Below are 285679 nucleotides of genomic sequence, written 5' to 3'. Positions count from 1 at the left end.
TTCGAACTTGTTTGTCATTATATCAACTAAATGACCACATGTTTAATCTCCTCTTTTGCACGATTTTCGGCCAAATGGAGAAAAAAATTCGCCACTTTGACTCCTTAGACATTTTCCCTCTTTCAATTTCGGCTAAGAAGATACTTTTGTGAGTTTTATTCATTTTCGGCCCATGGGGTTTTTTATGCGAGTTTGGAGATTGGTCTCATTTTCGGCCAAACGGAGGAAAAAATTGCGACTTTAACTCTTTAGACGTTTTCCCTCTTTCAATTTCGGCCCAAAAGACTAAAATGCACGACATCAGTTCTTTTCATCATTTTAGGCTAAATGAGGGAGATTTGGGCGATTTTAACATGTCATCATTTTTGGCTAAAAAGTCAATATTGCGCGACCTTAGGACTTCCATTTCACTTTTGCCATTTGAGATGATTTTAGCGAAATTGGACCCTTTTCAATTTTTGGCTTAATGAGAGATTTTGTGAGAGTTTCCTTTTTATACTATTTTGGCCTTGGAGGCCGATTTTTTGAATTTCGGCTTCTGAAAACATTTTTTACACCTCACAATTTGGCCCTTTAGGCCGATTTGCCTTTTCTACCTCTCATTTTGGCATGTTGGGCTGATTTTAGCTTTCAACGATTTTGCACTTTGGGCTTAAAGGCCGGTTTGCCAACTTTTGTTTCAAATTTCGGCCCAAGAGGCCGATTTTTGAGACCTTTCCTTCATTTCAACCCTTTAGGCCGATTTTTGAGTTTTTGACTTTGCACTTTGGTCTTAGAAGCCGATTTTGGTAAATGGAGCTCTCATTTTGGCAATTTAGGCCAATTTTGGCTTGGAAAGGGATTTTACTTGGATTCTAGTCTAGGAAAAACGTCCTTACATCTCGTAATTTGGCCTTTGAGGCCAATTGTCCCTTTTTGTCTCTCACTTTGGCCTTTTAGGCCGAATTTATCTTTAGAGGCCGAATCTCAAGAGATTAGTTTCAAATATCTTGCTCACAAGTCTTGTTGCCTCGCCAATATTAGCGATTTTACCTTAAGGCTCCTTATTCATCTTCCCTTTGCGAACATAATCGCGATCGACTCTCAGGTTATGGAATCTCTAGGACTTAGGACTTGTTGATGTGTTTTTTATGCACATGCGAACACAGAATAAAATACCGAAGTATCTTATCCTCTCTTGAACAAAGTTCCCGACTGCTGAAGATCTCGCTGAAGGATCAGTCGAAGTAACTCCAAGGTTCTGTATGTAGGATCTCTACGTGTGGATAAGCTCTCTATGGTATGATGTGATTTTGCTAGAATCACAAGGGGACTTACACTTGACGACCTAAACGTCTGATTTGCTTTGAATATTGCTGGAACACAGAATTTCACTAGCCTAGATTTTGAAAAAAGGAAAAAGGACGAGGGCGAGGAAAGGATCTAATTCTGATACTAAGAAATGTAGGAGCAATGATTGACCTTTGATGAAATTCTAACTAAGTCTTGTTTTGACATCCCAGGACCATCTCCACAAGGTTAGTGTGATCTTCGAAGGAAAGCTTTATGATGTTCAAATCATCGCTACAAGCATAGACACCATCAGGTTGATGCATATCAGTGAAGAAGCGACAATTGAAGTTAGGCTTAAGCTGAATGATTCCAGTTGACTACACAAGGCAAGTCTGCAATCAACAAACTGCTAGTAGTATGGATATACGAATTTCACCATCAATCAAACACATTTCTTCCACTCATCTAATAACATGAAATCAAATATGAGAAGTATAGAGACCATGCAAATTGTTGAATCGACCCATAAATTTCACCATTTCTTCAACGAAGTTTTAGAAGTCTTTTACAACAACATCTTGGCAACAATCTTTGCCTTCTCTCTCTATTCTACTTTAATTGCTATTCTATCAACTGACTATTCACTATTTCTAACTATTCACCTTCTAACTACTGACTAACTATTGTTGACTCCTATTCACTAACTATTAGCTTTCTATTATCCTTTACAAATGAAGAGTCGGGGCTTATATAGTGCCCTCAATACCATTCAATGGCTTGGATCAATTTGAGATCAATGGCCAAGATTTTACAATGAAACCCTAATTAGAGTTTGTTACAACAAACTTAATTCTGACCAATGAAATAATTGCATTATTTGGACACATGTCTTCTCTGGAATATTCGACCAATAGATAGCCAAGGTAGGTACATCGAAGTTTGTGCCACCTTTAATGAGTTAGGTGCATTGAATCTGGACATGCTGAGGTGGACCAATCCGACTGGAGGAATGATGACTAGGATGCCACCTTGTCTAACACTTGGTTGATGCTCAATTTGGTGATGCTTTCCTTCAAATGCTGGACTGGAAGATAGATGGAGAAGGTCGTCCTTGTTGATGCTAGATTGGAGGAGGTCGACCTTGTTGATGCTGGACTGGAGGAGGTCGTCCTTGTCCTAGCTTGATCTTCTTTGATGAGGGTCCGCCAAGTAATTGATCCTCCGACTCCGGGGCCGCCATTTGATGCCTTCTCCTTTGAAAGCCTAACTACAAAACAGTGGAAAATGAAGAAAGAAGACCGGATTTTGCTGGACAAGGGTTGAATTGTGGTCTTCCTTTGGATGAATTACACCTCAATTAGCCTTCAAAAGCTTCACCTTCTTTAGCCTCCAACATTTAGCAAATTCTGGGATTTAGCCTCCAACTTAGTAAGAAATTCACCTCCAATCTGCTAGATTTCGCTCCTCTAATGTGCTCCTCAAATTCGCATAAGAAGGAATGAATGAATGATTTGAATTTTGAAACAATACTCCTTCCTTATATAGGGCGCTCACCCTAATTCTTGTTGAGGCCGACTTGACAAAAAGGAAATAAAATGAAATAAAACCCCCTTTTTGAAGGATGGCCGACTTGGCAAATAAAGGCAAATAACAAATATTGAGCGCTCAACTTAATTTTTTCATTTTTTTGAATTAATTTCAAAGCTTTAAGGGTGGATTTTTACATTTATTTTAAGGCTTGAAAATTAATCAATTCAATTACAAAGGCCTCAAATTATGCGAACTTAATTTAACCTCCCCAAATGTCTTAATTTTAGCAAGTTTGGTGAAAATTTGGGAATATGGAGGTTTGATTGAGGCTTAATGGAGCTTCCTTTCTCCTTAGGCTTTGAAATATTCAATAGTGATGAAGGTCTAGGTTCACTTCAAGACTTGTTTGAACCCATCCAGGCTTGTTCACTTGATCAAATTGAAATTTTCTCAACCTACATTTTTGCAAATTCCACGACTTTGTCTTCACAATTTTGCAATTTGCCTTGGACTTAATCAATCAAGGTTGAATGATAGATTTTTTGATGATTTCGCCCTGGACCCTCTGGAAGGGTCAGGAGTGATTTTTTCATTTTAAGCTTACTCCATCATTTTGTCTTGAATCCCTCACTCAAGGTTAGGCAATGGTTTTCCTCATTTACTCCATACAAACTTGGTCTGTTTTTGCAAGGCAAAATAGGGGATTTGGAAATTTCGCCCTGGACCCTCTGGAAGGGTCAAGAGCGAAATTCTTTCTTGGCTTCAAAATTTTCATTTTTAACAATCCAATTTCACTTCAAGGCAATTCAAAAGTCTCCTCAAACCCATGCTTAAGTTTAGCTTTGCCCAAACTTTGGAAGAAAAGATAGGTTTTAGAATTTTCGCCCTAGACCCTCTGGAAGGGTTAGGAGCAAATTTCACCATTTGGCTCAATTCCTTCACTTTTCAATGATTTCTAAACATGCCTAAGGGTTTGAATATGCTCATTCTTCCTTTCATGATGCCTTAGACTTCTCAATTTGACCAAACAAGGCAAGGAATACCCCTCATAGAGATTTTCGCTCTGGACCCTCTGGAAGGGTCAGGAGCGAAAATTAGGTTTTAAGCAAAATCCTTCATTCTTCAAAGTTGAAACTTCTTCAGGAGGCAAAAACAAGCTATTCTTCTTCCATTCATGCCTATGCTTTGACCTTTTTCATTGCAACATGAGAGCTATTGGGAATTTCGCTCTGGACCCCTTGGAAGGGTCAGGAGCGAAATTCCTCTTCCAGGCTAGAATCCATCATTTTTCAAGGTTTTCAAACATTTCGAAAGTCCAAACATGTCCACTTTTCCCTTCAAAATGCCTTGCAAATCAAAATTTGGTCAAATAAGGCAAGAAATGAATCCTGGGTTGATTTTCGCTCTGGACCCTTTGGAAGGGTCAGGAGCGAAAATCACTTTTTAAGCAAAATCTTGATCTTTGAAATCATCCAACTCCCTCTCAAGGCAAGAACATTCAAAAACACCTCCACACGTGCCTTGGAAACTAGGAACTTGGTTTTGATAAGTGATAAATTGAGGTGTATAAGGATTTTCGCTCTGGACCCTTTGGAAGGGTCAAGAGTGAAATTCCTAATCTTGGCCAAAATCCTGACTTCATTTTCACATTTTTCCATCCAAACAAGTGTTTTGCCCTCAAAGATGCCTGGGAACGAGTTGGTTCTAAGTTTGGGTCAAACTAGAATGCCTTTTGGAGATTTTCGCTCTGGACCCTTTGGAAGGGTCAGGAGCGAAATTCGCTTTGGACCCTCTGGAAGGGTCAGGAGCGAAATTTGACATTTTTAGACTCTCCGTCAGGATAATTTTATGGAATATAACATTTAAGTATAAGTTTATACTTTAAGTTATATTCCATATATACTTTCAGGATGTTTGAGAGTGGTTTCAGACCTCCAGGAGTTATATTGCAAAATCTAGTTTTTGGAGGATTCTTCAGTTTTCCAGACTTAGTCAAATTTCAGGATCAGGACATTCCAGACTTAGCCAAATTTCAGGATCAGGACACTCCAGACTTCATCACTCACCAACTTGACCTAACTCAAGCAGAACCTGCTATCCAGGTGATCCCCCTGGCGACACTCGAAAGCTAAAGGCTAACAGACAAAACCCTAAAAGACCTAGAAAACAAACCCTAGAAAGCAAAAAGCAGGGGTCCCCATTTGCAATGGGGCGATGTGTGAATACGTCACAACAGGACTCAGACCTGGCTCAATCGCAAGTAGGATCATTTCCCTAACACTCCAACCTCTTCAATGTTGCATCTTCTCTCTGCGAATCAACCAAAATTTTCCCACTAGGGACCTCAACGAGGACACAATCAACTAATTAAAAAGGGGGCCCCTGTCAGCGACAAGGAGTGTGTGCAAGGCACAGCAAATTTATATTCTGAACTCAGCTTAAAACACTTCCTAATCCATTGGTGAAGGAGTCTTTTCTCCAAGTTTGCATTCTTGTTTTGCCTGCAGCTTCTTAATTCCTCTTGTTTCTCTCTAATTGACCTTGTTCTAGAGAAGGTTTTTGCATCAGATTTTATCTATGAATTTCTGTGAGCTCTTCTAAGCTTCTTATATGAGCCCAGTTCCATTAAAGTATCTTCTTCCTCTCAGTACCACTTAACCTTGATGTCCTAATCTAAGCCCTAGGAATTTAAAATCCCCACCCAATTTATTTTGAGGAAACTTTGTTAAACAGTGAATGTTAAGTCTGCTGTGTATATCTCAGAGTTTGCAGGTTTAAATGGCACATGGGTTCAGGATTCTAATGCAATTTCTCTTTCACATACATTGTTTACTTACAGCCAAAACAGGATAAAGACTGTATTAAAAATAGCAAAGTATTTTATTTATTAAATGCTCAGGATAATTACAAAACTGCAGACTAATGGCATTTGTTAATTCTGACCTTCAAAAGAGCCAAACATTGGTACCTTTAGAGGATTAAGTTCAGAAACTTTCAACGTCCCGACTGATTTTGTTCCTCTGATGCTTTCAGACCAGCTTGGAATGATTGTTGCTCAAAAATTGACCACGTTTGCAAATAAGAACCTCCAATCTGCAGCTTTGTTACTGGCATTCCAGTTTGAAGTGCAATGACAACTGAAATGTCCCCTTTTGGGGCTTTGACATGACTGTACAATGCTCACGTCTGAATGTATGAGTTGAAACTACCTGCTATGAAGTGCAGTGATCACCCAGAAAGGTTTTAAGACCTTTCATGCCCCTCCAAATGATTCCAACTTGACGTTCCAGGCACAAATAATGTCTAGCAATACATCCCTTCACACACCCAGCAGTAGATTGATGATTTCAAATATTTTCCAATTGGTTAAACACACAAATGAATACCTTTGTTTGATTGCAATAGAACTCACGATTTGCACAAGACTTCACGAGTGTTAGAACCTTCAACCTTGAAATCCTGATGTGAAACTTGAGTGGCTCCACCATACACCAGCTAGGGTAGATAGTTTCACTACCAAAATTGATTGCCCAAGGGTTTTCATCTTAGAGTTTCTGGTCCACAAGAAGCTCTCCAAAATCCAATAGATAAAATAAAACCAAGCATAATGAAATGAGCACCAAAAATGTTATTTTATAATCACCCATGGGACTTTCCCAAAGGCCTTTTCGAATTCCCGCCTTCTAATATTTCATTAAGCTCAAATAATAAAGTGACCCTTCTAATATTTCTTTATTTTTCACTTAGTCACTTTAAGTCGCTTTATCAAATTAATTAACATTGCCCCAAAAAAGTAATTTATTGGATAACATTAAATAATTAATTAAAATTATTCCCTTGCTGCCAAACTTTAGCCTACGAGAATAAAATAGGCTAAGTGGTCTCATTGACTAATCCTCAGAAGGGGACATCACAGTCCTCCCTTCCTGAAATTGCTTGTCCTCTTGGTGGAGAATTTGTGCTCTTGAAAGAGAGCTCACAAGTTCAAATCCCACTGGGGGTAGGGTATGTATGCCTCGTTTGTAGCATAGTTAGGTGCCTCCCGCAAGGAGTATGGGGTAGTCCCTTATTGCTTTAAGCCATTTGTAAACTCATATACAAACCACCCGACATCGTGGACTATAAAAGAATATTTCTTTCTTTCTTTTCTTTTCAAGAAATTGCATATTAGGATGCTCAAGAATTTGTTGACCCTCCCAAGTGGCATCCTCAATGGGCAAGTCTCTCTACCTAATGAGATACTCCTTAATTAACCTACTCCTTGATATCCTTTTTCTAACATCTAGAATCTCATCAAGAACCAAAACCAATTTGCTCTCCATATCCAGTGGTGGAAGCTCAAGTGATGATGTGATGTGCTTCCCTAGTGCCTTTTTGAGGCACAAAACATGGAACACATTATGAATCCTGCTATTCTCCAATTGCTCAAGATCATAATCTACTTCTCCCATCTTTCAAACAATCTTGTAAGGGCCATAGAAGCAAGGTTTCAAATTTACTACACCACTCTTCTTCAAAGAAAGACTGCCTATAGGGCTAAAGGTGCAAGAAAACCAAGTTACCCACCTCACATGTTATCTCAACTTTGTGCCTGCTTGCATATTTATTCTACTCATTTTGGGCACTCCGAAGACTATCCTTAAGGTCTTAAGGATGTTCTGAATCTCCTGAATCCCGTCCTTAGCCTTAGGACCTCCACTATAACAAAAATGTAAGTCTACAAATGGAATATCATATCCATACAATTCTCTAAAAGAAGTCATTCCTATAGACATGTGATAGGTTGTAATGTCCCCAAGTAAATTAATCTATTTTGAGATAATATTACTTCTATATTCTAAATGCAAATAAAACTGAAATTAACAAAATCGCTTAATTTATTAATTGTCGAATTGAGTACATGTTATTAGTGTAGTTATGTTGACCTTATTACTAATGCAATTTGGAAAGGATCATGATCCTGAATAGGTTGCTTTGATACCTCAGCGCAATGTCTTTCCTCAGGGTTTTTTGGGATCCAAGCCCATACCTATTTTGGGATAACACCCTCAAGGATTTTCTAGGGTCGCTGATCACTACCCATCTCAGGATAGAACGCTCGATGGTTTTACATAGGCCTTTCCCTATCCATTCATGCACCCCCGCCTGGATTACATTAATAGTAAATAGGTAATTGTAGTTTAATTGTCACTTATATATATATATGTGAATTGAATATATGATTTGATAGATTGCTTAATTACCAACTTAATAATGTTGTTGATTGATTACGATAAATGGATTGTAATTGCAGTCAATTATGAACTCATACCATAGACATGTTCTCTTGCCTCAGAACATACATACCTGGTTAAGGTCTAAGCAGAACTGGAGGTGTAGGGTGGATGCAAACTGTAAATTCCTCAGCAATTATCTCCCTGCACCCTTTTCCATAATCCTCTCGTTTATCACGATGACCCTGTTTATACAACATTGGATGGATGCCTCCGTGGTCGTGACTTTTGCGAATAGTCATGCTGAGTGTATACTGTTTCATACTTTAAACCACATCAGCAAATCGATGGATTACAACTAAGCGCTTACCATAAGTCGTTTCACATAAATGATTATAAATGGTTCTTAATCGATAATCAGTTATATGTGGAAATTAGCCAATAAAGCGATATTAGTGTTTACGGATTGATAACATATTATATAATACAAGTATATTTCATATAAACATAAACATGTGTAAGAAGTAGCATCAGATAGCATATACGAAATATACCAACAGCATAATATATTTATTATGGCAATAATATATTAATTCTAAGTAGAATAATATATATATTAAATTCATGTATACATTTTATACAATAAGGTATGTAATTTGAATATTTGGGTAGGGATATCAGAGCCCCCCCCTCCTAAATTTGCTTGTCCTCAAGCAACTTAAGGTTTGGGTGTTCGAAGATTTCCATGCCTTCCTATGATGCGTCCTCTCTGGTAGACCCTTCCACTTGATCAAATATTTTGGAATAGTCTTGTTCCTCAACTTCTTTTCCCTCATGCTGAGCACTCTTTTTGGTTCTAAGATGAGTTTCCCTTCGTCATCTAGAGGGGGCAATTCCTCACATGGCATAATCTGTTGGCCAAGGACCTTCTTAAGTCTGGATACATGGAAGACATTATGGATCCCGCTGCTCTCAAGCAATCCCAATTCATAGGCTACTTCTCCAAGTTTCCTTAGGATTTTGTAAGGTTCGTAGAAACGTGGTTTTAGTTTTTCTGCTCCACTGGCTTTAATAGATCCCTGTTTATAGGGTTGTAATCTTAGGAATGCCCAATCTCCAACTTCAAAAACCCGATCAGTCCTGTTTCGGTCAGCTTACATTTTTTGTTGGTTTTGTGGATGGTGGAGGTTAACTTTGAGTACTCTCATGATGTCCATATTTTGTTGCACAAAATCCTTGGCTCCCAGTACCTTGCTTTCTGGAAGGATCAAACCTCCGAAAGAAGAGGACTCATAACTATATAGTGCCTTGAACAGACTCATTCCAATGGATAGATGATGAGTGGTGTTGTAAGTTTGTAACAGTACTCATCGAGGTGTAGCCATTTCACCCATGAATTCTGTTGTCCTGTAACATAGTTCCTCAAATAACCTTCTATCCATTTATTTACAATTTCCATCTGTCCGTCAATTTGAGGGTGGTAACTTGTGCTAGGTGTCAATTTTGTGCTTGTCAAACAGAATAGTTCTTGCCAAAACATACTCAAAAATCTGCTATCTCTGTCACTAACAATGTTCCTTGGCAGTCCATGTAGTCTAAACACTTCTTTGAAAAACACTTCTGCAACTTGAGGTACTCTGTATTCTATAGATATAGCCATAAGTGGGCGTATTTGGTCAAACGATCCGCTACCACATATATACAATCTTTCCCCTGTACTTTCGGAAGGCCAACTATAAAATCCTATGGAGATACTCTCCCATTTTTGATCTGGTATTGGTAATGGTTGTAGCAATCCGGCGGGATGTACCTACTCTGCTTTATTCCTTTGCCAGGTCATACACTCTTGAACATGCTTGAGTATGTCCTTCTTAAGTCCCTTCCATGAATACCTTTCCCTTACTCGTTTGTATGTTTTGTAGTACCCTTGATGACCTGAAAGGGGACTGTCATGAAATTCTTTAATGATGGTTGACTTCATTTTTGATCCAAGAGTAAGGTATATTCTGTTCTTGTATAAGATAACTCCTTCTACCACCTTATAATCTTCTGATTGTATGTTTCCCTCCATGATATCATTGGCATGGGAATCTTTGGCATATTCTGCAATGATGGAGTATTTCCGATTTGGTGTGATGCATGTCAGGGTACATAAGTATGGCCTTCTAGAGAGTGCATCTGCTACAACATTATTCTTCCCTTTTACATATTTTATGTCAGAGTTGTAAGCTTGTAATTTGCTTACCCATTTTTGTTGTTGGTCATTCAGATCTTTTCGTTTAAGGAAGAACTGCAAACTGTTGTGATCGGTTTTAACCAAGCATTTTCCACAAACCAAGTATTGCCTAAATTTTGCCAAGGCATGCATGATTGCCAACGTCTCCTTATCATAGATAGAATAGGATCTTTTAGAAGGATGGAGTTTCCTGCTTTCGAAAGAAATAGGATGTTTATTTTGCACGAGTACTGCACCAATGCCCTCTCCAGATGCATCGCACTGTAATTCAAAGGGTAGAGAGAAATAAGGATCGGCTAATACAGGGCATGAAGTCATGGCCCCTTTGAGATCTTCAAAAGCTTGTTGGGCATGTTCATTCCATCCAACCACCCCCTTTTTGGTCAAGTCCGTAAGAGGTGATGCTATTTTTTAGAATCCCTTTACAAATCTCCTGTAGTAACTGCATAGTCCAATAAAGCCTCTAAGCTGGGTCAATGTTCTTTGTTTAGGCCATTCCTTATTAGCCTTGATCTTTTCCTCATTAGCGCTTACTCCTTGCTCGCTGATTTTGTGGCCTAAGTACAAGATCTCTTTTAACCCAAATTCACATTTTGAAGCTTTAGCATGGAGTGACTCCTGTTCAAGAATTCCCAATATTTCATCAATGTGCTTAAGGTGACCCTCCCATGTTCTGCTATATATGAGGATATCATCAAAGAATATTAGCAGAAATTTTTTGAATATCTTCCTGAAAGTATGGTTCATGCAAGATTGAAATGTTGTTGGAGCATTGGTTAAGCCAAAGGGTAGGACGAGGAACTCAAAGTGCCCATAGTGGCACCTAAATGTTGTTTTGGGAATGTCTTCTATTCTCATCCTGATTTAGTGATACCCTGACCTTAGGTCGATTTATGAAAAATATTTGGCTCCGTGAAGTTCATCTATGAGTTCATCCGCTCTAGGAATAGGGTATCGATTCTTAATTGTTTTCTTGTTCAAGTCCCTATAATCGATACACATCCTCATTGTTCCATCTTCCTTCTTGACTAGTACCACTGATGATGCAAATGGGCTGGAACTAGAATGAATGTGGCCCATTTCTAGTAATTCGCTTATAGTTTTTTCTATCTCCTCTTTGAATTTTTGTGGGTGTCTCTATGGTGTGGTGATTACCAATTATGCTCCTTTTTCCAATTCTATAATATGTTCAAATCCTCTTTTAGGTGGTAGTCCTGGAGGAATGTAATCAAAAACCTTTTTGTGCTTTCTTAGGATGGGTTCTACCTCTATAAGTATGGTTTTTTCTTGAGGTAGATTGATCAAAGACTAAACATTGTGTTGCCCATTCTCCTTGGTCCTTCCTGAAGATTCTCTCCATTTTCTTACAAGAGACTACCCTTGGAGATCCATTGGGTAACCCTTTAGTATTACTTCCTTCCCTTTGTGTAGGAAATGGATTGTGAGACTGGGTAGATCAAATAGGAAGCATCCTAGTGAGTATATCCATGGAGTGCCCAATATTATGTCGGAATCTAATGGAACCACATAAAAGTCTTCTTTATAGGGTATGTCCCTACTAACACTTCTAATTGGGGAACTTTTCTTGTGCATTTTACCAAAGCCCCTGTTGTTGTTGCTGTAGAAAAACCTTTGAATTCTTTGGTTGCTAGTTTCCTTTTTGCTGCTAAGGATTCACTTATGAAGTTGTGGGAAGCTCCGCTATCAACCAAGGTAATGACCTTTTGTCCTGTAAGGGTCCCTTCATGCAGAAAGGATGGTGTTCGGGCTTTCTGGAAGTAATAGTGGCTATGGTTACTTTTTCTTCCCCATTATCCTCATACTTCGCTTTCTTTTGAGGTCTTTCCTCGTCTTCTTCTTCGGAAGCTGCTTCATATTGATGGATTTGGACTTTACATTTATGGACAGGTTCCCACTCTTCATTACATCTTCGGCATGGATATAATCCTCTTTTTGGGCATTGGTGTCCTTTCGCCCATTGCTGTTTGCATCTGAAACATAAATTTTTCTTCTTCAATTCCTCCATAGTGGGACTGCTTTTATGGAATTGTTCCTTCTTCGGGAAGGGTTTAGTGTGAACATATGAGCTTTTGTTGCTTGGTGATGATGTTTCTATGTGTAAAGTTGTTTCTATGGCATCATCTAGAGTAGTGGGTTTGAATGCAGCCACTAACCCTTTTATTGAGTCCTTTAACCCTTCTATGAAAAGATAGGCCAACTTTCCCTCATCTAGTCCTATAACCCCAGTAGACAGCCTTTGGAATCTAGTGATGTACTCATCCACTGATCCGGTTTGCTTTTGTTGAGTCAGTTCTTTAAAATCGTTTTGAGGGTGTTTCCGGTCAAATCGTTTTATTAGTTTTTGTGAGAAATCTTCATAGGAGTTTATATTTTCATATCCTTGTGTACGAACACCATGATACCACCAATTGTGGGCTGTGTCCTCCAAGTGCAGGATGGCAAATTGAATTGCATCTTCTTCCATCATGGGGTTGAGGTTCAACAATGTATTTAGTTTTTGCAACCATCCATGGGCGGTAATTTTGCTTGACCCATCAAAATTCGGTATAGTGACTTTGTTTACCTTGTGTTTCAAGTCCCTATTAGGTTGTTCCCTTTCTCTCTTAGGGCCCTCTAGCTTCTTTGCTTCACAATAGTCCCTAAAAGATATAACTCCCCTTATTTTGGGGCTTAATTTAGTGTAGACCTCTGCTAATTCCTCAATGCTGCTAGGAGGCTGATTATTCCCCTCCTCTCCTCTTGATGTGTTTTTACCAGGTAGGAAGGATGGGTTATTCTTTTTGGGTGTGGATGACCTACTATTATTTTCAGATTGATTTGTGTTCAAGTCCCTCCCGCTAGAGTGTGATCTAAGATCATTTATCGATGCATTCATGTTTTTCAAAGTTTCCATAAAGATTTGGGCTCTTTCATTTTGTTCCATTAGAGTCTTAGTTGTAATTTCCATGAATGATCTCATTTCCTCCAGGTTTAGTTCTGCCATTGAATGGTTTGATTTAGAGTTGGATTCAGCTTCCAACCTCCTCCTTCCTCTTACCGATGCCCTTTGGGCTCTTGGATTGTTTTGCATGAACTGTTTTTTTCCCACGGGATAGCAGGATGCAAGCTCTGATACCAATTGTAATGTCCCCAAGTAAATTAATCTATTTTGAGATAATATTACTTCTATATTCTAAATGCAAATAAAACTGAAATTAACAAAATTGCTGTAATGTCCCTGTAAAGCGGAAAAATCGAACCCTAGTCGTTCTCCCCTCCCCAACTCCGAGGAGAGAGAAGGGAGAGTCACTAGGGTTGATGGTTTTCACTTAGGAGGGACTTTACATTCAAAAGAGGGGTTGAAACCCACAAGATCCAATCCCATGCAATGCAAGATTGGATTCTATATGAGTTTCAAGGGTTGTGATAGCAAGGATACCCTCTTTTGTAAAGAATGTAGATAGAAAGATTGAACTAGGAATGCATGTAGAAGCAAGAAAGATTCACTTATAAATAGAGATAGGGATATGATATGAAGCTGCGGACCTGGAATTAGCAGTAAAATGTCGAGACGGCGCTGTCCTGCAAATTTGAGCAAAAGTTGACGGGACGATGGCGCCCGGCGTGCACACGGTCCTCCGAAAAATCCGCGAAACGAAGGGGGATCTGTTCGTCTCTGCACAAGGATTCCAGATCTTCAATTTCAGCCGCGTACCTGCAACCTACACACAGAAAAGCGAAGACGATTGGGGGGTTAGGGATGAGGGGTTTGCCTTTAGGTCAAACCCCGGTTTTGGAATTAACCAAGAAATGAGAAATGCTGTAAATGTAAATGACTGTAATGTAAAACAAGTACTAGTACCTTGTTGTAAGGATGTTTGTATCCTTATCTGCGAAGGTATAGATGTTGTTGTTTGTTGTATGTTGTATGTTGTAGTATGTAATGTGTTGTAAGTGATCTCCTCTTCAATGGTTGAATCCTTGTCTTGAATGCAACACTTAGCCTTGAATGGAGACTTAGAATGATCAATTGCTTGAAGAAATGCTTGAATGCTTGAATGCTTGAATGTCGTTTCCGCCTTTTTTTTCATCCTCCCAAAATGAGAAAGGAAAAATAGTTTATATACTTGCCAATTAGGGTTAAAAGACTGATTTTCCCGACCTTAGGCCGACCAGGAAATGTTATTTTCCAAATTGCAAACAAAAAGACCCGAAGTCCCATAGGAGACCGGGCCCAAAAATAGGGCCAGGGACTAGGGCGCTGGGCTCTCTGGTCCCACCTCCCGGGACAGCAGGGTGCAAGGAGGGATCAGGCAGGGTGCTGGAAAAATGCAGTTTTTGGTGTCGTGAGCAAGTTTCGGGGTCTCCATTCAGGTTTAGTGTTGCGTCGCCATCATGAAGACCTAAATGCGGTCGAAATTGCAAGTGTCGCAATTTTAGGACGCTACAGTCCCCTTCTCAGTGATGTGCATTCAGTGGTCCATTGGCCTATTCCGGAGACTCGTAGGCTATTTGGAAAGGAGAATTAGGGTTTCCTATTTTCTAGGAGGATTCTTTTGTGTTTTCAGGGCGTATATGTGGGAGTTTGACAGTTTGGATTCTGGGTTTTCAGAGAGCTTCAAGATGGTTCGACATGCATCTGCATCGAGTGACTTTTTCCTGACTTACTATTTTTAGTAAGTGCGACGGCTGCTCAGAATGTGGTTAAAATCACTTTGGAAACAATTACTATTTTTAGCAGTATGCTATTTTTAGTAAGTACTATTTTTAGCAGTTCTATTTTTAGCAGGATGTCAGCTGGCCTGTTCAGATGGCTATTTCCGGCAGGTCAGTTTGAGTAGTTGGTCTCCTAGCATTTTTTGGTGCTATTCTTGGCAAGGATTCTGCAGCTCAGCTCAGATGACTATTTTTGGCAGTTTAGTTCAGAGCCCCAACTCAGTTCAGTTTTGGTGATTTCCAGCACTTCAATCTCCGACTCAATTTGGCAATAATCAATATTTGAGGAGAGGGTATTTTAATATATTATACCTTAGGCATGAGGTATTAATATTTGATTATTTTATGGATGGACGACTTAGGAAGGGAGAAAATATTAATTTTATCCTAAGTCTATTTGGGCGAAAATTGCATATGACTTCAAGGGGTCGTCATGGTGTTAATAAGTAAATTATAACTCAAGGCAAATGGGCGATTTTCTAAGTATATTGCCTTAGTAATATTTTTTATTTGGAAGTCATAGTTGGGCGCCCACTTTACACTTTATTTTATGAAACTTATATTTATTAAAAAGGGCGAACTTGTGCAAGGAAATGAAATGAAATGCAATGCTAAATGTGGATGAAATGGAATGGCATTTGGTTTGGGCGTATTTGGAGTGCATTTGAATTTGAATTTGGTTGGCAAAAAGTTATAAATAAGTGACTTGGGCTCTCATTTTGATATCTTGAAAATTTGTAATGTTATGCTGCCGGATTGGCAACAGAACTTGAGGCTTCGGAGTGCGTCTCCCTAGTGCTACCGGGTTTCGTACTTGAAATACAATACCTAGCTGTGCATTGTATTCTTCTACATTCTCAGAGTTTGCCATAGACAATTTCGTGTTGTAGTGATTCTGGAAACTTGCTGGTTTCGCCTGTGGCTGAAGCACAGTTTTGCTCACACCTCTCTACTGGAGCGACTGACAGTTATGGGTATCATTCCTATCTTCCTTCCCAGCATTGGCGATAAACTTTGTAAGTTTATAGCATGTTTGTTTAAGTTTTGAATTTAATATGCCAAATCGAAATTCCTAGGTTAGGCGTGGGTTTTCTGCCTTGCATTGGGATGCGTGCAAATTAAATAAGGGTCTATTTGGGGTGTTGTTTTGATCGGTTGCCATTGCATATGATGTACGGTGGGTTTGGGACTAGTTTGAGCTGATTTGGATGTAAAAAGAGGGAGTTATGAATGTTTTGGCATTTCTCTAGGCTGCTGGCCTGTGTTTCCAGCCTGCAGATTGGTTGTAACAAAAATTTATATCTTTATTGTAGAAATCTGCATGACTCTCCTTCTATCATTTCTATTATTGTAAGGTTAGGTAGTAGTACTACTAACCAGTTCTATCTTTGTAATTCTCATCCCGCTAAATAAGTGGAAGAGGCTGGCTTGCCACCTAATATGCAACAAATTTGTAATTTTCAGTCCTCCCGCTGAATAAGTGGTCGAGTGATAAGTAATGCTATGGTCCTCCCGCTGAAATATGCGGTGGAGTGATTGTTTAATGTAATGTCCTCCCGCTGGAATACGCGGTAGAGTGATTGTACTTCAATTCCTTGTGGTTTTTCCTTGGTCGATTCACCGCCAAGAGTTTAGTTTCTATCCTGCTGGATAAGCAGAAGGGGCTGGCTTGCCGCCCATGCATTGTATTTTTCAGTTTGATTATTGATGTTGACGATCCTCGGAACACCGTATGCTCTCACCCTCCCAATCTGGGCTCTCGGTGAACAAAAGGTGGAAGGGTTCCCTTTCAGTTGTTTTGTTTATTCCTCTAACCTTAACGGGTTATTTGTTGTGGATGAATTGTTATTGGCCTGAAAAATCAAAAAAAAATTGAGTGGGATATTACAATCACTTAATTTATTAATTGTCAAATTGAGTACATGTTATTAGTGTAGTTATGTTGACCTTATTACTAATGCAATTTGGAAAGGATCATGATCCAGAATAGGTTGCTTTGATACCTCAGCGCAACGTCTTCCCTCGGGGTTTTTTTGGATCCAAGCCCATACCTATTTTGGGATAACATCCTCAAGGATTTTCTAGGGTCGCTGATCGCTACCCATCTCGGGATAGAACGCTCGATGGTTTTACACAGGCCTTTCCCGATCCATTCATGCACCCCCGCCTGGATTACATTAATATTAAATAGGTAATTGTAGTTTAATTGTCACATATATATATGTGAATTGATTATATGATTTGATAGATTGCTTAATTACCAACTTAAGAACGTTGTCGATTGATTATGATAAATGGATTGTAATTGCAGTCAATTATGAACTCATACCATAGACATGTTCTCTTGCCTCAAAACATACATACCTAGTTAAGGTCTGAGCAGAACTAGAGGTCTAGGGTGGATGCAAACTGTAAATTCCTCAGCAATTATCTCCCTGCTCCCTTTTTCGTAATCCTCTTGTTTATCACGATGACCCTGTTTATACAACATTGGATGGATGCCTTCGTGGTCGTGACTTTTGCGAATGGTCATGCTGACTGTATATTGTTTCATACTTTACACCGCATCGGTAAATCGATGGATTATAACTAAGTGCTTACCATAAGTCGTTTCACGGAAACAATTATAAATGGTTCTTAATCGATAATCAGTTATATGTGGAAATTAGCCAATAAAGCGATTTTAGTGTTTACGGATTGATAACATATTATATAATACAAATATATTTCATATAAACATAAACATGTGTATGAAGTAGCGTCAGATAGCATATACGAAATCTACCAACAACATAATATATTTATTATGGCAATAATATATTAATTCTAAGTAGAATAATATATATATTAAATTCATGTATACATTTTCTACTGTAATACATTTTATATAATAAGGTATGTAATTTGAATATTTGGGTATGGATATCACATAGGTGGTGTTGTAACAATGCTCACCCAAATGCAACCACCTAATCCAAGCCTTCTACTCCCCACTAGATAGTTACACAAATATCTCTCCATCCATTTGTCCACAATCTCTACTTCACTGTCGTTTTGTGAGAGGTAGCTAGTACTTCGGATCAATTTTGTGCCAGCAAATCTGAACGATTCCTACCAAAAAAAGGCTCAAAAACCTGCTGTCCCAATCATTGACAATATTCTTTAGCAATCCATGGAATCTGAACACCTCTTTAAAGAACAAATCTGCAACCTATGATGCCTTATACTTTGATGAAATGTTAGAGGAATGAGAAAACTTGGTCAATCAATCAACTACCACGAAGATACAATCTCTACTTTGCACCCTCGGTAGACTAGTGATGAAGTTCATAGATATACTTTCCCACTTCTACTCGGGAATAGGCAATAGCTGTAGCAAAACTTCTGGGAAAGAGTATTCTAACTTGTTTTGCTGACAAGTCACGCACTCATGAACATGCCACAAGGCATTATCCTTTATAGTTTAGACTTCTTCCAAGAGAATCTCTTTGACCTCCTTTATGTCTTTAAGTACCTTGGATGTACTGCAAGTGGTGTATCATGAATGGCTCTCAAGAGCTTTTAAAACTCTATACTTGCATTAGATGATATCATCTACCACCTTGTATCTAATATCTTGAATTTTGTCATCCATAATTTCACATGCAAATGTGTTTTTGGAATACTCAATCAAAAGGTGTGTCTTCCAATCAGCTGAAATATTTGCTAGAGAACAAATAGTGGGCTTCCTAGAAAGAGCGTCTACAACAATAGTTATTTTCCCCTTTACATACTCTACGTCAAAGTCATATGCCTGTACTTTACTAACCCACTTTTGTTGTCATCCATTCAAATCTTTATGTTCTAAGAAGCATTTCAAGCTATTATGATATGTTATGACAACAAATTTTCTACCTACGAAATACTGTTTGAACTTTGCCAATGTATGCATGATGGAAAGCATCTCCTTATTGTAAATGGAATAGAGTCTCTTTACATCTTGGAGCTTCCTTCTCTCATATGCAATAGGGTGCCTATTTTGTATCAACAGTGTTCCAATTCCCTAACCTGAAGCACTACAACCCAAAACAAATGGCTAAGAGAATTTGAGTAAAGCCAAAACATTAAAAGTATTCATTACCTTCTTGAGTCTATCAAATGTCCGTTAAGCCTCATTTGTCCATCTGAAAGAAGTGTGATATTTGGTGCAGGAGCATGTAGGCTTATAAGCAATCAGCACCTCCAAAATCAATTCACTTTTAGTTTGTTTGATTCAATTTTGGTTTTGGTTTGTTTACGTTTGGCATCTCTCTTTCAATGCCTAAACCTCTTAAATTTGTATACGTTTTACTTCATTTTGTTATAGCAAAGATGGAGTTGCAACTGCTCGATGGAAATGTATGCAAAATGTGGAAGCATAAACAAGATCTATAATCTTTTTGACATGATGTCTGATGAAAAACAAACTTTTTGACATGATGTCTGTAATGTCGCCTTTTCCACTCTAGTTTGTTTTGGGGACCGTTAGCCTATTTCGGAGACCCGTAGGCTAGTCAAAAGCAGAAATTAGGGTTTCCTACCTCTGGGAGGATGTTTCTGCATTTTCAAAGGCTTGCATGTTGGAATTTGTCAATTCGGGTTTTGGATTACTTCTGGGTTTTTAGAAAGTTTCGCAGTGAGGGTACATGCATAGCAAGTTCTGAAGTTTGATTGACTTGCTATTTTTAATAACTGGAGGCAAAAGCAGTTGAGTTCTCTGGGTTTTTCTAGGTTTTTTGTGAGCTCTGTGATGGTATAACATGCGAACCAATCTGAGGACATTTTCGGGACTTACTATTTTTAGTAAGTTTGGCAGCTGCTCATAATGTGGTAAAAATCACTTTGGAAACACTTACTATTTTTAGCAGTACGCTATCTATAGTAAGTATTATTTTTGGCAATGCTATTTCTGGCAGGGATTCTGCAGCTCAGCTCAATGGCTATTTCTGGCAGTATTATTTTGGCAGGATCCTGTATTCACTCAGATGACTATTTTTAGCAGTTTAGTTCAGAGCTCCAACTCAATTCAATTTTGGGTGATTTCCAGCTTTTCAGTCCCCGGCTCAATATGGCAATAATCGGTATTTGAGGAGAGGGTATTTTTAATATATTAATACCTTAGCATGAGGTTTTAATATTTGGTTGGACGACTTAGGAAGGGAGAAGCATTATTTTTTATTATTTCCTAAGTCAAGTGGCGCCAAGGATTAGTGTATTTTATGTTTTATAATGTTATTATTTTATAACTCGGTGACCTTCAAAAAGTGTGACTAGGAGACATGGAGATGGGGCGTCAAAGTTCAAATGTATTGTTACTATTTTATACACCTTACATTATCTCCACAAGTTCGATTTAAGGGGGAGGGTGTCATGAAATGAAATGAAAGTGAAATAAGGGGAATTTGGCACCATTTGACTTTGAATTTGAGCCCTCAAAATCTATAAATGAGAGTGTTGCGCTTCTCATTTGGTATCTCAGAAAATTTACACCGTTATGCTGTCAGATTGACTCCAGACAATCTTGGAGGGTGAATACCTCCTAGGGTTTTGGCAGACTTCGAGTGTGAGACATCACTCCTAGCTATGGTTGGATCTTTGAAATGCTTGGTTTGATTTTTGTGGGCATTGTTTTGTGTGGAAGCTGATTTTGGGGCGATTTCTTCCTCAAAAGGGCAAGTTTTTTGGTGTGGTGTGTGATTTTTCAAGGACGTCGTACCATCTTGCTGGTCGTACCCCCTTTGCTGGACGTTTTCCTTGGTGTGTGTGCTGCTAGGCGCGATTGGTGTATTTGTGTGGCCGATTGGTGGTGTGAGTTCAGTGTTTGCTTGCATCTTGGGCATTGTGCAAGTCTCCGGTTTTGTTGAAGCTTCGTTGGAGAGTTCTTCAGTGTGTTTGTTGTGGTTCGTGGTGGCTGTTGTGGAGTTGCAGCAGGCTGTTTTTTGTAACAGCAGTTTGGTATCGTGGTTTCTCTTATCTTGCATTATACTTCTCTCATAGTTTAGTACTTGTATTTGCTCAAATCTTCTTATTCTCTTCTATCTCATGAGTTGTTTATTGTAAAGTTAAATGGGAGTACCATTAGCTGTTTTTGTTTGCTTTCCTCTTTGTAATTCCCACTGCACAAGTGGAAGAGGCTGGCCCAGCCACCTTTACTGATTGTAATTTGTTTGTAACTGTCCTCCAGCTGAATAAGCGATTGAGTCGATTGTAATAATGTCCTCCCGTTGAATAAGCAGTGGAGTTGATAATATTTTCATTCCTAGTCCTCCCACTGCATAAGCGGTACAGTGATTGTTATTTTTCAGTGTTTGGTTTGTTCCTGGCAGATTTCCGCCAAGAAATTTCTGAGTTTCCATCTCCCGCTGAATAAGCGGGAGGGGCTGGCTTGCCGCCCAAATTTGTAATCAATTTCAGTTTTCAAGCATCTAACGATCCCCTCAACACCGTATGCTCTCACCCTCCCAGATTGGTCTCTCGGTGATCAAAAGGTGGAAAGGGTTACTTTCAGCAGCATTAAGATTATCTTTCCTAACCTTAACGGGTGCTTGAAGTGTTTGTTGTGCTTAAAAATAAAACAAAATTGTTGGGGATCTTACAATGTCTCATGAAAGACATCCTTCAAGCAAATGCAATTGATCGACGTAAAGCCTAATTCCACAATTTTTGCTAGCATCCTACCTGCTTGTGCGAAAATGGGAGCTTTGGTACAAAGCATGGATTCATAGATGTTGTAGTTGTGTCTGCCCTGGAAGACATGCTTGCAAAATTTGTAATTATAGACAACGTACCTTACTTAATGCCTCAAAGAGATGTCTCATGAAACGCAATGATTGCAAGATTTGCACAAAACAGATATGTCGAAAAGGCTTTCGATTTTCAAGCAAATGAATTTGCAAATATGTTTGCAAATACAGAAGCATAGACAAGTCCAATCTCTGGTTTCATTGCAGCATTTGGAAAGGCTTTGGAAACTTTCATGACAAGTGTTAAAACTCCCAACACCAATATGGTATGAAATGAAGAATCATTTTCTTGGCAATGTTTCAACTCTTTCCAGTGCCATAGGAAGTCTTACAGCCCATTGAATTGTAGTGAAGGGAATATGAAAGGCAGATTCCATTGCAATAAATGGATTGATGAAACTGAAGGGTGCGATATAAGAAAGGGAGTGGAAGTGAATAAGTGGTATATGAATTGAAGAGGCATAACAAATTATAAAGGGTGATAAAGAGAGATGAGGCTATGAAAAATAAGAAGGGTTGCATAGTGTGGGTAGTGATCCATGCGAAGAGAAAGGGTGTGTGGCTGTAGGAGTTTGCGGCCAACAGAAAGGAAGGGTTGCAGAGGCTGTCCCAGGATATGGTTGTAGATTGCAAAGCCAACATAAAGGGAAGGGGCGTAGGAAGCAAGTGAAGACATTCGAACAAGTTTTGAATTGTTTGCAAATTGTGGAAACAAGAGAGTTGCGTAGGAAGATAGCTGACAGGGGGGTAGCAATGGAAAGAAGCATTGGCACAAGGAAGAGTAAAGATGAGTGGGTGCTAATTTATAAGGGAAATTATGCAGATTTTAAATAAAAACAGAAGCTAAGATGAGTGGGTGCTAAGTACAGAGAATGTAAGCTATGAGTAATGTAGAGCAAAGAGGTAGTATAGAATAAAATTAAATGAGGAAGAGAGGTCAATGGCAGGCCAAAGAGTAAAGCAGTTTTGTAATATGTTTCAAAGATGTTTTGTTTGAGAGTTTGTAATTGTATTTCCCTTTGTTGCCATCAAGTTATGTGTGAAAGTTTAATGTGTGAGCAAAGAGTCTCTACTGAGTGTAAACTCATGAGTTATAATAGGTAAGAGGTGCTTCTCTTGCATCAAATGGTATTAGAGACAGAGTTTCTAAGTGCATAATCAGAGCACCAAATGTGAGGCAGCCTATGCCAAGACCTACTGGTGACAAGTGATGAAGTTGAAATGGTAGAGTTGTCTCAAAGGTTTGAGAGGATTGTTGTAGGAGTACTGAACAATTGAGAGCTCAGAGGGACAAGGCGCGATATTTGACAGTGCGAAGCAATGGTGGGGTGCTCAAGAGAATTGTTGCACATGTGCAAAGTCCTGATTGATTGAGAGCTAGAAAGATGCGAAGAAAAGTGAATGCGAGTGACAGATTGCAGCAAATGAGAGGATGAGTTCGAAGAAGAGGACGAGATGGGTCATGAGGAGCCCATGATGATTTCGTTATTGGAGCGATATTGGGAAAAAAGCTATGGGATGTGGAGATTTCTGTTCGGGAAGGATAGTAGCAATCGGAAGAAGAGAGATGTCATAGCAGCCCACACGAATGAAGAGAAAAGAGAGGAAAGCACAATCATGGAAAATCGCCAGTTGGTGAATGAAAGTAGAGGATGTAAAGAAGGTGATGGTACCACGCAGGTTGAGGTAGTGGAAGAGGAAGAAGCTTGAAAGAAAAGAGGCTGTTGCAAAAGTTAATCAAGAACCTAATGAGGATGGTGCATTGTTCGTGTCGATTGAAGTTGTAGCAGGGTTACTAGAAGATGTTGCAACAATGGAGGTTGAAGAGGATGTTGTAGAAAAGGTAATTGTTGATTTTTCTAAATTTTGTGAAGTAGAGATGAATAAGGGTGAGTTAATGCAAGTAGATGTTGCATATAAGCATGTGGAAATTAGAGAAAGAGTGCAAGTGGATATTGCAGATTGGTGTCTGAAGGTTGCTTGTTTACATGTGGAAGCACTAGAGGATGTTGCGGTGAGATTTCGTGGAGGCCGGTTGGTGGCTTGGATCCAAGAAGGAGAAGAGGAGCCTTTGGCGGAGGAGGGTGGTCTCTGGTGGAGGTGAATCCATGTGTGTGAAGAGGAGATTGGTGAACACTTGGTAGAGGAGGATGGCAAATGTCCCAGCGAAGTGTTGGAAGAGGTAGAGGAAGAAGCTATCTTTGTATACATCAGTGATGGAGTTCACTATAGGTTACTAGCAACCTGAAAGAGTAGTCCAACTACTCTAGTCCATTACTCACAAAATATTTCCTACTCAACATGTTTGGTGTAGGAGCACATGGGCTTATAAGCAATCAGAACCTCCAAAAACAATTTGTTTTCAGTTTGTTTGATTCAATTTTAGTTTTGATTTGTTTTCGTTTGGCATCTCTCTTTTAGTGCCTAAACCTTTTAAATTTTGATGCAGAGCAGGGAGGACAAACTAAAGCTTCTCAAACACTCAAGGAAGTATTCTCATTTTTCATGTTCTTAGCATACTTGGAGCATTCTTGGCAATAACTCAATATGGGAACCCAACAACTCAATGCTTCATTTGTCACTTGGTGGACTCTTCACAAGGTGATAATGTAGCAACTTGGAAACATCAGCAAAGTGACTTTTCTTCATAAACTGTCCTAATTCCTTTTAGCCCTTCACAGTGGCTTATTTGGACATAACTTCTCATGCATTCCTCAAACTCAAAATGTAAAAGCATATTAGAATACCCTTTAAGGTGTTAAATAACATATCATGAAATAAGCAAAGTTTGTTTCAAAGCATGGGGGTCAAATAATGACTATTAATTCTGATCCGAGGCCTAATTAGCTGAGTTACCGGTTCTTGCCAAAAATGGCCGGGTCCTGGTCCTGGTCTGTGCCCGGTCCTGGTCCGAGCCTGGGTTCAGGACCCACAGGGAACCCAGTTGCCTGAGCAGGACCCGAGTGGGACCCAGGTCGAACCCAAGAGGACCCGGGTGAACCCAAGCCCGTGGGTTCCCAAAAACGGGGCCCACGGGTTAGAAAACAAATAAAAACAATTAAAAACCAAAATTTTTAATCTTATTTTAACATCTAAACCCTAATCCGCCCCTTTATGATGCATTTCATGCATCAAAACATGCATTCAACCCATTCTACTTGCATTTTTGAAGATTTTTTCTCTACAATCAGGTTTCTTAGTTTTTGTATTTTTCTTCGAAGGTGACGACTACGAAGGTGTGAGACACACATCAAAGGCATAGGAATCACTGGAGAAGGAAGATTTAGCCATTAAAGGTAAGTGAATCTGAATTTTTTTCAACTTTTTGAGAAATTTTCCAAGTTTTTTTCAAATTTTAAAATTTTTTTTTTAAGCTTTTTTAAGTTTTTTTAATTTTTTTTAAAGAAGTCTTGTATATTTTTTTACACTTTCTATGCATAGTATGGGGTTATAATGCCGAAATTTTAATAATTTTTTTCAATAATGTTGTGCTTTCTCTTTTCATTTTAGGTGCATTATTCATATAATCATACATAATGGCTGGAACTGGAAGTGCAAGTGCAAGCTCTAGTTCAGTTGCAAATGTCCGAACTGAAAATACCCCCTTTAAAATTGATCAAGATTCACCACTTTGGCATTATACAACAATGATCAAGCCAAAGTCTAGTGGTGGGGGTTTTGTTTGGCACTGCAACCATTGTGGCACTGAGTATACCAGCTCATACTTTCGAGTGAAAGGCCACCTTTGTTTCATCCCTCGGCGTGGAATAAAATTTTGTAAGGGATCAGATGGCAAGGGGTTGTCAAAAGCTCTATATATGGTGAGTAATCTTGGGGGCGGATTCTTCCCCACTCTTACACTATGATATTGCCAATGTTGTCTAGTTTTGGGATATATTAGAGAACAAGAGGAAGCTGATAGGAGAAGTAGCAAAGCAAAGACTGATCATCCTCTTGTCCATCCAAGCTCAATGTCTCAGAGGCCTTCTAGTAGCATTGGTTCACATCCTTTCATGCAAAACCCACCAGTTGATGCAGTAGAGAATCAGAATGTTGTGGCTTCACGGAAAAGAGGCCCATTGGATTTTGCCTTCAAAAATGAACTAAGAGAGATTGCAAATTCCAAAATTGGGCATTGCCTTTATGGCAGTGGGCTTCCTTTCAACCTTGTTAGATCACCTTACTTTCGGGACATGGTGCATACTCTTTGCAATACACCTTCTGATTATGTTTGCCCAGAGTATGAAAAGGTGAGAACCACCTTATTGGCAAAGGAGAAAGCATCCGTAGAGTCACAGTTGAAGGTCATCAAAGATACATGGCAGGAAACAGGTGGGACCATTGTTTCTGATGCATGGAAAGATTGTAAAAATAGGCCATTGATCAATGTTATAGCAGTGTGTCCTAAAGGGGCAATGTTTTTGAAAGCAGTGGATTGTGAGGGGCAAGTGAAAGATGCAAGTTTCATTGCCAATATCTTGATGGAATGCATTGACATGGTTGGGCATCAAAATGTTGTCCAAGTTGTAACTAACAATGCTAAAAATTGTAGGGCAGTAGGGACTATAGTGGAGGCTACATATGGTCACATCTTTTGGACACCATGCGCAGTACACTCACTCAATTTAATCATGCAAAAGCTTGGCACACAAATTGATTGGGTGAAAAAACTATATGCAGAGGGCGAGGAGATTCAAATGTTTGTGACTAATCATCATATGTCACAAGCCATTTTCAGGACCTTCTCCAAGTTGAAGTTGTTGAAGGTAATTTATAATTACTAATTTTAAATTTTATTTTTTAATTTTTAGTTTTAAATTTATATTTTTTATAGACTTACATTTGATATATGTTGTGTATTTTGTTATGTCATGTTAGGTTGCTGAAACACGATTTGCATCTCACACGCTCGTCTTAAGACGACTTCTGAAGGTGCGAGACGCCTTGAGTTCTATGGTCATCAACAGCTTGTGGAGTGTATGGAAGCAGTCCCACACAGAAAGAGCTCTAAAAGTAAGAGCATTGATCCTTAGTGAGAAATGGTGGGATGATGTGGAATATGTTTTGAATTTCACTGAGCCCATCATGAGCATGATCAAGTATGCTGATACTGATCGCCCTTGTTTGGGTGAAATTTATGATGGCATGGTGGAAAAAATAAAAGAAGTAATAAATAGAAAAGAAAATGACCCAACGGAAACATTTTTCAAAGTTGTGCAGAAAATTGTTGTTGACGTTGGAACAAGATGACCACCCCCTTACATCTCTTAGCATTTGCTTTGATGCCAAAATTTTATAGTGCATAGATGCTTGCAACACCAAGGAGGGTGCCACCATATAGCGATGCAGAGGTTGCTTCTGGCTATAGGGCTGCCTTTAAAAAGAGATATCAAGATGAGGAGACAAGAAATATTGTCATGAGGGAGTTTGGCCAATTTGTATCTGCAAAAAATCATGATGTTGTAGCTCTTAATGCTAGATATGGGATGGATGCTGATGAGTGGTGGTATGTACATGGTCAAGGCTCCGTTTACTTGCAGCCTCTTGCAATTAAACTTAACTCCCAAGCATGTATCTTTTTATTTTTTATTTTTACAGTTTTCCAATTCCATTTGATGCTATCATATTTTTATTTTAGAATTTTAATTTATAAATTTCTAATTATGTTTTAACTTTTAACAGGTTGCAAGTTCTTCTTCAGCTGAGCGGAATTGGAGTACATACTCCTTCATCCACTCAGTTAAATGTAATCGTTTGGGTGCAAAGAAAGCTGAGGATTTGGTCTACATACACTCCAACCTTCGTTTGTTGTCACATAAGGACCCTGGATATAGTGAGGGTGTAACAAGGAATTGGGATCTAGCCCCTGAGTGTGCTGATTTAGATGTTACAGTTGCACAACTTTGCCAAGTCTCTATAGACGAGGCAGTTATGGAATTTCAGAGAGACATAGCTAGTGGGAGTGGCATTCCATTTGATATTGGTTCAATTGATGCTGAATTTGAACCACTTGATGACCTTGGGCTTGGGTTGGATGCTTCAGATGAAGATGAATATGGAATTTAAATCCCATAGATGGCTTGTAATTTGAATGTTTAACTTTATACTTTATTGTGTCATGACATTTTCACATTTTGAAACTTGAATATTATCTTTTTTGTAAATTATGAATATGATATTACATTTATGATTTACGATATATCAATATCAGAATATTTATTGGCATTGCCAATTATGGATTTATGATTTATGATTTATCTGTTATCATTTATGTATCATTGTATGGGAAAGTTACATTGTATGTTTCATATTTGTATGTTTGAACTGTGAACATATATAATTTTGATGTTTGAAGTTTGAACATATATATATATATATGTACGGACGAACCTATACCCGTACCCCAAAAAAAAAAAATTTGCCGAATCTGAACCGGAACCGGTAACTTAGCTAATTAGTACAACAAATTGAGTTTTTTGGGCATAAATTTTGATCCAAACCCAACCCCAAGGATCCAAGACCACTTTTGGAAACCCATTTGGGCTTTATACAACATATATCAAAATCAGGGTAGGTTGTTTTGTAACACAAGGGCCTAAAATTGACAGGTAATTTGTACTTATAGACCTAATTAGGCTTATTCACCAAGGGTTACAGACCCTGTCTCAGTAAAACGCCTATAAAATACTCAAAACTCAACAAAAATGGATGAGACCGGTCACAATGGAAAGGTTATTCAATAATCTATCCAACCATTCCGATTTCAGATCATATAACATCTGTACGAATCCATACTATTCGCTGCAACATGACTGTTACCCGAGAATATGGAAGTTGCAGCCATTAAAACGATCATAACTTTCATAATACTTGATGAAAATCAATGAAACAAAATGAAAATGAAAGAGGATTCAGAGATTCATCAATCCCAATGCATCAGAGATCACCCACAAGCCGTACAAAGCCATACAATGGTCTGGAGCAATAAAAACATGTTAGAAAAGCAGGGAAAACAATGATTTTTATTGAACCTCTTCTTAATACAACACTCCCCCCCCCATGTATCTTGACCTTACAAGGCATATTTAACATGTCCCAATCAGTTGCAACTGAAAACAACTAACTCTTGACCTTCTAATTCAAAGATGACCCTTCAACTTCCATTTGTTGCATTCTTGCAATTTTTGCAATATGACAACTTTTACATTATAAACAACTTTTAACCAACCCCGAAGACTCAAATAAATCAAAAATGGTCACAATGGACATTATTACATAACAAAAATTCACAAAACACTTAAAACCCAACCTTCTAGCAACCTTGATCAACATGACCCATGGTGCCTGATGTGCAGATTACACACACACCCCTGTTTCAGGGGACCCCCATTTTCGCCCAGAGAAAGAGAGATGTTGACGCATTTAAACAAAAAACAAAATCGCACATTTCGGGCTAGATAGCCGAGTTTTAAGCAGAAGTTCGCTCTTTTCCCTATGAAATCCCGAAATTCGTCAAAGGCAACAAACCAGGTTGAAATAAAGTTCACTCACAATACCTCAATAACCCGAAGTTCATGATCAAGGCATTTAAACTCAAAAGGAGAAATTCGCCCATTTTGATCCAAAGAGTCGAATTTAAGCAGGGCCTTTTAACTTAAGTAAAGGTGGGTGGCCATACAACAATAGTGCAAAGAAGGTGAAGGGCCCGAACTTCTTAGGGCGTCCGAGTTCAAAGGAGAAGCAAAATATAATTCACGCATTTTTCTTGATATGCCCGAATTTGCTAAGAGCACATTTCAAGGCATAACCAAAATCGTGTAAATTTCATACAATCCCCGAGCTTTGGTGCTAGGGTTTTTTGGTGTTTAAGGAAGCAAGCTTGGCGTTTTTGAAAAAATCCAAAGTTTTGAGAGTGAATGAAAACTAAATCGCGCCAAAGACATCATTTAAGCCAAAAACCCCAAAAGCACCAATTCGCACAAAACAACCAATCATGCCGAAAATGAACAACGGAGCTCCAAGTCACATCTTACCCTCTTGGGCCGAAAACCAAAACAAGTTCACAAAACTGGCTAATAAGCCGAAAGTGAAAGAAAAGTCTAAATTCGCCAAATCCTTCATTTCCCCAAAAAAGTTATACAAGATTCAAAATTGCGCAAAGTGGATCATTTCGCCGAAAAGAAAATGAGACCAAGTTCGCAAAATAACTTCCTAACCCGAAAATGTTTCAAGTTAAAATCACACATCTTAGGCAAAATACCCAAAGTTGCAAGGCAAACCAAACCCTAAACTTCGCACGAATCCCTCTGAAATCCCGAAATCGGCCTAGAAGACAAAACACGAAGTGAGGAGGGCCAAATTTTGTTGTCCCAAACACCTCTGAGTTTGCTGAAGATATTCTCAAAGCAAATGTGGATAAAACCAAGTCGAATGTAAGTATGAGTTCGAGCTTTCAAAGGCACGATAGGAATGAAGCGAAATCCAATGAAATTAATTTCATGGCTCCCCTCGTGTGCTTGATAAAACAAGGTGTTTTGGTGTTCAATTAATTTGAGGAAACCCAGATAAAATGCCAAAGGGAGGTCTTATTAAAATCAAAAGAAAACAAAGTTCGGCATTTTTGTTCAGTTTGCAAGAAATGATAAAAATCACACATTTTGTGCAAAAGGGCCGACTTTCATAAAAGACAAAGGGCTATTTGAAATTAAACAAAATTTACACATTCTCATAAAAACTCCCAAGTTTCAGACTATAGAGGAGGGTGAAAACAAGGGAAGTGAATAGGAGTCAAAGTAAAGTTGTAGTACCCCTACCGTAATCGATCTCTAACCTTGGTTTAACCTGGATTAGTTTATCGTAATATTATGATTAGTGTCAGATGTTGATTTTATGCATAGCTATTGATGTGGTTCTCACACTAGTTGTATGCAGGTTATTCAGTGTACCTATTTCGTGATGTTAGTATCGGACTAATGATTTCATTAGATTTTATAAATGTATGCATGTATGATCTTTTGTTGCAGGAGATTTCAGGTACGAAGTCGCATGAGTGCGAGGTTCGTCGTCACCTGGTTTTACAGGTTTGAGCATATCTTTTTAATCCCTAGAGTCGGATTAGGTGGTCGTAAGACCTTAGTCGGCCTTAGTTGTGCTCCAGTGAGCATCGCCAGTCGTCGTCGGTAATCCCTTCTTGCTTGGGTTTGCGAGTCGTCTGTTTGGTTGACCTTCTCGGTTTGCGTGCCTGATGTGTTTGGTTAATTGATTTAGAATTCGTTATGCGATTCTCGTTGTTAATGAATTGCCTGTTTTAATTTGGGAGTAGATTCGATTTTAATGTCTGTTTTTGAATATTAATGCATTATTTATATATGCTGATGAAAAAGAAGGATTTGTATTTAATTGCAAGAGGTTTAATTGCTTTCTGTTGGATTCTGGTATTTGAAAGGTTAAATTGAATTGACTGTGAAAGAAATCGATTTTTAATTGATTAAGCAAGTTATTTTGTTGATAGTTAAAAAAGAAATAAATTTTGAGGAATTATTTGTTAATAAAAGTTTTTATTCCAAAAAAATGGAATTTTTGGGTCAACTCTTCCATATAACCCAATTTGGGAAATTTGGAGAGCATGGACAAATTTGGAAAAGATTTTGGGGGAGACAAAATTGGAGAAGTTTTGGGTTGGAAAAGAAAATTGGAGATGGAATTGGAGGATTTTGGATGGAGGAGGAAGGATTTGGGAGCTAGAGAATTGGACTCTTCGACAGATCTTGCCAGGAATGCAAGATCAGGTAGGCTCTGTTTAACCATTTGATTCCAAAATAAAATAAAATCAGTTTGATTGTCCATTATGTGTTTGGCTGGGATTTTTATTGAGGAGTGTTATTCCTCATTGCTGTATGGTGTTTGGAAACTTATTTGTTTTGTTTTGGAATGGATGAATTCCATCAAGAACCTTGAGGCCAAACTAATTTCGTTGAAAACGAATTTCATGTTAAACCGAAATTTATAAGAAATTGTGTTGTTGTTTCAAAAATAAATGGGGGAGATTTCGAATTAGGTTTTATGTTTTAGCGCTGTGTTTTAATTATAAAGCGCTGTGTAATACCCATTTTACCCCTATGTGTCAATCCGTGAGCAATTTTATCTCTTTATTTGGCTGGGCGTTGTTATTTTATGGGGCGGACTGGGCGTTGTATTTTCTTGTTTTGCACTGTGGGTCGGGGTTTGGGAGAGCGGGGAGCGGAGCTCCTCCCGCTCCCTTCCCCTCCCCCACTCTCCTCCCCTTCTCCCCCCCGTTCGCTCCCCCCTGCTCCTCCTTTTCCTCCACAGTGGGTGCGAAGGTGCGTCGCCTGCGGCTCACGGCGGTGGCCGCAGGGGCTGCGGTGGCCGCAGGGCGCCGCAGCACCTGCGGGCACCACCGCGAGCGCCGCCGCCCCTTTCCCTCGGCTAGGGTTAGGGCACGGCCGCCTCGCCTTCCCTAATCTTTTTAAAAAAACGCGTTTTTTGTTTAAAACAAACTTATAAAATGTTTTTTTTGTATGTTTTTTTTTTTAATTCAAAAATGGCATATAATATTTGTAATATCATTTTAATGATAAGATTTACTTAGTATCTTAATTAGAATTAGGGTGGCAGTATCATGATAAAAGTTGATTGGATTTTGATTAATTATATGATGGAATTTATAGGTGGATTAATTATCCAATCTTCATTTCGTGATTTATGCCCACTTCTTAATTAAGTTCTAAGACTGTAATTTTGCAATTGAATATTGTCGTTTATATTCTGAATGATCTGGGATTATTAAATCTAGACCTCGCCTTCTAGCTGATTAGAGTATTTGGCTAATTGAGAAGTAATGAAATATTTATCGTTGGGTGTTTGAATTGAACGATGTGCTTTTGGGAATGATTAGTTTTTTTTAGTTTCTCCTTCTACATTTTTATTTCCGTTATTCGCATAATGCATCTGGAAGTGAAATTATGAATCTGTAGAGATTGATTTTTAGTCCAGTATGTTTATGACGTTTTGGGATGGAGATTAAATATCTTATTTTAATCGTTTAAACGGTTGTCTGAATTTTAATAATATGATTTGGTTAAAACTCATTATGGCTTAAACGGCCTGTTCGATGCTTTGAACCTTAGGAGTTAGAAAACCAGGAACGACTTATCCCTTGATGAGATAGATAACTGTAACCTGTTTTTAGATCATGTAGAAATCTTGATCGTTTTTAATGTTTAAATCAACTTGAGGGAATAATGTCTTTTCTGATTATTGCATTGCGAGTTTAATTACTGTATTCGCTTTAATTATGAAATGGCAGGTTTTGCTTTGTTTAGTAGGACCCTGTCGTATGGATGATTTGGTGTTCCTGTATCAGTCCTTGAATTCCGAGTTGATTGTTGTATTGTGATGTTGTCATAATTGGTCATATCCTCTTTGAGTGAGTCGAATAATGATTCGTGGTTAACCTTAGTTGTCAGGTCTCTAGTTAGAGTACCGTCAGTAAGTGATTACCGTTGGGTCGTGTTTGACCAGATGATTGTTCTCCTTCTTGAACTTCGTTCGTCTTACCATGTGTATTCCGTGGTTTGAGTTCGTCTGAGTTAGTCTAGTGTCGTATGGGAAAGTGGCTTTCGATTGGGGGCCGCGCCCAAAGTGGCTGCTGGATAACCCGTCGAAAGTGAGTCTAATAAGTGATAACCTAAGTAGATTAGAAAATAATCTCTAAATAAGATAATGTGCCTCACACATGGGACGAATGCTATCATAGATTCGGCATGCTGTGAGAAGGCCTGAAATGGCAAACCATCTTCCTTGTCTTCACGAGAGGATGTGTGGGTCCACATGAGGCTTGGATGGGCCGGAAGTTCGGATTAGGTTGCCAGGGTTACCAGTGTATGGGCCGGGACCTATGAAGACTTGCCATGGTATCCATACCAGGTTGTGTGATGACACTTGTCCCTACGTTCGCTAGTGTGTTGTCGTTTTGTTCTGTTTTGAGTACCTTTGTGAGTCGTCCTTTCGTCTCTGCCCTTGTGAGTTTCGGTTTCATGTTAGACCCTTGGGTGGTGATGGTTCAGTTTTATGGATGCTCTCATGGACTCCTATGTTATTAGCTTGATTATGTTCAGCTGGATCCTGTTCTTCTTAAGGATCGTTTATGTATTTATGGACCGATGTGGTCGCTTGTATAATGTTTATGTATCGCCTTGACGGCTGGATAGTACTTGGTGTAACCTCTTGTACTCTTAACCTTATTAATTATCCGAGGGGGTCTTGCAGTTGAGCAGACCCGGAGATGTAGCCCTTTAGGGGTGAACTCCGAGATCATTATGGTGTTATGTGATGCGTTCTTTTACGTCTCTTATTTCAGCTTTATCATGTATGATTAATTTATGTTGAATGGTTAAGTGGATAATTGGAAATAACTATAGATGCTTATATTCAGTTCTATCTTGAATGCCTTGTGGATCGAATGCATAATTGGTTGAGATGCGAATTATCGTAATGCATGTGTGAAATCGTCCTTTAAATGCAATAAGTTGGAATTTGGAATAATGTATCTTAGAGTAATGAATCTTACTCAGTTGTTGTTAGAAATTTAAATATGCTTGGTAAGATCTCTTATGTTTTCAATGAAAATCCTAGTGTGTTAGAACGTTAAATGTATGGTTTGTAATTCTAAATGGAAAGATTGAATGAAGTTTATGAATGGATCTTAATGATGAATCCTTGCTTGTGATTTATATTTCCATCTTTTGAAAGGAATTATCCTGAGTATGAATTATCTCGTTGTTAAGATAATTAGCTTATTGGATTAATCATGTGAGTTAAGTGAATTTTGAAATTAAGTAATCTCGTTGGGAAACTCTTTAGGAGTTAGTTGAAGTCTTCCGCTATGTAATCTGAATCTTTGGTATCTTGTTGCATCTTATGCGTTGTAACTTTAAAAAAAAAAAAAAAATTCTTGCACTCCATTCTCGTGTTATTTTGGCTTATCCCTTCGGGGTTTCCTGGCGGGGCATTACAAAAGTCGCACAATTCACCCAACAATCTTGAATTTCAAAGGGATGTTTAAATAGTTCAGCATTTTTTATTAAAATTACACGACAAAAGTTCTCTCATTTGTATCCACAAGCCGATTTTTGCCACACGGGGGGAATTTTAACTTAAAGGTTTAAATCTCGCATTTTAACCTTAAAACCCTAATTTTTAAAAGGAGGGGACTTATATTGTTTTAAAGCACAAACGTCTTTCATTCTCACCAAAACAAAGCCTAACATTATCCTAAAAAGTTTAATATTTGTTAAATTAATTTATTCAATTTTTCAAAATAATTAATCCAGGTTGAAATTGGTTGTTTGCAGATTGACGACATTGAGAAGATAAGATCGCGATCGACGATGTCGAGAGAAGCTAAGCCGTCATCCTGAAGCTCAAATTGGAGACATAATCACGATCAAAGCCAGGAAAGCAAAGATGCAGAACGCAAGATGAAAACGACAATCACGAGGAAGCGCGCCACAACCTGAACCACAAAGTTGAGATCCACCCTCAAGACCGAAGATAAAAGAACACTCAGAATGCAACAAGTCTATGCATTTTCAGAAATGCACAACTGGAATTTATTCCAGAAAATCAGTTTCAACTGAATTGTTTAAATGTAAAAGATCTACCTGTGGGCCCCGTCTAATGAATTTAAAATGAGGGGACACAGGTCAGTTATTTCCAACTACCGGATTGACCTGAATTGATGCCAAACAGTTGTAGGTAGTTGATATAGTGGTTGGGGGGATAACTGGGGATTGAATAGGCATGGGTTAAAGCTGACAAGTTCTAGAAGGCAGATCAGGACCCTTGGATGCAGTCAATCCTGGCCTCTGATTCAATTTGTAAAATCTATAAAAGGCAAGATGCCTTTCTCTTGTAAAGGGTTAAATTTTTAGAGTTAGATAGTTAGAATAGGTTAGATTGTTAGAAGGTTAGAATTTAGTAGTTGGGAATAGAGTAGAGCTGTTGCAGAAATTGTTGTAATGATAGCCAAAATCAATATATGAACATTGAAGTAGGGTGTTTGTTATCTTGTTTTTCTTTTGTTTGCATGCTTTCCTTTAGCAGGTTTAGATAGATCCTTTCTGGTATGCAAGTATTTGATGGATTTGGGTTCATACCATTGGGGATATGTTGATTGTGTATCCCTGTGTATGGTTAGTCTGAGCCTTTAAAATCGTGCTTAGGTCAATTGCAGGTGTCCATCTGAGCTGCGCTAGAATTCGGTGCTTAGGCATGCACCTGCAGTCTAAAAATCTTCTAAGTCTCCCTTGAAGATTGCACCGTTCTTGTAAGGTTGTGAGTTAGTCTGGCCAAGCAGGGATTGGTTATGTCGAATCCGTCTACTCGCACACCAGTCTTTTTAATTTTTGGTCTCTTAAACCCATCCTTTTGCATTTATTTTTCCCGCAGCATCTTAGGATGCAGACCAACTTGTTGTAAACGTAAGGCCCCTTTTGCTCCCAGCAAAACACATCAAACCACTGAGTTATCCTGCAGTCATGAACTAACATTTGGAACCTTGAGGTTGTCCCTTTTGATCAATTAAAACAACATTAGGGATCCCTTATTACAAGAGAGGATAGGATACTCAGCAAGAACATTCTATTCTGCATTGACAGGATAGAGTTGTAGCAATACGATTTTAGCCACGTCAACAGAATTGGTGCTAGAAGGAGGGCCCCCTATCAAGTTCCTTGCAGCAAATTGAATCTGTTGTACCCTTTGAATGTCATATTCGGGATATGCTAGATCCCTGTTAAACGAGAAAAAAAAAATCAGAAAATCTGAAAATACCTCTAAATTCTTGAGTCAATATGTCAGGTCAGCCATTTCATGAAGACTATCCGCAGTCCGACATTTCCCAAATTCAGCAAAGGCTGAGTGTGCAGTTGCACCCCAGGCGGTTGTCTGAATTCGCATCTGCAGCTCACTGCAGAGTCCACAACACAGCAAAGCATAAAGAGTTGAACTGCTTGACATTTCTGTCAAGACTCCAGTGAGCATTGCAGGGATAAATATTTCTTTGGGATATCCCCAAACCAGAAGAGCTTATAAAGCCGGATATCCCCAGTCCTCCTGTTGTCCTCATTTTTGTTTTCAAAAATGAAGGACCATTACATAATTTTTTTGTGAAAAAAAATGAAAATTTTACTCTATGGCATGCTTCCCGAGGCAGAATTTAGACTAATCCTTGGATTGGCTTAATCCTCAGTCCATCCTCGAACTACGTTTCGAATTTCATCGCATTCTAAATTCGTTTGCTATGTCTTTCCTTCAATTTTGGTTTTTTTCTCCCTGACTGCAGGTGGAGAATTTTCCTTGAACTGCAAGTTTTAATGATTTCCATTGTTTTGGTCTTTGTAGGGATATTTTTGGCTAATTACAAGTGCACTTTATTGAAAAATAAAAACTTGTGATTTTCTTTTTATTTCTCCCTTGATGTTTTTTTTCTTTTTCAATTAAAATAGGGATTTTTTGGTTAAGTTACAAGTAAACTTGTAATTCTTTTCTAAAATCCCTACTTTAATGGTTTTTGCTTGTAATAGGGATTTTAAACCCCTATTACATGTGTGCAAGTGAATGATAACTTGTTGTAGGGATTTTATTTTCCCTTTACAAGTAATTTTAAACTTGCACATCTCTCTCCAAAACCCGATCTTGCCTAGGAATGAGAAAAGTGACATTTAAAACTTGTTATTCTCTCCCAAAAACCCGATTTTGCCTATAAAGTGCATTTTTTGAGGATTTTAAAAACCCGATTTTTGCCTTGTTAGCGAAAAAGTGCAATTTTAAACTTCCTATTTCATTCAAGAAACCCGATTTTCACAAGTGCATGCAAAATCGAACTTGCACTTCTTTTTCAAAAACCCGACCAGCTATTGGAGTCGAATTTGATGAAAGATTCAATCGATTTTTGAGGAGAGATTTTAGGAGGAAGACGTTTTGAATCCTAAAGCGATTTTCATGGATTTGGAAACTCTTTTTGCGCCACATGGTAATCGTTTTTGCTGGTCATAAGGCATTAAAACAGCAAAAACGTGTTCTTCAAATGCCACGATTTACCTCATGAAAGTGCCACGAATCTGCAATCTCCTAAATCGTTTTTAACTCTCCTACCTAGACGTGGGGTTAGGAGCCTTATTTGATTGATTCTTCATGCATTTGCTGCCACGTTTTTCAGTTTTAGGCGTTTTTGTAAAAACGTGGCTAGGGTTTGACATTGCGGATTGTCTCTTTTAAAGAGTTTTTCTTCCTTTTTCCAAAGACTGATCATCTTCTGGAGAGGCGTTTTCAGATTGAAACAAGGTATGATTTCTTTTCTTTTCTTGTTTCATTTTCTTATTTTCTTGTTTTCTTATTTTCCTTTCTAGTTGTAAATTTGTAAATATGTTGTTCTTGCCCCAAAAATCAGTTTTGTGAGAGAGATTTTCCCCCTTTATAAGCAATTTTTGAATTGCATTGATCTTCCCCATTTTCCCTCTTTACTTGTATTCGGGATTTTAAATCCCGATTACAAGTTGTCTGGAAATCTTTGTTCTTCCCTTACGGTTGAAGAATTTAACCATTTTTTGTTAAAATTCCAAGATGAAAAGATGTGAAATACCTTTCCTTTCAAAATCGGGTTTTAAGAACCAGATTACATGTTGAAAAGTTCTTCCCATTTTCATGAAAATGACATTCCCGGATTTTCCCATTTTTATCCATTCATGTTACCCATATCCGTACTTTCCATTTTCGTCATTTTCCGCAAGTCTAATTCTCATTTTCCATCCATTTCTCCATTTGCAAATTTACAAGTGTACTTGCATTCAGGTTTTAAAAATCCGATTCCATGTATGCCCTTTCCAACTTGTATACTTGCGAAAATTTCCCCAAAATCCGAAATTGGTCAAAGTCAAGATTCCCCCATTTCCATTTATTTCCCCTCTTTCTCTCACAAAATCGTGAAGTTCAAGAGTCAAAGTTTTTCCCATTTGAAGAAGGAAAAATGTTATTTGCAGCTGAATATGATGTTGCCTTAACACTTTTAAGTCTTCATCATAGTATTCCAGGTTGTCCATCAATGTCAGATTTGCCATCATCTCCAATTCAAAAAAAGATGAAGTACAAATATGACAAGTACCAAAACGAAGTTGCGCCTTCCCAAGTTTCCTCTCCTTTGGATCGTATCAGACTTACAGAGATAGGGCATGTAGACATGTCAGAATTTGTCAAGAGGGTTGAGGATCCACAAGATAGCAATATGCAACGGCTGTTGGACAGCCATATCCATCACGCATCTTCTTTCTCGGTGGCTGCCCTAGAACCTGAATTCGTTCTCGCTTGCGCCCATCACTTTGACAAGGAGACAAGAATCATTAAAAATGATGATGGCAAAGCAATAATCCACCTTGATGAAGACACAATTGAGAAGGTCTTCAGAATACCTCCCGCACCTGTTTACGTGGAAATCTCCAGTGTAATATCCCCACAATTTTTTTCAATTTTTTTTCAGTTACAATCACAACAAGAACCTGTTAAGGTTAGTAAATAAAGATACAATAATGTTGAAACTGTAACCCTTCCACTTTCTAATCACCAAGTGCCCAATATGGGAAGGTGAGAGCATACGGTGTTCAAGGGATCGTTGGCTTCAAATAACTAGAAATAATACAATGCTTGGGTGGCAAGCCAGCCCCTTCCACTTTTCAGCGGGATATGGAGAATATTAAAAATCACTTGGCGGTAAGCCAACCAAGGATGATGCAAGAACTAAAGAACAATCACTCTACCGCTTATGCAGCGGGAGGACTAAAAATGAAATAGCAATCAACTCCACCGCTTATTCAGCAGGAGGACTGAAAATGAGATTACAATCAACTCAACCGCTTATTCAGTAGGAAGACTGAATTACAATAGATAAGAAGGCGGCAAGCCAGCCTCTTCCACTTTTGCAATGGGCCAAAGAACAACAATCCAAGTATATAGCTGTTACTACTACTAATCAGCTTTACAATGCAAACATGGATTACAAAATTACTAGAATCATTGTCCAAACTAGGCGCCAAGGTCAGCCTCTTCCACTTATGCAGTGGGACTAAGAGAGTTCAAATAAATTGCTGTTAGTACTACTAACAAGCATTACAATATGATTCATCATGGATATTCAAATGTCAAAACCCAAACTAACAGCTGCAACTTATTACCAAGACTCTTCACACCACACCCATAGACTCACACACCTAAAAACCAGCTTCAACCCCCAAAAACTAAATCTGATATGAATGAACAGCAGGCAGGAAATACATACCAGCAACATTAAAATCCTCACAAACACTTCTAAATCACTCCCCACACACTCAACTTATCTCTAAACACACTCCAAAGAACCCACACACTCTAAAACCAACTCCACACAAGGAAACACTCCAAACTAACAATTTTTCAGATTTTGATATGCAACCCATGCGCTGGAAACACACAGACCAGCAGCTTAGAAACTCACAAAAGTGCTTGTAACTCTATTCACACTCAACGAAATTACCCCCAAACGAATGCAAATGAGAGATACAAGACAAACGATGAGATCATAACCAACAAACTGCACCCAAAACCCCCAAATCAATTTATGCACGCATTCCCAGGTAGCCCACCATAGTACAACTAGGAAAGAACTACGATTTGCATTTAAAAAATAAGTACTCAACATTAAGCTCTACAAACTTACAAACTTGATCGCCTGTGGCATAGGAAGAGAACGAACCACTACCGAGAATGATCTGACACACGAACTGAGAGTTATGAGCTAAAACGTGCTACAGCCACACCAAAAACCAGCAACACTGAAATCCACACCACTGGAAATCTGAAAATGCACACTAAAATTGAACCACACATTCAGAAGATCCAATCACAGTAAGAGTGATGTCTCACCCTCGAAGTCTGTCAAGAGCCCTAGGAGGTATTCACCCTCGAAGATTGTCTGGAGTCAATCCGACAGCATCACAGTGTAAATTGTTTGAGATACCAAATGAGAAGCCCAAAACTCTCATTTATAGATTTTGAGGGCTCAAATTCAAATTCACATTCCCTCCAAATGAACGCGAAATCCAAATGCACGTTCACTTCACATTATTTTGAAATTACATTTCATTTCTCCTTTCTCCAAATCGACCTTCTCATAGGAGCAAATATTCTTTATAAAAATGACAATAAAATCATAATGTGGCATCCAAGGTAGATAAGTGAAATATATTATGAATTAACTTATTTCTCCATAAGGCGTCCATCTTGTCATATTAATATTTCACTTTATAAAGTATTTTTCCTCCACAATAAATCACCCAATATATAATTAAGGAAAAGACTTATATATCAATATAACTTAAGCAACCCCTTTTAAATAAATCGTTCAACCTTTGCCTTAAGTTATAATTTAATTTAAAACACCATTTTTCATCAAATACTGAACCTGCCAAAACAAGCTCCAAGGATATGGGGAAACAAGCTGAGAGAATTGCCCTACTAGAAATAGTCACTGAACTGAGCTGAGGAACCCTTGCTAAGAAAAGTACCAAAAAATGAGGGAAGACCAACTGCTCAAACTGACCTGCCGGAAATAGCCATTTGAACAAGCCTGCTGACATCCTGCTAAAAATAGAACTACTAAAAATATTACTTACTAAAAATAACATACTGCTAAAAATAGTAAGTGTTTCCAAAGTGATTTTAACCACATTCTAAGCAGTCGTCGCACTTACTAAAAATAGTAAGTCTTGTAAAAGTCACCCAATGCAGATGCATGTCGAACCATCCTGAAGCTCTTTGAAAACCCAGAAGCAATCCAGAATCCAAATTGTCAAACTCCCACATATAGCCCCTGAAAACACCAAAGAATCCTCCTAGAAAATACGAAACCCTAATTTATGCCCCGACTAGCCTACGGGCCTCCGAACTATGCTAACGGCCAACATAACTAATCACTGCGGAGAAGGGGGCATTACACAAAGAGAGTGCAGCTGAGTATTATGTGAAAAGGGAAAAAGATTGTAAACGACATATCAACAGGGGGATCCATGAGCCTCAAGCTTCCTTCTCAAGATGGAATAAGTTGTACCGATGTGACTTCAAATGGGAAATAGGAGACATCATAACCCTCCTCAGCAGGATAATGGGCCTTGAACATTCTAATGTTTTTGAGCCCTGGATGTACCAGTTCATCATGTTCATAAGGCAGTCCCATCATATATCATGGGGAGAAATCATCAACGATGCCTTGTGTGAACAACTTTCAGCAGTCTCTTCCACAATGACTTTCTACATGAACTCATATTTGGTGTACTTGGCAGCATCACTTAGACATTTTCTAGGTCTTTCTATCAAGGGTGATCGCTCGCTTATACCAGTTTGGGAATATTATGATCAGTTGCCTTTGAGACCCAGCAAATTGCATTTTAGAAGAATCCAAGATGCATTCTTTGGTTACTTCATGTGTCAGTTTGACAGAACTTTGAAGAACAAAAGGGTATCAGATGAGATATGGGAAAGAGTGAGTGAGTATGGATGCTTGTTTCTACAGTTCCCGACCTTCACCTATATGAGAATCGGATGCTATAGTGGGCAGCCATACATGCTTTCTAGATACCCAACTGATAATATCATTTTTATGGAGTTGGGAAGACAAATCATGGCTATCCACACTCATCAGTCTGCCAAACATAAGGCTGGAATGGGGATCTCTACAACAAACCCATTAAAAATTGGCTGGTATTCTCTTGTCACATACATTAAAGCCAAAGCCATGGAGACCAAAATGCAGGAAATTAAGCTCAAAAGGTTTAAGTCCAGAGCTGATTTTGATTACCGGGGTATGAAGGAGAAGATTAAAAAATCCTTTGTGCACGTGCATCACATTAGGATAACTGGGTAGATCTCCGCATAGAGGTCGAAGTTCTGAAGATAGATTACTGCAGGCTCACTGTTGAGCAAGTTGTTGATTTGAACTTGGTGGATATTCCACAAGGGATGATTGATGATGGGCACATACTTGATCCTGAATATATTTCATGAAGGGTTGAGGAAGCTCCACTTCCTTTAATCCAATGTTCACACAAGGAGTGCATATCCATTCTTGAGAGATTTCAGCCTATCTTGGCTAACACCAACGCTTGGCTGAAAAGTAATGCTGTTAGACTCATAAAAATCAAGATTGGAAAAGAAGATGATTCTACGGGGCCTCTTGGACGTAAGTCTAAGATTCACGTTGACAACAAGGAAGGCGCATCATCTTCGGGCACAAGGATCAAATTGCGAGTTAGTCCGGCAGTAGTGCTTCCTCCTGAGGAGGTGACAGTTCGTGGAAAGGAAAAGTCACGATTTCATGTCCAGGTGATCGATTTGGATAATCCAAAAGAAGGGCAGCAATCTGATGATGCTCCCAAGTCTCCAGCATCCGACTCACCTCATGAGATTATTCCCCCAATTTCCATTGAGACGCCCCTTTCTCCTCCTAACTTGCTTGTTGATGAATCTCCTTAGAATGCCATTCATATTTGGGCATACGAGGCACCTCCTGATCATCAACAAGAGAGTGTGCGAGAAGTTCCTGAAGATATTCCTGCTTGTGTCCAGCTATCAGAACTTAATACCTCCACTTCTGCTTTTGAAGAATTCAGGAGGCAATCTTCATGCCCATTGGTTACTGAGAAAACCGTGGTTGCCATCCAAACAAATATTCCTCCCAGGATGACCACGGTTATTCAAACAGAAACTGCTTCTCCTTTGCTACGGCTGCTACTGAAGGAGAGTTGATGACTTTACCTCCATGGCTTAGTTCTTTTACTCCAAAAAGGAAGAAGCAATAAATCTCACCTGATGCCTTTGATTATCAACAACTAAAACAGTCCAGATCCAAGGTTGCTAAAAAGGCCAAGACTATCTCCAGAGTAACTGTTGACAGCAACAAGATGAAGCTAGCTGAAATTGTTGAACCCATTGCAGATAAGCCACTTGAAGAAATGTTAGCTGCTGATTACAAAGTTACAAGGATAGAATTGGGTAAGCAAACGCATGAGGTGATTAAACATGATGCTCAGTTTTCTGTAGCTTCATTGGTACAGTGGTGTGATGAACTTCTAGCAAAGAAAAACAAGCTAGAAGAGGAAAACCGACAACTTATGGCAATTATTCATAAAATCACAAAACCTGCTACTAAACGGAGTAACTCCATTGGTTCTTCCGGTTCCCAAGAATCAATTCGTGGAGTGGAAAGGGCTGCTCAGAAGGTACAAGCATTGGATTCCTAGGTTGATCAGCTTCACGATCTATGTGCACAAGTGATGAAAGACATTTTTCAGATGATGTCTAATTTGGAAACCGTTGAAGAGAAACTGGATCAGACCTCCGATACTTTCAAAAAGAATCTGGAAAGGGTTGAAGATAGTTTGACAATCTGGTGTACCATGCCCCAACAACAGTTGAGTGTTCTACAGGAGTATGCCATCATCTCTTCCAGGGTCATGTACTTGGAATTTGAAGAGTTTCTGGAAAATAAGGCCCTTGTTCTTAAATCCCTCATTGAGGAGATTGGTGATACAATGAGATTACGGGGTGAAGTTTTCCGAGATATTGTCTCTCATTGTGAAAAGGCCTCTTGCAACATATTAAGTCAGGATGGAGAGCTGATTCCAGAAGAAGAAGTTCTTGCTGATTTACAGATGAGGATACATAATGAAAGGAGGAGCGAACAATTCTCGGCCACTTCAATTCAAATGTTGATAAAACACCAAATCTTTTTGCATGAAATCCAGTCCATCCTGGATAAAAATACCTCTGCGCTTCTCCGATGTCATGATACTATCGTGAAGACCATGGTTGTTGCCAAGAACACCCATGAACCGGATCCCGAGGAACTACAAATGATCATCCAAAAGTTTGAAGGATTCGTGTCTTCACGTGTTACAGTTTAAGTGTTTTTCAACACTTAGTTGTATTTTTCCACATTTGTAATCTTTAGTTGTAGTTTTTTCTTTTGGCAAGTTGCATGTAAAAGTCTTTTTTTGTAAAATGCAAGTTAACTCATTACTTGCACTTTTGTAATTACATGTAAGGCAGCTACAAGTTGTGTTCAATTACAACTGTAGTTGGAATAAGTCTTAGTTAGTTATTGAAGTCTTAGTTAGTTATTGAATAAGTTTTGGTGGTTGAGAGAATCTCTCTAGTTAGGATCCTCCCACCTTTTTCTCAAAGCTCCTCTTCTATAAATACTTGAGGGGTCTTTTGTAATTTTTATCTTTTGGAAAGGAAGCAAAAACTCTGCCAAATTTACAGCAAAGAAGTCTTTGAGCTTTCATGTGTGAATTCAAGAATTGTAAGGAATAAAAGGAAATTGTTCAAGCTTTGAGTCTTTGTGCTACATACTTGAGTTTGTGTTCTATATTATCTTTCTTGCAAGTGTTTCTTAAAGAGCTTAATCACATCTGATTTGCAGTCTTTGTGCTGCAAGTAGTTGAGGTTAATATAGATTAAAATAAATATTTTGTTGAGAGAAGTTGCAAGTCTTTGTCCTTTCACTTGTTCTTAGGAGAATTTAGGAGTAGATTTCGTGAGAAATAGCTGTAAGTCTTTGAGCTTATACTACTTCCCATTGTTTTAAGTAGAAAAGAATAAGATATTCCAGTCTTTGAGCTGTTATAATTTATTCTTTATAGCATTCGTATGGAAAAGGGTAGATAGGACTTCACATAATCAAGTCTTTGAGCTTGATATTGCTGTCCCGTCCCGAAGGAAGTGACGGAAGTCTTTGCGCATTCAGGAAACTTCATTTCCTTTCTCTCATTTCATTTTGAAAGTGGTTACTTCTATTTATATCAAATCGCTATCCTTTTTTGTGAAGAGAAAAGGATATTGTCTTTCTTGAAAGAAGAAGAAAAATTGTTGTCCCATCCTATTTTATTTTCAAAGTTGTAGTTAGATAGGGGGAGCCTTCCCTTAATTAGGAGAGTTTTACTCACACGCTGTGGTTGAAACCACAATTTTGTATATTTCCCCAAGTGTACAAAATTTTCAACCAACACCTCCGTCAAGCATGGATTAGTTCATTCGATTAAGGAACCGGACTGAGAACTAGTTTGGTCTCGATGAAGAATTATGCTTGGAGAGAGTGTTGTCACCTTGGTGGTGTAGATTTCATCACACCCCACACTCAGAATTCACCTGCTCATTATGCATGGAGGCAGTCAATCAAGTCAAAGCTCAGTACGGACTACCGGAAGAATCAGAAGAGCCCATCACAAGCAAAGTGTGGAGTGCCTATCTCGCTGTAGATGAATACAAAAGATTGCAAGATCAATGTAACACCACACAAGTGCTGAGAAATATGAACCAGTCAATCAGACTATGATAGCAAATGATTGTGTTGTCCTTGCACCTAAGAAGGATAGGGCTGAAGAAGATGTTTTTAAGGATGCAAATCAAGTGCACCTCGTGGATCAGCCACAACCTAAAGAGCAATTTGCAGCAGCTCCATCAATGAAGGATACATTCCAAGAGCCCGTTAACGACGTTTTTGAGGACCAAACTATCGAAGAGTCCCTACTGTTTGAAGATATGCTAATAGAAGCGCATAAAGCTGCATGGTTTATGCAATTTGAAGATGCACCGGTGGATGATGCATTCCACTTTGTTGAGTTCGAATTCGGGACTGGTTTTCGGCTTATGCAACCCGATGTAGAATCTGGTGCTGATTTGCACAAGCCGGACGCAAGTGGGATGTTGTACTACCAGTTGCGACCTCCTGAGGCTGTTGGATCTTTCACCCCGCACGACTCACAAGCACACCAGGTTGTTTCTTTCCCTCCTATTAATTCTGAAAAATTTCAGTTTAATTTTGAATATTTTGGGAAAGCAACCTGCATATGGATTGACCACAGACCTAATGAACCGCCCCAATTATTAATACTGCCCGAAGTCCTGGTTAAACCTGAGAGTGGCCAACTGAAAAATTTATCTTTAGAATACAAAGACAAACAAGCCAAATTTAGAACTGTTCCCACTACCCTGTTACTGCTACACATACCAAGGAATCAGTCTTGGGTCGAGAACACATGCATATAGTCCACATTTTGTACAGTCGGTCTCTTCTTGTATATAGTTAGTTTAGGTTTTTTGTTTTCTGTTTTGGAGTAGTTTGTTTTCTGTTCTTAGCTTAGATTTCCTGTTTTATGCTTTAGTTAGTTTGCTTTCCGTAGTGCAGGTGTCCTTTCGGAAGGGGTTGTCTCCTCATTGTTTTTGTAGGGGTAGGTTTGTTTTTCCAAGCATTGGTGTGCAAAGTCAGGAAGTTTTTCCGGCTCATTTCTTGGATGTCGACTTTGGTAGAGCACCTAATTGACAGTTGCCCCCATAGCCAGTCCATTTGGTTTAAGACTTGGTTCTAAAAATTTAGTTTCTTACTGCACCTTGTTACCAAAATTGTGATCACTGCACCTTAAACGCTTAATATCGCTCAAGTCTGTTGTCTTAACAAAGGGAAGTCATTGCAATTGAAAATTTTGAAGCTCTGCTTCAGCAACCACTATAACACTCAATCCCACGTAGGCTTCACTACTTACCAGCCAATGTGAAAAAGTGAAAATAAAAGAAAAATCGAAAGAAAAGAAATATCAAAATACTTGGCTTTGGGAGTGCAGACACCTCTACCGATATTCAAAAAGAAAAATCTACCAGAACCAAAGCAATCTCTATGAGCTTACATGCGATAACCTCGTCGGGGCTATAGATGCTCCTTGGTAACAAGGCAATATCCAGGTTGCTTTTGAAGTTAGATTCGTCCCACATAGCTTGTCTTGACTGAACAATGATATTTCAACTTTCTTTAAACTAGATTGAACTTCACTACACACACTTGATTTTCAAGGTTCAAGGTTGGTGACTTATTCAATTTGTGACCTCATTTTTACTTTGAATCTGCCTTTTGTCATTTGGGTTGTTTTGTGGGGTATATACCTGAGATTTTGGGGTTAGATCTGAATAGTCATCCTTGAAATATTCAGGAACATTTCCCAGCCGAGTCGCCATTTGTTGCGCACATTGCACACACAACCACCTTGTTTCAGGGGACCCCCATTTTCGCCCAAAGAAAGAGAGATGTCGATACATTTAAACAGAAAACAAAATTGCACATTTTGGGCTAGATAGCCGAGTTTTAAGCAGAAGTTCGCTATTTTCCCTGTGAAATCCCGAAATTCGTCAAAGGCAACAAACCAAGTTGAAATAAAGTTCTCTCAGAATACCTCAATAACCCAAAGTTCATGAGCAAGGCATTTAAACTCAAAAGGAGAAATTCGCCCATTCTAATCCAAAGAGCCGAAACTAAGGAGGGTGTTTTAACTTAAGCAAAGGTGGGTGGCCATACAACAATCGTGCAAAGAAGGTGAAGGGCCTGAACTTCTTAGGGCGTCCAAGTTCAAAGGAGAAGCAAAAAGTAATTTACGTATTTTTGCTGATATGCTCAAATTCGCAGAGAGGACGTTTCAAAACAACCAAAATCGCGTATATTTCATACAATCCCCGAGTTTTGGTGCGAGGGTTTTTGGGTTTTTAAGGAATTCATTTCGGCGTTTTTGAAAAAATCCGAAGTTTTGAGAGTGAATGAAACTAAATCGCGCCAAAGGCATCATTTAAGCCGAAAACCCCAAAAGCACAAATTCGCACAAAACAACCAATCATGCCGAAAATGAACAAAGGAGCTCCAAGTCACATTTTAGCTTGTTGGGCCGAGAACCAGAACAGGTTCACAAAACCGGCTAGTAAGCCGAAAGTGAAAGAAAAGTCTAAATTTGCCAAATCCATTTGTTCGAAAAAGTTATTCAAAATTCAAAATCGTGCAAAGGGGATCATTTCGCTGAAAAGAAAATAAGACCAAGTTCGCAAAATAACTTCCTGAGCCGAAAATGTTTCAAGTTAAAACCACGCATCTTAGGCAAAATACCTGAAGTTGCAAGGCAAACCAAACCCTAAACTTCGCACGAACCCCTCTGAAATCCCGAAATCCCGAAATCAGCCTAAAAGACCAAACGTGAAGTGAGGAGGGCAAAATTTCATTGTCACAAACGCCCCTGAGTTTGTCTCAAACCAAATGTGGATAAAACCAAATCAAATGTAAGTATGAGTTCGAGCTTTCAAAGGCACGGTAGGAATGATGCGAAATCCAATGAAATTAATTTCATGGCTCCCCTCGTGTGCTCTATAAAATAAGGTGTTTTGGTGTTCAATTAATTCGAGGAAACCCCAATAAAATGCCAAAGGGAGGTCTTATTAAAATCAAAAGAAAACAAAGTTCGGCATTTCTGTTCAGTTTGCAAGAAATGATAAAAATCACACGTTTTGTGCAAAAGGGCCGACTTTCGTAAAAGAGAAAGGGCTATTTGAAATTAAACAAAATTTACACATTCTCATTAAAACTCCCAAGTTTCAGACTATAGGGGAGGGTGAAAACAAGGGAAGTGAATAGGAGTCAAAGTAAAAGTCGCACAATTCACCCAAAAATCCTGAATTTCAAAGGGATGTTTAAATAGTTCGGCATTTTTTATTAAAATTACACGACAAAAGTTCTTTCATTTGTATCCAAAAGCCGATTTTCGCCACAAGGGGGTCATTTTAACTTAAAGGTTTAAATCTCACATTTTAACCTTAAAACCCTAATTTTTAAAAGGAGGGGACTTATATTGTTTTAAAGTGCAAACGTCTTTTGTTTTCACCAAAACAAAACCCAACATTATCCTAAAAAGTTTAATATTTGTTAAATTAATTTATTCAATTTTTCAAAATAATTAATCCAGGTTGAAATTGGTTGTTTTCAGATTGACGACATTGAGAAGGTAAGATCACGATCGACAATGTCGAGAGAAGCTAAGGCGTCAACTTGAAGTTCAAATTGGAGACATAATCGCGATCAAAGCCAGGAAAGCAAAGATGCAGAACGCAAGATGAAAACGACAATCACGGGGAAGCGTGCCACAACCTGAACCACAAAGTTGAGATCTACCCTCAAGACCGAAGATAAAAGAACACTCAGAATGCAACAAGTCTATGCATTCTCAGAATTGCACAACTGGAATTTATTCCAGAAAATCAATTACAACTTAATTGTTTAAATGTAAAAGGACTATCTGTGGGCCCCGTCTAATGAATTTAAAATGAGGGGACACAGGTCAGTTATTTCCAACTACCGGATTAATCTGAATTGATGCCAAACAGTTGTAGGTAGTTGAGATAGTGGTTGGGGGGATAACTGGGGATTGAATAGGCATGGGTTAAAGCTGCCAAGTTCTAGAAGGCAGATCAGGACCCTTGGATGCAGTCAATCCTGGCCTCTGATTCAATTTGTAAAATCTATAAAAGGCAGGATGCCTTTCTCTTGTAAAGGGCTAGTTTTTTAGAGTTAGACAATTGGAACAGGCTAGATTGTTAGAAGGTTAGAATTTAGTAGTTAGGAATAGAGTAGAGATGTTGCAGAAATTGTTGTAATGACAACCAAAATCAATATATGAACATTGAAGTATGGTGTTTGTTATCTTGGCTTTCGTTTGTTGCATGGTTTCCTTCAGCAAGTTTAGATAGGTCCTTTCCAGTATGTAGGTATTTGATGGATTTGGGTTCATACCATTCGAGATATGTTGATTGTGTATCCCTGTGTATGGTTAGTCTGAGCCTTTAAAATCATGCTTAGTTCAATTGAAGGTGTCCGTCTGAGGTGCGCCAGAATTGGGTGCTTAGGCATGCTGTTAGTTGAAGATTTTGTACACTTGGGGAAATATACAAAATTGTGGTTTCAACCACAGTGTGTGAGTAAAAGTCTCCTAATTAAGGGAAGGCTCCCCCTATCTAACTACAACTTTAAAAATAAAATGGGATGGGACAACAGTCTTTCTTCTTCTTTCAAGAAAGGTAATATCCTTTTCTCTTCACAGAAAAGTGATAGCAATTTAACATAAAACAGCGGTAACAGCTTTTTGAAATGAAATGAGAGAAAGGAAATGAAGTTTCCTAAAAGCTCAAAGACTTCCGTCACTTCCTTCAGGACGGGACAGCAATATCTAGCTCAAAGTCTTAAGTATATGAAGTCCTATCTACCCTTTTCTATACTAACGCTATCAAGAACAAATTATAACAGCTCAAAGACTAAAATATCTTATTCTTTTCTACATAAAATAATGGGAAGTAGTATAAGCTCAAAGACTCACAGCTATTTCTCACAAAATCTGTTTCTAAACTCTCTTAAGAATAGGTGCAAGCACAAAGACTTACAACTTCTCTCAAAAGAATATTTATTCTAATTTATATTAACCTCAAATACTTGAAGCACAAAGACTGCAAATCAATTTCGATTAAGTTCTTTGAAGAAACACTTGCAAGAAAGATAATGTAGAACACAAACTCAAGAATGTAGCACAAAGACTCAAAGCTTGAGCAATTTCCTTCTATTTCTTTCAATTCTTGAATTCACACATGAAAGCTCAAAGACTTCTTTGCTGTAAATTTGGCAGAGTTTTTGCTTTCTTTCCAAAAGATAAAGATTACAATAGACCCCTCAAGTATTTATAGAAGACGATTCTTGAGAAAAAGGTAGGAGGATCCTGACTAACTTGAGAGATTCTCTCAACCACCTAGACTTATTCAATAACTAACTATGACTTATTTTCCAACTACAGTCCTAACTGAACACAACTTGTAGTTGCCTTACATGTAATTATAAAAGTGCAAGTAAAGACTTAACTTGCAATTTACAAAAGGTTTTTACATGCAACTTCTCAAAAGAAAAAATGCAACTAAGAAATTACAAATCCGGAAAAATACAACTAAATGTTGAAAAACACTTAAGCTGCAGCATGTGAAGACATGAATCCTTCTAACTTCTGGATGATCATTCGTAGCTCAGCGGGATTCGGTTTTTGGGTGTTCTTGGCAACAATCATGCTCTTCACAATGGTATCATGGCATCGAAGAAGCATAGAGTCGTTCTTCTCTAAGATGAACTGGATTTCATGCAAAAAAATTTGATGTTTCATCAGAACCTGAATTGAAGCAATTGAGAATTGTTCGCTCCTCCATTCATTATGAATCCTCACCTGTAGATCTGCAAGCACTTCTTCTTCTGGTATCAACTCTCCATTCTGACTCATTATGTTGCAAGAAACCTTCTCACAATGGGAAACAATACCTTGGAATACTTCACCCCACAATCTCATGGCATCATCAATCTCCTCACTGAGGGATTTGAGAACAAGGGCTTTATTCTCCAGAAGTTTTTCAAATTCCAAGTACATGACCCTGAGAGGAATAATGGCATGCTCCTGAAGAACACTCAACTGTTGTTGGGGCATGGTGCGCCAAATTGTCAAACTACCTTCAACCCTTTCCAAATTATGTTTGAAAGTGTCAGAGGTATGATTCAATTTTTCTCCAATGGTCTCAACTTAGACATCATTTAGAAAATGTCTTTCAACACTTGTGCACACAGATCATGAAATTGATCCACCCAAGAATCCAACGCTTGTACTTTCTGAACAACTCTTTCAACTCCCCGAATTGATTCTTGGGAATCAGAAGATTTTGTAGGATTACTCCCTTCACCAACAGGTTTTGTAATTTTATGAACAGCTGCAACAAGTTGTCGGTTCTCCTCTTCTAGCTTGTCTTTCTTTGCTAGAAGTTCATCATACTGCTGCACTAGTGAGGCTACGGATTGCTGGGCATCATGTTTAACCACTTCATGCGTTTGTTTGCCCAATTCTATCCTTGTAACCTTGTAATCAGCAACTTGCATTTCCTTATATGGCTTATCGGCAAGGGACTCAACAATTTCTGCCACTTTCATCTTATTGCTATCAACAGTTACTCTTGAGATTGTCTTGGCCTTTTTAGCAACCTTGGGCCTAGACTGTTTGAGTTGTTGATAGTCAAAGACATTTGGAGAGATTTCCTGCTTCTTCCTCTTTGGGGTAAGAGAACCAAGCCATGGAGGTAAAACGACTAGTTCTCCTCTATTAGCTGTTGAAGGCGAAGGAGAAGCAGTTTCTGTTTGAACAGTCGTGGTCACCCTGGGAGGAGTATTTGTTTAGATGGCGACCATGGTTTGCTCAGTACCCAATGGGCATGACGATTGCCTCATAAATTCTTCAAAGTTAGAAGTAGAGGTATCAATCTCTGACAAATGGATACATGCAGGAGTATCCTCAGGAATTTCCAGCAAACTCTCTTGTAGATGATCAGGAGGCGGCTCAACTGCTGAAATAGGAACGACATTCTGAGGAGACTCTTCCACTATTATGTCAGGAGGAGAAAGAAGCATCTCAATGGAAACTGAGGAAGGAATCTCATGAGGTGAGTCTGAAGCTAGAGACTTAGGAGCATCATCTGATTGCGGTCCTTCTTCTGGATTATCAGGATCAATCACATGAACATGAAACCGAGACTTTTCCTTTCCACGAACTGTCGCCTCCTCAAGAGGAAGCACTATTGCCCGACTAACCCACAATTTGATCCTGGTGCCTGAAGATGATGCACCTTCCTTGTTGTCAATCTGAATCTCAGACTTACGTCCAAGAGGCCCCGTAGAGTCATCTTCTTTCCCAACCTTGATCTTGATGAGTCTAACACCATTACCTTTGAGCGAAATGTTGGTGTTAGCCAGGATAAGCTGAAATCTTTCAAGAATGGATGTGCATTCTTTATGACCATTGGATTAAAGGAAGTGGGGCTTCCTCAACCCTTCGTAAGACATACTCTAGATCGAGCACATGACCATCATCGATCATTCCTTGCAGAATGTCCACTAGGTTCAAATCAATAACCTGCTCAACGGTAAGCCTGCAATAGTCCATCTTGAGAACCTCCATTTCTGTACGGAGGTCTACCCAGATATCCTCAATACGATGCACGTGCACGAAGGACTTTTTGATCTTTTCCTTCATACCCCGATAATCAAAATCTGCCCTAGACTTAAACCGTTTGAGTTTAATCTCTTGCATCTCAGTCTCCATAGCTTTGGCTTTGACGGATGCAACAAGACAATATCGACCAATTTTCAATGGGTTTGTTGTAGAAATCCCCATTCCGACCTTATGTCTGACAGATTGATGAGCATGCACAGCCATAATTTGTCTTCCCAACTCCATAAGAATGATCTTATCAGTCGGGTATCTAGGGAGCATATATGGTTGCCCACTGTAGCATCCGACCCTCACATAAGTGAAAGTTGGGAATTGAAGAATACATCTTGAACTCATTGACTCTTTGCCATGCTTCATCTGACACCCTTCTGTTCTTTAGAGTCTTGTCAAACTGGCACATGAAGTAACCAAAGAATACATCTTGAACTCTTCTGAAATGTAATCTGCTGGGTCTAAAAGACGGCTGATCATAATATTCCCACACAGGTATAAGCGAGCGATCACCCTTGGTAGAAAGACCAGGGAAATGTCTGAGTGACGTGTTGTCCTCAATTTTTTATTTCAAAAATTGGACTATCACATGGAAATTTTTATTAAAAAATGAAAAATTTTACTCTATGGCACGCTTCCCAAGGTAGAAATTCGCCCCATCCTTGGACTGGATCGATTGTTGATCCATCCCCAAGCTACGTTTCGAATTTCGTCGCGTTTCGAGTCCGTTTGCTATGTATTTGCTTCAATGTAGGGGAATTTTTCGATAATTACCAGAACTGGTAATTTGTTTTTCAAAACCCCTTTGAAGCTTTTGGTCTTGTAGGGGAATTTTTCTCCAATTACAAGTTTTTGGAAACTGGTAAAAAGGGTTTTAAAACCCCCTTTACTAGTAGAATGACTTAAGTGTTTTGTAAAACTTGTAAATGGGTTTTTAAAACCCCTTTACATGTTTTTATGACTTAAAGTTATTTTTTATTTTTTAAATAGAACTTGTAAATGGGATTTCAAAATCCCTTTACATGTTTTAAGTAAAATCACTTGTAAAGGGAATTCTATTTCCCTATTACAAGTAATTTTACTTGTATTTCCATTTCTAAAACCCGAAATTTCTCCCATGCCTTTGCAAACTGATTTGGGTTCGAATTTTTTGGAGGAAGGATAGGGATTCCTTCCAAAGGCGGATTTGCTGCAACTGTGAAGGATTCAAACCCTTGTTCTACGCATCTATCAAACTAATTTTCGCCATTTGTCTTCTTCAACGTTTTTTTTTCTGAATCATGCATTTGTGCCATTTGCCACGGTTTGGAGGTTCGAATCTGCTCTTTCCTAAGGCGTTTTTTATTTAATCATAAATTCGTTGGATTTCAAGTTGCATTCAAACCGTTTTGTGTGCATTTTGGGGAATCGATTTGCAAAAACGCCCTAAAAACCAGTCACGTTTTTTGCAAGTTTCGCACCTTTCTCATTCGAGGTATGCTTTCAATTCTAAATCATTTTTGCTTTCTCTTGTATGTAATGATGAATCAAATCATTTTTTAACTACTTCCTTGGCATTTTTCATGGCGTTTTTATAGCGAATCGGTTTTTCTTTGGTCACCATGCGTGGCTAAGTTTCTTCCTTTGTTTAAATTCTATTTAAAGGGTTTCATCTTCTATGTTTGGTTGACTCTACAAGCTTGGATCTCTCCTCATCTTTGCAAGGTAATTTTTATTTTTGTATTTCTTTCTTGTTTCTTTCCTTGCAATTTCCTTGTTTAAGTTTTGGTTTTGTTCATGTTCATATTGGGTTTATGAGAGGAAATTCCCCATTTTACAAAGAAATTTGTAAAGTAAAAGTTGTTCTTCCCCATTGAAAATTCTCCTTCTTTACTTGCATTCGGGTTTTAGAAACCCGATTGCAAGTAAGAGGAAAATATGTGTTCTTCCCTTTTTTTTGGACAAAGACTTAACCTTCTTTGATCCAAAAAATCAAGTTTCAAAACAAGAAAAATGTATTCTTCCAAATATGTTCTTCCCAATTTGCAATCTTCCCAATTTGCAAAGAAATTTGCAAGTGTGAAAAGTTCTACCTCAAGATGCGTTCTTCCCTTTTGGACAAAGACTTAACCTTCTTTAGTCCAAAACTCAAGTTTCAATGATGGAAAAATCAAGTTCTTCCCAGTTTCGGGTTTTGAAATCCGGATTGCAAGTTGAAAGTCCTTCCCATTTTGGCATGATAAAGTTCCAAGTGATCTTCCCAAAATTCATTTTTACCTATCCGCTTCCAATTCCCTCATCCGTACTTATCATCTTCGTCATTTCCCGCATGCCTAAATACCTTTTTCTGTCCATTCCTTCGATTTTCAGTTTGTAAATAAGTTTGCATTTGGATTTAGAAAACCAATTGCAAATGTGTTCTTCCCAGCTTTCAAACTGAAAATTCATTCTCCTTCCATTTATTCATGCTTCGTGTTTTGCAAGTATAATTGCATTCGGAATTTAAAATCCGATTGCACGTTTGTACTTCCCTCTTGTGTACTTGCGAAACATGTTTCAAAACCCGAAATAAGTCAAAAGCTTATTTTTCCACCTATATCTCCTCTCACAAAACCAAAATACGAAAGTTGAACTTTCTCATTTGGAGGAGTGAAAATGTCTAAAGATACTGACTTTGATATTGCCTTGATACTTTTGGATTTACATTGCAGCATTCCCAGTTGTTTCCAGATGACAGATGTATCATCATCTCTCACTCCAAAAAAGATGAAATACAGGTATGATAAATACCAGAATGAAGTTCCGCAGTCACAGATCTCCTCCTCTCTTGATCATATCAAGGATACTGAGATAGGGCATGTTGACATGTCCGAATTCATACAAAGGATTGAAGATCCGAAGGAGGGGGATATGCAACGGTTGCTGGACAGCCATATCCATCATGCCGCATCCTTTCCAGTTGCTGCCCTAGAACCAGAATTTATTCTAGCATGTGCTTATCATTTTGACAAAGAGACACGAGTCATTAGAAATGATGATGGGGAAGTGATCATTCGCCTGGATGCAGAAGCTATAGAGAGGGTTTTTAAAATACCTTCCGAAACTATTTATATAGAGATCTCCAAGCAAAGTGCAGCTGAATACTTTGCCAAAAGGGAGAAAGACTGTAAGCGTCATATCAACAAATGGATTCATGAACCTCGCAATGCGCTTACCAGATGGGCAAAGTTATATCGGTCTGATTTCAAGAATGAGATCGGTGATACTATTACTCTTCTTAGCCGTATGATGGGATTGGAGCATTCCAATGTTTTTGAACCTTGGATGTACCAATTTATTATGTTAGTAAGGCAGTCTCAGCACATCTGTTGGGGTGAAATCATCACTGATGCTTTGTGTGAGCAACTTGCAGTCGTCCCTACTACCTTCACCTTCTACATGAATTCATATCTCGTGTATATTGCTGCGTCACTTAGACATTTCCCAAGTCTTTCCACCAAGGGTGACCGCATGCTTGTACCGGTTTGGGAATACTATGATCAGTTGCCTCTAAGATCAAGTAGGTCTCATTTTAGAAGGGTTCAGGACGCCTTCTTTGGTCATTATTTGTGTCAATTTGACAAGAACCTGAAGAACAAAAGAGTCTCAGATGAAGCATGGGAAAAGGTGAAAGAATATAGTTGTTTATTTCTCCAATTTCCAACTTTTACCTACATGAGAGTTGGATGTTATGGCGGGCAGCCTTACATGCTCCCACGGTACCCAACAGATAAGATTATTCTCATGGAACTGGGAAGGCAGATCATGGCTGTGCATACACACCAGTCAGTTAAGCACAAGGTTGGCATGGGTATTTCTTCCAACAACCCATTGAAGATTGGTCAATATTCTCTAATGACTTCAATCAAGGCTAGGGCTATGGAGACTGAGTTGCAGGAAATCAGACTCAAAAGATTCAAACCTAGAGCTGATTTCGATTACCGAGGCATGAAAGAGAAGATCAAGAAGACCTTCATCCATGTACATCGGATAGAAGATATCTGGGTTGATCTTCGTACCGAAAAGGAGATTCGCAAGATGGATTACTGCCAACTCACTGCAGAACAGATTGTGGATCTAAATCTCGTGAACATGCCACAAGGTATGATTGATGATGGTAACGTTCTTGATCCTGAGTTTGTCAATCAGAATGTTGATGAGGCTCCGCTTCCTTCTATCCACTAGTCCCACAAGGAAGGCACTTCTATCTTGGATAGATTTCAGTCAATTCTTGCCAATACCAATATCTGGCTTAAGAATAATGGTGTCAAGCTCATTAAGATTAAGGTGGGGAAAGAAGATGATTCTACAGGTCCTCTTGGGCGGAAGTCTGAAATTCAACTAGACAACAAAGAAGGTGCATCCTCTTCTAGTACGAGGATTAAATTGCGAGTCAGCCGTGCAATGGTGCTTCCTCCTCAGGAAATAACAGTTCAAGGCAAGGAGAAGCCACAGTTGGAAATTCATGTGATTGATCCTAAAGCTTCAGAGGAAGAAACTCAATCTGATAATGCTCCTCAGTCACTTTCTACAGAGTCTCCACATAATTCTCTTTCTTCACTTCCTATTGAGGTACCCATGTTTCCTCCTGTGATAGATGTGAGCTCTCAATCTGCCCCTTCAGTTTCGGAATCTCCGCAGAACGTCCTCCCACTTTCAGCAGCAGAACCATCTCAAGGCCATCCTCAGGAAAATTTGTTGAATATCTTTTCGGAAGATCCTTCATATGTACCTGTGTCTGATATTGATACTTTTATGACCTGTTTTGATGAGTTCATGACATCTTCATCACATCCTGTCATCACTCAACAGACTATGGTGGCTATCCAGACGGACACTTCTCCCAAGGTCACCACTGTTATTCAAACAGAAACTGCTTCTCCCTCTATCCCAGAATCAGAGTTAATGGCTTTACCTCCATGGCTCAGTTCCTTCACTGCAAAGAGGAAGAAGCGGGTGATCTCACCTGATCCCTTCGACTACCAACAGTTGAAACAATCAAAACCTAAAGCTGTTAAGAGGGCAAAGACAGTTTCAACGGTGATCGTTGATGAAAACCGGATGAGAGTGGCAGAGATTGCTGAACCAATATCAGATAAACCAGTTGAAGAAATGCAAGCAGCTGATTATCGGATCACCAAAGTTCAACTGGGTAAGCAGACTCATGAGGTTGTCAAGCACGATGCTCAACAAACAGTGGCTACATTGGTAAAATGATATGATGAGGTGTTGACCAAGAAAGATCAACTGGAAGTAGAGAATCAAAGACTCATGGCAGCTATCCAAAGTATCACTCAACCTTCAAGTGGAGAAGGCCAAGTACCTATTTCTTTCAGGGTCAGTAAACCAATCCAAGGTATCGAGAGAGCCGCCCAAAAGGTTCAAGCCTTAGACACCTGGGTTGATCAACTGCATGACTTATGTTCACAAGTCATAAGACAGGTATTTGAAATGATGGTTAAATTGGAGATCATTGAAGATAAGTTGAATCAAATCTTGGGTGCTTTCAAGCTAAATTTGGAGAAGGTTGAGGGAAATTTAGTTTCTTGGCGAAAGATGCCTCAATATCAGTTGGGCGTTCTTCAGGTGCATGACGTGATTCCTTCAAGAGTCACGTACGTTGAATATGAGGAACTCCTGCAGAACAAATCTCTTGTTCTCAAATCACTCATTGAAGAAATTGATGAAACCTTAAAGTTGCGTGAAGCAGTCTTTCAAGATGTAACCTCCCATTGCAAAAAGGCATCCTGCGACATTTTAAATCAGAATGATGAGTTGCTGCCCGAGGAAGAAGTTCTTGCAGACCTGCAACTCAAGATTCATGATGAATGGAGAAGTGAGCAATTCTCAGTCGCTTCCATTCAAATATTGATTAAGTATCAAACTGAGTTGCAGGAAATCCGGTCAGCATTGGAAAAAGGGAATTCCACGCTATGCCAATGCCATGATGTCATCGTAAAAACTAGGGTGGTGGCTATGAACACTCATGAACCAGATCCTGATGAATTGCATAAAGTTATTCAGAAGTTCGATTTGTTCGTATCTTCAAGAGTTGCAACTTAAGTGTTTTTAACACTTGTTGTAAATTTTTAAAATTGTAATTTCAGAATTGTAGTTTCCCTTTCGGCAAGTTGTCATCACTTGCATTTTTGTAATTGCAAGTTGTCATCACTTGCATTTTTGTAATTACTGGTAAGGCAACTACAAGTTGTGTCCGATTAAGACTGTAGTTGGAATAAGTCTTAGTTAGTTAATGAAGTCATAATTAGTTGTTGAATAGGTCTTGGTGGTTGAGGGAATTTCTCAAGTTAGTTAGAATCCTCCCACCTTTTTCTCAAGGCTCCTCTCCTATAAATAGAAGAGAGGGTCCTTTGTAATCTTTATCTTTTGGGAAAGCAAGCAAAAACTCTGCCAAATTTACAGCAAGAAGTCTTTGAGCTTATGTATGTGAATTGAAGGTTTTGAAGAATAATAAAGAAAGATTACTCAAGTTTTGAGTCTTTGAGCTACAAGTTTGAGTTTCATTATTTTTATTTATTCTATGCAAAGTGTTTCTAAAGGAGCTTAGTCCAATCTGATTTGAAGTCTTTGAGCTGCAAGTAGAGAAGATTAATTAAAATAGGAAAATCTCTAGAAGGAGCAGCAAGTCTTTGAGCTTGCGTCTATTCTTGAGGAAAAATTACTGTTTGATAAGAAATAGCAGCATTAGTTCTTGTCTTTGTGTTAAAAGAATAAATTATTCCAGTCTTTGTGCTGTCGTCTTTTATTCATTGTGAAATTTAGTATAGCAAAGGGTAGATAGGACTTCCAATCGTCAAGTCTTTGAGCTTGTTATTGTTGTCCCGTCCCGAAGGAAGAGACGGAAGTCTTTGCGCTTTCAGGAAACTTCATTTCCTTTCTCTCATTTTACTTAAAAGTGGTTATTACTGTTCATATTCAATCGCTATCCTTTTCTGTGAAGAGAAAAGGATATTGTCTTTCTTAAAGAAAGAAGGAAGACTGCTGTACCATCCTGTTTTTATTTCAGTTTTAGTTAGATAGGGGGAGCCTTCCCTTAATTAGGAGAGTTTTTTACTCGTGTGCTGTGGTTGAAACCACAATTTTGTATATTTCCCCAAGTGTACAAAATTTTCAACCAACATGACGCTGCCAAATACACTAAGTATGAATTCATGTAGAAAGTCATGGTGGTAGGGACTGCTGCAAGTTGCTCACACAAAGCATCACTGATAATCTCTCCCCATGATATATGATGGGATTGCCTTATGAACATGGTAAACTGATACATCCAGGGTTCAAAAACATTGGAGTGTTCAAGACCCATCATCCTGCTGAGGAGAGTTATCATGTCTCCAATTTCCCACTTTAAGTCACAACAGTACAACTTAGCCCACCTTGAGAAGGCAGCTCGTGGCTCATGAATCCACCTGTTAATATGACGTTTGCAATCCTTTTCCCTCTTGACATGGTACTTGGCTGCACTATCCTTTGAAATTTCCATATAAATAGGTGTTGGTGGTATTCTAAAGACTTTCTCAATTGTATCTGCATCAAGGCAGATTATTGTCTCACCATCATCATTTTTAATGGTTCTCGTCTCCTTGTCAAAGCGATGGGTGCAAGCGAGAACAAATTCAGGTTCTAGGGCAGCCACTAGAAAAGAGGATGCGTGATGGATGTGGTTGTCCAACAACCACTACATATTACTATCCTGCGGATCCTCCACTCTCTTGACGAATTTTGACATGTCCACATGCCCTATCTCCGTGTCTTTTATGTGATCCAAAGGAGAGGAAACTTGCGAAGGTGAAACTTCATTCTGGTACTTGTACTTCATCTTCTTCGAAATAGGAGAGGATGGTAAATCTGACATTGAAGGATAACCTAATATACTGCAATGAATACTTAAAAGTGTTAAGGCAACATCATAATCAGCTGCAACTAACATTTTTCCTTCTTCAAATGGGAAGAACTCCAACCCTTGCACTTCACGAATTTGTGAAAGAAAGATGGGAAATAAATGGGAATGGTGGAAATTTGACTTTGACCAATTTCGGATCTTGGGGAGAGTTTTACAAGTATACAAGTTGGGAAGAATGAACATGCAATCAGATTTTTAAAACCCAAGCGCAAGTATACTTGTAAACGGGAAATGGAGAAATGAGTGAAAAATGAGATTTAGACTTGTGGGAAATGACATGAACGGAAAGTACGGATATAAGCAATATGGATGGATAAAAATAGGAAGGTCTTGGGAATGTCATTAATAAGAAAATGGGAAGAAGTTTCGACATGCAATCCGGTTCTAAAAACCCGATTTTGGAAGGATGGGTATTTTTCATCTTTGCAACTTGGAATTTCAATAAAAGATGGTTAAATTCTTATAACCATAAGGGAAGATCAATTATTTTCGTCCAACTTCTAATCGGGATTTAGAAACCCGAATGCAAGTAAAGAGGGAAAATGGGGAAGAACAATGCAATTCACAAATTGCTTTGCAAAGGGGAAAATCTCTCACAAAACCGATTTTTGGGGCAAAATAAAGATATACACAAATTTACAACTAGAATGGAAAAACAAGAAAACAAGAAAACAAGAAAATGAAACAAGAAGAAAAGAAATCATACCTTACTTCAATCCGAAATGCTTCTTCAAAAGATGAACAATCTTTGATTGAAGAAGACAACCCCTTAAGTAAGCAAGAAACAAACTTGAAACCCTTTGCCACGTTTTTGAAAAAACGCCTTTAGCAGCAAAACGTGGCACAAGACGCAAGTAAATAGGGCCAAAAACCGGTCAAATCTCCTAAAACCCCAACGCCTAAGCATAACAAGCAAAAACGACTCGGGAGATGGAAGGTTAGTGGCATCTTGAAAGAGAAGATTGTGGTATTCACCAAAAACATGTTTGCTGTTCTATACCAAAAAACCAGCAATCATAACCTTGAAGTGGCATGATATGTGTTTGCTAATGCATAAATAAAGGGAGGAATCCAAAATGCCTTCTACCTCCCAAAAAATCTCCACAAAAATTGCTTCAAATCTCCAACAAAATCGCCTTCCTTAGCTGGCCGGGTTTTTTGGAGTGAATGACAAGTTTTATTTTACATGTTATAGTGAAAATCGGGTTTTTATTTTCATATTACAAGTTTAAAATTTCACTTTTCTTTCAACAAGGCAAAATCGGGTTTTTGAGAGACAATAGCAAGTTTAAAATGTTTTTATTTTCACTTATGGAGCAAATCGGGTTTTTAAAACTCAATTGCAAGTTTTAATGTCACTTTTCTCCATTCTAAGCAAAATTGGGTTTTTGGGAGAGATATACAAGTTATAATAACTTGTAAAGGGAAAATAAAATCCCTTCAACAAGTTTTAATAACTTAACACATGTAATAGGGGAATAAAATCCCCATTACAAGCAAAAAACACTAAAATAGAGATTGTACAAAAGAAAATAGGGATGTTACAAAAGAATTACAAGTGACCTTTAAATATGCAATTTAAAATTAACTTGTAACTTATCCAAAAAAATCCCTATTATGACTTAAAAAGACAAAAAGCATCAAGGGGGAAATAAAAAGTAAGTTACAAGTTCTTTTTCAAAAAGTGCACATGTAATTAGCTAAAAATTTCCCTACAAAGACTAAAACAAAGGAAAACATTAAAACTTGCAACTTAAGGAAAATTCCCACCTGCAGTCAGGGAGAAAAAACCCGAAATTGAAGAAAAGACATAGCAAACGAACTCAGAATATGATGAAATTTGAAACGTGGTTCGAAGATAGACTGAGGATTAAGCCAGTCCGAGGGCGAAGCAAAATTCTGCCTTGGGAAGCATGTCGTAGAGTAAAATTTTCATTTTTTGACAAATATTTTATGTAATGGTCCTTAATTTCTGAAAAACAAAAATGAGGACAACACATGCACCTGCAGTCTGAAAATCTTCTAAGTCTCCCTTGAAGATTGCACCATTCTTGTAAGGTTGTGAGATATTCTGGCTAAGCAAGGATTGGTTATGTCGAATCCGTCTACTCGCACACCAATATTGTTAATTTTAGGTCTTTTAACCCTATCCTTTTGCATTTATTTTTTTCGCAGCATCTTAGGATGCAAACCAACTTGTTGTAAACGTAAGGCCCCTTGTGCTCCTAGCAAAACACATCAAACCACTGAGTTATCTCCCAGTCATGAACTGATAGTTGGAACCTTGAGGTTGTCCCCTTTGATCAATTAAAACAACATTAGGGATCCCTTATTACAAGAGAGGATAGGATACTGATCGAGAACATTCTATTCTACGTGACCAGATAGAGTTGTAGCAATACAATTTTAGCCACGTCAACAGTGCCCCTGCACCAAATTTGCATATGTTTTCCTCCGTTTTGTTTTGCTAAAATTTGGAGTTGTGACTGCTTGATGGAAATGTATGCAAAATGTGGAAGCATAGACAAGATCTATCAACTGATTGACCTGATGTCTCAAGACACGTTGTCTCATGAAAAACATCCTTCAAGCAAATGCAATTGGTCAGCGTGTTGACGTGTTTTTTATGACTACGTCAAACACAGAATAAAGTTGCCTAACGGTCGCTTCACTCTCTCTTGATCAAAGTGTGATTGCATGCTAAGATTGCAAGAAGTTCAAACAATAGACTCCAAGGTTCCTTTATGCTACGGACGTGACTCAATTGGCTAATGTGATTGTTGGTAATCCAAGGGGCCTTACGTTTGCATCATTCTTTCACTTCTTTGTTGTGGCTGGAACTCCATCATTGGATATGGCAATTCTGCGATGCTGCTGCTTTGAATGGACTAAAATAAAGTAAAAGTAAAAGGGAAAGGGTTTAAAAGGATCTAAATCTACTCCTAAAGGCAGTGATATCAATAGTTAATGCTTCGGTGGACAAATTCCAAATAAACCAAGCTCTGCTTCGCCAAGATCAACTACAACTCCATAAGAACCGGTACAATCTTCTGGGGATGCTAGAGGATTTTCAAATCGAGAAAGTACATTTGAATACCCAAAAACGGCGCAATCCAAACGACCATCCACAATCAAACTTAGCACAAATTTAGGGGGCTCAGACTAACTTTACACTGCAACTTACAATCAGCAAGATGCAAAAAGTATGAACCATGGAAATTCATCAAACACCATTACATTCTACATTGAAAATCAAAGCACTATACTACTTCTACTCTAAGTGAGGAAGGTGAAACCATGCAAGCTTTGAAAAAATAATTTAAGTGGACACCATCAGAGAACAATGTTTCACTGTTATTATCTCAAAACTTATCACAACAATTTCATACAAGTCTCCCCCCTTTTCAAATGAGGGGGATCATCCCTTTATATAGGCCTCAGGCCATGATTACATGCAAACCCTAATTAGGGTTTTCCCTAAAAGATTCTCCACTCAAGATGCAACAAGGTGGGAATCTCCAATTAATAACCCATCATGCCCATATACAATTAATTACAATCCTTCCAAAAATGGCACCCATGAAGCATTAATTAACCATTACATTCAAAAGGTGCCCACTATGTAATGAATGTACCCTCATGCAAAAATCGCCCATGATGCCATAAATGCACCATCATCTCCTAAACGTGGCGGTTGCATGCAAAAGGAATTTGTCATAATGCCATAAATGTGACAGCTACATGCAAAGAGATGCTTCATTAATTCAGCGTGCATTGACTCGGCTGCCACTTGGCGAGAAAAACTTGGAGAGAGAACTTCAGAAGAGAAGAATTTGATCCATGAAGAATTTTATTGAAGTTTTTCGAACTTTCCTTGCTTTGGAGGAGATTTTTAATGATTTTCCACCATCTCTTATTTTTTAGGAATTTTCCACAAATTAGGGTTTCAAGTCCAGGAGAGAGAGAATTCTCCTACGAATCCAAATCTACCATCATTCTCAAATTCAGATGATTCTTGATGCCCGAGAATGGATTTTTCAAATTTTTCCCTGGGGTGGAAATTTCTTGTTCTATTCATCCTTGATTTCTTCCTTGCCTTAGAAATTGTTTTTTTCTACCTTGAATTCATCCCGGCGTGGAATTCATGTTGTGAAGGAATTCTCCTTTGGAAAGAAATTTGTTCCTTACCCCTGAGGAAGGATTTTTTGTGCTCTTTGAATTCATCATGTTTGTAGGGAAATTTTTGACCAATTTTCACATCTCCTATTTTTTAGGAAATTTCCTAAAATTTAGGACCCGGGTCTAGGAGAGAGAGAATTCTCCCACGAGTCCAAATCTGCAAAAAATTTCGGATACTGATAAGATTTGGTGTCTAAAAATGGAAATTTCAAATCATTTCTCTAGGGGATTTCTACTTTTCATTCTTCCTTGACCCTTGGATTTTCATGCCTTAGGCAATTTCTCTTCGTTCTTTGACTTGAACATGGATTTTCGCTCGAGGGTGAATTCCATCAAATTTGTGAATCTTCCATGATTCTCCTTGACTTAGCTATTTTGGTGCTTTCCATCATTCCTAGGCGACATTTCAGTTGAGGGAAGGAAATCATCCTTTCTCTTCCTTCTGTCATACTTCCATCTTGGCGCCTTCCTTGAGTTTTGGGCACAAATTTGACTAGAGGAAGGATTTCATCAAATTCTCCTTCCTTCCACCTCAATGTGAGTTTAGCGCTTTCCATCATCCTTAGGCGCAAATTTGACTGTGTCATGGAATTCATCCATTTCTTCCTTCTTCCATGACCCCCCCAGTTTAGCGCCTACCATCCTCTCTTGGTGCAAATTTGGGTAAGGGAGGCATTCACTATTGTTTTTCATTCTTCCTTCACACCTCCATTTTAGAACCTTCCTTGGTGCAAGGGCGGAATTGACTATGGAGGAATTCACAACTTTTTTTTGTGAATCCTTGAGACCTTTTTAGCGCCCAAGTCCACAGTTGGGCAGAATTTCACCCCTATGGAGGATTTCTAAACATTTCCTAACCTGCCTCATCTAGCGCCCAATCCTTTCCTTGGGCAAAATTCTTCATGCATGGAGGATTTTGATGCTTTTCACAAGTTCCAGGCTCTTCGTCAGGATATATAATATAACATTTAAGTATAAGTGGCATCTTAAATATGTCTTTTTCCTTTCTTATACTTTAAGTTATATTTCATATATATTGTCAAGATGTTTGAGAGTGGTTTCAGGTCCATAGGAATCATAATGCGAATTCTCGATTTTCGAAGATCTTTCACATTTTCAGACTTAGTGAAATTTCGGGCCATTTTCGGATCAAGATGACATTGGTGGATTGATGTGAATTTCCAGACTTACATGATTTTTCAAGCTTTCCATTCCTAAATAGATTCCCATAGCCAAATTTTGACCACTGTCTATGCTGAGATGCCACTTTGGGACTTTGAAGGTGGATTTTCCAAACTTAGAACAATTTTGTGCCTTCCACTTCAGGGATGATTCTCACACTTAGCCATTTTAGACCCCTGCCTGTCTGCTTTCAACTTTCCAGATTTAGAAGTGATTGTGCATGTTGATTCTTCGTTGTCTGCTAGCCTGATCCTGTCACAAATAGACGTTCCCGAAATAGAAAACTTTAAAGTGTCAACGTTAGACCCCTAGACAGGGTGCATGAATGACTTACTATAAATAGAAACTTACTAAAAATAAAAATTATTAAAAATAGTAAGTTTGATTTTTTGGCAAAATGATGACATTCTGGGACTCAGAAAAATCCCTAAAAAATATGATTCCGTTTTGGCTCAAATTTTACTGGGAGGTCCCTTGAAGAGTCCTGATTCCAATTGTATGTTCAATTTTTCCAAAACCCTAACAGAAACTCCTAAAATCTAGGACAAAAGGCAGAAACCCTAAAAAGGGACAAAATAGGCCTTAGACCTCACCAAATTCGCTCAAACAAAAGGCAGATTTAATCAATATGACCCCCAAACACTTGCAAAACAGAGAGACTGACAAAACTGGTGCGAAAAGACCCAAAAAAACAAAGCCAAAGACCGGAAGGGCCTAAAAAGTAGGGGGTCTCCATTTGCAATGGGTCGATGTGTGAAAACGTCACAACACAGCGTGAAGCCAAATTCCATAGTTTTTGGCAGCATCTTACCTGCTTGTGCGAAAATGGGAGCTTTGGTACAGTGCATGGATTCATAGAAGTTGTAGTTGTGACTACCTTGGAAAACATGTATGCAACGTGTGGAATTATAGACAACGTACCTTACTTAATGCCTGAAAGACATGTCGTCTCATGAAACGTAATGATTGCAGGATTTGCACAAAATGGATTTGTCGAAAAGACTTGATTTTCAAGCAAATGAATTGACTTATATATTTGCAAATATGGAAGCATATCCAAGTCCAATTTATATTTCATCACAACATTTGAAAAGGCTTTGGAAACTTTCATGGCAAGTGTTAAAACTCCCAACGCCAATATGGAATGAAATGAGGAATAATTTTCTTGGCAACGTTTCAACCCTTTATAGCACCATGGGAAGTCTTACAGCCCATCGAATTGCAACGAAGGGAATATGAAAGGCAAATTCCATTGCAATTAATGGATCGATGAAATTGAAGGGTGCGATATAAGAAAGGTAGTGGAAGTGAATAAGTGGAATATGAATCGGAGAGGCATATAAAATTATAAAGGGAAATAAAGTGAGACAAGGCTACGAAAAATAATAAGGTTTGCAGTGTGGGTAGCAACCCATGTGAAGAGAAAGGGTGCATGGCTATAGGAGGTTGTGGCCAAGAGAAAGGAGGGGTTGTGAAAGTTGTCCCAGGATATGGTTGTAGATGCCAAAGCCAACATAAAGGGAAGGGGCGTAGGAAGAAAGTGAAGACATTGGAAACAAGTTTTGAATTGTTTACAAATTGTGGAAACAAGAGAGTTCCGTAGGAAGATCGTTGACAGGGAGGGTGTAAAGGAAAGAAGCATCAGCCCAAGGAAGAGTCGGGATGAGTGGGTGCTAATTTACAAGGGAAATTATGCAGAGTTTAAAGAGAGACAAAAGCAAAGAGGTTTGGCCTGGAGGCACAATGTAGTGAGAATTAGTGAAGCTAAGTTATAGAGAATGTAAGTCGTGAGTAATGTAGAGCAAATAGGTTGTATAGAAGGAAATTAATAGAGGAAGAGAGGTCATTGGCGGGTCAATGAGTAAACTAGTTTTGTAATATGTTCCAAAGATTTTTTGTTTGAGAATTTGTAATTGTATTTCCCTTATGTTGCCATCAAGTTATGTGTGAGTAGAGAGACTCTCCTGAGTGTAAACTTGTGAGTTGCAGTAGGTAAGAGGTGCTTCTCTTGCATCAAGATTTGTAAGAGGTGCACCAAGCTGAGAAAACCCCTTAACAAAACTCTTGTGATAGTTACACAAACCAAAGAAACCCCTTGACTCTGTCAATGTTCTCGATGTTGGCCAATCTAAAATGGCCTATATCTTCTCCTAATGAACTTGAACACCATTAGCACTGATCACATGCCTTGATTAGAGAATCTTTGTCATCCCAAACTCACATTTGGAAGCCTTAGCAAACAAGGATTGTGCCTCCATCATGCCCAACACCTCATCAATATGTTTAAGGTGATCCTCCCATGTCTTGCTCTATATAAGAATATCATCAAAGAACATCTAAAGGAACTTCCACAACTATATATTGAAAATGTGGTTCATACAAGATTGGAAGGTGGCAATGGCATGAACATTGGTCAAGCCAAATAGTAGTGCCCATAATGACACCTAATTGTTCTCTTGTGTATATCTGGGTCCCTATAAAGGAGGGTATTCGCTACTCTCAAGACATCGGGGTCTCAAGGAGCAAATAGCCCTCAGTTACCTAAATGTTAAATGCTCAAGAAAACTAATAAAAGGATGTTAAAAACTTAATTCTTTACTAAGTTTGATGAAGACTGTCAAACTAAAATTGCTAAATAATATGGAAATACAGTACAATGATAATGTTTGAATGACAAAAAAAGAAAGTATAGAGAATGCAGAATACTGTACCAAGCAAGTTAGCTCTTGGCCTTACACGCTAACACGTTGTGAGGACATCAATGTGCTCGCATTATCATTGGCATAGAAAATTTCAATCCGCTAGACCTATTCACCTAGACGCATGGAAACATGAAAAATATTGGGGGCTGTATAGGGGTTTGCCTCAGTAAAATCCCCACTTTGTTGTTTCTACCTCCATGGACAACCAAAAAATATCAGAAGACAAAATGAAATAGACATGTAATAGAAACAAACCCCGCTATGAAGGAGAACCCCTATCATGATAAATAGATAATAGATGAGATCATAACATAACATGCAAGAGAGCAATACCGGCATTGTGGCTCCCCTCTTGAGACAATATACATGATAGATTTGCAATGAGAGGAGTCTTGGCTATTGTGAGTGTCCAAGAGATGAGAATGAACTGACAAAGCTTCGCTATGAAAGAGAAAAAGAGAGAAGAGAGCATGACAAGAAAAGAAAGATAATCCAAGAATGCCAAAATGAGGAAGAAAGAGAGTTTTGTTGCTTGGAATGGGTGGGAATAGCCATTACAAGCGTGTTTGGATATTGTGACATTAAATGCATGGTAGCTTATGCAAGATAAGATCTTCCTAACCTTCCTGTTCTGTTATTCATCTACATGCTTCATGTCTGATTTATATTACATATGATTATCGGATTGTACAAACATTGCTTATCATTAAGTTATCGGGTTAAATTAGCCGATACATACTTGCTATCGGATGCATAAACATTGGTACCGATTCACATCTGTTATCGGGCTTAATTATATCGAGCATATTTGTTATCGGGTTTAATGAATACACCGCTTCATTTGGCATTAAACATTGGTTAACAAATGCACCGGTTGGATTATATTCATCGTGCACTTTGAATCATCGATGTTTATCTGAAACAATTCATTAAATAGATCAGTCATTATATTATGATATTACAATATGCTATCGAGGGTTTTTGAACCGATAATCAGCATTGTGTTAATGGTATAAATGTAAAGACACCGATCAATGGGTGCATTGATCGGTCATGCCTAAACGGCATGACCGGTCAATACACCAATTGACCGGTTGCCTAAATGATATATATGCCAATTGAATTCATTTGGAGAAGACATAGAAAATATTAAATGATCTCTCTCCTTCAGACCTGCAAATAAAAATCAGAATTATTAGACATTAACATAATTCCTCATATCCATATATAGCATACATAGTTCATAACTTGTTCTTTAATTGAAATTGAAATAACTTTACAGTGACATGCATCAAGGGCAAACTGTGTTGAATATTCTCATTTGAATCTCAGAATATATTGGGACATTAGCATGCCACACAGATATTTGCACATCATGATCCCATCTGACCAATATCTCCAAAACATCAAACCACAGGTTCCTAATGCTTCATCTTTGCCACCTATGAAGTCAAAATTGTGAAATCTCAATCATGGGTTTTTTTCATAAATGCACTGGGTGCAATGCATAGGTGTGAAATTAGCACAAGGTGCTCTTTGCAACACTACATTTTTTCTAATGTCCCCTTCTCCGCGGTGATTAGTTCAACTAGCCGTTAGCCTATTTCGAAGGCCCGTATGCTAGTCAGGACCAGAAATTAGGGTTTCCTATTTTCTAGGAGGATTCTTTGGTGTTTTCAAGGGGTGTATGTCGGAGTTTGACAATTTGGATTCTGGATTCCTTATGGGTTTTTAGAGAGCTTCAGGATGGTTCGACATGCATCTACATTGGGTTACTTTTTCTGGACTTACTATTTTTAGTAAGTGTGACGGTTGCTCAGAATGTGGTTAAAATCACTTTGGAAACACTTACTATTTTTAGCAATATGCTATTTTTAGTAAATACTATTTTTAGCAGGATGTCAACAGGCTTGTTAAGATGGCTATTTACGGCAGGTCATTTTGAGCAGTTGGTCTTCCCTCATTTTTTGGTGCTATTCTTGGCAAGGGTTCCTCAGCTTAGTTCAGTGACTATTTTTAGCAGGGCAATTCTCTCAGCTTGTTTCCCCATATCCTTGGAGCTTGTTTTGGCAAGTTGAATATTTGATAAAAAATGGTGTTTTAAATTAAATTATAACTTAAGGCAAAGGTTGGACGATTTATTTAAAAGGGATTGCTTAAGTTATATATTGATATATAAGTCATTTCCTTAATTATATATTGGGTGATTTATTGTTGAGGATAAATACTTTATAAAGTGAAATATTAATACGGCAAGATGGACACCTTATGGAGAAATAAGTTAATTTTATAATATATTTCACTTATCTACCTTAGATGCCACATTATGATTTTATTATCATTTTTATAAAGAATATTTGCTCCTATGAGAAGGTCGATTTGGAGAAAGGAGAAATGAAATGTAATTTCAAAATAATGTTAAGTGAATGTGCATTTGGATTTGGCGTTCATTTGGAGGGAATGTGAATTTGAATTTGAGACCTCAAAATCTATAAATGAGAGTGTTGGGCTTCTCATTTGGTATCTCAGACAATTTACACCGTTATGCTGTTGGATTAACTCCAGACAATCTTCGAGGGTGAATACCCCGTAGGGCTCTTGACAGACTTCGAGTGTGAGACATCACTCCTAGCTGTGATTGGATCTTTTGAATGTGTGGTTCAATTTTAGCGTGCATTTTTCAGATTTTCAGTGTGGTGTGGATTTCAGTGTTGCTGGTTTTTGGTGTGGCTGAAGCGAAGATTCGATCGTATCTCCCTGCCTATGCAATCGATTATTCTAGGTAATAGCTCATTGGAAGCGTATCTGGAGGGAAATCATTCTTCCACCTTGGTGTTTCATTTGGTGTTCTTTCTGATTTTTGGCAGCAAATCGAACTTTCCAGCTGGGCCGTACCATCTCTTGGCTGCCTTGGGTTGCGTGTTGGCTGTTTGTGGTGTTCGCAGTGCAGGTTTGAGTCTCTGGTTGCATCGCCTTAGTCATAGCTTTCATTTGCTTCCATTTTTGTGTCATTCGGAGTTGATTTGGAGAAGTTATGAGCATTTTGGGGTGTCCGTAGCTTGCTGGTCTGTGTGTTTTCTGTGCTTGTTATTGATTTTCAGAATTTCATAGTTGTGTGTTAGAAGAGATTTTCAGTGTGAGTAGTCTAAGTTGGTTTGTGAGTGGTTATCTATTATTGTTGTAGCTGTTGGACTTGTTATCAACACTTGATTCTTCATTCTATATGATTTGTAATGCTGGTTAGTAGTACTAACAGCAAAGTTATGTTATTTGTCAGTCCCACTGCATAAGTGGAATAGGCTGGCTATGCAGCCTATCTTTGGGATAGTGATATTTCATGTATTGATAATTCATAATGTGCATTGTAAAGCTAGTTAGTAGTACTAACAGCTATCTTTTGGATTATTGCTTATAGCCCCATTGCGTAAGTGGAAGAGGCTGGCTTAGCTGCCTATTTTGAATATTTTGTAATGTTGTCCTCCCGTTGAATAAGTGGTGGAGTTGATATAGTAAATTTCCATTTCTTGTCCTCCCGCTGCACAAGCAGTTGAGTGATTGCATTCTTCAGTTCTTTGGCTTGTCCTTGGCTGGTTTACCGCCAAGTGATTGCATTGTTTTAATATCCCGCTGTATAAGCGGAAGGGGTTGGCTTGCCGCCCGAAGATTGTAATCATTTTCAAATATTGGCATCTAATGATCCCCTCGACACCGTATGCTCTCACCCTCCCAGATTGGGCTCTCGGTGACCAGAAAGTGGAGGGTTACCTTCAGCAACATTTGGTTTTCATTTCCTAACATTAACAAGTGTTGTGTTGAATGTAACTTTGTGAAAAAAAAACCGGAAAAAAATTAACGGGGATATTACAATTTTCCCCCACTTTAGTGAGTTTATCGTTTAGATAGATCAGCTACTATTCGCAACTTTAGTCAACTATCTTACAAAAAGTACATTAATTACCCCAAAAAGGATACTATAGATGATGTAACACGAACGATGTTCCCAGTGTTTGAGTTCGGTGAAAAAACTATACATTTGACATGAAATTTGGGTTCTATAAAATCAAAAATATGTCAATTCCTAAAAGTGGAAGAGGATACTTCAACGACAAGAATGCTTAAGAAAGACATGTTGAGTAGGAAGAAAAATCTAGCGAAGAGGTGAATGTATGCCCACTCGTGATTTTGCCCCTTGCCAAGAAGGTAAGGGAGTAGGAGTCAAATTCGCCACAAAAATTGGAAAATGAGCGAAGAATTGACTATATACTCCAAAAGCAAGCCATAGAGGGGTCATTTTCAATTTTTCACTATTCATGATGAGGACATTTGCTGAGATTTCTATAGAGCCTCAATGAATATGCCTCGCAAATCAGATTACTATCTACCACATGTCGAGGAGCTATAGTCCTGTTGATGGATGTTTAATGACCACACCAACGCAGAATAAAGTTCCCAACGGTCACTCTATCCTCTCTTGATCAAAATCCCATGTATGCTAAGATTCCAGAAAGATCATACAGTGATTCTAAGGTTTCAATTGTGTACTTGCAACTTTATGATGGATATAGGCACGCTTAGTTTGATGTCACTGGTAATCCAAGGGGACTTGCGTGCAATGGAGAAGACAAGCAAATTTTGAAACTTCAAGGAGGTTTTGCAAATGATTATCAATGGATAGCTCTTTTTTGGAACTTTTCAATGAAATGTGCGGAAAGTAAAATAGGAAAGGCTTGAGAAAGATTCTAATCTAATCTAGGAATTCAACAGACAATAAAGACTTAGGCGAGATCGACCACACTTTGCTTTGCCACTTTTAGACAACTACACAGAGAGGGTGCAATCTTCAAAGGTTGTGCTTGTAAGATTTTAAATCATCTATGAACACCATCAAAGAACAATGCTCATTCAGCAATCCAATTTAAGGACACACATATAAAAGCTCAGTCCAACCTTGCATTGCAGATAGAAATCATCTATCTAAAAAAGGTATAAGAGAATGATCTCACCATTAAGTAATGTTGTCTATTTCATTCATCTAAGTACTTGAAGCAAATCTAATCTAAGTGAGGAAGAAGAAACCATGCAAGCTTTAAAATAACAGAAGTGAACACCAAAAGCCAATGTATCACTCTTATTATCTCAATAACTTATAGCAACAATCTCATACAATTCTCCTCGTTTTACAAATGACGGGGTGACCCCCTTTTATAGGCCCCAAAAAGAAAATGGATGGCATGGATTACATTCAAATCAATGGCTAAGATTCACCATGCAAAAACCTAATTAGGGTTTGACCAAAGATTCCCAAAAGATGACACCAAGTAGTGGGGATAGCTATCAATGAAGAATCTCGCCCACTACATATTAATTGCCCTGTGCTCCCAAAAAGTGCATCCATGATGAATTAAATGACCATTACTCAAAGTTGTATGGGTACTCGTACCCAGCCCTTGGGTACTTGTACCGGAGACTCAGACACGTCTCCCGCACCGGAAACTTCATTGGAAACATCTCCATAGAGAGGAGACTTCTCGCTAACGTATCCGCCCGTCTCCCACCGTCTCCAAGCCAAACAAAAAAAAAGGAAACCTTAAAATGTTAATAAAAACAAAACACAAGCAACAAAATAATCAAAATGTAGTACAAATGGAAAAAAAACAATGCTCAAAACAAATGCAGGTCACAAGGATTTCTTAAAACGTTGCAACAGCCATTACTAAATTATTATATTATATTTAATGTCATTATATTTAATGTTCAATGTCATTATATTTTCAGAATTTCTATAAATTATTAAATTATATTTAAAAGAAATTGGTGTCTCCAAGTACCCACGTCTCCTATTTTGAAAAAATAGCCGTACCAGTACCAGCACCAGTCTCCAAAGTCTCCAAGTACCCCCATACCCGTGCAACCTTGCCATTACTTTTCAAATCGCCCACCATGCATTAATGACCCACTAACTCCTTAAACATGGCAGCCATCATGCAATGAATGAGCCACCACTTGGTCAAAATGTCCACTAGCAATTAATGACCCACTATGTCGTCATGCATTCAATAGATTCTCATCCAAAATAGGATGATCATTATGCCTTTCATTGATGGCAAATGTGATGAATCTGGTCGCAATGGCTTCCAGCTATCCTACGGAGACACTTGGCACAGTCTCCAGTTTGAATTCTAGCGTAGAAGTGTCCTTTTCACACTTGGAGAAAAACTCCTCCCATCTTGGCACAACTTCCTAAGTCCTGCACATTGTGCTGGAGAACAAGGAAAAATTTTCCAAATGTTTCTTCGAGAAGGATTCCACAAAGAAAAATTCATGTAGCCTATCCTTCAAGTGGTCCACTATCAGCTCCTCATCAATCAACCTTCTTGCAAATAATGCCTCCACTACATTGAGGATTTCCTACTGAACTTTCTTGACCAATGCCCTCAATAATTTTGACTCCTTGTTGAACTTCTCAAAGAATTCCTTTCCAATGCTGACTGCATAAAACCATCAAGGGAAATCATATACCTCATTTTCCTTGATGACCTTCACATCTGTAATGTCCCTCCTTGGGATTTTCCCTAATTCAGTCCTGAGACAACAATTTCAACTTATAGTGAGAATTATAATACATTTATAAATTAAATATGATCAAATCTGAGGACATTTCACTATAATATTTAACTTAAATTTCTATGAATAAATCAGAAGGTAGAACTTATCTTGATAGCTTTCTCCATTTATATACTTGGGAGTGGTGCTCCTATATCATAAACTTATGCTCTACTAGAGAGATTCAAATGTGAAAACAAGAAATAAAAGTCTTCAAGTGTCTTTCTCCAATTTCCCCTACTTATCCTTTTATGTATTTTTCTCCCTCTTCTTAAATTAATGAATGTACTTGATATGTCTCCCTTATATATACCATACCATAATCTTCATATAACTCTCTCTAAATCATGTGTTGACACTTCAATTGATCATGATTTACTACAGCTTTTATTTGATTGGTATCTCACAAGTAGTGGAGAATGGGTAAAAAACACAAGTAATTTTTCCCAAACAAAAATCTTCAATATGTTTGTTGACTCCTCTTAGACATTCATTGACCCTTTGGTAATAACCTACAAATTCCTTGTGAAAGCTTAAGTGGGGTTGAAGTAAAAAACACAACCAATTTTTCAAAGTATTACAAGTGGGTCCCATTCCATTTAGTGGAGCTGCTGCTAAAAACACAAAAAATTGTGAAACCTTCAAAACCTCTTCTAATTGTTGCAAATGCTGTTTGGAGATTCTTTTATTATAATTATTGTGTGGGGCCAACAAAGCACTTTGGCAAGTGTATTCTAATACTAATAAATCTGAATTTCTATTGAAGTCCTTTTTCTTTAATTCTGATATCTGTCAGATCAAAGATCCCCACATGGTATTCCTTCCTTTATAATCTGCTTCCACATCACAAGATAATTATAAATGCTGCTGAATTAATATATGTTTTCTGAGTTCTCCCCCCTAGTCCAATAGAATTATCCAATCTGATATATCCCTTAACAAGGGATGAAGAGTCACCCCTTCCCATGGTATCCATTTCCTCATAATTGATGTGTCCCTTCTTAACTAAATCGTTTCCCTATCAATATAATCCACCGCTAACATATTAATTAGTGTATATTATAATCGCTGCTCTCCATAATACCAATCACTGTCTAAGTATCTTAACAAAATTATCTTAACGAATATGTGGTTCCTTAATGAATATATTGTTTATTGTCTTGATCATTATACAATCACTTCCATACCTTATGCTCATGCAAATTTGGCCAGGAGATATATATTTGTGCGATACTCCTTGACGTGATGTCATTGAATGGTCAATCACTTGGACACCAGCGGCCTCTTCCAACTCTCGGGACTGCCTTGGTAAAGTTAACAGCAAACTACCTTTTTATTAATCAACCCGTATGTCTCTTCATTGCTGACTGTAAACGTGATTACTGTCTTTGGTAATCTTTTTGCTTAATCAACACTTAGTCTGTCTTTGTCTAGATCACTTCATAATGATCTTATTGCCATGAAGTCAACAATGCAATAGCCGTATAATGATCAATGTGATATCATCATGCTTCCTTAATAATATTATTGCTTTCATTTATTGATCATTGTCTAAGATCAATATAACCATATTTATGATACTCACTGTTTATCATAACCTCGCCATTCTTAGTCATTATCGTTGAAATATTCTTTTTGAGATCGCTGCTTACTTCCATTAATGAACTTTCAATACATTATGTGTCAAATATTAATCTAGATCTGCTAAGGTCGTCAGTGGAAAATATTGGTCTTTACGTATTTGGTTATCAATGAAATTTAGACTCTTTTTCCTTATTTGTTTGCCACCTCTATTATCACTACCATATTAATATTCTGATGAAGTTGACCATCAATATTATAAGTCGACCATATAATATTAATTTGGTCTTGCTTTATTCGAATTACTAATTTATTAATCTTAATTAATATCATTAATGATTATTTCCTCCTTAACATATCTTTGATGACCGCTGCCTTATTGCATTATAATTGTTTGGTAGTTATTATATAAATAATAATAAATAATAATCATATATAACAATAATAATAAATAATAATCATAACAAATAATAATAAACATTAATAATTATATATTAGAGGAAAATCGTGAAGTCTCATAAATGAGACGATTTTCCAATATTATTAAATGTTAATTAATAAATGTTTTAATTATCGTATTTATTTAATCCAATGTCCAAGGAGGGGTTATGACAACATCAATCAATATTTGCCTGAAGTCCCCATTAGTGCTTCCAGGCGTGGAATTGTTAAGTCCTAATAAATATGTGTATCTTCCCCTGAATTGTCCACGGCCTCTAGCCTGCTCAAAATAGCTAGGATCCTCCAGTGGAAATGAGCCAACTCTTCAATAAATTTACAAGCTGAAGTGATTCCTCAGATCATTGAGACCTTTTTCTTATTTCTTCAATCCTATCCACGGATTCCTTCAGGTGAGAAGAGGGAGGAACAAAAGACTAATCTTCCTCTCAGAAAGGACGCATCAAGCGTCGCACAAAGCTTTGTTTTTGCTCTTCAACTTCCTATTTTTCTCTTCTATTCTTTTCATCTGCTCCTTCAGTGCTAAGGAAAACTCATCAAAATCCTCCACCACCTGTGCCTTGGAGGCATGCCCTAGGCCGAATGTTGTAATATCATATTCATCAAGAGTAAGCTCATTCTTGTCTTTGTCGACTCTACGCACAGCTAGGTGTAATGTCCTAGATCCTGACTCATCCCTTGTAACTTTGGAAAATTTATTTGCCTTCTTTGTTGGCTTGTCCATCCTGTTTCGAAGTTCTTCAAGTTCCAGCGCAGGATCCATCTCTTCTTCTAGCTCTTTTCTCATCCTTTCCTTCAGCCAATCTAGAGCGGCTGCTTGTTGATCTTGCATTCCCAGTTGTACCTATTCCTATGAAACCTCTTCAAATTCCTAAGTCTCCAATGTCCGTTTCCATGAAACAATCCTGAACCTGTTGTTTCGGATTCGAAGGAAGTTCCTATCTTGACTTCTCTGTTGAAGAGGCCTATGGGAGGCACTAAAACTGAGGATATTTTACGCTTGTGAAATGTTCTGTTCATCCTCTTGCAACTAATTTCCTATGGCTTCTCTTGTGAACATTTCAACTTCATGCATGCTGGAAGAACTAGCCGATGATTGTGCCTCTTCAATCCTTCGCCTCTTCTACTGTGGTTCTTCCTGTTGATCTTCCTTCCTTTTCCTTGTCTATGAATTTTCAGGAACAATTTTCCCTTTCCCACGTTCTACTCTTTTTTATGGAATTTCCTCTTCCTTGGCCTGGGCTCCTGATGACCCTTCAGTTGCCTCATCATGGGATTCCAAGTCTCCCATCAAATTGTAGGTTAGGTGGTTATTATTTGCTTTCAATTTTACTATGTGTCGTTCAACCCAGTGCCTAGTGAACTTCAAAACTGACCTACTTAAGACATCTAAATCATCCAATTCTAGTTCTGACCAATTTGGCACCTGAATATGCCTATCCTTCTCCTTTTCATACTCTGGCTGAACAAAGTTTTCATCTTCTTCAATTTGATCCGGCACCTGTATAACTTCATAGATTGTTATCAACTTGAGAGGCAATCTGGAAAACATCCTCCTTCTGACTTCAAAGTCATCTTTGGCATTGGCCCAATAATCTTCTAGCTGAAACTTATGTTTGAGCCTTACACCAGCAAACATCCTGATTTTATCATACGAATCAAAGAATGTCCTTGCGGTGTGAGATGCTAGGTGGTAGAATAGTAATTCATCCACTAACTTTCCTACTACTTCCAATGACGGACACATTTTCTCATAATCTCCCATGACAATTGGGAATTCAAGCCCTAGCTTCTTCTGAATTTTATCATAGGCAGTCAACTGTCTGGTAACCTCTAAAACACCATCTTGTCCTTTGGATACCTTGTAAGTTTATATGGTTGGCCAGAGAATCCTTGGATCCGGATATAAGTGAATTTCGAAAATTGAATGTACCAGGCGCCATACTTCTTTACTAACTTCCTTGCTTCCTGTGACAATCTTGTGTGAAGTCCTTGCAACGATCTAGTGATATGCATAGTGAAGGTGTCACTTGCTTTCTTGAAAGAAGTAGTGTCATACAAGTGCAATCGAGGATAGCACTCATGAACTTTCAATTGTCTTGGTCCGCATCCCATGGGTCCTTTGCCTGGCAATCCATTGAACTTGCCCATTCTAGCCAGTAGGTAAACAATATACGAGCTCATATAAAAAGATTGGGATTGCTTTAAATTCCTCAGCTGCTCATCCAAGTTGTTGCTGATTATTTTTGCCCAATCTATCACCCTATTGCCTTCCATTACTTTATCAATGAAGTAAAACATCCAAGATTCAAACATGAAGGCCTACGGACACCCCATGACCCGATTCATCATCAACACAAGATCAACATATTATTGTTTGAAATCCATGCTGGTGATTTCCTTGGGTAACTTTGAAATATGAGGCTTCGGCTTCTACATCCACACCTTATTAAATAGTCCAGCGCATCTCTCAAAACCAAAATCATAAATCAACGTTGCTCTTTCCTTGGTCTTGTATGTCATGGACTGGTATGCAAGAATCCCAAAAGTTTCCCCAATCACTTCAGCTATAAGATTGGCCAAGAGTTTTCCATCAAGTGACAAAATCGCCCTTCTTTCAGCGTTAAAATGCTTCGCACATTCCATAATCAGCTTCAGGCACGAGATGGCGGGAGGGAAGGTGGCAATTGCTACAATTCCACTTTTGACTATTCAACTGGCAACGACTGATGGAGGACATCCAGCTGTTCCATACACTCTTTCTCTAAACTCTCCCAGCCTTAAAGTTCCTAGGTTGGTGTCGCTGACTTCTCTCCATTTTGAAATGATTTTAGACTTCAAGAGAAATCCTCTTTGTTCGTTCTTGATTTGTGCTTGTCGGGAGGTATTTGCTGCCTTGTTGGATTCCGCCATTCCTGCAAAATAAAATAATTAACATTAGATTCCTGATAAGAGACTTCTAGAAATCCATCGAGAAAGGAATTCCAGGCTGTCAATTCCGGACTTGGAATAAATAAAAACCTCCAAAAATGACACCTTCTAGAAAATGATAAAAAATCCTCGCTCTAACTTTCTTCACTTTGCTCTTGCTTCCAATCCCTTCAAAAATTGTTGTGAAGAATGAGGTCCAAATCTTTGCTTAAATAGAAATGATCCAAAAAGTTGTTAAGTTGGCGTGGGGATAAAATTAGCAATTGCATTAATTCTCTTTCAATCATGGGTCATGTTTCCTTAGACAACTCGCCATGAAAGTGGACCCTGCCATCATCTTTGAGTTCGAAAATAGGAACTATAATTCTCCAAGTTGTGCCTCATTAATATGGAATATTCCTTTTGCATGTCGCCAACTCATCCTTTGCAAGATTCTTTCCATTCTAGACGTATAAGAGATATTTCAGAAGATTTTATTGCCTTGGGGAAAGTTTAAAAATCTTTTCCATTTTAAAGAATTATTGAACACCTGGAAATCTTGGAGAGAGAAAATTCTTTCCTAGAGAGATTTTTTCTTGTTCTCATGTATACCTTATCCTGAAGGGAGATTTTCCGACCACTGACCGTTTTTTCATGTCCAAGGAATTTCATCATGTCTGGAGTCCTGAAGAGAGATTTTTCCATACTTAGCCAATTTTCTTGTCCTGGAAATTTTCACACTTGGGCGCAATTCTACCCTAAGGAAGGAATTTTGTCGAGGATGAAAAATCCTCCTTGTCCTGGAATCCACGCTCTCTCTCTCCAACCTTGGGCACAGTTTTGATGTGATGGAGGAAATTTGCCATGGAAGGAAAAATCCTCCATGCATTGATTTTAGCGCCCATCCCTTGTCTTGGAGCGCATTTCAGCACTGGAGGAGGAATTATGAGGAAATAGAAAATTCCTCCATGTATGTATTTTAGCGCCCATCTTTGTCTTGGAGCACATTTTTTCTATAGGGAAGGAATTTGGTGAAAATTGAAGAATCCTACCTGACCTTGGTCTTCTGCCCACCAACCTTCCGTAGAGCGCATTTGAGGAGTGGAGGAATTTCCTCCAAGAGGAGAATTCCTCCTTGACCATGCTTTGGCACCCATACACCTTTCTTGAGCGATTTTTGTGGAAGATGCAAATTCCTCCATGACTTGATATTTGCACTCCCCTTCTATCCTAGGGCACAATTTGGAGGAGGTGGAGGAATTTCCTTGGAGAAGAAAACTCCTCCTTCACATGCTTTTAGCGCCCAGACTTCTTCCTTCAGTGCATTTAGAAGGTGGTGAAGGATTTTAGTATTGGGAGGACATTCCTCCTTGTCTTGATTCTTGAGCCCACTTTCCAATCTTGAGTACCATTTTGGAAAAGAGGAAGATTTCTTAGTGAAGGAAAACCCATTCATGCCTTAGAATGGATTTTCATGCTTTTGCCATTTCAAGAAAGGACTCCAGACATAGCCAAATTTTTGATCATCTGTTGCTTTTTCAACTTTTCTGGATTTAGAACTTGGATTTTCAAGAATGTTCTGCCATTAGTGTCCTGTCAACTACCAAAGCTAGACCTGCCAAAAATAGACTTACTAAAAATAGTAAGTACTTCCAAGCATCAAATTAGAGCAAACCGGGGTACAGAGACACTAAAAATAGACTTACTAAAAATAAAAACTGTAGATGGAGGAAATGGGTGTTTGAATCAAAGATTCAAACTTGTTCCAACATCCAACAATGGAGTACCTGCAAGAAACACACATGCAAAACAAATATCTAAACTAATACACGCATGAATGTTACAAAAACCCACTCCATTGCACTCCTATCAACCAAGATCTCGTGCTTAATCAAAATGTTCTTAGAAGCACATGCACAAGAAGCTATGGTGAATGAAGATTTGTGATGCGAGGAAACGAAAGATGTGAGAATCAATGAGATGATGAACTAAAAATGTAAGAGAAAGATTTGAAAATGCAAGTATGCAAATGATAGACTGATTTGCTCGATGATTGGATATGAGAGGGGGCTAGGTTTAAATAGTTGTCCTAAGGGTGGATCCAAGTTGTAGGATGAATGTGGGATAAAATATTGGTTTGGAGGTGCAAGTGTTTATCCCATATTCATTAGGTGGGAGTGAAACAAGATAAATAGAGGATGGATTGGGTATGCAAGAAAGTTTAGGAATAAAATGAGATAATGTGATATGTATTTAATAGATTAATGAATTAATAGAAAAATGGAATAAATATAGATATTAATATAATGAATAATATGGAGAATAGGATAATAAGAATATTATTTAATTTGGATCCACTTAATGATTGGAAAGATCGAAGTTTATTAGGAGGACAATATTAATGAAAATCAATTATGTGTCTACATAAACTACTAAAAATAGTAAGTTTGTTTAAATGCAAAATTAGGCCAATCCGGGATGCAGTGAAACTTACTAAAAAAAGTAAATGTCCAGGATTCGCTCAAATTTAACCCGTATGTTCCTTGAAGGGTCCCTACTCCATTGCTTTGTTCAAATTTCTCAAAACCCTAAGTTACTGGCCTCAATTCTAAGTCTGAAGGGTAAAAACCCTAAAATAGACAAAACAAGCTCCAGACCATAGTTACAAGACTTGCAGAGTCTAGCCTAGACTCGGCGAGACTCGAGGTGGGTCACCTTTGCTGAGGCCAAAAGACCCTAGACTCAGACTCAGCCAAGTCTAGCCGAGTCTGCACAAACTCGCCGAGTCCCGTGCCTTGGACTCTGCCACACCAACATGAATAAAAAACACAAAAAAATAAACATGTCTTTGTTTTAAGTGGAATAAAAGGTCAATAAGTTATCTCTCCTATCCTAAAAAGTCATTTTTCTTGTTTGCAAACACAAGGAGGAGAGAAAAAGAGGGATTTGAGCGATGAAGACTTGGAATGGGTTGATCAGGTGGATCGAGAGGCAGAGGTTGTAGCGATGGCAGAGGAGGAGGCTAGAGCACGAGGAGACCCAATGGAGAACCCCAAGTCCAAGGATGATGTGGATGAGGATGTTGATGTCACTGAGGCTGAGGCTGAGCCTGAGCCTGAGCTTGAGACACAGGCAGATATCATGGCTGCAAAGCGTTTCAGGACCTATATTAGGCGCACACGTAGGACGGGTTGCGGGGTCGAGTGATCACTGGTATTGGCTCCTCTGAACCTTAGACTTCTAGGCTCTAGCTTTTATGTTGATATATGTTTTGAATTTTTTATGCCATGGATTTCATATTCCATGAATTTTGTAGACATTTGACACTTTATAATGCAAAGATGACACACTCGCCGAAAACTCGGCGAGTGACAAAAACTCACCGAGTTTTTGGGCCTGGCAAGTAGTAACGACTTCTACTTGCCAGGAAAACTCGCCAAGTTTTTGCAAAAAACTCGCCGAGTTTTTGCAAAAAACTCGCCCGCGTTTCCTTTACAGCCGAAAACGGCTTAAAAATTCGTTTATTTTTTGTTTTCCAATTATGTTTTGGGCTGAGAAGGGGGAAACTCATTTGGAAGGCTTGGAAGGTGATTTGAAGGGGATTTGAAGGGAAAATCAGATTCCAGGTAAGGTTTTTAATTTTTTTTCTATGCTTTTTTAAAACAATTTGTTTATTTTTTGTTGCATTTAGATTGATTACAAATGATTCCTAGGTAGTCTAAATCATTTCTAAGTTATTTACACAAGATTTAACACAAGTCTTGTTGAATTTTCACAATTTTTTTGAAGAATCTAGTTTTCAAAAAAAAATTCAAACCCTACTTTTTTTAAAAAAAACTTCGAATGATGTCTAAATTTATTTAAACTAATGTAGATAGTTTGCTTAGTGCTAAATTGTTTAACTAAAATGTTAATTTTTTTTTGCACTTTGTATGTGTAGGTTAAGTAAGCATCAATCATGGCAAGGGAGCAATGGCCACTAGATCCATGCCCATCTGGATTTATACGCACCCGTCCTAGAGGTGCTAGAGATGGGGCATGGAGGTATGCCTATGAGGGACCCGATCCTGGGTCAATTATATGCATAAAATGTGAGAGAATACTTCATAGAGGCATCAACCGCCTCAAATACCACCTTGCAGGAATAGATAGGCATGATGCTAGAGCATGCCCTGGGACCAATGAAGAAATAAAAAGACAAATGAATGCCCTACTTGCAGCTGGGGAAGAGAAGAAATTGCAAAGAGAGAGGGCAAAGCTAGCCATGAGATCAGCCATAGCTGAATCTCAAGGTGTTTCTATTGACCTTGAAGAGGAAGAAGAAGCACTTGAGGGCATAGTGGGCTCTCGGCGTGGCCCACGTATCCGCAAACCCACCATCAGCTCCCCCATTGCTTTTGCTTCCTCTAGTAGAGTATCTGGCCCTATTCCACTTCCATCACAACGATCAGGGTTGATAGGTGATTATTTTGTGCCCAGAAACACACCTGGAGCACAACCATCATTAGAGGCTAGTGGATGGAATAAGGAGGTACATGAGAAAACTGACATTGCAGTTGCTGATTTTTGGTACTTCAACAACATTGCATTCAATGTGGCGGAGAATGCTTATTGGCTGAATTTGGTGACTGCTATGACAGTTTCAGGAAAGGGGTACAAGGCCCTTCTCGTAGGGATTTGAGTGGGAGGTTAGTAAATTACTAGATAGTCCACTTGATTTCATTTTTAATTATTTTTTAGATTTCTTGTTTATTAAATCAAAATTGTGTACTAATACCTAATTTCACTTTGCACTTACAGGTTGCTCACAAATGCAGTTGCTAGGGCAAGAGAAGTGATGGAGGATCAAAAAATTGATTGGGCAAATTATGGCTGCACCATTCTTTCTGATGGGTGGACAGATGGCAAGAACCGCACCATCATCAATTTTTTGGTCGCTTGCAAGGACAATGTAGTGTTCTTGAAATCTGTTGATGCCTCCAACAAGGTGAAAAATGCAGAAACATTGGCTAGAATGTTGGAGCGTGTCATCATGGAGGTGGGGGTAGAGAATGTGGTGCAAATCATCACAGATAATGCAGCAGCATATGTGTCAGCAGGTAGAATCCTTTTGAATTATCACCTTTAGGCATTAGCAATATTCTCATTTGTTGTGGGCTTTGTTTTACTTGGTTGCATATTTCTTAAGAATAAATTCTTCTTTTGCAGGAAAAATCCTCCAAGAGAGGCACCCCACTCTTTTTTGGACACCTTGTGCAACACATGTCCTTGACCTTCTTTTGGAGGACATAGGAAAACTTGAGTGGGTGACTCCAGCTGTGGAAGATGCAAGGAGGATCACCAAATATATCTACAATCACCCTTGGGTCCTAAATTTGATGAGACAACACACACAAGGGAAAGATTTGGTGAGAGCTGGTGTCACAAGGTTTCCAACGATTTTCTTGACGTTGCAAAGCATTCTTGCTGCATTGACTTCTTTGAAACAAATGTTTGTGAGTGGAGAATGGCTTAACTCACCTTATTCAAAGAAGCCTGAAGGAGAGGCTGTCACATGCATAGTCTTCGACAACCAATTTGCACAAAGGGCTGCAGAGATTGTGAAGGTTGTTACTTCAAAACTTTAATTTTTAAATTTTAGTTATTCTTGATTCAAGTCTCTCATTACTAATTTGTAACTTCATTATTTAACTTGATCTTTTTTGTAATTTGTATTTTTCAATTGTAGGTGTCAGAGCCCTTGGTTCGAGTTCTTCGCTTGGTGGATGGGGATAAAACCCCAATGGGATATCTTTATGAGGCCATGGATAGGGCCAAAGAGTCTATCAAAAATTACTACAAGGGGGATAGGCTCAAATTTGATCCCATTTGGGAAATTGTTGATAGAAGGTGGAACAATCAGCTCCACCAACCCATTCATGCTGCAGGGTACTTCCTCAACCCTCGTTTTAGGTTCGGGGGCTCTTACTCAGATTTGAATGGAGAAGTCATGGAGGGCCTCAATACATGCATTGAGAGGATGGTACCTAATGTTGAGGAGAGAGACCTCATTGTGAGTGAGCTCCAAAATTATGAGGGAGGAAGGGGTAAGCTATTCTCTTCAGAGCTGGCTAGGAGAGGAAGAACCACTCAAACCCCAGGTATAACATTTGCCATTTGGATTTTGGGATCTAAAGACTAAAATGATTGATAAATTATGTTTTCTCTTTTCTCTTTGCTTTCTAACTTTTCCATTTTATTTATTTTGCAGATGCTTGGTGGCAAAATTGGGGTGGAAACACCCCACATCTCAAAAAATTTGCCCTCAGAGTCTTATGTCAGCCTTGCAGTTCATCCAATTGTGAGCGCAATTGGAGCTTGTTTGAAGCAATCCACACGAAGAAGAGGAGCAAGTTAGCGCAGAAACGGCTCAATGACCTTGTCTACGTGCAATATAATCTTCGATTGCGCGTAAAGAAGGTAGAGGAACTAGAAGGTGGTCCAATTGACTTGGATGATATAGATCCTTACAGTGATTGGACATCACAGGAGCAGCCTCCATTGTTTTCCGACACTGACATCACTGATTTGGAGAGGCAGGCTATGGAGGAGGGGGGTGGATTTGGTTTCAGGTTGGATGACATTGAGGAGGATGAGGATGAGGATTCATTGCCAGTGCCAGAGGCAGGTGGAGACATAGCTTCATCCAGGATGGAGGATGAGTCTCAATCAACCATACCGAGCGAGGAGGCACAGTCACGCCCAGTCCCACAGCAGACTTATACGACTAGACAGTCTAGACCCTCTAGTTCTACCTCTCCCCATGTTTTTGCGAGAGCTAGGAAGAGAAAGTTGTAATTGTAATTTGCAATGATGTATTTACTTTTGGATTTACAAAAACTATTTAGTAATTTACTATTTTGCTTCAAGCTTCCAGCCATCAACATTCCTCATGAGGATGCGATTTTGTAGACACTTTGCATTTAAATATATCTAGAATCAGCTTGTTTCTTTTGTGTTATCATTTACTGACTCATTGGATGCATCTTCTCATTAAAAATTGCAAAAAAAATGCGTTTTTTACTAAGTTTAAGCGTGTTTTTAAGTTGCCGAGTTTTTCGCCGAGTTTTTCCGAGTTTTTCCCGAGTTTTCGCCGAGTTTTTTTCCCAGGGGCTTGGCGAGTCGAGCCGAGTCACGAGTAGTTCAACTATGTTATAATGTGTTATTTAGTTTAGCTTATTTCCTTTAGCTCAAGCCTAAAATTTGCGTTTATACTTATGTGATCAATGTAAACTTGTGTATGTGTTCAAAGTAGCTTCTATTTAATGAGATTATTGTGTCTTTAAGGTTTATTTATTAAAGGATGCATAAAATAAGTTTTAAATCCTTAAAAATCTTTGAAATTCTTGGGTTTTTCAATTTGCAGAGTCTTGGCCGAGTCTGCGTGCCAAGTTCAAGTCCGAGTCAAAAATTAGCTTGTTGAGTCCAAGCAGAGTCCGAGTCTTGTAACTATGCTCCAGACTTAGCCAAACTCACTCAAAACACTTGCAAACTTGACCAAAATTTGCCAAAACACTTGGGGACTTGGGGAATCAAGGAAAATGTTGCCAAACAACCCAAAAGACCACAACCAAAAGACCAAGTGGACCAAAAATGTAGGGGGGTCCCCATTTGGAATGAGGTGATGTGTGATTAGGTCACAACAGGTCCGCATTGGAGAGCGGTCAGCCACTAGATGAGGTAGGCCAAAATAAATTAATTTTTTCTTTATTCCATGCTATTCTTTTAGGTTAGAAAAATTTGTGTTGCGTAGGCATCCTGTTGATGCACTGGCATCCAATCGATGCACTAGCATCCATAGAGTTAGAAAAATAGAATTTTGTTGGAGGAGAATTTTGTCGAAAAATGCTTATAAGTAGAATGTAGGTTAGATTTAGATAGAATATTTGCATGACATAGATCCATTTTTGCAGGTTTTACCAAAGGTTTGCGAGCACACTGATGGAGCAATCTTATCTCTTCTATGAAGCCACAGAGTTGATATTATAGACTTGGAACACGGACTGCGATGACGAGTTGATCTCTGGTGGGTCTACAACATGCTAGAGATTCATTTCCACCTGGCCTTACTCATGGCCCTCATGGAGAGGTTGGACACAGACACCTCTTTAGATCTTGAGACTCCCCACCCAAGGGGAGAGAGTTGTGTATGAGGAAGGACGGACGACCCGTAGTGCACAAGATGCACAACCAAAGAAACGGGACTCGGACTCGTCTTGGACTCAGCAAGGTCGACTCGGGCTCGAGACTCGGCGTCAGACTCGGCTAGACTTGGGAAAGTGAAAAACTCAAGAAATTTAGAGATTTTTAAGGATTTAAAACTTGTTTCAGACACCCTTTATTGAATACACCTTAAAGACACAATAACATCATCAAACTCGGCTCATTTGATTACATACAAAAGTATACATCAATCACATAAGCATAAATGCAAATTGTAGCTGAAGAAAATAACAACATAGATATATAAATATTGTCAAATTTATACAATATTACAAAACTCATGGAATAAAAAATCCATGTCATCATATGATCATCATCAAATGTTTCATAAAAATACCAAAGGTAAATAGTAAATACAACTACAAGTGTACAAGCCTATGTCTCAAAGGGTCGTGCACCCTCTCGCCCTGGCCCCCTGCGAAGGCTTTTAAAGTAGGTCCTGGATGATTCATCAGCCATAGTCACTCCCCGTGACACCATGCCATGCTAACCAACATCAGGAACAACTGTGTCACTCTGAGTCTCAGTATTTCTTGTCTCTGCTCATGCTCTCTACTCCTCTTCTGCCATGGCTACAGCCTCAGCCTCTATATCTACCTAGTCGATCCAATCAATGTCATCATCACTAAAGACAACTGTAGGAGTCCCAGGTGCTGTTTGATTCTCATTGGCCCACTCTGCTTCAAGATCAACCTCATCTAGAATGATAGGAGAGATGTCAACTAATGCATTCTTTCTCCTTCTCAGGCGAAGGTTGTAGTGAACAAAGACGAGATCATTCATCTTCTCCACAGATAATCTATTGCACCTCTTGGAGTGTATGTGCTCAAACACACTCCAATTGTGCTCACAACCTGATGCGCTGCATGGTTGGCTCAAGATACGAATGGCCAACTTCTGAATATTTGGTGTCGTTGGGCCAAAAAAGCTCCACCAATGATCTGAGTTTGAAATGAGAAAAATAAATAAAATCTGTCTCACTCATGAACTCATTTCACAAGTTACAATATAGTATTGAATAAAACTAAAATTAAGCCTTACAATTTATTTTTACCTGGCATCATAGTTGTCCTACTGTCTTTGGCGACAGGACGAGAGAAGGTCTCCCCTTGTGCATCTGAGAACAACTGTAGCTCCCGAATAAGGTCTATCTGAGAAGTACCAGCAGGTCCCATCTTCTCTATGATTGCGTATAGCCCATTAAGGACCTCCACATCAGTCTTGAAAGAAGGGATAAAACGGAATGTCGGATTCAGATAATAGGCTGCTGCATGGATGGGCCTATGAAGTTGATGATGCCATCTCCTATCAATGATCTCCCAAATGGGACCATACTTGCTCTCATCTCCTCCATAGACAAATCGGATGGCCTCCTTTGCCCTATCCATGCCCGCATATATATAGCCCATTGCGGGCTTATCTCCATCCGCAACTCACAACAAAACCACCAAGGGCTTAACAAACTGTAAAATTAAAAATATTGTGTAATTTAGAAAAATGAGCAAATAAGAGAATACATATAACAAGTTATAAAGCATGAAGTTAAATTGTAGAATTTATAAAAAAATTACCTTCACTATCTCATCACAAGGGACCCAAAAGTGTTGCTCATCAAAAATGCAGTCTGCCATATCTTTCCCTGCAAGGGTGGTAGCATAGGATAAGGAAGACCACTCCTCACCAACAATCATACATCTCAACGCAGACTTAGACCTAAGCATGGACTGCAATGTGAGGAAGTTTGTGGCAAATCTTGTGATTCCTGGACGATGCAACTCCTTCTGCTCTATGTATTGTCTCATAAGAGCCAACACCCATGAATGATTATATACAAATTTGCAAACATTTATTGCCCTTTCTACACATCTCTTGACCCATGGGATTTTTCCAATTTCCTCCAACATGAGGTCAATGCAATGAGCAACACATGGAGTCCAAACTATAGATGGGTGCCTCTCCATCAATAGTCTACCTGCAGCAACATAATTTGTTGCATTGTAAATTGTAATTAATGGAGGTACAAACTACAAGATAGTAATTAATTTGCAAACAAAATTAGTTTGTAATCAAAAGTTTACCCACAGCAACATAATTTGTTGCATTGTCGGTCACCACCTGTACCACATTCTCCTCACCCACATCTTCAATCACCTCCTCTATCTGCTCACATAGGTAGGTGGCATTCTTTCAATGGGCGAAGGCATCAATGGACTTGATGAAAACGGTGCCCCCTGAAATAAAAAAATAAAGCTAGGTCAATGATCATTCAATAAACCATTAGATAAAAAATAAAAAACTAAAGACTATATGAAACTAAAATTAATCAATCACCTGCAGAAGAAACAAGAAAATTAAGGAGAGTTCTATTTCTCCTATCCGTCCAACCATCAATCCTGATGGTGCAACCTTTAGTGCTCCATATCTGGCATTGTTCATCTAAATCCTTCTTCACATCATCCACCATTTGACACAAAATGGGTCCCCTCAAATCACTCTCACTAGGGGCTTTGAACCCCGCCCTACATATGGTAAGGGCATCAACCATTTCTTGCCAATAAGGAGACCTGTCGCAAAGAAACTCAATGAGATAAGTTAAGTATAAAAATTAAAACAATCAAACATAAAAGTTAGTAAAACATTCACCTGGCTACAAAGAATGGAATACAGTTGTAGCTCCAAAACCTACCAACTACCATTTTAGCAGCATCATGGACCTCCTTGTTCCAACCCATGCCCTCAAGCGACGGTTGGGACCCAAGAGTAGTGTGAGGCACAAAGAAGGAATCCAACCTAGATTTACGAATCCTAGGTCCAATGCTAACACTCCCACTACAACTACTAGTGCTAGGAGCATGAGAAGTGGCAATGGCACTGCCACTTATAGAAGTAGAAGTGGAAGCACCAGCAGTAGCAAACTGAGTGGGAAGATATGAAGGTAAGGAAGAAGGGCCTCCAACACAACCTAACTGTGTCCCTCTTCCTAAAATTGTCTCTCTACCAATGGCCGCTCGATCCTCCTTTTGTTTCTTTTTCCTTTCAATTTCCTCAACCATTACATAACATTCACGTATGGCCTCAGGGAGTGCTTTAAGGCATGGTTCGGCATCATGTCCACGCACACCAGCAATATGGTATTTCAGTCTATATATACCTCCATGGAATATTGTTTTGCAAAACATACATTTTGTTTGCCCCTTTCCTTGCCCTGGAAAATCCTCATGATATTTCCAAGCAGGGTCCTTTCTAATGGGGGGTCTAGAAGCTGAAGTAGACATTTTAGGATAGTTTTGTGAAACTTGAAGTTGAGGCAAATAATAAACTGAAGTTTGCTGCAATAAAACATTATAATTACAAAATAAAATTAATACATAGTACATACATTCAAAAAAACTAAAGTAGGGTTTGTCAAACCCTACTTTTTAAAAAAAGAAATCTACAAACCCTACATAGTACAACACTACAACTACATACTACATGCTACATACAAACATACAAAACATTTTGAAAGAAAATGTAAAACTTTCAAAATAAATGAATAGAAAATAGAATTTTTGCATACAAGAAACAAACTAATCTTCAAAACAACAATCTTACCTCTTACAACAAGCTTGAAATGAGCTGCAAAGTCTTCCTATCCAACTCTTGATGCACCAAATCCAAACACAATGCAGCTCCAATGTGACAAATTGAAGAAAACTTGAGCTTCCTCCTTGCTGGTTTTTCTTCTATGCACCCTTGTTTTTCTTCCCAACTCACTTTACTCCTTTTTTTGCAAGTGAATGAAATGAAGGTCACTTTTAGGGATAGGAGATAATTAACAAACAAAAAACGGAATTAAAAAAAGATTGCAAACTAATTTTTTTTTGGTCTTTAGTGTTGGTTGACGTCGGCCGAGTCCGAGTCCCTAGGACTCACCGAGCATGACTCGGACTCGGACTCGCCGAGTTCAGGCGAGTCCGGGCGAGTCCCGTTGCACAACTCTATTCTATAGGCCAAGTCATTCCTAGAGACATAATAGGGCACATATATTTGAGGTGGCTTGAGAAGGGGCAATTCGCAGTCCCCTTGGTTGCTCACATTGATGCACTCAAATAGGAAACATAAGTATCACATTGCAAAGGAAAACATTAGAACAAATATATAGATATCTATTAGAGTTGGCATTGGAAGTACATCCCTTGGCTCTCCTTGTATTCTCTTTACCGAGGTTTGTAACACATTCTAGGGTTTTTGTAAGTTGTTCCTAACTTTTAAATTTTAATTATTAATACTATGCATTGTTCTTTTGTTGGAAAAAACTAAGTTACCGGGTTCGGCACTCACAACTCAAATACGAGTCCCGGTTCGAGTTGGGTCCCAGTTCGCATTCGGTTTGCGTTTGGGTTCGGTTTGAATCAGCATTCAGCAAACACCGTTGGTCAGCAATCAAAACACTTCTTTGCATTAATGGAATTGACGAAACAAGTAGTTTATTTCAATGGATACAGTTGTCGTTGATGAAGGGCGGGCTACGAATAGCAAAGCATTCGATAATTCATTGGCTTTCTGTTTATTAATTTTAAACTTAAAAGTTTTTCATTGATTTATAATTTTATATACATATATTAATAATATATGTTATTATATATTATATAATATAATATATATTATATTATTATTATATAATAATTATTTATATATATAAATTTATATTGTTTTTGCACTAACGAACCCAAAACAATCCCAAACCCCTTTTCAAAATTTTGTCAAATCAGCGAACCAGGTTCTCGAACCTAAACCAGTGCTCGAACCCGAACCGGCAACTTAGGAAAAAAACATTGAAAGTACATATTGGTAGGTGATCATCATAAATTCATTGGAGAGCCTGATATGACTTGTTTCCACATAGTTAAATACTTGTAATGGTTTGGAGTAATTTACCTTATAGTAAACATATCAATCACAACATAACCATTCACGGATATATGTTTATATGTATTGTTTATATTATATTTAGTCATTTAGTCACCATTTTACTTACGTGCTTCAAATTTCACCTTAGACGGTTGGCCTATGTGATTCACTTTTGGCATTCTGCTTCACTTTTTATTCCACAAACATAGTTTTTCAGATATATAACTTATTACTTAAGACATTATTCAATCAGGAGAATGACCGACTTATTTTGAACTACAGTTTGAAAAAAAAATTATATAAATTATATAATAACATTCTATCAAATGTATACAACTTGCTTATATCATTATTATCCTTCATGAATGCAATCATTTCAGGTAACAATGAAAAGACAATTTTCTGAATTATTTTCCCAACTGGCAACTTCAGTTTTTGAGAAAATCGCTAAAAGCAAGTCATTCTATCAAATTCTTTATTTCATGAAATGTTCATAGGATATATATATGCATGCCTGGAAGGTAATCTACTTGTTTCATGTAGGAAAAACTTCTAGTTAATGCGCACACATATGAAAGAATTTTTCAATTAGGCATTGTATAACTTGTACATACCTGGACATTTAATGTCGTCCTATAGAAGGGTTCAAATCCACCAGCAGGCATTATCTCTATGGGTAAGCTAAAACCAACTCCATTGCGTTCAGTGTCTGATAGTATTGCTTGTTCAGTAGATTTCAACTTAACTCCATCATATGCCCCATCTATCACCTTCAGAATTGTAAAAGAATGACTAAAATCTATTTCGTTTTAAATCACATTTCAAATAATTGAAAAACATTTATGGGTATTTGATATTCTGAAATTTAACATGTAAATCATAAAGCAATTATTTGTAGAATTTGTATATATCTATACCAGTATACACATTTTTTACTATGTTTGTATATGGATTCATGTGCAAACTTGTGTATGTATGAAGATAGATGTTTGAAGGATGCAAATTTAGGGGTTTAGATTTTTATTGTAATCTTTGATAGGTGCAAATAAAACTATTAAAATGAAAAATTTATTCTAGCTTACCAGTTTTGCAAAGTTCCCTGCTGTGAGAGGAGCCGAATATCCATCAAGAACAACCTATACAGAAATGAAATTACATCAAGACAATAATCAATAATTTCTAATATCTAAAATTTAAATGACTCCAAAACTTTCGAACTTAAATTAAACATGATAACAAATGCTATTTGCAAAGTCTTAGAACATGAATTCTAAAATATCACAAATACGCAGTTTTTAAGTTGAGCACACTCAAATATAAATAAGATCGGTTTGTGAATTTCCTCTAAACAGATTGACCTAGCACACTACTCACGTTTTACATTTTTTTAAGAATTTACCTTTAAAGAAGGTTGCTAGTGAACAACATGGAAAGATCATATTTAACATCTTGAAATAGATCTAAGCTTCTAAAGCACAAATTTCTTACAAACATAATTCGGATATGGAGAGAATGTACTTCTATGTGCATGAGGAAAAAATGTTTTTTCTTGATTTCATGTCTCTTACATAATTATAATAAGAGTATATGGTGTTGGAATTTTAATTCACAAATTTTGATGTAACACAAAATGAAACATTGTACAATAAAGTATTCTTCAAAGCATAAGGGGAAGCTCTGTTTGAACTAGAATCTAAAGATTTTGGCAATACAAACAAATTAAAATTAAAACCTATTCTTTTGTTTCTCAATCCAGGGCATAAGGTGATTCAATTATTTTACACTAGACAAAGGGAATCTTTGTATAAAAAGCTATCTACTATAGAAAATGATTTAATTTGACTAAACAATGCTTCCAATTTTAAATTAAAACCAAGATTGAGATCTATGAGTGAAACAAGAATGAATTTGAAACACAATGACATTAAGCATGGAAGGATTGTTCATTGTACACAAAGCAACAAGGCTTCATCTGAAAATGATCATAATACAAAGCCAATAATTGCCAAATTGTTCTTAATAGAAGACAATTGGACATTAGAGCTTAGAATTCATTGAACAACAATTTTAACAATATGCAGGCTTGAAAATTATTATTAGGAAACTCAGTACAAAATGAAAATTATTTATAATGTTACTGAACATTGTATGAAAATAAATTGAAGCAAATAATTGCTATTTATACTCTAGGAATACCTTGATTGCATGTAATGCAACCTTTATTACAAAAAATTATATCCACTAAATCTAAATCTAAAACCATGAAACTATTAGTTAGACTACTGGTTAAGATTATTACTAGTTATCACTTATAGCTCGCATCTATCACATAACAAGAGATCTAAAGATAAATGATCAAATGCCATGTCCCCTACCAACACCTAAAATCATCTACACCTTATCACACCCAATTTTACGCATTCCAGCATTAATTAAGTAAGACCAGATATTTAATTAACCTTCTCAATCATCTTCCTAATATTAATTTAATAAATGCTAATAGTTTATTCAATTAATGTATTCTTTATCCTGCTTTCCTACTTTTCTGAAACATAAATACACTACTAAATTTAATCAAAGACTAAAACCTTGATATATTTAGATTTCTAAAATATGGTTAGAAAGTTGAGACAAAGCTTGATGTCATAGTGGTGTTTTTCATAATTATATCCTAAAATACATGAATCTAATGGACAACATAGTTACATACTCATTATTTGTATGTTTTTGTATGTCTTTTGTAAAACACCAATTTGGGCACCAAAATTGCATGTCCAACTCTTAGGATTGGTATGTTCAAACTTGTTCCAAGCCTATGGACACAATTTTGGTTCAAACTAGAATACGTATTGTTATGATGCACTCACATTACCTAAAATGTTGCCAAGCCTTCATGCAAGCATGTAACTCGTGTGTGTTATGTCTTCTAGAGGGCAACTGCATTTCAGTAAAATATGAATTTTTTGCGACTTTTTGGGACCCCATCTTTGTGTACATACCCATACAAGAAACATGTATGAGAAAGTAATGACTTCTATACAAAAAATAATGAAAATTTTGTAATTTCCACATTAAATCATTTCGTTTGAAGTACATCTCAAGAGATGCATTCAAATTCCTCTTATGGATAGATCTGATAACAAAGTTTCAAAACATGTCTCCAATGCACATTTTATTTGTTTCAAAATTTGAGGTATAAAACAAATCAGATCAATGATTTGGTGCTTCAATCATTCTTTATGGAATAACTTAATAAATTTTATATAGAGTTTGGCTCAAGAATAGCAACTATGCTGACCTTGATGGTAGCTGTTTTTCCATTTCCACCATTAGTTGACATAGAAAACATCAAATTGTCAGCCTTCTCCACTGTAAACTCTACAATGGCCCTTCCAGTCAACCTAAAAATAAGTCCACAAAACTGTCATTTATTGAAATTATAATGTTAATTTAGTCACATTCTATTCTTTCATAAATTGTAAGTGATCACATAAAACGTTGGATTTATCATGTCTTACAGAATATCTTACAAATTAGTTAAAAAAAGGAATAAATCTGATAATGCATTTTTCAAGAACTATGAATGGTAATGCAAACAACTTGTAAGATTTTATCTTACATTTAAATCTAAATTTTACGAATCCAACAAAATACCAATGAAGAAGTATTTAGCAAGATTAGTGTACTTAGATGTAGGCCTTTGTATTGTCCCCATTTTTGTGCTTTCCTTAGCATCAAAGTTTTTTAGGGATTAGCCTATCTAATTGGTCTCAGTAGGCTAATGAGTTGATTTGAGGGCCATTTAGGGTTCTTTAGCTGACACTTTGGGTGTCATTTTCTTGTGTTTTCCTTTTCAGTGCATTGAGATATTTGAGATTTACCTTCCAGGGGTCATTCAAGCTCTATTTACACTCACTATATATGGACGTTGGGCTGGACCTTACTCTTTATAGTAAACAATCTGGATGGTCAGCAGGCACTATTGTTACCCTTGGGGTGTTGGCAGAATTAATTAATTGTTTTTATATTGTCTTTAATTGAAGTTTATGATTTATTTATTATTATTAAAGTAATTTAAAGTGACTTTATAATTAATGGTGTTATAAGGGTATTTAATGCATATATTCATTTAATGGTATAAAAATCATTTATTAAAGCCAATTGTGCGATGCCGACCTTGGAAGAAATTATAACATTTAAAGCAAATGCTATTTAATGTTATTAAATGATAAAAAAGCCAAAGGAAACTGTGGCTTTTAGTGGAGGTATAAAAAGCCAAAAAAGAATTCATTTGGACGATTGTTCATTTGCAAATTGTTGAAGTTTTTTCGAGAGCAAGGGTTTGCTGCTGAAGATCCAGACTTTTGAGATTGAAAACTCTCAAGTGGAACAGTGCCTCTAGGTGTGAGACATCATCCAAGGGTACTTAGTTGATAATCTCATCCAGAGATTATAATTGTGCTTATTTGAATTCAGATCTGGGGGTTTATGAAGGAAAACCATATGTGATATCCCCAACCAAACAAGAGCTTGGAGTGCAGTGTATCACCATGGATCAAATCAGATCAGAACTGTTACTAAGTTACAGGCAGCAAGATTTATATTTAAAGCATGATGAAGAAATCAATACTTGGACTGCATCCAATATCAAAAATGTTAGAAAGTTTGTAGCACGAGAGCTTTCTCATAGAGAACAATGTGGCTGCTATGAATAAGAATGATAAGTGTCAAGATGCAACAAAAACTATGATTGATATTCCCAAAATCATATGGAGAACATAGAGCGCGAAGACATCAGCCAAGATTGCCGTGAATTACTAAATTATAATGAATAATAATATATATCGAAGCTATGGTTCTGCAAAGTATTCTTTACACTGCTGGTTACTATGGAATAATCATGGGGAAGATTTAATAGTCAAATCAGAACTATCGCTGTTCCAGAAAGGGAGAACTAAGTCCATCAGTAAATAACGGATAATTAATTAATGTTGTTAGTAACTAAGAAGAGATACGATTCGACTTTGGGGTGCAAACTCTTCATTCATGTCTCTTCTAGACTTATTTACGGGACATCTACCACTCCTCCAAAAGCATCATCAATCACTTTAATTCTTATAGAAAAGATAAGTTATATCTTGTACATCAGATTATATTGTATTCAAAACATATCAGCATATTCAGATCTATTCTATATATCAGTAATTCATTGCAGTTACATTCCATATTCATATCATTTCCACAAGTAAGACATATACAGTTGGTTAAGCATAGGAATCATTATCCTTATACAAGTTTGGTCAATAATCTAATTCTTGCATAGTGTTTTAATAGACATAGTCATTTATAACTATGTATTTGCAGCGCTCAAGGAGCCATAGTACAGCCAAGGAGGGTGGTACCGATCCACCATTGACAACATAAGAACACACGTGCATAGAGACATTAGTCAGAGACGATGTATTAAGGATAACCTTGCACCATCAAGATAGATACAAATCAGGAACAACAGTAATCCCACCAACTACAGACTCGTGTTTTGTTTTTCCCTTCGATCCAATAAGGTTCACAATTATTTTAAGCAAGAGGAATTAAATATTCGAAATAGTGATAGTCAACATCCCATCAAACCATTATTGAAAGCAGAAATTAGTTTGACAAGGATCTGAAGCAGCGATCAGCATGCTGCTTTAAGATCAATTGGCTTATATCATCATCAAGGATCATATCAGAGAATTGTTTGACAATATACTTTACATACATTTCAAGAAGATATCAGAGATAGCAGTTGATCCATACATCGATATTGATATAACCTTTTATTCTTGCATAATATAAGATTCATATAGAAAAGATAAGTTATATCTTGTACATCAGATTATATTGTATTCAAAACATATCGGCATATTCAGATCTATTCTATATATCAGTAATTCATTGCAATTACATTCCATATTCATATCATTTACACAAGTAAGACATATATAGTTGGTTAAGCATAGGAACCATCATCCTTATACAAGTTTGGTCAATAATCTAATTCTTGCATAGTGTTTTAATAGAAAGAAGCCTTTTGAAATTGTAGTTCTAAGTAAATAGTCCCAAAACCCTAAGATTTTAATTAAGGGGACATTCCATCATATCAGCTAGGGTTTGAAGGTTATTTGCAGGTGAAAGGAATAAGGGGTTGAGCCATTGATTTGTGAAGGTGAATGAAGACAAAAGGAAAGGAAATTTGCATCTCTTTTGACAACTGTGCATTGTGGTTTAAGGGCAACTATGTATTAAATGACTAAGACAAAAAAATTATGCATTCACAAAAGACAAAGAATGCGAACTCAGCTTGAATTAAGGAGTCAATTTCCTTGAAGGAGGCAATGTAAAGGGAGTCGCATGAATAATGGTACGTGGGTCAAGGTTTGCGTATTGACACTAAAGACAAGTTACATAAGACAAAGGAAAATCGCAGCTCTTCTGGCATATTTGTGTAACGTGGAAAAAATAGTGAGCTGGTATTGAGTTTGGGAAGAGTCCTAAATCTTATAGGACTCTAACTTACTTTTGACCTGTCTTTTTTGAGGACCAGCACACAATCTGAAAATAGCAGCACTTTACTATATTAGAGACTTGTAGATTGAGGAGTGTGGTTTGGAATTTAGTGAAATCAAAAAGGTCCCAAGTTAGCAGGCAGTTTGGACAGAAAAAAAGCCAACATAAGAGGAAGGAAAAAATAACTTTAAATGAGTCCTATTGCTGTTAGTACTTCTCATCTAAGTCAGCACACGGCTTGAAAAAAGTAATTTGCATCCAGCAGGGACTGTTTATCAGCAGCTTACAAGGAAGGGCTCAGTCTGAAATTAAATATTGACTAGTCAACAGCAGGCTTGCAAGTTGCTCAAGTAGGTCAAGCTGGTCAAGCTCCTCGAGCACCTCAAGCAGGTTAACCCTTGAGGATATAAAATGTCGATGATTTATTAAAGTTTTAATTGTTGTATTTTCTTTTTGAGCATTTCGATTGGTATCAAATCAGCAGTGGTGAATTGGAGAAGTATTTTCTATTATAACTGGAATGTTATTGTGTCAAAATAAGACTGCATGCAAACTGTTTGACGATATGTCTGTGTTTTTATAAATAGTGAAAGCTGCGAAAAATTGGTTGCAATTTGGGGTAGTACATTACAGCCTTAATTCTGGTCATTATTGTCTACAACAATATGTGACTAATGGAATACTCTCATAATCTTCTATGGAATGATGGATCCACGTGAGATTTAAAGAAAATTTGGGTTAGAAGGATTATTGATCCCTTGACCATTGTCCCAGAAAATTGCAATAGCCCTCCTTTTGCTTGCACGTATTAGTTCTTTGCTTTGCACATGAATATGCACCACATGTCTATTCGTAGATCACATATGAGTTAGAACTGTGCATGGAGACCCTAAATATCATATGAATATCTGTTAATAAAGACCATGGATTGCAAACTTTGAAAGTACTCTCCGAGTTGCCAAGCAATCTTCTTTTTTTCTGCACGAGTTTTTACAAGTTTAACTCATGAGTTTTTATAGACACGAGAAAAATGCAGGTAAAAATGCTGACGTGGGTAAAATTTTGGTTCAGACCAATGCTATCCAGAGACACGTCTCTGACCTTTTTTGATGCATCCCCATTTCCAAGATGTCCTAGGGACGGGAATGGATTGGGGATGTCCCTTAGCCATCCCCAAAATCTGGAAAACAACAGGAAACAACCCAAAAACATGGGGATGGCAATTATCAGAGGGGACAGCCTGCTATCCCCCTTTTCTCAACACATTTAAAAAAAAAACTTATATGCTTTAAAAAACATTTTTTTTTCTTTTTGTGGACCCCACACCTCAGCACTAGTGCATAAGTGTTTAATAAATTTCATACACATATTAATCTACATATATCTGTAAAATTCCTTAATTATCTATGGAATATATTTCCAGTTCATCAGCAACATGTTTGTTGTTTTAACTTAGACAATGAGTTATTGACAGATCAATGAATGACGTACAAATGGTGATATTCCTCATTCATACAATCTCAGTTCCCTGGCTAATATTTCTTTTACTGACAGAACAAGCGTTTATTATTCAGGAAGTATATATAAGTATGTGTGATTATGCACCTGATATTCGTACTAAGTTGGAGATGCCATTCTCGTGCTGCTGGTTACCGGACGCTCTTCATGGATTCACTGGGACTTCCGCTACTCCCTGACAATGGCACTTCCACTGTACCACAGATATACCTGTTAAACTCCCTCTGTTTCAACACCGTAATGACACCTACGGTTCACCCCGAAGACATCTTCCGCTACACAACAGTAACGCTATAGACTCCCTCCAGTCACTGTTTCTCGTGCAGCAAGAGTGTCCGCATTGATGAGCACACCCGATATCGGGTTTCTGAAATTCTATGAAGATTGCGAACGCCGTTTAGGGTTCATTCGGAATACCCGACTACATTCGGAATAACACCCCACTATGACTATAGGATATGTGCATATTATATCACGGATTGATATTGCCCTCCGTTATTGCTACTGCGAGATAACTGCAACTCCACGCGAACGCCCGATATTGGGTCTTCTCGCCACGGTACACGAATGCTAATGTCGTCCTGTCTTCTGCAACCGACACTCACACCCAAACACGAGCATTAGGAATATGCGAGTATGCTTTGCGACTCACGTCAATACTAAACACCACAGAATGCACCAGCACGACTCCAATACTCTGCTTACGCAGCCACGACTCCACCAATAGGCCAGTGTTACCAATGAAAGGGGAATTACTATAGTTCGGATCCAGACACACGGATATTTTCCTTCTTCCAGGCATGCTTCACAACTCACGCAAATGCCATTTTATTCCTCTACGAAGTAGTTTTATGAACTACCTTATTCAAATTGCGTTAACAAAATAAGTTAACGATATTAATTATTAATATTAATTCCAGATTAGAATATTAATAAAAATAATTAATACCCTGTCACTTTATTTTCAACGTTTATTTCTTTATTAATTGGGGAACATTACAATATCAGTTCTAACTACAACAACATGAAATATGGTATGTCATATGATTTAATTTCTACATTAAGACAACTTGTTATAGAGGATCCTCGAACAAGCGACTAGCTCCTAGGAGATACTAGTGATGCGTTAAAAGAACTTTGCCTTAACTAGCCTCAATAGCTGCAGCACACATGAATGAACAATGTGTAATGTCCCCTACTTAGTTATACTTTAAATTAACCTAAATTCATTCAAATCTAAAATAGGTGATTAAGTTTATGGGAGTACCTTTGTATACTGTTTTCTTGCAACACAAAATTAGAGAACACATATGAAGTAATACTTATAAACTGAAACATATACTAATGAATTAGATTGAGTGATACCATTCTTTAATGTATTAATTACTATTAGTATTATATTTGTTAGATAAAATCAGATTGTACGTTAGTTGCCATTCTTTACTATCCAATTCTTAGTGCACTAGAGTAGGCTAGCTGGATAGGGTGTCCAAGAGACCCTACACCCTAGGCCCAAGTGCAGATGCTTCATCCCTCTTGGCTCCATGTGGCAAGTGTTAAGCATCCATCATGGAGTGGCGTACCCAGTGAGGTGTCCTATCGCCGTTCCCCTCATCACAACCACCTCCTCTCTTAAGCCCAAGAGTAGATGGTTCATCCCTCTTGGCTCCATGTGGCAGGGGTTAGGCATCCACTATGGAGTGGCATACCTAAGAGATGGTCCCACGTACAATGAGTTTGCAATTTATAAGTTTTGTAGGGTTACAAGTTCCCTTGGTTTAACATTATTATACCATCATGTTGATCATAACAGATCACACAGTATGAGTCAGAAATGAGCAGATCGGAGAATAAATACAATGAATGATCTTAACAACGATCTGCTATTAATAATAGTATGCAGAGAATATTATCAGAAATATGCACAGAACTTCATACGAGAATATAGTCTTATCTTAACAATAGTTGCAGATTCGATCTCTTTATTATGTTCACCTCTTCCAGCATTGTTCGATGCCTTTCCTTTGAGTGGTTGTTATGCTGTATATAAACCCTTGATTTGCATGGAAAGTTCTGTCTTTCCAAACAGTCAATGTCCTTGCAAAGGTGGTGTGTCTTTCCAAACAGCCAATGTCCTTGCAAAGGTGGTGACTCCTCATATCATGTCTTTTGCCTTAACTAAATAATCTACTGCTGATTATCACACCTGATCAAGGATTATGAATAATACTTGTCAATGTAAACACAATTCTTATTGTTTCATTAATCCATTTGCTAACATGCTAATGCTGCATTGACGTATAATATTAATCTTTTGGTGTCCTCGGAATCTCCATTTCGGCCTGGAGACTTTCGGCCCACATCTCCTGCCATCTCCCAGTTTCCTGCCAGGAAATTTGGCATCTCCCACACGTCTCCGCCAAAAAAATTCAAGGTATTAGGTAGAAAACAAAACAAAAAACATTGTTTTGCATTTTCATCCACCCTTGGAAGCATTTATTTGGCCCTAGAATAGTGAAACGCACCCAAATGATTGCAACCAAGTTTGAAAATCATGTTTTCTTAATTTAAATTTGTTTTTAATTCACTGAAACCCTAGAAGCATGGCATTCGATGAGACCATGTTTTGCATACAATTCACATGCCGTGTGAATGCTCATAGCTTTTTGTATATAGGCTTTTTTTACGCACCTGGTTTATTTATTTAAACTCTCAATTGTAAGTGTAAACAATTTTCACATGATGTGTGAACGCTTTTGCATTTTGCATACATATCTACCAGCGCAGTTGCTATTTTCTATAAATTATTAAATTTTATTTTACAAAAACTGATGTCTCCAAGTACCCTTGTCTCCTATTTTTGAAAATTTGTCATACCGGTACCGGTACCAATCTCCAAGTACACCCATCTCTTGGTAACCTTAGACCAATGCATTTCATCTCTCTAAGCTTGATGGTGAAGTTCTTCCAATCCCAGTGAATGGGATTCATCTCAAGCCTTGCTTCTAAAGAGGGTCCTGATAACAATGTAAATATTAGATTGGAAGTTGTTTTGCTTCCAAAAGTGCTTTTGCACCTATTGCACCTCCTTAAGAGGATGCATGCTCTAGTTCCCAGATTTCCTCCAATTGTAGGCACACAAATGTTTTGGATCCACTCAATGAGTCAATGCCAAATGAATGCTCAAGGCTTCTAGATCTCGTGCTTAGCAGGCAACCATCCCACAAAAGTCACCAAAATGTTGTCATTTTATGACACCAATGGTCGATCAGTGAGAACTGATTAGAGATATGTTCCATGGACTAGTTATGCCCCAGTTGATCATGTGCCAAGTCAGCTAATCAAGAAATGTTAGTGCTCTCTTGTCATGAGGCAAACTTCGGGCCTTCTCCCTTCACCCTTGCATCTTGCCTTCATACCTTGGAGTCCATTGGTCCTTTCTTCTTCCCTTTTCCTTCTCAGGAATTCTGGATTTTGAGATTCATAGAATCAGTTTACACCTTCCCTTTTTGGGAAGAGGTATCCTGTCTCTCCAAACCCTGAAACCCAAACTTCCCTTTCTGGATTTCGGGATTTAGAGAACCACTCTACCTCTTCCCTAAAGGGAAGAGGTATCCTATCTCCCCAAACCCTAAAACCCGAACTTCCCTCCCTTTTTGAGTTTCATGATTTGGGGAACTAGTATACCCCTTCCCTTTTGAGAAGAGGTATCCTGTTTTCTTTAACCTCGAAACCCAAACTTCCCATCCTTTCTGTATTTCAAGATTTAGGGAACCAATCTACCCCTTCCCTTTTGGGAAGAGGTATCATGTCTCCCCGAACCCCAAAACCTGGACTTCCTTTCCTTTCCAAATTTCGACGTTCCGGGAACCAGTCTACCCCTTTCCTTTTGGGAAGAGGTATCCTATCTCCCTGAACTCCAAAACCCGAACTTCTCTTCCTTTTTGGATTTCAGGATTCAGGGAACCAATCTACTCCTTCCCTTATGAGAAGAGGTATCCTGTCACCTCGAACCTCAAAACCCAAACTTCCCTTCCTTTCCGGATTTCAGGATTCAAAGAACCAGTCTACCCCTTCCCTTTACAGCAGTTTCCTGAGGGCTTGATGCCCGATCTCCTATGACTACAACACTTCCATATGGCATGATCAACACTCAAGGCTCTCAATGCTGCACCAACTCCTGCAACTTGTTTACTTTCATTCATGGAGGTATAGGGGAGCATTTAATGTTTTTTGCAAGTTGCCATCAAGTAGAGTCCAAGGCCATACTTATTTATGGTTACTTGATGGCCTTCATGTCAAGTTTGCATGCTCTGACTTTGGAATGTCAGGCAATCTACCTTCTAGAAGTACTTTTCTTCTTGGGATTTCCTTGTCCGGGTATGGCCAGGTTGCTTGCACGCACAACTATGTCAAGTCCGACCACTTCCCTATCTTCCTAGACTGACATTCCTCTACGTATGCCAAGGTCAAGGTTTCCCCTCTTTGACCATTGGTCTCTTCTCTATGACCAGTTTGCTATATATAGACTATTAAGCCTCATTGTAAAGGGTTCTCTCCCTACTAGCTTGACCTACTTTCTTCTCTTTCACTTCTCTTGAAGATTTGTATATTTTCTTGCATTTCTGCAACTATAAGTTTGGCCTGAGAATGAATTGAAATCATCATTCTTGCCTCTGTTTGACTTATGCATGTTGTGTATGTTTTCTTACCTTCATGATAAGTGTGTGTTTTGTGGCTTTCTCTCACATATATTGTGTTAATTTGTTTTCTGAGTGTGACTTGTGGGAAACTTTCTCCCCTTTTGGCATTCAACAAATTCTAACCTCCATACATGCGTTTGGGGTCATTCATACAACTAAAGTTTATGCATCTCCATGGTATTTTGATTGATTCTTTTTATCATTTCAAGGTAGGGAGAGGGCATCTCTTATCTGAAAAATAAATTGAATGAATGATTCAATAATCGGATGATTACATTGAACGATATACACACGTATATATAGAGGTTACAAGACGATGTTCTATAATTAGAACGTTAAAGTAAAAGATTAAAGAGCTAAAAGCTAACTAAAGCTTAAAAGCTAATTAATTAAAAACAAAAAGCTAAATGCTAAATAAAGCTGAAAAGCTAATTGACTAAAAAGCTAAATGCTAAATAAAGATTAAAAGCTAATTAACTAAAAAGCTAAATGCTAAATAAAGCTTAAAAGCTAATTAACTAAAAAGAAAAAGCTAAATGATAAATAAAGCTTAAAAGCTAATTAACTAAAAAGCTAAATGACCATTAAACAAGGAACTAAATATAGGTGACTAAAATATAATTAAATATTCTAATACCCTCCCTTAATGGTCATTCTATCTACTAACTACCCTACAGAAGACACTGCAGGTCTTTTGATCACAAATGAAAAGAACACTTTGCTGCAATGGAGACCCTCCCTGGATCTGAAAAGTGTTAATGACCAAGAATACCAGAATCCATCCAACCTAACGTTGTGTCATGTCCCCTCTTTAGTATGACATAACACTTTACGTGGATTTGCCTATTCCAGACTCTCGTAGGCAGATGGTTGTGGTGAGAGAGTCATTTTGGCGTTTATTTGGTGAATGGATGGCTCATTATGCTCTTGGAGACATTATATTTTATTATTTGGGGCCAAGATGTTATATTTTTAAATTGAGGTGCACTTTTTATTTTATGAAGTAACTTTTTATCTAAAAAGTGCAATGAGGCTTCTAGAAGATTCTATTATGGATACTTCTAGAAAGTCATGGATACTTCTAGAAAGACAGAGGCTTCTAGAAGATTCTATTATGGATACTTCTAGAAAGTTATGGATACTTCTAGAAAGACTAAGAGGCTTCTAGAAGATTCTATTATGTGTATAAATAGACCCCATGGGTCTCTCATTTGGCATCCAAGTTTATTTTTTCTCTAGTGCATCTACTTGAGCATTTGTGGAGCTTGAAGGTCTACAAGTATTCAGCTGAATCATTGGGAACGATACCTCCCAAGTGATTGCATAACTGAGGGGGTGAAAGATCCTCTGCAGGGTTGCTCTTCGGAATTGGTACTCAGCCAATTCAGGTGTGCTTAATTGGAATACTATCTTGTCAGGGTTCGATTTAGAGATCAGTTGCAAACTTACATCTTTGTTCATGTATCAATGAATGTCATTGTCTATCATTAGAAAGTCTGAAATAGTGATCAGAAATTAATTGCAACAGTTGTATACTTCAAACTCCCATATTTCTAAAGCATGTATGACATCTATTTGACATAATGTCAATTCTAGTATTGATGAAAAATTGAGTTGTTCCCTTGGTAGTTAAATTGATATATGTTTCCTATATACTTTGCAAATCAGTAAAGTGCTTAGTTGTAGATTGTATGTAACTTGTTGGACAATATTCCTTGAATCAAAATCATCAATTCTTCCATACATAAGCAAGGGATACTACAGTGGTATCAGAGCGGTTTCCTGCCAGCCTGATAGGGTTTATGCGGTCACCGTACAATCAAGTTTACAACAGAGGTAGCAGGGCTCTATTTACACCAGGTAAGGACATGGGTGATAGGCAATCACAAAGCCCACCTAGAAACAGGAGGGATGATGAGATTATGCAACGTTTGGAACAAATGGCCACAACCCAGGATAGAACCCTACAGAACATTGAAGCTTTGATGCGCCATTTGGTTAGGGGGAATAGGAGAAATGACCATAATGATGACCGTGATGACAGGAGCATAGCAGGATCACAACACGAACAGGGAACACGGTCTACCACAGCAAATAGACCCACACGTCCTACATTCCGTCCGGAAACACCACCACCCACACCTAATGATTTGGAAAGAGATATTAGAGATGAGCTCAGACTGGCAAGGCAAGAGTGGGAAGATTTACCAGGATATGTACAGAATGGGTGGACTTTTGACAGGTATCTGAATTATAGGGCTAACAGACAGAAACAGGTGGAAAAACAGAGTGAATCGCAACAGGTCACTAACAAGTTGACATTACCCACATTTGATGGAAGTGGGAAAATGATTGCTCGGGCATGGATTCATAAAGTGGATACCTTTTTATCTTTGAAGACTATGACAGAATTCGAAGCACTCAAGTATGCCACTTTACACCTGGACGGGGCAGCTCATGATTGGTGGATGCACGGCATGATCACGTTGCAGCACAATCAGGTAACCACTTACCAGGAGTTCGTGGATAAGCTGATAGAAAGGTTTGATAAGAAGGATCCTGAGGTATATTTCCGGGAATTAGCGCAGCTCAGACAGACAGGAGGTTTAGACCAGTTTATTAATGACTTCCAAAAGCTTGCAGTAATGGTACCTGATATTTCAGAGCGGAGGCTAGTCATTTTATTTACAGAAGGGTTGACTGAACCACTCAAGGGGTGGGTTAAGGCCTTTGATCCTCTCACATTACAGGAAGCCATGAAGAAAGCTCGTAGCATGGAACTTGCAGCGCCAGCAAATAGGTTTGGTTCGAAGGGCTCTTCATCATTCAGGGATAATAGAGGGGGATTCAACAAAGGTAAGGAAAAGGTTGATGACACAAAGGGCAAGTCAGCTGCACCTCTGGATAGGGAGACACTTAATGACTTGCGTAAGAAGTTATGCTTCTTTTGCAAGGGTCCGTATGAGTTTGGACATGACTGTCCTATGAGGCCTAAGGGAAAGGCCAACAGGGTGATCTGGGCTTATTACGAGGGCTCAGACTCAAATTGCTCAGAATACCATGATCCTGATGATGCAGAGCAGGAACAGGAGGTAGATAATGCTGAACAGAAGGAGGAACCAGAGGCACGTCTATCTAGTATTCAGAGAGAGGGATCTTTCAGACTTAGAGGTGTCTTGGCTGGACAGAAGGTTATTACACTATTAGATACAAGTGCCACGCATAATTTTATTGATGCACGCTTTGTGGAGAGACGTGGACTCATCACTGAGGAGTTTGAGGGATTGAGAGTTAAGGTGGTGTTGACGTGTATTTTATACACCATCATACACAGAATAAAATACCAATAGGCATCTTATCCTCTCTTGAGAAAATAGTCTCTAACTGCTGAAGATTCGCATAAAGGATCAGTTAGGAAGACTCCAAGGTTCTGTTAGTAGGGTCTCTACGTGTGGACAAGCTTCCAGTGGTATGATGTGATTTGCTGTTTCCTCCAAGGGGCCTTACGTATTCCGAAAGCTAAAGATTTTATTAAACTAAAGAAACTTTCAAAAATAACAAAAGAGTAGGGTTTGAAAGAGGTCTAATCTAATCTAACCCTAAGAATGACTTCGTGTAGACAAGACTTGGCAAGATTCAACCAACTTCAATTTTGCCATAAGATAACAACTCAATTGAAATTGATGCGATCTTCTAAGGTAACAAAATGATATTCAATGCATCAAAGATCAAAGACACTACCACGAAGGTACATATCTAAGATACAATAATGATTGAAGATTAAGGGATTCAAGGTATTCTCCAGTCGACCACGCAAGGCGTTCCTACAATCAGCAAGAAGCTAGCGGTTTGGATTACGAATCCTACCAATGATCAAGTCTCACACTATGTCCTTCAAACTAACACACTACTTTGATTGAGCATGATTCAAGTAAGTTAAACAACCATGAAGATAACCAAGAAAGTTGCAACAAAACACCATAACTTCAATATTTTATTGATTTCCAAGTCATCATGTACAACAATTGCTTGAATTCCTTTCCTCAAAACTCAATCTTGCTACAAAATAAAATTGCTTCTAACTTCTAATCTCTTAGCTATCTCTCATCTCTATTACATCAACTATTAACTATTACCTATTACCATTTGAAATGAAAAATGGGGGTATAAATAGCATCCCCAATTACAATGAAAGGTCCAGATCGAAAGTAGATCAACGGTCAAGATCATGACACCTAAACCCTAATTAGGGTTTGTTACAAATGGCCTCCTTTTTACTGAACAATATTAAATACATAGCCAAATATTAAATTTGGCACAAAAACCTAGGAGACATAAACCAATGACAAATAAGATGCCATGTCATCTATAACAACCTTTCATCTAGAATCTTATTCCCTTTCCAATGTTCTTTTTTGGCATATGCAATGAATCTTGTCACGATTCCTTCGATTTCTGCAATTGGAATCTCGGGAAGATTCTTCATACTCTCTTCCAAGTGGATGACCTGATCGAATGCATCTAGAAGAGCTGCGTCCCAAGTAGATTCAAGTTCCTTTGTTCTTTCAATCAGGAGCATGGTGGCAAACATTTGATCATATTGCTCATCTGTAACATTTGCGTCCTTGCAAAAGATGACCTTGATTCTATCCTCTAATTCCTGCATATCCACATCTGTCTCGACCTCGATCCTTCTGCCAAGAATGGTACGAAGTACCTCAAATACTCGGTCCTGGATCGGATTGATCACCTCCTCAACTTGGCCACATCTAACACTGATGTCCTCGAAGAAAACACTCTTCATATGGAGCAAGGTTGACCACTGAAACAAACTATGAGACTCTCCATCCAAGATCTTCTCTTGCGCTAAAACTTTCCTTGATGTGTGTCTAATTACCTTCAAGACAGGAATGATAACATCCTTGGTATGGGCGAATGCAGCTACTGTTATCATCAAATTGTGGATTATCTCAAGAACCTGGATAGCTTGATGAATAATCTTCATCATCCTTGTTACAAATTCTATGGCCACTGTATGAGATCTATCCATCCAATTACTTGTACGTTGGACCATGTTCCTGAATCTTTTTGCCTCATTGATTGATTGAAGTGGAAGTGCTTGCACTGGTGATCTAGCTGGATCCTGACGTCCCAAAGGTTCATTGATGTGACTGAAATATGTCCTCCATGCACCGACCTCCCTCTCAAGCTTTCTGTTCTTCTCCATTTCTTCTCTAAGCTTGTCCTTTAATGCCTCAAATGAATCGGTGGCATCATCTAAAGTCTGCTCTGCTGTAGATGGCCCTAGCTCAAATGTCTGTATATCATATTCCTCTGCTAGGATCTCACCTTCATATTTGTCTACTGCCGGTGTAGCTATCTGCAATTTCCTGGATCCAGTCTCATCTCGAATCATCTTGGACATCTTGGTAGCCTTTCTCTTCTCTGTTACTTCGTGTGAACGTCCAACAAGGCTCTCTAAATCAATTGCATTGTCCTCGTCCTCTACTACGATCACCTTGGTTAATCTTTCCTTCAACCAATCTGGGATAATCGATCTTGTTTCTTGAACTTGAATCTCTTTGTGCACTATTTCTTCTTGTCTGGGAGGAGATGTCATTTCATTGTCCTCTTTATCTTCATCTAACTCATAGTCTTGCAGAGATCCATCTGGTGACCCTTGCTGTGCCTGTCCTCCTTCCTGCCTATCGTTCTGCACCATAGACTCCATGGAATCTTCCACTTGAATTGTTCTCTTCTCTGGTCTAGAAGATGTACCGGATGATCTATCTCTGTTAGCCTCTTGTTTCTTCTTGGAAGATTCCCTCTTTCCAGGTCTCTCTTTCCTCTTCGAACCTCTTGGATGGAGATTGCCCTCACTGGCACATCGAAGGTTACCTTCACCTGAATTTCTAGGATTAGGATTGCCTTCACTCACACTAGCTCCACCTTCGGCTGGTTTCTCTTCCAAAGTGAAAGTCATAGCTATGCCTTGTTCTCTCAACTTCTGATGTTGTATGTCAACCCATCTGCGAGTACAAGACAAGACTGGTGCCATCAAAGTATCTAAATCCACGACCTCGGGCTCATTCCAATCTAACCTTATTGTTTTGCTTTCTCGATCATAGGAAGACTGGATATGTCTGCCACTGTCTTGAGCTTGGTCGGCCACTCTGTAAATCCTGCATTTCCTGATGAAATCCAAAGGCAATCTAAAATGCATTTTTCGTTTCACTTCAAGATCATCTAAGAGATTCATCATAAAATCTTCAATTTGATACTCATGTTTAAACTTTCTGCCGACTGTCTCCTCTAAATGTCCATGTGGATCAAAGCTTTCTCTCAAAGCAAAAGATGAAAAAGAATACAAGGCTAACTCCTTCTCTGCGTCATCCATGGCTAAAGCATTAGGACATACCTCAACTGAATTGCCCAAAATGATGGGTACTGGAACTCCATTCTGATGTCTGTGTCTGAATGCCTTCACATATGCTGCCAACTGTCTTGTTACTTCAAGTAACACAATTCTGTCTGTCGGATATCTCGGCAACATGTATGGAGGTAAAGGACATCCATGCACTCTAATATAAGTGAACTTGGGAAACTGAATGAACCAAGCACCGTACCTCTTTATGAATTCCTGTGCATCCTGAGATAATCTGTTGTGAATTCCACCTTGCAACGTCCTGGTGATGTGCATCGTGAAGGTATCATTAACCAACTTGTAGTTGTTCCCTGGCGGATGATGCAAGTAGGCATAGGAATCACAAGCTCTGACCTCGCTGGGTCCTCTTCCAATCACTCCTCTGTGAGGTAGTCCTGCGTACTCAACACTCCTAATCAAGGCATAGATGACATATGAACTCATGTGGAAGGACTTAGTAGCCTTGAGTCTCCTCAACTGTACGTCCAAGCAATGGCTAATCATCCTAGCCCAATGTATCGTACCTTTCCCTTGAACGATCACCTGGATGAAGTAAAACATCCACTTCTCAAAATAGAAGGCGTGAGGGGCTCCTGTAACTCGGTTGAGCATGGTAATCAAATCTCTGTATTCCTCCTGGAAATCAATCCTGTGCGGTGTGTTCGGGACCTTGCTCAGACGGGGACGGCTCTTATGTAGCCAGTTCTTATTGATAATGCTTAGACAAGCATCTGGATCATCTTCGTACATTGATCTGGCTCCTTCTATGCTCTTGTATATCATGTCCCTGTGCTCTGGAAGATGGAAAGCTTCACTTATAGCTTCCTCTGAAAGGTACGCCAAAGTGTTTCCCTCATTGGACACGATCGTTCTGGACTGTGGATCATAGTGACGAGCACACTCGATCATCAACTCATGGCACTGAATAGCTGGAGGAAAGCCGGCCGCCTTGATGATGCCACTCTCGATTATTCTCCGGGCGACAGGTGATGGCTTGCCAATGTAAGGGACCTCTCGAAACTTCTTCGTGCTGAAGTTGCCTAAGTTTGTATTTCCAATGTTGCTCCACTTCGACACGATCTTGGTCTCCACTTCTTCGGTCTTTTGATCTTCTTTCATGAGAGCTGAACGACTGGTGGATGCTCCCGCCTTCGGGGTTGCCATACCTACACAACATTTCATAATAAGTAACTAGATTTTGCAATAAATAACATGGATTAGAGAGTATTTTTAGGAAACTTCATGATAAGTCTTTGAGTTATCATTTCCTAAAACAAAACGATTGAGCTAGGAATTCAAAATTCAAAATTTCAAAATTTAGACTATGACGATTAACGAATAAAACAATAAAACCAAATCGCCATACCTCAAATCGAGAGCTAACTCTAGAATGCAAAATAAAAAGGATTCGCCTAGGCAAAATTGACGTTATGAATAGTCTTCAACGCAATCTCTCCTTTAAAATATCAATTTCACCACCTTTTGATATGTCCTCGATGTGATCTTCAAAGCAACGTTCCTCTTATCAAATTCGCCATCCTTCAAGTTTTTGACGTGTTCTTCAATGCCTTTGACAATTCGCTTCAAATGGAAACTTGGACTCGCACCACTTTGGATAGTAGTTCGCACCACCTAGCTTTGTAAACTCCAAATCGCACTTTCAAACACAATTTCGCACTTCCTTGGATATAAATTCGCACTTCTCCCTTTGATCGCATATGAGATGAAAAAATGATAATGTGAAAATAATGATTTTCACCTCCCCTTTATAGCGCTTACCTCTCATTCACCCCAAAGCCGACTTGGTAAAAAATAAGGCAATTTTAAACGATTTTTAAATAAATAACAAGGTCGACCTTCATAAAACAATAAAATACCAAGCGCTTTATAATAATTAATTAATTTGCCATCGTTTTTAATTAATAAATTTCGATTTTTTACAAGGCAAAAAATAATTAATTAATATCAAGTGCAATATTTAAATGCCAATTTTTAATTAAATTTTCAAAATTATCGATTTTAGCATTCAAAATAAATCCAAAAATGTACGTTTAGCGCCAAAATTTGAAAATGAAATAAACAAACCTCATCGCCCTGGTCCCTGGCTGAGGGACAGGAGCGATCCATCAACTGGGTCTTGATTCTTGCAATTTCAACGTCCAAAGTCTCCATCCTTACGTTGAATTTGGCATGTTCGCTGGATCCTTCGAGTTTGATTGACTTGCTTGTGTGAACAAATGCCTTTGGACCATTATCGCCCTGGTCCCTTGGAGAGGGACAGGAGCGATCCAAATATTTTCACTTGAAATTCTCCATTTTTGATATCAACTCCTCCTTCATCACCTTTTAGAAGACGTTTCAAACCTTGTACAACTTTATTTTGACGTGATCTTTAAAGGATAACATGTGTCTTGGCAAATATCGCCCTGGTCCCTTGGAGAGGGACAGGAGCGATCCTCATAATTTCTCCTTGACCTGGCATCTTTAATCTCTAATCTTCATTGTAGGGCGAATAATAACATTGTTTGTTCATTCCATGCTTGTTCCACTTGATTTTTACAAGGCATTTAGACTTTAGAAAGATTATCGCCCTTGTCCCTTGGAGAGGGACAGGAGCGATCTTGAAGCTCTAGCCAAAATGTGTGATCTTTCAACCTTGATTCTTCGTTCATTGCCTCTTGAAGGACGTCCTTGATCTCACGTGCACTTGCCTTGACATGCATTTGAAGGAAAATGAAGGATCCTATGCAAATCGCTCTGGTCCCTTCCTGAGGGACAGGAGCGATATAGTCTCTTTGTTCAATTTGATGATCATTTAACGTTTAACCCTTTTGCATATCATCTTTTAATCATGTCTTGGACCCTTTACGACCTTGCAAAACCTTGACCTTACGTGATATTTGAGAGATTTGGCTAATATAATCAATATCGCTCTGGTCCCTTGGAGAGGGACAGGAGCGATCCTAGTGTCCTTGGTCAAATTTGCAAACTTTTGATCTTGGTTCTTTGTTCATCATGTTCCAAATAGCATCTTTGACGTTGCCTATCCTTGTCTTGTCTTGGTTTTGAGGGAACATGGGTATTTTAATAAAAATCGCCTTGGTCCTTGTCCAAAGGACAGGAGCGATATAGGCCTTTTGCACAAATTGGTAGCATTTTAACGTTCAACACCTTGGTATATGACCTTCAAAGGACGCCTTGAACCTTTTACGACCTTGTAAAACATTAACTTAACTTGATTTTTGCATGAATTGGTCAATATATTCAATATCGCTCTGGTCCCTTGGAGAGGGACAGGAGCGAACTTCAAGTTTTTGGGTTCATGCATGCGTTCTCCAACTTGCAATCGTCTTCCTTGGGTAAAACGTAGTCCCTTGATCCTTCTTGGTCACTTGATGCTTGTTTAACTTTCGAAATCTATGCCTTTATGCAAATTTCGCTCTGGTCCCTTCTTGAGGGACAGGAGCGAATTAGGTGTCTTGATGCAAATTCTTTAACTTGGCGACCTTTATAACTTTGTGCTTGATGGAGATGTCTTAAAATGTCCTCACCACCTTGTTCTTCGCCTTGGAGTGTCCTGAACTTGGAGGAACGGCAATATAACCATTATATCGCCCTGGTCCCTTGGAGAGGGACAGGAGCGATCTTGCTCTTGTAGGTTCCACATCACATTGCTAACCTCTAAAATTATCTTCAACGGATTCGTAACATTCCATTCCATTCATCCATGCCTTGGGTTTGATTGTAACTTAGCAAGAAATTTGTCTACAACAAAAATCGCTCTGGTCCCTTCCTGAGGGACAGGAGCGAACTAGGCATTTGAGGTCCCTTGCTGACATTTGGTAATCTTCAATTTATCTTCAATGAGTTCATCTCGTCGTCTTTCTTGCCTTCAAACTTATAACTTGCTTGATTTTTGTCTGGATTTTGCCTTATGAAGAACTTCGCTCTGGACCCTGGGAGAGGGACGGGAGCTACAGTGTACTTCGCCCTGGTCCCTGACTGAGGGACAGGAGCGATTCTGGCATTCTGGACCATTCTCCTTCATGTCGGCACTTCAAGTTATATTCATTTGATAAAACATATCCCCTTGGACATCTTCAAATTGTTAAGTCGTCAAAATCCTGCAAGGACAAAGCAATATTTGATTTGTAGCTCCAGTCCTTCACTGAGGGACAGGAGCGATTTTGACTCCTGGAGGTACTTCCGTGTTCGTGAAATTCTTCAATTTATATTCAACGGAAAGATCACGCCTTTCTCTATCACTTGCAATTCGAAATTCATCTTGACTCTGCAGGGACAGTAAGATATTTGAAAACGAGCTCCGGTCCTTTACTGAGGGACAGGAGCGATTTTGCTCCTACAGGCCAAAATAACATGATTTCACAAGTTTAATCACTTCACAAGGCGAAAACAAATCATTCCCCATGCCCGGGATCAAAAATCAAAAAAGTCAAAATTTGGTCAAAATTACTCAATTGGGCAAAAATTCACACTTCATCTTCAACACTTAGACAAATTTAAGCTCTGCACTCAAAAAATTCCAATTGAAAATAGACCATTTTGGCGAAATCATTGCATTCAAAAATTGCATCCTACAAAAAGGAAGCTCAAAAAGCTCTCAAAATTGACTGGATTATGGCCTGAAAAGACGGCAATTAAAACCCTAAGGCCTGACCCTAAATCCAGACAACTGACTGACTAACAAAACCCTAAAAGCGAAGCGAAAAGCGAGCGAAAAACGAGCAAAAAGAGGGGGTCCCCATTTGCATGGGGCGATGTGTGAAATGGTCACAACAGGTGGCTGATGGATATACACTTCGATGTGACAGGATGGTGTGTGATCTACCCCTACGCCCGAACAACTATGAGTTCGAGGCGGATTACCATGTGGTCAACATGGGTGACATGGACATAGTACTTGGGATGCAATGGCTACATTCTTTGGAGGAGGTTACCCTGAGACTGAAGGATATGGAGATACGATTCGAGGTGGATGGCAGGACTCACGTGCTGAAGGCTATCCGTAATGGTGATATCAGGACTATCTCATTTAGGCGGATGGAGAGATTAGCCAAGCATGATGATATAGAGTGGGCGGCAATATGCACCTTGATGCCTCCCCAGGAGGGGCAACATAAGACTGAATATCATCCGGATATTCAGAAATTGAGAATCAAGTATGAGAAGGTATTCAGCGAGATTCCACCAGGCAGGCCACCAGACAGAGGCATTGAGCACATTATCGAGCTGGAGGAAGGCGCTAAGCCTGTCATGATCACACCATACCGGCACCCAAAGCGACTCAAGGATGAGATCGAGAGGACCATCAAGGAGTTGCTAGCAATGGGACACATCCGACCCAGTAAGTCACCTTTTGCATCTTCTGTTGTTTTGGTTAAAAAGAAGGATGGTACTCTTCGGATGTGTATTAATTACAGGGTGTTAAACAAGAGAACCATTAAGAACAGATATCCTATCCCACGCATTGATGAGTTGATAGATGAATTGCATGGGGCTTGTTATTTCTCAAAGATTGATTTGAGATCAGGATATCATCAGATCAGAGTGAGAGAGCAGGACATTGAGAAAACTGCTTTCAGATGTCACTGTGGGCATTTTGAGTTTGTAGTCATGCCTTTTGGTTTGACTAATGCACCTGCCACTTTCCAGTCCACGATGAACAAGGTTTTTCACCATCAACTAAGGAAATTTGTACTGGTGTTCTTTGATGACATTTTGGTATAGAGCAGATCATGGCAGGAACATCTTGAGCATCTGGAGATAGTATTGAGCATATTGCAGAAGGAGTCCTTGTATGCTAAGGAGTCCAAGTGCGATTTAGGCATGACTGAGCTTCTATACTTAGGACACATCATTAGTGCGGATGGAGTGCGGATGGATCCTGAAAAGATCCGCGCTATTGTTGATTGGCCTCCACCAGAGAACCTTACACAATTGAGGGGGTTCCTTGGTCTATGTGGTTTTTATCGCAGATTCGTCAATGGCTACTCATGGCACGCAGCACCCATGACGGCTTTGTTGAAGAAAGGGGCATTTGTGTGGACTCCGGAGGCACAGGATTGTTTCTTGAGATTCAAGGAGATAATGACTACATGCCCAGTTCTAGCACTGCCTGATTTTACGAAGCCATTTGAGCTTCAATGTGATGCATCGGGAGAGGGAGTTGGTGCTGTACTCATGCAGGACAAGCACCCTATTGCTTATGAGAGCAGGAAACTTAGGGGGCCTGAGCGATCATTTAGCATTTATGATAAGGAAATGTTGGCAATCATGCATGCCTTGGCCAAATTCAGACAGTATCTTGTGGGCAGCAAATTTTGTATTAAAACTGATCATAACAGTTTGAGGCACTTTTTGGGACAGCGGGACCTGAATGATCGTCAGCAGAAGTGGGTGAGTAAGTTACAGGCCTATGATTTTGATATCACATATGTTAAGGGGACACAGAATGTTGTTGCAGATGCTTTATCACGTAGGCCACACCTCACTTCTATGATTCAGATATCAGAGGATTGGCGACACTTGATTGTAGCAGAATATGCCAAAGACACATGGGCCTCTGATATAGTGGAGGGGGCAGCGATTGACACCAGGTACACTCTTGTAGATGATTTGATCATTTACAAGAACAGAATTTACTTAGTCCCAAAATCGAAAGTGAAGCGGTTGATTTTGAGAGCACTCCATGATTCACCTACAGCAGGCCATCCCGGGTATTTCAAGACTTACAGGTTAGTTCGGGAGCGGTTCACTTGGAAGGGGCTTAAGGCTGATGTTTTGCAGTATGTGCGTGAGTGTCTTGTTTGCCAGCAGAACACACAAGAGCACACTTATCCAGCAGGGCTCCTACAGCCACTTCCTATTCCTGACAGGAAGTGGGAGTGCATCTCCATGGATTTTATCACGGGCTTGCCCAAGGTCCAGGGGCGTGATTGTATCTATGTGGTGGTGGATAGGCTGACAAAATATGCTCACTTCTTCCCTATCACTACTACGTACTCAGCAGCTCAGGTGGCAGAGGTCTTCTTCAGGGAGGTTTTCAGATTACACGGTTTGCCTCAGAACATTGTGAGTGACAGGGACAGCCGCTTCATGAGTCACTTCTAGCGGGAGGTATTCCGGATGTGTGGCACTGAGCTTACACCTAGCACCAGTTATCACCCACAGACCGATGGTCAAACGGAGATTGTGAACAAATGGGTGGAAGGGTATTTGAAGAATTATGTGGCAGCTCAGCAGCGAGCTTGGATCAGATTGATATATCTCTGTGAGTATTGCTACAACACTACATACCACATGACCATACAGATGACACCCTTCAGGGCACTTTACGGTTATGAGGCACCCAGTTTTTTGGATTTAGTGTTGGGTGACAGTCGAGTACCTAGTGCAGGTGAGTTACTACAGGAGAGTAAGGACATAGTTGCGACTCTCAGAGACAATATTGCTAGAGCTCAGAACCAGCAGAAACAATATGCAGACTAGAAGAGGACTGAGCGCAGTTTTGAGGTGAATGATATGGTTTACCTCATGTTGCAGCCATACAGGCAGTCCACTCTCAAGAAGAGTGGTGCAGAGAAACTCAAGCCACGTTACTATGGACCATTTAGGATTATCAGGAAGGTTGGTGAGGTGGCTTATGAATTGGAGCTTCCCGCAAATAGCAGAGTGCATAATGTATTCCATGTGTCACGCCTCAAGAAGGCGTTGTGTCAGAGTGTGGTGCCTTCTGCAGTATTACCTCCCTTGGATGATGAGGGGAAGTTGATCTTGGTTCCAGAATCCATCTTGGATAGCAGAGAGAAGCATCTTCGCAGGCGAGTGATCAGAGAGTACCTGATTAAATGGAAGGATCTACCTGTTGAGGATGCTACTTGGGAGGGTGAAGCCATTCTGCAGCATCCTGCATTGAGATTGCTTGAGGCCAAGCAATTTCAGGAGGGGCGGACTGTCATGTCCCCTCTTTAGTATGACATGACACTTTACGTGGATTTGCCTATTCCAGACTCTCGTAGGCAGATGGTTGTGGTGAGAGAGTCATTTTGGCGTTTATTTGGTGAATGGATGGCTCATTATGCTCTTGGAGACATTATATTTTATTATTTGGGGCCAAGATGTTATATTTTTAAATTGAGGTGCACTTTTTATTTTATGAAGTAACTTTTTATCTAAAAAGTGCAATGAGGCTTCTAGAAGATTCTATTATGGATACTTCTAGAAAGTCATGGATACTTCTAGAAAGACTAAGAGGCTTCTAGAAGATTCTATTATGGATACTTCTAGAAAGTTATGGATACTTCTAGAAAGACTAAGAGGCTTCTAGAAGATTCTATTATGTGTATAAATAGACCCCATGGGTCTCTCATTTGGCATCCAAGTTTATTTTTTCTCTAGTGCATCTACTTGAGCATTTGTGGAGCTTGAAGGTCTACAAGTATTCAGCTGAATCATTGGGAACGATACCTCCCAACTCAAGTGATTGCATAACTGAGGGGGTGAAAGATCCTCTGAAGGGTTGCTCTTCGGAATTGGTACTCAGCCAATTCAGGTGTGCTTAATTGGAATACTATCTTGTCAGGGTTCGATTTAGAGATCAGTTGCAAACTTACATCTTTGTTCATGTATCAATGAATGTCATTGTCTATCATTAGAAAGTCTGAAATAGTGATCAGAAATTAATTGCAACAGTTGTATACTTCAAACTCCCATATTTCTAAAGCATGTATGACATCTATTTGACATAATGTCAATTCTAGTATTGATGAAAAATTGAGTTGTTCCCTTGGTAGTTAAATTGATATATGTTTCCTATATACTTTGCAAATCAGTAAAGTGCTTAGTTGTAGATTGTATGTAACTTGTTGGACAATATTCCTTGAATCAAAATCATCAATTCTTCCATACATAAGCAAGGGATACTACACGTTGGGTAACCAAACTAAAAACTGAAACCAAGATTTTGAGGAAAATCGGCAAACCCTTTTGCAAAAGAGTATCAACTCCAAAACTAACTGCAAGATACCACGATTGCAGATGTTCGCCCTGGCAGGTGCGACCCAAACTAACTGCAACAAAGCACAATTTTGAGAAAAAAACCGTCAAACCCTGAAATAGGAACCCTCGAAAAGAGAATTTACGATTTTGAGGAGAAAATCAAAAAACCAAGAAATCTGAGGTTACAAATCATCGTTTTTGTGGGAAAAAACGGTAAAACCCAAATAACTAAAATCTTACGTGAATATCGCGGATTACAGATGAGATAATTTTTAAAGGAAAATTATAAACCCTGCGAACAATTTTTGAGGAAAAAATTGTGAAAACCCTCCCATGATTTTTTGTGGAAAAAATCAAAAAACCGACAGACAATTTTTTCAGGAAAAAATCGTGAAAACCCCGGGCCCTGTAAGACGAGGTCTGGCCTAAATCAATCTGATCAAGGCAACGATATTCAGATATCGTGAACATGCACTGTTTCCAAGTGTTGTGGTAGCTGTTGAACTTCTGACTGTGTTCCAACATGATGTTGGTCAAAGATGCCATCACAAAAATGGAGGTTGAACGAGGTCAACCTAGTGAAAGCATGAGACAAAAGAATCTGATTCAAAAATCAGAACAGAAGCAGCTGCACAAAAAATCTGAAACCTTGGAGGAGAATTTTAGCACGAATTTTGAGGTTTGGAAGAAACCCAAAAATGAAAATTTTTTTGCAAACTTAAAACAGTATAAATGGTGCCAAAAAAACAACAAAAATCCCAACATCCACAGAAATAGCAGAAATTGTGAACTGTTTTTAAATTCCAAAGCAAATTTGCTGGCACGGAAAACGAGGCACCCAGAAAAATCTGAGACCAACCCAGAAAAGTTCTTGAAAAACCCACCAAGAATCTGAAAACAAAATGCAAATCCGATGGCTCAAAAATTGGGGCACGAAAAACGATGCATCCAAAAAAATCTGATGACGACCCAGGTTGAGCTCTCAAAAAACCCACCAAGAATCTGCAAGCAAAATAAAATTTCAACTTGAACTGAAGGGTCAAAACCCTAGTCGAAAATTGCAAAAACCCTAGGAAAATTTTCAATCTACAAAAAAAACTCCAGGTTGCAGGTCCAAAAATCTCCAAAACTCTAAAAAAACATGAACTGATGCCCAGTACAAAGAAATTTGCCCACGAACTAGAAACCCTCAAAAAGCCTTCAAAAAATTGAAATCGTTTTTTTTATAAAAAACAATTAAAAAATCTGGAAAATATTCCAAAAAGAAGACCATGAATTTTTATTAAAAAAATCGCCAAACTTTAAAGAATCCCATCGACCCGCTCTGATAGCATGAAAAATAAATTGAATGAATGATTCAATAATCGGATGATTACATTGAACGATATACACACGTATATATAGAGGTTACAAGACGATGTTCTATAATTAGAACATAACGTTAAAGTAAAAGATTAAAGAGCTAAAAACTAAATAAAGTTTAAAAGCTAATTAATTAAAAAGAAAAAGCTAAATGCTAAATAAAGCTTAAAAGCTAATTAACTAAAAAGCTAAATGCTAAATAAAGCTTAAAAGCTAATTAAGTAAAAAGAAAAAGCTAAATGATAAATAAAGCTTAAAAGCTAATTAACTAAAAAGCTAAATGACCATTAAACAAGGAACTAAATATAGGTGACTAAAATATAATTAAATATTCTAATATTATCTTGGTGCAACACCTTTCATTTTAGCATTTCCTTCTTCCTTTTTCCTCTGCAAACTACTAGAATAGGTTTAAAAGTAGAATTTGGAGTGTTGAGTTGGTTCAACACCTGCACCTGGATTGAGAAGGAAGTCGGCCTTCTTTGGAGATTCAACCCACTCGTGCAATGTCCCACACTTCGGGGTTGTTTCCATGTTTCACAAGGTTGTTAGGTTGATAGCTCAGCAAGGGTGCAAACTTTTGTGACAACAATACCCAATCCTCAAATACCACAAGAGCATTCATCACTACATTCAAATCGATATGGTATTCTTGAACTATTGAAACCCTAGGATCTTCCCACTGTTCTGCAGTGAAGACTGAAAAAATCTTCAAGTCCAAAGGTAAGAAAGATTTCTTGATGCATATCAAGCAACATCCTTAGGGAAAAGGAAACATTAAACCCTCAAACAAGCAACCAAGCTAAGCTGCACTGATTCAGAAGCAAGATCAAAAGCATATGCCGAGGAAGAAAGGTACAAGAAATAAGCTAAGCTGCACTGATTCAGAAGCAAGATCAAAAGCATATGCCGAGGAAGAAAGGTAAAAGAAATAAGTTACAAAAAGACATAAGCAAGTGGTGTGAAAATAACAATTGTCACAACACAAATGAATGGAAGAGAACAAAGGCTTTTCCTAAGAGAATTGTGAAAAATGAACACTCTACAAGCCTCCACAATCACAACGCCATCTATATGGAGAGAAGGAAAGCATATTAGAAATGCAGATCAGCATTTCACCACAGCCACAGTGTAGTGCTATAACAAAATGATGAGAAGCACCTATTCCAATCACAGATTTGATTCAATGGGAAGAATCTGCATCTAATGCAAGAGGATTAATCTGCTTTGTGAAATCGTTGAATTTTTCGTGATGGCTGGGATGCTACAAAAATCACTTCCAATGACTGATATGGTCACTTGCCTTCAAGTTCAAGCCTACCAGGTATTTAATGATGATTTTTAAGGATTTCTAAATTGCTTGTCCATATATAACTATTAAGAGGTGTACTAGTTGCACTTTCCTCCAAATAGCATTTGATGTAGTATATTTTTGTCTACATAAAAAGCATCAGACAATTGATTACAGGAAAACTAATTGAGAATATAAAATGAAAATAAGTTATAACCATTTAAGAGATAGTAATTTACAACCATTCTTTTGCATTTAGAGCATACCTTGGATAATCTTGATATTGTTGAGGTAGCAAATATGGCAAATCTGGAACCTATACATGAAATAATGCCACATAAGAAACTAAAGCCTGTTTTTGTTTTAGTCAAATAAGGAAAGAGAAAGTTACTGGAAGAAAATAATGATTCTATAAATTTGAATAGGAAGTTTGTAGAAAGACAAGGACAAAAAAAAGTTTTGCATATTTGATATTTGATTTCTAAACTTTACTCGTATACATTACTCAATATACAAAAGATCAGTTTTTTGTCTGTGAGGACTAGCACAACCAACATCTTATTATTTCTTTAGTAAAGCATTCCTGCTCACAAGAAAGAATCATAACTATTTTTTTAAGAGATCTAAAATTTTCACAGACCATATCATAAATAAGGGAGAGCTACTAGAAAAAACTGTGCGAAACCATTTTGGTTTTGCACTGCTTTTCTCCATTAACAACTATTTTTGTAACTAGTTATATTCATTAAAATAAACCTCAGCACATGAATAATAAGTCAAGGCATTGAAAAAGAATGCAACTATTTATTCACATGCATTTTATTTTTCAAACCCACCGACTTCTCTACACATGCATAGTGTATCTTGGAATTTAAATTATAAAATATAAATGTAGTCAAATGCATAATGATGAATACCATAAAAATGGATCTTGGATATATTTATGGTAAGTTTGGCTTTGTTGTCGCTTCATTTGGCACTACCCCAGATCTAACTGATGGGGAAGCAAAGAAGACTAAAGGGACACAATCCAGGAAGGATGGTAAAGAGAAAGTTCATCCACCTCAAGCAAGAAAACTCTTGATTAGGGTTGGTAACTGTTGGCATTTGTCATTGATGTCAATAGATCCAGTAATATAGTTTTTGAAGTTGGATTTCTCTGGAGAGTTAAACAGTGATCTGCATTTCCACACTTTGAATATTAGTAAAAGAAATGCACAGATTGTAGTGTTGATCTTACAGCAATATAAACAGATAACTATCCTTTACAAACATATAAGTTCTTACCAGACTTCAGCCCGTACTGTGTAACCTATGGAAATATGAACAAGTTTTCAGAAAGACATCTAATATTGTTTTTCAATTAATCTGCCACTGCATACAGAATGAAGGTATCTTTCAGAAAAATATCTACAGATAGTCTCCAGTCTGTCTAAACAGTCATATTGGTGAAACATACGATTGCACACAGAACTATCATCAAAAAGAGTTTGAGTTGGTTGGAATTAGATTGGAAGTTTTTGGAAATTTTTAACATTTCATGATAATATATCATTAATGAATATTCTTTTCTAAAAGCATCAAACTAAAGGCCTTTTCTAGTTTTGGTTAGTTTGAAGTAGTTGAATAGCTTCCTCATAACTGAAAAGGAAGTTATGGATTGGTTATTAGCTTTCTTCATCGATGACTTAGAAGAACTTTATATATATTCATGTTTAGAGGATGGGTGGTGGTGTTAAGAAGTGTTACGTATAAGAAGTTTTCGGGCAGGCATTTTGAATTAGTCTTTTAAAAGGTTCGATGGAAAGTTTCTAACTATGCTTCATGAACATAAAGTGTTGTGATACACCACCCCAACTGCTGATTTGCAAACTCTGGTTTTTGGAAAAAGTTTCTGGTATTCTGTTTTTCTGATTTTGTTTGGTTTTTTTATGTTTTGCAAAGAAGTGAATGCAATAAAGAAGTTTTGGGGATTTTGCTGATGCTTGCAATAGAATATGAAAATTCAAGAAATTTTACAACTACATAGAAATAAGAATTTAAGGAAAGTACTATTAAAATTAATTGACTGATTTTTATTAACTTCAATCTTCTAAAACATACCCGTGCACAGCTGCTCAAATTCTGGAAATCTGATGCATTCCAAGAGTGCCAATTAGCTTGCCTTAAGGGTGCAACTACACACACAGTCTGATTTTTGCATCAGCACTTAAATTCACTGCTTTTTGAACTGAAATGTGTATCCTCAAAACCCCAACTCCAGCTGAATGGCTTTAATAATAGTCATAAATGATATGGCTGGGTTGATTTGTTGTTGTAGACTGTTGTAGGCTACTCTGAGGCTTCCAATTTACTCAGATCTGCAATTAACTACCCCAAAACTGCCCTCCTATCAGTCTAATCCACTATTTCTTTCCCTCACAAATGCTGGAAATGATGAATTTCTTTGCTAAGATACCCTTGGATGATCTTACACACTTGTAGGCATCAACTCTTCTGAGAGATTTCGTTCTCAAAAGGCCTGATCTGCTGCACAAACTCCAGCTCAGAGCTCAAAACCCAAATGCTGCTGTAAAAATGAGTTAAAGAATGGCAAATTTCCCTCCCAAAAGTCACTTTATTCTCCTCTTGGATCAAATTCCCTCCAAAAGGCATCTTTTGGCATATTCTTAGGTTGATTCTATGGCATATTCCCTCTCATGAAGGAAATCGAACCTCTTGGGAAAGCCTTTGTGATTAATGATTAAGTTGTTTTTTAGAGACAAAGTTATGTCTCTAGGCATCATTACTTGCAAGGGGCTCCACTTCCCTTTTATTATTAATAATATAATAAGCTTATTTAATAACTTATTTAAATAAATGGACATATTTAAGTCCTTATTCAAATATCCAATTTATACCTTGAAAACACATCCAATCACCTCCAAACTGAAACTGAGGGTGCCACTGGTCCCCGGAATGATGACTGGGCATAGAAATCCAACTGTCAGTTTCCCCTAAAATCTAGGAATCCTCCTCCAAGGCTAAGGAATCATCTCTGAACACTGAATCTCACACCACTAGCCTCCTGTCAATCCTCCCGACATCCTTGTGGGTCCACTGGTGACTGTCAGTCTGCTCCTAAAAAATAGAAACCTCCCTAAAATTTAGGAGGCACCTCCAAAACAACTGAGGATGCTCCTCGTGACTCCTATGCTTCCCCACAATCCGGGTGAACTGACAGTCATTCCCTAAAAAATAGGATCCTTCCTAAAAAATAGGAAACTGGCCTAAAGCTCCCAAAATGCCTCAAACACTTCCCGAAAGGCACCTGTCTCACTGTATAAGTCCCCTGTCCACTGTATTAGCCAACGGGGACTCCTATCAATAAGCTAATCCTACAAGAACTCAACTGCCTTAGGAAGGGGACATTACAAGTGTTGACCATGATAAAGTCAATCGGAACATTTTGATAAGATCAGAGGTGTGTGACAACTTTCAGAAAAAGGGAAGGTAAATTTTCCATAATCAAATATAACAATGAAGATAGTTTTGTCAGTCTTTCAAATCACTTCGCAGTATTTTGATTATCACTCCAAAATCATTCTAAGGTTGCTAATAAGTTTTGTTGCAGTACTTGCTGACAATACAAAGATGTTTTTCAGATTGTTGTGAATTAGACTTGCAGTGTGCAGAGATTCTGAGTTTGTCATTGTTGTGACAATCTATCGAAATATAAAGACTTGTATGTGCCATTCAAGCAATAACATTTTAGTTGGATTCTTGTTGATGACAGTAGTTTTGAAGGATCTTGTTCAGAGATGGTATCATTGCCTTGTTCTTTTCAGTATATAATGGTCTGAAGTTATCTTACAGTGATATACCTTTTTCAGATTGAACTCAAAGTTATTTATTGAAGGATTTCACAGAAATATAGTTCAGATTATTTGCTTTCCCTCATTATTTTGTACAAGAGCATAGTATTATATGATCATATCTGTTGAGTCCTTGTACATTCTAGTGATTCTGTAATGGTGGTTGACAGTTTTATGTGGTTGTGATTATTTTGAAGTTGATATGAGTTGGTGCTCATTTGTGTAAGAGTTGGTGCTCTTAAGATAGGGGTTTGGTGACTCCTTAGGGTTGGTGCCCTTAAAGGATTGTAATTGATTTTAACTGTGAGGCTGGATTAGGACAGATCCTAGCAGCGTTCTCACCGTGGTTTTTCCATCTTGGGTTTCCACATAAATCTTGAGCAGTGTGAGCGCATCTCTTATATTTCAGCTTGGTGCTTCCGTTTCAGTATTAAATTTATAAGCTTTGCATAAGTTTTTCAAAAAAATTAACTAGGTAAGAGTTAAAGTTTAAATTACTACTGATTCACCTCCCCCCCCTCTCTCGGTAGTAAACCTGTGTTCTACAATTGGTATCAAAGCCAGTGCTTGTTAAAAATACCTAATCAATCTAAACAGATCCTGTCAATAGAACACATGGCTAATCTAGAAGGTTCTGCATCAAATAAGGCACCTTTGTTTGATGGCACTAATTATGGATTCTGGAGCATTAGAATGGAAAGCTATATCTCTTCCTTAGGGTGTGATGTTTGGATGCCGATAGAAAATGGTTATACTATGCCTAAAATTCCTTTAACTAATCCTACAGAGAAAAGGGATTATGAAAACAATGCCAAAGCTAAAAATGCTATTTTATGTGGTTTGTCTAACACTGAGTTTGTAAAAGTTATGCATTGTAAAACAGCCAAGGAGATTTGGGACAAGTGGAAGAGCATTTATGAAGGAGATGACAAAGTGAAACAGGCAAGCTACAAAATTACAGAATTCGATTTGAGAGTTTAAAGATGAAAGACAATGAATAGATTGCAGAATATTTGTTAAGAGTGGACAAGATAGTAAATGCTATGCCTTGGAGAAAAAGTGGAGGACAAAGCAGTTATGCAGATGGTATTAAGGTCATTACCGTCAAGGTATAATGCTAAAATTTCTGCTATAGAAGAGGCAAGAGATCTTAGTAAACTTTCATTAGATGATTTGCACGGTATTCTAACTGCTTATGAGATGAGAACTGTTGATGAAGAACTACCAAAAGAGAAATCGCATCCAAAGCAACAAGGAAGGCAAAAGACGAAAGTACAGATTCAGATAGTGATGATGATGAAGAGGTTGCAGAACTTGTAAAGAAACTTAAAGAGGGTTTTAGAAAGTACAAAAGAAAACTACCCCTCAAAAGCTTCAACTATGGGAAAGTTGGATACTTTGCTACTAAGTGTCCCTATACCAAAGATGATCGAGACAATGAGGAAGATTTCAAGAAGAAGAATAAAGGCAAATCTTTCTACAAACAGCAGAACTTCTCAAAGAAGAAGAAGAGTTTGTGTGTTAATGAAGAAAGTTCAAACTCAGAGGGCAATAATGAATCTAATAGTGAAGCATTGTTCATGGCAATTGGTGGACCAGATCAGAGTGATGAAGATGTTGTCGAACAAGGTGAAATATATCTTGAAGGAGAACTACTATGTGCTCTTGAAGAAAACAATAGATTAAAGAAGGAGAACTCTCAGCACAAGATTTTAGCATTGAAAGAAGTTGAAATCCTAAAGAAAGAACTTGAAGAAGGAAATCAAACGATCATCAAGTTAAACAATGAAATTGAAGAAGTCAAGAAAAGGGAAGACATAAATCATTCTAAATTCTTGTCTAAATCTGAAGAAAGTGTGGTTCTAGAAAATAAATTAGTGACTTTACAACATGATCTTGAGCAATATAAAAGTGAATCTAAAGTTCTAATTTGTTAGATGATATGCTAGCCAAACAAAGATCAAATCATAGAACATCTAGTTTGGAATTTGAAAAAGGACAAAGTTCTAATAATGCTCTTAGTGAAAAAGACAATATCAATGGGTTTGTTAAGGTTCAGAGACATAAGAGATATTCACAATGGCATCCTTCTACAAGCAGAATGACAACAAATAGGTTGTATTCCTTCTATGGTTATTGCAATTTATGTAATTACTTTGGTCATAAGGCAGTTAATTGTAGGGTTGTACCAAGAAGGAATATCAATTTTGTAAGTCAGAATTATTTTGATTCCTTGAAGGATTTCAATATAATCTGTTTTAATTGTCAGAATGTTGGTCATATTGCAAGAAACTGTCACATGAATTTTGCAAAAAAGAAAGAGTTGAGAACATGTTCTTCAGGGTAGTGTTGTGACCATTTCACACATCGCCCCATTGCAAATGGGGACCCCTGCTTTTTGCTTTCTAGGGTTTGTTTTTTAGGTCTTTTAGGGTTTTGTCCGTTAGCCTTTAGCTTTCGAGTGTCGCCAAGGGGATCACCTGGATAGCAGGTTCTGCTTGAGTTAGGTCAAGTTGGTGAGTGATGAAGTCTGGAATGTCCTGATCCTGAAATTTGGCTAAGTCTAGAATGTCCTGATCCTGAAATTTGACTAAGTCTGGAAACTAAAAATCCTCCAAAAACTAGATTTTGCAATATAACTCCTAGAGGTCTGAAACCACTCTCAAACATCCTGAAAGTATATATGGAATATAACTTAAATGTCACTTATACTTAAATGTTATATTCCATAAAATTATCCTGACGGAGAGTTCAAAAAGTCAAATTTCGCTCCTGACCCTTCCTGAGGGTCCAAAGCGAATTTCGCTCCTGACCCTCTCAGGAGGTCCAAAGCGAATCTCGCCCCTGACCCTTCCAGAGGGTCCAGGGCGAAAATCAATCTAGGACTCATTTCTTGCCTTATTTGACCAAATTTTGACTTGCAAGGCATTTTTAAGGGAAAGTTGGAAATGTTTGAAAACCTTGAAAAAATGATGGATTTTGGCCAAGATTAGGAATTTCGCTCCTGACCCTTGCTGAGGGTCCACAGCGAAATTCATTATAAACTTCATTTGCCACCTTGTTTGAGCTTGAAACCTTGTTCCTGGCCTTGAAAACGATCTTACCTTGCCCTGTGAAGTGATTTGAAACTTGAAGATTGAGCAGTTTAGCCTAGATTGTGAATTTTGCTCCTGACCCTTGCTGAAGGTCCAGAGCGAAAATCTTATTTGAGCCTATTTGTCACTAATTTTGGCTAAATTTTTATGTGCAGGGTCTCCTGGAAGGAAGGTTGAACATCATTCAAAAGTTTGGACGCTTGAAAAATGGTGAATTTTGGGCAACAAAGGTAAATTCGCTCCTGACCCTTGCTGAGGGCCCAGGGCGAAATTTTGAATAGCTCTCATCTTGCATGGAAAAAAGTCAAGTTTTGGACATAGATGAAACAAGGACATCTCCCTTTACTCACCTGAGAAAGTGTCAATTTGAAAAAGTGAAGGATTTTGTTGAAAACTTAAAATTTGCTCCTGACCCTTGCTAAGGGTCCATGGTGAAAATCTTGTGGGAGATGTTTTTTGCTTAGTCTTGGTTGAATTGGAATGTCAAAGAGGTTTCAAGGTAAAAAATGAAACATTTTGGTCTAAATGGCAAAATTCGCTCCTGACCCTCTCTGAAGGCCCAGAGCGAAATTCTCAAAAACACTTTTTTTTGCAAAGCCAAAATGATGTTCTATGATTGGAATGGATGTGAAAAGGCATGCTTTTCCCTTTGAAGATAATTTGGATGGCGAACAAGAGGCAAACAAGCTAGATAAGCAAAAATTCGCTCCTGACCCTTGCTGAGGGTCCAAGGCGAAAATCATAAAACCAATATGCTCCTTTCCAGTTTGTGCTAAGACAAGGTTACACCAAGGTAGAAATGGCCTTCGAAAACATGATGAATGAAGATTTGCTTCCAAAACTTGATGATTCTAAGCCAGGGAGGAAAAATCGCTCCTGACCCTTGTTGAGGGCCCAGGGCGAAATTTTGAAAAACACCTATTTTGCCTTGCAGGAACGAACCAAGCTTGGATGGAGTGAAAGAAGAAGACCTATTTGAGATGCCTTGAAGAAATTTTGAGCTTTGAAAAATGTCAATTTAGAGCTAAATTTGGAAAATCGCTCCTGACCCTTGGAGAGGGTCCAGGGCGAAATCATTAGCAAACCTCATTAAGACCTTGATCAGAAAATTGATATTCTCCAGTTTGCATTAAATCACCAAAATTGCTAAATTTGAGGCATGTGGAAAATTAAATTTAAATTTGAAAGCATTTTGCATTTAATAAATTAATTTTAGCCCTTGAAATAAATAAACAATTCCCCTTGGAGGCTCTAAAATTAATTTTTTGAATTAAAATTTGTTAGTGAGCGCTCAAAGGCATTATTTTGCCTTTATAGGCAAGTCGGCCACCTTTTTTAAAGAGTTTTTATTTATTTTTTTTATCCCTTTTGCCAAGTCGGCCTTGGAGGAAAGAAGGTGAGTGCTCTATATAATAGGGGGGCATTGTTTCAAATGCAAATCATTCATTCATTGTTTTAAATGCGAATTTGAGGAGCAAATTGGAGAGGCTAAATTTTGCTAAGTGTTGGAGGCTAAGGAGGGTGGAGCTCTTTTGAAGACTAATGGAGGCGTAATTCATCCAAGGGAGGACTATAATCTAAGCCTTGTCCATCAAAATCCGGTCTTCTTTCATCATTTGTCAAGGTTTTGTAGTTAAACATTCAAGGAGGAGGTATGAAGAATCATTTTGAAGTTTTTATTCAAGACTTATTGTGATTTCATAGCAATTTTGTAGAATCTAAGTCTTGAAAATCCAATTTCCATTCATAATTAATTTGAAAATGTATAATTCTTGATTTATCATGTCTTTTTCAAATTAATATCTTAAGTTATACCCTTGAAAGGTCTTAAATTTCATGCTTTAAGGTTTGATGCTCAAAGAACTTTAATCTTTTGTGTAGGCATCAAATGGTGACTCCCAAGCCCAGAGGATATACAAGTCGGCAAGCTCTCATCAAAGAAGATCCAGTCCAGGACAAAGATGATCTCCTCCAGCTCAGTATCATCAAAGAAAATCAAGCCAGATCAAGGACGGCCTCCTCCAAGAAGATCGAGCAAGGATAAGGGCGACCTCTTCCAATCCAGCATTCCAAGGCGAGGTACATCATCATCCTGCACATCAAAGACAAAAGAAGTCAGAGCAAGGGTTCGTTGAAGAAGCGGATAGTTTCAGAAGAGTTAATTAAAGCTAGCTTCTCAGCAACATCAAGTTGAATATCTACCAAATTACAAGTGTCAGACGAGGTGGCATCCTAGTCATCACTTCTCCAGTCGGTGTGGTCCACCTCAGCATGTCCAAATTCAATGTACCTGACTCATGGGAGATGGCACAAACTTCGATGTACCTACCCCAGCTATCCATTGGTCGAATTTTCCAGAGAAGACATGTGTCCAATTAATACAATTATTTCATTGGTCAGAATTGAGTTTGTTGTAACAAACCCTAATTAGGGTTTGCATTGTAGAATCTTGGCCATTGATCTCAAATTGATCTTAGCCATTGAATTGTATTAAGGGCACTATATAAGCCCCGACTCTTCATTTTGTAAAGGATAATAGAAGATAGTTAGTCGTGAGTAGTTAGCTAATAGTGGATAGTCAGTTGATAGAATAGCAATTAGAGTAGAATAGAAAGAGAAGGCAAAGATTGTTGCCAAGACGTTGTTGTGAAAGGCTTGTAAAACTTCATTGAAGAAATGGTGAAATTTATGGGTCGATTCAACAATTTGCATGGTCTCTATACTTCTCATATTTGATTTCATGTTATTAGATGAGTGGAAGAAATGTATTTGATTGATGGTGAAATTCGTATATCCATACTACTAGCAGTTTGTTGATTGCAGACTTGCCTTGCGTAGTCAACTGGAATCATTTAGCTAAAGCTTAACTTCAATTGTCGCTTCTTCATTGATATGCATCAGCCTGATGGTGTCTATGCCTGTAGTGATGATTTGAACATCATAAAGTTTTCCTTCAAAGATTGCACTAACCTTGTGGAGATGGTCCTGGGATGTCAAAACAAGACTTTGTTAGAATTTCATCAAAGATCATTCATTGCTCCTACATTCTTAGTGTTAGGATTAGATCCTTTCCTCGCCCTCGTCCTTTTTCCATTTTTTCAAATCTAGGCTAGTAAAATCTTGTGATTCCAGCAAATTAGACGTTTAGGTCATCAAGTGTAAGTCCCCTTGTGATTCCAGCAAATCACATCATACCACAGAGAGCTTATCCACACGTAGAGATCCTACAGCAAAGAACCTTGAAGTCATCCCGATTGATCCTTTTCGCGACATCTTCAGCATTCGGAGGCTTTATTCAAGAGAGGATAAGGTACCTTTAGGTATTTTATGCTGTGTTCGCATGTGCATAAAAAAAAAACACATCAACAGGTAGAAACAAAGAAAGTATGGAAGAAGAAACAAGTGTGATGTCCCCATACAAACAATCAAAACATAATTATGCCCGCTTTAAAATGGTAATTAATAGTAAATAATAATACAATTAAAATATAAATATATATATATAACCAAATAAATGAATAGAATGAACTAAATAAAATCTTAATAATAATAATAAACAAGATTTAATATATAATTTATATTTATATTAATATTAAAGTTCATATTCATCAAATAATAATATAAATTTACCAATATTATATTATTGACAAAACACATATAAAAAGTTTTCGCTAGTTCCTTGAGCTTGATTGTTGTTGCTAGCTGGTAAACTTTGGGGTAGACCAGATCTGACGCATGTCAGAATAGTCTCCCTTGCAACAGTATAAAATCTTAGTCTCCCTTGCAACAGTATAAAATCTTTCCAAGTGAAATATGAACCATACAATTATGGTGATAATGACCTTGGGTAGTGATTCATTACAGTGATTAATCTCTTATATTTATATGAGAAAACGAAGGTGACAGCTTGATCAATAAATATAGGAATGATATTAATTTGGATGAAGATTGGAGACTTCCTTAATGGACAGCCGACTTCATTAAGAAGCTATCAGACTTTCATGTTAATCACCGAACCATTTATTTAGAACAGAAATTATTATTAAGAGCAACGATCGTAGGAAAGAGGCAATGATTTAATTATAGATGATGGAAGCAACTTTATAAGCAGCGGACAGAATTCATCATGATCAATTACATACAGTGATTATGCTAAAAAGGTAGCAAATACAATCGATGATAATAATCATGGAGAACTATGATCGGAATAAATAACTAACATCCATATATGAATACGAATTAGACACTTATGAAGAGACACGATTAGGGAATGAGGATACAACGCTCCACAATCAAACCCTCCCATCGCATATTAGAGAGACTTCATATCATTCCCAATAGGGGTATCGAGGAGGAAGAATAATAAAGTGGAAATAGTGGACAATTAAATCATAGTGCCAGAATTCACTGAAATTATGAAAATCATTCTGTTGCTTGTTTCGGGCTTCCATCAAACTCTTATACATCGTATACCACATTCCTATAAGCTGGTGTTGACCATTATTCAGACAGACGGAGAATATATATTCTATTCTGCTAACCATTTATATCGCTGACATATTGATGTAGACATAAGAACATACAAAGTAATTATTCTTCCAACTTGCGTCTAGTTATGGGGACCCTTCCTGAGAAGAATCGCATAGGCTATAGATACGGGGAAGATGGTAGTGTTACGTTTGTGCGGGTTGAAGCAAGGATAGCAAGTTTCGATTTCATTAGTTCGAATGCATATTGAGTGAACAGAGATTATATATTATATCAATTCTTGTGCCAGAGTAGCATGGATGCTGTTGTCAATAGAAAAATAAATCAATGTTCCTGATCATCTGTAACTACGGACAGATTTATGAGCCACTTATATCACATATAAGGAGTCTTATAACAAATTTGTAGTGAGGAACTTATTAGCAGATAGTATCAGTTTATAGGAGATTTATGATCAGCATAAATCTATTGTGAAATCAGAGAAAACTATCAAGATAAGTTCTTTTTTGCAGGAACCATTCTTAGCGTTATGAGTTAAATATTATAATAAAGTGACTTCCAAATTGTTGAGATGATATTTATAAATATACTACGATTCTCACTTTAAGTTAGAATTATTGTTTCAGGACTAAATCGAGGTAAATCCCAAATGGGGACATTTCAACAAGACGAGGTCAAGAAAGTCCATGATTGCTCAATTTGGTCCTCATGCAAAGAGATAGAACATTTGGGTCATAGACAGTGGTTGCTTGAATCACATGTCAGGTGATAAGAGTAGCATGGATGCTGTTGTCAATAGAAAAATAAATCAATGTTCCTGATCATCTGTAACTACGGACAGATTTATGAGCCACTTATATCACATATAAGGAGTCTTATAACAAATTTGTAGTGAGGAACTTATTAGCAGATAGTATCAGTTTATGGGAGATTTATGATCAGCATAAATCTATTGTGAAATCAGAGAAAACTATCAAGATAAGTTCTTTCTCGCAGGAACCATTCTTAGCATTATGAGTTAAATATTATAATAAAATGACTTCCGAATTGTTGAGATGATATTTATAAATGTACTACAATTCTCACTTTAAGTTAGAATTATTGTTTCAGGACTAAATCGAGGTAAATCCCAAATAGGGACATTTCAACAAGACGAGGTCAAGAAAGTCCATGATTGCTCAATTTGGTCCTCATGCAAAGAGATAGAACCTTTGGGTCATAGACAGTGGTTGCTTGAATCACATGTCAGGTGATGAGAGTAATTTTATTGCCTTTACAGATTGGAATGGTGGTGTAGTAAAATTTGGTGATAAATCGTCCTTACAAATTCAAGGTAAAGGTTTTGTAAGTATTAATGATACTTTCAAAGCTTGTAATGTTTGGTATGTAGAGAACATGAAGTGTAGTTACTACTGAATCACCCCCACCTCCCCTCTCATAATAATCATGTGTTCTACAGTAACCTCTACATACACTACATCCAAATGCAGTTGTGACTATATATCAAAAGCAAATCAAGTCATTGATATTGGTTAAAAAACAATGTAATCAACATATTATAAAATACTTATTCTCTATTTCTTCCATGTAGTAAATCACCGATAGTAGTAAACAAATCCAATTATTTCTTGTCAAATGGGCCAGCATTTTCACCTACACTTAGATATAAAATATGGATAGAATAAAAACTAAACTTTAAATCTCTATCCAAGATTGAACAGTCTTAAAATAGTGAGAGAAACAAGTCTTCCTAGTGTTTAGTAGTCTTAAAATAGTGAGAGAAACAAGTCTTCCTAGTGTTTAGTATTTTTATTTTTCGCTTGAGAAAACACAAAAAAGAACAACACATGAGGATAACCTCTCTTCAAATTCGCAAGGGAAGCTCTCTGAGATCTAAACAGAAAACCATAAGGTATGTACAAATTCATGCTTATGCACACAAGTTCAAGGTTATCAATGGCATTTTGCTGATTTGCATGAAAGGAAATGACTGAAAGTAAACCTAACATATCTTTTCAATCTTGGAGGTTGAGCACAAGACTTGAAGGTACTTCTCATGAGCCAAGTTTTTTATATAAGAATTACAGCTAGCCAAAGTAAGTTGAAAAAAAACTGATTTCATTAGAGCAGAGACTAACAGATCAACATTAACAAGACAGGATTAAACAAATTGAACATCACGCGATTTCATTAAGTAAACTAAAGTACATTCGAAGTTACAATTTAGACAAACATATTTAGCATAGGGATAGAGCTATCTCTTATATAACAGCTACTGATGTTCCTAGCTAACCTACCAACACAAATGATGTTGAAAAGTGAAATATCCCACCCCTTTGTGGATATTTAATTTTCTGATTTTTGCCTTTGATTAAATTCGTCAAACACTTGGCACTCTTATTGTATGCATCCTTCACAATGTCATTTTAAAAAACAGTTCGCTTCTAGTGTGTTGTTTTCAGTTTGATACTGATTTCATTTAACATTTAAAAAGGATTGCATAATAATACTAATAACTGAAGAAGCAAACAAGATTTCAAACTTGGACCAAATAAGCACTCAATGAAAAAATAGCATTGACAATGTAAACCCTGACCTTTATTGCAATCACAGTATGGAAGGGGCAGAAAGCGGAAGTACAGGATAACTTTATTAACTGAAACCAGTTTGAGAATGACTCAATGAAACTAAGCCATTTTTGAGGACGAAAACCCTTGGAAATTAGTGGATTGGACGGAAACCCAACTCCACGTAGAGAAGTGGATTCGTCCAGGATTCATCATTGGGCATATTTGCAGGTTTTGGAATTAGTTTGAGCTTCAAGGAATATATCTCTATCGTAACTAAGTATTGCTACAGTAAACTCTACAGTAATCGCTACAGTAACTGCTAAAGTTATTCACACTCCATACATTCATTCTCCAGAATAGGCAACTGATTCTGGGCATATTGTTAAGAGTTTAGAGGAGGGTTTGGCTGGCAAATTTCTGAGTTTGAATGGTGACCGACTCCTATTAATCTCTAGATGTCAGCCATAATTAATTTCTAAGTTTTGGAGGGTTTCATCTCAGCGCCTGAATGCAGGCTTTATCAATTAACAGTACTTGCCTTCACACTATATCAGTGTGAAAGAACCTCAAGACAGCCCTTGTGACTCATGCTTGAAGTCATCTAAAGGACCTCAAGACTGGCCTTGTGACTCATGCTTGAAGTCATCTAAAGCTCTATGTCCAGGTATGTCATTTGTAAGAGTTATTGTTAGTCTGAAATTAAAATATCCGACCTGATATGAAGTTGTAATCCAGCTGTTATATTGAAAAAAAGTTGGTGGAGTTTAATTAATCTTTGTTTACATTAGTTCTTAGTTTCAATTCCCTATATTATGTTATGTAAAATTCATCATCAAACAATTAAAACAAAGCTTCATACATCAGAAAATCAGAAACCAGACCTTGCATGCAAAGTGTTTGACAAAATGTCAAACATCAAAAACTGAAAAATAAAGAACAGATTTAGCAGGGGGTCTTACAGTCAAGCTTTTGCACCCAAGCTCTTGCAGTTGTTTTTCCAAATCCATCATGGTAAGTAATGGTCAGTTTTCCCACTTTCCTGTTTAACTCCTGATTGTGTGGTCTACCACCTCCACCTCTACGTGGTCTAGTTCTCTCCCTAAAGGCTAAGTACTCAGGAAATGGAATTGCAGTCTTAAATTCCTCATCCATTCCATTCCAATCTCTCCAAACTTGAGCATGATGCTTCAGCTCTGTTGGTTCATTGTCAGCTGGAATGTTATTTCTTTGGGTAAAATTAGGCATTAGAGGCTTAAAGTTGTTTGTCCCACTGAAAGTACGCTGCTGGTCAGTCCCATTGTTTGTTGAGTTTTTCCCATTAACACCATTGTTTCCATTGTTGCCTCCATTATTGTTGCCATGGTTGTTGTTGTTATGGTTAATATTGTTATTTCCAATCAACTGTTGCCCCAATAAATCTGCCAAATGAGATATACTCTGTCATGTATCTCACTGTCCTCTAGCAAGATCGTTAAGAACATCCCTCAGGCTGGGATCGATGTGGTCTCTATGATTGTGATCCCTATCATCCATATTCCCTTCACCTAAATCCCAGATCTGATTATTCTTAGGTTGATTTTCAAGGTTTCAATTTGACCTGGGCTTTCTGAGATAATAGTTATGTGTGCTAGAACGCATCACTCAGCCAAACAGACAGCAAGAACTCAGACTGAGCTCTGATACCACTGCAATATTCTACCCCCCAAAAATTTTCTTTTAAACAGGGAAGTTTACTCACTGAGAAATTATTCTTGTTGATTTTAATAAAGTTTGTGCAGGGGTTTGAAATGAAGTTTATGTGTTCATTTTCCAATAACCAAGCTCAAAAGAACAAATTGAAACATTGCAATAAATAGATTAAGCATTCAATCAACATTTCAGGAACAAATAAAGGTACCTTTTTAACGAACTTCAATAACTTGCAGGTCTGATAGAGAATGTTATAGTGAACAAGAAGCTACAGTAGATGACATATGACAAGTCTCTTGAGAAGAAAATTCACTATGAGCATAGATGAGTTTCTCAACACTCTTAAGACATTCAAACCCTTACCAAAACCGCCCAGATCATTACAATCTGCCAAAAAGATGACTGTAAACACTCAAATATTAATCAGATGATTTCTTCTTGTTCAATCAGATTTTAGGACACAAATTATAGAGGACAATAAGAAACCACATCTGCTCCTTCAAGATTTTTGACTCCTCCAACACCTTCCACAGACTTGTTTAGTTCTGTAATTGGTTTCAGAGAGCAGCTGACGCTAAATTTATCTTCTTCCAAAGGTCTGCAATCTGTTCTAAGTGCTTCGGGAGGTATTTTTTATCTACAAACTTCAGTGACCAACTACAAGGATATAATGATGCATAGTCCCAACCATCATGTAAGTGCCCAATATTGAAACAACTGCAGAATTTGATTCTCAGAAGACCCACATCGGAATCACCCAAGCATCCACGCAGTATGTCATTTTATCACAAATTAGTGCCAAGATATTATTCCCTCATGAGCAGAAATTCAACGCACCTCTGAGGGTTATTTTTTTAATTAAAAATTGCAGCAATAACACTTCAATATGGCTGCCCAGATCTGATTGCCCAACATAGAAAAACTTTTTGAATCAATACCTGGAACTATTTGCCAAATAGAAAGCCCTAATCGAACATTTTACTGATTTTTTCTTGTGGTTTCATGGCTGCTCGACCTAGAATGGCATTTGAATGGAACAAACACAATAAAAAACCCTACAAAATCCATATAACAAGAATGCTCATAACTAGAAATGCTGCAATCAAAAGAATTGATAAATCTTCATTCTGAAATCCAAACCAAAAACCAAAAACTTCACCAAAAATCATTAATCTGAAACCCACGTATTGCCTTTGAACGAGACAATCAATCCATTGTCCTAGTGAGATCTTTCACCCATGAAGACAATGCAACCTTTGAAGTTTCCAACCTCCAATGCTCTGCCAAAATCCAAAAACTTGTGAAAACCACCTCTCTTCTCATGCACGGAAATGAGAAATCCATTGCAAAAGCTCCTTATTTCTCCTTTTCCCCTCACCCAAACATAGTAAATGAAATAAATATTTGATTTTCCACTAACTCCATGTAAGATGCCCCCTTGCTAACCACTTTTTTATTTTCTTTCCCACTCACTATAATTTTGTCAAACAGATTGCTTGCAAGCTGATCACTGATTTGGTTGTTTCTGAGTTTTACAGTTACTTAGAATGATGTTAAATTTTGACAATACACCAAATGGGTTGATCAAAAATGTGTTTGTTGTAACTAACTATTTAGCTTCAGCAATATGGAATCAAATACAAATATAGATCTTTATTTCACCACTTAAACCACTGAAATAAGCAACAAATAATATTTCTGATTTATAACAATAGAGTGATATTTTGTTTGCAATGCCAATAACAATACCAAGTCTTTACATACCAGTAACAGTGATACCAAGCAGTATATTTTCACTATTACAATGACAGAAAATAACAGTCCAACCATGAAAGATCCCTAAATGGATTCTTTGCTGCCCTGGATAAGTTTTAATTAATAAACTATCTTTCAGAGCCTTTTGATGTTCTTAGAGACTAGACAGAAGATGCAGAAAGTGTTGTTTATTTTTTGGTGATGGGGATTGCAACCATTAACCAATAATAACATAGAATTCAACTCAAAATAAGATATCAGCTTCTGATTTTATTTATGACAGCAGATTACATTCAACTAGGAGTGAAGATACATTCACTAAAACACTTAGAAACATACCACGAATCCAGCGCTGGGGTTTGTTGCTGATTTGCTATCCAAAAATGGATACAGGCATGAGTTGATGGTACAAGGGCAGTCCAGATGTACCAATACACTTATACTACCTCCAAATGAATTACCAATAACAAATTGGGCCAAAAACCCAATTACCAGCTGGAAATCCAAATTCTGCCAGGCAAAATTATACAATTTTAGCCTTAAATCCTCACTGTTTTGCTCACCCTGATCTCAATTCAAGCCTGATGACTCTGATTTCTTCTACATAGTCCTTGCTGATCCTAACAATGAAATTAAGAACAAGAAATGGAGTTAAAACCCTCCATTTTATTCATTATCACTCCACAGCCATCTGTAATGGTACGGCCCCCTTGGGAAACAGTACAACTGCCAAAAGAAATAAGTAAAGCACTGAAATTGAATGTATTCTTGCTCAGATCTGATGTAATGACCTTGCTGCTAATGATTACTGAGTTTGCTTGTTGAAATGACCCTCAATATGCCTGAAACAAGCTTCTGATGTGTTCCACGTGCCTCCTGTAGAAGGGATTTCGTCCTCCTGAAGACCAATTCTGAGGTTTCCATCTCAAACCTACTTGTTGTTGTAAATTGCAGACCTACTGCAAATGGCGGCCCTAAGGCTGCAAGGATCACGCCCAAGCTGAAGAATCAATCTGCCATGCTGAAACCCTTACTCTACAACCTGAATCCACAATGAAGAATGGCATACTCAATCTCTGTCAACTATGCACTCTGCCTGAAGAATCCAATGCCAATAACTACTGAGGGCTACGTCCCAGCCAGTCGAGATCTTGGGGTTTGCGTCCCAGATGAAGAATCACCCACTCAGAGCAAATTCACAAAATAAGTTTGATTGTGTAAAAAGATAATGAACAATTAGGTCTTCATCTCCTTATATCTCCTTTCCTTTCCAAGCAAAACCCTAAAAGGGAGTAAAGTTGGCGCATTATGAAAAGAGTGTTATTTTCTAATTATGGCATCAACTATAGGAAAATAACACTAAATTGCAAATAAACAGCGTCGGGCATCCAAAAAGACTCCGGAAGGTGAGAATCATGTAGCAAAGTTCAAGACCTTTCCAATGAGCTATAACACATAGGCATATCAACCCAGATGAAGCCAGAAACCCCTTATTACTCCGAAATGACTAAATACATAGCCTTATTTTAATCGCTAACTTAGGAAATATTTAAATATATTAAAATATCTCCAGATATCCAATAACAGCCCAAAATAACCAAACAATCATGAATATAACTTTGTCACCTATCTGTGACTGATGCTGGAAAAGCTGAGCTAACTGGCAGTCCCATCCCTAAAATCTAGGGATGCTCCTAGAAACTAGGAAACACACCCAATCTTCCTGAAACTGAAACCATAGTATGGTCCCGTGGAACCTCGAATATGGAAACTGCCACAACCTCCTAAAAGGGAGGGAATCTCCCTAAAAAGTAGGAACCTCTCTTCAAACACCTGTAACTGCTCAAAAAGATCCTGCTCTGGTCCTTAGTCCCCCAGGTGGTCATTCAGTCAACTACCAGTTCTCCCTAAAAAATAGGAGACCTCGTCCGAAGGTCAGAAACGGCTCACAGAGCCCCTACAAAGCTCCATGACCTTCAGAATGAGTCCCCTAACCATGTCGTTGACCTACGGGAACTCGAATGGTAGGTCAACCCCTGCTCATCTCATGTCACCTAGATTTGCATTCTACATTTGTGGGTGCTTATGGTACAAGCATGGGTTATGCTGATGCAAATAATACAACTCACCATAAGTCTGATTTTGTGTACTTTGGGGCAGCTGATATAAAACATTGCCAAAAGTTGAACAAAGATTGGTTACATAGAGCTGCCCAAGCAAAAACGCTTGCTGCCCAAGCAAGACACCACCTCCAAAGAGTCAAAGAGCGTCACAATCGGTTAGATGACGCAAGGATACCAAGTCTTTACATACCAGTAACAGTGATACCAAGCAGTATATTTTCACTATTACAATGACAGCAAATAACAGTCCAACCAATCTTACTTTCCATGCTATGTATGGCAAATACAAGTACTCGTACAACTCCCTTTACTGCAAGTACAGCACCCAGAATACTGTTTCAGAACTTGGTTGACAAGGATAACCTTATACTACTACTTTAGTAATGTTTCCAGACTGGAACGATGCTGATGAAAACAAGCTTTATGCAAGTACGGCACTTCCGTGACTATTCCCAGCTCGTACAGCACTGCTGTTACAATTCTTAGACCTATACGGAACTTCCGTGGCAATCTCCAACTGGTACGGCACTCCACAATCACTTAAATAACACAGTAAGTTGCAATGCAGTCTTCAAATGGAACCCTTACTTCAGAACTTCAGATGCGAACCTCCAAAAGACTTATAACCTCATTCAAAATGGAAGAAGCAAGTATTTCACAAATCTGATTTACCTTAAATCTCTACAAATCCCCAAACTGTATCTTTCAACAGCGTAGAGATCGTTAGCAAAGAGGGATTTCGTCCTCCAAGCCCTTGAAGATTAACTCTCCAATTAATCTCAATTAATTCCTTATTCAATCCCGCCTCCCAAAAAGAACTCTTAAAGAGTCTTTTATAACTTTCCCAAGAGAGCCCACACACATCTCCAACCAATGTGGGATAAATAAAACACTTCCCTTTTAATATTCAAGTCTCCAAGTACATTTAGTGAAAGGGAACTTTTAATTTTTGAAAGATCCTTGATAGATCTTTGCTGTTAACCTGCTGTAATTTTTTTATTTTTAATTTTGTTTTCCTGTTTATTTAAGTTTTTCTTACAGAACTAGACAGAAGTGCAGAAAGGGTTGTTTGTTTTTGTGTTTTTGATTGTTTAATAGCATAGGAAGGAATAGATAACAGCAAATATGAAGCAATACTGAAATAAATGAGGTATACAGCAAAAGTCAGAATTATTGCAAATCGTACCAGGCAGATTTGTCTGAATTACAAAGCCAAACAATGAATCCAATGTATTTCCCAAGCTCTCATACAAATTCAAAGTCAAACTGGAAGATGAAGAATGTTCTCCAACCCCACATACACTGGAAGTGAATACAAGCAATACCCTATACACTACGTGGTGTATTTGCTGCAAATGGCATTCCTCCAGCTGCAATGAACCACGTCTCCACTGGAAAGATGGTAGGCCACGCTGAAACCCTACTGAGAATTGATGCCTCTGTCCTTAATCACCACACACAATGCCTTATAAGTCCGGTGCCAAAGATTGCTGAGGGCTACGTCCCAGCCAATCCTAATCCTGGGGTTTGCGTCCCAGTCTAGAAATCGCTCTCCAGAGCAAATTCATACAAGTTGTCAAATATGCAAAAGATGATGATAGAATGAAGCTCCTATCCCCTTATAACCCCTCTCAATTGCAAATCGAACCCTAATTGTCTCCAAGTGGCATGGTCTAGTGGAAATGTTATAATTTCTTATTTTAAAGTGGTCATGTTACTAGAAAATGACCTTTTTCCTCATAGACAGAAATCCGCTCACTGAATTGCCCTGAGACCAAAGAGAAAGATTTAAAGAATTTCAAGATCTTTCCAACGAGCTATCACACAATAGGGTGCGCATCCAGATGAGGCCAAAAATCCCCTTATTACTCCAAAATGGCTAACAACTTAGCCTTATTTAATTATTAAACGCTAACTTAGGAAATATTAAAAATATAACCCAAATAGCCATAAAATGCCCAACTGACATTACAAACCCTAAAATCATCCTGTCACCTGTCTGTGACTGAAGTCGGAAATCAAGGATTCACTGGTAGTCTCATCCCTAAAATCTAGGGATGCTCCTAAAATTTAGGAAACAAGCCCAATCTCTCTGAAACTGAACCCAAAGAGGCATCTCATGGAGACCCAACCTTGGGCATGATCAAACCTCCTAAAAAGTAGGAACTGCCTCCTAAAAACAAGGAATGTCTCCCAACTGATCAATAACTGCTAGAATACCAAGTCTCCAACACTGAATAACCATACCGGGTCTCTGTCCAACCCTGTCAGCCTACAAGACCCCATAATAAGCTGACTCACATGTCTCTGCTAGACTGAGCTAGAGTGGGGACATGACAATTTTTAAATAACTTTTCCCTTTACTTAAGTTCCCACATTAATAAAGTTAAATATTTAATTTAACTTAATAATTTTAACTTTATTGATAAATAAATTAATAATCACAGATGATTATTAAAACTCTAGTAAAAAACAACAACTATCATCATCAAGATATTATTTATGAGTTCACTGTCAATCCACACCCAGCCCAACTGACTTACTATAAATAGTATCTCAAAAACACATCAAAATCGCTTGCAACTAAAACTGCCTTGGTCAGATATCCTTAAAAATCCCTTAAACGTCCCGGTTAGCCTATAGGACCATGGAGAAATAGACTAACGATAACATCATATAATGTGTGCTAGAAAGGGGACATTACACTCCACAACCAAGTGAGGAATATAAAAAATTTGCATTCCCACAACATTAGCGCCCAACATAGAATTAAAAAAATTTAATTAAATCCTTATGACTCCCATGCTCAAAAAGACTTAGGATAAAATTAGAATAATCATTTAATCACTTAATTGGCGCCAAGACCATAGTCCATTAAAAAAATTAATTAAATGCACAAGTAAAAAACATTAGGACTTAGCTTTTGCATTTAATTAAATAAATACCCAAAGTCCCCTAGCCATTTTGCATTAGCCTACAAGGAACAACGTATTTCGACAACAGAAGCCTAGAGAGAGGACATTACGGCTTGCTGGAAAGAGAATGGAAAGTTTTAAATGATGAGATACTAAAAAGTGACTATAAGTGCTGAAGATGTTTTAAAAATAATATAAATCACTTTTTGGAGTTATAAGGCTTATTAAATGAATAAAATGATTTTATAATGGAGTTTCTGGAAAGTTCCCTAAAAAGCTTATAAATAAGAGGTTTGAGAGCTCGTCTGCCTAAATAGAAGTATTAACATTGCATTGAATCACAATGTTCTAATCCACAGGAGGCAGCGATCAAGTCAAAGAACAATAATACATCATCACCCGAAATAATTAGTGTACAAACAAACAGGTTTGAAGAGGAACCCAGCAATTAAGATGAATCGAAGACCTTTAAGCAGCAAATGAATTATACAAACAAACCCTCAGCGATCTATCTTAGTAAGGCACATGTGAAGGATGTTAAGGAATAATGTCATTAAGATTAACAAATTGCAAGGAAGACGCATGAGTGAAGGGGCATCTCTTCCAAAGGGTTGCAACCAGTTAAAGGACACCACCTTTCGTTTACCTCAAAGGATATAAAAGGCAGATCCGTGTTGAAGGAAAGGCATTGAACAGCAGAAACAAAGCAAACGATCAAGAAGAAGCAAGTAGCTTCAGTTTTTATAGTAATAATTGGCAGATTCATATATTTACAAAAATTGGGTATGATGTATAAGCATAAACTATGATTTTATTGATTTGCTATCTTGTCTTCCATGTAGGAATTATGTAACTAACATATTATTAATATATGTTTATAAATGTCTATCATTGCTTATGATATTAGGCATAATAAATTATATTATAGATTCCTTAATACTTCATCCAACCAGCCATCTCATCACGGAAGGTACAATAGAATACATATGATAGATGCAAGTAGCACAAGGTTCCAATCAAGTAGAGCAACCCCAAGTGGGGCCAGGAGGCCGAATGACAGGTGTCATTCTTTGCTTTTGGGTTTGATGGAAAAGAGTAAGCTCGAGCGCCTTATATGATGTTCCCGGGGACTCCATAATGAGGATAGGTTATAGGAGAAGTGTTATTGAATCTCACATGCACATTAAGTAATGATGATGAGGTCTCTCTTTATAATATTGCTGATTATATGTCCCTTCATCTTTCATAATGATAACTAACTTGGTTGCAAGGTCTAAATAGAGATATAAAGAGGCAAGTTGCACGCACTTAGTATAATTCATAGCTCAATTGGTGTTCTAGGGCAAAACATAGGAATATCCCAATAGGGGACATTACAATTTCTTTGCTTGAAAACCCTTGTGGTTTTGGAGATAGAACTTGATTCATCTCAGCATCTGGAAGACAAAAAGCCTCTTGGGAAGATCAGTTTCAGTGGTGAAAGATTCCTCCCTTGCTGGTATTTGGCCAAGTCACTCAGACTTCACATTGGAGTTTAAATGATTGGTTTATAAGTTTGTGAAGTCTTTATAGAAGACAAATTTCATTGCAAATCTCAGGCAAGTTTGGACAGCTTTCTCTTGGTGTGTTTATTGTTTCTCAAACTCTCATAGTGGCTCGGCGCACATTGCTTCATTTATTTTGTTGCTACTACTTATTGCATGGATGCCAAGTAGAGAAGATATTTGTGATGAGTGCTTGAAGAGTTGTGGGTTTATCTATGCTGGTTGTTTGAAGAAGATTTTGGTGGCATGGAGATAATATAATTTTATGCGTGTTGGCTTGGTTGTCGTTGCAAGTCCTGCAAAGTTTTAGAAATGCATGGGATGCCATACTTTTCTTGTTGGATGTTCACCCTATCCATGCACTTCTCCTTCAATTGCTATGGCATGAGCCTACAAATAAAGTGTGGTCCTTTGCAAATGAGATAAAGAGTTTTCCCAGGCAGTGTGGGGAACTTTGTGGCTGCAAACAGTGGCATGGGAAAGCATTATCGTTGGATGGAGTTTGGAGAACAATTGCTGATGTTTCTACTTCCTTACAACTGTTGATGCAATCAAAGGAACAAGCTGTTCACCTTCTTTGCTAATGTCAAAACTTCAAGTACAATATTTGGATTGTTGTTATTTGTAAACTCTTACTCTTCTGCAAAAGAATGACAGGGGCTATATTGAATATTCTATTTGTTGCTCTATCCTTCAGCTGTTTTAATAGCTACTGAGTAATTTGAAAGATCCCAACTGAATCTTTTGTCATGGTTTTTCTGATTCTTAGTTCCATTAAATGCTGCTGGAAACTAGTTTGTGCCGCCACACAAACACCATTGGGACTAGCGTTTTCTCTAGGTTCTATAATTATTGGTCACCACTTTTGATAATATACCTTGGAAAAAATCTCAGTGTTCCCTCTTAGTTCATGAATGTATAAATGTGACGAGAATATTAAAATCTGGAATGTTCTCAGTAGTATCAGTTCAATAAAAACTTCCATTTGGTGCAATGCAAATTAGAATGTGGGTATATGGTTATTTCTTGAATGTTGGCAAAAATTGTGTTTGAAAAAATTATTCTTAAAACCCCCTGTTATCAATGAAGCCTGCACCCTTACTAAAGCTGTGAACTTCAGCTGCCTATTGAAACATGGGAACACTTCAAGGTTGTGGGTAACCTAAAACTGAAGTGAACCTCCAAAGTAAGCTGGTTCTTTCCGAATTCTTCACCTAAACTAACAAATTCTTCAGAGAAAAGAGTGAAGAGGAGGACATATAAAACTAAAATCTAACCCTAAGGTAATACACCAAAATGTATACCTGAAAACCTAGACAAACTGATTAACACACGAAATAACCAGTAATAAAAAGAAATCTTGCACAACTCAGAAAATTCATAACCTCTGCATCAACACTTCATAAGAAAGTTGTAAAAATAATAATCTTAGCAGGAGAAAAGATGTTTTCTCACAAACTGAGGTTACTCTTACAACTGGCACAACCTATGACCTGCAAATAATTAGAAAAAAAATCCTGCATAAAGGTGCTAACAGTTACACAATCACAAGGATAAAAGATATCACTTGAAACTGCATTAACACTAAGCACACAAAAACAAGAAATCTGAGGAGGTAAAATATTGTATTACTGTCAAAAAGGTGTTACAATGTTGTCAAACTCTCTGAAACTGAGTTACAAACTCCTTCCTTTCTGCAAAGAGAACTCAGAAAATTATAGTCTGCAAGAAGCAAAAGGTAAGAACCCTTGAAATAATGAAGTCTTGCAGTATATATGCTTTCCAAAAAGCAAATAATGAATAAAATCATCCACCTCCTCTTGGGCGAGTAGAAACATAAAGCCCACTTTTGAAGACCTAAAACAGGTCTGAAAGGGAACACACTTGAGCAAAAGTCAAGCCAGCCCATGCTACTACCATAAAAGCTCTTAAATGCATCATAAATGGCCCCAAAATATCTCCTGACAGGCCTGCAAACCCTCATAAATGCAAAAATATCCCCTTTTTGACCTTATCAAATAAAAATAAAATATACATCTCATAAAGTGATTTTTCGAAATTTATTATTTAATTAAATATTTGTTTTATTTCATGTTTATGTTTGAAGGCAAAAATTGTAATAAATGTAAATAATAATAAAACAATTTAATAAAGTGACTTACATCACTTTAACAAAACATTTTATTAATTCATTTATTATTATTTTGACTTTTAAATATAAAGATGAAATAAAATAAATTATTTAATTAAATGATAAATTTTTAAAATGCTTTAATTGATATATATTAAACTTATTTAAATGACCTAGGCTCAAAAGTTTTCATTAATAAATAATATTTATTAAATGAGTTAATAATATCACTTGATAAATATTAATATTTATTAAATTATTAAGTGATATTATTAACTCAATAAAAATTACAAGGGGAAAGCTTCTCATTTAAACGAACCCCCCCCAATTAGGCAATCACGGGGAAAATATATGGAGAAGAAAAAGAATGAGAATGAAAGGCAAAAAAAACAATTGCCTAAGTCATCGATGCATATGATATAGGGCATGAATAACCCTAAAAATATCATTTCTTCCTCCATCTATTTGGCATTCGATATTTTTCTCTGCTGGGAGGTGCGGCCAAGGGTTTGGGGTAAATTTACACTATTTCTGGAAGAAAACACAAAAGATGCAAGGCAAAATTTCGATTAAATGGTTGCACAGATACCACCATGAGAGCATTCTTTGCACTTATATTATAAACTGGGCATGACTTGTTGGTTTCTCTTGCTGCTGGGCGCAATTTTCTGAGTGTTGGGTGCCGCCATGAGAGCTTCTCCTCTTTGGATCTTTTATTCCTCGAATTTCTGGAAAACAATAAATATTTCTAGGTGCATATTCCCCTCTGCAATCTTTTCAAGTTCATTAAACATTTCTACGTTCCGATACATAGTGCTTGATGTCTTTTGAAAACTGGAAAGATTGACATCCCTCTTGCATTTTCTCATGCTTTTTATGTGCAAAACGAACTCTAGCTTGATTTGAAATGAAAGAGAAGATGTAATTCGAAAATTTTCACCTAGGGTTTCTATCGAAAATTTGCATCATCTCTTCTATATGGATGTCTGTATATATTGCTTTCTTTCTTATTTCATAGCATTGGTTGCTATCAATAATCTGTTCGCTGTGCATTTGGCCTTTCAGAGTGTCAGTTTTGTGGTGACTATCATCTTTGTATCTATGGCTTATATTGTTCATCACATGTATCGTTTTCCTCACATTTTGAGACTGTCTTTTGCCTGCGTGAAGATATCCTTAAAAGTGACCCTGAAAAATACCAATACCACCACTTGGTTTTGCATGCTTACTCTCTACCTTGAGCATGTCATTAGGTGTCTCCAACATCCAATTTATTCTAGACTTCTTGTATTGGTCTTTCAGTGAGCTGGTCATGAACTTGTTGAGGGACTGTCATTGTGATCTTGTTAAGGGACTGCCCCTACTTTGGGTTATGGATGTTCTCATGATTTGCTGTCATAAATCTTTTGTGTTTATGGCTGCCTATATATATTGCTGCACTTTCTTATTTCATAGCATTGGCTGCTATCATCCTTTGAAAGCTTCACTGCTCTCGAATCTTTTGACTTGTAGAAAGGGATATGCGCTATATTTTCATACTTTGGTTTCCTTATGATATTGTGAAAGAGGACTGTAATAATGCTTAATGTACTATCATTCATGGCTGTTTATGAACTCCTCACTGTGGTTGAACACCGTGGACTTGCAAACTGAAGGTTTCATTTCTTCATACCTTGTCTTGAAAACTTTATGTCTTGAAAGTACTGCTCATATGATTGCACTATCTGACAAATCCTCTTTTTTACAAGATCAAACTCTGAGCTTATACTGATATCACTTAGTTCATTGCTCCTTGGTCTCCAAGATGGCTACTACTGTCTAATAGATTCATGTGGCCTTCCCTTCACTGAAAGATCAATTTACGCTGTCATAGACTTGTGACAGCAATAATCTCTCATAGCTATCACGGATCTTTTATTAAGATTGCCCTTGACTTTAATAAACATTTTGGCAGTCCCTAATGCTGTCATCACTAGAAGATACTGCTGTGATCTTCTTTGTACATTCTTTTATGCCTCACTTTCAAAGCATCATGAATTATTAATGTGTGCTTGACTTCTTCATGCCTGTCAAAATGTCTTAAGCATCTCTAAATCTGCCTTAAAGCTGCTCTGTGTGGTGAAGGACTGCAATCTTTGTTCTTCTTATGACTGTAGAATTTGACCACTACATCTAATCATAGAAACTTACTGCATCATGACTGAAAACTCCCTTATTTGCTCATATATCTGTGATAAAAATGACTCTTTGCTGCTCCATACCCTTTGCTTGGGGGAATTTTGAAGTATATGCTATATGTGACCGCATGAACTGCCTTCACGTCTGCTGTAGCTGAAAGATGAAAGCATTACTTCTTACTACCATACTTTGATTGCTGCTGCTACACTACGCTGGCCTATTCACTGCATAATGGAGATTACTCCGACATGTATACATCCTTGCATACATCTTCTGAGACGTGACATGTGGCGTGAATGATTGTTGTCCATACTGATTTTGATTCTTGTTTGTATCATTTTTTGAGATATGACTGCATGCCTTTGTTGGTTTCATATGAGCTGGGCTCAACCCTTGTGGGAGCCTCATTTACCCCCACTCATTTGTGAAGTTTACGACCAGCAAGCTATCTTTTCCTGTTCCTACGCGTGAAGCAAACAAGTTAAAAATGAAAAGGCATTTGATTTTTTGCTCTGATTTGATACTTGCTCTTCCGAGACCCCGTGACTCTGATTGTATGCACCTGATGCGTGTAGGGATTATATATGCGTGCGTGGATAGATGTACATGTTCAGATCGTAATCAAACATTGCTTAGAACAACATGTTCTAATTCGTTGTTTTACTCATGCAGAATCTGGATAAACACTTACGGGCTGGGATGCGGGAGGACAAGGAGACAAGGCAAAGCAAGTAAACGTGGATGACTCCAACAGTACCAGTCATTCAGGCAATGACTGGTAACCCTCTTAACATGCTTAGTTTACATTTATTCATTCATGTTTATGCTCCTTATCCCGTATCAGATGTATATAGTCAGTCTCACAGCGCTTTGTGTGAGACACGTGTTTGAAAATCAATAAAAATATTTCCCTTTTTAGATGAGATGTCTCTCTCTTTTGCTGCTATGAACTAGAAACATTGAAATGTAATCTTTAACTCACTCTTCCTTAGTGCACTTGGAATGCAATATAGTGGAAGTAATATTTATCTTTGTTCCATTTTGTAAAAACAAGCATAACTTAACCTATTTTTCAGCTAGAAGCAAAAAGTAGGTAACACCCCCAAAACGCACCAGGATCAACTAAACCACAATCACACAGAGAAAATCCGTCATTTTGTTTCTAAGACAGGGCAGCCCATTACACCTATTGCCAACTCACTCCCACACAACTAAGAAAACTTATACTTGTTATATAGCTGAGGTCATAAATCTAGTTTCATTTCAGGGACTTATATGCCATCTCCAAGTAGTAGGTGAGTACATGACTATTTCCCATACAACCACACTATTTGAGTTAGTACATTCATGTACAGGTTCTACACCTTTGTATTGAAGGGCAACTATCTAACCACTGGACATATGAGGTATGTATGATCCTTAGATGAAATCCTTGGCCAAGGTATTATGTTGTGAAAACATGTGTGTCAATTGAGAATTCACAAACACTGGTTACCTTTGTTTTCTCCCTATGTGATTTGTATTCATCGTCGTGTTGTAACATCCCCTTTGTCCGAGTGATCATCCAGCATTGTCATCTAGTCTATTGTTATTTCCATAGGCTATGATGAGAAAATATGAGGAAATAAAATAAAATTAATTATTTACAAAGTTCTCCCTTTAAAATAAATCTTAAAGGTAACTTTATTTTTAATTAAATTGATTAAAGTGACTCAAATAAAAAATAAATAATATTATAAAATCATTTTATTAAATAAAGTGTTCTAGAAGCTTTTGTAGAACACTTACCTACTACTAAGGGGGGGGAGGGTGAATCAGTAGTAGAATTAGATCTTTAATACCTTTAATTCAAAACAATTTATCAATTGCAAACTGAAAGTTGAAAGATATAGCAAACTGAAACTGAAAGAAATACAACCACAAAAACACACAACACAAGGTTTTTACATGGAAACCCAATTTGGGGAAAAACACGGTGAGAATGCTGCTAGGATCTGCTGTCCTAATCCAGCTTCACAATGAAATGCGATTACAATTCGTAGGGCACCAACCCTTTCAACAAGAGCACCAACACTTTAAAAATGAGCACCAACTCATCAATACTTAGGGGGCCAACCATCAAGACTTCAAAACCACCAACTTCTTAAAGTTTTATAACAATGAAGTGATCATCAACTTAAGAATTCAGAAAATCAATACTAGTTGGCTATGTTCACTCATAGAACAAGTATACAAAACAATTAGATAATCTTCAAACACAAAAGGATTACAAGTTGTTAACAAAATGAACAAGTTCTATCACCAAAAGCCTCTGTATATCTTCAAGAATAATGTTCTGATATCAAACTGAAATATCTGTATGTAAGAATGAACCTGCAACCATCTTCATATGATATTTCTGAACATGAGCATTTCTCATCTTTTCAAAACTAATCCTCTAAAAACACAGAACAATGGGCATTTAAATCTGAAAGAATAATTCCTGAAAACACTTGTCACTGTACTTTTCAAAACATGAATTCTGAAACAAGAAAAGTCAAATCAATGTTATCCAAGCGATGTAAAAGATCAATCTGTCACATAGTCATTGTTCTGCCAGCAATTTAGAACACCATCAAGCTTGTATTCTGAAGATTAGATTATACACTGCTCTTCTTTTTATTCAATCATTCTATAACTTGGATGAAACTTACACTTTTCAGTAATCCTTTTATCGTTTCAGATTTATATTCTATATATTTCACACACTGAAAAAAAACTCCAAATGCCACAGCACTATATAATAAACTGTACAGTTTAGTCAGTTGAAGTAGTTATTAGTTTTCTCTCTTAGCTATAACTAATTCTACTTGAACCTTTTTGTTTGATTTTCTTTATGAGATATCAATTAAATTAAAGAATAGGTTGGTTCAAAATGCAACCAACTCTTAACAAATCATATGTATAGTTCAACCAACTTTAACAAATTGCACACATATAATATGCTGGTTGTAGAAGGAAACTAATAATTATTCTTGTGACTGCCACGATTCTTTTCTATGCCCGTGTTCACTGTAATGTCCCCTTCTCAGTAGGAGGTAATCAGTGGTCCATTAACCTATTCTGGAAACCCGTAGGCTGACTGGAATGAGGAATTAGGGTTTCCTATTTTCTAGGAGGATTCTTCGCAGTTTTTCAGGGATGTTCTAGTTGGAGTTTGGCAGAAAGAATTGAGGATTCCTTCTGGGGTTTTCAAGATCTTCGCGGTGGTTTAACATGCATTCTGTTCCGGAGTGATTTATGAACTTACTATTTTTAGTAAGTTGGTGGCAACTGATTGGATTTTGAGATTTTCTTGCGTTTTCCGAGCTCTCTCCAAGGGTTCAACGAGCATGTCTTTCGGAGATGTTTTCATGACTTACTATTTTTAGTAAGTATCAGTTCAAGCAGAGCTATTTGTGGTCGTCTTGAGCAGAGTTCCAATCCAATCTAGAATTAGTATTTTCTACGCACCAGTTCATATGGCTGATTTGGCTGTAATCAGTGGGCGATTTATAATTGATTAAATATTATTACTTTATTCTAAAGTTTAATATTTAATACTTTCACTGATCATATTTTGGAGAAATGACTTAGGAAGGAAAATATTATATTATTTATCCTAAGTCACATTCTTATTTCCCTTAGCTGATGGCGTCAAAAATGAAGGTGTTTATGCTTTGTAATGTTAATGTCATAACATGGCGATTCCTTGGGAAAAGTGCGACTAGGGAGTTTGCAAAGTGACGCCATACTTGGGGGGGGGGGATATGAAATGAAATGCAAATGAATGAAAGAAAATTTGGGCGCCATTTCAGGTGAATTTGAGATTCAAAAACCTATATATATAAGGTGGGGGCGCCTCATTTGGGTATCTTGAAGAAATCATATCGTTATGTTGCCGGAATAGTGAGTGAACTTGGACTTCGGAGTTGTGGCTCCCTAGTTTTGCCAGTTTTGTACTTGAGACATAGTACCTAGCTGAGTGATGGAACTGTTGTCCTCATTTTTGGATTCTCAAAAATGTGACAACCCCTACAAATTTTTGCCTTAAAAGTGTCATTTTTATCTCCAAGGCACGTTTTACGAGGGAAAAAACTCACATTTGATAGTCTCAAATCATTGGGGGGTGTCTTTGCCATCATTGTCCAAGTTTTGGTGAGATTTGGTCTTCTTTTTCCTAGCTTTCTATGCAATTTCGGGTTTCAGAACAGTCTCTGCAAGTTGAAGTTTTTACTCTATGGCACACTTCCCGAGGCAGAATTTTGACTAATCCTTGGACTGGCTTAATCCTCAATCCATCCCAAAGCTATGTTTCAAATTCGGTTGCGTTTCGAGTCCGTTTGCTATGTTTTTGCTTCAATGTAGGGGAATTTTTCAATGATTACCAGTAACCTGTAATTTGTTTTTCAAAACCCCCTTGAAGCTTTTAGGCTTGTAGGGGAATTTTTCTCCAACTACAAGTTTTTATAAAACTTGTAATGGGGGTTTTAAAAACCCCATTACCAGTAGCTTCACTTTAAGTGTTTAAAAACTTGTAAATGAGATTTTAAAACCCCTTTACATGTCTTTATAGCATAAAGTTGTTTTTATAATGTTAAAATAAAACTTGTAAATAGGATTTTAAAACCCCTTTACATGTTTTAAGTGAAATCACTTGTAAAGGGAATTCTATTTCCCTATTACAAGTAATTTTACTTGTAATTTCTTTTCTAAAACCCGATTTTGCTCATAAAGTGCTTTTTTGAGGATTTTAAACTTGTAATTACATTTTTAAAACCCGATTTTCATTGTTTCATGCATTTTAAACTTGCTATTTGTTCCAGAAAACCCGAATTGCAAGGAAAAACATGTTTTTTGAGGATTTTTAGCAAATTTTTGTGGAGATTTTTTGGGAGATACAAGGCGTTTTGGATTCCTCCCTATTTTTATGCATTTTCAAACACCTTTCACACCACATGGAGGTTAAGATTGCTGGTTTTTAGCTTTATAACAGCAAACACGTTTTTGCCAAAAAACCACGTTTTTCTTCATTAAAAATGCCACGAATCAGCAATCTTGTGAATCGTTTTGACTTGGTATGCTAAGGTATTGAGGTTAGAAAGAGTTTTGGTCATTTTCCATGCCATTTCTCATGCATTTGCTGCCACGTTTTTCAGTTTTGGGCATTTTTTCAAAAACGTGGCTAGGGTTTTGGAATACGGTTTATTTCTTTTTAAGAGATATTCTTCTTTATTTCAAAGATTGATCATCTTTTGGAGAGGCATTTTCAGATTGGAGCAAGGTAAGATTTATTTTCTTCTTGTTTCATTTTTCTTGTTTTCTTGTTTTGTTGTTTCTCCTTTCTAGTTGTAAATTTGTAAATGGTTGGCTCTTCCCTAAAATGGGTTTTTATGAGAGGAAATTCCCCATTTTACAAATAAATTTGTAAAGTAAAGTTGTTCTTCCCCTTTGGAATTTCTCCTTCTTTACTTGCATTCGGGTTTTAAAAACCCCATTGCAAGTAAGAGGAAAATTAGTGTTCTTCCCTTTTTGGACAAAGACTTAATCTTCTTTGGTCCAAAAATCAAGTTTCAAAATAAGAAAGATGTGTTCTTCCCAAATTTGCAAAGAGATTTGCAAGTGTAAAGAGTTCTACCTCTTGATGTGTTCTTCCCAATCATTTGCAAGAGGAATGTTTTGATGTGTTCTTCCCTTTTTGGACAAAGACTTAACCTTCTTTAGTCCAAAAATCAAGCTTCAATGATTAAAAAATCAAGTTCTTCCCATTTTCTTGAAGATGATCTTCTCAAAAAAATTTCATATTTGTTTCCCTCATCCGTACATACCATTTCATCCACTCATTTCACACTTTCATTCATTTTCCCCATTTAAAGTCTACCTGCGGTCAGCCATCCAGAACCCGAAATTGGTCCAAAATGCACTCAAAAAACATTTGAAATTGAGTTTTAAAAGTCCGATTACAAGTGCAAACTTGTAGTTACCCATTACGCATATGAAGTTGCATGTTTGTTCCCACACTTGCAAGTTAATTCTCTTGTTTATCCCACACATGTAATGCAACTTCCAAAACCCGAAATTCACTTGTGAGCCCATTTTTGCATCAATTTATCCCTTCCCTTGTCAGTCCGGTTTGCACACACGATCTACCAAATCAATGGATTAAGGCATGGGCCTTATTTTGCAAGAAGATTTCAAGAATGAAGGATGATACAAAGAAGAGATACAACAACAATTCATGGTTGAGAGCATAGAATGCTTTCAAGACAAAGATGGTCATGACATGAAAAGAGGAAGGTAGTCCGTTCCCTCTTGAAAAGCTAGTACTACCCCAAGCAAGAAGACAAGGATGCAAGTTCCCGTTCCAGTTCAAGATGTCTTTACCAATCTATAATACTTCAAGTTCTAGCATCCTGAAGCGACATGAAGATCATCACAGACAAAGGATGATGCAATTAGAGTCATGTCTTTAGACACATGGAATAATTTTAGTTATGCATTTGTAATTTCGTTTTGACAAGTTACATGTAAAAATATTTTTTGTAAAATGCAAGTTACACATTACTTGCACTTTTGTAATTACATGTAAGACAACTACAAGTTGTGTCCGATTAGGACTGTAGTTGGAATAAGTCTTAGTTAGTTGGAGTAACTCTTAGTTAGTTAATGAAGTCTCAATTAGTTATTGAATGAGTCTTGGTGGTTGAGAGAATCTCTCAAGTTAGTTAGGATCCTCCCACCTTTTTCTCAAGGCTCCTCTTCTATAAATACTGGAGGAGTCTATTGTAATTTTTATCTTTTGGGAAAGCAAGCAAAAACTCTGCCAAATTTACAGTAAGAAGTCTTTGAGCTTATGTATGTGAATTGAAGGTTTTGAAGAATAGTAAAGAAAGATTACTCAAGTTTTGAGTCTTTGAGCTACAAGTTTGAGTTTCATTCTTTTTATTTATTCTATGCAAAGTGTTTCTAAAGGAGCTTAGTCCAATCTGATTTGAAGTCTTTGAGCTGCAAGTAGAGAAGATTAATTAAAATAGGAAATCTCTAGAAGGAGCAGCAAGTCTTTGAGCTTGCGTCTGTTCTTAAGAAAAAATTATTGTTTGATAAGAAATAGCAGCAAGTCTTTGAGCTTGCATTAGTTCTTGTCTTTGTGTTAAAAGAATAAATTATTCCAGTCTTTGTGCTGTCGTCTTTTATTCATTGTAAAATTTAGTATAGCAAAGGGTAGATAGGACTTCCAATATCAAGTCTTTGAGCTTGATATTGTTGTCCCGTCCCGAAGGAAGTGACGGAAGTCTTTGCGCTTTCAGGAAACTTCATTTCCTTTCTCTCATTTTACTTAAAAGTGGTTATTTCTGTTCATATTCAATCGCTATCCTTTTCTGTGAAGAGAAAAGGATATTGTCTTTCTTAAAGAAAGAAGGAAGACTGCTGTAATATCCTGTTTTTATTTCAGTTTTAGTTAGATAGGGGGAGCTTTCCCTTAATTAGGAGAGTTTTTACTCGTGTGCTGTGGTTGAAACCGCAATTTTGTATATTTCCCCAAGTGTACAAAATTTTCAACCAACAGTTTTTTGGCGACTCTGCTGGGGACACGGACGCATTCGGAAGCCTCAAGCTTTCGTTTGAAGATTAGTGTCTTGCTAGTAAAAAAAAATAAAAAAAGGAAATAACTTTTGTTGGGTTTCCTACTGATCGAACGAGATTTGAAGTACTTTGTTATTTCTGTCTTAAAAGATCTCTGATATAAATTTGTTTGGCCCATCCGAGACACCAACATTTTCTTGGGTCTCTGCTGGGGACACGGACGCATTCGGAAGCTTCAAGCTTTCGTTTGAAGACTAGTGTCTTGCCGATTTAAAAAAAAAAGGGAAATAACTTTTCTTGGGTTTTTGCTAGGATACGATACACATTCAAAAGCCTCACGCTTTTGTTTGAAGTATACCGGTATGCTATTCATTGTAATTCCTGTTTTTGTAATTTCTCAAGCTTTCACCAAGGATATGTTAAATGGCTGCTCAAGGTCCTTGGGGGAATGCTTTTGGTCCGTTGAATTTGACTCTGCCTTTGCATGCTCTTCCTGATGGTTCGAGGAAGAACTTTCCCAAGTTCTTTGGAGATGGACAGCAACACCCTGATGAACACATTGCTGCTTTCTACATAGCATGTGGTGTTCATGGTGTTGAACACGAAGATGTATCTGTAAGATTATTTGTGGATACTCTCCAAGGTATTGCAGCTGATTGGTTTTATAACCTTTCTGCTGGTTCGATTATATCTTAGGCCACACTTAAAGACAAGTTTGAAGAGAAGTTCAAGCCTGTAGAAGATGTGCATGCGTTGATAGCTCAATTGGCTCAAATGAACAAAAAGAATGAACCCATGCGGGATTTTGTGGCTAAATTCAATAAGTTGTGTAACAAAATTCCAGTTGTTGCTCAGCCTACCGCTGCAAATTTGAAGTGCTTCTTCATCAATGCTCAAGTGCCAGAAGTATGTTTTTTGTTGAGAAGGGAAGTCCCAAGAGACCTTGCAGCAGCGCAAGCCTTGGCAATTGATATTGAAGATAATCTTATCCTTGCTGGTAAGATGAAGATAGAATCAAATGGGTCCAAAGAAATCTCTTCATTGGGATCATGGGCTACCAAGAGAACAGATCCCATGGTGCAGAAGTTGGCTAATGAGTTGATTGCCCTCAAAAGGCAAATAGCTCAAGGTGTATTCTCTTCCCCTTATAAAGACATTCCAAGGAGACCATACCCAAATATTTCTCCTAGTTATGTAGCTGAAAATCAAGATAAGCTTCCTTCATCACTAGAAGGGCTTGCTCTTGAGGCACCACCAAAAAATGCAGCAGTGGAGGATTCTGAATTTGAACAAAGTGATCTTGCTGGTCTCTTCCAAGAAGAAGAGGAAGCAGACGTAGCTGGCGACTCTCAAATCTGGTTTATGCAGTTCCAGAAAGCTGATGAACAAAAAGAATGGACCATGTCGGATACCATGGACAATGCCCAACAAGAGGTTGAAGGCCATTCTTCCAAGGTGCTGATAAAGGAGGACAATCATGCCATGGTATGTGAAAAGATGATTTATGAACATAAAGACAATTCTATTTTGAATTTTGGAAAGTTTGATGAGAGTTGTCATGAAGCAAATTTCAGCTCTCCTATTCAAAAGAGTAAAGAAGATATTGAAGAGGATACATTTTGGGATGAGATGGAACTATTTTGTTCAAGCTTTGATGTTAAACCGATATCTCATAAGTTAAAAGATCATCAGAAGCTTGAGAAAGATGAAAATCAAGAGTCTATTTTCGAAGATGGAGGTTTTGATATTGGTTCAGGTCCTCAAGAAAGTTCTATAGAAGAATTCTCTTTTTGTACGAGCATGCATGAAGGTCCCAGTCAAGTTGAAATGAATGCATTCGTGTTCCAAGGTCATGAACTTGGACATATCATGCATAAGAGATCTACCCCAAAACTTGATGAGGATCATTTCATACGTACCATAGAAGATTTTTGTTTAAATCTTGTTGATGATTCTCTCAAATCTGAAGTTTGTAAACAGCATACTGAGGAATGCAATTCAGTCATGTTTTCATTTGAATCACATGAAGATCTCTCTGTCCAGTATGAGGTTATGGCTGAAGAAGCAACCGATAAAGATGTAATCAGCAAGAAGAATTTTGTTTTTGTCCCATCAAGAGGATGTCCAATCAAACATCTTGCTTGGTTGGAAGCCAATGAGAGGACAAAGGTTTCACTTGTTCCTAAGCCGGTAAATACAATTGAGGAAGATACCAAACATGCATTTTCAGCTAAGCAAGAGCAGTCTGGTTTCAAAAATCTACTTTGGAGCAGCAGTACATATGATTCATTTCAAGAGGAAGGTGAATTTGTTCATCTTTTCCAAGGAATGTTGCATCAACTTTTGGTACAATTGTTTGTTCTTCAATTGGTTGTGGCTGCTCATGATCATGCAAGGTACCATAAGCTATTGAAGAAAGGCAATTATTTTACTGAGCCAATGAATGGTTTCATTTGAAGGTTTTCATTGTGGCTAGTTTAGGATAGGTAGGTTTCCATATTCAATAAGTGCAGTTGCACAAGTTAGCGTCTTCGTTAGTTGCTTTGCGTCAGTCATATCATTCGTCTTGTCATCCGTGTCTTTATTGCTTGACTCTGTAACCCAATGGATATTAAGGAACTTAGAGTTCTGGATTCTACTCCCTTCAATCGTCCCAACAATCAAAGGAAGTTCCCCAGTCAGAGCCAATTGTTGTCCTCATTTTTGGATTCTCAAAAATGTGACAACCCCTACAAATTTTTGCCTTAAAAGTGTCATTTTTATCTCCAAGGCACGTTTTACGAGGTAAAAAAACTCACATTTGATAGTGTCAAATCATTGGGGGGTGTCTTTGCCATCATTGTCCAAGTTTTGGTGAGTTTTGGTCTTCTTTTTCCTAGCTTTCTATGCAATTTCGGGTTTCAGAACAGTCACTGCAAGTTGAAGTTTTTACTCTGTGGCACACTTCCCGAGGCAGAATTTTGACTAATCATTGGACTGGCTTAATCCTCAATCCATCCCAAAGCTACGTTTCAAATTTCGTCGCGTTTCGAGTCTGTTTGCTATGTTTTTGCTTCAATGTAGGGGAATTTTTCAATGATTACCAGTAACCGGTAATTTGTTTTTCAAAACCCCCTTGAAGCTTTTAGGCTTGTAGGGGAATTTTTCTCCAACTGCAAGTTTTTATAAAACTTGTAATGGGGGTTTTAAAACCCCCATTACCAGTAGCTTCACTTTAAGTGTTTAAAAACTTGTAAATGAGATTTTAAAACCCCTTTACATGTCTTTATAGCTTAAAGTTGTTTTTATAATGTTAAAATAAAACTTGTAAATGGGATTTTAAAACCCCTTTACATGTTTTAAGTAAAATCACTTGTAAAGGGAATTCTATTTCCCTATTACAAGTAATTTTACTTGTAATTTCTTTTCTAAAACCTGATTTTGCTCATAAAGTGCTTTTTTGAGGATTTTAAACTTGTAATTAAATTTTTAAAACCCGATTTTCATTGTTTCATGCATTTTAAACTTGCTATTTGTTCCACAAAACCCGAATTGCAAGGAAAAACATGTTTTTTGAGGATTTTTAGCAAATTTTTGTGGAGATTTTTTGGGAGATACAAGGCGTTTTGGATTCCTCCCTATTTTTATGCATTTTCAAACACCTTTCACACCACATGGAGGTTAAGATTGCTGGTTTTTAGCTTTATAACAGCAAACACGTTTTTGCCAAAAAACCACGTTTTTCTTCATTAAAAATGCCACGAATCAGCAATCTTGTGAATCGTTTTGACTTGGTATGCTAAGGTATTGAGGTTAGAAAGAGTTTTGGTCATTTTCCATGCCATTTCTCATGCATTTGCTGCCACGTTTTTCAGTTTTGGGCATTTTTTCAAAAACGTGGCTAGGGTTTTGGAATACGGTTTATTTCTTTTTAAGAGATATTCTTCTTTATTTCAAAGATTGATCATCTTTTGGAGAGGCATTTTCAGATTGGAGCAAGGTAAGATTTATTTTCTTCTTGTTTCATTTTTCTTGTTTTCTTGTTTTGTTGTTTCTCCTTTCTAGTTGTAAATTTGTAAATGGTTGGTTCTTCCCTAAAATGGGTTTTTATGAGAGGAAATTCCCCATTTTACAAATAAATTTGTAAAGTAAAGTTGTTCTTCCCCTTTGGAATTTCCCCTTCTTTACTTGCATTCGGGTTTTAAAAACCCCATTGCAAGTAAGAGGAAAATTAGTGTTCTTCCCTTTTTGGACAAAGACTTAATCTTCTTTGGTCCAAAAATCAAGTTTCAAAATAAGAAAGATGTGTTCTTCCCAAATTTGCAAAGAGATTTGCAAGTGTAAAGAGTTCTACCTCTTGATGTGTTCTTCCCAATCATTTGCAAGAGGAATGTTTTGATGTGTTCTTCCCTTTTTGGACAAAGACTTAACCTTCTTTAGTCCAAAAATCAAGCTTCAATGATTAAAAAATCAAGTTCTTCCCATTTTCTTGCAGATGATCTTCTCAAAAAAATTTCATATTTGTTTCCCTCATCCGTACATACCATTTCATCCACTCATTTCACACTTTCATTCATTTTCCCCATTTAAAGTCTACCTGCGGTCAGCCATCCAGAACCCGAAATTGGTCCAAAATGCACTCAAAAAACATTTGAAATTGAGTTTTAAAAGTCCGATTACAAGTGCAAACTTGTAGTTACCCATTACGCATATGAAGTTGCATGTTTGTTCCCACACTTGCAAGTTAATTCTCTTGTTTATCCCACACATGTAATGCAACTTCCAAAACCCGAAATTCACTTGTGAGCCCATTTTTGCATCAATTTATCCCTTCCCTTGTCAGTCCAGTTTGCACACACGATCTACCAAATCAATGGATTAAGGCATGGGCCTTATTTTGCAAGAAGATTTCAAGAATGAAGGATGATACAAAGAAGAGATACAACAACAATTCATGGTTGAGAGCATAGAATGCTTTCAAGACAAAGATGGTCATGACATGAAAAGAGGAAGGCAGTCCGTTCCCTCTTGAAAAGCTAGTACTACCCCAAGCAAGAAGACAAGGATGCAAGTTCCCGTTCCAGTTCAAGATGTCTTTACACATTACTTGCACTTTTGTAATTACATGTAAGACAACTACAAGTTGTGTCCGATTAGGACTGTAGTTGGAATAAGTCTTAGTTAGTTGGAGTAACTCTTAGTTAGTTAATGAAGTCTCAGTTAGTTATTGAATGAGTCTTGGTGGTTGAGAGAATCTCTCAAGTTAGTTAGGATCCTCCCACCTTTTTCTCAAGGCTCCTCTTCTATAAATACTGGAGGAGTCTATTGTAATTTTTATCTTTTGGGAAAGCAAGCAAAAACTCTGCCAAATTTATAGCAAGAAGTCTTTGAGCTTATGTATGTGAATTGAAGGTTTTGAAGAATAGTAAAGAAAGATTACTCAAGTTTTGAGTCTTTGAGCTACAAGTTTGAGTTTCATTCTTTTTATTTATTCTATGCAAAGTGTTTCTAAAGGAGCTTAGTCCAATCTGATTTGAAGTCTTTGAGCTGCAAGTAGAGAAGATTAATTAAAATAGGAAATCTCTAGAAGGAGCAGCAAGTCTTTGAGCTTGCGTCTGTTCTTAAGAAAAAATTATTGTTTGATAAGAAATAGCAGCAAGTCTTTGAGCTTGCATTAGTTCTTGTCTTTGTGTTAAAAGAATAAATTATTCCAGTTTTTGTGCTGTCGTCTTTTATTCATTGTAAAATTTAGTATAGCAAAGGGTAGATAGGACTTCCAATATCAAGTCTTTGAGCTTGATATTGTTGTCCCGTCCCGAAGGAAGTGACGGAAGTCTTTGCGCTTTCAGGAAACTTTATTTCCTTTCTCTCATTTTACTTAAAAGTGGTTATTACTGTTCATATTCAATCGCTATCCTTTTCTGTGAAGAGAAAAGGATAGTCTTTCTTAAAGAAAGAAGGAAGACTGCTGTAACATTCTGTTTTTATTTCAATTTTAGTTAGATAGGGGGAGCCTTCCCTTAATTAGGAGAGTTTTTACTCGTGTGCTGTGGTTGAAACCGCAATTTTGTATATTTCCCCAAGTGTACAAAATTTTCAACCAACAGGAACGTTGGTGAAGTTTTCAATGTGCAATTTCAGATTTTCAGTGTGTGGTGTGGTTTTCAATGTTGCTGGTTTTTGGTGTGGCTGAAGCGAAGATTGGTTCATATCTCCCTGCCTATGCAATCGATCATTCTGGGTATTAGCTCATTGGAAGCGTACTTGGAAGGCGATCCTTCTTCTTTGGCATCTCTTTTGGTGTGCATTCTGATTTTTGGCAGCAAATTGTACTACCTTGCTGGCCGTACTTTTCCTAGAGCTGTCTTGTATTGCGTGCTGTTTGTTGGTGGTGTTCGTGGTGCAAGTTTGAGGTTCTTGTTGCATCGCCTCAGTCTTAGCTTTCATTTGCTTCTATTCTTGTGTCATTCCGTGAAGTTTTAGGCAAGTTATGAGCATAATAGTGAATTTGGTAGTGGTTGTTTTCTGCGTGTTATGCGAACAACGGATTGTATATTCAGTTTAGTGATCAGTGGTGTGTTATTTCTTTATGGGTGTGTTTGAGTTTGCTAATTGTGTTAAGCTTGGAGGTATTCATCAGTATTGAACAGTATAATCTCTCTTTCTTATGCATTGTATCTCTTTATTTTAAGACTGGATAGTATTACTAACAGCCATTTCTAGGTTGTAAAGCAAACCCCCGCTGAAAAGTGGAAGAGGCTAGCTTGCCGCCTACATTTGTCTCTGTAATACTATCCTCCCACTACACAAGCGGTAGAGTGATTGTAATTTTCATTCATGTCCTCACGCTGCATAAGTGGTAGAGTTGATTTGTAATTTCTTTGTATTGTCCTCCCCCTGCATAAGCGGTTGAGTTGAGTTTGTTTAGTAATAAGTCCTTCCGCTGAAATATCGCAGTAGAGTGATTTGTGCTTGAGTGTGTTCTTGTTTACTTGGCTGGTTTATTGCCAAGTTTCCCTGTTTTACCCGCTGGAAAGTGGAAGGGGCTGGCTTGCCACCCATTATTGTAATAAGCATTTTCAGAAGTTTGCATCTAACGATCCCCTACCACCATATGCTCTCACCCTCCCAGCTTGGGCTCTCGGTGATCAAAAGGTGTAGGGTTCTTTTCAGTTGGTTTAGATTTCATTATTCTAACCCTAACGGGTGTTGGTGTCTTGTAAAATTGTTAAAATCAAAAAAAAAAAAATGGGGATATTACATTCATATTCATGTCCTTGTGATTGCCATGATTCTTTTCTATGCTTGTGTTCACATGCCTTGAGCTGAGAGAAAAAAACACATATAGAATGCATATACGGATATCACCAAAGGAAAGAAAAATATGAGACAAATTCAGATTGGATCACAACCAAAAGGCAAATGTCAAATCAACGGAAGAAGGTGAAATGCACAACCTATGTTCTTTTATTATTTATCTCTTTGGCAACAACAGAAAGACAACAAAATGTTAATGTTCTATATACTTTGACATCAATGTCAATTGTGCTTTCTTTGTGTAATGATCTGAATGTGTTATTGATTATATTCAAACTATGCATGCAGGGGTGACATCAATGACAAACATGTCAACAGCTTTAAAGAGGTTAAATTAGACTTTTCTAGAAGATCCAGCTAGGACTTTAAAATGAGATGTTGGCAAGTCATTTGGCATCCATTCTTGAATTGTGGTGTTTTAGAGTTTATTGGAGAGCTTGTGTTTCAAGTTCAGCATGCCCTAGGACGAAAAACCTCGAGTGTTTGAGTTGTTTGGATAAAAACCCATTGAGCCTATTGGATGGATTTATTTTAAAATTTAAAATTGGGCTTCAATGATCAAAATTTGTAAAGCCTTCTATGAAAAAAAAAATTCAGAGGTGTTGATTTAATCTTTAGAATACGAATATCATAGCTGGGAGAATTACTATATATTAATTCTAAAGAATAATGCCATTAATGTTGGGTGAAAAAAAATTTAATTTTTTGGTGATTTGATTGACCATTCAAACTCATCGATTTCTAAAACTCATGGGAATGGAAAAATATTAGCTTTGGCGTGAATATGTCATACTCCAACGACTCTATGTTGGACACCATTTTCAAGGATTGATATCAGTCTCTGCCAAAGAAACGGGACTTGGACTCAACTCGAACTCGGCAAGGCTGACTCAGACTCGGACTCGGGACTCGAAGTCAGTCTCGGCTTCAAACTCGACTAGACTCGGCAAAGTGAAAAACTCAAGAAATTTAGAGATTTTTAAAGATTTAAAACTTGTTTCATGCACCCTTTATTAATTACACCTTAAAGACACAATAACATCATCAAACTTGGCTCATTTGATTACATACACAAGTATACATCAATCACATAAGCATAAACACAAATTGTAGCTGAAGGAAATAACAAACATAGATATATAAATATTGTCAAATGTATACAATATTACAAAACTCATGAAATAAAAAATCCATGTCATCATATGATCATCATCAAATGTTCCATACAAATACCAAAGGTAAATACAACTGCAAGCCTATGGCTCAGAGGAGTCTGCATCCCCCGGCCCCAGGCCCCTGCGAAGGCGTCTAAGGTAGGTCCTGGATGATTCGGCAGCCATAGCCTCTCCCCGTGACACCATGCCAACCTCACCAACATCAGGAATATATGTGTCACTGTCTGCCTCTGGCTCTCTTGTCTCTACTCGTTCTCTTTGCTCCTCCTCTGCCATGGCTATAGCCTCAGCCTCTATATCTACCTGGTCGACCCAATCAGTGGACAATAAAGCAAAAATAAAAAAACTTAAAAAAACTTTTTAAAATGTGTTTTTTGAATGCCTTTTTTCATGCCCAATGCCGACTGAGTTCGCGCGACGGGACTCGTGAGTTTGGGCGATTTTGCCCCGCGAGTTGGGCGAGTTTGCCCCCTGGACTTGGCCGAGTCCGAGTCCGAGTTTGCTGAACTCGTGGGGGGTGACTCGAACTCGGACTCGCCGAGTTTGGGCGATTCCAGGCGATTTCTGTTTCTTTGGTCTCTACACATTAAACTGAGCACATTATTGACACCATTCAAGGTTTATTGTTGCATTTAGTATTTACCTTATTGTTGTACGACCCCCTTTTATTATGTTTGAGCAGACAATAAACAAATTAATTGGGTCAACTGTCACAATAAAATCGCCTTCATTGTATGCACGGGCATGAGAATATTCAGAGCAGATTGGGCAGGTTTTGGGCATGTGAATCAGCACAGTGATAGACAATAAGAGCTGATAGTATGAAAGACATGCTTGGGAAATTATGATACGGCACTGAAAATTTGGAATCCACGCAATTTAGTTTGCAGCTGCCACTCTATTAATTGGCAGGGATGATATTCATTTGCTCATCTGAAATAATATGATCTTCATATAAGGAGGTTGCTGGAGTTGAAGGCTATAGCAACACAATTTATCATAGATAGTGGAAGATCAGAAATATCTTATGTATTGGCATTTATTGTCTTCTGAGAAAGAATAAGTTTCTTTCTGTCATTGTTTTCTGAAGCAAAATTCCTTTATTGAAAGCCCTATAGTCTGTTATTTAAGAGAATATACATTTTCAGTTTCAGTTTGATTGTATGTATCTGTTCTTTACTTGCATAATTGTGAATATTTTTTGTATATATCTACAATTGAAATTCATACCAGCAATATACCAAGACATACAAGCAAATCTGAAACTTGTAACCAGCATACATGCAAACTATTTGACAAAAATACCTATGGAAAAGAATGCAAATTTTTGGTGAAAATAGACCAGAGAGTGTATAGCTGTCCATGGTAGAGTTGCACCTAGTATGGGTGGTTAATAGAGGAAAAATGTTGGCTCTGTGGTGAGTGGAAAAGCACCCTCATGATATTCTCTCTCCTTTCTGCTTGACAATTCATGTTAAGGAAATGAGATCAGATTATAATACCTTTCTTTATTATATGTATGCACTCCTTGATTCAATAACTGATTCAGATTTACTACTGTTGTGAACTAAGCTTGTAAGAATGCGATTTAAAACAATGAAGGATCGTAGCACTTGTAATAGCGAGATGGCTGCACTTGTAGTGGCACTGGTTTTATGTACGTTATGTGTTTTCCAAATGCAGGCCGAAAAGGATATAAATATGCAGACAGAGAGGCATGTCCATGTAGGGATATGTCTCTGCGTGGACTAAGTCCAAGTGGAGGCATACCTCTACATGAGACATGTCATTCGATTATAATCAACAATAATACAACCACGATAACAATGCATGACTGATGTTTAATTTATCGCAGTGGTTAATATCGATTTCTCTAATCGATAATGATTATCGGGTTAATGAAAGTTTCGGAGCATAGTTAATTTATTTTATTCAATCAGCATAAATCGCTTATAACATAATGATCTTCATATACTGATTAGACAGTTGTTTCTTGATCAATTTAATCTGACCGAAGCTACAACATTAACACTCCCTCTTAGCTAGAGAGGATTGTGGTATGATCAATATACTGTACTCTCAAGTTATCAGAGAGGAAATAATCATCAAGGTATGGTACATTCAAGAATATCAACCATAGGATATTCACCATACTTATATCTTCCTTGATATGTGCACTGGCATCAAGTCTCATGATGCCTATCAAGGAGGATATCTGCACATGATGTCTCCATTGATACTAAATCTCATAGTATCCATCATGCCATATCTTAGTAACTCAGTTACATAAGAGATATACACTATCATGATCTCCATAGACATTATTCATATAATATCCATCATGACAGCAGGTTAAACTATTTATAAGATCGGCACCTTACAATAGTAACCATAATCAGACATCAGTGAAAGATCGTCACCTTCCAAGATGTCTCTACAGAATCATGTAGTAACTCACATGAAAAAATAACATCGATATCTTTTAACATTAAAACATTACTGAGACTCAACCTCAGAAAATATAATTACATTCTTCCCATACCAAGTTTACCACTGAAGTGATTCACTTTTAATTTGGAGAGGGGCTTGGTTAAGATGTCTACAGTTTGTTCATCCGTGTTGATATATTTCAATTGTATGACATTTCTTTCCACCATATCCCTGATGTAATGGTAGGGGATCTCAATATGTTTTGATCTGTTATGAAATACCGGATTCATAGAAAGCTTAATACAGCTTTGATTATCACAGTGTATAATAGTGGGGTTCATGGATTGTCCAAACAATCGTACCAGTAGTTTCCTCAACCATACTACTTCTCGAGCTCCCATTGATGCTGCAATGTACTCAGCTTCCGTGGAGCTCTGTTCAACTGAAGATTGCTTTCTGTTGAACCAGGATATCATGGCAGATCCCAAGCTAAAACAGCACCCTAAAGTACTTTTACGATCAACAACACTACCAGCCCAATCTGAGTAAAATATCCGTGTAGACATATCTCTACATTATCATATTTTAGTCCCAGTCCAATAGTTCCACGTAGATACCTCATGATGGGTTTTGCTGCTACAAGGTGTATTTTCCTGGGTTCAGACATGAATTAACTTAGAGTGTTTGTTGCATAACAAATGTCTGGCCTAGTATTTACCAAGTACATCAATGATCCAATTATCTGTCGATAGAGAGTAGGATTGACTAATTCTGACTCAGAGGTTGCATCTTTTAGTTTATGTAGATTCATTTCCATGGGTGTAGACATAGGTTTGTTGTCCATCATTCCAAATCTGTTTAGAATATCAATAGTGTATTTACCTTGATTCAGAATGATATAATTGTCTTCTTGCCATACTTCTAGTCCCAGAAAGTAATGCAGGAGACCCAAGTCTTTCATATAAAATTCAAAAGCCAAATCTTGTTTGCATTTTATGATTATAAGTGTAAAAACATATGTTAGTACGAATAATAATTATAAGTGTGTTATGTGTGTTTATGTTTTGCTATTGCCGAGAGGTTCCCATCGGGTAGTTGGGAGTTGGTGGCAGTTGGCAACTTGGCCAACCGTCGGGTCTATATATTGTTTGGTTGGAAGCTCGGCGGGGGGGATCATGTATGAACCATTGGAGACATTGGAATAAAGATATAACTTTCTGGTCTGATTATTATCATCTGTCATTCGTGTTATGATGTACAATTATTCTATTCTATGAATGCTTAGTATACGTAGGTACTACTGGGTTATTGATTATCCACCACTATACCTTTAGGACTAAACATTTTGGCGCAGTTGCCTGAACGAACCTGGAGATAACCATGGCGGCAGGCGGAAGCAATTAATGGGCCGACCATTTAACCAGCAATTAATTGTCATGGACAGCGACATGCACGAAGAGAGTACCGCAGAAGAGGAACAAGAGGATCAATTGACGGCAAACTTGGTGGAGTTGTGGGACGTGTCAGTCACACAGTACGTACGGTGAGAGGCTCAGGAGAGAGCCGTCTCAGAAGGTATGGTACGTGGTGAACTCACCGTCGGCACCCCCGTCTTTGACCTACTCGGAAGTATTCCAAGGTTACTCGCCAGAAATTTGATTGCACTCCAAGACCAAAGGGAGAAAACGGCAAAGGAACTTCGGCGGCAACAAGTTCTCCGACAGTACGAGGAACGAAGTCGTAGGGAGGAAGAGGAGAGGGAGGTCAGTCAGCGTCGTACCTCTGGCACTTGATGCCCCTACGGCCGAACAAAGACAAACGTACCACTGCTACCGAAGGAGTAAACGAGGGAACTGTACGGCGATCCCTCCGCATAAAAGAACAGGCCAACAGGAGATAGCGACTAAGAGAGGTTGCCAACTCAAGGAGTCCGGAGAAACACAACAGAAGTCAGAGTGTGAGTCGGAGTCGTAGTCGGGAGAGGCAAAAACCGTGTATGTGGAAGGAGTTGGCCGAGGTCGCCAGGAACCTGCCACTTCCAGACATAGCGGAGGAAGATCTCGCCGACCAGGCCCCACACTCGACGTCAAGTGAAGAAGACTCCGGAACCGAATCACAAAGCACCCAATCGGAATTTTCCGAACAAGGAGAGGAGACGGTACGAGACCTGCACGAGGAAATCGCCACTATTTTCGAAGCAACATTGTCCGGCATTAAAAACTTGTCGTTGTCAAAGGGCATCAAAATAGGAAGATCGGACCCGGAAACCTCGGGAAGGAGGGACTATAGAAGTGAAGGTGACCAAAGCCCGATTAGCAGGGACCCAACTAGACCAGGAGCGTACGGCACCACCCGGACACATAGTACCTTCCCGGCATATAGCCAGTTCCAGGCACTACATAAAACCACACAGAAAAGAACGATGGCACACACCCCAGAGAAACAAAAACTTCCAAAATTCATGGGCGACAGATCAGAGGATCCCGTACAGCATTGCAAGACATGCGTTACCATTTGGGAAGCAAATGGCCAGGACGACCGGGACTACTGGGTGAAGGCATTTCCAGCCACCTTGCGAGGAATAGCAATTGACTGGTACACAGATCTCGATGCGTAGCATAAAACATCCTGGAACAATCTGAAGAAGGCCTTCGAGGGAGAATTCAAACTCCTACGGGACGACAACGAGATTGTGGCGGAAATTTACAACACCAAACAAGGAAAAAACGAAAGTGTATGCGCATATAACAGACGGCTGAGGGAACTACTGAACAAAATGGAGAACTAGCCGGCGGATGGCCTCAAGAAGCAGTGGTTCGTGGAAGGATTGGTACCATCCCTGAGAAGGACAATGAAAGTAGTACCTCCGCCATCGTACAATGAAGCATACAATCGTGCCATGGATATTGAAAGTGAAAACAAGACATCCCGGGGGAAGCGACTGAGCAGCGATGGTGACAGTACGGACGACGACAACGATGGAGGATCAAAAACAGTGCAAGCACTCCGCAAAGATATGATGAGGATGATGAAGGAGTTAAAAGGTGACAAAGAAAGTGGTACGGAAGGAAAAGAACTATGGTGTACTGACTGCAAGACCGAAGGGCACACTAAAGGAGGTTGTCCCCGAAAAGTCTTCTGTGACATCTGCCAAATAACGGGACATTCCACCAAGGAATGCCCGTACAACTTGAAGGCACGGAGCACACAAGTGCTCTATGCCCAACCCGACCAAACCACACCACCAGCAACGCCTCCAAGGCCAACAACAAACCCTGATGCCTCACCCGGAGGATATAGAAACAATCAACGAGGGAACAACAGATCCAATAATAACACACCAAGGAGCAGAATTCAATACGACAGGAAGGGGCGACCCATGATTCAGTGCAGGAAGTGCAATGAATGGGGTCACTTTGCCCGAGAATGCCAAAACGGAGGTGATGTAGGAAGTTTGTTGTGCAGATGGTGTGGTCCAAGGAATCACGAGGACATAGATTGCCCAAAGCAAAAAGGGGTGAACATGCTCGATGTAGAGGGATCAAAGGAAGACGTACTAGCAATCACAAGGTTGCAAAATAAGAAAGCCATGTACCCGGACCCTCGTACAGAAAAAGAAAGACTTCAGGAGGCAAGGGCAGATATCCAACGGGCGATGGCTGGAGAACGGAGGGCCTCGCACTTGGCCGCCGATACGTCGGTCCAGTTGGAACCAGAAAAAATTATCATCAAGCAGATGTTACAAACCACAATACCTGTACGGGTGTACGACCTTCTGCAGACCATGCCACAGATAAGGATGGCTTTGACAAATATAACCATGGACACTACCTCTGGACAGGAACACCAAACGGTGGCGGACCCATGTAGTACGGACCCAGGGAAGGAACCTGGTACGGATGCCATGAATCCTATGCTACTCGCGGTGGGCGTTGGGCGGAAACCAGCAGTAGTAGAGATGGATATAATGGGGCAGAAGCTTACTAACACCATCGTTGATGGCGGGTCCGGAGTCAATGTACTACCGGAGGGAACTTGGCAAAGCCTTGGTAAGCCTACCCTCTGGCCACCAACCTTCCACCTGGTCAGTGCCGACCAACACGGTATCAAACCCCTCGGCACCCTCATGGCACAAAAGGTGGTAATTGGGACACAACAGTTCATCCTGGATTTTGTAGTCATTCCAATGGAAAGGAAAGCGTACGACGCTCTTCTAGGAAGGGAGTGGCTGATCATGGCCAAAGCTAATCACAACTAGAAAAGGAATACGCTCTCAATCGAGAGTGATGGTCATAAGTATGTAATTGATCTCAGGAACCAGTCCGTTAGCGAAGAGCTCGCGTCATCAAACTCCGATTCAGAAGATTCCAATCAATGGGAGTGGGGCTCTGAAGGAGGCAGAGGCGAGAAAGAACCCGACGAAGGAGTACTGGAGTTAGACGGGTGTTCGGAGGATGGAGCCGGTTCGATGGCAGGACTTTTCCATTAGCAAATGGAGGACTATGAGGTCTTCCACCCGGAATGTCACATGCTGCAAATATGTGAGTTAGGAGAATCAAGCAAGGAGACGGAGCAACAATCCTTTCCCCCAGAGTATGGTAGATATCAAGAAGGAATGGCAAGAGTGGATGGCACGCCAGCACACCAGTTTGACAGGCATAAACCCATCAAGTATGAGGAACGAGATGTGGAGAAGATTAACCTAGGCAACGAAGCAGTACCTCAGATGATACTGGTAGGAGATGACTGGAACCCGGTACTGAAGGCAGCAGCCTTCAAGATATTTCTGGAATATAAAGATGTTTTCGCCTGGACCTACAAAGACTTGAAAGGAGTACCACCAGAGCTGTGCGTACATCGCATAACCCTCGTACCAGGAGCCCAACCGGTACGAAGGAGGCCGTATAGGATGAACAAAAACTATGCAGCCAGAGTCAATGAGGAGATCAACAAAATGCTAGAAGCAGGGATCATATTCAAAGTGGAGACAAGTGACTGGGTTTCCCCAATAGTCATCTCCCTTAAAAAAGAAGCTAATCAGATAAGGATATGTGTGGACTTTAGGTACCTAAATGCAGTAACCATAAAGGATCCATTCCCGATTCCATTCACTGACAGTATTCTGGAAGAAGTCGCCGGGCACGAGATGTACACATTCCTAGATGGATTCTTCGGGTACAACTAGATAAGTATCGCGGAAGAAGATAAGCTGAAGACCACATTTGTGGTGGAGGAAGGAGTGTATGCCTATAACCGCATGCCCTTCGGGCTATGCAACGCACCCGCGACCTTCCAGCGAATAATTCTGCACATTTTTGACAAGATGTCAGTAGGAAATTTTAGAGCATTCCTGGATGACTGGTCGATTTTCAGCGATCAGGACACTCATTTGAAGGCCTTGGGAGAGTGCATGGAGAGATGTCGGAAGGCTAGGCTAGCTCTAAACCCAAAGAAGTGCAGATTTATGGTACCACAAGGGAAACTCCTGGGCCACATCGTCTGTAAGGAAGGATTGAAGACAAACCCAGACAAGATAGGAGTAATTGTCAACATGGAAAGTCCAACAAACGTAATAGGGGTGAAATCATTCCTCGGCCACATAGGCTACTACTGGAGGTTCATCAAGGGCTTTGCGCAGGTGTCGTGGCCATTAGATAAGTTGACAAGGAAGGGAGAGCCGTTTGTATGGGGTACGGAGCAAGAAGAAGCCTTCACGGAATTAAAAGACCGACTAGTGAGTGCACCGATATTGGTAAACCCAGACTGGAACAAAGAATTTCACGTGCACGTGGACGCCTCCAACTTTGCAATTGGTGCTACCCTCGCCCAGGTAGGGGCACAAGGACTAGACCATTCCGTTTTCTTCGCAAGTCGACTCCTATCAAAAGCAGAAAGAAACTATAGCACAACGGAACGAGAGGCACTAGGGATGGTGTATGCAGTTCAGAAGTTCCGACACTACTTGTTCGCCACACTGTTCACATTTTATGTGGACCACCAGGCGCTAATGTACCTAGTGAATAAACCAATCATCCAAGGAAGGGTAAGCCGGTGGCTACTGCTTTTACAAGAATTCACCTTCACCATTGTCGTACGGCCAGGAAAAACCCATGTGATAGCAGATCGGCTATCAAGGATCAGATCAGGAGAACCGGCCGAGGGAGTGAACGAAGATTTCCCAGATGCCCACTTGTTCCAAATTGCAATACTGCCAACCTAGTATGAAAAGATAGGGCAGTATCTATCTACTTCCACATTTCCAAGTGAGATGCCTCCAGGGGAATGGAGGAAATTGGCACTAAAGAGAAAAACCTTCCAACTAATTAATGGACTCCTATACAAGATGGACCCCGACCAAATCCTGAGGAGGTGTGTCATGGAGGAGGAAGTCTGCGGTGTACTAAAGGAGGCACACGACGGATTGGCAGGTGGACATATGCGACCAGATGCAACCGCCAGGAAAGTGCTCCTGGCAGGGCTATGGTGGCCAACTCTACACACAGACGCCCGAGAGTGGGTGATCGGATGCGACACCTGTCAACGAGCCGGAAAACCCCTCAAGAGGGACTTCATGCCTCTCTTTCCTTCCCAGCCGCAAGAACTATTCGAACGATGGGGTCTGGACTTTGTGGGACCTTTGAAACCAAGTAGCCTGCACCGCTGCAAGTACATTGTGGTAGCCACAGAATACCTCACTAAGTGGGGAGAAGCTAGGGCCTTGCCCGATAACACAGCTTTGAGTACGACATGGTTCTTGTACGAACAGATTGTCACCAAGTACGGGATACCACTTCGAATCACTAGCGACAAAGGAGTGCACTTCGTCAATCAGGTAATCCGTACCATGACCGTGGAATTTAAAATATTCCATAACCTATCTAGCCCGTACTATCCCCGTGCCAATGGCCAGGCAGAGGCAACCAACGAAGTGTTGGTATCAATAATTTACAAGTCATGTGGGGTGGAACAAGAGGACTGGGAGGAAAGACTACCAGTCGTGCTATGGGCCTACCGTACAACACACAAAGTCACTACCGGGCATACACCGTTCCAACTCATGTACGGCCAGGAGGCAGTGGTACCAGTCGAGTACACCGTGCCAAGCCTTTGGGTGGCGGTAGAAAATCGATTAGGGGACACCGAAAGCATGAATGCAAGGCTAGATGGGTTGGTAAAGCTGGATGAACGGAGACTGAAGGCACAATGGGCGACTGAGGTGGCACAACGTCGGTGGAAGCATTGGCACGACCAGCATCTGCGGAAAGCCAATTTCCGACCAGGACAGTTAGTTTTGAAGTATAAGGGTCGGAATGAACTTCGACCAGGGAAGTTCAAGGTCCAGTGGCTCGGGCCCTATAAAATCAGAGAGGTCGACAGTAACGGATCAGTGAAACTAGCAACTCTGGATAACAATCCGATCAGGGACCCCATGAATGGTTCCAAGTTAAAAATCTACAGGGAAAGAAATAAACCTGTGATTGGGATCAACATGCTAGGATATGCCACGAGAGGACATTGGACCATTGGTCAAGACAAGGAGATCCAGGAAGACCCAGTAGTACAAGAGGAACCCTACAGGAGGGATGACGATTGGGCAAAGCCCTTAACGACCATAGAAGAACGACTTGTACCAAAAAGGGTGGAAGGTGTAGCAGTCCCCAGGATTCACAAACATCTCACGAATGCGTATTTCGGAGACCCAGCTGTGTGGGTACGGGTCTCGAGATATTGGAAAAAACGGGCGCCATACGAAGGAGCTCGGGAAGGGTACGTCACATATGACATCGACAAAGAAGCGGAAGCTCAGAGGAAAACTGGGAACCCACTTACAGAAGTGGAGCCGAGAGACCTAGAGGACGAACTCAACCTGGAAGAATATGGGGCAACCCTGGGACCATGATTAAAAATGGTACTGAAGACAGAGGATCTATTTATCATCGCGTCCGGGGCAGGCGAGATGGAGGCTGGACCTAACTCATTATATCGGGTGATTCCCAATCGGGTTGGACCACCGGAGATCGACGAAGAAAAAGTAAAATGGTACCACCAATACGGGGACCGGTACATTGATGGCCGCTACAAGGATGTGGGACCCGCACCACTGGTGGACAAAATATGGGACCTGGAATACGTAGGGACCTCCTGCGCCCAAGAATGCTACAGAAGACTACCACATGTGTGTACTTGGTTGCATGACTCAGAAATAAAAATGAGGACACCCAACAATACACCAGGGGTGAAGAGGAGGAACAATGAGGAGGGAGATTCCGAATGGGAACTAAACAAGAAATGGAAGGAGCATAAGACGAGGAATGTCGAACCAAGGAAGGAAGGGAGGAAAGAGCAAAATAAAAGGCCAACCAGATGGAAACAAAGGAGACAGGGGAACTTTGCAACCGGAAAAACAAATATAGTCAACTGGCCAGAGACTTGTAGGAGGCCAGCCAGAGAGCACAATCAGGCCAAAAGGTACCTGGGCAAATTAAAGGCGTGGAAGCTAATATTAAAAAAGTCATGTCAGATGAAAGAAACAAGACGACTAAAAAAAAACCTGGGGGCTTGGAAGGGTGAGGAAGAAAGGTACTGGAAAAAAGCAAGTAAGTTCGAAACTCAATCAGCAGGTAGGAACAAATTAAAAAATCAGGCAAGTAGAAGTAAAAATAATAGGGAAAAAGTGAGACTGCTGAAGAAACAATTATTTTATATTAAATTGACAAGGCATTTTTACCTAACCCTAATTCTGGCAAAGGGAAAAGCTTATAAAAACCCCCACAAAGCCTCATTAGACACAACGCAGGATGATGGACCTGACAGACAGACAAGACTGGGTGTACGAAGGGAAGTAGTACACCGTACGGATCAGGGGAATACTTCAAGGACAGAGACAATAGTCAGGAGTACGTGTACGGACGCACAAGAGGGGACAATTCCGCATAGTGCACGGGGTGAACGATCAAGAGGGCACGAAAATCGGAAGGCTATACCGTACGACGTACGGCGTGCAAGAAAGAGTCCACAATGCAACACAGAGGTCATACCGTACGGTATACAAAACTCATCGAAAGGGGAGCACAGGCACGACACACAAGCTCCATACGGTGTACGGCATACAGGGACTGGAATTGGCCGAGGAAAAGCAGACCAACTGTCGTACGAGTACGACTTAGGAGAAGCAAGGCATTACCAACTGGTAGTACCGTACGGCGTACGGAGCTACCGTATGTCCATAACCTCCGAAGGCAGTCCCTCACCGTACTGTGTACGACCCATTTTCGCCAGTACGTACAGAGCAAAGATATCCGTACGGCAAGCAACAGCGACAACAGAGATATCCGTATGACAACAAGCAGTGACAGTTGCCAGACAGACAGAGGCATTCGTACGGCCAACAGTGCCCGTACGGCCAATAGCATCCATACGGCCAGCAACATCCGTACGGCAATCAGCATCAACCCCACCCATAAGGCAAAGTCCGTACGGCATCAGTCACGCAGACAGGGAGATCTGTACGGCGTAAGGTACCAGGTGGACAGGCAAAGATATCCGTATGGTAGGCATTCAACAGGACAAATAAGGAGGCCGTACAACAAGGAAGTGAAAAGTGACACAATGGGCTGCACCAACTAGTGAGACAATCTGTCAGGCAGTTATAATACCGACTCTGGAAGGGGTATGGGCAGAAGGGCAGAGAAAGGCAGTTGCAGTACAACCATGACTGCCACAGAGCCTGCCAGCAGCAGGAAAACCAGGAGCAGACTGAAGGCAACGAAGGACTCAGAGGAACTCACAGCCGCAAATGTAGCATTCAAGAGTGTGACTGGGAGTGAATGCCGTACCTGGTGGGAGGAAAACCCTCCAGACCATGTGATAAAGGAATCGCTTAAAAAAGCACAGGTCGACCACGCTGTGCAGATGCCCATATTTAACATTAAAGAGTTCAAGCCAGTCCTACGGACCATGGTATCCGGGTATAACCCTCACGAACGAGCTTCAGTCATCCAGTTTCAAGGGCACACAGTGCGGGTTTCATTCAAACCTAAGGATTTTAGGCGTGTATTTGGCATACCGGATAAAGGAGCAGTTGCTGCCAAACCAACCAAAAACCTTACCAAAGAGAAGAAAAAATGGTTGATAGACTTGGTGTGCCGAGACGACCTCACAGAAGAACAGTGGAAGAGCGTCTGGGTCGACAGCAAAGGAATGAAGTGTAGTTTTATCGCACCAGGAGAGTGGAGGATGTTGATGGACCTAGTTAAAAGCCGCCTGACAAGGGCCAGCCGGGCCTCAGATATCGCCATATGGATGATTGGGTTAATGAACAGGATCAGATGCGGGAAAGTGTACAACTAGGGGCAACTCCTAGCAGAACGCATTCACGACTTCTTGAGATTAGAGCACAAAGCATTCTACATGTGCCATCATGCCATTAGTTTGTTCTTAGATACAGTACGCCTACAGGTACCGTCAGAGGATTGGGGGACGTTCGAACCTCACGGACGGGTAGAACCAAATAAACCCACTATGTACTACTACATTCCCCTGGAGACCCTTGGCGACACAGCACAGCCCACACGGAAGAGGAGGAAGCTAGACACATCTGTGGAAGTGGAAGAGGTTAGCAGTGCTGAGGAGTCCGAGGAAGCGGAAGAAATGGAAGAACTGGAAAGTGGGGATGAAGGGTTCCATTTGTCAGAACACACCACCGTAGACGAGGAGGAAACAGAGTCGTGCCAGCAGGAAGAAAACGAAGAAGAGGAGCAGCAGGGGGGATTGTGGGGACAATGGAAGAGCACGAGGGTGAAGTTTACGCCCTCAAAATTAGCCTCGACACACCTGGTACCTCAGGAGGCGCTTGCAATCGCTAGCCCCGTATGAGATGTACGACCTGTGGGGGTATTATTCCAGAGGATTGGGGAAGGGGAGCCGTCGGCACAACGACGAGTATCGTTGCCACAGATCAGTTTAGCCGTACTGGCAGAAGGAACTGGTACAGAAACTGGTACGGTGGCAACAGAAACTGGTACGACGGAAGTAGGAACTGGTACGATGGCAGCAGAGACCGGTACAGTGGCAACAGGAACTAGTACGACGGGAACGGGGACTGGTACGATGGTAGCGGAGACTGGTATGGCATCAGCTAACTTAGAGGCAGCCCTGGGTACTATGACAGATGAGGATATAGACGCGTCGCTGGATGGGTGGCTAGGACAGTTCGCACTCACCCCACACTTGCCCCCCTCCCCTGCACCACATAACATGGCTATCAGGCCCGACGTGACTCCAGATAGCGAGGTCACTATCCTAGATAAGGAGAGACCCACTGATCAGAAGCAGCAGGGAAAGGACGAGCAGAGCAGTGGCCTGGAGGGGACTCTCACTGGACTCCATATCACACCACCTGATCCGAGTGACCCAACAGGCTCACTCAGACGATTCCTAATGGAGCTGCAAGGACTCTCGGATGTTGCACGCGGCATGGCTCAGCTGACTAGACAGATGGAGGTCGGTAATTCAGCCGATGCTACACAGCTGTGTCATTTTATGGCCCAGGGGTGCAAAGAGGAGTTCACGCAGCACCTTGAGTAGCAGGGATGGTCAGATAATAGTACACCTGAGATGATTCAGAATTGGACCCACAGGCGCGTGATAGGAGGCTCAGGCACCTTAGGCACCACTTTCCGCAGTATGGAGGGAACTTTTCGTGAGGCGTACTTACAGATGCGGCAACATCAAGTGGAGAAAGAGGCCCAACAGACCTACATAGTAACCCTGGAAAAAGAGAGCAGGAAGCAGACGGAGTTGGCCACAATTGAAAAGAGCTCAAGGAAGGAGATGGAAATGAAGATGACTACATATGAGGCTCGCTGCAGCATGCAGGAGAAGGAGGCACAGGCATTCGCAACCCAGGTGGCGACGCTCACCTCACAGCTGGAGCAAAAAGATGGAAAGCTGATGGAAGTTGTTCACATGGTAAAGAAAGCATGGCAACGGCAATTAATGGCAGAAAAGAATCTGAAAACTCAGGCCGGGCAGCAACCTCCGCCTACTACCACTACAGGGACGCCTCCTCCCTCTTCTTAGTCTTAGCCATGTTTTATTTCAGTTTCTCTTGTCTGAGTCGTCTGGAAGACGACTACGTTTTTTGGGGGGGATAATGTTAGGGGTAAAAACGTATGTTAGTACGAATAATAATTATAAGTGTGTTATGTGTGTTTATGTTTTGCTATTGCCGAGAGGTTCCTGTCGGGTAGTTGGGAGTTGGTGGCAGTTGGCAACTTGGCCAACCGTCGGGTCTATATATTGTTTGGTTGGAAGCTCGGCAGGGGGGATCATGTATGAACCATTGGAGACATTGGAATAAAGATATAACTTTCTGGTCTGATTATTATCATCTGTCATTCGTGTTATGATGTACAATTATTCTGTTCTATGAATGCTTAGTATACGCAGGTACTACTGGGTTATTGATTATCCACCACTATACCTTTAGGACTAAACAATCTTCACCTATGATTAATAAATCATCAACATAAAGGACGAGAATTAACATGTTACCATTTGTTACTTTGAAGTAGAGGGTAGGATCTGCTTCATTCTTGGAGAATCCTAACTTGATGAGGTAACTATCTATTCTTTCATACCAAGCTCTAGGGGCTTGTTTGAGCCCATAGAGAGCCTTCTTCAATTTGCAAACATGAGAAATACTATTATGAATAGTGAAACCTTCAGGTTGCTCTAGGTATACTTCTTCTTCTATGATACCATTCAAAAATGCAGTCTTTACATCCATCTGGTGTATTTTCCATCCTTTTGAGGTAGCAATAGCAATTATGGTCCTTACTGAAGTGCACCGAGCAACAGGGGCAAATGTTTCTTCATAATCAATTCCGACCTTTTGAGAGAACCCTCTAGCAACAAATCTAGCTTTGTGTTTTTCAATAATTCCATCTGCTACATGTTTAATTTTAAATAGCCATCTGGATGTAACAACTGATTTTCCTTTAGGTCTAGGCACAATATCCCAGACATCATTCTTCAGAATGGATTGGTACTCTTCAATCATGGCATCCTTCCAAACTTGATTTTTTAAGGCTTCTTCAACATTTGGAGGTTCGGATTTAATGAGTTCACTCATAAGAGCAACATAGTTTAAATAACCTCTTGGTTTCTTGCTTTCTCTAAATGTCCCCTTGGGTGCAGCATAGATCTCTGCTTCTTCACTTGTTTTCCTTGCCCAGAGTGGTCTTTTTCTATTAGTAGCAAGTTCAAGAGGTTCAGGAGTAGAATTCATCGGTTCATTATCTTCTACAAGTATCTCCCTCTAAATCTCGATGCTAGGATCTTCGGTCACGTCTTGAGAAGACTCATCATCTGCTTCATTAGTGTTTTTAGAAATTTTGAATGCAATGTCTTCTTCAAAAGTTACATCTCTGCTAAGCTCAATTATATTCTGACCGGGAACATATATCCTGTAGGCTTTGGATGTTTCACTATAACCAATAAATATCCCTTTCTTTCCTAATGGCTCTAGTTTGGATCTTTCCTCCTTGGAAATGTGGATGTAGACTGGACAACCAAATATTCTTAAGTGACTTAAGTTAGGCTTATTTCCTGTGAATGCTTCTTCAGGATTTATATTGTCAAGAATAGAATGAGGACATCTGTTTTGTATGTAAACAACGGTGTTAGAGGCTTCAGCCCAAAATGAGGTGTGAAGGTTTTGATCATGCATCATAGCCTTGGCTGCTTCTACTATGGTCCTATTTTTCCTTTCAGCTACCCCATTTTGTTGAGGGTTGTAAGGAACAGTGTACTCCCTCTTAATCCCGGTTGTACTACAAAATTCTTTAAAGTTTTCAGAGATATATTCTCCCCCATTATCTGACCTTAGAGTTTTAATTCTTTTCCCAGTCATGTTTTCAACTAAGACCTTAAATTCTGAAAGATCCCAAATGGATCCTTTTGTTGTTGATTTATTTGGACTTGTTCTCAATCTGGATTGATGCCAGATGGAGGAATATTACTGGCAACGAACAAGGAAGACCAAATAAGCTGAATACAACCCTTCAAGCCAACATACAAACAAGGTGTGGTTGCAAAAGGAGGCGTGGAAGCTGCTGCAAATCATGTGCCAGCTGAAATAGACCAGCCGCCCTGTTGAAACCCCAATATGCACGCTAAATCTTCAGGCCAAGAAGATGTGTCTTCTACCTCTAACAATCTCTGTGCAATCTTGGATAAATCCACTGTCAACTCCTGTTGAGGGCTATGTCCCAGCAAGTTCAAACCTAGGGTTTACGTCCCAGACCAAAATCACTCTTCCAGAGCAATTCCCAAATTTGCAAGTTTCAAAATGATCAAAGATGCTATCAATTAGGTTTTCATCTCCTTATAACTCCTTTCCCTTTGCAAGTCAAACCCTAAAGAATAATAAAGCTTGCGCTTTATAATTCAAGTGACACTTTCCCAATTATGGCATCAAACTATAGAAAAATATCACTTTATTGCGAATAAATAGCTTCAAGCATCCAAAAAGACTCCGGGAGGTGAGAATCATGTAGCAAAGTTCAAGACCTTTCCAACTAGCTATAACACATAGGCATATCAAACCAGATGAAGCCAAAAACCCCTTATTACTCTAAAATGGCTATATACATAGCCTTATTTTAATTTATTTAATCGCTAACTTAGGAAATATTTAAATATATTAAAATATTTCCATAGATCCAATAATAGCCCAAAATAACCAACCAAACATGAATCTGACTTCGTCACCTGTCTGTGACTGATGGCGGACAAGATGGGCCAACTGGCAGTCCCATCCCTAAAATCTAGGGATACTCCTAGAAACTAGGAAACACACCCAATCTTCCTGAAACTGAAACCATGGTATGGTCCCGTGGAACCTCAAATATGGAAACTGCCACAACCTCCTAAAAAAGTAGGGAATCGCCCTAAAAAGTAGGAAACTCTCTCCAAACACCTATAACTGCTCAAAAAGATCCTGCTCTACTCCTTGGTCCCCCAGGTGGTCATTCAGTCAACTGCCAGTTCTCCCTAAAAAATAGGAACTGTCGTCTGAAGGACCAAAATGGCTCACAGAGCCCCTCCAAAGCTCCATAACCCTCAGAATGAGTCCCCTAACCATGTCATTGACCTACGGGAACTCGAATGGTAGGTCAACCCCTGCTCATCTCATGTCACCTAGAAAAGGGGACATTACAAATTCCTTAAATTTTGATAGTACTTCATTAGATTCTTTAAGTTTTAGGAATTAAATCACCTGGAGTAGTCATCAACAAAAATAACATAGTACAAAATCCCCCCTAAGGAGGGTACTGTCATTGGACCACATAAGTCAGTGTGAATAAATTCAAGTATATTTTTGGATTTGTTCTCACTACAATAAAAGGTTCTCTTAGAGTTCTTACCTAAAACACAACCCTTGCAAATCCCTTTGTGTTCTTGATTTAATTTAGGTAGTCTTGTAACAAGTTTTTCTATGGAAGGTAGGGCACGGAAGTGAAGATGTCCTAACCTTCTATGCCATATTTCATTAGTAGTGGAAACATCATGAGTTAAGGCTTGGGTCTGAACATTGCAAAGTTTGTATAAACATCCATCTCGAATCCCTATTGTGTATGCCTTCTTTATGTTTGAGTTCTTAGGCCAGGTTAGAACTTTTCCATCCAAGAAGGTGATTCGATACCCTTTGTCTTCAAGGGCTGAGATAGAAACCAGATTTCTTTCGATGTCTGGTAAAAATAGTACTCCCGTTAGTTGAAGAGAAACTCCAGATTTTAGATGAACTGTACAGGCCCCGATTCCTTTCACAAGGTAGGTGGAGTTATCTCCTGTGGTGACTTCTTGAGTTTTCTTCAAAACTATCCAGTTTTTCTATGAATCCCGTTATATGACAAGATGCTCTGTTGTCAATGACCCAAGTATTCCTGTTAATCATTAATTCACTTGATAGGGCTGAAAAGAACATCATTTTCTCTATATCTTTGTCTTTACTAATTTCAGCTAATGAGGCTTGATTCTTGAGTCTTTCCGGGCACTTCACGGCAAGGTGTCCATATTGGTCACATCTATAGCATTGTACCTTAGACATGTCCTTCCTTCTTTTGAATGAATGTTTATTGTTGTCTCTTCCCCTCTTTCGTTTGAAGTTTCCTTTCTTCCCTTTCTTGTGAGAATTTGTGTTCAGTACTTGAATCTCTCCATTAGTATTGTTTAGCCCTAAACCTCTGGTTGTTAGTTTGGACTCTTCCTGAATACAGTTGGTTTTTAGTCGATCGAACTTTGGAAGTTTGGATCGTGCGCTTATCCCTTGAATAAATGCTTCCCAAGATGTAGGAAGTCCGTTGAGTGCCAGCATTGTTAATTCTTTGTCATCAATTGTATGTCCACTTGTAGATAATTGATCCCTTAACTCAGTTATTCTTATGAAATAAGATGTAATAGATTCACCCTTGTTCATTTTTACATGATGCAATTGTTGTTTTAGTGAGAGAGCTCAGCTGGTGTTGTTAATCTCATACATGTCTCCTAGGAAGGTAAACATGGCATGTGCAGTGTCCAGCTTTGATATAGCAGGAACTATATGATCTTTTACTGCATCTACTATGATCTTCATGGCTTTGTTGTTGCTCTTTTTCCATTGGATTTTCTCATCTTCATCCTCTGGTATAGATACGGTATTTTCCACAAATGTGTCTAATTCTTGTTCTCTAAGTGTCATCATTAATCTGAGTTTCCATGAGATGAAATTTGTGGCACCCTCGAGTCAGTCTTCAAATCTAAGTCCATTCACCATGATTGCTATTTTCTTCTTGATGGTGTTTTGGATTTTATGTAATTATATTTGCTCTTGGTATTATTTTCAATGTGGCTCTGATACCATGTTAAGGAAATGAGATCAGATTATAATACCTTTCTTTATTATATGTATGCACTCCTTGATTCAATAACTGATTCAGATTTACTGTTGTTGTGAACAGGTAAGTTCGATTTGTAAGCTTGTAAGAATGCGATTTAAAACAATGAAGGATCGTAACACTTGTAATAGCAAGATGGCTGCACTTGTAGTGGCACTGGTTTTATGTACGTTATGTGTTTTCCAAATGCAGGCCGAAAAGGATATAAATATGCGGACGGAGAGGCATGTCCATGTAGGGACATGTCTCTACATGGACTAAGTCCACGTAGAGGCATGCCTCTACATGAGACATGTCCATTCGATTATAATCAACGATAATATAACCATGATAACAATGCATGACTAATGTTTGATTTATCGCGGTGGTTAATATCAATTTCTCTAATCGATAATGATTATCGGGTTAATGAAAGTTTCGGAGCATAGTTAATTTATTTTATTCAATCAGCATAAATCGCTTATAACATAATGATCTTCATATACTGATTAGACAGTTGTTTCTTGATCAATTTAATCTGACCGAAACTACAACATTAAAAAATTCAGATGTTGACATTGACCAGAATACTCATTGTTAAAGTGGTAAAAAGGTATTATATGTTCAAGAACAAATGATCTTGTGATTTATTGCTACAATAGACATGTATTTATCACACTTCAGATTAGATCAAACCTGGTATATGTATTTACAGGTTGCACAATATGATTTGGTCACCATTTCATGTATCATTAAACACTCTTAATCATGTTTGGAATAGAAGATCTGTTAACACCTATGCTGCTGCTCTTAATCTGAATTTTTTGTTGATTGTGATACTGATAATATTATATATATTTATTCACATCATCATGGGTGACATCATGTCCTGTTAAGAATACTGAAAGCATTTTTTAAGAAGCTATAAAACAACAGAAGAATTATCTGGATTGCCAATTATGCAGTAAAGTGAGAAATAAAAATGAAGTGTTTATGCTATTTGCTGTCTTTACTAAATGCTGATGTGTTTATGCTTGATTTATCATATTCCTGCACATGTATAATGATTATCATGGCAAATAAGATAGATCTGATTATCATCCATAGGTAAATGTAACCCCAAATGTGATGGTAGTTACTTTGAAAACTTAAAGGAATAAAAATATAGGCACAAACCAATGAATTTTGTTATACTTGACAGCCCAATTGTGACAATATTACTTGATAGTGACCTAAAAGACTACCTTTATAAATAAATACGCTTTCCAAGACTTTAACAAAAATTTCAAGAGACCCACCCCTCCAAATAACAAATGCACTATCTAGATCTGTAAAAGAATTACCTGTAAGAGTTCCAACTGCGCAATTGTTTCCAGTGAAGAGGAAAGATTTTTAGACACCTTATCTGGATCTTTTGCCTTTATAGATTCAACTAGAGATTGAAGTCCTCCCTGGAAGAAATAACATGTGTATTTTTTCCGTTAGATGTATTCATCAAAAAAATATAAACCAAATAAAACAAAAATAATCAGAATAAGTTTTGAATGAAATTTGCCAAAATTGACTAATTCTTGAATAGAAGATGTATAGTTATTAATAATATAAAGAATCTAAAACCATGCTATATAAACTTTAAAATCATTGTTAAAGGTTAAGGGTTATATAACTAATTTCTGTCACAGAATAGGAACACACCAACAAACACATAAACCAAAACCCAGAAGGAACTGCCAATAGCAAGGAAGCTTTCAAATTCACGGCAGTCTCAAAAGATGTTAAGCCCAACAGGAAAAGGAATACATGTGGGCAACAAGAAGCTTACATAGCAGTCAATACCACATGGCCTTCAGATCTGGGATATGCCAACATCTATGGACAGGAAGAGAAAAGCACCCAAGTGAGCCATCAAAGATTTGCAATGACTAGGAAAAAATAATCAATAAATGATTTAGATCTAGACACCCACAGCCAACCAAACAAAAAATAGGAGCCAAAATCAATAAATATGACCCTAGACAAAACCTGATATATCCTTCATGGAAAATCAAAGGAGTTACGGCCCCCAACAAAATCCAAATGCTCAAAGCTATTGTTTGCACCAATCAGATTAACTTCCTTCTACTGCAGGAAACAATGTGATCCACCCAACCCCGCGACCTCAAACATAAACGTATTTGAGGCAGTAAGCACATGCATTTGTACTTGCAAAAAAAAACCATCATTCAATTTGATCCTACCAGGTATTTAGCTAGCTCACATTATATGTGTTCATAGCACACAATCTATCAGTTTTTTTCTCACTAGTGGCAAACCTTTGTCATTGTCATCATTGTCTACATGTCCCACACAATAACTGTAGAATAAACCATCTCAAAAGCAATCCTAACGTGTTGAATCAACACATGTATTACCAAATAATACTCATGGGGCTTTTCAATATTGTAAATTCCATATGGGTAAAAGGAGGAGAGTGAATTAAATACAAGGCTTACAAACTCTTTGATGAGGGCAATTCAAAGAGCAAGATTGCTGAAGTCCAAAAAACCAAGATGGTATGTTCACACGGAAAAATAGAAGAAAAGATCAAGAATTAGACAATCATAGTCAAAATCTCTTGCCAAAATCAAAGGAAACGATCCATGTTCACATTTGAAACGCATATGGTTGACACACTTGAACTTTATTGTGCAATATGCAATACAGTTTGCAAGATTATCTTTAAAATTATTGCCAAGGGACTGACAATTTCTTCCCACAACTATCTCTAAGACCCAATCAAACTTTGTATCGAGAACTAGGTTGCCGGTTCGGGTTCGACCACCAGTTCAGGTTCGAAGAACCGGTACGCCAGTATGGCAAAATTTTGAAAAGGGGTTTGGGTTCGTTAGTACAAAAACATGTAAATTATATATATATATATATATATATATATATATATATATATATTTTAATATTTGTGCAGCCTATAAGCATGAATTAAGATTAGCATGTCACATAGCATCATATAAACAACAAAAAAAACATAAACTTGTAATCATAGCACCATGATCATACCATAATAGCATCATATACATCAAGTTTAATATCAAAATGACAAAATATTCAAGTATCATTGTTTCAACTTTCAACAATTTAAAGTTTAATCATCAAGTGGATTCTCTAAATTTGCTAGCCACTTGCACTTGCACTATAAGCTTGCTCGCTATCCGATGAGGAGAAAGCCATGTTTATGTTTTAGAAGTCACTTTTAGGGTTTATTTTTCACTTTTTAACTGGCGGATTTCAAAAAACTATTAATTTGGCATAAAAAAACGTATTTTGGGTCGGTCGGCTGCCCAAGTTCGACCTGGGTCCGCCCAGGTTCGACCTAGATCCGCCCGGGTCCATTCTGGCTCGAACCCAGCCTATGGAAATTGGACCCTGTCCGAACCACAACCGAACCGGACCCGAACCACAGACCCGGACCGGACCAGACCGGACCAGGACTAGGGGACTAGGGGACTAGGGGGCCAAACCCGGTAACCTAGATCGAGAAGATAAACTAAAACCAATGCCATTGCAGTTTGAGAACTCCAACCAACTAAAATTCATAAAAGACCAAGGCTGTTATCCAGTTAGGTATATCCAGCGCCTTTGACAGATGTGTAACAGATGCAGTTAGGATTTCCTTTGGAAGACAAAATAAATTTCGTTGAAGAAGTGATTTGTTCGATAAAAGGCTATATAACTGCTAGCTCTTTTATTATTTCATTCAATGGTCATAAGGAAGAACAATTCATCACAAACAAAGGTCTAGAACAAGAAGATTCACTATGCTCCTACCTATTCATTCTTATGGAGGGAAACACAATCAAGGCCTTGCTAGTTACTCAACAGGAAAATAAAATATTTAGAATGTCTTCCAAGTTCCAAGGAAGGAGAGTAGCAAGACATAGGATACCAATTTGTGTAAGATACGATTCTACTTTTCACATTAATGCACATAGTTGATACAAATCAAAATCCTCCAAATATATGAGAAAGCATTTCGTGAAAGGGTAGAGATATCAAACACCCACATAATTTTTTCCAACATGAAGCTGGCCACAATAAGAAAAATCCTTGAAGCTTTGGAATTTCAAGAAAATACACCTACCAATGCAATATATGAAGTATCTGTTGTGCATTTTGCACCCCATCCCCGTCTTTGACAGGGGACCCCCATGCTTGAAGTCTTCGTATGAGGGAAAGCCCAAGGCAAAATCCAATCCTTTCGTTGCCTCCAAATTCTTCCCAAGTTCGCCATTTCACCCCATAGGCCAAAAGTTGAAGACTAAGAAAAATCGGCCTAAAGGGTCGAAATGATATAAAGTTCAAAAATCGGCCTTGAGACTCGAAATTCACCCATAGAGGCCCAAAATCGGCTAGTTAATACCAAAATGCGAGCTCGAATGGGCAAAGTCAGCCTCTGGGGCCGAAATTTGAAATAGAGCTAGCAAAGCGACCAATATAGCCGAACTTTTATGTTGAACGATTAAAACGTGAGGTTCACATTTTTTAAAAGACCTCTCAAAACTTGCCATTTAACTTAAAATTCAAAGAAAATTTGGAAAATCGGCCTCCCAAGCCGAAGTGGGAGATAAAGTTCGCAAAAGAACAAAGTTCGCGCACTTTCCATAAAATGGCCAAACTTCATCATTAAACAAAGGGCGAACTTTGTAATTAAGTGAAGAGGCCAAACAAAAATCGCAATTCGGCCTTTTAGACCGAAATTTGAAAGCCTAAGGCAATATAAACCAAAATTGTTTATTTTAACTAAAAATGTCTTGTTTTATAAAGGGGGAAGGTTTTAAAGTTTGGCAATTTCATTAAAATTGTAAAGCGAAATGTAAGTCTTGCTTTCTTCTCCAGAGCCCGGATTTCATCAAGGGTGATGTTAAAATAGAAAGCAATCTCGCAAAATGGTCTTTTAGGCCGAAAAATGGAACAAAGTTTGAACATACAAAATGATCTTTTTAGCCGAAAATACCCTAAGTTTGTAAAACCAGCTTCCAGTCCGGAATTAGCTAAGAAACAACATCGCACAATTCATCTAGGTAGCCTGAAAGTCTTCAAAGGGCCTTTCAAACCAAGTTCGTGCAAAAGGCCTTCCTAGGCCGAAGTTTGATAAAAGGGGGCACTTAAAAAGAGAGAAATCGAAAACCAAAATCTCGCAAAAGGCCTCAAGGGCCGAATCACGTGAAAGGCATAAGGCATAAAGTTTAAAATCGTGCATTCCACCAATTTGGCCTGAAATCTCACATTTCGACCTGAAGGCCCGAAATTCTAAGGGGCGTTTTTAACAAAAGTCTCTCAAAATGATCCAAAGGGCCGAAAATTTAAAGGCTCCTTTTTAAACTTAGAACGAAATCTCTTCAAAGTCGTCAAGTCCCAACTCTCCAAAATCGCACAATCCTTCCAATATGGTCGAATTTCATTATCAAAAAGAAGGCATTTAAATTACAAAGCCCAACATTACCTAAATGGATTTAATGTTTGTTAAATTAATTTATTTTTCAAAATGATTAATCCAAGTCGAAATTGATTTTTTGTAGATCAACGACATCGGGAAGAGCTAAAGCGAAAACTTGAAGCGCAAATTGGAGACGCGATCGCGATCAACGCCGGAAGAGGAAATGCAGAAATGCACCATAGAGCACAAAATGAAGCACCGGGAAGCACGCCATCACCAGACCACAAGATGAAATCCACCCTCAAGACCGAAGACAAAGAACACTCGGAATGCAAAAATGTGCATTCTCAGAAATACACTGTTGGATTTAATTCCAGAAATTCTGTTTAAAGAACTGAAATTGTTTAATGTAAAGCTGCCAGTGGGTCCCACTCAAGATATTTTGAAACACTGTTGGATTTAATTCCAGAAATTCTGTTTAAAGAACTGAAATTGTTTAATGTAAAGCTGCCAGTGGGTCCCACTCAAGATATTTTGAAACAAAGTGGAACATAGGTCAGTTGTGGACAGTTATGTCTAACTGCCAAATTGACTAAATTAAAGCCAAACGGTTCTAGGTAGTTGGAATTATGGTTGGGTGGATAACTGAGAATTGAGTTGGCATGGGTTAAAGCTACCAGTTTCTAGAAGGCAAACCAGGGCCCCTGGATGCAGTCCATCCTGGCCACCGGTTCAAATTGTAAAATCTATAAAAGGCAAAGGCCTTTCTTTTGTAAAGGGTTAGATTATTGTTAGATTTTTAGGCAGTTAGACTGTTAGATTTCTGTTAGAATAGGTTAGAGTTTTGTAGAAGGTTAAATTTTAGTAGTAGCATAGAGATGCTGCATAAATTGTTGTAATGGCAGCTGAAGCAAATATATGAACATTGAAATATGGTGTTTATTGTCTTTGTTTTCTTCTGTTTGCATGGTTTCTTTCAGCAATTTAGATATATCTTTCTTTTTGGGTGTGCAAGTATTTGATGGATTCAGGCTCATACCATTGAGGATATGGTGATTGTGTATCCTTGTGTATGGTTAGCCTGAGCCTTTAAAATTGTGTTTAGTTCAATTGCATGTGTCTGTCTGAGCTGCGTCAGAATTGGGTGCTTAGCCATGCATTTGTAGTCTGAAAAACTTCTAAGTCCCCTTGAAGATTGCACCTTTCTTGCGAGGTTGTGAGTTATTTTGGCCAAGCATGGATTGGTTATGTTGGATCCGTCTACTCGCACACCAGTCTTGTTAATCTTAGGTCTCTTGAACCCTTCCCTTTTGATTTTATTCCCCAATTTGAGAATCGCAGCAGACCAACTTGTTGCAAAACGTAAGTCTCCTTGTGCTCCCAGCAAAGCACATCATACCGTTGAGTTATCCTGCAGTCAAGACCTGACAACCGAAACATTGAGGTCACGCAAACATGATCAAGCTAAACAGCATTAGGGATTTCCTTATTTGAAGAGAGGATAGAATACTCAGCAAGAATCATTCTATTCTGTGTTGGCCGGATAGAGTTGTAGCGATACGACTTTAGCCACGTCAACAGTATCCTATTCATCAAGAGGCCAACAAAGGACTTTGAAGATCAATCCTATGAATATTACTATTAGAGAACAAGCTCTGTTAGTGTTGTTGGAGTAACAAGTGGCTCTCTTTAGCAGGACAGGTTAAGCTCATTCCAACAGTATTTCAATCATTAAATATCTACCTCCTCTAAAATGTCCCCCCTCAATTTTTTAATTTTTTCACACAATACATTCCCCTGTTAGCGTTAGCATAACAAAATGATGAGAGCAATACAAATTGGCGGTTGGATCATCCACTTCCACTTTCCAACGGGATAGAGAAAAACTGGAACTAAAACACTATTTGGCGGTGTAACCAGCCAATTACAAATCCAAAATAACTGAAGTAAAAGAGACAATCACTCAAACACTTACTCAGCGAGAGGATTGAAAATGATAATAACAATCCACTCAACCGCTTATTCAGCGAGAGGACAAAAGTACAATGAAATAAGATAGGCGGCAAAGCCAGCGTCTTCCACTTATTCAGCGGGTGTTGCGATACAAATAAAAAATAAGATAGTTGTTAGTACTACTAATCAGCTTTACAATACATATCATGGATTTTCAGATCAAAGATATCGTTGTCCAAAGATGCAAATAATATTTTATGCATGTCACAAGCTACAAGAGACCAACTACCCCAAAAACAACCTCACACTCCAAAATTCTAGTTCTGATATACTTTCCCAGCAAGCTGAATAACACAGACCAGCGACTTCAAACCACACTAAAATGCTCACAACTCCACCAAGACTCAACGGAAAGACTCGAGACTGATTGCAAATGACTTGCTAGGAAGAGCTAAAACCACTATAGGACGACATGGAAAAGTATGGACTCATCAGAATGGATACCTTTATAACAAGGGACAATAATTTCCAAAGGAATTGGAACTAATTAATTATTACAATGATTCTTTCGTGACAGAAACTCGCATCCTAATCTTGGAACTGCAGGATAAATATCTTGCTATAATGTCTCCATTTTTGGGTCTCTTGCTTTGTAGCTGGCTTTGACCTTCTAGGTGTGTACCGGCCTTATCGGAGTGATTATTTGATGTTACCAATGAGTTCGAATGGCCTAGAGGACTCAAAGAGCACTTTCTGAGGTTATTTCTGACTTCGCATGTGTTCTCCAAGATTTTTGGAGAGAGTGTATATTATAGTAAGTCGCCCAGTCAAGTCCAATTATCAACAATCATCATCGGTATCACTCTTTTGGAGTCAATTTTCAATTCCGATGCCTTTCAACTGTTTCTGCAACTCAGGTGTAATATTGAGCTAATTTTTAATTAATTAATATAATTTTACTAAGGTTGCTATTTTAATTAATATAATTTAGTGGGCACCTTAGTATAATAGCTTGTTGGAATGAGAATGGAAAGTTTTAAATGTTGGGATGCTGAAAACTGACTTTATGTGTCGAAAATAAATAAATAATGAAATAACCACTTTTCGAGGACATAGGGCTTATTTAAATAATAAAGTGATTATAAAAGGGGGTTTGCAAGCTCATTTGGTATTATGCAATTTTATTTTATTTTCTCTAACTGAAACCCTTGTGCTTCTAAGAGATTGATCTTGGTTCGTCTCAACCTTCTTGAGGACAAAAACCCTCTTCACAAAAACCCTCTTGGAGAAGATTAGTCACAGTGGTGAAAGATCCTCCCTGATTAATACTGTGTGATTCATACAAGATCATAGATTGCGCAAATAGGATTTAGAGGTGGATTTGTACAAGATTCTCAATATGTGTTGACTGTTTGATGAACTGGAGGTTTTGTGCTGAATATTTGAAGATAATGAAGATTTTGTAATTTTATGATTTTTTAAAGCATGCTACAGTGTCGTGCTACAGTACTAGAAATTTATATTTTTGATACACTTATTCTTGGTTTTCTGGGCATTTAAGAGTCCATTAAGATGGCGTGAGAAGCTGGAAGCTTTGGCATATGTTTTGAAGGAGTTCTTCTTGACACAAAACTCACTACAGTGATCGACCGTTAAAGAGCAGATCGTGGATGTTAAAGGTGATTACAACTCTATCAAGGGGTCGAATACTTCTGATTTTGAGGTCAGATTTCATGTAATTATCTTGCTGATGCTCAGAAGAGCCTATTGTAATATGTTGTTGAAGTTTATGCTTATGCACCGGATGACAAAATATCATATGTTGTTTAAAGACCCTTTTTACATGATTTATTATGGATGCATATGACTCGTATCTTCATTGCAAACCTTCCCAAACTACAAGCTCAGAAAATTACTGTGGTTATTTGGTATTTCAAATCTGTTCACGTACTGCCATCTGCTCAATGAAATGCATCTAAAATGTTTGGGTAAATCTCTGTTATATTGTCTCTAACATTTTCACTTGCAAGCCTCCAAAATTGTGGTCAGCAATCAGATTATATTATCCGTGTTGTTAACTGCAATCTAGGTAAAGATTTGGTTGTTTCGGACTTCGTTGTTGATTGGTCTTTATATTCTATGAAATATTTGTTTATTGTGCCAAGTTGAATGGAATGTTACCTGAGATCAATGAAAATCCAGCAACATTTAAACTTGCAATCAGAGCCCTGCATTTTACATGTATGCAAAACTTTTGACAAAAAAACTTGGGAAGAAATTGCATCAAGAAAAAAAATAGAGCTAGAACAAGGGTGATTACTACACTTGTCCTCCCTGTGGAAAATGGCAAGATCGGGGGTAAGCTACCTATTCTGGCAAATGTATTGCTGCCTCAGTCCATGATACAATATTGCAATCTGAATTTTAAGTCCAAAATAAGTGGAGGCTAGTTTGGATTCAAAAAACATGGCCAAAAATCAATACTTCTTTTAGCCGGCAATACATGAGAGTGCTCACAACAATAGTTAATAAAAAAAGGGTTGGATTGGGAACTCAATTTTTCCTCGTTGTTTGAAAGCAAGTGACACACTTACTCATCTCTTCATTCTTTTCCACATGCCCAAGAGATTGCATGCTTACAGCTCTCAGTTTCAACCTCAGAACCCCAACTGCTCAAAATATAAAAGCACACATCAAGACATGAGATAAAATGGGACTCAAAATGATCTCCAACTGATCAAGATACTTCATCATCTCCATTTAGATTCAGTAACATAGAATATACGAAAGGAAAGAAAATGAGAGATCAATGAAAACGCCATCCTAGAGCTAGACATGCTAGTGAACACCATAATGAACCAAATCTACGTGACATTCACAAGCGAAAATTTCCTCCCAACCACTGCTACACAAACAAACAAGAGGTACCTCATACTCCATGACAAAATCCTTCCTCAAGCAATGTTCGACATGTTTGGGGATTGCTCTGTTATTGTACCACGAGGAATCCTCATAGTGTAATCAATTATGACTTCAACATACTTGGGTTTTACTTCATGACTATCACCAACTTCACATTGTAACAAAGACTGAATGTCCAAAAGTTGAAAGTTTGAAACTACTACCTCTTCTTCACTGAAGAGCTTTACTTGTAAATTCTGTGCTTCTAACAATTTTACAATAACAATTCTTCTTTGTGTTTGGGGATCTTCCCTAGCTTCCTAAATGAAAACTTCCATTTGGAGTAGGCTTAGCAGTTAATTATCCCTAAAATCAGTTTTAAAGTGAAAAACTTCAGGCTGGGAAAAAGCAAGAAAGAAAGGAACTTTAAAACAAAACTGTTCAAAACAACTAAAAAAAATAATTATTCTAAATAAGCTCTCCTCTGTCTAGAAATACGACATAACTGAAATAGCTATTGCTAAAATTAGAAATTCGATACAAAAATGACCCTCCATGATTCTAAGACCGCTCCTCACTCTAAACTATTGAATCTTTTAAACAACTCTTAAACCTGGACCCTCCATCTAGTGAATCGATGTAATGTCCCCTCCTTTACCATAGGTATTCAGAAAGGACCTCTTAGCCTATTTTCATCCCGTAGGCTTATTCCAAGGCTTGGAGATGGAATATTTTAATTAATTAAATTTAAGTTGTCTTACATTGTTATTTTTCTAACAACTTTAGTTTAACTAATTATTTCATTTAAAGATGACCTTGTGTGTTTAAGTATCTTTTGAAGAGCCAAAGTTGATTAAAATTTTAAAAGGCCACTTTATGCAATTTAAAAATGAAAATTCTCGAAAGTTTGCAGGAGTATAAAAGGAAGAGCAAAAAAGAAATTAGACATTTTGGACATTTTATTTCTCTTATTGTGGAGTTTGGACAGTGAGTTCAACTTAAATCCCTACAAATATTTGGTTTCGAGATGAAGGATTTCTTCATAGTCAAATTAATGGTGGATGCACACAAGATTCACATATGCATTTTAAAGGAGATATTGTTGCTGGTTGTAGGTTTCAAAATTCTAGTTACAGATTTATTGGGATTTTCCAGCAAATAGTAATTTTGCCAATGTGGTGTGTAATTAGTGCAAGTGAGTAGAAATTATAAGTGAAGTGTGTGCAGTAAAAAAGACAAATGAATATCATATTATATTTGTGCTAAGTGACCCTAGCCATACCATTTTTGGAGGCCCCAAAGGGACTGTACACTTCCTAAATTCCATGCTAAAGGGAATTGATGCATTCCATAAGGCATTTAAACCTTAATAAAGTCTAGCACAACAAGGAAAGGACTCTCCAAGTCTGCCGCAGCACATAAAATGGGACAACGCAGTCTTCTATTGGCTGCCATACCACTAATATGGGAGGTCGTACCATGGTTTGAGGGTGTCGTATAGTCTTGAGGAGGTTGGTTAAGATTTAAGGGAATGATGAAGGATGATTCCAACATACTTTACAGAGGACAACAGTCATTTATGGTTATATGAATTTTTTTATTTATATCACAATCTGAATGAATGTAATTTCTGCATATATCAATCTGTATCAGTAATTTTTATATTTGTCAAAGCTCTATATCTAGGTAGTTTAGTTAAATTGTTATTAAGTTCTGGAAATTGAGGTAATTGATTATGTGATGATTATAAAACATATTGGCCATGAAAACATTGCACTATACACTCAAATTCACTTGCATACAAACTGTTTGATGAAATGCCTACAAACAAAAATTGTGAAAACTACAAATTTTGGTCAGAATATTACAGTGGTACGAGAGCAAATTATCCTGCTGGCCAGTGGGAATTCAAGTAAGTTTTTTCTTGCACAAATTTCTTGTGCACCAAAGGGTTCACACAAATATCAATTTAGAAGATGGGTGAATGATTTTCCCAAGCAATCTGAGATTGGCGAGGATCCTAATGAATATTTATTTGGTGAAGCAGCTCCAGGAAACATGGGTAATAGAAAGGATCCATGAAGGTAGCACAATGCAGATTTTGAATTATCTTGCTGGGGGACAGCAGCAGTTAGTGCAATTAATGACACAAATGATGCTGACTATGAATGTAAATCAAAACCATGGAGGCGACAATGGCAATCAGGGAAACAATGGAGAAGCCAGTAACACAAATATACCTATTAATAACAATTTCAGGGCAACTAGTGAAGCAACTTCTAGACCCTTGATGCCTATATTCTTACAAAATGATGTTGCAGCAGGAGGAAATCAACAAAATGCTAAAGATCGTTAAGTGATGAATTCCATGCAGCCATGTCTCTAGCGGATTTTTGCCAGCTTAAGTTGAGAAATAAGCTCAAAAGAGACAAAGGATCTCAAATCCAGGACTTGTAAAGGGGGTTGGGTAAGCTATCAATTCCCACTTTTGATGGTTTGAGCAAATGCACAGCTAGATCATGGTCTCAAAAGTTGGATACCTATTTGTCATTGAATCCCATGTTTGAGAATGATACCATCAAATATGCCACCATACACTTGGAAGAAAAGGCTCACAAATGGTGGTACGACAGGTTGTTGACATAGGGTCACAACCTTATTACTTCTTATGCTAAGTTCAATCAAAGACTTAGAGACAAGTTCAATAGGGAGGACCCAGAGTTACAATTTTCAAAGCTAGCTTAGTTGAAACCATCAATGCTTATCTTTCAAAATTTTCAAGACTTGTTGTCATGGTATCAAATGTTTCAAAATGAAGGTTGATAGTTCTCTTTATTGAGGGGTTATCAAAACCTCTCCATGGTTGGGTTAAGACTTTTGATCCTTCAACACTTCAGGATGACATTAAGAGAGCTAGAAACATGGATACGTCTATTCCAAGAGCAATTTTTTAGTCTAAGTTTCCTCCATCAAAGAAAGACAAAAGACCCTTTCAAAAGGAGTGGTCAAAGAAACCAAACTTGTCAAATGAGGCCAAGAATGAGTTAAGAAGAAAGAAATTGTACTTATCTTGTAAGGAACCATGGGAACCAGGACATAGGTGCCTAGGAAAAGGCAAGGTACATTATAAGGTGATGGTTTGTAATAGTGAGGAAGAGAAAGTTGAAAATGGGGCCAATAGTGAACAGAGTGACTCGGAGAAAGAATAGGTTGACTCAAAGGAGAACACTACAAGGGGAGATAAGGGAGGGACCATTGCTACACTTTCGGGCACTCCCAAGTATAACTCTTTAAAGGTGAGAGGATTTTTGCAAGGCCGACAAGTTACAATCTTGATAGACAGTGGGATAACCCACAATTTCATAGATGAGGCCTTGGTGGCCAAGACGAGCCTACAGGTAGAGAACTTCAAAGGGTTTAGCGGGATCCCTACAAATGGGTTTACTATGACTTGCACTAAGAAGGTTACCCAATTGAGTATTGCTTTGGGCAACTATACAATGATCGATGACTTCTATGTGGTAAGCATTGGAGAGACTAATGTTATTTTGGAAGTTCACTAGTTAAATTCATTGGGGAAGAATTCACAAAAATTTCAGGCCATGGAGTTGAAATTCATAGAAAATGGGAAAAAAGTTGTTCTTCATGGCATGTCAAACGGTGCACCCAAGATCGTCACTGCAAAAAGGATGGAGAGTCTTTACCAACATGGTGATGCATTGGGCAGCTCAACATTTTATTTCTAATTGTCTACAAAGAACTCTACCAATGGAAAAAGGATACATCATGTGGGCATTCAATCTATATTGGACAGACATAGTAAGGTTTTTAGTGATATTCCTCCAAGAAGACCATTGGAAAGAGGGTTTGAAGACGTGATTGAGCTAAAGGAGGGAGCTAAGTCAATGATTACCACTTCCTATTGTCACCCAAAACTGGACAAAGAGGAGATAGAGAAGGCCATGTGAGAGCTGCTAGATATGGGGCAAAGTAGGCCTAGTTCGAGTTCCTTTGCTTCTTTTGTAGTGTTGTTCAAGAAGACATTGAGGATCTGCATAGACTACTAAACACTCCATAAGAAAACAATTAAGAATCAGCATCTGAATCCCAAGATTGATGAGCTTATAGATGAACTCCATGGGGTAGTCTACTTTCTAAGATTGATCCTTAGTTCGGATATCATCATAACAAAGTAAGGGAAGAGGACACACATTTTCCCTTTTTTTAAAGTATAGGCATCTTAAACTACATATTCTTCATCCATGAATTCTTCAGCACTGTCGGCATCTAATGGATCTTAAATAATGGCTATATTAGCTTCATTTGGTTTGTCTTTAAGCTTTCCCTTGAGAACATCATTGGGCCTCAAGTTCTATAATTCCAAGTTGTGCACCCTCTTTTCTCTGAATAATAACATTCATTCTCCCCTTTTTCTTTATCTGATCTTCTATGATTGTTTCTTGAGTATAACACACTCTTATATTGAGGATCACAATTTGTATCTCCTACAAATGTTCTCTTTTCTTCAGCTAAGTGAACTAAAATAATATCTTCTGGAGTTTGAGAAGGTATCTGACTAAGAGTAAAAATAATAGCTATATTTGTAGGGCAGATTGTTTAAACAAATGGCTTTGGCATCCTCATCATCTATCATAGCATTTACCTCTTCTAGCCATCTAAGGAGAACTCAAATTGCTTATGTGGCTAAACATGTGACTTCGTCAACCGTCTAGAATCTAAATAGCTCAATCTTTTAAAAAAATTGCATTGACCACTTTTGTTCCAAATATTATATTCAGATTATCCTAGATTTCATTGGATGATATTCTAGATTTACATGATGTAACTCAGCATCAAAGAGAGCAAGACCACTAATGGCTTTGCCTTTATCTTTTCTACTCTACCAATCTAGTAACTTATTTGCATTTGTAGGTGGTTTTTTATTCCCATTTACTATTCCTCACAAGTTCTTGTTCATCAATTGCATCTGGAATATTATTTTCTAGGTGTGGAAATGAAGGTCAAATTATTTTCTAAAGCAATTCCCACTGTCACGAAAAAATGCCCCAAAAAATAACCCTTTTCCAAAACTTAAACGTATACTGATCTTCAAAGTAAAGTTTACCCAGAAAGAATGCAACCCTCCAATAAAAACTTTGAAGAACCCATTTAGAAACTTTTAGGAAATTCATTTTTTTATGCAGTCTTTTACCCAAATTTTTCAATGAGAACTGCCCCATCTATGTGCTGAAGAGTCATGCCCTAGTTGTGGCTTTAGAGAGATCTCATGATTAAAAGAGCCTCTTAATTGCGACATTTTGGATCAGTAAAAATCATGCCCTAGAATCCTGCATGAATTTCAATTCATGATTTTGTGGGACAGGTTTTTGCCTACACCCTCTACTATTGATCTTCTTGTTCAAGGTTAAAAAGTTAAAAACTTCATCTACACATTTTGCCCCATGATTTCTACAACCCACAATGGTCTACACCATTTTTTTCTTGCTACAATCTTGTGACAGATGATCCCACATTTTAAATTCCTCTGAGAATAGTGATGACACCAATAGTTTCCATCCCTTCACAACAAACACAACTCTCTTCAAAACTTAAAAATTAAATAAAATTAGACTCAAGACCTTTCCCACATTGATACCATATTAAGAAAAGAGCTATGAGCACAAACAATACTATTGTATAATATTATAAAACATTAGAGTGTCTAATACAAAGAGATTCATCCCTTATATAGTGTTTGAGAGATGTAATTGACAATAATGTGATATTTGTCCAAACTCTGAGATTCTTATTACTAATAGTAGTTAACATTATGTAATGTCCCCTTCTCAGCAGTGATCAGTTCAGTTGGCCGTTAGCCTATCCCGAAGACCCGTAGGCTAGTCGGGAGCAGAAACTAGGGTTTCCTACCTCTGGGAGGATGTTTTGGCGTTTTTTATGGCTTGCATGTTGGAGTTTGTCAGTTTTGGTTTTGGATTCCTTCTGGGTTTTCGAAAAGCTTCGCAATGATGATATGCATAGCAAGCAGCGGAGATTGGCAAACTTACTATTTTTAGTAAGTGGAGGCGAGGGCAGCTTATTTCTTTGGGTTTTCCTGGGTTTTCAGAGAGCTTCGTGATGGTGTAACATGCAAATGAATCTGAAGACTTTTTCCAGACTTGCTATTTTTAGTAAGTTGCGACGGTTGCTCAGAATGTGGTAAAAATCACTTTGGAAACACTTACTATTTTTGGTAGTATGCTATTTTTAGTAAGTACTATTTTTAGCAATTCTGATTTTGGCAGGTTCCTGTGGTCCAGTTCAGTTGGTTATTTCTGGCAATGCAGTTTCAGCACTTTGGCCCTCAGCTCAATATGGCAATTGTTTAATATTTGAGGAAAAATGTTTTTAATATATTTTAATGCCTTGGTGTGAGATTTATATATATCTTTATTATTGACTTGGACGACTTAAGGGAATGAAATAATATTTTAAGTCCTAAGTCAATTTGGCATTATATTTTACTTCCTCATTTGGATGCCAAAGTTCAATTTTATAATTTATGTCAATATTATTGGCATTTTAATTAAGTTCTAATGCTCCCCTATGTTGGTCGACTTAGAGTGAATGGGGAAATGGAATGCCAATGCCAAATTAATATGAAATGAAATTGCATTTGGCTTGGGCACCATTTGGAGTGAACTTGAATTTGAATTTGGAGACTTTAGAGGGTATAAATAAGAGTGTTGGGCTCTTATTTTGGGGATACTTGATTATTGATATTGTTATGCTATCGGATTGGTGCCAGTTGAGCTTCGAAGTTGAGAGCTTCCTAGCAACCATCAGTTTCGTGCTTGAGAGATAGCACCTAGCTCGTCAAATGAGACTATCTTTCATCCAGAGAGATAGAGTGAGCTGATAGAATGGATTGTGAGCCTATTTTCAGTATTTTGAGTGTTTTGGTGTGTTTCTAGCTTGCTGGTTTTGGGTGTGGTTGTAGTGTAATGCCCCGCTAGGAACCCTAAAGGATTACAACACTACAAGGCAACTAAAGGGGAATAATTTATTTTTTTTAAAAGATTAAGTGTATTAATTATAACTTTGCACAAATAATAACACAAGCGGAAGTCTATCATTGACATCCTAAAGGGTTACCAACGAAGATTACTTCTAATTAAAACTACATCACAATATTAATCCAATTATCCATCTAAATTAGGGAAAATCAATTACGATTAAATAACTCAAATTCATAAATTGATTTCCAAAAGATAGACTTAAAGAGTTACAACATATATACTTCCAATGATTCATTTATACATAAGATGAAAGATAATTGAAACAACGTACATCCAATGAACTTTAAATTACAACATTCCATAAATTACATGGCTTCCATAGAACAATAAAGTACAAAGGTTACAAAGTTGCTGATACAATGACCACACGGGCCTCAAAGGTACAAAATCAAGAACATGAGTTGTTACACGAAGCAAGAACCAAGATACACCGGCGAAGCCAATCCTCGCATGAAGGTAAGAACAAGATATCCGATGGGAAGTGGCACTACCACCCGACCATGTGATCCCATAATGGAACCACCCCACTGTGCTAGGAGATAGCAGAAGACCCTCAAGCAAGCAAGATAAGTACAACAGTACACATGACTCCGCAGTACACAAGTGACTCAACTCACAAAACACTAGTGACCTTAAAGAGAGAGTGTCATCACATGGCTTAAGATGGTTACCCTAGGTAGGTCTCCATAGGTCCCGGCCCCCATCTTGGGTTATCCTGGTAACCTCTCCCGAACCCCCGGCTCCATCTAAGCATCATGCGGACCCTACCAACCTTTCGTGAGGACAAGGTGGTAGGTTTGCCATTCCAGGCCTTCCCAAACACCTTGAGCCTATACAAGCACTCAACTGTGTACGGGGTACATTATCTTAATTAATTTAATAACTACCCACCCCCTAATCAAGTTATTAGGTTATCACTTAATAGCTGACTTTCGAGGGGTTATCCTGCCATCCACTTTGGGTGCAGCCCCCGCCTGAAAGCCACTCTCTCTACTAGGACACTAACTGGATAAGACTCTCTATGAGAACTCTATGGTGGGACTGACAGCCATATCTAATCCAGACATAACACAGGTGAAGGACTCACAGTCACAAACCCAGGATTGACCAATAGGAACATAACACATATTGGCACACATCCTCAAGGTTTAAACATCGACACCTGACTAAGGGGTAAACATCAACGACATAATGACAATTTTAACAATATTGCAACGACATTTAAACAACTAGACTACAAATATTATTAACACAAGATCCCACACAAGCAATCTTTCTTTTAAGCAGTCAACAACATAAAATACTTGCAATAAAGATTTCTGGAAATAAAGAAATCGCATCTATTTAACATAAAGAAACGGTGAAGTCACATGTCTAATAAAGTTGAATTGGAACCACATTTAAAATTTTAAACCCCCAATCAATTGATTATGATAAAATTATAATTTACCCCAAATCAACCATAACCAAGTCAACATTTAAATCAAATTAAACAGATATATAAAATAATATAAAATAATCCCAGTATGATACATATTCATTGAATATAATATCATATGATTATATTACATTACTTATATAAAGAAAATTAATATTTAATTTAACCAATTTCACTTTTATCCCAAAAGTTAATAATAACTTCCATATATTTTTATATATTTTCCAAAGTACAAAGAAAGAAATAGAATTAATCACTAACTAGAAGTAATATTAATTAACATTAATATTATTATCAATAATAAATAACTTTAATATTATTATTTAATATTAAATAATATTAATATTATTATTATTTCTAAATAACAATAATATTATTATTTATTATTAAAATAACATTAATTATTATTTTTTTTTAACATTAAAATTTTTTTTTTTTTTAACAACAAAAAAAAAAAATAAAGCAAGCCATTTTACATGGGGCCCAAGGCCTCCACGGCAGCAAGTGCTGCTGCCCCAAGCATGAGGAAGCAGCGCTTGCTGCAACCTCATACTTGGGGAAGCAGCACTGCTGCTAACCCCAAGATGGGGAAGGCAGCAAGCTGCCTGGGAGAGGGGGTGCGTGGGCTGGGTTGAGCCCAGCTCCCCGCCACCGCCCCCAATCAAAAAAAAAAAATTTCTTTAATTTTTCTATTAAATTAAATTTGTTTTTAAAGAATTTCTGAGACATTTAAAGGATTCAAAATTGAAATACAGAGATGAAAATCTCTGTTAAAAAAAAATAACAAACAATCCCCAATCAATTTTTTTTAAACAAATATTTTAAACAAATAGAGATATCAAATAAGTCACTGGTAATGAAATTTTTTTTTTTTACCAGCAATAAAATCTCTAAGACAAAAAAAAAAGTGATAGGAAGAAGTCTCTCAAATCAAACCAATTCATTCCTAAAATCAAATTGAATGGGAACAAGCTTGATCTCCATTTCTCAATTGATTTTCTTTGCCCAAACAAGAATGGACAAGAAGAAATTTAACTCCTAATTATTTTTCCAATCTAGAAATTACCAGGAAGAAACTATTTGAGGAAAAACTTGGCAAAATTTTGCCAACATAACACTACTCAAAAACACAAAAAAAATAACTCAAACTACAAACAGCAGGAACAATTAATTTCTTGCATAAACAAAAATGAAGAACATAAATTAAATTATGAAATTACTTGGAGAGTTTGAGTTTGAAATTTGATAACCAAATTGATGGGATTCTTCTTCAACAATCTCATGGCAAGCAAAGATTCATAACCCAATACTCATAAACCAAACTTTTTAACAACAATCAGAAAATTGGAAGAAAGCATGGATTTTTTAAAAATAAACAAGAAGAATTCAACCAACCTCTGGAGTTCCCAAGAAGAAATTGTGAGTTTCAGCAGAATTCCAAGCCAATTCAAAACCCAAAATCCTCCTTCCAAGAAATTTTTCCAAAATTTGTTTTTTCCTCCCAAACAAGCATATGCTTCCAAAAATATTTACAAGGGTAAAATAGGAAAAATATTTTAACCTAATCTTTTAGGTTGAAATATTTTTCTATTAAAAAAACATTTAAATAAAAACAATTGACTTTTTTTTTTTTTCATATTCCTCCAAAAGTAAATGGGAATTTCTCTTTTTTTTTTTTTTTGTAAAAATACATTTCTCACATTTAGAAATTTAATCAACTTTTCAACTAAAATAGAAATCAATAATTTAACTTTATTTTGTATTTATTAAAAGCAATTAACTTTATTTATTTTACTTCTTCCATTTGATTTAAACATGATTACTTTTCCAAAATAAAACAACTATAGATTTAAATCTAATAAATTAACCAATTAAGCTAGGCTCAAGACATAAAGGCATAATAATGAATAAATTGCTTATATCAACAATGAATGACAACTTAAACTTAAATAAATAACCGAACCACTATGGCACACAAACCGAGGAAATGCAAGAAGATTTGAAGGTCGAACAAAAGGGATGGACGACCGACTGACGACACTCACAAGAGTAGACTGAGGGTAAGGACTAGGGTCAACAGCTATCTCCTCCACTCCCATCGGACATATAAGGCACGCTCAGACCTGTGAAGCCAAGTGAAGACGATACCCCGTACCTACCCGGTACTTGTACCTGCAATATCCTACATCATCGAATCACACATGCATGCATATAATATATAGAATACACGGCACACACACCGATGAAGGAGAATCGCGACGTTCCCTGTCTCACCGAAATGAGTGAAGGAAAATCATCCCCTTGCATCCAATACAATTGCAGACACGCAACATATATATGACACATCGCCTAGATAAAGTAAGATGTCAGTACAAAGCAATAATCCATGAAATACTAGAAATCACCAGTACTGAAATACTGAAAATAACTCATGCATCTAATATCCAGATAAACATGAAATAATATCAAATACGTCTGAATAATGTCGAGCAATAAATTGTCAACTGAATAGTAAACTGCAACATAAAATCAGTCTAATAAGTCCGATCGAGAAGGGGTACTACATGTAGCTTATTTTAATTCATAACTCTTTGTCCGTGTATCCATTCATTCTGGGTAATAGCTCATTGGAAGACCCTCTGTTGGGCAGTTTTTCATCTGGAGGCTCGTATTATGAGGTGGAGTGTGTAATTTTTCATTGCTGGTCGAGTTTCCTTGCTGGCCGTACCATTTCAGCCTTGCCTGGGCTGCGAGCAGAATTTTCAGTGAGGTTTGATGTGGTTGCTGGGTTGGGGTTTGATCACCTTCACCCCTAGCCTTCTTTTGCCGCTGGTTTGGAGCTGTTTGGTGGATTCTTGAGAGAGTTACGGGCATTTTTGTGTTGCTGATTCGTTTCTGATATTGCTGGTAATTCATTTCAGATTTGGTTAAGTGTGTATTTGGCTAGCTATTTTCAGAGATATCTTATTGTAATTCCTTGGGGTACTTTCATTTCTATTTAGAGATTGAAATCATATTGAACTGACAGTATTTGCAGGATAAAATATTGTAAGATTGATTTAGTAGTACTGAACAATCCATTTCTTTGCAATATACTTGTATCACCCACTGCATAAGTGGAAGAGGCTGGCTTAGCCGCCTATTTCTCTATTTTACTGTACTCCAGTCCTCCCGTTCAATAAGTGGTCAAGTGATTATTTGATGTTCTTTGTCCTCCCGTTGCATAAGTGGTCGAGTGATAGTTTTGTTTATGCATAGTCCTTCCGCTGGAAAGTGGTCGAGTGATTGTCTTGTTCTATCTTTGTTTGGCTTGTAAATTGGCTGGTCATACCACCAAGGAATTGTTATTTTTTACTGTTCTTACTTCACCCGTTGGAAAGTGGAAGTGGTTGGTTTAACTGCCAATTGTATTGATCATGATATTTCTTACTGCTAATGCTAATGGGTGGTGATCTTGTGTTAAAAATTGAAACAAAAAGTAAGGGGATGTCTCCCATTATCACACACCATTACGGTGACTTTAATACAAAAGGTAAGTGGTATATTCTAAAAATAATGACCACAAACACACTCAATGAAAAAAATATATACAAGGCCACAAATCTTTCTCTAAAAGGAAAGGATGGAAAATTGATGGTGTAAATAAGTCAATCTTGTTAATATTTAGTGGTCAATAACTAACCATTAGTCCAAAAAAGAATTCCAAGTGACCGAATCTCTTGGGATGAGTCTCCTTCCAGCTGCAACAAGTATAATCTCCACCTTACCCATCCATTGGATACTTAAAATAATGAATAGTCATTTTGAATGTCACTTATGATTATATGATTATATATGTTTTGTTTGTGGAAAAATATTCTCTTATGTCATTACATCCAATCATAGAGCAGCCCAAGAAGAATTCAGAAAAGAAAGGATGAGAAGACAGTTCAGTTAAAATCTCTTTTAAGAAGAATTCTTCTCAATACTTTATATTTCTTTTTGTGACACTAACTATATTCTAAATTGTAAAAAACTAATACTTACCTCGCCATTAATAAGGTAGTTGTATAGTTCTAATCCCTTTTCTTTCATATTCAATGGTATAGAACCTACAATGAGTTCTTGCTCCTTCGTTGCTATCTGAAACAAAAGATTCAAATAAAATGAATATTATCAGTTATAATCTCAACTTGAGAATGCAAATGTCTACTCACCTGAACAAATGTTCTCCATCTTTACTTATTGAAAAGACTTTTGTGCTTAGCTTTGATGTATGAGTTGTATCTTGAATAACTCCGTATAACACAACTAAAAAAATTCAAGAGCATTTAATAAGGATATCACAATAAAACGAGAAATTTGAAATTTTCATAAGCCTTATCAAAACAAATATTTACAAAGGCTAAGTTATTCAATAAATGAAAGCATGCCATGCACAGATTGAATTAAGTAGAGAAGAATTTATTTGAGCTGGAAGATTTTTAAAAGGTTGGAGAGTTTCATGTTGGAAGATTGGACACTTCACAAAAATCGGCTATTATGAAAGAAGATGAACTTCAAAGGAAGACATTGTTATGACAAGAAATAAGTGGATGAAGAAATTGTTAAAAAATTAGTTGTTGAAAATATTGCATGCAACCAAAATGAAGTGGATGTAGTCCTCTTGTACTATGAAGGGGAAGAAGAAGAGATAGGAGATTATTGTCAAGAGATGAGAATGTACCTTTTGACAAAGTTACAAACAAATAGGAGTGTTCTATGCAATGGATATGGTTTGTTTTAGGGTTTATTTCCATTTCCTATAGTTATTCCTTAACCCAACATCTCAGGGAATACCCCCCTTGGCCTAGGAGCCTAAAGCTAAAGAAGACACTACCCACCTTAGCAAATTAGTCCATCATTAACCCTACCTAATCATAAGTTAAAGGTGATCTTCCCTAAGTTTGACACCCTTGGCACTAAGGAATGGCCTAGCTTTCGAGATTTAGGAGCCTACAATGTAGAGCACCAACAAAACTCATGCAAATGGAACAAATCTCCATTAGTTTGGTTATTCATGTAGTTAAAATGCTTGAGTAAACTTATAGTTCATTGAAATAGAATTACAATTTACATGTGTACAGTTTACTTATAGTCTTGTTGTAATGTCCCCATTTGGGATTTGCCTTCATTTAGTCTTGAGAGAACAATTTTAATTTAAAGTGAGAGTTGAAATATATTAATAAACATAATTTTATCAGAATTGAATACATTTCATTATAATATTTAACTTAAAATTCTAAGAATAGTTTGGGAGATAGAGCCTATCTTGCTTTATTGTAATAACTTCCCCTTGAATTGTCATGTCAAAGATCAATAAACTTAGTTTATGTAATTGGCATGGGGAGAAGGGGAGAAGTCCATCAATGTTATTGTCGAATGTCTTTGTACTAATGAGAACTAAGTTTACTTCCAGATCTTAGAGATTCTATAAGTAATAACTTAGATATAATGTCTGATCTGAATTTGGACTCAGATTTCTTATGGCGTTGATTACGATATAATTACCTTTAAGTATGGTTCTAACTTCTCTTGAAAGACTTCTATAATCTCCTTACGATCTCTTCATAAAATCTGCAAGTAATCTCCTTCTCAAGTCTGCTTTAAGCTGATCATAAATCAGCAAATCATCTTCACTAATGACTCCTCATCAATCTTGTGCATATGCTTGATTCTCTTCTTTATTCACCACACACTCTTCTCAAGACCTTACTCCCTTTTATATTTTAAATGATCACATGAAAGCTAGCTTACCGGGTTCGCCCCTAGACACCCCTAGTTCCGGTCTGGTATGGTCCGGGTCCCTGGTTCGGGTCCGGTATGGTCCGGGTCCCTGGTTCGACCAAGGTTCGAATTTCCCAGAGGGGGTTCAACCCGGTTCGAACCCGGGTGGACCAAGATCGAACCAGGTCAAACCCGGGTGGACTAAGATCGAACCAGGTCGAACTCGGGAGGACCCAGGTTGAACCCAGACGGCTAGGCAGCCCAAAACGCACTTTTTAATGCAAAATTTTAGTTTTTTTTAAAATCCGCCATGTAAAAAGTGAAACTTATACCCTAAAAGTGACTTCTAAAACATTATATTCACTCATTTCACCTCATTTGTGTTGCAAACAAAAGTTTTATGAGAGCAGGTTGAAGAAAGGGTGAACAAAATTTGGCTTCCAAGATCAAATAGGAGGAGTTGAAGACTGATTTTTAAAGCTTCAACAAGTGCTGCAGCATCATTTCCATACATTTGCAAGCTACCATTGCCTACAAGAGGTAGATTTTTTAACAGTTTTTTCCAACTATTTTTGTTTCCCAAATTTTCAAACATGAAACATTAATTGTTTTTCATTATTTTGTTTTTGTTTTTGAAAATGTTTATGTTATTTCTTTCCATAGGAACTAGAATGGCATCTACCTCTTCCTCCATTGGCAATAAACAAACAATTACAAAACAAAGAAATGATCTGAATTCTCCCTTATGGAAGTATGTTGACATTTTAAACCCACTTCTAGGAGGTGGGGGATTTCGTTGGAGATGCCAAGGATGTGGTATTGAACGTAATAGTTCATATTATTGGGTAGTAGGCCATTTGTGTGGAATAAAAGGAAGAGGCATCAAAAAATGCCCTAGAAAAGAAGGTAACCCTATACCAAATGAGATAGTGATGAAATATTTTAAGGAGCACGAGGAGGCAGAAGAGAGAGAAGCTCGTAGATTGACTCAAACCTCTGCAAAGAAAACAAGGGGAATGCAATCCCCATCTCATCCCGATGTTGTAGTACAATACCACCCCTTCTTTTCCACAAATGAATCTAAAAATGATCCACCCTTGACACGCAAAAGAACAAAGGGGCCTTTAGAAACCGCATTTCAAAATGAGAGTAGAGACATTGCTGACCAAGATATAGAAAGGTGCATTTGTGCAAATGGGTTGGCTTTCAATGTAGTTCGCTCCCTATATTGGAAGCAAATGATAAAAAGTGTTAATGAAGCTCCAAGAGGGTATAAGGGCCCAGGTTATGAGAAGATACGTGGAACATTATTGGACAAAGAGGTGAAGAGGGTTGAAGATGCATTGAAACCCATAAGGGATTCATGGGCAGAAACAGGTGTAACAATTGTTTCAGATGGGTGGAAAGATGCTAAAAATTGTCCCTTGATCAATGTCATAGCGGTGTCCCCTAAAGGGGCAATGTTTTTGAAAGTTGTGGATTGTGAGGGCCAAGTAAAAGATGGCCAATTTATTGCAGAAATTCTCATCTCCGCCATTGAGTCAGTGGGACCCCACAATGTTGTCCAAGTGATAATGGACAATGCAAGAAATTGTAGAGCTGCTGGTTTGTTGGTTGAGGAATGCTATGATCACATCTTTTGGACACCTTGTGCGGTCCATTCACTCAATCTTATGCTACAAAGGATTGGGACTAAAATAAAATGGATCAGAGATGTGTATGCGGAGGCTGAGGACATCCAGATGTTCATCACAAACCACCACATGTCTCAAGGGATTTTTAGATCCTTTTCGAATTTGGAGCTATTGAAGGTAAGTGAAATAGTAATTCAATTTTACATTTTCTGATTTTTTTAATTTCAATGTTCATAATATCATTGTGTAAGCTATATTATGTATTCTTCTTTAAAGTTTGGCTTTATTTTTTAATCATTTTGGCATTAATTTGTGTTATAGGTTGCTGAGACCCGTTTTGCATCAAACACAATCGTCTTAAGACGACTTGCAAAAGTTAGAGTGGCACCATGCAATATGGTGATCAGCAACAATTGGACTGTATGGAAGCAGAGTAGCAGTGAGAGGGCAGAAAAAATTAGGGAGAGAATATTGAATGAGAAATGGTGGGATCTTGTTACATATCTCCTAAGTATCACTGAGCCCATTATGAGTATGATTCGCTATACCGACATGGATAGGCCTTGCATTGGTGAGATTTATGATGGCATTGACTCAATGCTTGAAAAAATAAAGTTCACTATAAATGCAAAAGAGAATGACCCCGAGGAGCAATTCTTCAAAGAAGTGAAAGCAATTATTGTAGAAAGGTGGAATAAGATGACCACCCCTTTGCATCTTCTTGCCTATGCATTGACACCAAAGTACTATAGAAATCAGTTTCTTGATAAACCAGGAAGGATTCCACCATGGAGAGATCTAGAAGTATCTGATGGGTACAAGGCAGCATTTCTTAGACTATATCCTGATGATGATTTGCGAGATATTGTTACAAAATGAGTTCATAGAATTCGCAAATGGGAATGGTCTAAGTGTTGAGGCACTTCGTCATAGATCCAAGAAGGATGCTCATAGCTGGTGGTACTTCCATGGTGCATGCTTCCAACACCTACAACCCCTCGCTGTAAAAGTTCACAAGTTTATTTATAGTTTACTTTGTCTTCATAGGTTGCTAGTAATTTTTAATTTTAATTTTATTAATCTATAACTTTAATTGTTTACTTTGTCTTCATAGGTTGCTAGTTCATCTGCTTCAGAAAGAAATTGGAGCACATACTCTTTCATCCACTCAGTAAAGCGCAATAGGTTGCTATCAAAAAGAGCGGAGAATTTAGTATATGTGCATTCCAACCTACGTCTTCTTTCACACAAACAACGTGACTACACACAAGGGGAAACGAAGATGTGGGATATAGAGCCAGAGCATACTGATTTGGATGCTCCCGCTTCTCAGCTTCTTGCATTGACACTTGATGACTTGGAGGGTGAGCAAACTTATAGTGCAAGTGCAAGTGGTGTTGGCTCATCTAATGTCAATGTCAATGATGATGATGATGATGAAGAGGAGGAGGAGGATGATGAATTAGCTGATCCATTTGATGATTAAACTTTATATTGTTGAAAGTTGAAATAATGATACTTGAATATTTTGTCATTTTGATATTAAACTTGATGTATAAGATGCTATTATGGTATGATCATGATGCTATCATTACAAGTTTATGTTTGTTATGTTGTTTATATGATGCTATGTGACATGCTAATCTTAATTCATGCTTACAGGCTGCACAAATATAAATATATATATATATATAAAACATTTACATGTTTTTGTACTAACGAACCCAAGCCCCTTTTCAAAATTTTGCCGTACCGATGCCCGAACCTGAACCGGCAAGCTAGCATGAAAGGATGCAACACTTCAATGCAGATGCAACCATTTGAATGATTATATATTTTAATAACAAATTATAATATATCTCTCACACACTTTTATTCATACACACCACACAATTCCTACTCACTTAAATATGTTATTTTATTTCAATTACACCACACAAACGTGCACTATGCAAAGTCGGCCCTTTTCAACATCTTGCAATTTTGGGCTCCTCTTCCCTTTTGCAAAGTCGGGGCTATCAGGAGATTGCTTTGGGAAAACTCGGCATTTTACTAGTTTTTTGAAAGCCCGAATTTTCTTACAACCCTCCCTCTCTCATTCAGGTAGTTGAAGTCTTTTGCAAGACTTTATTTTCAATGATTATTGTGAATCCCCTTCAAATTTCGGCCCTTTTGGCCAAGATGCGAGACTTTCTATTAAAACGTCTTTTCTCCCTTTTCAATTTTAGGTTGGAAAACTATAATGTGCGATTTTCTTTAGGGTTTTGCTCATGAAACTTGGGTATATCAGAAAAAACGCAACATTTTATGCTTTACTTCAAACACCTAGCTTGGATACGAAAGCGGCCATTTTGATTTAAATGTGTGATTTCAGAAAATTAGAGATTTAAGGCAAACTAAGCAATTTATTTCATTTTGGTTTTAAAAGACCTCTCTCTTTCCTGGGCAGATTGCAAAATAAAAAGACGAGGTTCCCTAGTCCAGGATAGGGTGTGTGTGCAGAACGCACAACAAATGGCAACTCGGCTAGGAAATGTTCCTGAACATTTCAAGGATGACTATCCGAATCGAACCCCAAAATCTCTGGTATATACCCCACAAAACAACCCAAATGACAAAAAGACAAATTCAAAATAAAATTGAGGTCGCAAACTGAATCAAGTCACCAACCTTGAAAATCAAGTGTGTGTAGTGAAGTTCATTCCTGCTTAAAGAAAGTTGAAACATCATCGTTCAATCAAGACAAGTTAACTTGTGGACTCAAACCCCAAAAGCAACCTGGATAGAGCCCCGCTGCCAGTGAGCGTCTATAGCCCCAGCGGAGTTATCGCCTGTAAGCCCACAGAGATTGCTCTGTTTCTAGTAGATATATTTTGAATACCGGCAGAGGTGTCTGCATTCCCAAAGCCAAGCAACTTGATATTTCTTTTCTTTTCAGTTTCTTTCCTTTTGATTTTTCTTTTGTTTTCACTTTTTCACATTGGCTGGTAAGCAATGAAGCCTACATGGGATTGAGTGTTACAGTGGTCCCTGAAGCAAAGCTTCAAATTTTTTGTTTCACTTGCAATGACTTCCCTTTGACAAACAACAAATTGAAACGATTTTAAGCGTTTAAATGTCCAATGATTACAATTTTGGTGACAAAAAGCAGTAAGTAGCTAAATTTTTAAAAAGACTAAGCCTTAAACCAAATGGACTGACTACGGGGGCAACCGTCAATTAGGTGCTCTACCAAAGTCGACATCCAAGGATCAGACCGAAAAACATCCTGACTTTGCACACCAAAGCTAGGAAAAGCAAACATACCCCCACAAAACGACAGGGAGACAACCCCTTCTGAAAGCAAACCTACACTAAAACAGCAAAGCAAACTAACTAAAGCAGAAAAACAGGGAAACTAAGCTAAGAAACAGAAAGCAAAACTACTATAAAACAGAAAACAAAAACCTAAACTAATTATATACAAGAGGAGACCGACTGTACAAAATGTGGATTGTTCGCATGCGTCCCCAACCCAGGATGATTTCTCAATATATGCAGCAGTAACAGGGCAACAGGGATAGTCCTAAGTTTGGCTGACTTGTCTTTGTATTCTGAAAAGAAAATTTTCAGTTGGCCACTCTCGGATTTAACCAGGACATCGGGTAGTATTAACAATTGGGGAAGTTCGTTAGGTTTGTGGTTAATCCATTTACAGGTTGCTTTCCCGACATATTCAAAATCAAACTGCAAACTTTCAAAATTAACAACAGGAGGGAAAGAAACAACCTGGCGTGTTTCTGAGTCATGCGGAGTGTCATGTGGTGGAGGGTCTTCAGCTACCTCAAGAGGTCACAACTAGTGGTGTAGCATCTCGCTTACGTCCGGCTTGTGCAAATTAGCATCAGATTTTTCATCGGGTGGTGCAGGCTGAAAAGCAGTCTTGAATTCAAACTCAGGAAAGTGGAATGCATCATCTGCTGGTGCATCTTCGGTTTGCATGAACAATGCGGCTTTATGCACCTCTGTCAGCATATCTTCGAATAGCAGGGACTCTTCGATCGATTGATCCTCAAAAATGTCCTTGACAGACTCTTGGACTACATCCTGCATTGGTGGGGCTGCTGCAAATTGCTTTTCAGCGTCGGGTTGCTCTACGAGGCTTACTTGATCATTATCTTCCGCCCTGGCTTCATCAAGTGCAGGGACAGCACAATCATCTTCTGTCACATCTTCTTTTAGCACAACGACAGCAAAATCATTCGCTGCCATAGTCTGATTGACTGGTTCATCTTGTTCAACAATTGGCAACTCCATCTCAACATCATCAGGGAGTGCCGCTCTGCATTGATTTTGCGTCTGTCTATACTCATCTGCAGCAAGGTAGGCACTCCACACTTTGTTGGTGATGCTCTCCTCTAGTTCTTCCAGTAGTCCATATTGGGTTTTAACTTGACTGATTGCCTCCATGCATAGCGAGCAAGTGAATTTTGAATGTGGAGTGCGGTGAATTTTGCACCACCAAGGTGACAACACACTCTCCAAGCATAATTCTTCTTCGAGACCAAACTGGTTCTCAATCCGGTCCTTAAATCATGTAAACTCATCAGTGTTGGATAGAGGATTGGGGATATCCGACTGTTTGAACTCTTCTGACTTGGGGATATCCCAAAAGAATATTTGCCCCTGCAATGCAAGCTCAACCCTTGACAGGAATGTAATGCAGCTCGATTCTTCGTGCTCTGTTGTGCCATGAATCCTGCAGTGACCTGCGAATGCGAGCTCGAACAGCTACCTGGGATATAGCTATAGACTCAACCTTTGCTGGAATTGGAAAATGTTGGATTGCGGACAGCCTTCATGAAGTAGTTGACCATACATACTGACTCAGAAATTTTTGGTATTTTCAAATTTTCTAAATTTTTTTTGGCTAATCTGGTTTAACACGGATCTTGCATATCCCGAATATAGCAATTAAAAGGGCGCAATAGACTTAACTTGCTGCAAGGAACCTAACAGAGCCCTCCTTCTAGCACCAATTATGTTGACGCGTCTAAAGTCGCATCGCTGCAACTCTATCCGGCCAACATAGAATAGAATGTTCTCGCCAAGTATCATATCCTCTCTTGTATAAGGAAGCCCTAATGCTGCTTTTAATCAATCAAAGGGGACAACCTCAAGGTTCCAAATGTCAGTTCTTGACTATGGGATAACTCAACGGTCGATGTGTTTTGCTGGGAGCACAAGGGGCCTTACGTTTTGCAACAAGTTGGTCTGTATCTAATTCTCTAGTTGGGAAATAAAAGAAAAAGAGAAGGGTTTAGGGATCCTAAGGACAGCGATAAGAATGACTAGTGTAGCGGGTAGACATATTTCCATTAACAGATTCTTGTTTTGCCAGAGACATCCTCACAACTAGACAAGAACGGTGCAATCTCCAAGGGGTGAAGGATTTTCAGACTGGAGACACTCATTTAGGCACCCAATTCTGGCGCAGCCTAAGACGAACACTTGCAGTTTAACTAAACATAGTTTGGGTTCAGACTAACCATGCACGGTGACCTACAATCAGCAGGCCCCCAATGGTATGAACCTGAAATGCATCAAATACCCCTCCACATTTTGCCATTAAAATCACGGAACTCTAATTCTAACTAGCTGAAAGAAACCATGCAAACAGAAGAAAACAAAGATAACAAACACCATATTTCAATGTTCATATATTTGCTTCAGCTGCCATTACAACAATTTCAGCAGCATTTCTATGCTACTTCTAGCTACTAAATTCTAACCAGAATCTAACTATCTAAACCTAAAAATCTAACCCTTTACAAAAAAAAGGCCTCTGCCTTTTATAGATTTTGCAAACTGAACCAGAGGTTAGGATTGACTGCATCCAAGGGTTGCAATCTGCCTTCGAGAAGCATGGTAGCTTTAACCCATGCCTACTCAATTCTCAGTTATCCACCCAACCAATATCTCAACTACCTACAACTATTTGGCTTTAATTCGGTCAATCCGGCAGCTGAACACAACTGACCTGTATCCCTTTGTTTTTTAAAATTCTTGAATGGGACCCACAGGCAGTTCTTTTACAGTAAAATAGTTCAGTTTTTAAACTGATTTTTTGGAATTTCTTCCAGCGGTGTATTTTTGAGAATGCACATTTTGAGTATTTTGTGTTCTTGGTCTTCAGTCTGGCTGGTGGACTCTAACTTTGTCATTCATGGTGGTGCGCTTCCCCATGCTTCGTTTTGCGCTCTGTGGTGCGGTCCTGCATTTCCTCTTTCGGCGTTGGTTGTGATCAAGGCTTCACTTTGCGCTTCAGGTTGACGCCTTAGCTCGTTGATTCTGCAAACAGTAAATTACGATTTGAATTATTATCTTGCAAAATAAAAAATGATTTCAACAAATATTAAATTTAACTTTTAAATGTCCCTTTGAAGAAAACTTTGCATCTTAATTAAAAGTGTCATGGCAGAATTCGGCCTTTGAAGGCACTTTGAAAACTCGGCTTCTTCTCATGAAATGCACACCAAAATTTATTTTATTTTGACACCCCCCTAGCCTGATGAAATTCGCGACCTAGAGGAAAATGGGCAATTTAATGATTTGAATGTCTCCCTCTTTGGTTGGCAGAATCGGCCCTATGAGAATTTTTGGCTCATTGATTATTTTGTGCGACTTTATATTGCGTTAGAAACTTCGGCTTTATTTTAACAAGTGTGAACTTCCTCTATTTCGCACATTTTACCCTATTGGCCCGATTTTAGTTTCTCTGGTTTCAAGTCGAAACATCCTTTTCTTGCAAATTTTAGGCATTTTGCCCAGAATGTGTGAATTTGACTTAAGTCACATCGTCTGGTGTTTTGTGTGAGCTTTCAAAATGTTTGCCCTCTCGATCAGCAAATTCAGGATTTGTAAATGAGTTGTGTGATTTTCACTAAATTCAACATCGGGTCTTCTGCGGCATTTCACGGGGAAATGAAAGTCGCTATCTCCATCTGGTTTCCTTCGGGTTAAAACCGATTTGCATGAATTTGAACTTTTAATCACTTTCGGCTCAAGAGCCGAAATTGAAAACTTTGAGTTTTTCAGCATTAGACCTTGTATTGCGCAATTTTTGAGCTTTAGATTTTTTTTTCAGGAAAACTGAAGGTTTTGCACGATTTTGGAGGTCTTTGGTTGTTCAAATACCATTTCATGGCAAGTTCGGGCTTTTGGCGTTTTCTTCTTTTTTTACGAACGTGCACTATGCAAAGTCAGCCCTTTTCAACATCTTGCAATTTCGGGCTCTTCTTCCCTTTTGCAAAGTCGGGGCTATCAAGAGATTGCTTCGGGCAAACTCGGCATTTTACTAGTTTTTTGAAAGCCAGAATTTTCTTACGGCCCTCCCTCTCTCATTCAGGTAGTTGAAGTCTTTTGCAAGACTTTATTTTCAATGATTATTGTGAATCCCCTTCAAATTTCAGCCCTTTTGGCCAAGATGCGAGACTTTATATAAAAACATCTTTTCTCCCTTCTCAATTTCGGGTTGGAAAACTAGAATGTGCGATTTGCTTTAGGGTTTCGCTCATGAAACTTGGGTATATCAGCAAAAACACAAGATTTTCTGCTTTACTTCAAACGCCTAGCTTGGATACGAAAGCGGCCATTTTGATTTAAATGTGTGATTTCAGAAAATTAGAGATTTAAGGCAAATTGAGCAATTTCTTTCATTTTGGTTTTAAAAGACCTCTCTCTTTCCTGGGCAGATTGCAAGATAAAAAGATGAGGCCCCCTGTCCAGGACAGGGTGTGTGTGCAGAACACACAACACATTCTTGGAGCTTATTTGGGGGATTTATGCTTGAGGAAAAATATTTTACAAGTGAATTATTTTGAAGGCATGATGGACGCCTTAGAAAGAAATATGTTAATTTTATGAAAATAATTCACTTCATTTCCTTGGACGCCATATCTCACTTTATGAATATTTCATAAAGTATATTTGCTATCTTGAGGGGGTCGATTTGAAGAATTAAGAATTATTTTTGACTGATGTTGGGTTGGACGTCCCTTTTGAGGTATTTTCTCATTGAAATTATATCCTAGCAATTGACTTAATATTTGTCTATATGGGGCAGCCACTAAAGGGAGAAAATGCTTTGGTTCTAAATGAAATATTATTATCCCTTGGATGATTTGTGGAGGAAGTGAAATGAAATCAAATGAGAGCAAATTAAAGGAGATTTGAATGTGAATGTTTAATCCCATATTGGAGGGAAAGGAAGTTCGACTTGAGGAGAAAGTTATAAATATGCACCTTGGCCCTCATTTTTGGTATCCAAGAACAATTTTATAATGAAATGTTGTCAAAATGCAGAGTGATAGCTTCAGGGAACGCTTACCTCCTAGCCATAGCTTGATTTCTTGCTTGCAATACAGCAACTAGTCGAGCCAGAGAGTGCTCTTCATTCAGAGGAGTGGATTGAAGATAATGTTGCAGATTTATGTATTAGATTTCTGATTTTTGGGAGTGTTGTAGTGTGTTTCTAGGTGGTTGTTTTTCCAGTGTAGCTGAAGTGTGTTTTCGCTTGTAGCTCCTTGTGTGTGTGTCAGCTCGTTCTGGGTGTTTGCTAGATCAATTCCTATGCCATGGGCATTCATCTTGTAAGTTTTTGTTGAATATTTCGGAGTATGGAATTTTATATTGCAAGTCGTACTTTTCAGCTGTAGACGTTTTTGCTGGAGGTGTTTGGGGTTGTGTGTTATGCTGATTGTGTTTTGTTGGAGTCATTTCCTTAGTGTTGCCTTAATCACTTTATGCCTAGGGTCTTTGGAGTGTGTTTAGAGATAATTTGGGTGTGTTGGGAGTGATTTATAAGTGTTTGTGAGGATTTTCATGTTGCTGGTCTGTATTTCCAACCTGTTGTTCATTCATATCAGATTTAGTTTTTGGGGGTTGAAGCTGGTTTTTCAGGTGTGTGAGTCTATTGGTGTGGTGTGATGAGTCTTGGTAATAAGTTGCAGTTGTTAGTTTGGGTTTTGGCATTTGAATATCCATGATGAATCATATTGTAATGCTAGTTAGTAGTACTAACAGCAATTTATTTGAACTCTCTTAGTCCCACTGCATAAATGGAAGAGGATGGTCTTGCCGCCTAGTTTGGACAGTGATTCTAGTAATTTTGCAATCCATGTTTGCATTGTAAAGCTGATTAGTAGTACTAACAGCTATATACTTGGATTGCTGCTCTTTGTCCCACTACATAAGTGGAAGAGGTTGCCTTGCCGCCTTCTTATCTATTGTAACACTGTCCTCCCCTCCCGGTGAATAAGCGATTGAGTTGATTGTAATCTCATTCTCAGTCCTCCCGTTGAATAAACGGTTGAGTTGATTTCTATTTCATTTATAGTCCTCCCGCTGCATAAGCGGTCGAGTGATTGTTGTTCTTCAGTTTGTAATCTTCTAATTGGCTGGTTGCACTGCCATACTGTTGTAGTAGTTCTTACACCTGCTGGATAAGTGGAAGGGATTGGCTTGCCACCCAGTATTGTATTTGAGATTTCATTTCCAGCATTTATTGGAGTTAACGATCTCCTTGACACCGTATGCTCTCACCCTCCCATATTGGGCTCTCGATGATCAGAAAGTGAAAGGGTTACTTTCAGCGTTTCCTTTCTGCGCAAGTTTGATTATTCTAACCTTAACGGGTGAATTTTGTTGTGTTAAAAATCAAAAAAAATTGTGGGGATATTACATTTTTCACTTTGCCGAGTCCAGCCAAGTCTGAGCCGAGTTTTGACTCCGGAGTTCAAGTCGAGTCGGCCTCGCCGAGTCCGAGTCCCGTTTCTTTGATGTGGATACAGCATTTTATGCCATGCACAGAAATTCATACCAACTATAGTGGTGAGTTGAACTACTGAAAGGAATAATTAATGATTATATTAAAATCAGAAACCTTTGATAGTTGAATGATTGATGAATGATTATATTAAAATCAGAAACCACAAGCTATCCACCATCCAAGAAAAAGAAGCCTATCCCAAGTGAAAATTCTCCTTTCTTTTTCAAACCGTTGATATCTTCCTCTTCTAGCATGGCTGGAAATGCTCCTCCTCTTGCTAGTCCTTGGGGGGCAGCTTTTGGTCCTTTGGCTTTAACACCACCACTTCATCCTCTTCCGCAAGGATCTCGCAACAATTTTCCTAAGTTCTATGGAGATGGCAAGCAGCATCCCGATGAACATATCAAGTCTTTTTACATTGCTTGTGGTGTTCTTGGAGTAGAACATCAAGATGGTGTTGTCTGGTTGTTCGTGGAAACACTTCAGGGTATTGCAGCAGATTGGTTTTATAACCTTACTGTTGGTTCAATTGTATCATGGGCTTCATTGAAAGATAAGTTTGAGGAACGTTTCAAGCCTGCAGAAGATGAGCATGCCTTGCTAGCTCAGTTGACACAAATGAAGAAGGATACGCATGAAGGCATGCATGAATTCATTGCTAAGTTTAATAAACTTGCAAATAGAATTCCTACAAATTCTCAACCTACTCCTGAGAACCTCAAGTGTTTCTTCATAAATACTTGGCTTCCTGAGGTTAGTTTCTTCCTGAGAAGAGATTTTCCAATGGACCTAGCTGCTGCTCAAACAATGGCCACTGAGATTGAAGATGATTTAATCTTGGCTGGTAAAATCAGAAAAGACCCTAATTGGTCTAAAGGGAATTCATCTTTTGATGTGTCTACCTCAGGCACTATAGACCCTATGGTGCAAAAGTTGGCGAATGAAATCATTGCTTTGAAGAAACAAATTTCCCAAAACTCGTTTGCTGCACCATATTAGGATATTCCAAGGCGGACATATCCTAATTCTACATCCGGTTATGCTGCTAAAAACCAGTCTAAGTTGCCTCCACCACCTGAGAGGCTTGCTCTTGAACCACCACTACAAAATGCAGCAATTGGATATTATGAAGCTGATTCAAATGATTCATCATTTGATTATCAGCCCGAAGACGCTACTTTTCTCCATCCTGAAGAAGAAGTGGTTGGCGACTCTACTATAAGGTACATGCATTATGATGACTCGGCAACTGTTGAAAGAAGTCATATTCATGCATATGCTGTTATGACGCGATCCCAAACAAGGTTGGCTCAACAAGAAGCAACAAAAGTGGTAGGGAATGTTCATTCGCCTGTTACTATTGCTAAAAGAGGAACACTGCTACCTACTCTTCCTATGGACGCAGCAAAGAATCAAGTAAGTGATCATAATCCTCTTGTTATTTCTTCCAATGAGCCTAAGATCAGTGTGCCTAGCCTTAAATCTCAGTCACACAATGTTCATCCCTCTCTAGCTGGTTCATTTCTCACTTTTGACATTATTGACCATGCTAGGAAGACGAAGATTCAAATGTCTGAAGTTGAATATTTACAAGCTAATCCCGATCAATTTGATAGGTTAGCTAGCTTTATTAAGAGTAAGGACACTCATCCTATACTTGAAAATACTACTCCTCAAGAACCCAAGAATTTGCCCAATCATCTAGTGACCATCCCATCTGTTGTTCCAGGAAAGATAGAACCTTTTTATATTTCCTTGCTGATTAATGGCTTTCAGTTGAGCAATTGTGTCTTGGATTCTGGTGCCTCTGATAATGTCATGCTTGCAAAGGTAGCTCAATCCTTAGGGCTGACCTTGACCAAAACTTTTGGTCATTGTTACTCCATGGAGAACAAACAAGTGCCTCTTATTGGGCAAATCAAAGATGCTCAGTTTGCATTTGCAACTTTTCCAGAAAAGAAAATAAAGATGACTGTTTTGGTAGTTGATGTTCCTACCTCTTATGGAATGTTGTTGGGCCACAACTTTTGTAAGGACGTAGGCGGTGAGCTTAATATGGATATGACTGAAGCCAGGAAACCTGTTAAAGGCGTTGTGCAGAAATTAGTTCCTGAAAAGGAGACCAAATATACCGTTGTCAAGTCAAATGATCCCCATGCCCAAATCCTTTTTGAAACTACTGGTTTTGGGAATTATTATCTCCATATAGATGAAGTCTTTGAGTTTGCTGAAGATTGGCCTTCCAGTGGTTCCGATGCCTCAATACTTTCAGCCAGTGAAAGGTTTTTTGATGCTGAAGAAGATCAAGCGTTAGAAGTGGGATATTCCGATTCATACATTATGGTGGAAGATGCTTCGTCTTTCGTTGCTGATGAAAATACTCAACTATTTGTTCAAGAAGGGGAATTTCAGTCTTCTCCTACTAAAGAAGAAAGTTCATCTTCTTCTATTGATAAAGATGATACTTTTTCTTTTCATAATGCACCCATCCTGGATAAGGGTAGTACTAGCCACTCTAATGACACCAGCAGTTCGAATCACGTCTGGACTCTTGAGTTTGATGGTAGCTGTGCTGCAAATGGATCCGGAGCTGGTATTGTCCTCATTTCTCCCAAGGGAGAGATCTTCCCATATTCCTTCAAGTTGCAGTTCGCTAATACCAAGAATACAGCTGAATATGAGTCACTTTTGTTGGGTATGGATGCTGCTCCCAAAAGAGGAATTAAGAATCTACATGCTCAAGGTGATGCGGAATTGGTGGTCTGTCAAGTCCAAAATATTTACCAGACAAGGAATGACTGGCTCAAGCATTACCGGAATCTAGTATGGGATAATATTGAAAGTTTTGATGCTTTCAGTATTACTGTTGTACCTCGTGAATTCAATGATAGAACTGATTCTCTCGCAGTCTCAGCTACTTTGTTGATTCCACATCTTGATTTTGGTCAAGATAGATACACTATTGAGTTAATTTGCAGACCCAGTGTGCCTAACAATTGGGATCATTGGCAAATTTTCAATGATGATAAGCAGATTATAAATTTTCTTCAGACTGAAGACAATTTTAATAATCTGTATTTTGAAGGAACCAACTCATCTTCTTCATCTTAAGATTCAATGTCGGATACATCATTTGAAGCAGATGATGAAATTCTTCAATTAAAAGGGAATAGAATTCCAAAGGTGTTGGTTTCTCTTGAGAAACTTTTTGATAAACATGATCGCTTTATCGAGAAGCAACAACAAGAAAATTCAGAATCTTCTATGGGATTTGAAAAGTACAATATTGGTTCAGAAGAAAATCCTAAATTTGTCAATATTGGCAATAATTGCACTCCAGAAGAGAAAGAGAAGTCCATTCAGCTTTTGCGTCAATACAGGGATGTATTGGCTTATTCCTATGATGACCTTAAATCTTTTCATCCGAAGGAGATGCAAAATGATATTCCTTTGAAGCTTGGCGCAATGCCTTTTCATCAGAAGCAACGTCAATACAATCCTAAAATTTCAGATACTATCCATTCTGAGATTCAAAAAATGCTAAATGCTCGGATTATCTTTCCTATCCACCATTCAACGTGGGTAGCAAATTGAAAGATCCCTAAATGGATTCTTTGCTGCCCTGGATAAGTTTTAATTAATAAACTATCTTTCAGAGCCTTTTGGTGTTCTTAGAGACTAGACAGAAGATGCAAAAAAAGTTGTTTATTTTTTGGTAATGGGGATTGAAACCATTAACCAATAATAACATAGAATTCAACTCAAAATAAGATATCAGCTTCTGATTTTATTTATGACAGCAGATTACATTCAACTAGGAGTGAAGATACATTCACCAAAACAATTAGAAACATACCACGGATCCAGCGCTGGGGTTTGTTGTTGATTTGCTATCCAGAAATGGATACAGGCATGAGTTGAAGGTACAAGGGCAGTCCAGATGTACCAATACACTTATACTACCTCCAAATGAATTACCAATAACAAATTGGGCCAAAAACCCAATTACCAGCTAGAAATCCAAATTCTGTCAGGCAAAATTATACAATTTTAGCCTTAAATCCTCACTGTTTTGCTCACCCTGATCTCAATTCAAACCTGATGACTGTGATTTCTTCTACACAGTCCTTGATGATCCTAACAATGAAGTTAAGAACAAGAAATGGAGTTAAAACCCTCCATTTTATTTATTATCACTCCACAGCCATCTGTAATGGTACGGCCCCCTTGGGACACAGTACAGCTGCCAAAAGAAATAAGTAATGCACTGAAATTGAATGTATTCTTGCTCAAATCTGATGTAATGACCTTGCTGCTAATGATTACTGAGTTTGCTTGTTGAAATGACCCTCAATATGCCTAAAACAAGCTTCTGATGTGTTCCACATGCCTCCTGTAGAAGGGATTCCATCCTCCTGAAGACCAAATCTGAGGTTTCCGTCTCAAACCTGCTTGCTGTTGTAAATTGCAGACCTGCAACTTCCAAGTTTTTCACAAAATAATATGTCATGAATCAAGAATACCTCTAAGGCTGAACATTCCTTACATTCCATGTGGGATGTACCTGTTGCAAATGGTGGCCCTAAGGCTGCAAGGATCACACCCAAGCTGAAGAATCAATCTGCCATGCTGAAACCCTTACTCTGTAACCTGAATCCACAGTGAAGAATGGCGTACTCAATCTCTGTCAACAATGCACTCTGCCTGAAGAATCCAATGCCAATAACTGTTGAGGGCTACGTCCCAGCCAGTCTTGATGTTGGGGTTTGCGTCCCAAATGAAGAATCACCCACTCAGAGCTAATTCGCAAAAATAAGTTTAAAAAGAAAATAATGAACAATTTGGTCTTCATCTCCTTATATCTCCTTTCCTTTCCAAGCCAAACCCTAAAAGGGAGTAAAGTTGGCGCATTATGAAAAGAGTGTTATTTTCTAATTATGGCGTCAACTATAGGAAAATAACACTAAATTGCAAATAAATAGCTTCAGGCATCCAAAAAGACGCCGAAAGATGAGAATCATGTAGCAAAGTTCAAGACCTTTCCAACGAGCTATAACACATAGGCATATCAACCCAGATGAAGCCAGAAACCCCTTATTACTCCGAAATGACTAAATACATAGCCTTATTTTAATTTATTTAATCGCTAACTTAGGAAATATCTAAATATATTAAAATATCTCCAGATATTCAATAATAGCCCAAAATAACCAAACAATCATGAATATAACTTTGTCACCTATCTGTGACTAATGCCGGAAAAGCTGAGCTAACTGGCAGTCCCATCCCTAAAATCTAGGGATGCTCCTAGAAACTAGGAAACACACCCAAACTCCCTGAAACTGAAACCATAACATGGTCCCGTGGAACCTCCAATATGGGAACTGCCACAACCTCCTAAAAAATAGGGAATCTCCCTAAAATCAAGGAACTACTCCCAATGGCCCTCAAACTGTCTGAAATGCCAACTCCGGATACTGAATACCCTGCAGGAGTCTCTATCCACCACTGCCAGCCTACGAGATCCAAATAATAGACCATCCCACTACTCTTCTCTTGTCACCTAGAAAGGGGACATTACACAAATATAGTTCCGGTGCATAAGAAGAATGGAGAAATACATATCTATGTAGATTTTCGAAACCTCAATCAGTTGTTGCTGAAAGATAATTATCCTTTGCCAATAATGGACCAGGTGTTGCAAACAGTGACAGGTGACCAAATGATGTCTATGTTAGATGGTTTTTTGGGTATAACCAAATTGAGGTAAGGGAATCTGATCAACATAAAACTGCATTTACTACTCCTTGGGGTACTTTTGCGTACCGTAGGATGCCTTTTGGTTTAATCAATGCAGGAGCTACCTTTCAAAGAGCCATGGATATATTGTGGTATATCTTGATGATCTCACTGTTTTTTCAAAAGACCATGAGAATCATCTTTTTCACTTGCAAGATGTATTAGAAAGATGCCACAAGAGCGGCATTTCTCTTAATCCTAAGAAATCAGTCTTTGGAGTGACTGGGGGAAAGCTTCTTGGTCATGTTGTCTCCAAAGAAGGTATTAAGATCAATCCAGAAAGAGTGAAGTCAATACAGTCTCTTTCTTTGCCTGCTAGTAAGACAGTTGTCCATTCTTTCTTTGGCAAAGTTAATTTTCTACGTCGAATCATACCTGATTTTGCAGAAAAGACTCGTCATATCGTTGATATGATGAAAGGAAAAACCGTGTTCCATTGGAATTCGGAAGGAAAGGCTGCATTCGATGAGATTAAGGAAGCCATTGCTCATGCACCTTTGCTGGTTTGTCCAGATTACACCAAGAATTTTATCATGTACAGTTATGCTTCTGAGCATACTTTGTCTATCATTCTAATGCAGAAAAACTCAAAAGGAGTTGAATCTCCCATTGCTTTCATGAGCTGTCCGTTGAAGACTCGTGAACTTAAATACTCCTTAGTTGAAAAGAATGCTTATGTTGTAGTGAAAGTAGTTAAGAATTTTAGATTCTATATTCTGAATTCTCATACTGTAGTTCTAGTTCCAGATACAGCATTTAAATCAATCTTGAATCAACAAGAGTTTGGTACGAAGAGGGGTAACTGGATTGCAAAGATCTAGGAATATGATTTAGAAATTAGGCCTACCAAACTTGTTCGCGGAAAGGGTCTTTGTCAGCTTATAGCTGAAAATGGTTTTGATAATTAGGGATATGATGATTCAAAAGATCTCCCTAGAGTGTTGTTCATTAGTACAACTGACGAATGGTATTCAGATTTGGCCTATTTTCTAACTTATGGTGAATGTCCAGCACATTTATCATTTAAAGAGAAGAGGAATGTCAAGCTCAAGTCTGCAAACTTTGTTCTTTGGGACAGCGGTTTGTACAAGCAAGCTATTGACGGAACTTTCTTTTGTTGTGTTGATAAGGCGCAACAAGTTAGATTGTTAGAATCTTTTCATAATCAGGCCTGTGGTGGGCATTTCTCCGCACCAGTGACTGCTCATAAGATTTTGCGAGCTAAATATTATTGGCCAACATTGTTCCATGATGCTTTCAGATGGGTGCGAAAGTGTTAATGCATGATAGCTTCGGTAAGATAAATGATTGAATGAGAGACAAATGAAGTCTCTCATTCAATCATTTATCCTATCAATAATTATGATGAAAAACTTCAAGCTATTAATCCTTCATTTGATAACCATTCTTCATTTGTATATGATCAATCTACTTAGTTCGATTAAATGCTTAACTATCAATAATCATCCTATAGCATAGAATCCCGATTTAATATCGGTTACATTATTTGTGTTCACCGATTATTAAATCGGGCTAACCAATGCAATCCGATTTATATCGTTTAACATATTTAATAGTAAACAAATGATTATCGGATCAACCAAACACCGATTAGTATCGGGTGTCAATATAAGCTTGCACCAATTGATATCGGGTTATGTATGCACTAATTAATATCGGGTGGCAAGGTAAATACACACCGATTGGTATCGGGCTATGAAGTTAAGCATACACCAATTGGTATCGGTTGTTAAGATAAACATACACCGATTGGTATTACTGCGATTAGCAAAGGGGCACAATCAAGTAATGTCTTGATCGGTCATGTCTAAAAGACATGACCGGTCAAGGCATTGCTTGATCGTACCCAGCTTGCATATATATATCAAATGCCATTTGTGAGAAAGGACATCGAAATCAATAAATGCTCCTCTCACCTGCCATACAAAAGAAGATAGTCAGATTTATAATATAAATAGATAATACATAGAACAAGATAATATCTGTAGACACCTAAAAATGGTCAACGCTTGCGGGATCATACTTTAACATTTGCGCATTGCCTCATTTTAGAGTTTTTGCATCACATTAACATTTCTTCTATGTTACGCACTTGGTCTTTATCATTTGCGAGCATCGAGTCTTTCTTCTGCGTTCTTCAGTTGTCTCGCTCTCAAATTTGGTCTTGTCGACAACATTATCCAGTCATGATTTTAATCGATCTTATCCTATTGCATCAATGTGCGTGCTTATTTGTCATCATTTTGGACATCGTCAATCCTAATTAGGGTTTTGTCCTCCTGTCAATCTTGCGATCGATTTGTCATCGATCGTTGTACTCTTATCAATCTTGTCGATTTATCATCAATCCTTATCATTTTCAATCTTGTCGTTTAACGATCAATTTGTCATCAATCGTTGTCATGTTCGATCTTGTCATTTTGCGATCGATTTGTCATCGATCGTGGTCATTTTCAATCTTGTCATCTTGCAATCTATTTTGTCATCGATCATTGTCCTCTTGTCAATTTTGTCATTTTGCGATCGATTTGTCATCGATCGTTGTCTGTCTCAATTATGTCAATTTGGATCAATTTGTCATTGTTCCTCGTCAATTGGCGCATTTATCAAATCATTTATTATATTGGTCCTTTGTTAATCAGAATCATGATCGAGTCAATTATCTTCAATCAAGACCTAATTGTCATTCTCACATTGCTAATTCATCTTCTAGGGTTTCATGATTTAATCATTTAACCTTGTGTGTCATTTCTCTCTCTAGGATTAATAATTTATTTATTTATCCTAAGTCTTCTTGTCACAATTAAATGTTCATTTAATTGGCTAATTATTCCTCTTTGTGAATTAATTAATAAATGAAAAAGTATTAATTAATTCACTAATTTTCTAATTTTCATCAATTTCTAAATTCCTAATTTTCTTAATTCTTCTTTTTCTAATTTTCCAATTTTCTAATTCCTAATTTCAATTTCTCTCCTATTTCTCTCCTAAATTCATGGGAATGACATGTCAATTTGTCATAATTTGTCATAATTGACAATCAATCAATTCTTGACATAGAAATTTGTCATAAATTGTCATAAATCATCAATCAACAAATTTTGCATAGAAGGTGCATAATTTGTCATAAATTTGTCATAATTGACATAATTGATTTGCAATTTCCATTTGAATTGAATCATGCTAATTTGATCATTTCTCCAATTTATCTATAAATTGGATGATCTTCATCAATCAAAGCTAATTGCTAATCAGATTATCGAATTTCTAATCAATCACGCTTCGAGTACTTTTGAGCAATTTTCTTATCTACTTGCTTTCAATCATGTATGTGCACTTGTAGGTGAGATCCACAACCAAACTATTTGAAGAGGAAAGAAGAACAATGGAGCCGCATGAAGGAAGCATTTGGATTTACCTCTGGTTTGCATAATCTTTTTGAATGTTTCAATTTTCATGTCTCTATTGAATGTGTTTAGGATAGATCATTGCATTTTAGTTTTTGTGATTGAGCTAATGATTAGTATGCTTATAATGCTTGTGATGATTTCTGATTTCCTAGCTACAATATCAACTAGAATATAACTTGCATATTGAATGGAAAATTGAACATCATTTACAAAAAGTGTGTTCATTGTCAGCAGTTTGTGGGTAAACAAAAGCTTGCAGCATTGCCATTAAAGCATGTTGTTATTGAAGAACCTTTTTGGCAATGGGATATTGATTTCATTGTGTTATCAATCCTTCTTCAAGTGCAAGTCATTCATATGTTCTCACGGCAACAGATTACTTCACCAAGTGGGTGGAGGCAGTACCAGTGAAGCATGCTACCTCTAAGGTGGTATGTAGATTTCTTAAGGAGAACATTATCTTCGGGTTTGGTGTTTTACACAAGATTGTGACTGATAATGCAGCCACATTCTCTTCTTTTGAGATAACACAATTTTGTTTTGAATATGGTATCTTATTAGCTCATTCATCTGACTATTATCCTCAGGGTAATGGTCAGGCAGAATCAAGTAATAAGAACCTGATTACTATCATATGCAAGCTTGTTGAGGAAAATCAAAGGTCTTGGCATATTATCCATCAGTGATAGAAACATTTTCAGAGGTATTGAGAAACAGAGAGAAAGCAGTGGATTCAATGGCAGAGAGAACATCAGGTCAGAATGATGGGGCTGTAGAGAGGGTTGAGAAAAAGTTTGATACTATGATGGACATGATGTGTAATGTCCCCTTCTCAGTTCTAGACTGATGAATGGAGTCTTAGCCTATTTTGGAAACCCGTAAGCTAACCAAAGACTAAATTAGGGTTTCTGCCTTCAAGAAGGTTTTTGGAGAGGTGTTTGCAGAAGTTCTACAGTTTGCTCTCTGGATTCTTTCTGGGTTTTTCATGAGCTTCAGGATGGTATAACATGCATTCCAATCAGAGAAGATTTCTGAATTTACTATTTTTAGTAAATTGCAACAGGCTGACAGTTGTTTGCTTTATAGGGTTTTTCTGGGTTTTTTAAGAGCTCCAGCGTGGTTTGAAATGCAAATTCTTCAGAGATGATTTCCGGACTTACTATTTTTAGTAAGTCATGACTGCTGCTCAGAATGTGATGAAAATGACTTTTACTATTTTTAGCAGTATGCTATTTTTAGTAACTACTATATTTGGCAGTACTATTTTTAGTAGTTCAGTTCAGAGCTCTAACTCAGTTAGTTTTGGTGATTTTTAGTGCTTCAGCTCTCGGCTCATTTTGGCAATAATTAGTATTTGAGAAGAAGGTAATTTTAATATAAATTAATACCTTAGCATGAGGTTTTAATATTTGGTTGGACGACTTAGGAAGGGAGAAGTATCATTTTTATCCTAAGTCTCATTTTATTTCCTAAGTCAAGTGGCGCCAAGGATTATTGTATTTCACGTTTTATAATGTTATTACTTTATAACTTGGTGACCTTCAAAAAGGGCGACTAGGAGACATGGAGATGGGGTGCCAAAGTTCAAATGTATTATTATTATTTTATTCACCTTAAGTTATCTCCAAAAAGTTCTACTAGAGGGGGAGGGTGTCATGAAATGAAATGAAAGTGAAATGAGGGGAATTTGGCGCCATTTGGATTTGAATTTGAGCCTTCAAAATCTATAAATAAGAGTGTTGGGCTTCTCATTAGCCATCCATGAAAATTTGTATAACGAAGGGCTGTCAGAATGGTGCCAGATTTGTGCTTCAAAGTTGCGAGCTTCCTAGCCTATGTCAGTTTCGTGCTTGAGATATAGCACCTAGTTGTGGAGAGACTATTTCTCACTCAAAGGAATAGATAGAGCTTATTAAGAATGGTTGCATCAGTTGGTTTTCTGTTTTGGTGTGAGTTTGTGTGTTTCCTGGTTGCTGGTTGGCATCATGGCTGAAGCGTATTTTCACTCCTAGTTTTCGGTGCGGGCTCCTGTTGATTCTGGGTATTGGCTCTAAAGATTTCTATGCTTCCAGCGATGAGATTTGTAAGTTTTTAGCCCCCACTGTGGAGTTTTCAAATTTTAAATGCAAATTGTACTTTCCAACCTAGACGTACTTGTTAGGGAGGTGCATTGGGATGCGTGTTAAGTGTTTGGGGTCATATTGATGCTGTTTTCCTGTTTGTACTTGGTCGCTCAATGCTTATTGTCGGTTTGGGTGTGTTGTTGGGTGATTTGAGTGAGTTTTGAGTGAGTTAGGAGCTTTTGGTTATGGTTTGGTGGTGTTGTTGGTTAGTGATTTTCAAAATTGCATAGTTGTATATAAGGAGAGTTTTGGGTGTGAGTAGCTTATGTTGGTTGGGGAGTGATTTCCTATTGTTGTTGCAGTTGTTGGACTTGTTATCAGCACTTGATTCTTCATTTTATATGTTTTGTAATGCTGGTTAGTAGTATTAACAGCAAGGTGTTGTTCTTTCTTAGTCCCACTGCATAAGTGGAAGAGGCTGGCTATGCCGCCTATCTTTGGGACAGCGATATCTTATGATTTGATAATCCATAATGTGCATTATAAAGCTAGTTAGTAGTACTAATGGCTATCTTTTGGCTTATTGCTTGTAGTCCCGCTGCATAAGTGGAAGAGGCTAGCTTTGCCGCCTATTTTGAATATTGTAATACTGTCCTCCCGCTGCATAAGCGGTCAAGCTGATTGTAATTTCAGTTTAGTCCTCCCGCTGGATAAGCGATAGAGTGATTGTTCTTCAATTTCTTATATCATCCTTGGCTGGTTTACCGCCAAGTGATCTTCAATATTCTCCATATCCCGCTGAAAAGTGGAAGGGGCTGGCTTGCCGCCCAAATATTGAAATCAGTTTTCAGTTTGCATCTAACGATCCCCTATACACTGTATGCTCTCACCCTCCCAAATTGGGCTCTCGGTGATCAAAAGGTGGAAGGGTTACTTTCTGCAAGATTTGGGATTTTATTTCTAACCCTAACGGGTGTTTGTATTGCTTGCAATTTGAAAATAATTGGAAAAAAATTAAGGGGAATATAACGGTCTCGATTTAGGAAAATCAAACCCTTGCGTCATTCCTAACCAAAGCATTGTTGTATTTGTCGATAGAAGCATCGAAGGAGCTCCAAGTCTACCAATAAATCGATAAAATCACCCAACGGGGGATCTATTTAGCAAGGGTTCGATTCCATTTCAGACTGGAGCATTTTCTCAATCCGCCTTCAAGCTGCGAACACATAGCGAAATAAGGAGAATCGTTTTTTTTAGTTGAGTTTTCTCTCCTTCATTCCACACCTCAATTCGCCGAAGCTATCAACAAAGGGGCGATTTGTTCTACCTTAACCAGCAAAGCGTTTTGGCATCCCAGGTATTCCTCTTTGAACAGTAACTAAAAATGTGTCTTAAATTGTGAGTGAAATGTTGTATTTAACCCTAAGGTTCACCTATGATTTGTATTTTACAAATTTTGTTCAAAAATCAAACCCTAGGTCAAATGAACACAGCCAAACTCATAATCGCACTTTGAAAACCCAACTTGGTAGAATTTTCGAGGTTTGCAGCCAAGATTTAAAATTTAAAACATTGCTCAAATAGACCCATAAGTGCCTAAATTTTCCCATCATTTGGCAAAGCAAAGTGCATCTAATGGAAAATTCAAAACTTTGCTCCTAGCAGGCCCTCACATAGTGGAAACTTTCCCAAGCCTTGACAAAACAAGTCTAAATTGCAAAGTGCACCAGGCCAAGTTCAAACTTAAAACCACGCCAAAACCAAGATTCCCAGCCATGCAACAAATCTGGAAAACTGGAAGAGCAAGCTACAACATTTTTTAATTTCGCCATTATGTTGTTTTATCATCATTTTGCCAATGATTTTATTGCTAACGTCATTGTTGGGCATTGCTAACCTCATTTACACTCTTGAAACTGCCTTGTAATTCGCGTCCTGGTGTGCAGGGTAGATGCCTCCCAAGGTGGCTAAGTCCTCTAAGGCACCTAAAGCACTAGGAGCGTCCCAAACATCTAAGACTAAGAACCCCCGCAAGTTGGAGAAAACGAAGTATAAATATCAAGCGTCGCTACGAGACTCTAAAGTCCAGAGCCAATGGGAGACTGTGGGGGATACAGATTTTGGGCATATTGACATCTAGCAGTTTAGAGACAGAGTGTATGCCACAAACACCCATTGGAGAGCAAAGAAGATGGTGGAGAGTGGAATTGCACAGGCCGTTGGATTCCCGCAGGACATCCAGAATTATGAGCTTGTTGTAGAAAGCTCCAAACACTACAAGCCTGATGGCAAGGTGGTGTTTGTGAACGAGAGAATGATGGCAGATTTCACTCCTAAGGCCATTGGAGAGGCTTTCAACATTCCAATGCATGTGGAGGCAATTAAAGTATTGATGGAGGAGGCTCAAGCCGTATATAATCAGAACCCCACTAGGTGCAAAGGCAAAATGAATGACAACTGGTTTAAAGAACAAATACCTCCCAACACCGGGATCCTTAAGATGGTGTACAGGAGTGAATTCAATGAGGAATAAGAGGACATGGTCACCCTGCTCAGCCGCGTCATGGTATTGCCCCACTCCAATTTGTTTGAGGATTGGATGTTTTATTATGCAAAGGAGGTCTTTGGAGGAAAAATCAAGTTTGATTGGGCTCAAATCATTAGTGATAACATTCATACACAGCTAACTCAGCTTGCAGAGAAGAGGTACTTCACCATGTCCTCTTATATGGTGTATATGATCACACGACATCCCAAACTGTCGGGATTAATCCGCCTAGGTGACATTGGAAATGGGCCTAACCAAATAAAAGTATATGATTGTTACCCTCAGCTGCATTTCTACAACATAAGTCAAAGGGAGAAAAACAATATAACATATGCAGTAAGTCAGTACGAGCACGTGAACGATGCCTTCACCATGCGCATGGTTAGGACTATGCAAGAGGGACTACACCAAAGGCTGTCTAAGAAAGCAATCACACTAATATGGAAGTATGGGACTTGGTTCATTCAGTTTCCCCGATTCTCTTATTTGAGAATCTCGAGCTTTGAGGGCTCTCCCTACCAACTCCCAAGGTACCCTGCGCATAAGATGGTGCTCTTAGAAGTTGCAAGACAAGTGCATGTGGCTAGACAAGTCCTTAGAGACAAGAAAATGTCAGGAGTCTCCTTCCCGATGGCAATAGGGAACAATGACGTATACTTCAAAACGCATGCACAGGCTGAGCAGTCAATTAAAGAGCTGGCGTCATATTGCTTACAAGAGCATTCCTCCAAAAAAAAAACTTTGACCCTACATTATTGGGACATAAAGCTTATGGCTGCCACTATAAGCATAAAATGAACATAGAGGATTACTAGGCTAGCTACGCAAATGATTTCGAGGTTCGTAGGAGGGAGTACTCTAGGCTCAATTTGCATCAAATCAGGACCTTTGAGTATGCCCGAGTCCTAGATCAGCTAGTTAACTATGGGGTTTGCTTACAGCACCAAGCCTATGAAACCATAAAAGATCGCCCCCTTGCTCTAATCAACTGGTCTCAAGACCCAGTCACTGACTTGGGAATCATAATGGAAAGTCCCAAGAGACATATTGATGCCTGGCTATATCAGCGTATTCAAGAGTTGACCCATGATGGCATACAATTCACCTATAACCTGATGGGAGACCTTGAGTCTCACTCATCAGGAGAGGACGAAGCATCAAGTGCTACACTAGAGGACGAAGGAGAAAAGAAGCCTAAAAAGAAAAGGAAAAAGGCAAAGGCCCGTAAGGGGTCAAGGGCATCAAAAAGGTCCAGAAAGAGCAAAAGCCAGTCACCTGAAGCTCATGCTCGAAAGAAGTTAATAGTAAGGAGACCATCTGCTGCCACCTCACAAGATCTCAATGCAACAGAGGATGTGACTGAGGTAGAATGCCAACCTACCCCTCCCACACTACAAACAGATTCAGTTGTTCCCAAAACAACAGACCAGGAAGAGCCTATCACGCAAGAACAGGAGGTGCAGATCATCGATCTGGAAGGGTCTGAGAATCAAATTGAAGAAGGGGAAATCCAGCCTAATATAGGACATAGCAAGGAGGATGTCGAGTAGGAAGAGCAAGAAAAAGAAGGTGATAGAGAGAATGAGAAGGTGGCTGAAAAGAATGAGGGTAGGGATAAGGATAGAGAGGATGACAAGGACAAGGACCTCCCTAGCAAGGAAGGACAGCGGGAGCTTGAGATCCCTCAAAAGTTGCTAAGTGAAGTTGGAGGGAACTCAGCCATAGGAAAAGAACGGGATCAACCCTTACCCCTGACTGATCAGCCAAGGATAGAAAGTGAATCAGCTACAGCTTTAGCAGAGCAGAGCAGGGAGTTAGTTGTCACTTCGGACAATCCATCCCTCCTACATGATTATAGGCCTAAGCCCAAAAGAAAACCACCGTAAGGCCACCTATAAGCCTCAAAGACCTATTCTCCCAAATATGGGAACCTTTGGTTAAAGAAAAAAAGAAGCCAAGGACTTACTCCAAGGTGACCAAGGATGCTCAAAAGAACTGGATAATACAAGTTGCGTACAACAATACGAGATTTTGAGACCAATAAAATGGACTAGTTTGAGCAGATAGGAAGGATAGACAATCACTGTGTAGACATTAGCTTACAGATGAATAATCCGCCTCTTCCTCTTCAAGAGATATGTTCCATCTGCATAAGATTCCAAGAGTATGTTCGAGCAGAGCGAGCTACAGGCCAAGATATTTGGAAAAAGTACTTAAAAGATGAGGATGAATTTTTATTGTAAAAAGGGAAAATATCTACTTTGGGATGACAAAAAGTTAGTTATTTCTCCCCAACTCCCAAAGTTGCTTTATGGCTAGTGGTTGATTAAGTTAGTTGGGAGGTAAGCTCCATATTTACTAGGCATGGGTAGACATATTTTATGGATGAATCTGGGCCACTTGTTTAGTTAAATCTTGGCCATTCATTCAAATTTTGAAAGTCTGTATAAGGGGGACTAGTTCTCTCCTATTTTGTAAGAAGTAAAAGAATTGTTGCTGAAACTCTGCCAAAATATATACAGGATTGATGGAATGCCAAGCTATGTCTATTATCTTGTGAGTGCATGGTTCCCCTTCTTGCAAATTTAAATTTCTAGTATGCATTTTGTTTACAAATAGTCTATTTGGGTGGGTATTTGATGGGAGTTTTATGTTCATACCATTAAGGATTAGCTGATTGTTAATCCCCCCGCATGGTTAGTCTGAACATTTTAAAATTTTAGGTCGACTACTACATGTTTAGCTAGGTGTTTGTTTTAAATTCAGCATATGCACATAGTAGTTTTAAAATCTAAGCATTCCTTGAAGATGGCACCGGTTCTGTCTAGTTGCGTTTAACTGGCAAATCAGAGCATGGTTATTTAAAATTTCTGTCTATTTGCCCAAATATGTTGTTTTAGTTAGAGAAGCTTAGTCTCTCTTCCCTACTCTTTTTCTATTTATTTATAAATCCAGAGTTGAAATACCCGAAATAGCATCATGCTTAATGCAAATTTGATGAGAATGAGACTTGTAAAGTCTTAGGGATGACCTATAGAACCCTTGAAGCCAATCCTACCCACAAACGTAAGTCCCTTTGTGTTTACCAGCAAAATACATGAATCGCTAAGTTATCCTAAGCCGTCAAAACCTGACAGTTGGAACCTTGAGGTTGTCCCCATTGATCATTTAGAAAAGCATTACGGATTTCCTTATTCAAGAGAGGATAGGATACTTAGCATTCTATTTTGTGTTGACCTGAAAGAGTAGCAGTACGATTTCCCGCATCAACACTATCCTAGGCCCTATTGAACAATTTATTTATAGTGACAATAAACCAGGGGTTCATGTTGAAACTACAAAAGTTTTCAAAAAAAAATGATTAAGTGTACCTTTAAGAAATTCCTATAAGGACCATTGAAAATTTCATTGACATTAGGTTCACAACCCTTATCGGCCAAACTCAACCATCGAATAAGCACAACTAACTCTCACCGAAAGGCCTAGTTTCACCGAAAAGGACATGTCCATTGTGTTGAAGAAACAGTTGAAAGTTTCCTCAATAAAATATACCATCGAAGAAATTATATCTGCGAGTAGACCCGAAAAGCATTCGCCAAAGTCATTTGTTTCATCGAAAAATACATTAAAGAAGCTAGCGGCTATATTATTTCAAAGAAATGTGGGCCCCAAAGAACCGATACAACAATAGGCCAACAAAGTAAAAGGCGACATCGAAGAAGGATTGATCATCGGTGAAAGGTTTTTTCATCCTGGCGAAATGAAGAGTTTCATCGAAACGGCGGTATCGAGTGAGATGAGAAGACCACTCATCGATGATTAATTATCGATGAAATCTCGGATGTCGAACAAATCATTTCAGGATATAGCGACGGGTTGGGATTCACCAAAAAGGAAAGTGACAAAACTGCCGTTAGAATTAACCACCCGAGATAGGAAGGAGTGGGACCCATTTCGATGAAAAACAATATTTCGATGGAAACTTAAAGCATAGTAGCGAAAGCAATAATCTCACCGAAACAAAGATGGGTTCGATGAGAAAAGGTCTTTCGATGAGAAAGAAATGAATGGTGCCGAAGAGCAATGTTTCATCAAAGTAAAACAATAGCATCTTGCCTGCCACAGAACATCGAAGAAAGGGAAAAGGAACCGTTAGATGAAGCAATTACTCCCTGACGTGAAATCATTCCAAAAATTAATGAAGTATGGTCGTCATAAATTTAAAACGAGTGAACTCATGACCATTGCACAACAGACGGATGTAACCGATGAAACTACTGCAAGATCATAATAAAACAACAGGATAGAGGGCGATTCAAGAAACACTGGCTAGAGAATTCACTGGGAGTTTTTTCAAGGAAGAGCAAAAAGCCTAGAGCACCAAGTAAATTCCCCATTCCTAGTACCCAAAATTATAATGGAAACTTCTTCGTCTAAGAAGACTAGGGCTAGGAAGCCGAAGGAAGCCCAATCCGCAGAGGAAAAGCCAAAGAGGCAAAAGAAGGAGGGTCGCCCATTAGACCAGGATCTATTAGATCAATTTCCTGCCTCAAGCCACCGATCAAAAAAGATTAAGTCAGAAGATGAAGGCCTAGAAGACAAATTTGACAACCTAGGAGACATCTGGATAGAGATTAGAAGGCATGAGTTGTTCATATTTGGGTATGTGCGAAGAAACGCTCCAGAGCCTATAAATAACTTATGGAGATTGAATCTTGGGAAGCTGGCGGTACCAAATGTCTTTGTGAATGTCGAACTTATGAAGTCTCAGGCTAACAATTATGATCCCAAGACAAAGACCATATATGATTATATGGGAAAGCCGATAGTGTCCATCACCAGGGAGATTATAGAAAGTATATTTCATTTGGACTGGGGGTTTAAAGAGAAAGTAGACACCGGCAGAAAACAAACAAGCTGGTTAATGATATCATAGAGCACAGTTTCAAAACCATGTTGATACATGCGGATCAATATTGGAAAGTATATACTAGGACTGTCAAGGCTCAAAAGAAGCATGAAAGACTAAAGGAACGATTGCAGGAGGTGATGAACACTATGGATACCATGACACCTGAAAACAGAGCAGAGGGGATGACATACTTGGAGAAGCATGATAGATATGCAAATGCCTTGAGCAGAGATCTCCAAGCACTAGATGATGGGAGCATCTCACGAATGCCGACAATCTACAAGGAGGGAGAGTTGATATCACTAGAGCAATGGCGGAATGAGCTGGCTGGTATCAAAGAACGAACCATCTCAGGGTTGGACCAGGACAAAGATTTGGCTCCTACCATCAACCAGATAATCTTCAAGTATATCTCGATGGGTGAAGAATTGAAGAAGCGAAATGCTAACACCAAGGGCTACAGGGAAGATGATTACATAAATCATTTAGGAAAGCTTTATCTCTATTTTTGTTTAGCTTTGTCAAGAATGTACAAACAAACTGTTAATGTTGGGAAGAGACATGACTCTTCGTGAGGGACAGGTTTTGTTCTCATATATATGAGAGGTTTTTGTAAAAGGAGAAAAAGATAATTCAAGAAATAGATGTATAATATACTCTGGCAGTTTTTGTAACTTTCGAAACTCTATCAATATAATCAGTTGTTTTTTCCTTTACATATGTGTTGTGAGTTGTTTATTTCAATTGGCAGTTGTTATGTGATATTGTCTCATAGAAGATAAGGTTGCTTGTATCTTCCTAGTGAAGTTTATTTTCTTGCTGCTATTAATTTGAATAAAAGGCCTACTTGTGGATTGTAACTATTCCTTGTAAGTCTTCCTTGAATGGTCTCTTAAAGTAAGGGTTAAATTCATTCGAGCAAATTATAGCATAAGACTATTAAAACGGATCTTTTTGAGGAAAGGTAACTGACAGATCTACCTGGGGGGTGATTTAAAAATTGTCTCATAGAAGCATACAATAAGTCCTGCTGAAGTAATAGACTCTGTGGCCCAAACAAGAGGAAAGGCACTGATCATTCATAAACAACAACTTTTACCATATCAATTACCTTTACTTTAAAGCAATAGGAATAGTTGAGTATGATATATAGAATCAATTAGCAATAGTGTATACATATAAATTTCAAGCACAAAGATCGAATAGCTTTCACAACAACAATCTTGAACTCATCTAAAAGCCACCTATCCTAGGAACATATGCCATTCTGAGATAGGGAAAGATTTAGATCAAGACACTCAATCTACTATAAAAAGCATTAGTCATTAGAAGCGACTAGTGAATAGGTATACCCGCCTAGGTCTTGCAGAGCCTAAAGTGAGGGAGTTAGTAACCAAACAGGTTCACTCTATAAGTTGGCCAAGTCAATTGGAGGGTTTGATCATAGGAGTTGGCATTTCCTTAGAACTTATCCAATCTATTGATTTGAGATCCAACAAGCCCAAAAGTGGATATACCATCCCTCTTGGCCCCATGTGGTCCATGCCATGCATATGGGGTGGCCTACCTAGTGACATGTCCTCCAACCGTTCCCCCTCATCTTGTCATCATCCTGGTTTCTTTATGATTGATCCTCTTGTATTGATGAGCAATGGTGGAGGAGAGGGTGGAGAGAGTGCCCCAGAAACCATATCTCCTAGACCCAAAGACCGTACCCATTGTACTCCTTTGGCTTCTATGGGCTCATCCTATCCCACTTTGAGGTGGCGTATCTAGAAGAATGCTCATACACTACACCCCTCTTGTAATACTCTCACACCCTCCTTCACCATGTCTTGGATATATTATAAGTAATGAAGAACCAATACACATATTCATTATAACAGTAATTAGTTATTGTTGAACCCAATTAGCAGGTTGGTATTAACAGCATTATGTCATGTATTAATATTATTATATTGTGTTATATTAACAGCATTATATAATGTTGACAGTATTGTACTTTGTTGGCAATATTATATCAGATCGTATTAATTGCATTAGCCTCAGATTGTATTAATAACATTATGTTTTATTGACACCATTATGTTACGTTATATTAACAATTTTATTATGTTAACATTCCCCTCTTATGTTATATTAACCATATTAAATTATATTAACAGTCTTGAATTGTATTAACAGCATCATACGATATTGTTAGCAATCTTATATCCTCATATTCATACCCATACGTATTTCCCAGGCAATGTGACTGTTGACATCACTTTTGTCTTTCCTTATTTTTCTTTTTCAAAGACCATTCGATGCTCTTGACAGGATATGTATCCACCTTTATATAGGATGTGAGGAGGTATGCGATGAAAGGAGATGTCTCTTTACATGACCCTTGCCCATAACTCCTCATTCGTACCTCCTTGACTTAACTAATATTAATGACTACTCATCATTTTTATCGATTAACTATATTTCATTTGTTTATCATTATTTTCCTTTCACCATTGATTATTATGTGATTTATATTGTGGCTGGGCAATCATGGATATATCCATAATTGATTTCCTCTTAAAATACATTTATTTCAGTATTGATCAGATGTTTCTACTTTCTAGTTTGATCATGATTATTAATAAAGTCATATTATTACTAATAATGTCAAGCATATATTATATTTGATCAAAGGAAATGTGAAGGTTAGGAACGGGGCATGACAATCTGTCTGAGATAAAGGCTGTGATCTAATTGATAAACTAGCTACAGTCTATCCTGTTATGACAGTCCCTATGCATACCACCAAGAACAAGAATGTTACTGCCTGTAACTTAATAACAGTTCTGTTCTGATCTGACCAATGGTGATCTCACTGGATGCTTTGATTCCTTTTCCTTTATATCTCTCAATGTGAGGGAGAGGTCACACCTCTTCATCATGTATGCCCTTTGGCAAGAGACACACCCTTTCACCATTAGCACCCTTGAAGGAGTGCAACTCTTATTATTTCTGCCCTTTGAAAGGGACAATAACTTTCACTATCAGATCTGCACTTCTGATTCCCATATTCCCCTCTCAAATGAGGTTCTCTTCTCCCTTTTATATCTTATGTTTGAGAGAGTCACAACTTTTCATTCGTGCCTTTTAACTATTCATTAAACTTAACTAAATTTTAATTATTTTATTTTTATATTTTATTTTTTATTCTTTTATATTTTAATTTTATTATTAGTATTTATTATTAAATCCTATTTATTCTTTTTTAATATTAGTACTTATGATTAAATTTAATAAATATGTATAAATCATAATAAAATACTTTATCCATACCAAGATCTTAGCATAAGATATGTCTTTGTAAGTTGATCAGAGTCTTTTAAACAGATAAAATTGAAAAATGTCAAGAATATGAGAATGTTATTAAACTTTACCAAGTGTTATATACACAAAAAACAATGAACCAACTTTTGGGTAGTAAAATCTTGTACTTGCCTTCTACATATATAACATTGATAATTAATACAGTTGCCATACAAAGTGGATCTCACAGTAAATATTTGAAACCAGACTGTGACAGTAGAATACCATAGCATATATTATCAATAATGTACACCTACAGGCAGAAAAACTGACCTGAAGAGCATTTTTTACATCTCCTTCCATTGTACCATATGGTTTTCGTTGAGGGAATCTTAGCAAGTAGAAGATGTCCTCCAAAGAGTCCTAAAAGTGCAGCAAGCTACCTCAGATAAGGAAGGTCTTGTTTAGGAATAGAACTTTTTACATAGATTCTATCTTTTTATAGACATGAATATGACTGAAAGTTTGCACTAATATCATTTGGTACCTGCATGCTTTTCATGATTGGATTCGCAGGAATAGCTCTTCTAAGTGCAACTTCTCCAGTTCGAGGAACCTTTGTATTGGGTGAGTAAAGCACCGCATTTGCAGGGGAAATAAACCATTTTCCGATATCATTCAAAGGAAATGGGGTTGCTGTTTGAAGTAAAATCAGAACTATAGAAAACACTCTTTTTAAGTTGTCTATGTCACAAGAAAGAATTGGCACATGAAATCTTAAATTGAAACTCTTTAATCCCTTTTGTTCCTGCACTTACATATACCAACATCAGGTATCAGTTGCTTGAGTCTTTCAACCAACCTATCTCACAACACCTTCAGCAACCCGTCCACAAATATGCATGCAAATTTTCCCTCATTGGAATTAAATGAATAGAACCACCCAGCTATTAAAAGTGCTTAAAAAGAAACAAAAAAATTTTGCTATTGTTCTTTTGGATAGGTGTGCAAGAAAGAAAAGAAGGCAAGAACTTATGTTACTATATGCAAAGAATTTTCTTTTTCAAAATAATAATGACATACCGTTAGGGAGTGCCTAAAAAAACGACCAGCATAGTGTATAGAAGAATATCAAATGTAGAGAGCAACATAATTTAGCCACCGTTTTAGAAAGAGATTACATGAAAGCAATGAGTAAATCTTTCATAATCTCAAAATAACATTCATACATTGATCAGTCAAGATAGAAAGTATATATTTCGATAGATCGATTTTGGGAGGCACAAGTTGACCAACAGATTAGTTTCGAAGATATGCAATCCCATCGTCTTCATTCTGAATAATAATAATTCACCCTCTCATTTTAAGTTGCCTTCTTAATCAATTATGCCCATACGACGAATAAGGAATAAATGTTTGACGAAATTAAAGAAAAATTGTCTGGCTAACAAGGTCATTCTAAATAGGCTACTTGCAGCCAATCGAAATCATCAGAAAGCTACCTAGGCCCATTAATGAGGTCCCTGAAGGATATATATAGCTTAGACACATTGGACAAATTGTTGCAAAATGGTATGGCTCCAAAGATGACAATATATTATAAATCCACCGTTCACTCAGTGCAAATAATATTTGTAATGGCTATTAAAAAGCCATATAATTGTAAAAACAGAGCCCCGCCAGAAAGCCACTTACTCAATAGTAGAAGATAAAAATGCATGATGTTGTGGCCTATAAAGAATATCATCCAATACAAATGAACATGTGCTGACCTAGGAAGGCTCAACGAAAGTTATTGGCCAAATGTGAGGATCAAATACAAATAAAAAGGATTGGAAACGTTTGCTCAATATACCAACATCATTCATCATATTCTGCAGAACATAGTGACAGGTTCACACATGTAACAAACCAGGCATCAGTTCGATAAGGCTCAGCGATTCCAACATTTCATAAAAGTTCATTTGAGATGATTCTAAAGTCATCTCAGTTGCCAAAGGAGAGAGGTAAAGGACTGTTAAAAATGAATCTCTGTCAGTCTCTGGCATATTATTTAAATTATGGATCAGATATCTAGAATTTACAGTTTTGCTGAATTATGGAGAAGGACGACCTATCATGCTCAAACTAGGACAGATTCTATATGTTAAATGTAACAGTCTAAAAAATTAGATATCTATGAAAAGCAAAATTAATAACTAATCAAAAGAATTGGCTCAATGCGTAGTTTCCGATGGAATAGAAGTCACCCAGTTGTGAGTTGGTAGCAATATTTAATCGCTTTCCAAAATATACAGTTCTGCAATATTGTGGTCCGTCATTGCTGTATGAGCAAACTGAATGTTTGGAAAGAACAATTGTTGTAGAATCCTAAATGCAATTTAGGTTGTGCATTGCCAAAATAACATCTTTAACATGGAACTGAAATTTTGAAACTAAGGGCATCATGTAAACAGACTATTTCTACTATGTCGAAATTACAACTCATATTCTCTGCTAAGGCTCTTGCGAAATCAGGAGTAATGCTTAAGGGAACCATCAAAACACATTTATTACTGATTGTTTAGTAAAACATAAAATTATTCCGGAATGCCAACTTCTGTTTAAGCCATCAATCACAGTTTAGTCTTGGCATCCGTGGGATTTGAAATGCTGCTATAACTACTAAAATTTAAATGGGTCTGGTTAAACAAGTAAAATTAAGTAGAATTCGACCTGAGAGATTGTGGAGTTGATAGACCTGCAATTGCAATTAATTCGGAAGGTGATTGTCTTCTTGCCCTGCGTCTGCATCCGCCTCCGTCTCATGGGAAGTACCAGATGAGACCTGGAGTGCTGACATGTGAACGAGACTAGTGGTGAAAACAATGTAGCCATTGTGAAGCCCAAGCTCTGAATATCTTAAGATTCAACCACTACGGATAAGGCCCAATCATCAGTTTGCTGCTGTGAACCTCGAAATCATTAGATTGATTAGCTTCTTCACTCCACGTAACGGGCCACCTAATGCTCCCCCGACTTTTTTTTTTAAATTGGAGGGAATGAGATGGCGCTTCAGCTGGACTACTATTGGAATTTGGGATGAGCTACTCGCTGGAGTTTATATATTTTTTTTTGGAGATTGAACATAAATTTCATGCGTCTGAAGTTTATCATCATTCATGTTTGTGTCGTATGGGGATATAAGGAGGCTAAGTTTGTATTATAACAACAATGGGTTCATGTACAATTATTAGTCATTCTTATATGGTATTATTGTTTATCCATGTATTGGTAAAATGTGGATCACAAGTTTTATTTACAATTTTACAATGATTTACATAATTAGATATTGAAAAATATTTTAAATATCTATTAAAAATTTTATAGTTATGTTGGTATATTCATGTATTTGAGATATGTAAAAGCATGTAAATAGATGTATTAGGCATGTCAATATGTACATCTATTATGTTGCATACTAGACATACAAGTGGGCATGCCTAATGTAACGCCCCATCAGGAAAGCCCGAAGGGATTAAACTAAACACTAGAAAAGAGTGCAAATAATTATTATTTTTAGTACAATGAGTTAACAAAAGTTTAGATTACGACAACGAAAGACTTAACACCTAAAGGGTTTCCCAACTTGGTTAACTAGGTCTACCACTAACATTACTCAACATTAATTAATCCAATTAAGTTGATTAAACTTAATAGCATAATTACTTTTAAACAATGGTTAATTCATCTCATAGTATAATTTACAAATAACAAGTTTAAGCTCATTCATGAGAAATCTAACCATTACATTACATCTATAATCAAATGAAACGTATGCATTGCATTCAATTTCCATACATACATTGTTTGCATCATAAGATAATAATTACATTGCATTTAACTAAATCACTAAGTACAAAATCAGATAACATTGCATTACAATTTGTCTTGCCATAAAGGCATAAATATCAAATTAATAACAACTGACCATGAAAAGGTCCAAGATATACAAAGAATGATCCATAACAAATGGGATCCAACTGGATAACAAAATGCTCGAATCCAAACACAATTGGAACACCTGTGAAGTCAACTCCGCAAGTTGGAATGAACACACACTCGACCATGTGGCTCCAAAAAGAACCACCCCACTGTGCTAGGAGATAGGAATAAGACCCACTAGCAACCTATAGGTAAGCGCACACACATGGTCGAACTCACAACATTGGAATGACTCACAAGAAGTAAAATCGCAGAACATGACTCCACATCAAAACAGGTGAAATCAACAAGACTACACACTAGTGACCATAAGGGAAGAGTGTCATCACATAGCTTGGTATGGTTATCCTGGTAGGCCTCCATAGGTCCCCTCCCCATCATGGGTTATCTTGGTAACCTCTCTCGAACCTTCGGCCCCATCCAAGTCTCATGTGGACCCAAACAATCCTTTCGTGAGGACAAGGTTGTTGGTTTGTCATTCCAGGCCTTCTCGCTGCATCCTGAGTTTGTACTAGCACTCAAGCATGAGCGAGGCATAATTATCTTATTTAGTGTTTTCATCTACCAAACGCCCTAATAAATTATTAAGTTATCACTTACTTAAGCAAACTTTTGATGGGTTACCCTGCTAACCACTTTGGGCGTGGCCCCCAATCAAAAGCCACTCTCCCTTACGACACTACAAACCCAACTGAACCCTAGGGTATGACACACAATATCACACATGCTTAAAGAGTTCAGACACAATAATAGTTTACTTGGTCACACAACCCTAACATCTAGGTTGAGATAACAGAAGAATACACTCAAATTACGAAACAAGACCAGTACAGAAAAGCAACACAAACAAATTGCATAAACAACTAACTTAATGATTTGCGCAACTCATTCACAAGCCAATCACATAGGCAAACATGAAAGACATCATAATATAGATATATAAGAAATCAGGTTATGTTATTTTCTATTGATCTCATTTGGCCAAGTTCACTATAATTCTAGATTTTGACAAAAGTTAATTACTAAAATAATTTCCACAATTACAATAGTAATAATTTTGATTAAATTAATTCGTTAACTATCTATTTAAAAAAATTCTCAATACAATAGATAATTAATCCATAAAAGAGAACTACATTTATTTAATATAGAAATTTTCAAAACAAACATTATATATATATATATATATATATATATATATATATATATATATATATATATATATATATATATATATATATATATGTTGGTGTAAATAATTATTCGTCATGGATATTATTACACTTACTTAAGTTTACTTAGGATAATGCATTTCATAGTAGTTTGGATATGAGACACTTGGGTGTTTGTGCCACATTGGGATAGTGTGTGTAGGAGAAATTCCACCTCTTATGGTGTTGATCTTGTTATTACACTATCATATCCACTTATAGTGGAGTGATAATTCCACCTTCGGTGGGTGATCCACCTCATGTGGAATATTATATTATTTCTCCTACCTACCCACACCTATTTCCTACCTACCCTTGTTTCTTATTGAGCCACATGTCATGTTTGTGTGCTCATACATATCCCTAGCCTTGCCTATATAAGCAGGCTCATCTACATTGTATGTAACAGGTTGTTGATCATTTTCTATTGATGAGAATACAGTTTATTCTTGTCCCATATTATGTCTCTATCTTGTACATTTCAATGACTTCTTGATCTTGGCAAAATCCAACATGGTATCAGAGCTATTTGGGGCTTCATTGATTCGTCTTGAAGAGGCATTATTGTGACGTCAAGAGGCAGATCTGAGGAGCATCGTCATTTGGAGGCGTCCTAGACCAGATCCGACCTCGCCATTGCGTCCGGAAGGCCATTTCCATGAATTTTGGTTATAAAGTTGGCCTATTTTGGTGAGGAAAATTTTTTTCCCCAATTTTGCTTATCGTACGGATTTTTCGAATATTCCTATTAATTTTTTCAAAAAAAAAAAAAATTTTCAGAAAATTTGTTTTGAAAAATCAAAAAAAAAAAATTGGAAAAATTCGAAAAAGATCAAAAAAAAATTGAAAAGCAAAAATTTGAAAAGAAAAATTAAAAAAAAAAGGATTTTTGGTTTGGGGGTCCGCAGACCCCCGTACCCTGTACTTCGCAGGTGCGCAGAACGTACCTATCAGATCGCAGTGTACCGCTTGTACTCCGGCGTCCTCGCTGTACCCTCCTGCCGAACTCCGCACCCGCGTCCCAGCTCCGGCAGCGCCCCACGACCCGAGCTCGGTCTCCGCCCGAGCACCTCCTCCCGGACACCGGCGCCGCTCCCCGAGCACAGGCTCCCTCCACTCCAGCACCTGCGCCCGTCCGCAACCTCCTCTCCGGCGCCGCTCCGAGCTCAGCCGACGCTCCCCGCTTCCACCTCCCTCCGCGTGCCCGCAGCCATGTCAGCACCGGCAGTCAACGAACCCCGTACACGCAATCAGCCACGCGGACTGCCACACCATTTGGACACATCAGCAACCGTACAGACACAGTCAGCTTCTCCGTCTGCCACGCATCATCGTACGGACCGCCACATCACCTTGCCACGTCGCATATTCCGTACAGTACGGATCGTACACCCAACAGGCCGAGTCAGCCGTCCGTACAGTACGGACGCACAGTCAGCCAGGCAGCGAAGTTTTGGCGACGGTCATACGGCCGTCAAATTTAACCCAGTGATTGCTGACATCAGCGCCACATCAGCAGGGTTTGAAAATTTTTTGACCCCCTCTCATTTGCATTTTTGATTTTGCAGTTCAACTTCAAATGGCCATAACTTGCTCATTTTTGCTCCTTTTTCGGTGCAATTTTTTTTGAAATGGGCTAGAATTTCGTGCTCTCCGTAGTGGTGAAAGAATTTTGTGATTTTGATGCACGTTTTTTTCAGAAAATGCAGTTTTTGGTGACTGTCCCTGAGTAATCCCAATTTTTGCAACTTCAAAGGCTTCGTTTGGGGTCATCCGACCTCCTTTTTAGGTGCCGTTTTTTTTTAAAGTGCGTATTTTTTCATCTACTTTCACATGATGCTATCAGATTGATGTCATTGTAAGTAGAAATTGTGCTTTCAGATCTTGACCATTTTTGGCTCTCTTGGTACTTGTATATTTGCTTGAATCTCAGTTAGATTCATTGCACTATTGATTGAAGTCTCTTGTATCTCATTTGAGAAGTTGTAAAATTTGCATCATAAGTCCACTTTGCCTTGTTTTGCAAGTGGCTCATTGTAATCGCACTAAGTATAAAGTGCCAAAATCATCACTTTTGGGGGGGTACTTTGATTGATTGAATTTGGGGGGTGTCTCTTGTGCTTTTGTGCTCTTGTGTTCTTTCCTTTTTTCTGCTATGGGTTCTTCTAAGTTTCCTCTCTTAACTCCACATAACTATGCTACTTGGAAAATTGATGCATGGAGTAAACTTATGGAAAAAGGACTCACTCATTACATTGATGGAACTATTGTTGCTCCAGCTGATCCTAAGGCTGATCCAGTTGGTCACTTAGATTGGCTCACTAAAAATATCATGGCAATTGGTACCTTAAGAAATTATGTATCAAAGGATCTCATTTTTCATATTGAGAAATGTACTCTAATCAAGGATGCTTGGCAAAAATTTCAAGACTTGTATGGTCAAGTTGATGAGATTAGGGGATATCAAATTGATAGTGATCTCACCATGTTAGATCCCAAGAACTTTGATACTATACAAGATTATGTCACTAAGGCAAATGAGTTGAGGGCACAACTCAAAGATTGTGGCATTGATAAGAAGGATACTCAATTGATATTCAACTTGATAGGGAAGCTTCCACAAGAATATGCAGCATTTGTTTCTAGTTTCCAAACTCATAGGATGACAATGGGTTCAAGCTACAAAATGCCTACATTTGATGCTTTCAATGAAATGTTGATGATGGAACAAACTAAGTTGATAAGCATGGGCATTCTTAAGACTTCTTCTAAGTCTCAAGCATTAGTAGCAAATCAAGGAAACAAAGGAAATCAAGGAAAGGACAACTCAAACAAGAAGAAATGGCAATCAAAGCCTAAGGAAAAAGCACCATCTTCTCCACAACAAGGAGATTCATCTTCTTCCAAGAAAGATAATTCACCAAAGAGAGAGAGACCTACTTGTGCTTATTGTAAAAAGATTGGTCATGAGGAACATCGTTGCCATACTAAGAAGATTGATGAGCTCACACATATCATCAAAAAGCATAACATTGATTTGCCTAAAGTCTACAAGAAGGATGATTCATCAACTTCCACTTCCTCACATTCAAAAGGAAAAGGGCAAGCATTGGCTTCTAAAAGTGGAAAAACTCACTCTTTTGGAACAAGAAAAGGAAAAGCTCTATGTGCTACAACAAATCATACTTCAGAGAGATGGCTTCTAGATTCAGGGGCTTCTCATCATATGGCATCTTCACAGTCTATGTTCTCTACATTTGAGCCTTGCACCATGCCACAGATTTTGATGGGCAATCATACATACATGGATGTGATTGGAAAAGGATCTATTGACATTGGGGATAACTCCTTCAATGATGTGTTGTGTGTACCCCACTTGACAAACAATCTCCTTTCTATCTATCAAATCACACATGGCACAACTAAGAGAGTTGTGGAGTTCACACCTGACTCAGTTTTCATTAGAGACATGGAGACTAGAGCTATCATTGCAACTGGGGTGGTTGATCATGCATCTCGGTTATACTCCTTTTCAGATTTTGTTGATGATGATGATTTCACATTTGATGATTCTACACATGTTGATCACACTTATTGTGATGATTCAGATTTTGAGGAGAACTTTGGACACTTGAACATGGGGATTCTCACATGTGAACCCGTTCTTGAGTCTTGTATTTCATCTCCTCATATTGATATCACATCACCTATTGCACCTGATGATTCAGATAGTGCGACAGTTTTGCCTTCATGTGATTCAGTGCAGCAGGATATACATTGTCTTCCAGCTTCAGATTCATGGGATGATTACATGACAGATATTGCAGGTTTGTTTGTGGAATCCTACATTGCAGATTTGGGAGACATCATTGATGACATTCATCTTCTCTTTGATGAAGATGATCCTTCTTCGATTGTTGCGAGGGCACACTCTGACCCTCTTGTTCATTCTCTACATGATCATTCTTTCGAGGTTGACATGATTGTGGATACTTATGTACAGCAGTTGGAGGAGGTCTCTTTATGCTTTGAGGAGACACATGAGTCTTTGGATATTGTTCTACATTCATCTTCACTAGATGTTGGAGTTCCTTTTTCAGCAGTGTGGCATAGTTCACCACCTTTGGAAGGGGTATCTTCTAGCATTGACATGGGGACACTGGAGTAGTTTTCAGAGATTCCTTTCATCATGAGTTTTCTTCATACATCTTCCCTTCATGATTGGGGAGACTTCATGGATACACCTTTGATTTTGTTTCTTCCTAAGGGAAGGAATGTTGTTCGACGTTCGTGGAGCAGTTTCTTCATACATCGAGCTTCTATCATTGGTGCAGATTCTTCATTGAGGGATGATCACAGTTTGACTTCTCTTCTTCTCTCATATGGGGGGGACTTTTTCCTCACATGGGGTTTTGTTCCTCACATACTTCTTTGAGAGTTCTCTTGTATAGCTTTCATCTCTCTTTTTGGGGGAGGGTTTTTTCCCATTGGGTTTTTCTCTCTTTCTCCACTTTGTGAGAGATTTCATTGCATTAGTTTGCATGCATTTGCATTTGTGCATGGGTACCTAACATGGCCTCGTAGCCGGGACCCATCTTGCATTGCTTAGTTGCATTGTAGACTTAAGTGCATTCCCCTAAGTTGCACTTAAGGGGGGGTGTTGGTGTAAATAATTATTCGTCATGGATATTATTACACTTACTTAAGTTTACTTAGGATAATGCATTTCATAGTAGTTTGGATATGAGACACTTGGGTGTTTGTGCCACATTGGGATAGTGTGTGTAGGAGAAATTCCACCTCTTATGGTGTTGATCTTGTTATTACACTATCATATCCACTTATAGTGGAGTGATAATTCCACCTTCGGTGGGTGATCCACCTCATGTGGAATATTATATTATTTCTCCTACCTACCCACACCTATTTCCTACCTACCCTTGTTTCTTATTGAGCCACATGTCATGTTTGTGTGCTCATACATATCCCTAGCCTTGCCTATATAAGCAGGCTCATCTACATTGTATGTAACAGGTTGTTGATCATTTTCTATTGATGAGAATACAGTTTATTCTTGTCCCATATTATGTCTCTATCTTGTACATTTCAATGACTTCTTGATCTTGGCAAAATCCAACAATATATATATATATATATATTTTTTTTTATTTTTTTTTATTTATTTTTTTTTCTAACCACTAAAAAAAAACTAAACATTATATATATATATATATATATATATAATAATTTTTTAAATACAAAATAAAAAAATAAAATATATTATAAACCCCGTGGGGGCTGGCCCACCCAATGGACAGCGTTGTATGCACAGTGTTGCCCACATACAGTGGGGACAACGTTGTTCACACAGCGCTCCCTGTTAGACACAATGCACCATTGAGAGGGGGAGGGGGTGAATCAGTGGTTCTCAATCTATTCCCTTTACCTATCTTATGTGAGCATGTCGGCTAATGGATCTAACTCAATACAGACTTACCAGTTAATGGGGAGACCAACACAAATCCAAACACATACAAGGGGACATCACATAAACACTAGCATATACGAGGAAAACCCAAGATGAGAAAAACCTCGGTGAGCAATGTTGTTGGAGTCTACTGCTCCAATCCAGCCTCGCAATAAAAATCATTACAATGTTTAGGGAACCAACCCAAGGAGCACCAACCCTAGATTTAGGGCACCAACCCAAGGAGCACCAACCCCTGATTTTATGGGCTACAACCCAAAGGAGCTACAACCCCTAACTTAGGGCACCAACCCAAGGAGCATCAACCCCTGCACCGAAATACAACTCAATGTTCACAATATAAGCATCAAATACAAAAGTAGTTATCTTGTTACAAGTGAATCTTGCAACCATTTCATATATCTCACCCTGTCGGTGAGATACCTTCTTTGCCACACCGACTTACTCTTATGTTGCTCTCTTTTGCTACACAATTGTCGGTAAACTCTACTGGTATACCTCTCCTCTTCTTCTTATCTATTGGATCTCCACCTTACTCTCTGCTGTGCATCGGTATAACACTTTGTCGATTCTCTGTCTGCCTTCTCTGCAGCCTCCTTCACTTCTGCTTTGTCGGTATGAACACTACCAGTTTTTCTCTCCTACCGGTTGAATGCTTCAACCAGGTTCTCCCTCACTCTCACTCACTTCTCAGATGCTCGTTGAGAACTTGGTTGATTTGCTCTTGCATGCAGAAATCTCACACTTCACAGCAGCACAATATTCTTCTCTACAGTGGCAGCTCACAACGTCTTTTTGCCTACGTATTTATAGGTTGGTTTCCTGCCAAAAGACAATTCAAAATCTAGGCGGTTAGGGTTTCCTCTTCAACCTCGAGGCAAACCAAATCCAATCAAATCTTGCTCGATCTGATCACCCTGACATCCATCTGCACAACTTCGTCATCAACGTGTCTTCCAAAACACGCCTTCCTTCTTTAGCAACATGCAATCAATCTGTTGGCTTTGCTCAGTTAGACGCCATAAATGGCTCAGTTGTTTCCTTCACCTATTTCGATCTGCACAATCAATTTGTCCTGGATCTCGAGTTGCACAACTCTGCAACTATACCTCAAGCTTTGCAGTCACCATTAATATCAAACAACTCTGCAACTACCCCGTCGGTGTACATTCCATCTTCATCTGATGCAAGTTCGCCACCTTGATTCCATGTGGCATCCAAGTCAACCAGCTTTGCCACCTTGACTCTTCATGTCGGCCCAGATAGGATCATCGACCAACCACTCTACCAGTTCCTCTTTTCCTGCCGGTTTACTAACCCTGCCAGTATCTCACATTCTATCGGTTACCTCATCATGTCTGCCCTTTGCTATACTGTCGGTGGAACACCTAAACCAGTCTTCAGACATGACTAACCTAAGCATGCACATTCCCATCAAGTGGGAAGTCTTTTGTATCTGCACCTTGTCCATATTACTGGTGGAGTGGCACCTTGTCTTCTACATCCTGCAGTGTACTCATGTGACTTGCTTGTTTGTGCAACATTTCTTCAAATGAGCACATGTGATACGGCGATGGCACTTGCACTGTCAGTCATTGCTTCTCATGATGACTCCATCTTCATCCGGTGGGAGTCCTATTGTTCTGCAACCTCAAAGCATACCTGTGATCTGTTCATTCTCCTCTTCCGATGTTGATGTGATTCAGGTAACATTTTGCCTCTTCATCACAAACACCATCCAAGTTTTCTGGCCTTCTTGTTTGCCCATCCTTGGTAACCGCAGACTATCAACACAACACTCATCAGTTGACATCCATTCCTTGCCAGTGATACACTGTGTCAGTATCATTCCATCCACACAAGTCAGGCACTAACTTGTGTACCGGTGTCACCAGTGATCACTTTCCCTTACTTTACCGGTGTTCTGCAACACATGGTGATATCCAAGATATCACATCATGTACTGCTTCATAACAGTGTTGCACATACATCTCTACTACCGGTAATCATCACATACCGGTTGACATCAATGACAACACAATGCCAACACTCCCCACATACAGTGGGGACAACGTTATGTGCTCCCCACCGTGATGTGTGGGGTTGAGCCTCTGGCTCCCCCACGCACCACGAGATAATATATATATTTTTAAATTAAATTAATTTATTTTTAATTATAAAAAACAGCATCCCCTGTGATAATAGAGAAGTCAAAAAAATTTATGAGTAAGAAATTTCACATTAAAACTTTTAAAAAAAATTAAATGATATATTTTTTGTTTTTCAAAATCAAACCCCAAAACAAGCATACTCAAAAAAAATTCTGAGACACATTAACAGAGGGAGGATAAATTTTGAAAACCATTTCCACTCCCAAGCAACCAAATTTGGCAAAATTTTGCCAACATAACCCCATACAGGGGTGAAATTTAACTAATTTCTATCTCTTCTCAAATTAAAACACAATATAATTTTCCTCCTCCTTTGCCAATTTTAACACAACAAAATATGAAATTTGCCAAATAACACATGAACAACAGAATCAAATTTTAATTTTTGGAAACTAGTTTTTCTCACACAAATCCAAAATTGATAGGAAAATGGAAATGAAAACAATAAGGGATTCAAATTTCAAATTAAATTCAAACCCTTCCTCTTCCAACAAGAATTTTTCTATTGGCTTGCAACACAAAAGTTTTAAAGACAACACACAAAGATTTTTCAAATCAAATGATTTTTTTTTTTTTTTAAACAGAGGTACTAAACAAGAAACCAATCTTAATGAGCAATCCTAGTAGTGATTGTGAGAAGAGCCCAACCCTGCAACTAATCAATTTCCTCAAACAAAGATGAAGACCAAATTTTTCCAACCAAAATCTTTTCTCCCTTTCTTCCTGTGAAAAACTCAGATAAATAGAAAAAATTAACCTAAAAATCTATTCTAGGTTAAAAAAATTCCAACCTATCAAAATTTCCTCATAAAGTAAATTTCAAAATTATTTTTCTCTCCATTGATTTATTTTCCCCAATTTAAATTAAAACTCAAATTTCTATTTCAAAAAGCCAATGAGGAAGATATTTTATTTTCTTTCAATTTCTAAATAACTTTTCAAAAAGCATATACATGATTTAAATTTTACAATTTGAAAATACAATTAATCAAATTTTATGATTTGCACATATTGATTTATCCATATATAATACTAAGGGGTCCCAATTAATTTTGATCTCTTTATTTAAATAAACAAATAAAACACATTAACTAATTAAACACTTTAAGATTTAATATTTAATTTCACAAATGCCTAACACGTATCTCAAGAAAATCAGATAAACATATGACCTGCATACCAGACATAGGGAACTGACGGACGATTGACGATGCTCACTTTGAACAAGACTAGGGTTACAAAGTAGGGCCTTACGACTATCTCCTCCACTTCCATCGAGTCAATGAAGTACACTCAAACCTGTGAACCCAGGTGGAGACAATACCCCGTACCTACATGGTACTTGTACCTGCAATTTCCTGCATCAATGAACCACATATGCATATATATACAACCACATAAAACACATCGGTGAAGGAGAATTGTGGCGTTTCCTGTCTCACCGAAGTGAGTGAAGGAAAATCATCTCCTCGCACCCCATACACTTACAAACATGAAACATGTATATAACACATCGCAAATATAAGATAAATGTGTCAGTCCATGTCAGTAATTCAATAAAATAATATTTAACCATCATCAAGGGAAATAATGTGTAAACAACATACACTAAAACTTAAATCAAAGTATAACACATCATCGCATAATGTCTGAGTAAAATATCACAATATAAAGTATCCACTAAAAAAGTCAACTAAAGTCAAACATGAGTCTAAAAAGACTGATCGAGGAAGGGGTAATACACCTAAGACCTTTTTTTAACATGGCTTCACTACATACTAGATGCACCTATGGGCATGCCTGAGAAATTTGTTTTACATAGTGAAGTGCGTATAAACATGCTTAAGACATCTATTTTTCATGGCTTTTTGTATATGAGGCACAATGGTATTGTTTGAGGATTTGAGGGCCCCCTTTAATAGGCAAGTAAAGTCACACCATCATTCTACTTCTCTTCAAAAGTAATTAATTTTTGGAAGAAACCCAACTAGTCCAAGGTCTATGTTAATAGAAGTGGTCTCTATAGTTGTCCCTATTATATTGTCAACTTTTGATGAAATCTTTAATGATCACCCAAGTAAGTTTTAAACATGTGGTTAGCAATCTAGAAACAAAGAGATCCAATTGTATGTGAACTAGCTCATAATAATAAAATCCAAAATTTATAAAAATTCAAACATTTGACACTCAAGAAATACAATCAATTGCATATGCTACTCATTAGGATTTCTTTATTCGAGGTAAGCACCTTGATTTGAATTTGTTTTCTATTTATTATTTTTTATTTATATGTTTGACTTATTTCTAAAAAGATAAAAAACATGACGCTTAAACAAAATAAATAAAAATAGATCTATTTTGGGATGACACCAATCAATTGATTCACTAAGAAGGAGCATAAATTAAATTTGCTTGGCCAATATTATACACAGCCATTAATACATATTAGTGCAATCATATATGGATTAACTTTGAAAATTAAAAAAAACATGCAAAACTATTGTATTACATATGTAAACTTCACACATCACATCACAAAATCAAACATCAGTGGTTGATCTATCATTTTAAAAATATCAAATATTTTAGATAGCTTGCAAAATAACCCAATTCAAAAAACTTAAAGCTACAAAATGAAAATGCTACTAGGCTAGACTAACTTTCTATTCTAACTAGCTTGCTACTTGACAAATTTCCCCAAAGTTTTCAACACTTTAAAATGTTTTTAATACTTCCATAAATACCCAACTTGGGTGCCCAAACAAAATTCCCAAAGCTAGTTAGCTTGAATCCTAAATTGATCTGGAGGCCGAAATTTGTAAGTTATAATTTTATTTTTCAATTCATAGGCACAAAATTAAATTGCATACCTTTACTATTTATGGGCCTAAAATAATTATAAGTAAATACATTCTCAAATTATGGAGTGGTTTATTAGAATATATAAAAGAATAAAGATTGAAAAAAGAAGAGGAAAAAGGTTGAGCATCTAACCCATCACTACCCTACTATCATGTTAGATCACTCAATAGATGCCACTACTTTTGGAGATGTGCCTTAAAATTCTCCAATACTTCTAATATGGAATTAATTTTTGGGGCATTAGAGTGCTAGACATGAAAATTGTCAGAGAAGAAGGTCTTCTTGATCAGCTCAACCACTTCCCTCATCTCCAATAATCATTCCTAAAAGACTTTAAATTTCTCCTTTATTCTCATCAAAACACTATTATTTATTCTACCAAAAGCTTCTTCAATAAATTGGTGAGTTTTTTTTTTTATGCTATAGTAAGAATGACCTTGATGATCCACTCATTGAAAGTGTAATGAATAGCCTAAATAAAACTTGCAATCTCTATCATGATTTTGTCTATAGTGTCTAAATCCTTATAGTGAACTTCTTACATTCCTTCAAAATTTTCATCCTCTTTTTGATGGTCTTGAGCTACTCCAAATGCAACTCTACATTTTACCATTACAAATGATATCTTTTCCTTGAAGGCCAAAAAATTGTACTCTAGTCATTCTTTGTAGATTAGGTAGATTATCCTCCAATACAATGACATCAATGACTTCTTCAAACTCTAACATGTAGCTTTCTACCTCTATCACTCACCTTGTGATAATATCGAATAATCTCACAAATTAAATTACTTCCTTAGGACTCCAAGGAATCTATTCATGTCAAAGTTGCACTCACCACCCCTACTGTGTCTCTTTTTTTTTGCTTTCCTATATCCAATGTAGTCAAGAGGGTAGGAGCTAGCACATTTGAATCTACATTACCATGATGTATTCAATGTATGCAAATAATTCACTAACCTAAGCCTCGATTTCTTCCTTTGTTTTCTAATATTTGCTCATCCAACCTAGGATGGTGGAAACTTATATCTAAAGAGACTGTTTCTCTTCCTCTTGTATTTCATGACCTAGGTTCACTATTTGCATTTTATAGTCTCTAGTTTACATCTATGCTTTCTCATTTTCTACCAATAGAGTTATTATAGGCACAATTATATCCTCTTGACCATCCAGTGAGATGATAAACAATATTTTCTCTCATAGGCTTTGGTAGCCTTAATGAACATTTTTACCACCTTTGGCAATTCCTCTACAATTTTCTCTTCTCAATGGTGGACCTTAGCCATACTAGCAACCCCAAATTGTCCCTAAATGGTGTTTCACCTCCATGTGCTTGAGAAAGGAACCTTGCAAAGATGGATCCTAGAGAGGAAGGAGTTGTAGGGGTCAATATCTAAGGTGGGGTATGAGATTGGGAGCCTTTCCTGGAATATCATATAATGTTCTGATCACACTTCCCTCTTGTGTTGGAATAGGTGTTGAGCTGCTCCCTATGGTGGCACTATTTACTAAGTTACTTTTTTCATTTTATCAACCTTATTAGTTATTATTGACTACTAGTTTGAAAGGGAGAAGAGACAGTCATGTGGAGAAGAAGAAGACAAATGAATATAAACTTGAATGGAGCCATTTAAAGGAGATATTTTATTATGTCTCATGGTTGTCCACTTTCCTAGGTATGGGTTTTAGCAAGTGTTTTTTTGCCTCTTGTTTTGAGAAACAACATTGGTTTTCCCTCTCTCTTTTTGTTATAAGTTCGAGTCATGGTATAGTACTTTCATATGAGTTATTTGCAGGTATCCAGGTGTTGCCAAGTTTGGTTGGAGAAGTGAAGTAAATTGTATTAGTGTTTTCATCTCTATTTAAAAATTTATAATATACTTGCCATCTTTCTCTAGTGGATTTTTTCCTTGAAAGGGTTGGTATCTTATTGGTCTGCTGATTTTTTTATTGTGATGAATGTTGTAATCACTTTATTATTTCAGATTTGGTAATCTATTTTCATATTTGTAATCACAAAAAGAAGTTAAAATTTCAAGCTTTATTCACCTTGTTTTGAATAGTTGGAATTAATACAACCCCAAAAGAAAAGTCATAACAACAACCAAACCGTTTAATGTTTTAGACCAAACAAACATGTGTATCATGTGATAACGTCAACAAGGATGTAAGCCTCTCAAAACAAGGAAATCAACCTCAAAGTAACCATTCCAAAAAGAGGAAATGAGCCCAATACTCATCTCCTAAGATCCTCATAATCATTCATCATATTATCAACTCATATGCACAAGGAGATAACTATGCTAACTGTCACTCAAAATGAATCCTCCAAAGCCAACTATTTGTAGCTCAAGGTCCATATCTATGAGAGATAAAGAAAAAAAACATAATGCATTTGAAATAAGGATGGTGAAGTACCTTTTATATGGATAACCACTAAGTAAACAAAGAGTGGGGAATGAAATTGCTCCTCCAAGATAACCAAGTTATCATGACTCACTCCAAGAATAAAATCCTCTCAAGTCCAGATTCAGTTGAAGGCTTCTCGATTTTCCTATTGCAACTTGATCACAAAGTACCTATATCAACAAATATATTTAATCCCAAGAGAACTCTAGCCTCACTTAAGTCCCCAAGTATCTAGGAGCACCTGAAACTGATCAATCCTTGCTAAAACTCAAATGTAGTGCTTGCGTAATCATGAAGTTTCAAGCAAATTACAAATGTACTCCATACCAAGAAAACTAACAAGATCATTGTCAAAGTTCCAACTGCATATTTGAAAAATCAAGAACCCAAACATGACAACACGATCTAACCATCTCCTCCTAGGAGATCAAATGTAATAATGCAAACATCTTGGTCACAAGAGAACCTGTATTGTCTCAAAACTCAAACCTAAGATTAAAAGTAAACCATACCACAATACCAAACAAACTCTAAACCAATAATCAACATCTCCAATCACATGAAGATAATCATCTCCTATTAGTGAGCTTGAAAACGTGAAAGAACCCTTCTACAACAATAGCATTTAAGAGCTCCTCCAAGACATCTATAAACACTAAGTAAGATCTGTTAGTCCCAACCGATGTTGAGAGGGGAGGGGTGAATCAGCACTTTACCGGTTTTACTAAATTAAAACTTTTAACTTACGTTTTCACTAACTTAACATTCATCAATATAAATAATTACGATAGAAGAATAAGCATGCATGAAAAGATACATAGTGACACCAAGATTTATCTTGTGGAAGCCCAAATGGGAGAAAACCACAGTGTGAGTAGGAACTCACAAAATTTGTACCCTTCTGAAGTATGCCCGGTGAGGAGCCATCCCTATTAGGAGATTACAAGGACACTATTAGGTGCCACCCTATTAAGGGATTTTGTCTAAGGCATGTTAGTGTCGTGACCCTATTAAAGGTATCCTTGTTAAAGGTCTTAAGATCATCAATTAAGATGACATCCGGTTAAGGGACTTTTACAATGGGACCTGTTAAAGTCCACCCTATTAAGGGATTTTAGTTGCAATGGTTGGAAAGCAACATAAAGATGATATGTTGAAGTGGCTATTGGTAGCTTGATCATCTCACACTAAGACTCATACTATATATGCATCGGTTGTGTCTGCTCTGCACAACACCGGTTTCCTAAAAATACCTTTGGCTCTGCACTCTGTCAATTTACTGATCATCGGCTCTACTCTATGTCGGTCCTCTGTCACTCAGCTCTGCACTATGTTCTACTCCCCTTGTGTTCACTTTCACATTTTCACTTTTCGCATTGACAACAACATTATTAGAATGGGTTATGTGAATTTATGACCCTTTCTATCTATCGCCAACTTTCCCTCCAAAACATTGGATTCAAAATTCCATTACCTTGCCTTAAATCACTCTCTTGAAATCATTGCAGGAATATCTGTCAAGACAGTCGTTCATGCCGATAAGTCTGTCGGTTGACTGGAGAAGACTGTCAGTTTAACTGGATGTTAACTGAACGTTACCAGTCTTTCGGTTACAGACTCTACCGGTGTATCGATCAAAATCTACCTAACCGATTACCTTTTGTATACCAATTTTTTCACTTCTTATCCGGTTGATCTCTTTTGTGTCGGTCTACTCACTACTTGTCGGTTGACTTCTTCTATGCCGGTCTACTCACTGCTTAGCCGATTAACCTCTATATACCGATCAACTTATTGTCGATAGACTATGAAGACTGGGGAGATGATTTTGCCAACAATGACAACCATATCATTCACCGGTCATACAAAATGCACCAGAATGCCAACAAACTCCCCCTTTGGCATTGGTGGTAAATACTACAAAACACTACAAAACTGTGTCAGTTCTGGGCCCTGTTTTTGACCCTTGTAACTCACAATGTAAAAGTCTCCAAAATTCCCCCTTTTTCTATCAATGGCAAAGACTATACAAAAGAATTTTTCAAAATAAAGCAAAAAAGGTCCTTGAAATTTTCTTGAGCTACCTTCAATGATGATTCCCATGAAGATTTTACCTGTTTCATGGTGGTGAAGTGTCCATGCATAACTACAATAAAAACCTCCATATCATTAACTGTCTTGCAGTCAAGTTCACTTATGAGGCGGTCTGCTTCTTTAATGTTCATTTGCATAAGTCAATAATTGGTGCTAGATAGCATTGTAGCTATAACATAATAAAACCTCATTTGTCCTCTTCTTCTTTCAACCTTTTGATTTCATGATTGAGTTGTTTGACCTTGCCAGTGAAAGTTGATGTTGAACTGGTGAGAGGATCAAAAGAACTTATTAGATCTTGAATGTCTTTTTGAGTCCGATTTCTTTTGTCTTCTAGATCTCTAATGAAATCAATAAAACTTGAAGATTTGATCAGTAATTGACCAACTTCCTGAAGTATATTTCTAACTTCTTCTGTTAGGGTGGAGAGGGCAACTTTTCCAACTGAGATTTGTTCCATTAAATTATCTCCCCTCTTTGATTCATATTGCCTTACTGCAACCTTCTCTAGATCGGTTGCCTCTGAACCGATTGTTGTAACAAGAGTACTTAAATGATCAATGATGGGGGTAGTATTATCAACAACAATGTCAGGAATTAGGTTAGAGAGAATTGTCTTGGCAGAATTGAGAATTATTGCCTTGTTTTTCTTTGCTCTTAACTTAGCCTTTTTAGCTTGAATTTTCATTTTTTCTGAAACCTTCATCAGCTGCTTGGGAGTCATCTTCTTTATATCAATGACTGATTCTCCTTCTTATTCCTCCTCTGTTTCATCTTCCTTTTCTGCAGTCTCAACTTCTGAACTAGATGTTGTGAAGTTTTTTACCTTCTTCTTCTCACTTTCATTTTCTAAGTCTAACTTCCTCTTTGTCGGAGGAGTATCCATCATTGCTTTCTTATGCTTTATTTTCTTCTCTTCCTCTTTTCCTTCCTTTGTTGTCTTCTCTTCCTCTTTTCCTTATTTTGACATAATAGAATTTTGTGCCAATGAAGTCCTGTGAGGTGTATCCTCATAAGGAATGTCTTCAACTATTACTTCATCTTGACTGGGAAGTTTAGTTTGATCAGCTTCCTTCACCAGTGTAGTATGAACCAGTTGTTTGACATCCTTTGTCAGATTGGGAATGTTTGACACAAGATTTCCTATAATCTCATTAACTGAGAATACATCAAAACCTTCAGTGGAGTCTTTTTCCTTACCTTTTTCTTTGTCAAGGACAGCTGCACCTTGGTCCTGTTTTATTTCCTTTTCTATTTCTTCTTCAACTTCCTTTTACTGATTCATGATTTTCTTCCACAAGGCAACACCTTCTTCATGCACTGCTTCAACTTCACCTAATGCCACTCTCCCTGTTCTATTTCTTATCTTGAAATGTTGAATGCATGCTTCATCCACTAGTGAGGCTTGATCAAGGTCTAAATCAGGTTGCACTTCCATGAGTTCTTTTATTCTGTGTTCTTTCTCAACAGCTAGAACTTTTTTCCATCTCCCTTCAATTTGATCTAGCAAATCTGATGGGATTGATCCATATAATTCGCTGGGAGTCCTACAAAACTTATGCAAGTTCTAGATCAGGGCTTCTTCAATTTTCCTTTTGTCTTCTTCATTATTGAGGGAATATGTTCTTCCAACACCAGACAAACCTCCAAATTCTTTGATCCCATGGACCAATTCATCAAATGTTGGAGCTTTGTTTCTTCCACTCCTTCTAACCTCTTTAATTTCAACATATGATTGGGTGTCAGTGATATCACCCTCTTTCTTATCCTTTTTGAGCTTTGTATCAACTTTTACTTCACTCTTCTCCTTTCTAGTATAAGTCACTCCTATCGGTCTATCTTTGCTTGCGGATGATACAGGAGTACTTAAATCCTTTTCTTTTGTATATGTTGCAGGTTTGGTTGTTGCAGTCCCATTTGGTTTTGTCTTTGACACTTTCTTCTTTTCTCCTATTAGTTCTTCATCTTTATTAGGTTTGACCTCTATTTCCTCACTAGCACCGGTGGAGGTAGTGGCACCAGTTGCTTCACCTCCATATTTCTTGTCAAGAGTATCAATCATTCTTCTTACTTTTCTTTTCATGATTGACACCTGAAGTTCTTGTTTTATTTTGGAGCTTGCCTCCTCACAAGTTCCAAATCTCTTTGCCTTCAAGTCTACCAGTTTGGACAATAACATATTGACATGGATTTTAACAATATTTGTTGCAATCTCATAGTCCATAGGAGGAACCCAAAAGGTTTTGGGTTGAACTTCTTGAATGATACAACAATCTGTGTCTATAAGAAAACAAATGTTGTCTTTGTATTTCTGCACTATACCAGTTGGAATTCTTTCCCTCTTGTGCATCCTAATTTGGAATTCCTTAAAGTATCCCCACATTGTTTCACCAAATTTATCTCCTAGATCCCTAATCATTTCACCTATCTTAACCATGATAGGTTTCTCTTCAGACCATACTACATTACCCTTATCGGGGAAAATGTTTTGCACAAAGAAAAATATGCATACTAGCAGTGAGCCATATTTGAAAGATTGCTTCTTGTCCTTCTTAATTCTTTCCATGTTCACCATAAATTGTCTTTTTATCATCTCACAAATATCATAGGTTGCATCCTCTTTGATAATTCGATAGCCAACATGTATGGCACCGCTCGGCACACTGTTCATCCGACTTGATTGATAAACCCTGTAACCCAACACTGCAGAAGCAAATCTTACTTCAGCATCCTCAATATGGGTAATTTTTATTTCTCTACTATCACATCGGGATTTGGTTAATCGAATGACTTCAGATGATGAAATAATTCTTAGGGTTAATGCTTCACCGGTTGTACTAAACCCTGTAACTCTTCAAATCACCTCCTTTGTAATCTTGATCGATGCTTGAACTTCTAGCCACAAAATTTTTTCATGAACTCTGCTCAGTACGTACCTAACCCAGTCGTCATGAAACTAATCAGGAAAATCAACAACATTAGACAAACCATTGGTCTTTAGTGATAGATATTCTACCTACAATTGATCATTAACACAGAACCCTTTAAACTCATTTTGAATGAACTTGTCTCCAAGTTCTTCGAGCTTGCAGTGTATGTAGGAGTTAATGTCTTCAACCAATAATACACCAAAGGGCACAGATGATAAGGCATCGGTCGTGTCGATCTCAACAGCTTTCATCGGATGCAGCTTGAACTCGGGTTGGGGTTCTTTGATAGCTTCAACCAACACAGGAGTCAATATCGGCGTTTCCATGATGACCTTCAAACAAAATTTTCTCAAATAGGGTTTGAATACCTTTTTCTCAGAAATACCAACCACCACTATCACTCTACTTGAACTTTCCGCACATAAATTACTAACAAGATCTCAATCGCCTTTGTTCGCACAAGAGCTCAAGAAAGTTCACAAGAAAACAAAGTAAATTAAAATGTGTTGACATTTCCTTATTTATTCATGAAATTTATCAACGTAATGATACAACGGTTAGTTTTGAAACTTACAACTTAAAGTACACTGATTAACCTTTTACCAGTTGTTTGTTACCGAAACCGATACACAATCAATTAACTCACAAGACATTTCTCAAACAAGAAATCTTGTCTAACTTTTATGCATCTCAACTATGTAAATAGACATAACTTTATATTTGGTAAAGGGGATACAAGAATATTCTTACCATATGTACTCCCCCTGGGCACCTGTATGCCTAGTTAGAAGAGGAACTGTCATCATCGATGGATGATGACTTGGTTTCAGAATGACCCTCTCCTTCTCTTCTTTCTTCCTTCTTGATTCGTGTTTTTTTCATTTCATTTCTCACTTATTCAATTGTCGTCTTTCCTTTCAGGTCATTTTACTCTTTCTTCTTCCTAAATCAGTTCTTGTTTTTAGACCGGTTGTAGGATCGGTTCCTACACTCTCTGGCTAAGTGATCAATCTTATGGCAATTGAAGCATGCCATACCAGTTGTCCTCCATGGTCCTGAATTATTTCTCACGCCCGTTCTCATTCTGCAATTTTCTGCAACATGACCAAAATTACCACATGTGGAATAGGTGGCATAGAACTGATTACTCCTTTTATTTGGACTGGCTAGTCTGAACGGTGATCTTGATACATTTGACTTGAACTTGCATTCTTCATATTTGTGTCCAAACTTATCGCATGTGAAGCAATGTCCATTAAACATTTTTCTATTTGACATACTACTAGATTCTGATCTACACTCATAAGCAGTGTGGCCATACTTATGACAATTACGGCAGTAACCATCAAAGGTGAAAAATTTCTTTTGACTAACCGGTTTATATCTACAGTCATTAGTCATATGATCCAATTTGCCACAATGATTACAAGAGAATTTGGAAAAATTCATACCTTTCACTTCTGAATGGTTTCTTTTATCATCCTTCATATTTTTGGATTTAGATGATTCTCCAGTTTCCATAGGACTTGTACCGGGGTAACCAAGACCAATTGTTTCCTTTGTTCTTCTCTGAGCTTTCAACTGTTTATCTACATTCTCAAAGCTTTCATTGAATTTCCTTAACTTCTCATTTCTCTCATTTTTAGTTCTTAACTCACTCTTGAGTTGTTCAATCTCTTTCATCATCTTCTCCTTTTCTTTTGTGTTTTCATGCAAATGCTTATGTATATATTCATTCTCCTGAGTGAGAATTTGGATTTCTCCATCTTTCTCAATCATGATTGCATCATTTTCTCTTAGGGCATCTTCAACAAGCCTCCTAGATCTTTCAGCTTTTGACAGATCTTCTTTTGCCTCCCTCTTTCTTTCATCAACACTTTTGCTAGCTTCCAGCATCTCAGACATTCTCAAGGACTGACCTTCATGTTCTCTTTTGAGATGTGTGACTTCTTCGGTCAGCTTCTTGTTCTTTTCCATGAGTTGTGAGACTGATTCTTCAGCTTCTTCAGATCCACTCTGTTCAGAGAGTTGATCTATGTGTCATGCTCTGTGAGAAGTGTGATACCTGCAGCTGCAACAAAAAACGCTTAATAGATCATTACAAGCATGGTTAGCAAATCATAAGCAAGAGAAACATACAACCATGACAAAGTGACCTATAACCTCCTAAGAGATGCGAGTATGGATTTTCTCTCAGATATGGATAAGCAATCCTAGTGATTTGACTACACCTAGATGGAGGATTTGAAATGATATTGATATGGAAAGATGAGATTGATTATGCTAGATTGATCCAAGAGACTAATTAAGCTAATGATAAGCATGATTAAGCTATGATGATGATTGATTAAGCTACATGATTCAACAATTATGCTAGAAAATGATCAAATTAAACTAATCTAAGATGCAATTGCCTATGATAACAATGCTCAAATGATATGATAAAATGGATATGCCTATAATAACAACGCATAAGATGAAAATGAGATGGGATCCTTATTGCTCCAAAATGGGGGATATTTATAGGATTTCCAAGGCCGGGGGTGAGGTGGCGGGAATCAATGGTCAAGATTGAGTCTGAAGATATCAAGGGTGAAATTGGAGGAGGTTGGAGAAGAGGTTGGAGGAAGAGACACTTGTCATCTCTGTGGTGACAAGTGTTAAGTAGCTTTGCTCATAAAAGGGCAAGTGTCCAAGAGAGGAGACATGTGGCCAAAGTGCCATGCGTCTCAAGAAGAAAATATCCACACCATAGGACGTTAGGATAAGGAGGTTAGAATGTGCAAGATAGGATAGGGTTAGGAAAACCTAAGGTTAGGTGGAATGAGTTAGGTTAGAGGGATGGTTAGGTTAGGTGGTTAGAAGTTAGGAGGCATGTGGGTAATTTGAATTTAAAAATTCAAATAATAGGAAAAGACTAATTAATTCTCAACAACTCATAAATTGATTTGTTTTAATTAATTAAGAGATTAGAAGAATTAATTGAAGATGGGGGAGGATTAGTTAATTCAAATTAATTAATCAAAGGGGACCATGGAAATGAACCTATTAAATAAATCCTTAGATTTATTAATAAGTAGATGAAAGGGGGAATTTAATCAAATTGCCTAATAAATTCAATTAAATTAGGAAGGGGGATTAATTAAATAATTGTTTATTTAATTAATTATCTTCAGACCATTTTTAGGTGTATACACTATGATGTCTCGACTCTCATTTAGCTATTGAGCTAATTCCTTTCTTTTTTGCAAGATATTTTCTCAGTCTCTCTTTTAGCTGAGCAATAATTTCATTTGCTTCATCAATCTGCTTCTGATACTAGTATTCTTCCATGATCTTTATCCTCAACCTATCAAGCTTCACTTCAAATGAATATAGCTCTGATACCAATTATTAGTCCCAACCAATGATGAGATGGGAGGGGTGAATCAACACTTTACCAATTTTACCAAATCAAAACTTTTAACTTAAGTTTTCACGAACTTAACATTCATCAATATAAATAATTATTGCAGAAGAGTAAGCATGCATGAAAAGATACACAGTGACACCAAGATTTATCTCGTGGAAACCCAAATGGGAGAAAACCACGATGTGAGTAGGAACTCACAAAATTTGTACTCTTCTGAAGTATGCCTGGTGAGGATCCATCCTTGTTAAGAGATTACAAGGACACTATTAGGTGCCCTCGTGTTAAGGGATTTTATCTAAGGCATGTTAGTGCCTTTATCCTGTTAAAGGTAGCCTTGTTAAAGGTCTTAAGATCATCAATTAAGATGACACCCGGTTAAGGGATTTTTATAATGGGACCTATTAAAGTCTACCCTATTAAGGGATTTTAGTTGCAATGGTTGGAAAGAAACATAAAGATGATATGTTGAAATGGCTACTAGTAGCTTGATCAGATCACACTAAGACTCATACTATATCTGCATCGGTTGTGTATGCTCTGCACAACACCGGTTTCCTGAAAATACCTTTGGCTCTGCACTCTACCGATTTATTGATCCTCAGCTCTACTCTATGTCGGTCCTCTATCACTCGACTCTGCACTATGTTCTACTCCCCCTATGTTCACTTTCACATTTTCACTTTTTGCATTAACAACAACATCATTAGAATGGGTTATGTGAATTTATTACCCTTTCTATTTGTCGCCAACTTTCCCTCCAAAACATTGGATTTAAAATTTTGTTACCATGCCTTAAATCACTCTCCTGAAATCATTGCAGGAATCGTTGTCAAGACAGTCGTTCATGTCTATAAGTCCGTCGGTTGACTAGAGAGGACTGTCGGTTTAACTGGATGTTAACTAAATGTTACCAGTTTGTTGGTTACAGACTCTACCCGTGTACCGATCAAAATCTACCTAGCCGGTTACCTTCTGTATATCGATCTGTTCACCACTTAGTCGGTTGACCTCTTTTGTGTCGATCTACTCACTACTTGCCGGTTGACTTCTTTTGTGTCGATCTACTCACTGCTTAGCCGATTAACCTCTGTATACCGGTCAACTTAATGACGATAGACTATGAAGATTTGGGATATGATGTTGTGAATAATTACAACCATATCATTCACCAGTCATACAAAATGCACCATAATGCCAACAAGGTCATCCATAACTTATGATGAATCTACATCACTACCAAAGCTCTCAGTAAATAGTGATAACAAGCTACACAAAACATCATGATAACAATCTTCTAAATGAAGATGATCTAGGTTCACATACACAATTGAAATGCCAATAACATTAAGTAGAACCAATATCTCCAAGCTAAGAAGATAAAAGCACCAACAAACCATTAGAAACCAATCTTACATGACCAATTTATCACTTTTAGAATATACCACTAAAATGTCTAACTAATGAAATGTAACCAAGCTATCATGACATCGTGGTAAATTACATGATACAAGTCCCAACAATTGATAACCTATCACTCTAATCATCCATCCTCTAATCTCAAAGAAAACATACCAGTGCATAAATGACCATAAACAAGACCAACTAACAAATTTTGCATCAACATTGAATCAATCACGTGGATATAGGCAATCTACATCTAAATCATCCTTCAAGAAAATGGGTAGCTAATACACAACCTACATAAATCAAATATACAAAAAAAGAAACATGCAAATTGATCATCGCATTAGTAACCGACAAAGTGAGATATCAAAGAGAATAATCCTACAGACACTAATTCAAACACCAAATCAACCATAGATCATATATGCCAACTATTCCCACAAATGAGTAACCTTATTCAAAGAACTAAACAAGCATCTAAGAGATAATAAACAACCTCCTAACACCAAACCAAATTACCACAAACCTTATTATGTCATGGTTTTTATTAGTGGTAAAATAGGTTTTGATGGGACATGAAACCCATTACAACCAAATTTTGTGGGGATTTGAAACCCACTTAAAAAATGCTACTAGAAGATAGAACATGGGCAAGCAGTAGCTAAACAACAACTATCGTCGGCCAAATAAAAACAACAAAAAGAGATGTATACAATAGAAACCCTATTGTTACATCAACAAGGTCATAACCATTATATCAACCAGCTCAAGGAAACAACAATCCTAAGCCCAAGAGTCAATAAGAAAAGAATAGAGAAGAATAAAACTTTTAATATCCACTTTTATTTGATGCAAGTACAAAGAACCTTCACCTTCCTTAATCTCCACCTCAATAGGAGCAACAAAGGAAAATCTAAGACCCACTCTTGAACTCCACCATAAAAGGATGAAAAGAGTGACTAAACAAAGGACAAGAACAAAGCCCCTTACAACACCACACATCTTCTCTTGCAAAAATCATCTCTACCTCAATAGGAAATAACTCCACCTTTACAAGAAGATCATAAGAAGAACCAGAAAGAAATTGTTGGAAATCAATAAAGCCCACAAACTCTTTGTCTACCTTAGTAGGAGAAACAAGGTAAGATCTAAGAAAAGGGAAGAGAAAACCCCCTTATAGTTTCTCCAAATCTTAGAAGTGATAATACCCAAGATAACCAATGACATAAATACATGGGACCCAAAATAAATTATGGTCATAGAGAACTCCACCTCAATAGGAGAAATTTAATTAGGAAATATAGAAACAAGCCAATGCCCACCACTAACCAAAACAAAAATCTAAAACCATCCTAGAGAAAATAGAGGCATCAATTTTAGAGAAAGGAAAAAAATACAAAAATACCCACCACAACATGGGGGCCACACTTCCCAAGCAATACAAATGGGAAAAAGAAAATAAAAAATGGGTATTATATAAGAGAGGAAGAAAACAACCATACCCACCACATTATATAGCCACCCACCACAAAAATAAACCATTAAAAAAATATGGCCCATAATAAAGAGAAATCACCCAGATTAGACTAACAACAACAAAAAATATCAAAGTCTAAAATCAAAATAGAAGCCCTAATAGCTTCACCCACCAAACTACAACCAATAACCACCCCATCATAACCATTACCCACTAAGAGCCACACAAATAAAGGACCAAAGAAAGATACTCAGTAAACCCAACCACATCATCGCCAAAAGAAACCCTAGTTGTAGAACACCTTCTCCCACTCAATGCCAAGGTCCCCTCAACAAGAACACCCAAAGAGGTCTCTTAATGGCATACCCATAAACGACCAAAGTTGGAACTCCTTTAGAAAAGCTAACTTAGTCAAAGCATCCCTCAAAAGGAAAGGCTATAAAGGCCCACAAAGCATAAGCATATTCAAACATACTGACCATAGAGCAGTCACCCACACCCTAAGGATCTCCAAACAACCACAACAAATAAAGCAAAACCAGCCAAAAAAATAGCCATTTAGCACTCGAGCCAAAAACTTCCATGATGACACAAAAGACAACAACTCTCAACCAACACCAAGCCACACACTTGGTAGTAGCACATACAGTAGCAAAAGATTCCCCATCCTCTTTATTTCCATCCCTATCTACCTCGTCTCCCTCTAAAGAAACCCTAACACCCCCACCTCCACTTATTATGTCATGTTAATACACAAATACAATTGTATATATGTGACGCCATAATCAACACCAACATTGTACCTGCACTCAACTATCATATGCTAAAGAGTCCAAGCCTCCAATCATGTCTATCCATGTCCTCAAAAATAAAGATAATTTGTGTACTTGTCTCCATCAAAGCCCAAAATTTAAAAACACCTATAAACCTGTACCAAGAAGCATGGAATTGATAATTACCTATATCATCATGACTATCACATTAAATTATGTACTTCCTCAAGGTTTCACCTCTTGACTTGTCTAGATGTGCAAACATTCACACCCCAAATCTCAAGCACCTACAAGTGATCAAACAAGCACTCAACTCTCTCTACACCACAAATTAAAAATACATCAACAACAATATGTAGCAGGTTGCAAATTCTCTTCAATGCCTATTCAAAATTGAAAATTTGTATCTGTATGAAAAAATTATTCTCAAAACCATGAAAGAGAGAATATTTGACTTCTGGGCTCCAAAAGCTTATCAAAATGACAAAATCATAGAACCAAATTAATACCATTGTGTATTACTCAAAAAAATCTTTCCATCAACTATAAGAACTTGAAAAAATGACTCTTCGGGTGAAAGTAATGTGCATTAGAAAAAAAAGTATAATTATGCTATATTAGAATGTTTTGGGTTGTCTCAACAAAATAATTAAATCAAATTTAATTTCCAAAAAATCAAAATTGTTGTATAATATGGACCCAACTAGTTTTATAAAATTGACTTAGTTGTCAATCGTTTCAAGGTTTTAAAAAAACTTACAAGGATTTTTAAATTTAACGTTTAATTCCAAACCTTTAATAAAAGGAGGTCGAGGTGGCTGAAAATATTTAATGTTTTAAATAAAGCATGGCGATTATAGTTTCATTGAAAAGGTCGATGGTTTAAAGTCTATATGTGGCAATATTTTATTTTATTTCAACATTGATCATAGTACAATGTCAATAAACAAGCAGGACAAGTGATAGTGGGGTAACACATGGGTGGGTTTTTTTTGCAGGGTATTTTTAAAAAAGCATTTTTTGCAACAATAAAATATTTTTAAAAATTTTTAATGCCAGTTGCCCTATAGGAGACTGTACAATCGGGTTTAGGGATTTTTTTTTCAAAAGAGGTCAAATATTATATCAAGATTTGTTTTTTAGCCATCATAGATCCAATGGTGAGGTCCATTTGTCTCAAGGGGTCATTTGTGAAACTTCCCCCACAAAACCCTCAAATGAAAGCACATTCAAGAAACCCTTTTGACCCAACATTTTTCAAACCCCAAATCTACAACAAACCCTATTAAACTAGTAAACCTAATATCCTTATATCTAAAATATAGCAACCTACTTTAATGTGTTCCATAACTGGTATTGTCCCAAATCTTTCATGCATAGCAATGACTTCAACCTTGCACCTGATCCACTCAACCTAGAGTTATAATTTAAAATATTGGGATCTCACACCTCCCACAACCATGAAAGATTTGATACAACTTGTTAGAAAATAAAGCATCAATACCCAATTCATTTCATCCATTTCCTACATAACCCATGAGAGAAAACCATGCAAACAAGTGTATTGGATAATCATAATACATATATCAAATAGACAAGCCATGAGATAACACATGATATACCTTGGGAAAACCCTCAAGAGGAAAAAATCCCAGCCTCCAAAAGCATGCATACTCCATTTTATTAATTGACAACAAAGCAATACAAAGCACTTACAGAGTTACAATGAATACTTTTTAAACATTAAGCCCTACAATGCATACTTTATGTATCTAAGCATGAATCAATTAATCCACAAATCCTATGTCGTGCTTCAAATATGCACTCCTAAGAGAGAGTCAAGAATATGACAGTCCACTCACCCTACAAACCTATAGTCCACTCACCCTACCAACCTTAACCACTAAACACATACTTTCTCTTATAGACATAAGCTCACACAAATGCAACTAAGTGTAAAGAAAAACCATATGACTCAAAACAATTAGTTCACAAAACCATTGACCCCTCATTTAATATTGGGTACAAAGTTCTCACTTTATTAAAGATCTTTACCAAATATTGAATAATTGTCCTATGTCTCCTACACATAAAATAATTAACTCAATATTACAATACAACTTACAAGTGGCCCCAAATAATTACCTAATGTGACCTAACAACATCTCCTGGATGTACCACAACCAAATGATTATTTAGTTACAATATTATAATAAATCATTGCATGCAATTGTGTACAATACCAAATCCTAACAATAACTTAGATTCATGCGAACAACCAAGAGTGATAAGGGTGCTTACTTAGGTAGAGGATAGACTTGTAGCAGGAGTAACTCAACACTATAAGTTACTCATGCTTGCTAGGGAAATGCAAATACAATGGTCATACAATAAGATTTCCCTAAGATATTACAATAATAGTAAAGTCCCTCCTATGATAGTCTAACAATGAAGGAAAAAAATATGATTATTGTGTAATAAAAACACACGTCATGAATTCTCTAAAATATAATATTTGACATGACCGATGCTATAGAGATGTTGAAATATATACTCTCACTAAAGTTATTTCTTGAAATTAGTACACATATTTCAAACATGTGCAACTTTAAGATAGATAGTAGACAAATAGTTATTCCTAAACTTCAAATTCATGACAATAAAGATGAGAATGGTGAGGACTTGGGGTACTCATCATCATCTATTATGAAACTACCAAATAAACAATGAGATCTAGTCACCATAAAATAAATTCTATAATTAGAAACCACCAATTATGTCACCATCTCTTAGCCCAAAATAAGTTCCTCACAATTAAATTAATAGAATATTAAGGGATGGTAGATATAACTTTTCCCACTCCCTTCCCAAATGGACACACTCAACCTCTCCAACTTAGAATTAAATAAATTTAACTAAATAAGTGTGTTTTACACCTAATGAGATACTGTGATAACAAATTTGATAGACACACGAGATTTTGGTACACACCACACAATCTCATATTGTATCATCATAGCCAACAACTTGTTATAGTTTTCATGAAAAAATATAGAGGATAATATATCAACCACTATATATGGCCTTTGATACCACTTGCATGATATCTTTGATGATCACTTAGCTATACAACTCATGCATTTTTGCATTTCTCTATGAAGCAAGTGATATTATTGGAACAAGTGCTATGGTGAGTTGACAAACATGGAAAACTAGTTATATTTCATATTATTATTTACTTTAAGTGTAATCAATACAAAATGGATTGATCTTTGTTATATATTTTTGAACAATAGCCTCCCACCAATGCAATACTCAAGAAAATAGCTCACAAAAATATAATTCAAAACCCACACAAAACATCCTTATACTTGCACCAAAAAAATTTAATATTTAGAGAGTTAATAGAGAAATTGTTGAATATAATATATTATTGGTATAAATACAAGTGTCAACAATGCGGTTCTACTCATGTGCATGGTTTCCTATGGTTGGAAGATGCATTAGATATGAACACAATCAATTAGGAAAATGGTATTAAACTATGTAGAGCTAGAAATTTCATTGATAAATATGTTACTACTTGGAATTCTCATAATCAATCCTAAAGAAGTAAAATGATACATCAATCTGCTAGAAATTATCCATGCTTACTAGAAATAGCATAGATATCATCTACTACCAAAATGTAGTGAATATTATGCAATGACAAACCAAATGTAGTCATAGAACATGTTCACATGAAAAATGGGATAGAATATTAAATGCCATTACAAAGCTCCTTGAATAAAATGCATGAAATCTAACCTAATATGCAATAAAAAAAGGTGATAAACCTTACAAGACAATAAGAAAATATGGTTGAATTAACATCTAACATCGAGATGCTTGCAATATAAATAACCAACATAGATTGTCAACTCATTATTCCAAGAAAACTTGTTCTAAAGTACACATAAAAGGTTGAGAGGAAATTTTATAGTTGTGTCTAAATGTTAACAATGATAACACACAAAGAAAAATTTGAAGATTAAGATTTTATGGAATATCTCAAATTTATGATAGATATAATCATAGATTACAGTATAGGATGAAAAAACATGTCATATTTTATTAAAAAAAACACCTCATATCTTCCACTTGATCTTTCATCTTGCTAATTACTAGTCAAAAAGTATCGCAACAACTAACAAGAAGAGTTATGAAAATAGTAGGACCTTTGACTATGCAACATATTTGGAATACATTTTGGAATTGTCTAGCAACTTGCTTCCAAAAGAGGCTCTGCAACTTCCTTCTTGATCTTGTTCAAATTTTGAATTTTTGATCTCTGCACATGGAACCCATAGAGGGTGGGGGCCAAGCTCCCCTACTTGCGGATCCTTCTCTTGAATTTGGGGTGTTCAGTGTGAAGGATTTTATTCCAAAAGCCGCTAAAGTGCCTAGGGACAGTCCCACTTTGATGGTCTCTGCTCCTATGTTTGTGAAATTTTTTGCCTCCTCATAGGATGATAATGATAGTGTTGATAACTCCAACAAGCTGGAGACATCAAATTCAAAGGGTGTGAATCCATAGGGGAACACACATCCCAATGGATGGAAGAATGTGCTTGTTGGTGAGGTATATAACCAAGTGGACATCAACATAATCCCAAAATGCTTGCAAACTGCAGACGGGCCTGCTATTGTGTTACTAGATTCAGTGGTGGACTGAGCTCTTTCTTCAATGAAGGGTACTCTTGTTGGTAAATTATTCTCTTTCAAGCCCACTATCGATATGGTAAGAAGTTGGGTATCCCTAAAATGGAAGCTGAAGGGTATCCTTACTATTAGTGTCATACCTAGGGCTCTCTTCTTATTTAGATTTATAGTGCATGAAGACTTAGTGACGGTCCTTTCTGGTTGCTGGGCCTATAGGAAATATCATCTCTCTCTATGTAGATGGAAACTTGGTCTTGACCCTATAGATAATTTGAACAAGTCAACCCCCATGTGGATTCATTTGTCAGGACTCCCACTTGAGTTCTAGGATGAACAATTTTTTTGATGGATTGACAACACATTTGCTCACTATACTGACGAGGTGACAAGGCTAAGGTCTAGGTTAGTATTTGACTTTTTCTATGTGTTGGTTAGTATAAAAAAGAATATCCCCAATTTTATCTCTAAAATCTAAGTGGGGAAGTTGGACTTAGGCAATTGTTTATGAGAATGTCACGGTTTATTGTCAAAATTGTTCTAATTCGAGGCAACTTATCTCTTATTGTAAACCCCCCTCGAAAAATCATCTTAAACAGAAGGAAATTGCTATTGAGCTGGAGATAGTAAATAATCCTTTGGTTGGGGTTGCAGGGGAAGATGTTAGCAAGGTTTATCCCTTTACTAAAGGCTTACTCAAGATTATGGAAACCACAAAGAAGTTCCCTCTATGTATTAAAAAATGATCCACTACTCAAATTCATTCCCAATTAGAGATTGAGATTCCCCAACCCCTTATTGTTTTAACTTTGAGAGATGCAGTGACTGGTGTGAAGGCTCAAGGACCCCTCAAGGAAGGGGATATTTCCTCCCTAACTACACCTCCCACTTGTTCCATTGTCGAAGATGCCCTAGTGACTCCTAGGACCTGTAAATCCAATGGAATGATGGCCTATGTTGCCCCCTCTTGTTGGTTCTCCCCCCCCTTCAAATATGATGCAAACCTTCTCATCTATTGGTGTGTCCTATAGCACTAGTATTCAGGTGGGTGATGATGGGTGGGTGACCCAAAAAAGGAATATGAAGAACAAGAAGATTGATGTTGGACTGGAAGTGAAGTCGGGTCATCCATCATAGAGGATGCATAGACATAAAGAAGTGGGAAGGGAAATCACCAATGGTAAGCAGAAGAACTTTGATTTGTCAACCAAAATTAAAAAATAAAATTCCTTTCATGGAGCATGCAGGGCTTAAATAGCTCTAAAAAATAGTTGGCCCTTAGGGATTGCATTCTTGAGAGATATATTGATAGTTTGCCCCTTCGAGAAGTTAAGATGATAAATTGATCTTTTTGTAATATTGTTGGGAAAATATGGCCCGGTTCCTCTTTTCTTACTACAAATGAGAATGGTGCTTCAGGGGGTGTGGTCACTATGTGGGACCCTTTGAAGTTGGATGACACCCTTATTTCTTCCTCGGCTAGTTTTTTGACTATAAAGTTCACTCTCCAATCTAATTCTTGGTATTTGATGAATGCTTAGGTGCCTAACACTCGATTGGATCATATGGTTCTTTGGGATGATATTTCCAATTTGATTTGTCAAGATCTAGACTCCCACTAGATGGTGGTTCGTGATTTCAACTCCCCTTTGTTTCCCTCTGAGAAATGTGGGAGCTCGACGGATTACTCAGGTAGTATGGATAACCTTGTTGGCTTCATTTGTAAGAATTGGTTGATGGATGTTGATTTGAGAGGGCAACTATTCACTTGGTCCAATCATAGGAAGGGGAGCTGCCTTATCTAGGTTTGATTGGACAGATTTTTAGTTTCAGCCAACTAGGATATTGGATTTAATACCTCCCTCCAGGCTCTTCCTCGGACAATTTCTGACCATAACCCCATTCTTTTGGAATGGTTTAACAAACTTGTTAGTGGTTGAATCCCTTTCTGTTGTGAAATCACATGGACAACTCATCCCGATTTCGGGGACTACGTCAGTGAATGGTGGAACACCCCAATACAAGGTACCCATATGTATAGAATTTCTCAAAAACTTGACCTCGTAAGGAAAAATGTGAAAGGGTGGAATCGGTTCACATTTGGTAATATTTTTGCTAAGAAGAAAGAGACCAATGCAAGACTAATTGTTATTCAAGAAAAAATGGCTAATGGGTATTTTCAGAAGCCATCCATAAGATTGAGGAGGACTTGGGAGAGAAATGGAAGGAGATATTGAAACAAGAAGAAATTTAGTAGAAGCAAAAATCTAGAATCTAGTGGTTAAGAGAGGGGAATAGGAATTCAACCTTTTTTCATAGATCAACAAGTAAGCATAGATGGAGGAACTTAATCCTAAGCCTAAGAGATGAATCTGGTTCAGAAATCAAGGAGGACTCCCAACTGGGCATTATGGACTCAAACTAATTTTGCAATACATTAAAAAATGATAACAAGGATAGGAATTTGCTTTAGGAGGACCAACTTCTGCATTGTCTTCCTACTACTTTGGGTGAAGTTGATAATGCTCTAATATTGGCCCTAGTCACTAATGAGGAGGTTAGGAGTGTTGTCTTATCTATGGGTCCTTACAAAGCCCCAAGTCCTAATGGTTTCTCCCTAGCTTTTTTCCAGGAGTTTTGGAACATTGTAAGCTTTGATGTGATCGTGGCTACCAGGGGCTTCTTCAAAACGGATAAGCTATTGAAAAAACTCAATAACACTTATGTTGCTCTAGTTTCAAAAATTCAAGAGCCCACGAGGCTAACTAAATTTAGGCCCATCAATCTATGCAACATTGTTTAAAAATTGTTTTCTAAAATTCTAGTTAATAGAAGTGATCATTTCTTGGATGGGTTGTTTAATTGCAATTAGAAGGGATTCATTCCAGGAAGATAGATTCTTGATGCATTGGTCACTACTCATGAAATTATCCATTCTATGGATAGGTGTTTCCTGTCGGGGATGGTTCTTAAGCTTGACATTTCTAATGCATGTGACAAAATTAATTGGGACTTTCTCTTTAAATTTCTAACGAAGATGGGATTTGGGAATAATCTGATTGGTTTAATCAAGGAGCGTGTTACTACTGTAAAATATGAAGTGTTGGTTAATGGTATTCCAAGGGGATCTTTTGGTGTTTCCAGATGTATTTGGCAAGGGGATTCCTTATCTCCTTACCTTTTCATCATGTTGGTTGAGGTTATAGGGAGGAATTTTCTCAATCTTACCATCATGTTTGGGGCTGCTTTTGTGGTGGAGTCAAGGGAGTGGAATAAATTTCTTAATCAATATGTAGAAGCCTCAACACAGTTAATTAACTACAACAAAAGTAAGATTTATTTCTTCAATACTCTGGTAAACTTTAGGACAAAACTAGGGCCATTATTGGCTACTAGAGTGTTATTCTCTCAGGGATCTACTTGGGGTTACCTCTCACGGTTAAGGATCTCTCTAATACCTTCTTGAATATGATATTAGAAATATTACAAAAAGAAGCTTGTTGGTTGGAAGGGCAAGTTCCTGAGTAGTGTGAGGAAACTTCAATTGCTTGTGGCCTCCCTTCAAGGCATCTTGATCTACTTCCTCTTCCTGTTTAAGATTTCAGGTTCCATGGCATAAAAGCTTGAAAGGATTCAAAAGACTTTCTTATGGCCGAGCATGGAGGAAAAAAAGAGATTGGCCTTGGTTAGT

General features: G+C 38.0%; 2 protein-coding genes across 2 annotated transcripts; one reads left to right on the top strand and one right to left on the bottom strand.

Moving 5' to 3' along the window:
• The first annotated feature begins 87275 nt into the window (after positions 1–87275).
• LOC131858405 (uncharacterized) lies at positions 87276–88099 on the top strand. The gene is made up of 2 exons (XM_059211638.1): positions 87276–87402; positions 87513–88099. The coding sequence occupies exons 1-2, from the start codon at positions 87282–87284 to the stop codon at positions 88097–88099; spliced, it is 708 nt and encodes a 235-aa protein (XP_059067621.1). The 5' UTR covers positions 87276–87281.
• A 6567-nt stretch (positions 88100–94666) lies between these two features.
• Positions 94667–250231, bottom strand: LOC131072891 (peptidyl-prolyl cis-trans isomerase CYP37, chloroplastic). Its single transcript, XM_059211637.1, has 10 exons — positions 249792–250231; positions 247624–247884; positions 247410–247499; positions 211872–211967; positions 190390–190497; positions 125549–125598; positions 97716–97818; positions 95500–95553; positions 95032–95187; positions 94667–94693 (listed from the first exon to the last, which is right to left on the bottom strand). The coding sequence occupies exons 1-10, from the start codon at positions 249951–249953 to the stop codon at positions 94667–94669; spliced, it is 1107 nt and encodes a 368-aa protein (XP_059067620.1). The 5' UTR covers positions 249954–250231.
• Positions 250232–285679: the final 35448 nt, after the last annotated feature.

This window comes from Cryptomeria japonica, chromosome 9, assembly GCF_030272615.1.
Source record: "Cryptomeria japonica chromosome 9, Sugi_1.0, whole genome shotgun sequence".
Classification (NCBI taxonomy): Eukaryota; Viridiplantae; Streptophyta; class Pinopsida; order Cupressales; family Cupressaceae; genus Cryptomeria; species Cryptomeria japonica.
This window is presented reverse-complemented; position numbering and strand designations above follow the sequence as displayed.

Coding starts and splice junctions, on each gene's coding strand:
- LOC131858405 (XM_059211638.1), top strand. CDS start 87,282: ATGGTACCTAATGTTGAGGAGAGAGACCTCATTGTGAGTGAGCTCCAA. Junction 87,403..87,512: donor AAGAACCACTCAAACCCCAG/GTATAACATTTG, acceptor TTTATTTTGCAG/ATGCTTGGTGGCAAAATTGG.
- LOC131072891 (XM_059211637.1), bottom strand. CDS start 249,953: ATGGCTACATTGTTTTCACCACTAGTCTCGTTCACATGTCAGCACTCC. Junction 211,968..247,409: donor ATGTAAAAAATGCTCTTCAG/GTCAGTTTTTCT, acceptor CTTTTGTTTCAG/ATAGCAACGAAGGAGCAAGA. Junction 125,599..190,389: donor CGCAGTTGGAACTCTTACAG/GTAATTCTTTTA, acceptor TTTCATGTATAG/GTTCCAGATTTGCCATATTT.